This window comes from Triturus cristatus, chromosome 5_1, assembly GCF_964204655.1.
Source record: "Triturus cristatus chromosome 5_1, aTriCri1.1, whole genome shotgun sequence".
In the NCBI taxonomy this organism is placed as follows: Eukaryota; Metazoa; Chordata; class Amphibia; order Caudata; family Salamandridae; genus Triturus; species Triturus cristatus.
The window spans coordinates 709,621,958-709,865,750 of record NC_140587.1 but is presented as its reverse complement, the minus strand read 5'-3'; the positions used below and the strand labels follow the sequence as shown (position 1 = coordinate 709,865,750).

At 44.6% G+C, this 243,793-nt stretch overlaps 1 protein-coding gene across 2 annotated transcripts; it reads right to left on the bottom strand.

The window, feature by feature from the left end:
• Positions 1 to 2,634: 2,634 nt before the first annotated feature.
• Positions 2,635 to 163,761, bottom strand: LOC146831394 (maternal DNA replication licensing factor mcm3-like). Of its 2 annotated transcripts, XM_085605693.1 has the most exons (17): positions 163,579 to 163,761; positions 162,881 to 162,993; positions 160,188 to 160,396; positions 136,714 to 136,844; positions 136,374 to 136,612; positions 131,640 to 131,748; positions 131,391 to 131,544; positions 118,841 to 118,972; positions 90,932 to 91,140; positions 50,411 to 50,585; positions 42,132 to 42,258; positions 38,319 to 38,469; positions 33,662 to 33,802; positions 33,492 to 33,580; positions 33,316 to 33,413; positions 27,120 to 27,210; positions 2,635 to 2,977 (listed from the first exon to the last, which is right to left on the bottom strand). In XM_085605693.1, exons 1-17 carry the CDS (start codon positions 163,651 to 163,653, stop codon positions 2,779 to 2,781), a joined length of 2,442 nt encoding a protein of 813 aa, XP_085461819.1. In that variant the 5' UTR covers positions 163,654 to 163,761; the 3' UTR covers positions 2,635 to 2,778. The 2 variants fall into 2 exon arrangements, with proteins under 2 accessions (XP_085461819.1, XP_085461820.1); XM_085605694.1 differs by lacking the exon at positions 162,881 to 162,993 and having other exon boundaries at positions 163,579 to 163,704.
• Between the last annotated feature and the right edge of the window lie 80,032 nt (positions 163,762 to 243,793).

Here is a 243,793-nt window from a genome sequence, read left to right as displayed (position 1 = left end):
TATACTTAATACTTTTCCTGTGTGTTCTATTTTGATATGTGTTTGTCTGTATTCCTATTTCACACTTGTTCTGCTTCTGTTATCTTCCTTTCCCCACATCACTCTGGATCATGTTCGCGCTAAATAAAACTTGATAAATAAATATCCATGAAGCCTCTTGCAGTAAAAAGCCACCACCCGCTGCTTCTTGTAACGCACCTGAGCTTCGCCGCAACTTTTACTCCGTTCACACCTCCCAATGTGCAATGTAAAGTGGCGCAAGTCGGAACAGCCGAAGGTGCCCCTACTCCGATAGCACTGTTTCTCCCAACGTATGCCAGCTCATGGAAAGCAGGGGTTCCTCTGCCTTTATATTACAGACATAAGGTAATATTTTAACAATTGAAAGAGTGTTACTGTTGAAGCCTCTCGTGATGTTAGTCTTTCGACTCTTCATACCTGTTCCATCATAGCAGTCATCTGATAGGACCGTTTGCTTTTTAAATCATTAGTCCTTCATTCTTTTCCATGCTTTTCCCCTCTGCGATTGTGGCATTACGTGATCGGCACCTTTGCATTGCAGGTTTGACGTTCTCCATTGTGTGTTTCCCCACACCACCTATACCTCGGTGTCATTTCCAACTCCACCCATGCCCCTATATTGCTTCCTCGTCCTGCCCCTGTGTTAGTCTGCACACATTCAGCAGCCGGTGAAGCACAGTACCAGGCAAAACAATTCCCCGTGAATCAACTGGCTATAAACAGCTCATGCTCAAGTCAAAGTAGACCCTGCTCTGCAGTGTTAAAAGCTTGCAATGCAGCCCAAGCGGAGGAGCTTACGGTGGTCTGTACGGGGGCCAGTAATATGCGGTGGTACCATGCATTGTGTGCGCACAGGACAGGGCAGCACTGCCTTCTGCCATCAAAGATAAGCCCCGAACCTGCCAACCCCCATAACCCCATGCTGCTCCCCATTCCTTCTTGTTCTCGGTGTGGATAATTTGCATCGATGTCCACTACTTAGAAATATGAGCAACTACAACCGGAGTGCAGGTAAAGCACAACACTCGAAGACAGACTAACCCCTTGAGTGCCCCGCCCTTTCCACGCCCTGTGCCGGGCGTTTCATTAGCAGGCGGGGCTCATGACGAGATAGTCTCGTCATGGGCACAGCGCAACCGCGGCCCATGACGAGACCATCTCGTCATGGGCACTCAAGAGGTTAAAATGCTATGCAGCTAGTGCCAACACAGGCAACCATATAGTACTCTAATCTGCCCCCAAATAACTGGTCTAGTATTTAAGAATGTGCCACTTACCAAGCGTCAAAGTATGGGGTGCTGCTAGGAGTTTCTGAACATGCTCAAACTTACACGGGGTTTGCTTTCGTATTTCACTCTTGTATGCATCTGCAGGAAGATGGTTGGCAGCTAATCCATTGCCCCGAGATCTTAATATTTAGTGAGCTTACTAACCAACAGCAAATAAAACAAGCAATTGCACTTGAATTCGATTTTAAAACCAAGACATAAATAAAAGGCATAGTCATTTACAATGCCAATAGCTCAAACTCGCGTAAATGCAAGACCTAATGCTTTTTTTTTTTTAGAACACCGCCAGGCTCTCCTGTCTCGCACAGACCGTGAATGATGCAAGAGCTGCTGATTAATAAACGGAGTGGAATCCCCGATTGAGCTGCACTTTTTCTTGTCAGAAAAGTGTCAGTGAGGCTTTTCTGATTCTGGCTGCTAATTCAAGCTAGAGGTCACAGCGGAGACCCCTAAATGCCGTCCAAATGACAGTCACTTAAACACAGCCCAAGCTCATCTACCGGAATGTAACGCTGAGCACACCAGCAAAGCTGAATGGAGGTGGTGCAAATCCCAAACCATATATAGCTTCACTAAAGCCAACTCCCTACTTGCAAAAACAAAACTGGTAAAAAAAAAAAAAATAGACGAGGTAAACAATTTGGCTAAATTGTCAACTGTTTCATCCCAATAATGCTGGCATACTGGTCCATTAGAGCACAAAATTAGCGTGACATATCCCAGTGTTTAAAGGCGACGTGTTTGCCAAAGCAGAGTTGTGTAGGTAGTTTTATGGCTTCTAAAATTAACCTTGCAGATATTTCCATAAACCTGTCCTTTTCTGCGAAGATGCTGGCAGTGTGAACTGACAGATCACTTCCAAAGATGGGCTATGGGATCACAGGTGATCAAAGTGGAGTCTGCACATGTACATGTGCTCTTTCCACTTGGAACAAAGTGCAGGGCATTCGCTAATCTACCCATATTCCTGTCAGTAGTTTAGAAGTAGTACTCTGCCAGTCAGGCCGGATGTAATGGGTTAACATGGGAGCTTTTATTGAGAACGATTGCTTTTACCCAACATTCCCGGGTTCTATTCAGAACCCTACACATAACAGAATGCTCCCCATTTTTAGTCTCTTAAGATTTAGTGATGTTTTTGAGTCTTATGGGGCAGATAATTAAACTTGCAAGTAACAGCCTGTCAGTTGAGCAGTTTACATGTGGCAAGCCGTGCAAGCAACTGGTAGGCTGAATACAGGACACCAAAGGACAGACTATGACTTCCAGAATCCGCATATGCAAATCAGACCACAGACTGGGGAAAGAATACATTACAAGGAAATCTGCATGTGATCATTTATTTTATGCTTAAGAGTATTGTGTAGGATTTTACAAAACCATAAAAACCATTTGCTATAAATTCATATATATTTGTTACACTATACATTGATATATTATATGTACACATTCACAAAAGATAGACTCTTCAGATCAGAAAGACTACATCCTCAGAAAGCATGACTTGATTGTCACTTTGCATGGTTTCCAGAGCTTGCTGCACTTCATCGTGGTCGAAGGGGTCGTTGTTGACTTTGTTGATAATTTCGAGAAGCCGCGCAACAGCAATGGATTCAGACCGGGTCGTCTTGAAAGCTTTCAGGAGGGCCGCTTTAAACTCCTTTATTCTGTGAAATAAAAGTACATGAATCAGACCAGCGACATCACAGCAAAATAATTTCTGCAACAGATCTGCAGTTTTTGAAGTACTCAAAGTCTGGTGTGGCACATCAGCAAAGGTATACACACATGATACAATTCAAGTTCAGATCAGTTGTTGCGCAGGGATCTATAACTACGCTTATTTTTAGCAATCATTTCCAAAAAGCATGCGACAGTAAGGAGCAAGGACATCAAATTCCACTTTGGATTTTGATTAAAAAATTCTGGTGTCAGTATCTAAATAGTTGTACATTTTAAGGACTCTTCAGGCACCCACAAATTAGTGAAAGTCAAAATGATTGAAGCACAAAGATGCACTAGTTAGTGCAAACTACAAAACAGATCAAGAATCCCTTCTCACACTGCCATTGTTACTCAGCTGCATGCCTGAAAACGGTCAGAAAATAATATAACGTAGTTGCACGGGTAGTAGGTAGCATATGAAGATGCAGTACATGAGCAATCACCTTCCAGAAGCAATCCACAACCAGAAGCAACCACCAAAGTAACTAAAATCACCCTTGTCGGAGCATCTTGCTGCCCTTGTTACAGTAACACTTCAGTTAGAAGTTTCAATGTGCCGGGGCGAGGATCTACAAACATTAGCTGTTCAACTACTTAATGTAACTTTTGTCCAAGTTTCAATGTATTTACAGGTTAGTTTTCACTTTCAAGTATGATCAATATAGATCTTTTCTACTTTTTTGATGAAGGGATTAGGGGAGTGCTTCGTCACCTCCTCGATTCAGCAATTCAAACTGATGTCCGGATTACTTACTGGTAATCTTCATTACTTCCATACTTCCATCTTTCCTTACTGATCCCAGTACGTATGAATTGAGGGAATATGCCCATTCACTATACCGGTGTCTTTGCTTCCCAAATTGTTTTCCCTTTCTATGTCCTGGATAGAACCTACCCATGAAGCCCCTCACTCCCTCTTTGACTTCCTGTTCTTTATCAAGCCCAATGAGGGCTGATAAAGGGACCTGGGAGGGTGGGTCGCAAATACTGCGAGGAAAAGGGAGAATCAGAGCAATTAAGACTACCTAATAATCTGGCCCTTACTTCTGCATCTCCTTTCTTGTCCCATTCCTTAAGAATTGAGGTATACCAAAGGAAAGATACTGCAACAGCGGGCGGACATAAAACCAGAACACTTGGGTAGATGTAAGAGAATTTTATTTCATTCTTAGCATACCCCTCATGCTTTTCAGACAAATTCTAGGGTACAAAAATGAACATTAAAAAACTAAGGAGTTAAGTACGGTTTCCTGACATCAAACCCAAGACTATTTGAGAACCAAATGCAGAACCCTGAGCAACATGCAATCTATAGTGTGCAATAAAAGTAGCAGAAGCCGAGCTGGCAGCCTTACAAATAACTTCAATTGAGACACCTGCCCATTCAGCCCAGGCGGTAGCCATGGCTCTAGTGGTATGGACCCTAATTGAACCCGGACTTTCTTCGCCACAAGCCTGATAAGCGAAAGAAAACCAATTTTATCCACCTTGCTAAGGTGGAAGAGTAGGGCTTTTTGCCTCTCTTTACAGGCCAGAAGTTGACAGAATATCAGAATATAGAGTTTCAGATTTTTTATTTAGCTAGATCCTTGCAGCCCTTACCACATCCCAGAAAAATTGATTAAGGGATCCATGCTCTCAACATCTGTTTTTAGAACAGTGAGAACAATCTCTTGATTCCTGTGAAACGGATTGTCGACAGGAATGTTGAATCTAGAGGGGATGATATGGTCCTTGAAGACCTTCAAGTATGGATGTCTACAAACAAAAGACCATAGCTCACCTAAGTGCCTAGCCGTGGTAATGGCAACCATAGAAAAATGTCTTAAAAGATTAGGAACTTTAACGAATGGTCTCTAAAGGCTCAAATTGGGCCTTCTGTAGGAAAGTCAAAACTAACAGTAAATCCCAAGAAGGAAAAGGGCTGTGTACCTTTGGTTACAAAACTCGTCAAGGGTTTTAAACTTTTGAGACCCATCAGTCAATTGAAGAAATGTAATTCCAGGGAGACCTAAACTCTCCCAAATTGCAGCCCAGTGTGACCCAAGGGTGGTTATAAACAACAACGTATCGAAGCCCTCCTGTATAAATCAAAGTAAATTAGATGTTGCAGCAGAGATAGGATCTAAAGACCTCTGAGAATACCATGAATCAAAGACAGCCAAGTGGTAATCATAAGAATTGTTATTAAACCCCTTTTAGAGGCTTGTAGGGAGCTACAGACAATCCTTTATTCAGAAAGACTTCCCTTCCAACCTCCAAACCAATAGTTGTAAATGGCCCAGGGTCTCTAAAGGAAGAGGGGGAAACATCATAGGGGGAAGGGGATATCCGACCCAGCTGTAGATGTCCCAGCAAAGGAAACCACAGTCTCCTTGCCCAAAAAGGAAGAACTAGGGCCATCTCTGCTGCTTCTCCTTGTAGCCTTGCTAATACTCTTGGGATCAGAGGAATAGGGCTGAAAGCACAGAGAAGACCCATCGGCTGGTCAAAGAGGCCATGTCCACTGCCATCTGCTTGTGAAAATCGACAAATGGAGGTAATTGGGAATTTTAGCATGCTGCAAACAAGTCTATCCTGGGGACTCACCTCCTGCATTTCTTTCCAAAATATGAGGGCTCAGGCTGAAATCCTGTGAGCTCAGAAGGGTCCTGCTGAGAGAGTCTGCCTAGGTGTTCAAGAATCACTTGATAAAAAGCTCTGAGATCTAAGAGGTCATTCTGTCCACAGATACAAATCTGCTGTACCAGATGATTTGGAGCCTGTACAGAACTGATAACTTAGGTAAGCTGCGGTTGCATTGTTGTCTGTCTGAATCAATTACTAAAACATTTCCCCTCACTAGATGAGAATTGAATTGCTTTCCAGACTGCCATAGCTCTTTCCAGCTTGAAGATCTTTTCCATTCCGTTCCCCAATGACCCGGAGCAGTCAGTCTCCTGGTCCACCCCCACCCAAAACTGCCACCAATTGTGGTCAGGACTACTGGGTTGCAGTATGTGCACAGAGATCCTGTGTTTGAGGAGGAAGGCATTGTCCAGCATGCTAGATTGTCTTGTATATACGGAAGATGCGACTGGGATTAGTTCATGCTGACGGCGTGTAGGAAGCTGGCTCTGGATATACCCTACCAAAGTAAGGTATAGTGTGTACAGAGTCCAATGGATCCCCAGAGGTATAACAGAGGTTAAATTAGGTAAATACTAGCAGCTCTTTGTGGTAGTGTGGGTGAGCAGTAATGCTTATCCAGAGGGTGTGTTAAGCATTTATTGTATTCACGCAATCAAGACTGAAAGCACTCACTCAGATTGAATCCAGATATTTGGGTACATATAAAAAGGTATACTTACGTTTTATTGTCCAGAACCAAGTAGGTCTTGGTACAGGTAGGTAAAATATACTTTCAAATCATAGACCATTTCAAGAATTGCAATTGGGAATAGATTTGCAATCGGTAGAGGTTTGTATTGGTTCAAAAAGCTGTTTAAATTGCACAGTATAACTTTGGCTTACTTTCTCGTTACTTCCGGATTACATCGACTACTCCTGGAAATATGCCTAGATATCGCACCGTAGACTGTCACTTACAGGTAAGTAGGACAATTAGCAATTTAAAGCATAGTTACTTTCTTCCCATACAAAACAGGAGTTCAACATTAAGAACATTTTGGGGAGATGTTCCTCAAGAGTCAAATGCAAAAGCGTTGAAACCCTTTCATGAAGCTTTTGCATGTTACTTGTAAGGGACATTTAGTAATGACTAGTGGAACTGCAGCTTGATGTAATAATAATTTCAATGCTTTTGCATGTGACTCGTGAGGGACATCTAGTAACGACTAGTGGAACTGCAGCTCTTTGTAGAATTATTTTGATATTGGACACTATAATATTCACTGCCCACTGCTAATCTCGTCCCATAATGCTTTGCAGGGACTTTGGTTGGGATTGTATTTTTGCCAATAACTGTGCTTGGTGTGGTCCTAAGAGGATGGGGCCACCACCGAATCGTTCAAGATGTGCCTTTTGTTTTCAAGGCATCTGCATGGTTCTCTCCCTAGGTTAGGGAGGATCCCAAAATCATCACCTCTCACTGCTTGCTATGTTATCATTTTCACTTTTGTGAAATGACTATATGTATTTTAGCATATAAAGACATACTTATTTTATCATAACTTGCACTGTGCAAGATGCTGTTTGCAATTATTGCTCAGAGCAGACAAGCACACAGTGCTAACAGCTACGCTATGCAGTTTGCGTAGCTGAGCGTAGTTCAAAGTGTACTTCGCTTAGCTACGTGTAGTGCTACTATGCAAACTACATCCAGGGTTATATAAAACTCTGTAAAATAAATCAAATAAAAACTCATAACATTACTGCCTATGGGAGAAAAATGGTTATCGGTTTTCCAGATAAGTACTCTACTTACAGGTATGACTTTTGGGGTTAAGGACTAAAGTTCCACAAGGTCCAGGTAGGCACTCAAATCGCACCATCAGTGGCACTGGGGAGGTAGCTGCAGAGGCCCAATCTTTCTTTCTGAGTTTTATATAGCGCAAACTTGACCCCAAGGTATCAGAGCGCTTTACACGAGCACCAGTTGCGTTACATAAGGACACATTAATATATTTTTTTTTGTTATGCAATGTTAGCCAATATGCCAAGTGGTCCTTCGGTCACGGGCTGCATATGAGCAGGCAACTCTGGTGTGGGAGAAAAGCTCCAGGTCTAAGATCAGCACTGCAGGGGCCAACAATCCGCACAGGAGCTGCACCACCGGCAGCACTGGGGCGGCCGGGTGCAGAGTGCCAAGGTGATGCCTGGGACCCTGTGGATGTCAATGGAGATATTTGGTTCCATAAAGATGCTGCAGGCTCAGGCTGGGAGGCTTCCTGTAAGCGACCACCGGCAGGAGAGGTAAGTTGGGCTCTTGGGGGATGCCTGGGCACCGTCAGTTGGGCCACCCAAGGCAGTGGGTCGTCGGGTTCTTCTTACCACCTCCTGTCGTGGTCGAGGGGACCCTTCAGGTTGAGGCTGCAGGTGTAAGCTTCAAGATTGAGGGAGGTCAGGAATCCCAGGTCAGGATCGCCTCATGATGTTGGGCCACTCAAACTCAGGCTAGATCCAGATTCTGGGGTGGAGTCTTTGCTTGTGCAAATCTGGTGCTCATGGGAGACAGTCTGTTAGTTGAGTGCAGGGCAGGTCCTTCAGGCTCCATGGGGCTGCTAGACTTGCTGGGATTCTCACCAATTGGATGGGTCCCCTCATCTCCAAGATGGAGGGGATTGATATGAGTGCTTCACCTCGCCTCCCCCACCTGAGGGGTGGGGTTGGCAAAGCTGGGCACACCTTCTCCTAGATCTGCTTTCCCACCGATTCTCCCACCCAAAGTGGCAGGCAGAACTGGAGGGAGCCAGTTGCTGGGGCCAGCTAAAGGCAGGGAGAGCTTACAAAGGCAGCAGGCCTTTGAAGCTTCCCCTCTCGTGGACCCAGCGCACCCTGGACCCAGAGAGAGGGGCTCTCTACCCAGGAGTCCAGAAAGCTGCCTGGTGGTAGCAAATGGCAGGCAGGCATTCAGGAACCACAATAGGGCTGGTTGTTTTTAGGGGGCCTCTCTAAGATGCCCTAGGTGCGCGGTTTAATTTGCCAAGTTTGCTACCATTATGGAGCTGTGTAGTTCGTAATGACCAACTCCCAGACCATATACTCTTTATGGTTTTACTACACTTACTATGTCTAAGAATGGACATAGACACTGTAGGGTACAGGGCTCCTGCCACTGTACCTCGCCTGGGGCAAGTGCACCCTTCTAGAGGGGTGATTTACCTAGGCATCAGGCAGTGGTTTGCAGGCATGGCATACAGGGATGTGTGCCATGTCAACTCTTTACTCTCTGCACCAAAACACACAGCCTGCAGTGGCAGTGTGTGGGTGTTAAGGTACAGGCCCTATAAGGGTGGCACAATAGGTGCTGCAGCCCTTGGAGGCCTTCTGTGGTCACAGTTCCCTTGGTACCTTTTACAAGGGGCTTACCTGTGGTCAGAGATGTGACAATTGTGGTTACAAAGGTACAGCTTTGGGAAAGAACTCAGGCTCTGGGAATGTAATTGGCAGAGACCCAGGTCACACCAAGTCAAAGTGCATCATGTGTCAGGCAAAACGTGGGGGGTAACCATGCAAAAAGGGGCACCTACCTACACAGTGGAATTTTGGAAACTACTTAGCCCATATGGAGTTGCACCCAAAGAAAAAAACTCCTATTTGCTGCCTGAAAGAAGGAAATAAATATCAAGAATCTGTAGAATTTCCATAAGGTGGCACAAAAACGCACGTTAAAGTGAAATAAATTGTATCTTACCATGTTCACACGAACACAAAGCCACTCGCTGACTGGAGCCTCCTGCTTCATCAACCTACTCTGTATTGAAGTCCTAAGCTTGTTCTTCCTGGATTCTGGGAGCAGCGCCAGTCCCTGTACTGTGTCACAAGTAGCTCCTATGTAATCCAGTCGCTGTTCTGGTTGAAGATTGAACTTCTGTCAGATGATTAGAAAACCAGACTTCTGAGGTGTCTGGATGGTCAGGCGACCAAATAAGGGCCTCCAGATATATTGTGAACTACTACTCCGTGAACAAGTAAAAGACCCATAACTGGAGCCAGGACTTTGGTGAAGACCCTGGAGGAAGTCTTCAAGCAGAAGGGGAACAACCAAAACTGCCAGTGGAAACTGCCCACCGCAAACCTGATAAAGCTATGATGGGTGAAGGGCAATCAGGATAAGCATGTAGGTTTCCTGCAAGTTTATTTTGTAATGACATTTTTCAAAATCAAAGGAATAACCCTCTGTAAAGTGTTCATCTTGTAGTTGTTGTGGGGATGAAAAGATCCAGTAACCTAAGGTCTATGATTATCCTAAAAATCATGCAACACTGTCTGGATGATAAAAACTAACACCCCTGACCCCCTTCGAGAGGGGGAACTAGAAGTACCGCTTTCTTCGGTCTCAGAAATTCTGTCATGTAAGGCTGGCATCCTGGTCTGGTCAGAAAGTCAGTACAAAATGAGGCTCAGGTAGGTCTGGGAGTACTTCGTTCGGGCAACCTGGAGAAACATGCTTCACCCATTTTTCCGACATTAGATCACAATCCACTCCCCCACTGATGTCTGACTTTTCTTCCTCCACTAGCAGAAGGGATTAGAGTAAGTATGAAATTAGTGGCTTTAGATACTCCTTCAAGATGTACTTGGAATCTACAGAAAACCCAAACTCTTCATCATACACTGGCAGAGTCCAAGATTAAAGGGAAGGAAGTGGGGACAGAAAAAAAGGATCCATCTGAAGAGGGAGGAAAGTCCTGAGGAGGAGCAGATCTATAATGACAATTATACACCTCAGACAGTGCTGACCAGGGTCTGCAAACCCCTTTTAGAACCCCTTATGAAGGGGGAGAAGGGGAGACTTCATCTGTTGTTTTCCCATACTGAGGGCCAACAAATTAATCTCTTTATGTGCTGTAGGTGTCCTTCACTTAGCTGCCCCTTGACTGCATGTATAAATAAAAACAATCTCGCTTAGGAGAGAAAAACAGAACCACATTTTTTTTAAGACAAATCTCCTTAATTGTTGAAAAATTATAAAAGTATTTTGCTCTAAAAACATATGGCCATCACAAGGTATTCCTAATCCCGTTAAAAAGAGGCCAGAACAGGTCAGTCTGTACGAGAATCATACAATACATTTAACTCAATCAATATAACTGTAGCACACTGTCCTCAATCTAGTGATAAACTTTTTATAAACTGAAGTTTATTGATTTTTGAAGCATGCAACAAAGTGCTAAACACTGCTGTTTCTTAACCCCATTAGCTGCAGTTTATAATGTTAGTGTATGCAAATAACAAAAAGGTATTCAGGCACTAAGAAACTGATACAATCACCAAACTACCACAGATATCCCAGAAGCTATAGCAAGCTACAATTACAATTCAATCTATACAGAGAGCAGCTTTCTAAATTGAAGGAACTCTGCGCCTGAAAAACTATCGGACACAATTAAAATTAAAAAAAATGTTTATTAACCATGTACACTAATTGAGCAATTGTTTGTGACCGCTAGTTTCCCACTCGTATTCCCAAATCTTGTGTCACTCCTACAAGATATTGGTGCTTTACTCAAACAATTAAGGATCCCGCCATAAAAACATAATAGTATGACAAGGTGAATGGAGACCAGAGGTTTAAAGACAGGTTTAAGGATCTCTGTTTCCCTCTTTCAATAGACTGCTCTAAAGCCTTGAGGGCAAATTGATCACAGGAATATTCAACTTTCAGCCTTAGTTTGTTCTCATAAGAGTAAAATAAGATGCTATGTAATACAGAATTGAGTATTTCCATATTTCTAAGCAAAATGCTTGGAAATTAGGATTTCATCCAAACAAATATGCGCGTCTCCCACTAATCACAGCCTGTCCCCCGGGAGGAGACAAACGCTGACTGATGACCCGTCATTCATGCTAACTGATTTTGCTACAGAGGCAGCTGGAGGCTGATGACCGAAATGATGCCAGCTGCACTAATGTGGCTGGTAAATAAAAATAGGAGTGCTCCTTTCACTTAAGCTGATGAAGCTATATATTTGTTAGGGTGCAACATAGAACAAAGGAGCACCCCTCCCACAACCCACACAAACTTTAGAAATAAAGAGCCTATGAAAGTCACATTGCAGAAAATGAACATGTAAAATGAATTTCCTGACGCACCGCAGTACATCAGGGAATTACTCAGAATGTCGATATGACACTCAATTGAGCTTGGCGAGTCAGTAAGACAAATGTGCCAATTTCTGCAGCAACAGAGTAGTCGGGTGGGAGGGGATGGAAAGGGAGCAGAGACACTGAAGTGCTGTACAAATCTGAAGTGGGAGCATCCCTGCTGGAAAGAAACTAAATCTCAGGAAGTAAAAAATAAAATAAAATAAAAAATAAATTTTAAACAACTAGGAAAGTCCAGCAGAAATGTGTCAGGGAAGCCGATACAGAGGTGGTCAACAATACAGCCCACAGTACTCAATCAAGATGTGTTACTGTATAATGCTTCAGACGGAAATCACACATTTGATGGATTTGATTGATTGACATTTCCCTCCTCCCCGCCACCCCCAATTCTTAAAGTAAGAGGATTATACTATTTGACAACACAGAGAAGCAAGAACATTATTCTAGCAAAATAACGTTTTGGGAGGACTCCATCACTGGATATTGAAGTTAATGGAATAGAAGAAAAAAACCTTCCAATATAATCCGAAGTACACATGAATATTATCTATTCTATTTTAAAGATTGCTTTTTCTAGCCTCGCCCAGCTGAAGTCCCAAGCAATTACACTAAGGAGAAGCAAAGTTATTTCCTTAAACATGTAAGACCACCTTTGGGCAATAGAGATAGTAGAACGCTGTTCCCATTTACCAAACCGAATTGAGACTCCGTAAGAATGCTCTAACTGTATTACATTTCAGGATGACCACAAAGCAGATTTGGGACTGGGGCTAAGGTAATCTGCAACAGCGCTCAAACGTGTTTATTAATGTAACCAAGAGTAACAAAGGTTCATCAAGATGTAATAAAAATACAATGACCATTGATAGAAACGTTAAGGTAAGAAAAACAAGCCTTTATTTATGTTGAAAACATAAATAAAAGGTATTGTCATTTACAATGCCAAAAGCTTTGAAAAACGTGCTCACTGTGTAACTAAACATAGAAATCGAACTCATTTGGGTAACAATGTTTAAACGGTTACTTTGCTACAGCCCTGCGCAGGGTATAAATTAATGCATTGGCAGACGACTTTTACTTGTGAGGTATACTCAGGGCTTAAAGTGGGCCGGGTCCTGCGGGTGCTCAGCACGGGCAGTTCTAAAAAGCAGGCGCTGAGACAGCCTCCATCCTGCTCTCCATTTTTGCCCTCAGGGTGGGAAAAAAAAAAAAGAAATCTAACTGCAGCAGCACCACCCATCACTGCCTTTGAGGTAACCTTAAAGAGACTCGCTATAATTCTTTCACAGTGCCATCATTTCAGAACTGAAGCATTTTCAATATTCTGTACAAGGAGGCCATTGTTGTTGTTTATTTATCTTACAAAACTAACAATCGGCCCCCTGTTATTAAACAAACCGCTCAAGTTTTTTCATTCTACTTAAAGACCTGGGTATACTGCTTCAAGACGCCTTTTACCGAACAATTAAGGTTAAATTAAAACTGGGTAAATTAAATAATGAGCCAAGAAATTAGACAAAAATAGCTCTTCCTAATTAATGAAGGTGCACTTTCTTCCCGACAGCACATAGTTTATGTATAGGAGGAAAAGGCGGTGTACCGTCGGCAAATAATGCAGTGCACGTACTTTTTTTATGTCAAATATTCTCACACTGCCACCTCGTGTCCGTTTTAGCCAGTAAATTCCGAAATGTGGTCAATTCAGGGTGTGCAAGCAAAAATATTTCATATTCTAGTGTTCTGCACATTGAGAGCCGTTTGCCTTCTGCTGCGGCAGCATTTGTGACTTGTGTTGGTACAGGAATCTGCAGTGATATGCTGGGCATCACTGCACCAGCACCTTCCTGTCACTGCTGCTTCGAAGCAGAACATGTACTTATCAGTTTTTGACTGAAGTAGACACGCATATGTTTCTTCACCACCTGCTCATGGGAGGTTCTGCAAGGTGCGACCACTGAGGCATGTGAAGTTCCGAGCCTGTTGCTAATTTGAGTTCCTGCCCATATGCAGGATATATATTCTGGTAAAGGTTTTTCTTTCAAGGTTCTCTGCAATTAGTTATTTTGAAATAATTGGGATATTCTCTTCTGGACATTTGTTATTTCACCTAGCACATTTTCTCATCTATGCGGTCTGCCTATGGGACAAAACAAGCTGCAAGTGGGGGTGTGACTGAGAAAATGAGTTGCATGCACAAATTCTCGTGGTAGTGTGGTCATCACCGTGGTGTTGCACCCCTTTTTTCCACAGCTGAAGAAATTGTACCTCTCATATGGGCTGCACTATCTGAGAGTCACCTTGACATCTTGAGGATCCCGACCAGGCTGCTGGTAGGTCACAGTCGCATGTCACTGCGGGACCTTATTAGAATGGTTCTGTTGCAAATTGTTCCTTGGATCCGTTTTACTTGGTACTGGAGTGATTTGCATACCCCTTCCTGCCGAGCATCAGATACCCGTAGGTGACCGCATAAACTGCTTAACTGCTGCAAAGTAAGAAGGTCAGCTTATCGTATTCAACCATGAGGAGTCTGATCCTTCTCGCTGTGTGGTTCTTGGTGTTACGGTCTTCTCTGTATTTCTGTTGCTGCCATTTGGCAGAAATTCCATTCCACTAACCCTAACAGTGGCAAAAACACCAACAAACATTCAAAATGTTGTGGGTTCATTCTGGTTTTCCGGTAGAAGGTCCACATGGCATTTTGGCATAGTCCAGCGCTACACCAAAAGGGGATGAGGGAATTGTGCATCGGCCGGTCTCTTCTGCTACTTCACATCTCTAAGCATTAATTTTTTTGTATGGAGTTTTATATTTGGCGACACGAGCAGCAGGTTACTTTGCCTGGCATCATGAACCCAACTAAAATATGTTCCCATTAGTTGACCTGCGCGGCTTTGCTTTTTCAGTTTTGCAAGATGCCAGCTAAGGCATTTCTGTGCAGTCTTATTGTTGCTCCACCATACAGCGCTATGTGTGGGTGTCACTGCCGTAGTTTTGCTGCGCTTGCTTGCTGTCTTGTTCATATAGCTCCTTTGTGTGTTGCTACTGTTACAACGGCAGATCTGTTGATAGGACACTTTGGTGGCTACTTGAGACTGCATATCAGCCTTCAGCTGCCACAAAACCCCTAACATATCTTTACCACTAACCTGTGGCTTTGCTTCTCATAGGCACACATACAGTAAACATGACTGCAGTAGTATCATATGCAACACTATATCAGACATAAAAGATTGTTGTTTTTTTTAAACGTAATTCTTAGTAACATTTAAGTGGCTGCATGTTGTGTTGACCATGCATTATAGTGGCGAAAGTGCTTTGAGTTTTACACTGGATCGTTCAAGATTTGTGCACATTTCCCATTAGTACTTTGTTGAAGAAATGCAATGCTAATTGGGAGGGGGGGGGGGGGGGGGGCTGGGGGGTCGGGGGCCACTGGCCTTTTTTTCTAGCGCTTTAATGTTTTGGTATACTGTTTAATTCCCTCTCAGGCCTCTAAATGTCCGCACACCATAAAACGATCTTTGTACAGAAAACGTTCCTCCTTCTAAACAGCTCTCGGACACCACCTTTATCAGCAATACGTACAGTTGATACACAAAATCCACCAGCAATACAAAAAAAACAAAAAAGCATTTGCAATGCAATAGGACTCGCATTTACGCGAGCCCTATTGCATTACAAACGGGAGTGCGAGCAGGGGGGTGAGGTGGCCATGGACAAAGGGAGTGCTGGGCAGGAGGAAGAAAGCGCGGGCAACAGGAGGGCAGACGGGAGGGTGGTGAGAAGGCACGGACAACGGGAGTGCGGGAGGGGGTGAGAAGGCACAAAAAAATAGTGCTCTAAATAACACGTATCGTACAGTGTAACACTCGAAGTAAAGGGGCCAATAGCCATGGGAGGGTACAAATGATGACATGGTCATAATAAGGCGGGACCAATCAGCCTCATAATCAATCAGAAGACAGAATTTACAAAGGACAAAGACAGAAGCTGATGAAAAATATGGGTGAGTGTGAGATTAGCTTGTCTCCCATACTCTACTACAGCATGCCACGCAGAGCGAGAAGCGCATGCGCGCTGCCACTAAAGCTCGACCTAAAATCAAGGCCCCTGAATGCAAGCAATGAAAAGACACAACTCATCCAGTAAAGAATAAATGCTACTGATGCAGGACAAAGAATAGAAGAATAGGGGAAAAACCATTAAATAACAAGCAGGGGAATAAGACAGAAAAAAAAACCATCCCATCAAGAGTAGTGGGCTGACTCAAAGTCCACTGCATGTATGTATTGTAAAGCATTAGTGGCAATTGGTCTGCAACAACAGATAGCTAAAGCTGCCTGGAGGACGGACCTAAAAATAGGGAGACCAGGTCCTTGCAAGAAGTAATGGCAGGCCCAGTAGCTGCACAATATGCCTCACTGGCTAGGTACCAACCATGAAGCCAAGTGATTTAGTCTATACTGCAACCACATGCAAAATATGTAGTCTTCGGTGTCTCTCCCTCTTATAAGCCTTAATGCCAGTTCTCAGTCAAAAAGTCCATGCCAGATTATAGGCTGCATTGGTAAGTGGTAAGGCTCATGGCTCTACACAATGCCTCTCTTGCTATTTGTAGGCCTGTGCCAGCAGTAAAGTTCACAATCTGAGAGTTCTTGCAGTCCAGTCAAAGTCTTCCCAACACAGTTTAAGGCTGCTTCGAGGGCAAGCTATACTAGTTTAGTCATTAGCAGCATATTGGACACATAACAGACCAGTGAGAATAGTACTAGTAATTTCTACAGTGCATGCTGATTACCGTACACGTACTCAACCACTGGTGCCATAAAGGGAGTCACATTGATTCAAATAGCTGGGCCATTCTGCATTCTGACCAGTGGCATAGCTAGACCTACTTCCACCTGGGGCGGACCCTAAGTTTGGCGCCCGGTGCAGGTAAGAGCTGGGGGTGGGGGTGCAGGGAGGCCGACGGTCGACTTGTTCCAGGGGATGGTGGTAGTCGACAGACACTACTTGCTCACCTCCACCGCCCCCAAAAACAGTGCCGCCTGGGGATCCCCTCTCACCCTACCTACACCACTGACTGGCATTTTCCTGTAAAGCTTCAAGGTAGGGGCTTCTTTTACAGTAGGACGACAAGCATAACCTAAAACCCTTACACCCGGTTTCTATTAGCAGCCTCCTGCAGCATGGGGCTGGGTTATTCAATTTCGCCAGGTAGATTTTGGTTCTCAGTCCTGCCCTGTCAGAGTCCATAACATCAGGCAGGTGCCTTTAAACTGTCCATACTACAGTAGATTATTCTGTAAGGGTCAGTCATATCTCAAATTAATTAAAGTGAGAGTTAGAGGTACACCACCGCACACCCTCTTCAGTAATCAAGATAAACACATCACAGGTGCGATGGCCAATGATAAAAGGCTACTCTGAGCCCCTATCAAGTAATTCCTAAGGTGACCTCAAAAGACTATCCCTTAGGATCACATAGACATCTATCCTGGAGTACCATTTAGATGGGATGAGTAGGCCTCACACGCGTTCATTGGCAACCTCATCCTACCATGGTAGGAAAATACAATCAGGGCAGACAACCTCATTAGGAGGGAGATCTTATCACTAACTGGACAAGAAGGGATCCAGATAATCTAAAAATATCTTAAGGTAAACCCAGGATAATACCTTTATTCGTGGGTACCTAAGGCACAGTTAAAACCAACGACAGGGACCCACACATCCTTGCGAGTAAACATGTTTCTTCACGCATGCATGCTAGTACTGGTCAGGGGCTTTCTTTGGGCCCAAAGGGGATTCCAAGCTCAATTACTTGCACTAAATTAGTAAGGGAAAAGGACAGGTTTGTCAAACTGTGTCCTACATTGACAATTCAGGCAATCCTGCTCCTAAATTAAGGACAGCATTAAAAACAGTATTACAAGGAATTCATTACATAGTCTTGACTTGGCACTCAAGTGTTTAATCACATGTACAGTGATAATTCATAACCTATACTTTTCCATGAAAACTCACTGCAAACAGGAGAACCACTTTTGTAGGGTGAATAAATGCCTTAATCTAATAGATAAGCTGTTTACCCTAACTCTTAGGGTAAGCAGCTTATCTATTAGCTCTATTGTCTGGAGGAGGAGGTATCCTCTATGGTCTCACACTGCAATTCCACTCAACAGTTAAGAAAAAGGCAAAGTAAAACCTACTGTTGAGATTGCCGCCTTCAGATTTTACCCAAATTACCAATTCAAACATGTCCTGTCATCAACTCAGAAGAAACCACTACCAACATGAAGTCAATCCACTCTGGAGCCCCATCGGACCCTTGCCCCCACTGCAACACATAAGCACCATGCTCACACCCATTCTGAATGCCCCCGTCTCTTCTACAACCTTCGCAGATGCTAGGAAACACTCCTTCGAATGCTGAAGAAATCCTCTGCAGAGCCTTCAATGCTTGCCAGCTACTGATGGATCTCCCTGCTACCAATCCCAGCAAGGTCTTAAAGAAGAACTTCAACAGACACCTCAACCAATACCTAAATAACCACCAACTCCTAGACATCACTCAGTCTGGGTTCAGACCCAAGCACAGCACTGAAAGTGCCCTCAAAGCTGCCAGGGATAACAATCATGACACTGGACTGGATAGAGGAGACAGGAGGTCCTCATCCTCCTGGACCTCTCCGCAGCATTTGACACAGTTTCCCACCCTATTCTCACACAACGATCTATGAACATACACTCCGATGGGTCTGTTCCTTCCTGATTGGAAGGACCCAGTCAAAAGGACATTGCCTGGCACTGTACACCTCGGATGCCCACTAACTCATCTGCGGAGTTTCATAAGGATCCTCTCTGAGCTCGACCCTCTTCAAATGCATACCTGATCCCTCTACCCAGCATCATCCACTAACAAATTTAAGATCCTATCATATGTCATGACATGCAGCTCATTCCCTCACTCATGAACAAGACACCCAGTACCCAGATCAAGTTAAATGCCTGCATGACTGAAAATGCCCACTGGAAGAAAACCAACTATCTAAAGATGAACACCAACAAGACCGAAATCATGATCTTCGGGAACAGCACATTGTTGTGGAACTCCACTGTGTGTCCAAAAGAGCTAAGACCGACACCCACACCAAGAACCATGGGATTATGAACAGCAAAATCAACATGACCGCCCATGTCAATGCCATCACTGCCTCATGCTTCCATACCCTGAAGATGCTGAGGAAGATGTTCAAATGGCTCTCAATTATCACTTGGAAAACTGTCACATGCCCTGTGATGCCACAAGCAAGCTGGACTATGGAAACACCCTCTACATCCAGTATCATCAAAAACTCATCAGAAGGTTGAAGACCATTCAGGATCATTCTCAACCTCCCATATCGCACTTGCATCCCCCACACCTGAATGAGCTCCACTGGCTCGCCATTCACAAACTAGCACAATTTAAACTCCTCACCCACACCTTCAAGGCACTACATAACACTGGTTCAGCTTACCTCAAAAATCGCATCTGCTTTCACAAACATTCCAGACCCCTCCAGATTTCTACTAGCACAAATCCCATGCATATGGAAAACATTGTTAAAGCATTGAATGACCTGCCACCATGCAGAAGAGCCTCTCCCTTACTAGTAGTCTCACTAGGCCCAAGTGTGCCTTGAATCGCACCTGTTCAGCACTGGGATACCCTTGCAGGTGACCGTGCCCTCTACAAATCTGCATGACATAACACCCATGCCGCTGGTAGCGCTGGAGATAACCCAGTCACAAGGCAGGCTGATGGCTCAGAAAGGCCCGTCAAGCTAGAGCAGGCTCACTCATATAAAGCCTCTGCGGTCTCTCATGAAGTCGAACCTATGAAAGGCTATAAGGAACCTGAGCATATTATAGTCTCACAGAAGCTCTGGTCTGTGATCGGCTGGTTGAGCACCGCTTAAGTGACACAACGGATATGTGCCTCTGAAAGGCTGAGGCAGCGTCACGGATATAGAATTCATGTGCTTCTGAAAGGGCGGTAGGGCTGGAGCAGACTAAAACATGTCACTTGTCAGATGGATCTTTGAACAGAGAACAGGTTAGGCCAGTGTCAGACATGTAAGGCCGGCGCTTCATTTAAAGGCTGGCAGAGTTGGGGCAGAATCACCCACCCTGACCTGTGCCTCTGAAAGGCCGGTTGGGCTGAGGCAATCAGGCACTAACATCATCAGTAGCACTACAAAGTAGGTGAGGTCCCAACCTCTCTCTCAGCGATCACCATCCTTTCATGTCCTTAAGACCACCCCAAGTTGTCTACAATTTTCTGCTCTCCTCTCTACAGGATATTTTTCCTTTCCCACTCCCCACGGCACTGAGAACCACCTGTATTGAACCCGCAGGCACGGTACCTCGCGCACATCTAGGGCTCACCTCACCAAGTCTTGCACTACTATACAGGAAGGTTTGTATGAGACCACTTCGAGGAAGCTTCGTTCATAAAAGACACTTCATAATTACATTTTAAACTATTTGGACCACGTGCTTGGATTTAAACCACAGTACCTCTCACCCTCTCCCCATCATCACTTACCTTTTATTCTAGTTTCATGGCCTCTTCTACTCACTGCCCCACCTTTTCCCCCCTGCTCAACATGGACAACGCGCATATTATACTCATGCACCAAACAGGACAAAACCATTTAAAATGCACTGTTGTGTTTAGGCTAGCAACAGCCTTGTCCAAACGTTGATGGTAAATAACCTGCGTCACCTCTTCCTTTCCCACCAGGCCCTGCTTCTCTTCCCCCACTGCCCCTTCACCCAGGTATAATTTGGTAGAAAATTAGGAAATCCGGCCAGCCTTGAGTGACTTTGAAACTAGTTCACGGGAGGGTGAGAGCCCCGCTCCTCCCCTCCTGTATCTATCTTTTCAGCTACAACTTGTAACAAAACCCCACTGCTGCCTCCACACAGGTGTGGGGAGGGGCCACTGTGCTCAGAAACAGTGTTTGGGGGGAAAGATTCGCTGGAAAAGTGTTGAGCCCGTTACACTCTACTGTGTAGTAGGGAGCGCTGTTGAATTCTGCAGGGGGTATTTAGTGGTCTGATGCCGCTGCTAACAGGGCTTCTGTGCGCTGCAGTCAGATTTAGATTCCAGCAAAGCACGCGACTGATGCGGCTTTTTATCTTCACATGGTGGATAACTAGGCCAGACGAGCTGGGTGATAAAGCAACTATTGGTATAAACGCAAGAGAAGTGTTTCCATTCTGGGGCTTATTTACAAGCTCCTCGCACCGCCCTGGTTTGTAAATAAGCCCCTCAATTTTTAGGTCTCGCCTGGCTATCGCGTAAGCAATCGCTCAGCGAGACTTATGTAGGGGCTTCAGAAATGCTCCCAAAGGCTTCCCAGGCGGATCGGGTGGCGGTTACGCACACAACCACGCGCATTCCATTTGCCACCAGCTACTTCCTGTGCGTGCGCCGCCTCACGCATTCAGAGAGATTTAGTAAGGGGCACAAGACCTTAGGAATGCGGTTTATGGCCAGTGCATGTGAGGCATTCAAGCGCAAAGCTGGCATTGGGCTTGAAAGCAGCAGACTGCTTTCGCCAGCGCGCGCTCGGCCTCACTTCCTGCATCCCCTCTTACAACAATTAACTTTAGTTATAACTCACACCCCATATGCTCGTTCCCTCCCACCCTTCCATTGATGTCCGCTTTTCTTGTTGTTTACAAACCATGCCCCACACTGCTGCACGCCACACACTGCTGCACGCCACACACTGCCGCACGCCGCACACCGCCGCACGCCGATTCACGCCACACACCGCCGCACGCCACACACCGCCGCACGCCACACACCGCCGTGTGCAGCAGTGTGCGGCATGCAGCAGTGTGCCGCACACTACACTGCTGCATTACTCACTACTGCACGCAGCACACTGCCGCATGCCGCACACTGCCGCATGCCACACACTGCCGCACGCCACACACTGCCGCACGCCACACACTGCCGCACGCCACGCACGCCGCACACTGCTGCACGCCGCTGCTTTACACACTGCTGCACGCCACACACTGCTGCATGCCACACACTGCTGCACACCGCCGCACGCCGCTGCACACTGCCGCACGCCGCTGCACACTGCCGCACGCCGCTGCATTACACACTGCTGCACGCCACACACTGCTGTACGCCACACACCGCTGCACGCCACAATGCCAATAGCTCAAACTCTTATAAATGCGAGACCTATTGCATTGCAAATGCTTGTTTATGTAGGAGCGTGAAAGGTAACAAGACAGCAGCTGGAATCTGAGAACACCTTTCTCACCCAGAAACGGAAATGTTCTGTTACTGAAAGTACTTGGTTAGGACACTTGTAATCTGATGATCTTATGGAACCCTGCCTATGTCATGGAATGTAGTGAGGCATGGCATGCCATGAATCAGCATTCCAGACCTGGGCGTCCTGCTGTACAGTTGGTGCTGTGCTGTTGTCTTGAATAAACCATCTCTGCTAACCAGTGTCTGGAGGATACTACTTTAAAACACACCTTTTCCCCCTAAAGAACATGCTTCAGCGGTTGACAGTTGTTTCTGGATCCCAGCTAAACGCTATTATTGTAACTGACTTTGCCTCCGTTTATCTAACTATACACAGGAAAAATTGCAGAGTCCAAAATAATACAGGTTGACTTGTTTCCCGAATAAGTGAACTGCGCTGCCCGTGAACTGAGCAGAGAATGCAATTTTCTATCTGAAGTCTAACGTATTTTATTTCGTGGCTCAACCATGTCTGGCCCACTTATACCATCTATTTAAAAGTTGCAGGAACGTGCGACAACGCAATGTGTTCCGTTTTAAATACCAAATCAAATACCACATCGGAGCAGAACCCAAATTTGAGGACTCCAAAAGCAGCAATTCAACCACCAGGCCACAGCCCCTCCTCCCTACTGTTCGCCGGCTATGCCTCACAACGCCACAATACCACTTGCTGTCAAGTCACCCTCAACCACGACAGAGTACAGCATACAAGGACAACGGTAGGCTATTAAAAACTATTGCGGCCAGAAGTATACAAAATAGTTACCAACCAAAGGGTCTCGTGCCTGCCTCTGCATCGTGGCGCTTTAGACGTTGGGCTCCAGGCCTCGGGTCAGGAGCGCCTCTCAGCCCTGCTGGGCACACCTTCACCTAGCAGTCCTCGGAGGCTTCTCGACACCCTCCCTGAGACCCTGTATCCTTTTTCCCGCACTGTAGGCTGGAACAGTCACATGGACACATGTGGCTTGGCGGCTGGTGCCTGGAGGTCTGGCAGATGACATGCAATGCTGGGGGCTTTTCTGTCTACACCCCACAGGAAGTTGGTAATAAAATGCCAGAGTCCGAGGGAGGCCAGGAAGAAGGGGCCGTGACTTAACGTGTAATGATTGAATATAGGTGAGAACTAGATTTTCTTTGTAGTGTGATGACAGAGGAGCCTGGTCTGTTTACAGCAGCCCCTGACAGTGATGGATGAGAGAGCGGGAGGGGTGATCTAGGATGGGTATAGTGGGACAACACACAAAAGAATGTGCCTCGACTCCCCAACACTTTGTGTACTAGACATTGGCCAAACTAGCCTTGTGAAGCCAGGGACTCTCTAAATAAAGGATAAAGAGACTGCTATGCTAAACAAGCATTTGCCATGCAATAGGACTCACATTTACGCAAGACCTATTGCATTGGAAACGGGACTGCGGGCGGGCAAAAAGGCACAAATGGGAATGGGGGGTGGGAGGCCAAAAGTCACGGACTGCGGGAGGGGAGACGCAGGGAGAAAATAGTGTTTAAAGTAAAGGGCCAGTAGCTATGGAAGGATACAAATTACGACATGTTCGTCATAAGGAGGGACTAACAAGCATAAAACCAATCGGAAGGCAGCATTTAGGACATAAGCCAATGAACAAGATGGGCGGACCTTCCACAAAGCTTCCACGCTTTACTGAATACTGCATGCCTCGCAAAGCTAGGCTTGACCTAAAAATAGGACACACAAAATGGGGGGGGAAGGAATCTTTAACCTCACACGAGTATGATGTAAACATGAGTTCTGATCTAGAAACAAGTGATGCTTCTCAGACATCAAGGGACATCCTGTAACTAATAATTGAAGCTTTTGAAATGATCCCGTCAGGCTCATCCACCCCACAGTTTGTCAGTACAGGAGCCTTCCCACAGTGTTCTGGGCACTAACATAAAAGGCGCGGTTTGAATGATCCTGCGATATATATCTTCAAAATGTGCTGTCAATTGTCCCTGTGCAGACCCAACCTATTAAAAGTCATCCTCAAGTGTTGAAAACCAACTGGGAGCACAGTTGAGAAATGACTTGGCACCAACTAAGCCATCTTGCTTCTTCCTTAGACGTCCACACATGGAGTATATGGTTTTGGGTATAATCCTTGGCCAATTCTATAAAATACATTGAAGGGACACACCAAAATGAAGGGAAAGTCCACCTCCTAATAAATGACAATCCCTAATCTCAGGCCTTGCATAACCAAAGTGAACCTAGGTATCTAGATTCATGAAAAATGCCACAATGCCAAGCTAGACAGACGGCCATGGATATGTAGGGACCTCTGCAGCACTCATGCAGTGGTTTGCATAATACACTGCAATGAGCAAAAACATACAGTGGGTATACATCTGGAATCCATACTGATGCACACAATTACACAAATAACTCCATTTATCGCAATCACAAAAAAAAGAAAAAATATATGATTAACAGACCTTCAGAACTGGCACTGCTGTGAACGGTTGTGAGAAAACATTTTTTACTACAGTTATTAATTTTACCAGGTCCAGAAGGAAATTGCTATAAGGGGCTTCAAGCTTCACTGTTGGTCACATGTAGAAAGATGCCAATAAGGTATAAATAAATCAGATTGCTACTTACAATGTATTCAGAGACGGTAGCAAGGCACATAAAATGTATCAGGCCTTTTTGGGGGGGAAAAACGTCCAATAAGCCTCACATGACCGACCAGAGGGGGTGTGGGGTGAGTGGTAGGCAGCCAGATATTTATCTACACATTTGGAACAGGGAGAAGAAGCCATGTTATCTACGGATCCCAATTACATCTCTGCTCCATGTAGCAGTTAAAAGCATGGGTAGAGGATCTGGGAGCCATTTAGAACCGAAAATTATAGAGGGGTAAAAAGATAACCAGGATATTTTTAACCATGGGTTTCTCAGAGAAATCATGGACAACTCGAGCATTATTTGTCTATTTGTATCCCTTGGTAGAAGAATAATCCTCTTATCACTGATACCCATCTATAATCCTAAATGTTAAAGTAGATGTTAGGTGATCATTGCCAGTGGTTTTAAAATGTTGTTCCTCTACCCATCCTCAATTTAAACATCCATCCTGCATGGAGGAGGACGACTTATTCTTTCAAGGATATACACTGGAGATCGATTCTGGTCACATAGCTGTGGATAAAGATAATTGCAAGTAGCCCTAGACTTTCACAAAGGTTGCTTGAAAAAGATCTTTGCAACATTACACTCCTAATTCTGTGGGGAACATTCTGTTGTATTGAATTCATACTGATTTGGTCAATCATCTAGAACCTCTACAGAGACACCTGGGAGAGAATAAGAGCTGAAAGGGTTGGCTTTGGAGAAAAGCAACTACATTAACTAGCAGTTTTGCATGTTGACTCGACTCTTGCTCAATGTTTACAAAATAGAACTACCATATATAATATATGTGGTGCACATCTATTCACCAAAATTAGATGGGACAGGATGTCCAGTTTTGGCACACACCATTGTAGCTATTTTTTGAGATAAGACAAAGAGGGCTAGAAGCTTTAGTCATTTATTACCAGTCACTTTATGTGAGCCTAAAGGAAAAAAATATTGTCCCTTGAACGCAAGATGGGGAAGTATATGTGGAGAGTTTTCAAATGGACTTGACTGTTCAGATCACAACTACCGTGGGGGTGACATTTGAAGTTGTGGCACACAAAGAACATGCTGTGGAAGGCTTAAGTAGACACAGTAGCTTCAAATAGGTTTGTTCTAGACCTAGGTGACAACCAGATTACTCAGTTTGTGCAAAATTATATCTACATTTTTTTATGATGCCCCAGTGTGATTGGGAAAGGACAGATCAGACCTGCAGAAGATTGCAGGGTCAAGATCTTTTGCGATGATCAAACTTGAGCGTAGAGACCATAGAGTGTGGCAGCACGCCAGATGTCACTGTCATTTACACAGATGATTGTACTCTGAATATTTATCTGAACACACATACAAACTTTTAAAATTTGTGTAAATGTTTTTAGGAAACGCTAAGTTAGTAAGGTTTAAGTAACAGCTTAGTTAAGAGAGTTTCAACCTGGTTTCTCAGCTGTAACCTTCAAACATCTCCCAGAATTGGGATTTTCTCCCTTTATGGCTATTCATTTTGGTGAGCTGCTAGTGTTGGGTCATGGAGCATGGGGTAGAGTAGTAAGGGATGATATATAAAATACTAGCTTCCATAGACTACAGTAAGGTTTAAAAATCATAAAAATATTACTCAATTGACTGTCCTTCATTCAAGAAGGAATACAAAATCTTAATTAAGCACATTATGCTAAGGTTCAGTTCAGACAAAGCCCCACAGCTAGAAATGTAGCCAGCCTTGTTGGTCACACCGTGAAGATCAGATGGCAAAAACATGAGGATAAAGAAGTTCAGTGCAGGCAGCACTGTGGTGGACACTAGATGCCTTGAAAGATTTAGGGAAAAGTTATGTATGCAGGACTTTTGTGCTTAAATGCAAGTTTAACTGTTATGTCCAGAGCTACTGTAGAATTCAGGCTTACAGAATCTCTGCTAGAAGAAATCATTTGTATGATAATAAGCTCGCCAGTGCTCCAGGTTCTAAGAGAAGGACAGGGCTCACTCAAAGGAGAGCTGAGCTAGATAGTTTCTTGGCTCTCAGAGCAGAATACTAGGCTCATCCCACATGCTGAACCACAAAGCCCCACCTCTTAGAAGCTGGTAGTAGAGCCTCACCAAGCTCTTGGTGGAACCCAGGACCTAGGATCCTTCCCACTTGAATATTAATATCCCTACAAAACCCATAAGGGTCCCAACCCAAAAGTGGGTCACCAAATAAGTGCAAGTGATTAAATTAAGTTGAAGAATCACTAAAGACCAATGGAGGTTGAACCCAGAAGCAGTGGTGACAGTTTTAATGTATGTAGACCAGAAACCAATTCACCACAAAAGGTCAAACACAGATTGAACATACCTTTTATCTGTCAAAGATTGCTTTTTATCTGCCCCCTGCCCAACATCAGTTGGCTTTTTTCTAGGAGTCCTTGTTTTCCGAGCAGACAATGCTAAAAAGAAATACAAAAACATGTTAATTTGTTTTTTATATATTTGCTCCTCCGTTGACATTAAAATACCACAGTTTATAATGAAGGTAATTGGATGCCTCTGTGACGAAACTTGAAATGTACCTTTAAACACAAATGCAGCGCATTTGGAAATATTTAATGCTGTGTAATAGTTCGGGACATGAACGTTAAGTAGTTTGTGAGTGGAGAATCATAAAATATTCTGTGTTCATTTAAAATGCCAAAGAGGAAATGTAGATTTTACAGTGCACAAATAATCAAGATATGGAGGCAAAAATTCACTTTTTCTTGCATTTTGAAAACTTCTTAATACCTTCATTTTCATTGTGAATGGCACAGACCTAGTAATTTAGCGACCAGTTTTTGTAACTTGCTTAACGGATACCGTGTTATGGTATCAATTCACATTTGGTCATGCAGCACTGCGACAGTGCAAACTGCCACCATGAATTAGTTCCGCAGGAAAGGTACGCGTACCAGGAACCTAACGCTATATGTAGAGCCGGCCCTTGCGCCAAAAGGGTCCTGGGCGTAAAGAAATGTGCTAACTTTGCTGCTGCTGGTGATCAAAAGGAGGCAACAGGGTGCCCTTTTCACAGGTCCGTCCTGGTCTGGTTATATCACTGATTAGCCTCTGAACACAACTATCTCCTTCCCCCACTGTACCAGAGTCCCTCCAGTTTAGCTCCATCAGGCAAGTTGTTGAGGTGGGGAAGTGGTGCTGGTGTTTCGCGCAAAGGGGTCAGAGGTAGATGGCAGCGGAGGTAAAGGGGCTCATACAGGCGCGGTGCGTCCATTGGGGCGTTGCCCCCCCGCCCCCGCCCGCAGCTCCCTCCTCGGTGTTTCTGAACTTAGTTTACTTAAGTTCAGAGACGCCGAGGGTGGGGAGAACTGACAATGCATGTCAGTCAGCATGACGTCGGACCGTGGGCGGTCCGGCGTCATGTTGACTGACATGCATGGTCAGACAAGCCAGGGAAAGGCAGCACTGCAGCACAAGTGCGCATGAGTGGGCATGGAGAGTAATTTTTAGCCCGTGCCCAATCATGCGTACTTGTGTTTTTACTGCCTTGCGCATGCCCATTAGGAGCCCCTCGGTCTCCTAATGGGCAGGTGGCGGGCGTAGCGTAAGCTGTGCCCTCAGCCAATCGGCTGAGGGGTTGCCACTCCAGTGCTGACGTGGTGTTCCGGTTTGAAGGGGGCAGAGGCACCAACGCGGACCAGGAGCAGAGGCGGTCAGGTAAGTTTGTTTTAATTTTATTCAGTTCTCCCGCTGCTGGTGGTAGGGTTGGAGTGGTGTTTAGGGTTAGGTGGTAGGGTTGGGGTGGTGTTTAGGGTTGAAATTTGCTAGGGTTCCCGGAGTCTAGGGCTCAGGGCCCGATTCAGGTTCGTGCATAATGGTGTTGGGAAGGTTTTAGGGTGGTTTTGCAAAATTCCATCCAGATTTGGCTGAGTTGGGGTTGGGAAGGTTTGGCTGGATTCGATGCAGATTTGGCTGGGTTGGTGTTGGGAAGGTTTTAGGGTGGTTTGTCAAAATTCCATCCAGATTTGGCTGATTTTGGGGTGTTTTTGTGGGTTTGCGGGGGGCATGTGTTTGGGTGAAAAGTCGTACCCCTTCCAGGGGATGGATTTGTGTAATTCTTGCTGAGATTCTTGGGAATGGCTGGAACTAGTGTCCCAATGAGTTTGAAGATGATCGAAGTAGTGGAAGTGTGAAAAAAAAAAGAGCATTTTTGGTGAAGGCCCGGATTGCAATGTTATCCAATGGGCGGTGTTGTGGTGCGTGGAGAAGTGTTTTTTAGGGGGTTCCATTGGATCGACGGGAACGAGGCTGCTGTGAGTTGCAGGGAGGTGGAATTGATGGGTGTGCAGGAAGTTTGGGAGGAATCGATTGATGGGAAGGGTGTTTTTTTGCAAAGTCGAGGAAGGGAAAGAGCTGCCATAGGAGCCCATGTTAAACGTGAGTTTTGCATGTTTTTGGGGTTTGATTGTAGGGTGTTGCAGGTGGTTCCGAGTGGATTTGCTTAGCTGGGATCAGAGTTGGGAAGGTCTCATTTTGATTGCAAGTGTTTTGAAGAAAATCCATGAAGGGGAAGGTGTGGTTTCAGAGTGCGTTTTGACGCGACGTTAGGCCTTTGGGAGCTGGCAGTAATGCACATGTTTGGGATGTTAATTTAGGGTGTTCTAGGTTTTTGGGAATGGGTTTAGGGGTGTGGGAGCAATGGTGGGAAGGTCTAGTTTGTGTGAAAAAGAGCAGTTTGGTTGTAGTTCAAGGCGAAAGGGTAATTTGGCCCTGTTTTCTAGGTGTATTTTGTGCCATTGCAGGTGTGTGGGATACAAATAAGCTAGAGCGATAGAAATAAACAGATAGCGGTTGGAGAGAGAGGTGAGGAGAGGTAGAGGCGAGGATAAACGGAAGCGTGTGCACCACACCAGGCTTGGCAGCTTTATCTCCCACCTTTGCGCCGAAGTGGTAAACTAGCGTCCAGGTTATGTTACGGGGCACTCCTCCAGCACTTTTACGCCCCGCCATTTTCAAATGTCACCAGCCGCCCCTGGGCTCATATGGTGTTAAAAACAGCGACTGTGGCACGTTGAAAAAAAGATTAGAAACACTTTAAAACAGAATCACTGGAGTCCAGGTTGAGGTACTGTTCTAAGCAGGACCCCAATGCAGAACTCCATGAGCCCCTCTAAAGATTGGCGCACTGGGCCAGGGCCCAGCTCACCCATGGCAAAATTATTTCAGCAATGTGATTAAGCAAGAATCCCATTATTGTATATGTTATATTCTAATATTATTAGGTAATTGATGGGAGTGTTCTGATTTTGGGAGAAAATGCTCCTACAAAAAGTCAATTTATTTGGCGTGAAGGGCACTGCAAAATATTTTGACTAGTGGGAAAACTGCACATGCCTAGCGCAATGTCCCTGTATGAGGTAAAGCCCATTGACCTGAAAGGCCGGATTAGTTTCAGCATTGGGGCCCAATCTGTCCACTTGAAATACAAAGGGTCTCTCCATCTCGGATCATTGCTGCATCCTCGGGGTAAATATGGTGATGGCGTAAAAGTGTGGCTAGCAGAAGAGAGATTATACATGAGAGGTGTAATCCAGTAGAAGTCTCACAAGTCCTAATATCGGCATACGTAATAAGTAAAATGCCATACAAAAGGAAAGAGTACTGTGAAAAATTAACAATTAACATCACGAGAAAAAGGCTCTTTGACCATTCCTTAAATGTAGCAGAGAAAAAGGAGGTGGAATGCTAAAGGTTTGGTAAGCTCAAAAGCTCTAATGTAGAGCCAGGTGAGAAAAGAAAAGGACTATTTAATTGCTCAATGTGAAAAATTGGAGCGTGAGTTTTGCCATCCAAAAATGAATTTAGCTTATAAAGCAGTTTATTTTATAAAGGAACTAATTTCCATACAGGTTCCTTAGACCATCCGTCACCTTTTTATTCTCAAAGCAATGGGCTATCACTACTAGCTTTATAAGGAGTAAGTTGAGGGCAATGCATTTTGCAGAATGGTTTTCAAAAGGGTGGGGGCTTACAAGAATTTGGGGAAGATCCAATCGTTTATCTGGGATCAGGGGGTGTTGCCAGGAAGGACTAGGAAAAACATGAAAACTGGTGGCAGAGGTAAAGAAAACACGCCTGCACCGCAGGGAAGCCACTGCTGTCAGGATAATGCGGGAGACCCTGCTGCTTGATGACCCAGTGACAGTACCCTGTACAACATCATCATTCAAGCAGACGGTGAAGAGATCCAGGGTCTCAACACATTAGCTAAGTACCTACAGAATACACAGTCCTTCACTCACCACCACAGTATTCTTGCATGATTCATCTCAAGCAGAAGGAGCAGCTTTCTAGACAATGTCTAAACAAAATCAAGGCACCCCGAAGAAAACATTCTTGGAGGAGGATCGGGTGAGCAAAAACTACCCGGGGAGAGGGAGCACTAATTAGTACTGTGCAGACATACAGAACAGGACCGAATGAAGAGAGAAGACAATTAAGATTGATGAATAAACTGCAGAGCCTGTTGGGTAGAGCAAAGGAGATCTAGCAAATGCATGGGAGAGAAGGAGCTGGCCCTTCTTCCCTTGACCACCAACTTGCTATAAATGCCTTCCTGGAGTGCTTTGGAGACTATAGACACTACTCTGTAATGGACAGTGCAAGTCTATAAAATGTAGGAGTAACAAGAGAATTCACTGACAGGCACCCCGATGCGGATTTGGGGAATTCCTGTAGAGGCAATGAAGGCGGAATGAAACTGTAGTGAGGCCGTTGCTAGACGATCCATGCAATTTAAACACAATGGCAAAGAAGGCAAGCAAGCACAGCAGAAACATTCAGGAGGTGGTACTGTTCGGGCAAAGGTCAAATCTCCACAACTAAGCAAATTCAGGTGGTGGTGGTCTCTGCAACTAAGGAGACACGATCCATAAATAAGAGAAAAGGAAAAGGTTAAGTAGAAAGTAAATTATTTTTGTGTTCTTGAAAATAAATCAGTAGACCAAGAATAATTTGCACTAGCAGTAATAAACTACACATCATGGGGACTTCAACCATCATCACCTAACTGGTACGTAACGCACTCTAGGGATGAGGCTATTTGAGCTTCTGCAGAGCAAGTTACGAGAAGGTCATGTTGATTTCTTCAGTATCTCCTGTGCAAAGGGTTCTCTTGGCTCCCTTCATGAGCTGGCTCTTCCTCCCCCCCCCCCCCCCCATCTCGGGGGTTTGGCCTCCCGGTCCCCTCTTCGGCCTTCCCTCTGTGTCCTTACACCCCCCTTTTTTCCTCCCCCCCCTCTACCCCTGCCTCTCCCCCGTCCTCCCCCCTCCCCCCTTCTCCCCTGCCTCCTCGGTACTGACCCCCCCCCCCCCACCCCCCCAGTTGGGGGCATCGGAGCTTGGTGAGCACCCGCCGCAGCTACATCGGCGGGGGTGGTTCACCCGCGCAGCGGCACCAATGTGCTTGGTTAGTTTGGGGTTGAGGGGAGGGGGGTGGTTGTGGGGTAGGGTTGAATTGAGTATTATATCGATCTGCTCTCTGCAAGTCCAGTACATGCTACTCGGGATACTGGTTGATTGCCTCGTTCGCTTATAATCATTGACAATGTTGGAAATGTTGTAACGCATTGATGGGGAGGCGGATCTTTGTCACTTGGATACCAGATCTTAGATTATTTTCAGAAAAATGCACAGATGGCACATAGATACAGGATGTAAATGTAACTTTTCTTTGTCTGATGCTCAATAAAGATGTTTAAAAAAAAAATTAAAATGTTAATTTCTTCAGATTTGCTCAGAACTGTTGCTCACAAAGGAAGAGGAGCCTCTGGATGAATGCATGGTAGGCTGGGTGGGGACCAACTCATTAGTTCTGAACTTTAACTAGGTCTTCTGTAACTGATACTGAGGGATTTAGTTATTAGGTTGCTTTTGGTGTTATCCATACTTATGCTGATTTGTTCTTGTTCTCCCGATTGGCTCACGTCAGAGCATCAGTGTTTCCTAACCTGGAGGTACAGAAGCATGTAATTATTGGGGGAAAAACCAACTTTGAGGCTTCAATTCTTTATGTGGAGCTACAGAGGATGGTTGTACTGAGAATAGTATGTATGCTTTGCTGCGGACAGTGCCTATGTTAATTAAGCCACAAGCCTCAGCGGTAGAACACACTTTACAGAGATCTATTTTTAGTATGAGGTCCATGGGTTAAAACCCAAACTAGTCTGACAGCATTTGACTGCAACAAGAAAACACTACACCGCTTATTTGTTATTTACAGCATGGGGACATCATTGGTCATAAAGATCTCACTGAGACAAGCACACACTGCCAATATTTGTGTTTTACCTACAGGTCACAGGTTCGAATACTGCAAGAGCAGAGCTAGTTTTTCTCCTTCCAATACCAATCAACTAAGGTCAATTACGTTATGAACTAGCAGTCCTTTACTGTGCACCCAAAAAATATTAGCAAGCACCCTACAAGTCCAATTAATCCACTTGAGTAAAATTAAGACTATTTTACCAGGAGTGAAAGAAGAAATATAATAAACATTGTACCCAAATCCTGGGTCATGCTTTTTCCGCTGAAAGAGTATGGATCCATTGTGTCCTCCATCGCATCATCTTCATCTTTTGACTCTCGCCTAGAAGGCTTCCTAAAATACAAGCAGAAAGGCTAAGAACATGTAGAAAAGATTCCCTGAAAAGCCCTTCGCAGACAACCTGGGATTTACCTGACACTTTCCTGGCTTGGGACGACTTGGCTAGAATCATCACCATTTACACTATCCGCAACAACTTTTTTCTTCTCCTTCTCCAAAACCTGAAGATCAAATTTTAAAACCATCAATTCTTGCCCCAGTGTAAGCATTTCAAAAGAAATTATTTATCATCTTAGCGTTACCTTTTTGAAGTAAGCAAACTGAACGAGCTCCAGGGCCACTTCAGCATCTTGAATGTCAATGGTTTTGCTCATTCGGAGTTTAGCATGAGCGGTGGACAATCGGATCATGGTCTCCAGAGCTCTTGCTGTAACTGGCATCGTCTAAATACAATACAAATGCATTAGATTAGTGAAGATATGAAAAAGAAAGGGCACTAATCACAACAATGAAGTTAACGTAAAACACAGCAAAGAATTCTGAACGTACTTTTGTAGCATTCACACAATCAAGACCTACAACAACAACCAAATTTGAAGAAAGGCTGATCACACCAGACTTTGCTAGTCTTCCAACATGCTGAGTATCATTGCTTGAAAAAGGTCAGAGTTGTCCCCGAGAAATTGAACTCTGACAAACAATCGACTGCCAAGATTTGTGAAACTGTGGTTACTATATAAAAACTCTGCTCACATGAAAACAAAGAACATGATTCCGTAAAAGTCAACGTGATGTGTGAGGTAGATGGTTTGTGGACTGTTTATTAACCTTATACAGCACTTCACTGCCTTTCAGTTAGGTTTGCACTATATAAATGGTGCATACAAACATTTCAGTGATTGTAGTTGGGCTTCACTCATGGTACAGAATCCCACGTTAATAAAAAAAAAAAAAAAGGGGGATAGGGACAATGGATCACTGCCATGCCAGGGAGCAGTGACTAGATTGTGCCTAGATCCTTTCATATTAACAGCTTCAGCAAGGTGGCCCACAACACCTTCAATATGCTGCCAAGAATTGCAGAAACAGCACTACAATGGTTCAAGATCTTATGTTGCAATACAACTCACCAGTTAAAATACAGCTGTTGTCTAAATTCAAGGGAGTACTGTGGGATCTAAAAGTCTCTTCCTGGCACTCTCAGATACCTACACGGCAGCCCTCATTTTGCCAGCTTTTTTATGCCAAGCTAATGATTGCCAATTACACAGTACTTGGAATTTAAAACCCTCTGCTTAGTGCTACGGCTATGCATATTAGGAACCCAAAGTTCATGAGTAAAGGACTACTGAAAAACACCCAAACACCAAAAGTCCAACGCACCTCTTTAATGAAGCATAACTGTTTTTGTAGTATCGGTATTCTGCTAGTCATTCCCGCTCATTCATACTTTTAAAGGGCTTTGGAGAATCCATCTGGTTGCACTAGTGCTTTACTGAAGCCATAAAAACAAACCGCAGATTCTCATGATAGAAACACCAATGTAAACATGGGGTTCATTGTAACAAAATGTGACCGTATTAGCTGGAAATTGAACATTAAGCTTTACTTTTGCCCTGACACATGACAAGGAATCTATCCCTTTCCTTGATCTCACAATTAAGCACACGGATGGCTACCTGATAACTAGCCTTTTCCGTAAGCCCACTGAAAGGAACACTATTGAGTTATAACAGCAGCCACCCTCATGCGTGAAGAGATTCCCTTCTCACAATTTTTAAGAATTCGTAGAAATTGTTACTTAAAGACAGACTACTTTCATGAAGCAAAAATACTCTGCCAAAAATTGTCTAAAAGAGGTTACCCATGTAGATTAGTAAGTAATTCTATGAAACGTGCATGGTATTGTCCCCGTGAGACTCTCCTAGAACCTAAATCTAAACCCGATTCCAATCGCTTGGTTTGTGTCACGACGTTTTCCACAGTATCCAATGCTATACGTAATAGTATTCTAAACAACTGGCCAATCTTGAATGCAGGTAACCTTTGTTTAGAACGTCCTCTATTTGCCTTCAAGAAAAACAAAAACATTAAGGACCACCTGGTTCGTGCATCTTTACCTATAACTGCAAAAAAGAACACTGTGAACGATATCTGGGGACTTCCCCCATTAACAGGTCATGCTAAATGTGGTAACTGTGTTGTATGTTCATTAACTATTGAAGGTAAAGCGTTTGTATTTGGGAACATCAGAAATTAACTAAAAATGTTTTCCAACTGTAACTCTGCAAATGTCATCTATGCGATCTTTTGCCCATGTAACAAAATCTACATCGGTCAGACTACACAAAAGATCCGTTTGCGAATTTCTCAACACCGGAGTAGGATTAGATGCAAAATCTTCACAGCCCCCTTGGTGGAACATTTCTTAGAAAAGAAACACCCCGAGGACCAAATCCGCTGGACTGTGATCTCTGTTGTGGGGATATTACGAAAATTCTAATCAAAGAAGAACTCAAATGGATTCTTAAAACTGATAGCCTCAATACGGGACTGAACCGATTTGAGGATTGGACTACAATTATCTGATTCCCTAGGTACCTAATCCCTCTTCGTCTCTCTGTGCCATATGTGATTCCACCGTGCCTATCGTCTGTACAAATTATATGCTAATGTAATTTTAATTCTCATCCTTCCTCTGTCTTTTATTGTCTTTATCTCCCCCTTTCACACTATAATGCTTTAAAGTCAATTTTCCCTTCATTTATTATATCTTGTCATATCACCCACCAGTATATGCTTAAGCATTATCACCCTTATTCCTTAACCTTGTCTTCATCTTCCCTGCTGTCTATACTATAATCCCTAGGAAGTTAACTCTTCCTCTCCGACCACTATACCACACTTTCCCACGTGCAGAGGCTTTTCTTCTATACCTTCATCACTCACTTTAACTTTAGAATCTACAGCTCATTTATCCTTTTCAGTAATTAATTTTCTATTATGTTCATTCCTTTTCCTTCAACCTCTGCAATTATAATTATACGCACATTGCTTTATTAGTTGCTACACATGTTATAATGAGGCTATTTTATGCCTTTTGTCTATTATAAAGCCATAACTATCTAAGTATGACTGGTCTTCCAATTATACAATGCATAATTCGCCTTCTTAAGATGGCCGCCATGTTCCCCATAAATTGTCTTTCTACTCTATGATTCAGCCCGCACACGTCCCACCATTGCGCTTTCCCACTTCATAACACACCACCTTAATCGGCCTTCGCTAGCTGCCGTACTAACAGAACACTGCTCTCCGCACTGCCGGAAATCTACATTATTGAACTACACTGGTGAGTTTTTCCTCCCTCGGTTCACTTTGCGGTAATTACTCGCACGCCCTCCAATACTTATGCACCATTCCCTCCCTTGTAGATTATCCTAGGAGTCTCCTCCGACCTCCTATTTGTAACTTTCAAGGAATAAGACGCGGCAATTTACGCCTTCTCCCATCTGCAACGCCACACGGTTGCATTTTACAGTAAGTTTCCCTACACGGTTAAATTTCCTACCGATCAACCTGTCCTGGCTCTAATTTTACCCCTTGGTTCACTTCCAGATACTGTCCTTGACTCTACCGCTGCTGCGGTAAGCAAAACATTCCGTTTTCTTATGTGGTTAATTCTCACTGCTCTCCGCTCTAAGGCTGTCACGAGTATGCTATAGGCATCTTTCACTCGTCGGCACAGCAACCCTGTCCACAATGACCAGCATGTGTCCTATAGCACACTACTTGTCATTAATATATCACTATATATTCACACACCCGGTATATTGGCATGTGGCTGATTCCAATTCAACATTGATAAGCTTTTGAAAAATGTTTTTTAAAAATACCTTTGTTGCAAACAGTTATTCTGTAATAGAATTTACATTGTTTAGAAATTTAAGTCTTGATTTACATGAAAACCTTTGCAACCATCTAATCCTCCTTGATTTCTCATGTACATGCTTTAGGTTGTCAGCCTTTTATTTCTCGGGCATTGAAATTACTATTAGCACTTTGTATATTTTGTGTATTTAGTATAGGTTAAGTTGTCACCCCCCTTTTTAAATCCTCACTCATATGAGTCCCCTATGTCCTTGAATATCTTTTACCTCTTCCTCCCCCTTCCTTCCCAAGGTTATTCAGGTTACACCTTACAGGCATTATTGTCTCTGTCCTGATGGTGATCCTTGCATTTCTCTAATAGGATCGAAACGCCGTCGACACCTACAAATACCCTATATGTTGTAAAATATTAATTGTGATACATAAGGGTATTGGTTGAATTGTTTGTTTTTTCATTGCGTATAACAAACTTTGCTTCATGCCTGAACCTTCTGTTGTTTGTTTTCTGTGCTTTGATGTATGTACTGGACACAGGCTTGTGTCCCACTTTATGAAATCTTTGAAATTCTGATATTTTGAATACACTAGTAAAATTCCTGACCTCTGTCCGGCTGGACAAGTCTCATAAAATAAGTACTGATTGGGTCCTTATTTACCGACACTTCTTATCCTTTCTCTCTAGGGACCATTGTTGCTCGCAATTACTTTGGGAATGGTGCACAAACTAATTTACCTCTTCTCTCAAAATACACATTTCCTCAGAGGGATAACAAAACAAATGAATCAAGTGTGTATGCAAGTACAAAGTGCTAATGGGGTGGTGCTCTAGGTAAAGCGCAATACGTTTTGTTTACAACCCTTGCTGCATATTTTTTTTTTTTAAACTGGACATCCATTGTCCATTAGAGACACAGATAAAACTGTTATCTTCTATTGCATCATTGGAAAAACTTATTGGCAAGGATTGGAGTGCATAAGGAGATTTTGTGAGGTCGCTCTTAGGGGAGCAAAAAGGAGCTGCTCAATTGCTAAAAACATTAAGGAAGATGTATATGAATGAATACTTGCCCTGGCACGTTCATTATTCATCATATCATGGCTGCGGATCTTTGAATATTCCTCTGCTATATAGTCCGCTGCTTCCTGACTAAGAACAGGCTTGACCAGTTTAGCCACATGGATATACTTGCGGATAAATTGCATGCTTACAACCTTGTCTCTATAACAGAAAATCAAGCACAACTCATTAAATACAGACTCAATTTATAGAGACAACTCTATCATGAATAGCAGCAGTTGAACACGTGAATTACATCTTATAATACTAACATTATTACATACTTGGATAGGGATAACACTCAAAATCATACCCTGAAATCCTGTGAAGCCATTTAAGGGTTATTCTCCAACCAAACCACTAATATAATCTTGTAGTAGGTCTTCCATGATTCTTTTAGAGATTTCAGGGTCCCTCCTGATCTAGTTATCAGAATTAATTTCTGCTTCATTTGATATTTTATGCAGTAGTTAATGAAGTCATTTTCCAAGTCTGAAACTGTCTCTTTAACGAAGACATGGATTTGCCTTCTGTATTATCGAGAAAATAAACTAGAATTTCCTAGATTCAAAAACAAAATACCCCTCTCTAAAATGGTTGTAGAACTAGTCCAGGTTAAATGGAGAAGTTTTAGAGGATGAGAAAACGTTGTAGAAAGCAGATATGTGCCGTTCATGCAACCTAGACCTTAGCTGAAGTACAACTCGTCAGAATTGACGTTCCGAGAAGAATATAGGAGGGTGCCATTAAGAGACTAACGAAAAGCATAGGAGCAGCGCTATACTCCAGTCTAGGGGTCAACTATCCTGAATCAGGTACAATAGAAACCACCTCACTGCGCAGTATGTTACCTCTATTGCGGAGGTTCTTTACAAAAATTTACCACCAGGTATAGCACACATGTTTAAAAATGACACTATATATGTTCCTTATTTCCAATATGTGCGTGAATATCTAGCAGGTGCTGATCAGACTTTTCCCGAGGCCTAAAGATACAAGGGTATTTTTCTATCTGCACTTTCTGAACCTCGAGGACTACAATCCTTCAACACCTCCCTTAGGGACAATATGGCTCTAAAATACATCTATTGCCCGTTGCACCCTTATTTCCATAGCGAACCTCTGCTTCCCACCCAAACTATCAGCCAGAAATGTGATTGAGAGAATGTATCTCATATTGATAGTATCAATTCCCTCAAAGTGCCGTAACAACCCCAGAGTGTCCCTGTTCACAATGTTGTATCGATCCTCCAAAACATTGTTGGTTTCAAGTTTTTTTTATTTTATTAAAAAGCTCCCCACGGTTCAGAATTTGTAAATGGGGCTGGCCTACTACCATTCCAGATTTTTGAGGGGTAGAAAATGTTTCCATGGGCATTTAAAGATGCCACAGTGGAGAGCAGGGCATAGGCCAGTGTGTGTATCCGTAACTTATCCGCAACTCACTTGCGAGAATCCCTTCCGGATAAAGTTTGAGTGGGTTCAGGGGCAGGCAAGCAACTGCTCTTGTTCTCGGATGCTATTCCCTTTGTTATTCCCACGATCTGGGCCAAGATCCGATTCTAAGCCACTGACAAAACGGCAGAACATGTATTAAATGAGTAACTTGAAGGCCTATAATGCATGGAGTCTTGGTGGTTCTATTCGGAAGGCAATGTGATGTTGCTAGGGCTCACACTTTCATGGGAAAAGCGCTACTCATTAGCACTTTAGTGCTAGAAACCCGCAAGATGTCATCAACAATGTTTGCTATGGGAGATTGTGCGTTTTGTCCAGCTGCAACTTCATGATGCCTGAAACTAATTAAAAAAGGGGAATGATATGGCTTGTGAGGCAGTCAGATGAGGGGAAGAAACAATGCACATCATGGTGGGTTTTTTTTTTTTGCAGGTCTAATCCTAAAAAATAAGAAAAGTGAAATAGTAAGGTGGCTTACCCCTTACCTCCACCAAGCCCCACTGGAATAGGCATGTTACGCAGGACCCCACACCCTTCTATAAGAACAATCGTAGTCTACTCCAAAGAGCTCACCCTGCCCAGCAGTATAAGCAACTCTTATTTTTCCACAGACTACCATGGGTCAGCATTTCTACAAACTGCACAGCTTGCGATCACTGTACATTTGTACCCAGTGTGTGTAACTGGGGAGTGAACAGCAAATCATTTTTAGCTAAGGTAAATGCTGTAAAGAAAACAGTGCATTTGGACAGTGACAGTTGCCACTTTGTGTGTTCCACAGCAATTGCAGCTTCCTGCTGAATAGGACCACAAAAGGTACAGCCTTCGATCTTTGGTTTGAGTGCAATTGTCACTAGACCTCATGTGGTCGTCAGAAAAATGATTTCAGATGTACTACTGCGAGAGGGTCTTCGATTCCACCAACATGTTGGTTTCTTTGAGCACAGCATTGGATAGGACAAAAGTTGTGTGCTTCTGCTGAAAAACAGTGTTTGCATTCTAGTTTTGTGTATTTGTAAAGTGCATCATTCACCCTCAGGAGGGTATCATGGTGCTGATGGAAAACAGACACAAGGAAAAATAAAAGTGTGGGAACTGAAATACACCAAACCAAAAGAAATGAATCAAGCCGAGAGAACAGCCATGCATATAATGCTTTCCTAAACTTCTAGAGATCAGGCAACTGTCAAGTTACAGTGAGAGAATTCCACTGTATGGCAACGGTACAGAAAAAGCATGGACATCATATGTTTTGAAGTGGACTAGGATGGTCAACACTTTTTGGGAAAGGTTCAATGGGGAAAGTTACATCCAAACCCATAGGTCTAATTTGTTTATTATGAAATGTTATAACAAAGGCAATAGGCCTGACTTTTTACTGTGGAAATCATTTACTAAAGCCAATAGACATTTATTGGTTGATTCTTTTTATCATACTATGTTACAGGTTTTAGTTCTGGGGTGTTAAGGAGGTTTACTGTGATGAACCTTGTGAGATCATTGGGAGAGGGGTGTAATTTCGTTTAGATTTGTAATTTAAAACTGTAGGCATGATGGTAGCCAGCTTATGTGCACTTCAGTAGGTCAATGTTGGGTATCGTGCCAAGCCAGTGGTAAAGAATATAGGCTTTATTGGTTTATTGCGAAACATTGTTAGATCCCATAGGTTTTATATGTTTAATATAAAAAGTGAGGAAGCAGCCAGTAGGCTTACCTTGTATATTGTGAAAAGCTTACGTTAATGCCAATGGGCTTTTCAGGGTGGGTTGTTACACTGTGCTTCCACAGATTCTTTGCTACTTGGAATCTCACAGATAACTATAGTAGACAAGGGGTTTTGGTGTTGATGAAGTCACTCTAAAAAACTGTGGCAAGAGATTTGCTCTACTTGGGTAGAGGTCATAGGACCGTAGAACCAATGGCTGAAGAATTCTGCTTCCATACATGAATGTATGCAGCAGAGGGCAGCGGGTCAAACAAAGTCAGTTTCCATTTTCTCCACTTTCATTTCTTTCCTTCTAGGTTTTCATTTTAGAGGATACTACAGCTCCCCAGACAGTGCCACTTCCTTTCCTCATTTTATCTGCAGCGCACTGCATCCCGCGAGGCCAACGCCTCTAAACCAACCGACTATTATGGAATACTATTGGCAGTGTATCATGGTTTTTCACAATTCCATGATGAGCAACATGTTGGTTCTAAATTTGGCAGCCGTGTGTTTAGTTGTGGTTGTGTAAGAGGGCGGGTTCAGGGACCTTCACTATATCTATTCTGTTGCTTTTTCATTTGTTGGAAACGATTATTAGAAACTTTATGGAGTATATAAAATTAACATGGTGCGGCATTATGGAAGGTGCAATCATTACCTTTTTGTACGTGGACCATGAAGTAGGTTGTCATGTTTTTCATAAATCTGCAGTTCTTGCTCTGCCTCGTTTTGAGCATTTGGGTCATCAGTTGTAAAGACCTCTACACTGCATCCAAGCGGTAATGCTGAAAAAAGCAACCAAGAGCTTGGGCTATACAAAATCCAAAAATGTACAATTTTCACAAGCATTTTTTGGTCTCACTTGGACTTCAACAACTAAGCAACAAACATTTATCTAAACAGTTACTTGTAAAGTGATTTTCTGAGAAGAAACAATACATCATACTGTTAGATTAAAAGAATGGAAAATTGGCTACATTTTATATGCAACTTGACTATTACAGCAGATGTTGATCAGTGAACAGCAAGACCAGCTCATCCAGTACTACATAGCACACAGAGCTTATTTAACACCAGCCAAAATAAATCACTACTTTAATCGAAATGATGCCGGATGCCCAAGATGCAATATGGCAGGAGCAGATCTACTGCACATGCTGTGGGCATGCACGGTTATCCGACCATATTGGGACAGTCACCAAGCATCTGGCTCAGTGTACGAAGCACACCTTAGATTAGACGTGGGAGACATGCTTACTAGGTTTATATCAAAGGTCCAAAAAGCATAAAGTGACAACCAGATATATAGATTCGGGACTCAGTGGCCAAAGACTGCTCACAAGGCAATGGAAATCCCGAGGCCCCAGCCGCAAAGGCCTGGTTCCTATCACTTCTCTGTTGGGCACAAGCAGACAGCATAGCGCTTCGCATTGACGACGCGGTGGGAACTCGGAAACAGCCACTGGCAGCGCTATGGGACGCGATATTATCAGATTTTCGCACACTGTGGCAAAATTACTCAGAAAATCTGGAAAATGTGTCTGAAGACAATGAGGAGTAAGACTTCATTATTAACATAGGGTGTATGGCAAGTAGGCATGCCAATAATAAACAGAGGCAGATACTTAAGACTGTGGGAGTGGTGAGCCCCTGACGTGTCCAGACGATCTATCAGCTATTCCAGAATTCAGACAGCCAACACTGCAATGGGTGGGCAATAGAGGGTGGTGGGAGAGCGAAGGTGGCACAAACATAGCGCAAAGATGACGTAGAACTTTTTTTGAGAGAGAATGCAGATTTTTTGACTGGAAATGCGATTGGGGAACTATTGTTCTTTTGTTACGTAAATGTTACATAAAGATTGAAATTGTTGGCAATAGTCATCACGAATACTACAAATATGTCAGGCATGACTTTCTAACTATTAATCGAGCTGAAGCATCGTAGATATAAGCCCAGAAACATTTATAGCTGAGCCTCGAGGGGGGGGGGGGGGGGGGCAGGAGGAGGGGGCTGCCGGCACCTGGGTTCCAGCATTTCACTTCTGTGATTCTCCTCTCTGCTGACCCCACCCCCCCCCCCCCCCCCTCTTTACTACTAGAGCTTGTAGTAATGTTCTTCTGGCAGATGTAAGGAGATACAGAAATCTGCGCAGAAGACGCATATTCTGATAACACTATCCGGTGGTGGCCAGAATGTGATCTTGCATCGTGAGGGCTTGGTCGATTTTTATACCAAGATTCTGAACATATTGTTTGGGCATAGGGATAGACCCCGGTTGGAGAGATCACCACTCAACCAGACAGAGGAAGCCTTGCCGAACAGCACAATCTCGGTCTTGTCTACATTCAGTTGGAGATATTGTCATTCATCCAGTTGGAGATGGCCAACACCCTAGGCAAAGCGCTTTTTAGTAGCAGCCAGGTCTGATTCAAATGTAATGATCAGTTGGGTATCATCAACATTAGAGATTATTTCGAAGCCATAAGGCTACACAATCTTAGCAAGGGATGCCACATAGATATTAAAGAGAGTAGGGCTCAAACAAGAGTCCTGTGGGAAACGGTCTAGATGCATTTTGCAAGACGTGTAGGGGCAGAGGATGACAGTTTGATATCGGTCTTTCAGGAAATGGTGGAGCCATTTAAGTACGGGGTCATTGTATCCCAATCTCTTGCAGCCTCTCCAGCACCCTGACAGGAGAAACCGTGTTGAAGGTGGCTGAGAGATATAATGGCACAAGCACGACAGGACTTCCTGCATCAAGTGCAAGTCACAGAGGGTCAGTCACTGCAAGGAGTGCAGTTTCCGTGCTGTGGCCTGGTCGAAAGTCGGACTGGGAGGAAAGTGTTCAGATTTGTTTTGCCACTATTTAGATCTTTGTTTGCATCACACTTCTCAATTAGAAAAACATGTGCTTTCGTAATGCCTGATTGTTTTTTAATTTGTACTATTCGTTTGCAAGCTATGGTATGTGTTAGAAAACGGACATCTTACAGCCTTTTGTTTCACAATGATTGTCAGACAGGTCACTAGACAAAAACCTCTAACTATTTTTCTCTCTTACAACAAACTCCATTATCCAAGCAGTAATGACTAAAAAGACAAACGGACATTTCCTCTTTCCTTGAGCAGACAGCAAATGTGGCAATAGGGGTGTAGTTAGAGGGGGAAAATGATGCCAAACCATGTGCAAGAGTCACACTGTCCCAGACTTTAATTGGCATTAGTCAGCATGCTCAAATAGGCATCAAGTGGTCGATCATGTTTGGGTTTCCACAGGACATCCCAAATTGTCCTATCGACCACTGCTCTGTCCAAGTGGAGCCAGTGTTTTAGCAGATTCTCTAAGGGACCATTCTGCAAATTACTTGTAGCAGATCCACTTTATAGTACAGTGTAAAGTCCAGTAAGGCTTGTCCCAGTGCATCCCGAGGGAGAGTCAAAACTTTACGCGGCAATCAAGCTCTGTGGTTTTGCCAGATTAAATACCTAAATTGAGTGGGTGGAGAAGAAATCTTCATTGAATCTAATGGAGAGTCCTTGAAAGAGATTTAAAAGTTGTGGTAGAACTGTCATTTTTACTCCAGTAATGCGGCCGAGCCAAGTCAAATACAGTGGAGCCCAGCGTTTAAAGTCAGTTTTAAGTTGCCACAGTAGGGGAGGGTAGTTTAGCTTTGTTTAGGCCAGTCACTGCGGGAGTGATGGTTAGCCACAAATAAGTGGAAGGAGGTGGAGGCCACTATTGCTTCCATTTCTCTCGTCGGGATGGTCAGGTTAAGTAAGGCGGATATATGAAGGTTTCAGAACCCAGCAACTGATTCATTTGTTCGTAGTTCGAATGGTAGGGCTGACAGTGACGTCCAGGAGGAGGTGAGAGGCTAATAAGTCATCCGTGAACATGGAAATGTTATGCTCCACTGAGCGAATAGATAGCCCATGGATGAAGGGCGTTGCTCATATCCTTGCAGCTAGGGACTCAATGCTAAATGCAAATAGTAATGGGGACTGAAAGCACTCCTGTCTCGTACCAGACTGAAATGGGTGTTATTGGCTTGGATCATGGCTATAAAGTGGTACCCAAACTCAAATTCACACAATGTCTTCTCTTGACTCTTCGTCCAATGCCAAGGGTACCCTTAGTATACGTTTTTTTAGTAGCTTTTTTGAGCAAGTGGATCACCCATCTAAAATGGTCATGGGTCTGGCTCCCTTTTACATAGCCGGATTGATCCAACCTGTTGGCTAATATTTTAGTGTATAATTTGGCATCAAGATTAAGTAAGGCACGTAGGATGTGCAGAAATGAGGGGCTTTTCCCAGTTTTGGGATGACATATCGGGGCTTCTACGAATCAATAGCATTTTGAACCTCTTCAGTTCTGTGGCATACCAAGATTTTGTTGTGGGCTGGAGAGACCTGGGGCAAATCAACCTCTTCTAGGTAAGCCAACTGCTCTGCAGTATCTGTGGGGGCCTGAGGTGTAGAGGCATTCATAGAAGTCTTGAAATGTACAAGCCTTCCCCCTTCTCCGTTTGCAGCATCTCTAAAGACTCTCTCTGTATTTGACTTATGCATTCCCTTTCCTGCAACTTTGTCAACAGCTGTGGCCCAACTATATAGCTTTCTGAGGTGGAGTAGGGTCAGCTCTGCTCTATTAGTGTATTTGGCATTGATCTTTTCCCATAGTGCAGTGACCTTCCTCTGGAAGGTCAGGGTGTTTAGGCTTTGTGGGCCTGTTTGGCTAAATGAAGTTCAGCCTCTAGTGCTGGTCTTTCATGAGACTTCTGTTTGGTTAGAATTATCAGGGAGATACATTTTCCCCCCCAAGAACCGCCTTGATGGCATATCATGTTGTTGAAGGGTTTGTGTCCTGGGGCTTATTCATTTGGAAAAAGTCTCTGTTTTACAGAGTTAGTCCAGAAAGACAGTCCTGCATAAAAGGGTTTGGGAAGAACCATCTACAGAATGTGGATTTCGGAGTGCCCCACTCCAATATAAACTTCACTGGAGCATATTTCGACATGTATAGTGGTGTTTGAAATGGTGTGCTGTAGAGGTTGGCTTACGAAAATGAGATCTAGCCTTGAATATGGTGGGAGTGAGAAAAAAAAGTGTATTCTCGGGTGATGGGGTGAATACATCTCCAAGAATCCAACAAACCTAGTTGGCGAAGATTCTGTTAAGTATTTTTAGTGAATACACTGGCATGTGTTCTGTGAGGGTAGGTACGGTCTAAGGTGGTGTCCCATACAATATTGAAGTTTCCCATCAGTATAATGTACCCCTCAGAAAAACCCACCCAACAGGTAGAGGAGAAATTCTGATCGTGCCAAGTTGGATGCATAAATTGTGGCCACAGTACATTTGCGGCCCTTAATATTACGCAACCATTATTATCCTCCCCTCCTTTTCGGATTAGCTACCAGTGATTTGGAATTTCAGGGAGGAATGAAATAGGAGAGCTACCCCATTATACTTAGTGGCAGCCGATGATTGGTATATTAGGGGATAGGACTTGTGCTGCAGCCTATGGTCCTCACTGAGCTCAGGGTGTTTCTTGTAGGGCTACAAGATCGAGGCACCGGCCAAAGAAATATTTCCAAAGTTTGTGGCGCTTAGCTGGGCAATTTAGTCCCTTTATATTTTATGATAGGGAGTTGAATATCCATAGCAGGGTCAGATAAGTGTGGATGGCTACAGGTCTCCTCTCATAAGGGTTAAGGAAGGACCCGATCATCCCTCCCCATATCGCACAGCCACTTCTCTGTTCTGAACTCTTCCCTCCCCCCCCCCCCCCCCAGGTCTTCCCTTCTTTCTCAAAAGTAAGTTTCCATCCATGCAACAAATTTTAAAACCGAAAACTAGGCATACTGGGGAGTCTAGTGTCCCATATTAGAATAATTTAATGTCAAACTCTATTAGTTTGGGGGTAACGGACACAAAACTGCTACTGTACTCCACAGATTGCTTTTGCGTAGCAGAGTAGTTTGGTGACTAGGTGCAGGTCAATCATGGTAAGCTGCGTTGAGCAATCAGAGGGTAGGTTAGACAAAGGGGCAAAAACCTTCCGGAAAGTTGCGCGACAAACGTGGAGCTTAACATCACTGGTTGGTTATAAGGTAAGTTCAGACTTCGGTGCAAGTACAAAAATATTTAACCTGAAAGTTAACATTTGTCAAAAGGTTTTCCTCTCCTTTGGGATTGCCATTGGCCTGCGATAGCTGAAGTCTGAAGATCCAGAGTGGATAAAGGCGTTCAAAAGGTGCACCTAAGAGATTAAAAACAACTAAGACGTAGGGGTGGGGGGGGGTTGTAAGCTGGTACACGAAGAAATTTAAGAGGAAAGCTGAAAGGATTCTTCCTAGAATCAGGAAGCCATTGTGTAAGGGGGAGGGAAATCCACAAAGTATAAGTTGCAGAGGTTGAAAACAAAATGTACCAATATTTTTTTACTAGGATATAATAAGTCTCACCAAACGTAATCTCTCACCTTCAAGCAGGAAGATTTGACTAGCAATACTCAGACTTGTTAGGTCAGGAACAAACTGAGGTGTCAAAAGTAAAACAGGTTTTCAATAATCTGTCAATATATACCCACTCACAGGAAGGCGGTCAATTTTAATCGTATCTATATAGCGCTTACTACCCGATTAGGAGTTGAAGCACCTTAGGCCGAGAAGCAGGCGACTATGGAACCCATGTTTAGCGGTTAATCTAGTGGCTATTGAGATTATTCATGTGAACAAGAAAAGAATATTAGCAGGTACTTTGTGATAGGTTAGATTAATAATGGTTAGGTGTGATCATTAGTGGTGACCGTGGGGTTTCAGATGAATCGTTGGTGATGTAGATGGGCTGGCAGGGATTAGATAGTGTTAGGTTATAGGGATAGGGTTTTTAAAGAAGAGAGGTTTTTATCTATGAGAGGCGGTAACAGCCGATTCCAGAATTGCAATAAGAAGAATTAAGGCAGACAGGCACAAGACAGAGGCGGCCATACTCAGTATTAGAAGGCATGCAGAGGACGAAAGATAAGAGGGTCACTCTGAAAAGAAAGGAGAGGAATCAAGCGAAAGTCAAGCAAGGTTAATTTTTTATGCAGGATTGTAGAAATAGTGGAAGAAGGCTCTGAGATAGCAAGGAATCGCAGGCTGTACACAGTTGAAAGAAACATACATAGTGCAACAAATCCAGGGCAGACAGCTTAAATATGAAATTCAGAGTGTACACATCATTTAAACATAGAAGCCCAGGCCTGTTGTGTGCCAAGCCTAGGACAGTCCTTTTAAACATAGCCTGGAATATTCCAACCTTGGTACAGGGTCTCGAAACGCTGCCCAACGGGAGTCAATGGCGAAAGAAAAAAAAAAAAAAAAAAAGTCTAATTTAAAGATTTTCCGTCACTATTCTGTAATTAAGTTTTTTTTCACTAAAATATTTTTTTGGGCACAGGCTAGGAGTGTCTCACCAATGCACAGTCAGATATATACCCCGTTACTATGTTACCTGCTTTGTGTCAAAATGCTAATTGGTCAGATATAAAATACCAATTACAAGAAAATATATATATATATATATATATATATATATATATATATATATATATATATATATATATATATATATCCAACAAGCAATCAATCATTCTTAGTTCAAAGACTTCGCCGAGCCCCAATTCTTTTCAATAGCGTGCTTTATTTCAAGCAAAGACAAACACTGTCCCGACGCGTTTCAGAACCTTAGTTCCTTGGTCACGGGTCGTCAGACGTTTACGTGCATCATGTGATATAGTGCAACCAATAAACACAATACAAACAAAGGACTACGGTTTTACCCCGATGTAGAGATTGTATATACCGCCATATTGGAATGGTTTCATGGTATCACATTGAATACAATGATTTTCATTTCATAACATTGTATCACAATTTTACATTTTTGCAAAAGATAGTCAGCATATAATCAAAATATAAAAATATAATTCCAACATATTCTGATCAAAATCAATCAAAATTGGTGTTCGTGTTTTTACCGCTTTAGACACGATACGTCTATAATTCATATTTATATATCACATACATACACATATATAGGTTCACTTAGAAATGCCCAAATCTCCATAGTTAAATGGCAAGACAAACTTACATGGTGGAGATGCAAAAGTCATCCTGAGAAAGCCTCTAGGTGAGGTCCTTCAAGAAACAGTCAAAAAAAAAAAAAAAACCTTTCCCAGAGGGTACACTGATGCTGGCTATTAATCCCAGACACTACCTTGGAACAAATGGTCTTCTTATATTGACACGGGTATCTAATGGACCCACCCTTAATTTAACCCTTCTGGAGAATGCTGGTGCAGCAAACAAGGCACGAATTAGTACATCCTTGTTTCATCTTTCCAACAGCCCATTACTAATTGTAACTTGGAAGAACTGAACCACTACACTTTAAAGGGTAGCAGTCAACATTCCTATTGTACACATGTAAAATTAGTCTGGCACACACTTTACAACCTGCCTCCTCCATACCTTCCACCCACCACTGCTCGCAGGAAAGCTTGGCATAGATTAGCATGGGGGAAAGAAGGTATCTGGTACCCACAACTCAGATTAGCCACTCCTGTGCCTCACTAACAAACAACTATCAGATCAACAACTGTTGCCACCCTATGGGCACACTGATTATAAATGACACTAATACATGATGAACCAAGTAATTATTAGAATACATAAAAAAAAACTAATTTAAGGCAGTCTGTCAGAAAAATACTTTGAGGCAAATAAAGTATTCATGTGTGGTGGCTTTATTCTATCTTTTTAGCAACCTGGCTTGCTCAAAAGTTTGCTCCTTTGATTCCTAGCACTAGACCTTGTCCACATTCATGAAAGGGTGTCTCAGATTAGCAGGAGGCAGTAAACCCCAATTAACAATCCTTACCATGTCCATCTTGTTCTCCTTGTGCCCTGTATCTGTGCATGCGCAGAACATGGTCCGAAATTTCTCGATCGTTGTCTGCATCCATTTGATCAAGAACTATGAAGAGTAGATCGAATCTCGACAGAAGGGAGTCTTGCAGCCCTATGTTTTCCATTGGAGTTTTGTACTGGTCGTACTGATAAAAGGGGAGAGGAAAAAGGAATTGAAAACATATTGCTTAGAATAGTACAATGCAGGTCATTAACCAGGGCACTTTGCATGATGATTTAATATAATAACCATAACCTAGTCAATACTTACAATGCCCCGTTCACTAGAATGCCCATGAGCTAAACATTCATGGTGCATTAATTTGGCATCTAGCCACCACGATCATAATCTTAGTTTTACTTTAATTTACCACCTGCGAGAGTGGCGTCACCACGTACCTAAAAACATAATAAAAGATTAATAAAATGCGTAAAGGAAGAAACCAATAAGTAAAGCAAAAATAAGTAAAGATTTTATGCAACTGTTTGCAAATAATAATGAAAATGATAAGCCCAGGGGTTTCAAACCCTGTGATTTGCAGTGAGAATTAGCCTCACGCTCAGGGGTCAGTGATACAACAACTGTAATGGAACATATGCCTCGAGATGGAGACCGTCAGGACGCACTCAGTCCTGCTATCAGAAAAAACAAATTAAAACTACTTTTCCTGGTCATAATCCCAGTAATGCATTGCAGATCATCTATGTTACCTTGGAGCATGTCTAGAATGTAAATGATGAAGGATATTCTAAGAGGTGAGCGGAAGTGCCCTTACCCCAAAAAGTAGACCCAGAAATTCAGATTAGGTGTGGCCAAAAGTTGGCATACACCTCTCCGCATTTGATGGCGACACATATAGCTATAGATACATCCTCAAAATGTCCATTCCAACAACACTCTGGAACCAATTAGGATTAACCACAGTCAACATCAAAACAATTGGTATGTGTTGGACTTGGCCCTTTTTGCAGAGTCATCCCAGTACTTTTTGCCTTCCTCCGGTTTTGTTTTGTACCCGTTTTTGTTGGCTTCATGACTCTGGGCACTTCACCACTGCTGATCAGTGCTAAAGTGCATGTGCTCTGTGTAAATTGTTGTTATGGATTGGTGATTCCATGAATGGGATATTTGATGTACTTGTCAGAACCTAGTATAGTGCACTGTGTGTGCCCAGGGCCTGTAAATCAAATGCCGCTAGTGGGCTGCAGCACTGATTGTGCCACCCACAGAAGCAGCCTGTAAAATGTAACTCTGGCCTGCCATTGCACAGCCTGGGTGCAGTCTAGGACTGACATGTCAACTTAGCAAGTGGACACACTTGCAAGTCCCTAAACCTTCCCTTTTCAACATATTAGTCACCCCTAAGGTAGGCCCAAGGTATCCCTGTGGGCAGGGTGCAGTGCATGTAAAAGGTAGGACATGCCCTGTAGGTCTGGCATGTCAGGATAGTGAATTCCTGTCAATCTAGTTTTTCACTATTGCAAGGCTACCTGCTCCCATAGGACGATATGGGGAATTTGTTTATAACATCTTAACATAACTGGCCCAAGGAACCAGGTAGAAAAATAATGTTTAGTATGCCTGAACTCAATGTTCAAGTGCATCTTTTAGTGAGGGTGACTTTCATTCTGTTTGAAAATACCACTTTTAGAAAGTAGGTATTTTCTTACCTAACCATCCAGTGTGCCTCTGCTAGGTTTGTGTATTGCATGTCTGGCTTTTGGATGACAGGAGCTGGAGAGGGTCTATGGCTCCAAAAGTCTGGTGAGTTAGGGCTGGGCTGAATGGACCTGGGCTGCATTTAGAGTAGGGGGGAGGAGATTTCCTTTTCACCTGAGTGGGGCCTGGTCTGCCTTCAACAATGCTGTCTCCACCTCCTGTCAGGAAGCTGCACCAGTGAGGACAGAACTGGTTTGGGCCAGGTACAGACACTCTCTACCCTCAGAGAACAAAGGAGTTTGGCGCATAAAGAGCGGCCCAGACCCCAGACTTTTAGATCACTTCTAGGAAATCAAGAAGAGCCTTTGCCAAGGAGAAGAGCCGGATATGCGGAGGAAGAATACTGCCTCTGTGCGGTTTGCTCTCTGGGGTTGGCTTGCAGCAGCTGCTTGCTGCCAAGGAAAGGAGAAAAGGACTTTGCGGTTTGCTTTGTCATCTTGAGGAAGATATCCAAGGGCTGGAAACTGAGCTTGCCTCCTGTTCTGAAGTCTTGAGGACACAAAGACTTCATCCCTTCGGTCTCTCTGCATCTGGAACGGCTGTTCCAGCTGCTACAGAAGGAAATTGCAACACAGACGCTGGCGAGCGACGCCGTAACCTGCACCGAAGCCGTGGGCAACACTCGTGAAGAGCACGACGCACTGCCCCGACTTGCACCATAGGCCTGCCGACACCATGCCGCATCAACTTTGTAGCAGTCAGATGCCGCTGCCTGCACCACTCGCGACGTCCACGAGGCACCGTCCTGTCTCACACCGCAGTCCTGACTTCAATAACGCCAATGCTTCATCAATGCGGAGCCGATCCTCGACATGGGTGACTCCCGAATCCAACATCGTGCAGTCGTAAGGAACAGACGCCTCGCCGCCATTCGTGACGTCACCTCCCCGGCACAGTAAGGAACCGACGTCTCACCTCCCCTGCAGTAAGGAACCGAGGCATCACCTCTCCTGGGGTTGTAAGGAACCAATGCCGCAAGAGCCAACAAAGCATCACCTCCCTGACGCCGTGCACCCTCTTTGCTTTCATCAATTCCAAGGCACTGTTCTTTGTGGGTCTGCTTGACTCCAGGCCAGATGCCACGCACCTCGCAGTTGGCGCAGTTCTTTGGGATTTTCATAGTTCACGATGTCATAACTCCAGGTGGAGTGATTTGTTGCTACAAGCTTTATTTGAGGATAACTGTATTGTGGATTCTTGTTGTTTGGTCTTGTTTCGGTTTAGATAAAGAATACTTATTTTTCTAAACTGGTTTGGTGTCCATTTGTAGTGTTTTCACTGTATTACTGTATGTGCTCACAAATGCTTTACACACTGCCTCCGAGATAAGCCGGTCTGCTTGTGCCAAGCTACCAAGGGGATGAGCAGGGGTTATTTTAGGAGCATATCCCCTTACCCTGACTAGAAGCAAGGGTCCCTATTTGGACAAAGGTGCCTACCTCTGCCAACTGGAGACTCCTATTTCTAGCAAGATGGGAGAATAGATTTATACTATGCCCTGTCACATTTAGGATTTTGCCAGAAGCCATTCCCAAGGCATACATCCAGTACAGCTCAGACATTCAGCTGGATCCAGTTCCACTCTTCAAATGCACCTTTAGCCGCATACACAGATGAGGTAAACAGATTAACATAAATGTAGCAACTTAAGAACTCTAACAATTTCACTTTAATTGGCAAGAGTGGAACATCTGTACTTCATGTTAGACAGTCTCAGTGCCAAGGCAAGCATTAAATATGAGCTACAAAACATTAGTCCCTGTAATGAATGCAGTTTGTTAGGTAGGTTCCTCTAAAATATTCGAATTAATAAAGGAAGGGTTCAAGTCTGGACCACCTTTGGCTGGCATCGATCTATGGCCTCCGAAACTAGGCTGCACGCTGAAAAAAGCATGCATTAAACTTCTCAAACCAGCCCCACAACCAAACTGGAGAACTTCCTAGAATGGATTCCACAACCCAAGTCAGAATGTATTCATCCTAAGGAAAGTGTATATTGCCCTGAGAACTATTAATTTCTAGGAGTTCAAATGACACCCCTGCTTACTATACTCCATACCAAAAAGATTTACATGTAGCATACAGATAACAGCAAGGGCATTTAATGCGTTCAGGGCATTTCATCTCCTATGTCAAACGGATATATTTATGCTGAAATCTGACACGAACAGCTGTGGATCAGTAGTCACCCTTTCAACCACTTCTATAACCACAGATGAGTTTGGCTCAAACTAAAAGTGACGAGGGAGCCTGGTCCAGCCAGAGAATACTCCCAGGTTGAGAATCTGTGTGGTAGAGCCCTCGTGCAGGGTAAATGCTAATTACAAACCAGACCAAGAACGCCTTTAAATATTCTATAAATTCTCAAACCCCACCCACCACATTCCAACCAACACAAACACATGCAAACCTTTTATTTCACAGTTGATAAAGCCTTGTGCCAAATCGAAGTCTGCATTTATGAACATTCAGATTTTCATTGCATGTAAAAAATAAATAAAAAAAGTGATTAATATCACACATTCTGCCCAGTTATATGGCTGGGCTTAACTAGCGGTCACACAATAAATGCCATAGAAATACATAGCATAAAATCAAACGAACTACATTTTAGTACCTTTATGGCCAATTGTGTTCTTTAAAGGCATTAAGGGTCCACGTGACAAATCAAACCACAGACTGCCTGGAGCAGGGAAGGATTAAAGAATTTAAAAAAAAAATCCCAAGCAAGAGCGCATCAGGGCATGTGCATACATGTGGGAAAATTGAGTGGTCTTGTGAAGCATCAATGAAAGTAGAATCAACACTTTTAGGAACTGATCAGAACCCTCTCAATTGATCTCCGTTGATTACCCTTTTTCATGCCAGGGTAAAATACGCCGATGTCAGAGTGCCTGCTGCCAAAAGAGCAGGATGTTCCAGTGCTTCTGCTCAGTTAAAACAGGATTAGCAAGTAGGGGAGGAAAGGGAGAGGCTAGGGATGATGCATCATTCCTAGTCGATCTGCAGTTGCAGACAAGAGGAGGACTCAGAGCCAAGGACCAATCTGACAGCACACCCTCACCACTCACGCTCTTCCCAGCCACAGAGCAAAGCAAAATATTAGAAAAACAACCGAAGGGTCCGGGTGACATTCCATGGGAAACTGAGGAATTACCAGAGTGATCAGGCCAGACGTAATACATTAGAAGCGCATGCTACAGAGACTAAGCCATGTCTGAGAACAGGACAGACATTGGTCCCCAGTAGATGAGCATTCATGCCCCGATATCACTACCAGTTTTCCAACACCAATAGCGGATGCAAGTCACTAGAATGGCAACATGGACTTCAACGGTCCAACTCAAAGGGAGACTGATAGAGGAGCAGCTCTTTAAAAGTCCTCTTTCACACAACAGTTTTAATTTAATTATGGTGGTGCCCTAGAAGCACTGATACAGGCTTCTGGAGAATGGAAAACGAATTGCAGACTTACCTGGACTTTAAAATGCAGGCCTCAATTGCTGGCACAAAGTTAAGTTTGCTTCTTTTTGAACCACATTGTTGCTTGCTTCTGGGTCAAAAACATTCACTGGTTGGCCTTCCATTGGCCTAGGGTTTTAAGAAATAGGCAGGTGCCCCCAATAGCGCAGGAGCATCTCTAATACAAGACAAGCTGCATCGTCCATGTCATGGCGCCGGCAGCAGAATGCTAAAGGTACAGTAGTGTCAACTCGCCCACAACGGCATTATGGAATTTCTTTCATTGCCTCCTCCCCTGTCATTCCAAGTGTCTAAAGCTGTGCGGTAAGGACAACAGAAAAACATACACAAACTACACATCTTGGCCAACGAGGAATAGTCAGTGAAGCAGAAAAGTGCAGTTTATGCATTTAGAGAGCGGAGAGTCCTAAGTTTAAGATGAAGCAGGGCTTCAAACGGGCTGCCCAGCTAATGGAGCCCTGAGGGGCAGCATTCCTATAGGCAATAATAAATTGAGATGCCTAGTGCATGTGTACAGGTGAAATCTTGTGTGTGCATTGGCATGCGTGTGGCTCGCTTTACTGTCATTGTTGTACCTCTTCTGTGTGTGAACGATTGTGTGTTACCAAACCTTTCAAAGTAAAATTTCATAGATTGAAGTTAAAAAACAATCAAAATAAGTGGAAGGAAACAGAATAAAAGTAGGTGAATGTGTGATGAACAGATGTGCTGATGCCTGTTGCAGCTAAATTTTTATTGAAGTGAAACAAAGAAGAAAATTGGTATGGAACAGAAACCTAATAAGGCAAAAAAAACGCCATGGTTGCCAATGTCCTCTAGAGGTGAAAAGTCAAGCGGTGGGTTAATTTAGTCAAAAATAAATAAACATGGAGATGCTTAGATGGTCCCACCTGGTTACTTCCATACCTTGCAAGGGTAAAAGATTAGATTGAGTATTATTCCACAATAAACAGCAGTTCTCCTGCAGACGTGGACCATTGTTAACTACAGGTAAAAGGTCCAACAGTGGGATAGTCTCAGCTACGGTATTTGATGTTTAGTTGTTTAGTGATTAAAAAAAAAGATCCAACTGCTCTTCGGGACACCATCATGCAGCTGAAATTATTCAATTGTTATATACCTGATCGATATGATATGTTTGTTAGAAGTAATAAAACTGTACAATAATTAAAATGATAAAAATGGCTAGACAGTATATTAACCAATATCTATCCAATAAAAAATAAATAAATAAATAAAGGACAGCGATTCAAAAGTTAAAAATTGCTATTATCAAACGTTTCTAAAACTACTCTGATGTAAATGGCAGTATGAAATCTAAAAACGTGTAATTCTTCCTACTGCTTGGCAGTGCTGTGTTTAAAAAAACAAACAAAAAAAAAAAAAAAAAAAAAAAACACCTTACACCTTCCTTTATTGTTCGAGTCTTACTGGAAATAAACAAAGGCGTTCGATACTTTGTCCACAGCGCAAGAATACAGCCTTATTTAAGGCGGTTGTTGGTGGACATCTTAGGGGACAGCGTATTGCTGGTTAATTCAATTTGAGGCCAGGTGTTTTCATCCAACAAACCCAAAAATGTAGTAGAGTTTGATTAATGCCCCATTTGGGTAGTTTTTCCCCTAACTTCGATCTGTTGACCCAATCAAAAGCTGATTAATAATAAAAAAAAATGGGTATAGTTTGAGACCTAACTGTAGGGTTTTATCAATAAGAAGTTTCAAAATGACAATGATGTCTGTGGTGGATCTGGTTTGCCTGAATCCGGATTGGTGTAGGGTCAAAAGCTTTGATTCCATCACCTGACGCCAAGGAGAGTAACAAGTCGGTAATTATTCGGGACCACTTTATTCCCTTATTTTTGTACCACTCACAAAATCCGAGTTACTGCCGCGTTGAAGGACGTTTGGGAAGCGGACTAGCGCCAAACTTGCCTGGAGAAACATTTCGAGGTCGCGCTGCTGGTGGGAGCTCCTCCTTGATCGACGGAGTGTCCAATAGCTCCCAGCTCCCAGCGTGCGCTAGACCCCACTCTAGTTGGCTGCCTGCACCGGGGGACTGCGAGGACCAGAAGCCTTTGCTTCCACCACCTGGTGCCTCTTCCCCCGGCGGTAACGCCCATCACCTGCCGTTCTCTATTTACCTTTCGTGACACCCGCTTCGCGGGTGCCACTCACAAAATCCGAGTTACTGCCGCGTTGAAGGACGTTTGGGAAGCGGACTAGCGCCAAACTTGCCTGGAGAAACATTGAGGTCGCGCTGCTGGTGGGAGCTCCTCCTTGATCGACGGAGTGTCCAATAGCTCCCAGCGTGCGCTAGACCCCACTCTAGTTGGCTGCCTGCACCGGGGGACTGCGAGGACCAGAAGCCTTTGCTTCCACCACCTGGTGCCTCTTCCCCCGGCGGTAACGCCCATCACCTGCCGTTCTCTATTTACCTTTCGTGACACCCGCTTCACGGGTGCCACTCACAAAATCCGAGTTACTGCCGCGTTGAAGGACGTTTGGGAAGCGGACTAGCGCCAAACTTGCCTGGAGAAACATTTCGAGGTCGCGCTGCTGGTGGGAGCTCCTCCTTGATCGACGGAGTGTCCAATAGCTCCCAGCGTGCGCTAGACCCCACTCTAGTTGGCTGCCTGCACCGGGGGACTGCGAGGACCAGAAGCCTTTGCTTCCACCACCTGGTGCCTCTTCCCCCGGCGGTAACGCCCATCACCTGCCGTTCTCTATTTACCTTTCGTGACACCCGCTTCGCGGGTGCCACTCACAAAATCCGAGTTACTGCCGCGTTGAAGGACGTTTGGGAAGCGGACTAGCGCCAAACTTGCCTGGAGAAACATTTCGAGGTCGCGCTGCTGGTGGGAGCTCCTCCTTGATCGACGGAGTGTCCAATAGCTCCCAGCGTGCGCTAGACCCCACTCTAGTTGGCTGCCTGCACCGGGGGACTGCGAGGACCAGAAGCCTTTGCTTCCACCACCTGATCCCCCGGCGGTAACGCCCTTTTACCCCCCCTTTAAATTAAACCATACTTCACGCAACGCGGGACGCGCGCGAGGAGAAGCGCGAGGCGAAGCCCGGGCCAAGGGCGGGCCCGTTTCAGCCCGTTACAGACTGTGCAGGACTGGACTGGGCCATGGTATTTCTATTTGTGTTTTCATGTCTACATTTCCCTCCGTCCACTTGCTGCTCTGTGTGGTTATAAATTAGTGGGTCCTCATATTCTAGTTGTAACAGCGACACTAGTTTTGCTCGCGACCCACAAGTTATTTGCCCCTGTGACGCAGAGCGTTTAATTATGTCCAGAGTCACTAGAAGCAAAAAAACAGACAAAACCACCGATATAACGGGTCCACTTGACCTATTCCTACACAAGGCCAATGCAGCCATTGACAATACTATCCAATTGATAGATCGACGGGTGTCTCACGAATTGGAGATGGCCAGAAAAAGATCGTCTATGGGCCCGCTGGCCTCAGCACAAACCCCTATACAAAAGGGGTCGATCATACCCCTGCTGAATCCAACAAGTGCACTAGTTCACACAGTTTCAAACACTGTGGATTTGTCAGCAACACAGTTGTCACTAGGTTCCGATTCTGATTCTAGGGAGGATCTGGAAAAAACACCAGATTTACAACCCCTACATAATCATGAAATGGCCACAGAATCAAACACCACGGGGGCCAGGGAGGGCGCCATACCTAAGAGGTTAAATAAGGGGTCGAACCCACATGTGCATTTATTAGCTCCACCAAATGGTGGGATTCCCAGCAACCTGAACATAAACAGTAACAACACCGTAGTGTTGCAAACACCATCACCAACCAATAGTGTGATCCTAAACACGCCCCCACGGAACATCACGCCACTGGGGAACCTAGATACACTAGGCGCAGTAGGGGGCATACAAAAACCCTGTACCTCATGTGTGACACTACACGATTTTCTCACAAACAGCATGGGGGAACTGTTAAAATACCATCTGAAACCCCTGGAGAAAAGCATAAGGGTAATTGAAAAACAACTTGCCAAACTAAATACTCCTGCATTTATGCAGAAGTCACTTAGCACCCTAGACATGGGGGAGGGGAAGACCAAACAACCAAGTAAACCGGCCAAATCGGCTAAACCAACTCGACCATCTACAACACCAGCTGTTTGCCCAAAGTCCTGTGGACCAGATAAAGAAGGGAACATCCAGACCACTAAAAATGTCAAACAGAATCCACAAAATACTCCTAAACCCCAAACTGCAGAGGGAAAGGGCCAACTCGTCACCACTAGTGATAACGCACAACCCACCCCAGCCCTAGTAGCCCTAAATACTCAGCTAGCAAACCTAAAGGAGAATACACAAAAACTCCAAAAATCTCAGCCCTCTCAAGCCCAGGGGAAACAGAGGACGGGATCTAGACCTAGACGGCCATTCCATCTTCCACCTGAGGCCACCCCGTTCACTGTTGTCCTAACAGGGGTCTCAGAACTAACAGAGGGCGCGGATGAGCCCCAGTGGTCACTGAGAAACAAAGTTCTGCAATGGCTTAGCCAAAATAGACCTATACAGCCATCGCATCATAGCAGAATCAACTCAGTTAGAAGAGTGTTTTGGATTGGGGAAACTAAAAAAAGCTTACAGGGTGACTGCGTTATAGTCAACTGTGACGATCCTGCTATGGCTGACTATATCTCTTCCTGGCCAGTACTTGAAAAAAGGGGGGGGGGTGGATGTACAGCGCCTTTCCTTTTTTTATCCTCCGTTAAATACCCCGAATTATGAAAACAGAACTGGAAGGGAGGATGCTCAGGATTGGCCCTGGACACAGGTGGGGTACACTAATAGAAACAGAAATAGGAATAACAATAATAATGGATGGAATAGAGGCTGGAATTCCCGCCCCTGGTACCATAGTAGAGGCAACCCAAATTTCGATTACTGGGAGGGGGTTCCCATGAGGAACAGATTCGACTGTCTAGACATGGTCGATTGACCAATAAAGGTCACCACAGGGGTTTTAGAAGTCACTGCTCCCCTACATAAGATCCATGATGTCCCTTCCCTAGTAGAAAATACTAACCCCGTGATGTCAGAGATTATACTAGTGCAAGACACGTGTGGAGGAAACCGGCTAAGCCAGCAGTTAACAGAAAAATCCAGCAGGTCACGGACTGAGAACGGAACTGGGCCAATAACTGAAATTATCAAAATAAAACCATATCTGAGTACAGTAGATAGGACTAAGACCCAACTCGATAATGAGATCGAAGCCTTGCAAGAGGGCATGGTCTCACAACTTAGGCAGGAAGAACCCTGCCCCATCACTGAGGGGTTTTGTCTGCTTAAGATATCTTCCTGGAATATTGCTGGGCTTGCGAAAAAAGCGCGTGACCAGCTATTCCTAACTTTTATGGAAAAGCAGGATATAGTCTGCCTACAGGAGTGTTGGGACCCATATGAGACATCAGTAGAGGGTTTTAGCACTTTCTACGTTCCCTCGATCCAGGGTAACGTAGGCAGGGGCTTGGGGGGACTTTGTATTTTTACCTCTAACCTTTGTAACATAGAACAGAACATGTATGAGGCAAATGGGCCAAAAGCAGGTGTAGGGAGTTCACTACAAGGATTGTCTTTTAAATTAAATGGGCGCTCCTTTTTTCTGATAAACCTTTATAATAATATGCCAAAAGTAGAGGTAAAAATTCTAATAGCGGAACTGGATTCACTGCTAAACAAAGGCGGCCAGGCGGCAGACTGCTTACTTATAGCAGGGGATTTTAATTGTCACCTATGTCCCTATAGCCAAACAAAAAACTGTGGCATTTTTGACTCACAGGGGGATCCCACCACACATTTTGAACATTCCCTAGCGGGAAATCTGCTAAATCAATTCATGCATGAATGGGATTTGGCTTTTGCAAATGAACTTTGCCAGCCACCCGTAGTGTTTCAAACAACCTTTTTTGGTCATGGGGCAGGTACTGTAATAGACTTCATCCTGGTTTCAAATAGGAACCAAGGTTGGGTGGGCGGGTTTGAAACGGAGGGCCTAGCAATAAGTGACCACTTTCCCATTAGTACTTCCCTTAAATTAGGGAAATGGGGCACGCAAAAAATAAGCACCATGGATATATTGCATGGCCGTTCAGTGGCACTGGCCAGGAAAAATGGCTATGCCATTAAATGGGCAAAAATTGAACCCATGAACTTTCTGAAAGATCTATTACAGAAAGAAACTAGTCAATTTAACACCTGCCTGGAACTAAGCATTAACCCAGAACAAATAATACAGGCATTCGATGAGATTAAAACAGAAATAAACGCTAAGCTAACCAAAAAATTAAAGGCAAGGGAGGAAACGAGAATATATGGCTGGTTTAACCGAGCCTGCACAAGTGCCCATAAAGCACTTTTACAGGCCTTAAAGACTATACCCAGGGATAGCAGACAAGTCAAGGAGGCTAGACAAGCTTACAAGCTGACTCTCCTGACAAGGAAGAAAGAACTCAAAAATGCAGCTTGGGAAGCCTTGATAAAGGCAAGCGCACTAAGGGATAATACGTCCTTCTGGAAAGAGGTAAATGCCCCCTTTTTTCTAGATAGGAAGGTAGACTCCATGGAAATTGGCATAGCTGAAGATGTCTGGGTCAAGCATTTTACTGCGCTCTACAAGAAAGACTCACTTATGTTGACCTCACAAGAGGAGTTGGCTGAGGGGAGTGAGATCCTTTTACAACCACAGGGAAATTTCCCATTAAAAGTAATGTTCACCCCTGCAGACCTGGAACAAGCGATTTCTCAGAGTGCAAGCCTAAAAGCTCCAGGGCCTGACGGTGTACCCATTGATCTATTTAAAGGGAATGTAGATCTCTGGGCACCCTTACTGGCAAATGTCCTAAATGCTTACACCAAATTAGGTTTCCCCAACACATGGAAGGAAGCGATAGTCATTCCAATATTTAAAAAAGGAGATAGACAAGACCCAAAATGTTATCGCCCCATTTCTCTGTTAGATAATTTAATGAAGGTTGCTGGCAGGGTGCTACTAACCAAACTACAAACCTGGTCCAAGACTAATGGGATACTCTCAAAATTTCAATGTGGTTTTAAGTCGGGGGTGGGAACCATAGAGCAGGGTTTAAACCTGTCCCTTATAATAAACAAATATATTGGATCAAAAAAAGGGAACTTGTTCCTGACATTTGTCGATTTAACTTCGGCTTTCGATTGTCTGGATCATGGAACCCTGTGGAAAACCCTGACTAATATGGGGATAGATAAAAACATCCTAACTTTTATCCAGGAACTTTACAGAGATGCAGGAGCTACGGTGAGATATGGCAAAAACGGCGAGCAAACCAGAAAATTCCCAATTGCAAAGGGCGTTCGCCAGGGTTGCATCCTTGCACCGTTTTTATTTAATTTGTATATAAACGAGGTAGCAGACTCGATGAATGACCTGGAGGTGGATTACCCCAAGATAAACGGACTTGCAGTCCCGTTATTGTTATACGCTGATGATGCGGTGATTATGGCCCGCACTCAGCGGGGACTCCAAAAGGCACTAACAGGCTTTGCAACCTTCATGAGCTCTAGAGGCCTTATAATAAATGTGGGGAAAACTTTCACGATGTCATGCACAACGAGAAAAAAAGTACCAGACTGCAAAACCTTTGTTAATAATTCAAAGATAGCGATGTCGAAAACTTTTTCCTACTTGGGTATCATTTTTAATAATAGGGGGACATGGTCTGCAGCGGTTACCTCCCGAAACCTGGCTTTTGCCCGCGCAATAGGGGCGGTTAAGCAATTTGCTAAAAAACTGGGCGGGAAACCGGTAGACACACTACTTAAGATCTATGCAGCTAAATGTGTGTCCACAGCTGTTTATGGGGCGGGGATTTGGGGACTTGCAGATAGTTCCGAAATTCAAAGGGTGGAGAATGCTTTCCTGAGGTACCTCTTAGGAGTCCCGCGTTCCACATCTACTACTATCTGCCACAACGAACTGGATAGATCGCACATTAGTGACATTATAAAGATAGCGCCAGTTATGTTGTGGCATAAGATCTGGACATGCGAGGACACAACCTTCAATAGGGAGGTAATTCAGGATTGCCTGCAGCAAGGAAATGGCGCTAAACAACCTTGGCTAGCCTACGTTAAAAAATTCCTGAACTCCATCGGCAATCCAGAATTCTTTTCAGACCCAATATCATGCGCCCAAATCCCCAAAAAAGCACTAAAAGAGACGTGTCTTGGCCTATTGGAGGAGAGGAGATATTATTTAGATGGGAATAAGTCCACCATTATAGCCCACCGCCAGATTTTGCATGAACATGGTTTACATCTTTATCTGGCGCCAAATATCTCCCCTTACCATAGAATGCTGTTGGCTCGTCTGAGGACAGACTGTTTCTTCAGGTTAATAACGTTCCCTACACCGAATGATTGGTCAGTGAAAATGATTAATTGCCCGTGTGACGGAATAGCCACTCAGTCTAACATACATTGCATACTGTTCTGCAAGTACTATCAATGGGGTAGGAAAAAACATCTATTGCCTCTGTTAAAACTGTGGGGCCTGAGAAGCTGTAAAGCAGCCCTCCACAGATTGTATCTGCTTCAAGACGAATGTACTATTGGAGTGATGATAAAATTCCTGTTGTTTATTATAAAATGTAGAGGGTCTATGAGAAGCGATTAGTAGGTTGAGGGTTTGTAGAAGTATTATTCTGTGCCTAATAACACCATATAATACATAAATATGTCATATTTACCTCGACCCTTCTATCATGCAAATGTAACGATACATATATCAATCGCTTTCTAGAAAAAATTTTTAAAGGGTTTTTAATATTAGATTAATTGAATGACTAGGGTAATGAATATGTATTTCTTCTTAGTAATCACCTTTTAGTATGTAAATGTTTAAATAACGTTGTTTTAATCGTATTTTTGTAATATTTGCTTATATGGTGTTTGTCAAATACCGAATAAAGCTATCTTTGATTTGATTTGATTACTGAGAAAGGAGCCTTTTATTCCGCTTGAGAGCAGGGACAGTCAAATTTGCACTGTGCTTTCCTCTTGGCTACCATCCGAAACTTGATTCAGTACCCTGTCCATGTGATGGGGTGAGTGGCCAATCTACACTACATTTTTTGCTTTTTTGCAAATATTACATGAAATGCAGCAAGGGGCTTCTTTACCCTTTTTTTTTTTAACAAGAGCAGGCCTATTAGCTTGGATTCTAAGTATGCTTGCCCTGACCGATGAAGAATGAGAATTGCTACTAGGGCATGCAAGACAATGCTCAATCCCTGAGTTTTTAAGTCACGAATGGTTAAGTCTACATTTGTTGATAATGAATTTTTCATTTTACCTACAACCTTGAGCTTGTAACATTGTGTTTTGCAATTGTAAATTCTTGTTAACATTTATTGTTACTCCTCTCCTGTTATTTACATTGTTTTTACTGTTTTGTACTTTTATGGATACAATGTTTATCCGAATAAAGTTTACGAACTGAACTGTACTGGGTGTACAATGACTCCTTTCCAAGATGCAGGGATTTTGTCAGACACCTGATTTTCTGTAAAAAGCAGATGTAAAAGATGCCCACAGGTCTAGATCGGATTTGATCACATCGATTGGGATTCTGTTGGGGCCAGCGGCCATTGATAGGCAAGATTGTTTTAACTAGTAGTTTTATTTCTTATCTAGTAATCTGTATTGTGTTATTTAGGTAAACCAGTCAGGTAAGGCAGTTCTTACCCATACAGGCCCAGAATGCGAGTTTGCCAGGCCTCAAATTGGATGAAAGAATAGTTGACAGGTCAGTAATTTCCAATACCATGACCGATAATTTGTCAAAACAAATTCAAGTAATTTGTCTCGAATGCTCTGTGCAGCTCCAGCCAGGTGGTTTCACACACGTTCTGTTGCATTTGTTTTAGTTCAGTCATATAATCCTTTTTACAGTTTTTGATATGCACATAACGACCTTCCGAGTGCTTCTACACCTTCAAAGTGTAGAGAAGCACTCAACAAATTCAACTATTTTGAGGCAACTTATGCAGCACTGGGCAGGTTAGCTTAACATTTAGACTCAGTAAGACAGTATGCACCGTTTCCCCAAATGAGCAGTGCCCCAGGACGCAACTATTCGCAGTGTTGAATTAGCAATTATGTTCTCGTTGATCAGTCATGTATAGATTTAAAAGCTACTATTGGTAGTATACATTATATCTCAGGGGGCCACTAATTTGCTCCAACAACTTACATAGCAATAGACAAAGTGCTTAACAGTTCTACAGTTCGGTTCAAGGGAGCTTATAAAAGTGGCAGTGCTCTGGATTTGTATGTCTAGCATGCAGTTGAGTGGACCGCACTACTCCCCAGTATCAGAACCACCGGCTGGGGGCAGAACATTCCTGGCTGCTGAAAGTCCACAAAATGCTAGAACTCAATGGGGTAACTTTATATTTAGTTTTACTAAGTATAGCACAGTTGCTTTCTGAGCACTACACTTTAGAACTTCAACTGCTTACATTGGGAGTAGCTAGAACCATTACCAGTTCGAGTAATCAATTGTAAGGTTTTCATTAGTCATACTCCAGTCCTGTAAGATCGATAGAGAATTTAATCTGTAATGATCTATTATGATCAATTCAACCTGCTCCCAACTGATTTCCCCAGGTTACTAAAATACAAGAGATTAGTCTAGGTGGAAGCTCGTTGTAATGAGATTCACATGCATTAATCTGAGACTGCCTCCAGCGACTTTACTGCATGATGCATAAATGTCATGAATCGGGCTGCGAGCTGGGGCAACTATTGGTAGTATACATTATATCTCAGGGGGCCACTAATTTGCTCCAACAACTTACATAGCAATAGACAAAGTGCTTAACAGTTCTACAGTTCGGTTCAAGGGAGCTTATAAAAGTGGCAGTGCTCTGGATTTGTATGTCTAGCATGCAGTTGAGTGGACCGCACTACTCCCCAGTATCAGAACCACCGGCTGGGGGCAGAACATTCCTGGCTGCTGAAAGTCCACAAAATGCTAGAACTCAATGGGGTAACTTTATATTTAGTTTTACTAAGTATAGCACAGTTGCTTTCTGAGCACTACACTTTAGAACTTCAACTGCTTACATTGGGAGTAGCTAGAACCATTACCAGTTCGAGTAATCAATTGTAAGGTTTTCATTAGTCATACTCCAGTCCTGTAAGATCGATAGAGAATTTAATCTGTAATGATCTATTATGATCAATTCAACCTGCTCCCAACTGATTTCCCCAGGTTACTAAAATACAAGAGATTAGTCTAGGTGGAAGCTCGTTGTAATGAGATTCACATGCATTAATCTGAGACTGCCTCCAGCGACTTTACTGCATGATGCATAAATGTCATGAATCGGGCTGCGAGCTGGGGCAACTTTGGGGGTAGAGCGGCTGCAATTGCTTCCCTGCATGATCTTATGTAGAGCTGCAAAAAAAAACAGGTACAGCCAATAGTGTCTATAAACCAGCACAAATGCAGACAATTTGCATTGAAGACTGATGCAGCCCCACAAAAGCCTACAAACCCAAATCGTCATTCCAGTCATACGGCAAAGTGGTACTCTTTAAGGGGAATTACGCCAGCCTATAACCATAGGAATTGCTTTTTCATATAGCTTTTCAGTGGATAGTTCAAGAACATTGTGATGTCACCCAGACTGTAAAGAATTGGAGCTGCAATTTCAAAGCCAGATTGTAAACTGCTTCAATGTCCAGGTCTCTCGCAGTTAATTTTACCTGTTTGGTCAAAATTCTGCCTATCGTTTTGGGTGGTAGGGAGCTTTCCCAGAGATCCGTTGCTTTCAAGATTTCGATCTAGGCTCTCAAATATCTATGCCACTTTAGCTTAAATCATGAAAAGATTTACCAAATTGCATATTTCTTTGAGCCACTAGCTGCATTCTTCACTTTCAAATCGTATACTAAGAAGTGAGCTTTTAGTATCAAGCTTTGCCTTGTTAAATTGAATTAAAGTCAAAGACGAGACCCAAGAGAGGAGTCTGGGAAGGCGAACACGGAGAGGAAGCATTTATTTTGTGCCAGATCCAGCCAAATCTCAAGTTGGTTTCTAAACGAGAATGCTCTATACATCAGAGTTGGAATTAGCGTTATATGGAAACCTTACAAGCCGCAGACAGATTGGGGCAATTCATTTTTTGTAGCAAATTGCAGAACGTAGATATCAATGCAGAACAGGCATGTTTCTGGGAGCCAAGATGATCCGAATAGCTGCCTTGTTCGTTAAAGCAAACGCCCAAATATATAAAAATCTTGCTCTTTGTGCTGTTGATTTGAAGTTATTTGCTTTATTGTAGGCCACCAGTGCAGTCAGGGTACCATGTCAACCAACACGCGTAGGTTCAAAGACGATGGCGCCATCAGCATACTGAAGAACTTTGATTTTCATTCCTGCCAATCTCGGAGGAAACACTCAAATATTATGTGCTGCAGATGTCCAAACCCTTTAGCCCAGATATCAGCTGGTGCAGATGTGTGGATTTAACTAGACCTCAGATAATATCAAACCTTGACCTCTGTTGAATCACACAGTTTGTATTCTTGTAGAGTATAAAGAATTGGAAGCTGAATTCATGGATGGTCCACGGGTCAATAAATATTCATGTGAGCTCTCAACCGTGATCCTACTGTTGGCGGAAATCATGAGGATCTGCCAGCAGCAGGAGAAGCACAGACTGCGGCAGCGTGTGGATAGGAGCCAAAGAGGCACAGGGGCCCTCAGCAGCAGTGTAAGGAGCAGTAAGGGGGGGTCCAACGTGTAGAGAGGAGCAAAGGAGCACAGAGCAGTGTGGCGAAGCTAAGCTGTGCAATACTGTGGAGTGCACAATACTTTTCTCTGCTTAGCACTTCAGTGTCCAAGGAGATTGCTGCTTGCACTCGTTCCCGGGTTGCCCTAGCCGCCTTTGTGAACCCGATTAACCAGCTAGCTGCAACACAGCCAGCAACACACCATCAGCACCTCTGAGAGGCTCACGCAGCACCCATACACCACCTCCTTCAGATCCCACCTTCTGCTAGGGACAGAGTGTGCTCAGTACTAGGTACTGAGACTAGTGCTGGGAGGAGCAGGGGGGGTGGTGGGGGTGTCCGCATCAGGTGGGTAAGCGGGCAGCTTATGGTCCAGTGCAGCTTGCAACACTTAACGACTCCCCCACTCCCCCCCCCCCCCTGTGAAATGTCTGTGGCAGCACAGGCCAATAGCTGGAGCACCAAGGAGAACTTAAGGAATCAATAAGCACTCATAAGACTGAACTGGATCCCATAACATTGGGCCCTAGGGATGCTGGGCCCAAGACCCTAGGAGTAAGTACAGACCAGAGAAGCACATAGGCCGGACTTGGGTATTCAGAGACAGTTGCGGTTTCAGCACAAAATATTTACAGTCCCTCAACCGCTTACACAACATTAGTGAGCTAAGGGGGAACTGGGCATAGGATATAGGCCATAGGATATTAGAACATGCTACAGCGTAAGAAGCAAATGGAACTCAGTTTTTCCAGACCAATTTTTAAAGCTAATCAAAAGCTCAAGCAGTAGCTAACAGCAGTGAGTGATCAGACAAGCATATAATGGTATTAAACCGAGATTTAAAAAAAGTTAGATTATAGAGCCAGAGAAAACTCACAGCTTTTGAATCAAACTAGAAACTGTCTCACAAAGTCTTCCTGATGATGCGCAAAAAAAACAACAAAAAAAAAAGACAAAAAATAAAAAGAGGAGGACAAGGCAGACAATCTAAAAACCTCCAACAAGGGACACGTATGGTAACAAAAGAAAGCTTCACAACCCAACATCTACATGCAATAAATTCCTCACTGAAACAGATAATCAATCGAATAACTTAGGGTCTGCAGTAGGCCAAACAAGGGCACAGTCGTGCAGGGGGGCCCAGTCTGCCCACAGTAAACACAACTGAAACATTTCCGGGTAAAGGAGAACGAAGAGGCTGATCAAAAAAGACCAACAATCTAGCCTACAAAGTTAAGGATGAGCAGATTGCGATAATATCTATGGCAGGACAACAAACAATGAGAGAAATAAAAGCATGGGTACACATTTGCAGTAAAAAAAAACAAGCATTTGCAATGCATTAGGTCTCGCATTTACTAGAGTTTGAGCCATTGGCATTGTAGATTACAATGCCTTTTATTAATGTGTTGGTTTTTGAAACAAATATATAAAAAGCATTGTCATTTACAATGCCAATAGCATAAATTCTCGCAAATGCGAGACCTATTGCATTGTAAATGTGACAACCTGCTTTCATCAGACTGCTCAGATGTGCGCACACACAAACACATTGAAGTGCACTCGGATAACCCAATTAGACGCAAGAGTCAAATTAAAAGATAACATGCATTAAAACACCTCAATTTTGTCCCGAAGACGTTTTAATTGAAAGAGGCTGAGAGTATGCTTTTTGGGAGGTGAAGCGCGCACACACAAACACATTGAAGTGCACTCGGATAACCATACTAGACACAAGAGAAGAAGAAGATGTCAGGCACTAAAACCATCTCAATTTCATCCCGATGGCGTCTAAACTGAAAGAGCCTGAAAGGATGCTGTTCGGGAGGTAAAAGTACATATAGAAACTGAATTTGTTTTTACTGACTATTATAAAACAGACCAAGACTAACTTCCTGTGTGTGCTTTTTAAAAAGAAAGTGTAAACGAATTACCTTGAAATGCACACTTTGTTGTGTGTTAGTTTTGGTATGCTGCAGCAGCGGCGCTGTCTATCAACTTCTTGGCACTGCATGTCTTTCTTGCCGTACCACTCAACATGCAGCAGGGACTAGTGGGAGGTGGTTTAGCGGCTCCCAATTATATAAAATGCTGTATGTGAAGTAGTGCAACCCTCTCCACCTACTTCAAAACGTGAGAGCGGAGGCACTGTAAAGACGGAGTGACTCTATGTCACTCCCGCGCCCGGATGCATCTGTTTCCATTTGTAGGGACGCTGTCGATACCTCGCCTGGTCGAGCCACTGGGTCCCCAGACAGTATAAGTGCAAACACAGAATCAACTGATTGAGGGTTTCGAACCCCTGCTGTGTGCTGTAGTCTGTCAGCAAATTCTCAAGGAGGGTTAATCCCCTGCTAATGGGGATGTTATTGTAACCCTGTGAATTGCGAGGAGGCGCAGGGCGGAAGCAGCTTTCTGACCGGGATGCCTGAGCACAAACAACACAAATAAAAGTCCTCAGTGGACTAATGCATCCACTGCTCTTAAAAAGACCGGCGGGGTGGGGGTGGATCGGTCAGCAACATGCAAAGTGGTGGGTGGGAGAGGAATGCAGCAACACGTGTAAAAAAAAATAGCACTTCAATTGAAGAGCACTTTAACGAAGGCAGGAGCGAATGGAGACCAATTAAATGTAATGAATCTGTGCCTTGTCCCTGTGCCAGACAAAGGAATGGAAGTGACACATGGGCTCTGGTGGCTATTTAGCTTGCAGTAAAGCAGAATGACAGATTCCAACAAAGTGCCAAGCAATGGCTGGGTTGAAAGCCCAATACTGTATACAATAGAGGTGAGCCCTCATCTTCTGATAAGTAAGTAATTAATATACGCCACACTCCCAGAGCTGCCGACTTTTGGAACTGAGAATCAGGTTGATTCCTAGGATAAGCTGAATATACTGTGATTGTGGGAAAATCACTTAATCTCTTTGGGCTAACTCAGATTATTATCCTCTTTACGGTGATAAAACCAGTACAGTTGAGAGTAGTAATAATAGCATGTGCTATTAAACGTGCAGAGTGTCGAAATAGCTTTTAGTGAGCCGCTATTTACAAGGAGATAAAAGATCTCCGATCTTGAACCAGTATTTTGCTGTAAATGTGTGCTCTAAGCAAACACGTTTAAAGTTTACGCGTTACCTGCTAATCTACTTTTCCGTATATAAAAGTGAATGATTGCCGTATTTTTTCGTCCACAGCCTAACGCCCAGGGCAGGTACATGAAATGGGGAAGTTGGCGTTCTGGTTTGATATGTTGCCTTGTGTAATGTAAAAAAACAAACTAATAGAGGTGGGGACTGACGCCGGTGTGAGGTTTGGAATGCAAAGTAAAAGCTGCACAAACTAAGCTGCCAAAAGTGTGAGAGTAGCTGGCGCACTGTGTAAATCTTGCAGATGAGTGCTGTTTTGGCCATCCAGGGATCTTATGGCTGACATGCTCGGCGCCAGGCTATGAGTGATGCCACCAGAGTTGGGCAGCCTCGCCGTGCCCCCCTTCATCCCCGCCAGATCAGGCAGGCAGAGGAATCACTTTAAGGAATTACCCCCGGTCTGCAGCATGGAGAGAAATAACTTAACAAGGACAAATCAAGCGAAATCGATAACTGTGTGTGAGATCCGGCAGTGATCAGGCGCCCAAGCCCATGTCAATTGTTTGCAATACGCGCTATATCTCCGCAGTTCGGCCCCATCCCCAAAGGGGCTCATTGAGCCTGGCTCGCGCCTACAAGAAGGGGGGATTACAGGGCAACAGCAGATGGAGGGGGGCGGGGATGGCGCTAGGAGGAGAGGCGGGGCTGAGAGGAAACCAAAGAAAGGTGAGAAAAGGGAGAGCAGGAAAAGAAAGCGGTGCGAGTGGGAAGAAGGAGAGAGAAGGAGTAAAGGAGGAACAGAAAAGAGGAATGGTTTAGGGATTAGATGACAGCTAGCATCGAAGGTAATTATGTACAAAATGCCGTTCTGAAAAGCAAGAATGCATCTAGGGCCAGGACTCGGGAGTCTGCGCCGACAGGATTCTGTTTAAATGACACTCACACACAGTCTCACAGAGCCCAGCAGTGAATCTATGGCCAGTAGATGGCAGCAAACCGCATGTTTTCGCGTGTGTCCTTGAAGTGCTATCGGAAAGGGAAAGGGACCATAAATATACGCTATGCTTTTTGAAATGAACAAAACACATTCTCATTTTACCACATAATCTCCTTAATTGGTGCACTATGTCCGATTTATAAATGAAAACATTGAAGGTTATTTTCTTTCTTACCAGATGGGTTCAGTCCGCACCGAGTCAGAAGGAGGTTAACAAAAGTACCCCAAGTCTCCCGAAACGATATCTCCCAAACAAGTAGATATGTGATTTTTTTTCTTCATATGCTCAGACACGCACACTGATTACCTTCGCAGGAACATTTGAAAAACCTTGGCTATGTTTGTCACGTCAAACAGCAGTCACACGCACAGGCACCACAATTATGTTTTGAACACTGTGTGCATCAATCAACACACCAACATGAACAGAAATAAAAGCATTATGTGAATTTGAAGATAGGCAGTATTTGCCTACTTTCATGTTGTACTTTGCTTACTGGATAAACCGTTTGCTTAACTATGAATTGTGTGGCAAGTTAGAATAAGGTACAATTTCCATTGTGCAATGAACTAGGCGAGAACTAAAAACAAGGGGGAGGAGGAAGCTTTTATAAAATCTACACGCGAGGAAGCCAAACGGGCCTAGTGAAAGCAGCGAGCGAGCGCTGCATTTCATTAAAGTGATCACAGACACGGCAATCAAGCAGGATGGCTCTGTCTCCCTTCACGCCCAGGGAGGAGGGAGATGCCAGCAGAGCATCAAAGGGCTGGGTGAGAAGGGAGGGGGGAATGCAAGGGTCAAAGCGGCGAAAGGGAAAGTAATCGAGCAGAGCATCAAAGGGCTGGGTGAGAAGGGAGGGGGGAATGCAATGAGCAGAGGAGCAGCTGTGCACGTGCATGTGATCTCATGCACTCAAGGTTTAGGCCAGCCAAAAGACTGGGTAGCACTTTGAAAATCCCACATATAAAATGTCTCTTCGAGCCTTTGGCTCGCGAGACCTAAAAACTAGGGAAACCACCAAACTTAGTAATTGAAGTATCCTCAACATCCACTCATGTTTGGAAGTTGGCGCATGACAGCATAAATCCCTCAGGCAGTTTTAGAATTAGTGAAACTGATGTTAAAATACTTCATGAAACAGAAGTATCACATCTAAAGGAAGGAGGGACGGCCACTGCAAATGTCAAATGCATCCAAAAACTGCTAGCCATGTTATCATCCAACACCACGACTCTACTGGCAGCAATAAATGCTTTGACCTGGCAGTCATTGCAGGTGGATCTGTTGCAATCTTTGGCAGATATCTCCGAGAGACCAATACAAAAATCAGTAACCTAGAAATTAAACTAGGCAAGGAATTTATAGGTGGCATGCACTCCAATATAATACAAACTGTGTACACTTGCAGAGATTTTATCGTTACTGGTGGAGGGCGTGAAGCATATGAACTCGCCCAGGGCAGCGAGAGAGCCAGCAACCAGCATGGATACTGCAATAATCCCGAAAACGAACCACACAAGAAATAATCTGACTAGGTGAAATGCCATCAGCAGGCCCCTACGATCGAACAGTAAACCAGGATAAAAATCAAATGCAAACAGGAGAGGAGACGCCTTCACAGATAAAAGAATTACCAGAACGAACTCAGACAGTAACAACCAACTATTCAAAATGAACAAGAATCAATGCAAGGATTTAGAATATTAACCACGAGGAACACAAACGTGTCAAGTTGACAAAGGGGTACAAAGACGAAATATTATCTAATATTCAAGGAAGAGGTATGAGGAGGCGCAAAGGCACAAACATCAGAGGTAAATAGTGAAACACTGAGCATAGAAGGTGCTGCCCAGTTTAGAAAATCAAATGAAGCAAAAAAGTGAACATCTGATCACAACACTGTCTTAAGGAATAGAATAGGGGAAGGGCAAAGAATGCAAATCCCTTCAAATACAGCAGGTGGTCATAACCCAAATCTGGAAAAAAGAGCCATGATCCAGTTACGACAATAAGCAGTCTGAATTTTGGCAGTTTGTGAGCAAATTAAATGAACCATACATAAATATAGAAACCTAATACCACAAGAAACATGGCTGGCACAGATAAAAAAACATGTACACAGCAGAAGAAAACAGTAATGGAATCCAGAAAGGCCCCGAAGTGGCTGGAGTGAACTATGGAGAGACATGTAAACCAAAAAATGATTAAACTCACTTTAAAGATAAGCGCCTACGGCTCAAAGAGCCTGCCAGGACACGGGTTCAAAACAGATATAGAATTCTAGTCCCATAATCGGATACCATTGTATCAAGCCTCCTTCACTTATGCGCAGGTTCCAGAATCATGGTGTGGGCCCATTTTGCATCAGATTAACAAGAAGGGAAACACAATGGATCCTACAAATTACTGGTTAAGAGCCTTATTGGATATTGAGGCTAAGGCATATGCAGATATTCTCTTGAAAGATCTAGAAAGTATGGGCAGATAAAGAAAACTTGATTTCTTATCAAACAAGATTCAGTGAAAGAGCCTCGACTGTAGAGAATACTGTTGCCCCATCATACCTGGCCACTCGTGCGAAAAGGCCTCCACGTTGCAATTGCTTGGTGGATTATTCAGCAGTGTTCAAATATTCTGAAAGAAGCTGTATGAGTGGGGCATTCCACTAACTCTGCTTAAAGCAATTATGGCACTTGATAACCATACCTTGGGTGCGAGTCAAAATGAGCCAAGGAAACAAGACCACCAAATCACCACTAACTAACCTCTTTATCATGGCGATTAGGTCAGCAGTGTAAGTCACTCCCCCGGACACCCAAAATAGGGTGACACAAGATCCCCGATCCTACAATGTGCAGACGATCTTGCAATTCTGGATCACACCAAAAATCGGACTGAAACTCTGTTAATGAGCTGCATATATAGAATGTGAGTAATAAGCTGGGGGGAAATCGAGCAAAACAAAAAGGGACATTTGCGAAACTAAAGGGGGAAAACAAAGTGTGGAAATAGGCCCCGAAAAGATAGATTACACCGAGTCTTTAATTACCTGGGAATATGCTAATGAACTCAAACCACAACTCAACCTGAGAAAATTGAAGGGGGGGGGGGGGGGGAGTGGGAGAATTGCAACTTAATATATGCACTATGCCAACTAAACAATCATATATAGTCCAACAGCTGAAGTCATCAGAAGGGTGATAACGGACAAAATTATACGAACAATTTTATACAGCCAGCAAGCATTCCCATCGAAAATGGCAGCATTATTAGATAATATGCAATGCATTGCCTACAGACTAATATTTTAGTTACCACAGTACATCCAACGAGCAGTGGCGGCTCCTCCATGTGGGCGGAGGAGCGTCGCCTCACTGCTTTCTCGCAGTACAAGAAGCAGAAACAAACATAAAATGGTATTATAAATTCCATTTTAGGTTTGTTTCTCGCACTGCGGGAGGCTTTGGTTTGGGGCAGGCGGGTGGTTCTGTAACAGGGCATTGAAGGAGTGGCTCACCCAATGTTGCGGGCCCGGACTGTTTGATAGACCAAAACAAGTCATGCGCACTCTCCATTTTCTCCTACGTTTAATCATGCAGCCTACAGGAATAAAATGGCCTCCCCATGGACGCCTGTGCGGTTGGCATCCCAGTCAATCACAATGCTGCCATTGCATAGAGGAGGTGAGGGGAGGGAGGCTGCATGCTTCCTGTTCCTGCGGAGGCAGGAAAGTAACAGGCGGCACCGGAGCCTGAAAAAGGCAGGACCCGGGAAAGGTATGTTTTTTAAATTATTATTTTACACACACACACACACACACACACACACCCCCACCCCCCTCCCAGCACGATCAGTTGCCCATACCCCCTCCCCCCCCACCTGTGAACCATGCCGGCTGCGACTGCCGATAAGCACAAGTACACCTGGAGTTTGGATTACAAAAACAAGACTTCGTAATATCTCCAATTGGCCCTTACATGCCATCAGATTACACAATCTAAGGAGGTGTGAAAGACTGTATTGCAAGAGATTTTTAATGGTTCTGACCACAATTGGACAAGATACTTGAACAATGCCAGTACAGATCTATATCAGGGTTTAGACTTATTCAGAACAAATAGTCTTCTGGACGCAACTCTAAAAGAAATGATGAGACTTAACCATCGCAAGCCCGGCTTGATTGACCTGGACCAATCAGGCTTCATCCCGAGTAGGCAGTGCGAGGACAATACCTAAAGGATTTGCCACCCAATTGACAAGGTGCACAGGTCAAAATAGGAGGCTCTAACGCTGGCAGTTGATGTCGAGAGGGCCTTTGACCGGGTTCATAGGCCGTATCTGCAACACTGGAGCGCTTCGTCTATCCTCTCTCCCCTCTGCTTTTCGCCTTATCTATGGAGCACTTTGCTCAGCGGCTTCAGGACAATCCACAGGCGCAGGGTGTCCCGTTTGGGGCTGACCGCCACTTAATCAGCCTATACGCCGCCAAGGTCATCTTTTCGCTGGCACATCCCTTGACTTCTATGCTGGCCATCGTGGCCGATCTGCAGACCATCAGCCAGGTTTCTGGATTTAAAATAAACTTGCAGAAATCACAAGTGCTGAACCTAACTGCCAAGCACTCTACCGTTGATGCATTGCGGGCCCAATTAGACTTTGACTGGGTGACGGGTGGCATTACATACCTAGGGTTGGTCCTGCATAACAGTCTGGATAAGACAGCGGAGGTGAACTATACGATTCTACTTTCATGCATCCAGAAAGATCTTGCTCAATGGCGGCCTCTACATAGTCATGGTTTGGGAGACTTGCAGCGATAAAAATGAATGTCCTACCCCGTGCCCTATATCTTTTCCAAACCCTTCCCCTATTGCCCCCCCCCCGAAAACGCTCACACATCCAAACTGAGATTGAACGCTTCATTTGGTGCCCGATCTCGCCCAGACTGCAGAAAACACCGCTACAGCGTCCTAAGGAGGGCGGCTTGGCTTTGCCCAACTTCACCCGCTATTTCCAGGTGTCGCTGCTGCACTATCTTGTGGAATGGAACCGTCTCAGGACGGAGAAGCACTGGGTATTCATGGATCAGACAGTGGAGGGTTGAGCATATCTGGAGGGAGGTATGGCTGCCTAGGTCAGTGTGCTTTTGGGGACTCTATTCCTTGCCAGTCACCCGCCCCACTATGCTAGTCTGGGACAGGGTGGCTAAATGGGCCAACCTTACCACTTTCCCCTCCACCATGTCTCCAATTTTTTCAAACCCCGATTTCCCTCCTGGGATGGATAAAGGCGCAGGCAAGCATTGGCTGGAGGGCGGGTGTAAACGCCTAGGGCAACTGTTCGATCTACGGGGTCATGTTCCCTTCAAGGAGCTCCGGGGGGGGGGGGGGGGGGGGACTATGGCCTTTCGGGTTCGGACCCCTTTCTGCACATGCATATGCTGCACTGGACATCTAGCCCCCTTGTACGTCCCCTGGTCAGCAGACCAAAGCTACAGTTTGAGAAGTGGCTTCTCTTGAAGGATGACCGCAAGCTCATCTCCGAACTCTATACATACCTCACACAGGGCACTAAGGGAGATCGATTTGTGGGACAGAGGCGGTAATAGGTCGCACCCTCTCAGACAAAGAATGGAAGGATATTTTTTTTACAGGTCACACCATTTTGCACATTCAATGGGCCACACGGAGACTGCATTTAAAATTGTATCCTACTGGTATTATACTCCGGCTCGCTTAATCAAGTGGAGATCTCACGGCGACGGCCTTTGCTGGCGCGGCTCTGGGAGTCCGGGTACCCTTCTTCACTTGCTGTGGAATTGCCCAAAACTCACGAGATACTGGGACAAGATCCTCAACAAAAATTGATAAAGCCTTTGACACTGCCATCCCAAGATTCCTGCTTACACTCTTAGGGTTGCACAACGCTCTGACCTTTCCGTTGCGCTCAAAGGTAAGCATATCGCCCTGGCTTTGAATGCTGCGCGCCAGGTTTTATCCGTGGCTGGAAGACAAACAGGATCCCAGACCACTCTCAATGGCTGCACCAACTGTGATCCCTACTGGGCATGGAGCGATTGTCTATGGCTAAGATAGGGGACAAATCTGAATATTCTGAGGTCTGGGCCCCCCTTTATTTCAATCTTATCCTCCGAATTCGGGGAAGTGTCATGCCCTGCCTATTTAAGGCTTTTGAAGCTGATCTCGGAGAGTCAGGAGGGAGGCTAGTGTGCGCGTGCCCTGACAAGCATACTTGAACCTCAGGGAATCAGCAATCATCATGTAGGAACATACATGTAGGTCTGAGTGTACTCTGGGCTCACCGGGAGAGAAGAGGGGTGGGGTCAGGGGAGGGTACAGGGTTTTATGTGTTGGGGTTATATGGTTTGTTTTTTGTTTGTTCTTTAAAAGCAGACTTAACCGCCTTCAGTGGACCATGGTGTGTCCTTATTGCTTTACCATAAGCATGCTTGTGGCGCAATAGTTTTTTTTCTTGTCCCTTTCTTATAGGACTAAGACTGTTTAATGCCTTATTTTGTTGAACGCAGTCATCCCAACATGGGTTGTAGGTGACATGCTGTGTGGTCTATTCAGACAGCTCACGAATCATACGCCCAGTTTCTTTCCTTTGATCGTGATGTAACCGGCCCAGTGGGTTGTAGGCAAGGATGCACTGTATTTTCAGGTTATGTGTTCTGCTAATAAAAACCGATTTAATTCTAAAAGAAATAATGAAAAAGTAAGTCATTATAAATTCTCGAAATAACCAATAAGAAATCGTTGGATACAGAATCTTTATACAATTTTGTACCATCCGAATGACAGAGGCCCTTAGAGACACACTGGAGGGGCAGATACAGCAACAAATACGTTCAGTAGGCTGGACCAAGGTTTCCCATCAGTAGATTTGATCCCTATGGTTGGAGACATAGTATACCTCCCTTGATATAGGTTGGATCATTCTCCAGTGCTGCTATCCCTGGGTAACATGAAGCCCAGACTAAGCATCCCTATGTGGAGGTCGCGGACGGAGGCGCTCATGGACCCAACCTTTGCAGCGACACTGGGAGAAGAAATATCTAGATACTTTGAAACTAACTTGGGTTCAGCATCCTCAAGAGCAATGGAGTGGGAGGCCATGAAAGCAGTGCTCAGAGGGGTTTGCATTAAGACTACATATGGGGTGTGCCAACAGCTGGAGCAGGACATTAAGGTACAGGAAGGAAAACTAGGGATTATATGAATGGCACACTGCTCGGGAATTGCTACCGGAGTCTCTATGCAGGTTAGAAAAGTTCAAATATACAACATACTGGCAGCATCTGCACATGGAGGGAGACAGACCCGAGGCCTTGCTCACAAAATTAATCAGGGGTAAAAGCATGTGGCCCCCATAGTCCAGATGCGATCCAAGGAGGGTAACAATTTATAGCCAAGAGGCTATTTTGGAGGTCCTGTCGGACCATCTTGCCGAAGTTTATACCGGACACCCATGTCCAGCCCCGGAGATGGTTGCAGAATTTCTGGCCAGCTTGGGCTTACCCTAACTGGAAGATGCAGTAAGTGAACCGTTAGATAACCCCATCTCAAAAGTGCAATTACTGGAGGCCATACAAGCCTTAAGACCATCAAGGAGCCCTGGGAGGGATGGTCTCCGATTGGAGTTTTATAGGAGGTTTGCACCGTTGCTGGTAGGTATATAATGAAGCCTTTCAGATGCAAATCCTACCGGCCTCTATGAGAGAGGCCATGGTGATTATGATCCCTAAGGCGGACAGGGACCCTCAGGGGCCCAGTTCATATTGGCCAATCAGCTTGTTAAATATAGATACAAAAATATTGAGTGGAACATTAGTGGCCCGGCTCTTGCCTCATATGCAGCACCCGATACATCCCGACCAGGCAGGGTTTATCCCCCAACGTAATACGACTCAATCTATGCAGATTGGCTCATATATGGCACTCCCTCACTATAACCCGGGATGACCATGCGCTGGCACTATTAGATATAGAGCAAGTTTTTGCCTCAGTAAACTAGTCCTATATCTGGGAGATTCTGCGAATAATGGGAGTAGGAGAGCAGTTTCTTAAATGGATACAATTGCTTTACATGGACCCCCCCCCATGCTAGAGTGCGAATGGGGAGGCTGATCAAGGGACTTTGTACCACAACGAGGCACCAGACTGGGATGCCCAATGTCACCACTCATTTGCATCAGCAATGGAACCCTGACAGCAGCCTTGAGGAGGAAATGGAGTGCATCGGGGATCCTCATGGGAGACACTAACCATGTTGTCTCAATGTATACGGACAATACGTTGGTGTACATATGAAAACCGGCGCAAACGATTCCTATACTTCTGGATTCGCGGTGGGGATTTGGCGATCTATCCGGATTAAAAGTAAATAGAAACTGCTCGAAATTGGACGGCTGGCCTTGGAGTCACGAGAGACACTACCGGAGGTAGGACTCCCCATCAGCAGAGACCGAGCCCATATATTTTGGAATCAGGCTGGCAGCTACTCAGGAGAGGTACATGAACCTTAACATAGGGAAGGTAATAGAAGGAACACGAGGCTCGGTGCATTTCTGGCAGGAATTGCCTCTGTCCCTTATGGGAAGAATTGCTATTACAAAAATGGTCATTCTGCCCCGATGCTTATACGCGATGCAGCACTCGCTTTATAAAATCCTGCAATACTTTTTTTAAATACTGGATAACCTGTTAATAGACCTACTATGGGGTGACAAACTTAAGAGGGTGAGTCTGACCACTCTATAGAGAACATGGCAGACAGGGGGATTGGAGGTACCATGTTTTGAATTTTATTATCTGGCCTCTCAGCTGCAGCATGGGGTTCACTGGCTGGATGACCCCTAGAACTGAGAGAAGAGACTGGTAGCAGGTACCTTCCCAGGAGGCTCACTTCCTGAGCTTTTGATGCTGGGGAGAGGGGTCCCACCTGGCTGCCCCTACAATATACAGCATGTCGCAGAGCTCTGGGAACATACAATTAGGAAGGTCATGGGTCGTGCACCAAATGCCCCGGGAATGTCACTTTGGGTGATTCAGCCACTCTAAAATTGCAGCCTCCATGTCCATCCGTAGGTGGAAGGAAGGTGGATGCCTAATGATGGGGGATTTATTTAAAAATAAACAATTCATCGCACAGGGAAAACGCAGAGACTGCTTTTGACCTGGGGAGGGGACAGGTATTGCAATACAGGAAAATATCACAGATAACCTGGGAAATCTGGCCTTCATTTCAGAAAGAACCCCCGGTTACAAATGTACTACAAGTAATCTGAAGTATGGCCCTGGGACGCCATCAGATCTTGCACTTGTATCAGGCGATCCGGGCGGCTAGGATGATCCGGGTACTCCCAGTTCAATCAAAATGGGCAACAGTAGTGAAAGCCCCATTAACAGAAAAAGATTGGATCAACATACACAAGCTCGAATATTTTTATTTATTTAATACAATATAACTTTGTGCACCAAACCTACCTTACCCCCAAAACACTAAATAGAATATACGCGGATAAGTCAGGGCGATGTACCCGCTGTGATGAAAGCGACGCTGATTTTATACATATGACTTGGGCTTGCTCAACTTTGCTCCCCTACTGGACAGAAATCTTAGCCAAACTAAAAGAAACCATGGCTGGGTGATTCCCGGGGAGGTCCATACGGTCCTGTTGGGATTATTCCCTATTCCCAAACACAAAAGCCAGAGTAGGAAATTCGTGATGTTAGGGTTGGCCCTTGCAAAGTGCAGTTTAGCCATATCCTGGATGAGCCATGCCCCACCAAGAGTAGTAATGTGGGTGAAGGAGGTTTACGAATAGGCAACAGCAGAGGCAGTTCAGATGAAACAAATACGGCATGATGAAAAACTTTAAGATGATTTAAGGGCCTGGGGAGCAATGACCAAAGACCTAAGGGAAACACAACCATTTGGAGCTCCTTGGGCACAGAGCTCTGAAACTGGGAACAATCCATAACACACTCCGACGAACCAGGAACAGGACAGAAGTGGAGCAGGAAGCAGGAATCAAACCTAGACTAAAAGCAGATTTCAGACACGGAGCAGGGAGAGTAGGAGTGGGGTATGTAGGGGAGTTAAATGGTTATGTTGAAAGAGGCTATTCTCTAAAAAGGTCATGTGGTACAGGTGGTGGTAATAGGCAAAAGGATTGCTAATGGTCGGATGACCATTTCATACGAGATTAGAAATGTATAATTATTGTCCAAATGTTCCAATAGATGTACTGAAATGCCCTCTACATGATTAAATGCCAATAAAAACATTTTCAATCAGTCGCCTGCAGTACTATCCGAAGGAAGCACTGAGCCATGCTTGCAGGAGAAATGTAATGCTCGCTAGGTTTCTAGTGTTACCCATTGATGGCGTGCAACCACACTGGAGGAATAGAGCGAGCATTAGCCATAACTGCAAATTTTGCACAGACAAAGAATATTTACACATTTACTATTATGCTGCCTGCAATTTGGATCCACCCGCCGCATTCTTTAAAAACTCATGTTTTTACTGCACAGAACATGCACCTGCAAGGAGGCATTAACATTGTGTTGTCATTTACCAAACATAACAGTTCAGGCTCGCTTTGGGACATTTAAATACAATGTAAAAACTTTTAAAGCATGGAATAAATCAATGCAGTCTTGAGAATTCTACTACATTAAAGGTATTAATAAAGGGAAAAAGACAATAGGAATGCTCTGGACTGAATATGCAAAGACTTTGCAAGATGGTTTTAAGATTAACATAATATGAACAATAGAATTTTTTTTTTTTTTTTTTTACTCAAGCAGGTGTTCGTTTGATTTAAAACTATGGGTGGGGGTTCATTGTAATTATTTGAACGATTACAATATAATAATGTATTCACTCATTCAGTCTCACTGAAGGGAGAATGGAAGGCAGAAGTTCAAAGTAGATGCATAAAGCAATTAAGGATTCAAACTCTCCACACTGATCTGTAGGAATTTAGGACCTTAGGGGCATATCATCAAGCCGGCACAATAAAATTATCGCTGCTTTAGCGTCCGTTTTCGGGCAAAAAGCGGCAATAATTTTATCGCAGTAGCAGCAAGGTCACGCTATAGCGCGAATCCTTGCCTTAGCGCCCTTGCTCATCTTGATTTGGTGCTTCGGTTTGAGGGGCAGGCACGGTGTGGTCCTCCGCATGGTTCAGAAAACCCATTTTGCACAGTTGATCCTGACCTGCACACTCATTCCATTAAGGAGCTGACGAGAGCTCAGCCAGCCGAAACCTTGCGAGGGCAGTGTTGCCCCTTATGACTGGAGCCTCGGAAACCCTTTGGGGTCTAATTGCACATTTTGCAGCGCTCCGCATGATCGCGCCATCTTACACACTATTACTGTGGGACACCGGCCCAGGCGTCCATTTACCCTGGGTGTCACGGAAGGTTAGCACTGTTCCCCACTGGCCTTGGGAGCCATCCATAGCCACTTGGGCAACCCCGACATTTAGACTGCCCTCTCACAGCCATGACAAATCCAGAGCCCATAAATACATTGAGAGAACCCCCATAAGACAACTGCATTCCTACTCATCTGGGCACCATGAGTGATATTGAGGAATCCTATATAGAGAAGCTAGCATGACCCATCTCCCTATTGATGATAATTTTTATGAGGTGATGGATGCATCCATTCGGAAAGCGGTGACGCAGGTGGTAACACCCCTTGAGCAGAAATTACTGAATATGGTGGAATGCCATTTTAAATCCCTCCATTCCAGGGTAGACATTCTGGGGACCTTCCTCCCTCTACCTCTGGGGCCACCAAGCTACCTGGTGCTGAATATGAAGTGCAAATGGAACCAGGCTCCCGACGTCGACCCGTATGCATTTCCACAGTTGAAACAGGCCTTCATGGACTGTTTCCAACCTCTGCCCGCTAACCCTATATTTCTGCCCAACCCCGGACCCTCAGGTCTGCAATCTGCCAATGCAGAGCCCCCTCCTAGACCACCTACTTCCCTAGAAGGGATAGTCAGGCTCACCCTCTGGTTCAGATGCAGAACCTGATACAGGCTCTCAGCCATGGTGCCTCTCACCCCCCCCCCCCCGGGTGAGATGCCCGGGGGGGGGGGGGGGAAATACCCCATTAGACACCCTCCGATATGCTGGACTCTGAAGAACTGCTGTACCTCCACTCTGTGGAGTGCTCCCAAGCCAACAAGTTTGCTGCTACGTTGTGGGGAGATTGTGCAAACCTTTAGAAAAGGATGTCTGTAGCGCTTAAAAGTGGAATGCCCCTGCCTGTCTCTGGGCGATAAGGTGGCATTGACGCCAGAAATCAATGCCCGCATGGCCACCTTTCTGGCCAAGTACATTAGAGACACAAAGAAGTGCATTATTAGATATGGCGGGCATGCCAGGATAAACTCCTAGACCTGCCCGACCCAATGACATGAATCCAGACTATGGCGGAGGACTCCAACGCATCCGGAACTCGAATATCTCCTGAGCTGCTATAGGGGTGGGCTCAAAGGGCCATTATTTTTTGGGGGCAATACAACCTGCGCCATATCGACTGAGAGGCGCAGATCACTGCATATAAAAAAATAGACCCCAAGTTGGGTGAACTTACCCAATAGTGCAGGGACGCCTATTTGGAGACCAGTTTATCCAGGAACTAGGCAAATTTGTGGAGACATTCAACTCGCTCGACAAGGCTCAATCCTGTACTAAAAGGATCTTAACGCCCTGGATTTTCACCGGAGCTGGTTGAGGCGGTGGAGAGGGTGGGGTTGAGGTGGGGGGGGGGGGGGGAACGGGGCGTCTGGAACAAAGGCAGGGTTCCTTCCACTTCAGCAATTTCTACCCCACCAGAGGGTACCCTCCCATAGGGTTTCCAGAGGAGGCCGCAGAGGCAGTGGCAACCTCGGATCCTCTCAAGGGGAGTGTAAATGTGTTTCCCGGTCAGCAGCTGGGGGGGGGGGGGGGGGCAGCCTGAAAAGACTTGCACACAGTTGGGCAACTCTCACCTGTCAATTCTCCAAACCGCACAGGGTTTCAGTATGGAATTCTATGGCTCACATTCCCAAAAGGTTCCTCCTACTCCGCTGGTATTCTCGGAAGCAGATGCCGCGTTTGAAGAATTAGCGGTGGCAGAACTGCTCACAAAAAGGTGCCATCGTGAGAACGTGGTCTCATCCTTACGGTTTCCTCAGCAATCTCTTCCTAGTGGACAAGAGGGACAGAGGACAGCACCCCATCATCAACCTAAAGGAGTTCAACAAATGGTTGGCATTCCAACACTTCAAAATGGAGAGCATCTACCTCTTAAGAGATAGCCTCCTGACTGGTTGGTGCACCTCGATCTTAAGGACACATACCCAACCATCCCTATCTTCCCACTACATCGCCGATTCCTCCAATTTCAACGGTGGGGGCAACATTTCAAGTTCACAGCCCTCCCCTTTGGATTGTCATCCGCACCTTGGCGTTTCACCAAGGTGATGCGCCTCGTGGTCGTATACTGCATAGCCTGGGGCATATGGCTTATTGGGTATCTGAATGACATCGTTCTGCTGGACCAGTGTCCACAGACTCTCACCCTACACATCCAAATGACGGTGTCCCTTTTAGAGTCCCTGGACTTCTTTATTGACCTAGCAAAGCCTGTTCTTCCTGCCACACAATCTCTGGTGCTTCTTGGATTTGATTCAAGCTACTCTCAGCCTCCCCTCCTGGAAAGTCAGCAATGTGATGCATGGTATCCACTTTAAGACAGATTGCCCGGGTAGTAGGACTTCTAGTCATCAATTCAGGTCATATTCCCTGTGCCCCTTCAATACCAGGCACTTCAGTGGCTCAAAGTCATCCACCTTCGATTGGGGGTTACGCACTCTTAAGTAGCACCTCTGTTAGAGGAAGCAAAGGAAGCAATCCAGTGGTGGTTAGCCCACATGGAGGCATGGAACAGTGGGACAATATTTGGCTACCTTCCAGATATAGTGATAGAGTCCGATGCCAGGAGCACATGTTGGGGTGCAAGGAATTCTCCACAGGATGACGAAGGCCATCTCACAAAAAATCCCTCCACATCAACTGCATAGAACTGTTGCAGACTCATTTGCGGTCAAATTTTGGACCAAAGATTCAGGGCTATGCTGCGTTCTGTTGAAAATTGACAAAGTAGCAGCAGTATACTATATAAACCACTTGGGGGATGCAAGATTGAAACCTTTCCTCGGATATGGCCAGACAAATCTGGGACTATTGTCTCAAGAACCAAGTTTCCATAATAGCAGAACACCTCCCAGGGAAATCCAATCAAATAGCCGACTGACACTCCAGTCATCTTTGTGATGCGAGCCTTTGGAAACTAAATCCCTCAGTCTTTCAGGCTCTACAAGCCAGATGGGGCCAGTTCTCAGTAGACCTCTTCACGTCCCACCTGGATCAACAGTAGCCCAGATACTTCAGCTGGTGACCAGACCCCAGTGCAATAGCAACAAATGCTTTTCTGCAGAGTAGGCATAAGGAGACTAGGGACGCGTTTCCTCCATCTGCAATGATCATGCGTCTTTCCACCCAGGTACAGTGACAACAGGCAGATCTGGTGGTAGTGACCTCAGTTTGGAGATCAAATGTTTGGCATCCAGTTCTTTTGTAACTTTCTTGGGACATTCCAATCAGTCTACCCCTATTTACAGATCCCCATTGCGATCCAGAGGGGAAAATCGCCATCATCTGATCTTGACTCTATATCTTAAGGTGTGGAAGATTACTGGGAATGTTGAAAAGTCTCAGGACTTTCACGACAAGCTGTGTCCCTCCTCTTGAAGGTGTGGGCCGACAGTACCATTAAACAATACCAAACCTGCTTGGTCTCAATGGTTGGGCTGGTGTCACCAGAGAGGTTTAGATCCAGTGGTGACTGATGTTGTCCATAGCTTGAATTTACTTCCATCATTAGCCTCCGAAGGCCTGGCTCAACAGTCAATCAAACTTTGATCAGCGATCTTGGCTGGCCATGCCCATGTTGGATATCATCCTGTAAGAGGAACACCCCCTGCTTCTCAACTGCTACAGGGCATTAGGCGGTCTCTTCCTACAGAACCCACATACTCTGCTCTTTCGGAACGTTAATAAGGTTTTAAACTTACTCCTGTCCTGGCAATCCAACAAATACCTCTCAAGGAAAGAGTTATCGGCATAGCTTGCCACCCTGCTTTGCTTGTGGGCATGTAGAGGAGTCTTGGATGTTCGAGCTCTAGATTTAACGGGTAGAGTATTCACCCCAGATGGGGCTACTTTCCATATTACACAAAAGGACAAAATGTAATTCACGAGTGAAGTCTTATCCTTCCTTTGCAGATTCCCCCCCAAGTGGTGTGTGGTCAGATGCATCAAAGTGTATACGTAGGATGGTGGATCTCCGCCCACATGGTGAACGGCAGCTCCTAATTGCCCTCAAGAAGCCACATAAGCCAGTCGCATCTTCCACCATCGCTAGATGGGTTAAATGGGCCATGTAGGAAGCTGGCATCGATACAACTGTATTTGGTGTTCACTCAGTAAGAGACGCCATGGCATCAAATGCATTTTTACTGGGGGCACAGTTGGAGGATATCCTCAATGTCGTGGACTGGTCTTTGGATTCTACTATTAAAAGATTTTAATTAAAGCCAGTCCCTAATATTGCCTCACTGGTGATGGATGAGCTTTAAAATAGCATAATCCTCACCTCCAGTCCGGACATAAAATTAACAATGCCATTCTAAAGATTGTTTCAATTCTAATAAGCTCTCAGAGGCAAGGATTAACCCTCTCAAGAATCTGAAGTAGATTCACGCCCAAGACAGAACATTCCTTCATAAGGGCGAGTATATAATTCAGTCATAACTGATGTACAATGCCAACTCTTTCAACTAGGTTCACTGTACTGCTTATGCACTATGTGTCCTCCGACTTCACCTGTATAAGAGTTTTGCAGGACATCTATCCGTTTCTCTAGGAATTGATTAGTCTAAACAAGATGGTATACAGTGGTAACCGGCTTATGTCGCACCAAGAAAGAGAAGGCAGCAAGAGGGACGAAGGACTATAAATGGGTCCCTGATTATGGATTGGACAGTTTAGTTTTTGAGTTCTTCCCAAGACTTCATGGCAAATGAAGTCCGGTTATATGGGTCTTCAATGGCTGTTGAAAAATAAAGTGAAAGTTAAGGCACAATCTTTGCCTCAGATTCCTTAATCGAATTAAAACTTTATGTTAGCTATGAAATCTTTCACTGTACCATCATTTTATTAGTTGTTTGAAACAAATGGGCTGTTTAAACTGCAAACAATCTAAAAGGTTAAGTCGAATGGGAACATGTAAAACCTCAGCTGTTTTCAGGATAATTTTAAATCCTGTGTCAGTTAAAGGAGACATTTTTTCACCAGTTTCTGGCTATACCTAGTCAGCCATTAGAAAAATGGCAAGAAATCTTATTTTGAAATAATGTTTTTCATTATAGGGTCAAGTTTGTTTATTTATTGAAAATTTGTATTTGTATATGCAGAGTGATTTTCCAGGGGCACGAATGTTTCTATAATTGATTTTACTAGATCTTAGGGTTAAAAAGGTGTGGGGTTATTCTCTGTTCACATACGATTGTACTGATTTAAGCTTTGCTAACTACTGGTAAAAACTGGGGGCCTCATTTATAAGGAGGCAGGGCACAGAATAGTCTTTTTGCGACGCTCTGGTAATGCAGGGGCCTGCTCCATATTTACTAGGCTGCACTAAGCCACTTTGCGCGGTTTAATGCAGCCTTGTAAATATAGTTTCCTTTAATGCAGTTTTCTGCATTAAAGGGGCGTGCAATGGGTGTTGCTGTGGGCTTTCCCAACACCACCACTGTCTTTTACACTGCCTGAGATTTACAAGGAATCTCAACTCTGAGGCAGCACTAAAAACTTGTACCTCCATAGGGGAGGCGTAATGAGGAAAACTACCTCTATTTCTCCTTTTTCTATCGGTGCTGCATGCAGCACACAAGAGAAAAAGCCTCTTGGGATTGCTTTTGTGCAGTAAGGAAACCGTCCTGCACAAAAACAATCAGTCCAGTAATGCAGGCATCCTTGCACCATGGTGCAAAGGTGCCTGCATTGGTGCATGGCAGCCTATTGTACTCCACCGCAGGGGAAAAGGACAAGAACGAGCCCTATCTGATAGATACGGCTCATTGCTGCCCTTTTCTTTTGCCGTAGGGCAGAGCAGCAGGAAGGCCTGCAGCGCTGCCCTACGGCAAAATCCTTATTAAAAAGTCCTAACATATTTTAGACAGCATTAACATGTCTCACAGAAATGCTGCATAAAAAGACAATATGGACAGATAAAGCAGGTAGATTTAAATGATAGCATTAACCAAGTGAGTGATTGAGGTTTTGTAGAAAAGTGCTGTTCTGTGTCACAGCAACAATCATTACAAGCTGTGATAAGATAGAACCAACTTTGCATTCATTTAAAAAAAATGTACAAGTCTTAATTGCATTGCACTTGCTCTTCTTTAACGGATTTAGAAGCACATCAAAGCACTATTAACTCAGAGTGAGGGACAAACCTATCAGGAGACAGCAACTTCCAGCTCAGTGGACCAGGACAGCAAAGGGATCCAACCCCAGGAACTGCAGAGGCAGTGACAGGAAGGACCAGGTGAGCAGATTTTATTCATGGCAGCGTGTAATGATTTGGAAGTCAAGAAGGTAGACCAAGCTTATGAGATGGCTAGCTTTGAAGTCTAATGTCAATAGCTTAAAGAGGACCCCGTTTGCAGTGAGCCACTGGCTTCATGTCGAAAGAAGGCAGTGGCAGCAATGCCTAGAAAGGTTGGAATAGGCTTCATGCAGCAAGATCTGCGTCTCATCCAATAGGATGGATCAGTAACGCAGAAGACCACAAAAACAGACGGTTGCAGTAATCCAGTTTTGCTGAGAACACGGGATTGGTATTGTTGCTGCTATAATTTGTACCGTTGGAAAACTGAATTGCATATTCTGTAAATTGATTATACAATTTTGTGGTGCCTCAGAGAAGACCGTATTACACCACGAACACTCCACAAAACTAAAATCCCTAGCGCAATGTGTAGATGTGGGCCATTTCATCAGCGCTAGAAAATTCAATTCGCCATACACAGCAGCTCTATACACCCATGAATCCATCAATCCTGAACTCATCCATATGCAACTAAAAACCATTCAATGATTCAGACACTAGCCCCACTTGCTTTGCCAATATTTAATTTAGAATACATCTTTAGTGTTTATTAGCATGTGCATTAATAAAAAATATTTTATGGATCAGATTATTTGATGTACGTACCCTTCCATACACAGGGTTGGCAGCAGCTAATACACTGCAGCGGGCATTCAGCCGTGCCTGGATTCCTGCTTTTGCTATTGTAACACGCCCTTGTTCCATTACTTCATGAATAGCCGTTCGGTCCATGTCAGACATTTTGTCAAACTCATCAATGCAGACAACCCCTCTGTCAGCTAACACCATAGCGCCAGCTTCCAATCTTCTTTCCCCTAAATAATGAATTTAAAAAACATCATCATCATCATCATCATCCATTGAAAAAGGAAAACAATTACTTATGGTTAACAAATTTGACCACACCCATTGCCTTTTAAAAATCATACACTGGATGCTCATGGTTCTTTGACAAATGCTTCTCTTTTGTCAAGATGTTTATATTTATTGCATTCTAGAGAAGGAAGGACAAGAAACACAATCTGGCATCTGCAATCAAACACAAATGCACACAAAAATAAAGTCACCTAATCTCGTTTTTTAAATTTGGAAAATCTGCGACAAGAAATCACTTTCATATATTTATCTGTGACTTACACAAAGGATTCTCTGTAGTTTGCCATTTACCATATGCAGAAGCAATTTAGCATGGCAGAAGGTTTATGTCATTAAGAGCAAAGGTGGGTTACATTACAGCTTATGCGAAATGTCACAAATTCTTCTTATGTAGAGGTTTTTCACGACGCACTGAATACTAAGGTAAACAATCAGTGAAGAACATGGAAGTTCAGAGGAGGGAGTGAGGCAGGTGAAAACACATGGACAGCCCTCTCTGGCTAGGCCGGTCTGTACCCCACAACAGTCAAAGCCCAGAGAGGGTGTCCAGTATGCAGTAGCCTTCAACAGTGTTCCCAGTTGTGGTGTTTGGGCCCTGGGCCCGCATGCTGGGAAAATAATCACATGGACACCGTGATATGGTACTGGAAAACTGGCCCAGGGCACATGCACCCGGCCCCTTTTATTAGCAGGGTCACCTGACCGGTGCCGCCTGTGATGGGTGCGTGTTAGTGTGGATGTTAGCACAGAGCAAAACACTAGAACGTGTCCAGCCGGACACTACATCCCTTCCAAACTTTAATGAAAAGAAAAACAAAAGTCCAACCTGTAAGAAAACAAATAAACACTACACAGCACCAAATGAGTCTCTTCAGGCCGTCAGCCAGCAGCGCCATAGCTTTGGACCGCATGGTCAGGATGCATTAGTCCGCCATGGTGATGTATTTCAGACCGGCCTGGTCTTGCAGTGTTGGAGTCTATTTACAAAGTTAAAATATCGGTGCATCTGGAGGGGTGGTGGAGTGCACTCTGGAGATCTCGCAGGCGCTCAGGTTCCGGTGGACGACAAACCTACAGCTGTTGGGATGATCTGTGTGTACGAGGTCTTTCCTTGGGGGAAGACGTGCTTGATGGTCTTTCCAGCTCCTGACAGCTGAGCAACTTCAGACTTGCCTCTCTTGCCTGGACTCCTCTCACTGGAGCCCCCTGGAGGGCCTTCCTGCAGGGCTGCCTAGGGACCGTGTGGACTGTGCGGGCTTTGTGTAGGCCGCACTAAGGTGTCACTGAGGAACTGCCAACAGGACAACAGCCAAGTCGCTCATTTAGCCGCAGTGGGTGGTGTCTCAGTCTAGACGTTTGCCATCAGGACTCTGGTTCTACGCCGTCCTCTGATGGTATTTGGGGGACCATAATTCATCGGTGACCTCCACGCTTGCTGGTGCCTGTTGTGGAGCTGCTGCTGAAGCATCTCTATTTGGATTCCCCTCTCACAGGAACTCAGTCGAGGCCAGAGGCAAGATGGCGTCTGCTTAGAAGGCGGTTAGTGGCGCTAGCAGGCTATCGAGGGTTGTGTCCATGATCTAAAACCCATGTAATGACGAAAGGACGGAAAAGACTGAAAACCACCCAACTCTATTATTGGAACCCACTCTCTGTTCCCCCATGCGATATCCTCACAAGAAAATCTGGTCAGTTTGGTCTAGAGTGGTGCTCCGAGCAGTGAGACAAATCACCGAGGAATACCGGACCTGGCTAATGTATCAGAAGCAGAGAAGCGGTCTATTGATGGCTCCTAAGGTGGTGGCAAGCTCTGCAGCCATCAAAGCGGCGGCGGCCGCGCGAAATGCTCGGGGCGAAATTCCGATGGATCCAGCGGCATCTGTACAGTCCCCCGGCTGCATGCAACAGATCCTCTCACCTGACCCGCCGGCACTGAGGAAAGGAAGAGGCGGAGCAAACAGCAAGAACCGCCCGGCTGGTCCGTCCGTAGTGGAGCTTCTCCTGCGTACGACGGAAGCACAGGCTCGTGTAGCGGCTGGTGCAGCGGCCGCAAGTAAGGACGCGAAGCCGAGAAAAACGGCGTCCGGGGGCAGAACAAGGAGGTGAGTCAGGACGACACTCGGGAGGAGATCCAGGGCAGTTCAGGCGCAGTCTGAGTGGAATTGGGCAGTAGAAATACAAAGAGCGCATCGCACTCCTTTTAAACTACGAGCACCAGCAAAGGAGGGGGATAGACCGCGGGCTATATTCGTATTCTTTGGTAATTTCCTCCTCCGGCGAACAATTTCAGATAAAGCCAGACCAGATGTTAAAAGATCAAGTGGAGGAGTCTCATTCTTTGTGCGGCCTGACTTTTGTCATTCAACGGTAGAAAGGTGTTGGAGACTGAGACAGCTTATAAAACCTTTTCAGGAAAAAAGTCTCCAGGCCGATCTTGTCAACCCGGCACAACTTAAAGCCATCAATCAAGGGCTCAAGCGGTATTTCTCATCAGGAATAAAAGCCAAAGAGTATCTGGATTCCCTGGACAAATGAAGTGGTCTTGGCGTATCCAACAATGGGGCTGGGCGAGGGAAGAAGGAAAAAAAAGGGAAAGGAAAGGGAATATATGTATTGCTGGATATAGGACATAAAAGGTTCTGGGTGTAGGGGGTAAGGAGGGGGCAGGGGAGCTGTTACGTGGGAATTTTAGGGTACTGCACAACAAGTGGTTTTGGTTTTGTGATTTTTGGTATATGTAATGGTATAATGTAATTTTCTGATGCTGGGCTTTAGAGGACCCTGGCCTCTAGCATCGCACGCATCATATGCACAGACAAAGGTCTGAGAGCCTCAATCGGGTGGTGGGACAATATGAGGTTAGGGAGGGGGGGGGGGGGGGGAATAGGGGTGAGGGTGAGTCGCACGTTGCAGGGAAGGGAGGAAAGGGAAAAAATTAAAAAGGAAAATACCTGGTGTCATGTCTTTGTATGGTTTAAGTCTTAGTGTAAAATACTCGATTAGGTTCAGACAAAGGAGACCGGTTAATTCAACAAATAATAATGGGGAAGCTTAAGATCTGCACAGTTAATATCGGGGGTTTGAATGATCGGTATAAGAGACAAAGTCGTGGGCAATTCGTCAGATCAAATCCGATAGATGTAATCTGTTTACAGGAGACTCATTTACCTTGGGCTAGGAAGCATCTGCTAAGTATAAGAGGTTTCGATCGATTGGCTTGTTCCTCACAGACATCTACTTTTAGAGGTGTGGCAAAACTGGCTACATCGATTGTGGGAGGGGCTAGACGCCAACAGGCAGATGCCTTAGGTAGGTGGGCACTGGTGGAACTCGAACTGGGATTTACACTATGCTCAATTTATGGCTCTAATCAGGATGAACCCGTGCTATTTGACCGATTGGAGGTAGAACTAGCGAATTGGCCAGGCCCTTTTGTTGTGTGCGGAGATTTTACTATCTCTGCGGACTTAACAGATGTTGTTAATAACACTGGCTATAAAGGCCGCAAGCCTAAGGTATCTCGAGCACTGAGCTCCTTAATTAAATCACATGGGTTGGCTGATGTTTGGGGGGGATAAAGCACCGAATAATCCAGGATTCACATATTTTTCATGTCCTTTCAAGAAGTATACCAAACTGGATTATTTTCTTATTACTGTAACAGAATTGAAGAGAGTCGGCATAAAAAAATTACCAAAAGTGATCTCCGATCATAGTCCTCTAATTATGGAGTATGATATAGATACTCTAAATAAGGGCCACTCAAGATGGACTTTTGAAAGGAGATTATTATCAGATCCCAAATTTGTAGAGCATGTAAGGATTTGGGCTCAAAATTATTATGACATGAACCGGTATAGTACATCCAGAAATATGGTCTGGGACTCCTTCAAACAGCTTTGAGAGGGGAGACGATTAGTTTTTCCGCTAGGTTAAGGAAAGAGGTTGGGGAAGAGAATGAGAGATTAGTGGGCAGATTGGTAGAGGCAGAAGAATTGCATATGTTGGATATTGTTCATGGGAGGGAGGCCGTCGAAAGTCAGCAGAAGATACTTATCATTAAAGCAGAATTACATAAATGGATAGCTCTGAAAACTGCCGAAGAATATCAGATTTACAGGGGCAAGATGTATGAGAGGTGAGCAGGCAGGCAAACTTTTAGCACTTAGGATCAGGCAGGATCGGAGCAGGAATTTGATAACCAATATACGAGAGGGGGATCAGGACCACACTGAGCCAGATGATATTCTTAAGGTTTTTCAGAACTTTTATCAAAAACTATACAAGGAGGAGACTAGAGCAGATATCTCTAGTTTAGAGTTTGAATATATAGGCCCACAGCTACCTAAGGAGGATATAGTAATGTTGGATAATGATTTTGTAATAGGGGAAGTGGTGAAAGCACTACAGGGTTTATCAACAGGAAAATCTGCGGGACCGGATGGTATCCCGCTTGAGCTATACAAATGCTTACAGGGTGTGGTAGCCCCTCTGTTGTTGGATCGATTTAATGGTATAATTTGCTCTGGGGAAATCCCACAATCCTGGAAAGAACCAAATATTGTTGCGTTTCATAAAAAAGGCAAGCCTAAAGAAAATACTGGGTCGTATCGTCCAATATCCCTCATAAATGCGGACACTAAGATCTACGCTAAGGTCCTGGCTAAAAGGTTGAGGGGGGGGGGGGGGGGGGTCATTGGCGGTCTGGTCTCCCCGTGGCAGCATGGGTTTATCCCAGGCCGAGGGACAAGAGACCATATTAGGCGGGCCATTACTTTGTTTGATGTGCATGCCGTCACGGGGGGATGGATGGCCATGATCCTCTTGGACGCAGAAAAGGCCTTAGATCACGTCACCTGGAAGTATTTGTGGGGGATATTGGAGCGAAGGGGTTTTGGCCCTAAAATCTTGGGAGCTATCAAAGCCATGTATTCAGATCCCAAGGCCAGAATCCAGCTGATGGGAGGAAGTTCAGAAAAAGTTTCTATTTCAAGGGGAACACGGCAGGTATGCCCCTGCTCACCAATCCTTTTCGCCCAGTATATTGATCCGCTTGTACGCAGAATACTAGGATGTGAGGATGTCAAGCCAATAGTTTGTAAGGGGTTTGAAACTAAACTGCTGGCTTATGCGGATGACTTAGCCATAATTACCCCAGAACCAGAGGCGGCTCTGATAGCTATCGCAGGGAGAGCTACGGAGTTGGACAATTTTCGGGGTACCTCCTTAATGAAAGCAAGACCCAGATAATATGTACCAAGAATATTGGAAGGCATGATGAAAGATACTCTGATTCAGCGGTTTATCTCCACAATTGATACAATTAATGGGCAAATAATCACATGGACACCGTGATATGGTACTGGAAAACTAGCACAGGGCACGTGCACCCAGCCCCTTTTATTAGCAGGGTCACCTGACCGGCGATGCCTGTAATGGGTGCGTGTTAGTGGGGATGTTAGCACAGAGCAAAAATACTAGAATGTGTCCAGCCGGACACTACATCAGTGAGCTTGGTTTATTCAAAGGAAGTGGTCATATGAAGAAACAGTTCAAGTCAGATTAGTGAAGGAATTAACACATGCCTGACAGAGCACAGGAATCTCTGGATGACTGCAACATCAGCCGTAATTAAAAAATCACTACTGTACTTTTTATTACAGGTGCGTTTGGGCATCTAAAAGTGTTCTGTGAGGGGCTACAGTAATTGAAAGCAGCCACAGAACACATACCTAAAAGTTAACCTGTTTTCGCCAACTCCTCAAAGTGATCATCCTTCCCTTAATATCCAAGAAGGGATTTAGTTACAACACACCTAGTCCTTCGTTTAAGTGAACTTCGTCTGGGCTATCAATTTATTTCAGCTGCTTGCAAATAGCTGCAGGATCAGGCTCAGCTGCACCCGTCAATTAATGAATGAGGCTTGCACAAAGGGCTGACTGTCTCAGACTCCTTAGATGCAAGCTGTTGTAGTGTTGTAAGGTAGTCTTAACTGTTTTCTCGGCATGCAAGGTTGTTGTGAATTGGCCTTGAACGTTTGGTTAACCATGATGCTTAAGAACCAAACAAAATCAGGATATCCATGATTCAACCGCCAGAAACATTGTTGTAATCTGATGTCAGTTTCTGTCCAAATAGAACAACAAAGTATTGTCTCCATATAGTAATGATTTCTTCAAACAAATTGAGATTAGAATATCTACTTCTTTATATTGCACCATGTAGAAAGAGACTAGATCAGGTTAACAAAAACAGCCTGCAGCATTACCCTTGGTTTGGAGTAAGTCTCCTTTGAATGAAAAAACATTTGGTCTTGAGTAGACCCGCCAGTGAGATGAGGTTAGTGGGTATGGGGTAATTTGTTCATATAGATTTCAATTGCATGTAAAGGTTCACTTTCTGGGATGTTGGTGTAAAGAGGTTCCACTCCAATGAGACCAAGATTTAGTTCAGTAAATTGAATTGGTTTTCCTCTCGAGGTCACTATGTTTGTACACATTGATCATTTTTCAACATCCATCCATCATTTTGCTTATCGTTTCCCTTACTTTCAGTTAGCACTTAACATTTGTTCCAATTTTTTGTAAATGCTTGGCAATTCTATCATTAATTGATAAGCACAGCTACTTCATGTTCCTGCGTCTAATTTACAAGCAGATGAAATAAGTCATTAGATACTTCCTTTTTTACGCATAACGGGTCCATTTCCCTAGTAGTTAAATAAGTATCATTTCAATGCACTGCTGAAAAATCAGAGAAACCATCACTCCAAGTCAGTGATTCCCAAATTTATTTGACCCTCAGCTCCTTTGATCAATTGGCCGTGGCTCCCCATTACATTACTATTTTTTGGTGGGAGGTGGAGAATGCAAGGTTGGCCTCAATAGGACTTCCATTTAAATCCCTGAAAATAATAGGGATGAAGGTATGGAGAGCTTCATTATTTTCCTATAATCGTTCTTTTGAGGTCCAGCTCAACTGACTAAATCAAACTTGGTTTACTTGGATTGTGTCTATAAAGAATGCCGAAAAACAAACTAGGGTTTTGACTCAATAGCAGCAAGGCCAAGCCATATATAATCAACAAAACAGAAATTGTGCCAATGCTGCACTCAACTTACAAAAGAATTGACTATGAACTGAATAAAACAAGTTCACTCTAAACCACTTTTTCCGTTGAATTTAATCAGAATTGTTTTCCTGCAATAAGTTGGCTTATTGTTTTGCACGGTTTCATTATCACAATTATAGCAATTCACAAATAGAAAAAACAATACATCATTAATATTTACATTACATAGACATATATGAACGACACCATCACTAGCATACTCCAATCACTCAGACAAAAACAGACACACTTCTCAAACATTTGTGAAAGAGGCTGACAAAGGAGGAAACCCGGTCACAATACACATTGATGACTACATACTAGAAGCAAATCGACAACTTGGGGATAACACCTGTTACGAACTTCTCACGAATGATCCAACCGCAGACATCCTCAAATCCATTAAAACCAGACTTGACAAATGGTATACCTTGGGACTTATATCCCAATCAGAAAAATCATTCCTGTACATACCGTACCCCACCATGCCAACCCTCTACCTCCTTCCCAAAATACATAAAGGCACCTACCCTCCACCAGGAAGACCCATCATAGCAGGAATTAATTCGCCCTGCTCACGAATAGGAGAGTACGTGGACAGAAAACTACAGGGACTAATGAAAGAAATACCGTCTTTCATCCAAGACACAAAAGACATTCTGAACAAACTCCAAGATATAACGTGGGAACCAGATTTCATACTAGTCTCTATTGACATTGTCAGCCTGTACACATCCATCGAACACCGCGATGGACTAACTGCAGCACAACTCTCATTATGGACACAATCAGCCAACTTACTGGAATGCAACAAAATGACTCTTGAAATGCTGAACTTCTGCTTGGAAAACAATGTCTTCAGCTTCAATGGGAAGATATACAGACAGAGACGCGGGACAGCTATGGGAGCCAAATTCGCGCCGCCGTACGCATGTATCTTCATGAGCCACGTGGAAAAATTCTGGCTGTGGGACCATAACTTCGCCGATTTTACCTCACACATAATACTCTGGCGACGATACATCGATGACATTTTATGCATCTGGCAAGGAGATGAAACACTTCTAAAAAGATTTCTGGAAAAACTCGACCAAAACCCCTGGGGAATCAAAACGACTCACACTTTCTCCAAAAAGGAGGTCAATTTCCTGGACGTTACTCTTTATGTCAAAGACAATACGTTACAAAGCAAACTTTACAGAAAGGACACTGCAGCTAATTCCATCCTGCGAGCTGACAGCTTCCACCCACGTCACAACATCAAAAATATCCCTAAAGGAGAACTTCTGAGGACCCGCAGAAACTGTAGCGAGGATGAAGTCTTCGAAACCAAAGGGAATGAGATCATATCAAGACTATCCGAAAGAGGATATGAGAAGTCCACACTTAAAAACACCATGACAACAGTATCAAAGTTAGATCGCAAACAGATGTTTACAACTGATGGTAAAAGAAAAAATAAGAATGACTCAGCAATAAGATTTATTACAGACTACAGCATTGGTCATCACCAAATCAGGCAAAGCCTGAAAAGACACTGGCACCTGCTACAACACACTCCAAATCTAGCTGATGAAATCAAAACCTATCCGGAGATAACCTTCAGACGTGCCCCGAACCTAAAAGACATACTGTGCAAATCAGAATTTGAGGATAAACGCAAACAAGTTACCACCTTTCTAGACAGACCGCCAGGATACCATACCTGCAAGAACTGTAGTGTCTGTAAACTGAGCCGCGACAAAACCAAAAAGATACCAATGACACAAGGAAAAGAATTCACAATAAAAGAATGGATTGATTGCAATAGCAAATTTTGCATTTATGTGATCCTTTGTCCATGCAACCTACCATACATCGGGAGTACAATCCGACCCCTACGTATCCGGATACAAGAACATTACCGTAATATCCACAAACACACATCCGGTCACCCCCTGACGGAACATTTTGCAGACAAACATCAACACAAAAAGGATTTCATCTTCTATGGACTGGAAATTGTACACCAGACCAAAAGAGGAGGAAACCGAGAACTGAGACTTCGCAGACGCGAAAGCGAGCTGATCATGAACTTCAAAACAACTGAACTAGGACTCAACAAAGATGCAGAAATGCATGTATGGCTGGGAGATGACTAATTGTATTAACTGAATGTCCACCTTTTCTGATTGTTTTTTCTCCCTAGGGTGTGAAACCATTATGATTAACATCCCTATCTTAAAACCTAGAATTTCCTCTCATTCCCCTGGAAATGTGTCTGAATAGTATTTTGTACAAAATCTACACTATATATCCAGAACCATTCCACAGTCCGACCCTTGGTATCCCCTAGAATTTCGCTTTATATTTCTACGCACCTTCTTGAATGGCCAATGATCCATTGGCCCCTTTCAACTCAACTAAATCCTTATAATTTTTCTTACTAGAAACTTTATTTGTCCTTGACTACTAACATGACATTTAAACGGCCAATCTACCTCCCCCGTCCCCTTCCCTATCCAAAATGGCGCTCCCGCACGAACCAGGCCACTTCCGGGTCCCGACCCGGATGTCCTTCCATGAGCCCCGCTATTTACGCTGCCTCCGCTAAGCGCACAAACAGAACTGAATGAAACAGAACACTCGTACCGGGCATTAGCCAAGATTTGAGGTAAGCATTGCAACGAAGCAGTTACTCCCGTCGGCTTTACCTCCTTCTTTGAACTAAGGATTTCTTTTCTCCTTTTTGATCCCCTCCCCTTAGAATCCGACTATATCTTTCTAGCACATCGTGGAAACGTCCATTTTCAGTAATACCCGGTAAGCTCTACTCTGCCCTTCCTTGCCTCTAACGCTTAAATACCTCACTCGTCACGAATACCATCACTGTAAAATATAAATCTGCACGACCACAATACTCGTATTTTGTTATACTTTTAAATTTAAAATTAAACACGCACAGTGAAAACGCCTCTCTGATCACGTCTTGCTGTAATCACGTCAAGTCTTGTCACCACTGTATTATCAGTTTCTACTTAACTTCATCATTCAAGAGCACGCTAAACCTTTTACATATGCCCTCACAATACCGCGCCACGTAAATATAAATACGTCTATCCCGTTTGGGACCACAATTTGCCGTGCTGCCGACCTCGACTTTTTGACGGCCGATTTATAAGTTCACGCATGAAATACCTAGTGCACGTTAATGAACTCTTTCGAATGATTCAGACGCCTGTAAATTCCCTCCTTGATTACCCTATTCACGATCTCGCGTACAACCAACCAAGATACTCACCTCGAGCATTTTATTACACAACAACCACGCCACCTGATTTTACCTGATCACTGAATCACGACCACTTGGCTTTAAGCCTTCTCACTTTTCTCGTCTATAATTGAGATATCACCATACTCGCCTTGCATGCGCTACGACCAGTTCCATTATAAAGACTAATTTAAATCCTCTCTCTCGTGACAAACCCTACCGACGCAATATCAACTCATCACCCTGATGCCCATGACCCGGTACAAACCTGTAAATATATAACTTTTACTTATTTACACACCAAACTTTAATGTTTTGTTGGCCCACAATGTGTCATATATACGTTTCGTCATTGCCGTTCTTCACCAATGTATACTTTTTTGGCACTGTTATTTATTCACTCTCGTGTTCCATACTCTATGACTTGTCGAAAATTTCATACCGTTACGCGTATGTGGATCACATTACATTTACCCTGTAAATTGATACAAATAACGTATTTTTCTCGATATATGACAATGTTTCTGTTTATACACTCGAATGATCTGTGGCATATGGAACCTTTGACTTCTTTGGTCTTGATGACCTCCATTACGTCCTGTGATTCTTCTTTCTCTAATATGGACATGCACAATATTGTATTGTATCCTATAATATGTCACACACTGTACCTTTAACTTACTTATTCTTGATACCTACTGTACCGTCCACACTAACCCTCACGTGACCTCTCCAAATAATTAAAACAAACCCCCCTTCTTTTTTCCTTTGGCTTTCTTCTATAAAACGCACTATCCTTTTCCCTACTAATTCTCCGCTGTTAAACATTACTCCTAAATGTGTATCTTATTGTTCTTTCTGTTTTCTTCTCCCATTAACGTTCTTACATTTTGACTCACTGGCCTGTTTTCTCTTTAACTCTTGTGCTTAACATGTCATATGCATTCGCATATCCCAAATGTTTTTTACCTACCCTTAAAATGAACAGCCCTGAAGAAGCCCCAGGCCTACAGGCCATGTAGGGGGCGAAACACGTGTTGGCTGTGCCACCCCTTGGTTTTTTCTCATACCCACCCCTATGTATGAGTGCAAATAAAGGACTAGCTCACGTTTAAATCAACTTGCTTTGAATTGGAATTTTTTCCTCCAAGAATCAGAATACACTAATCTTGCCTTGACAACCCATCAGAACTTTTGCTAAAACTAGGGGGATAGGGGTTTCCCCCTGTCATTGGGCAAGAACCAGTACCTCTCGACTAACGCTTATTACCTGGCGAGTAAGGGATAGGGGCCTTTCTCCCCTCTTCCGAAGAAACACTTCTCAAACACACTCACTAAACATAGTTTGGAAAAAACAACTAGCAATTGAATATAAGCAATATATCAGGCCATCAGCAAATCTCGTTTAAAACAATTAAACTGTATTTAATTTGGTTGTTTAGTAGATGATTGGCCAAAAGCGAAGATAGGTCTACGCGTTTCGAATCCCTTCGCATAGGGGATTCTCATCAGGACCAACACTGTCTGCAACAAAACAAACACAAAACTGAGTTAACCAAATGACCCTAACTCAATCAAAAAGGACCACACTCCTTATTCTAACATCTTACCTACACCTGAATGGACACAGTAGAGGCTTTTAATGTGAAACGTAAATTCGTCAGAAACCCTAACACCAAGGGAAGAAAAAGAAAAACAGGAAGGGGAGTGAGTAAAGGTACCGGCTTTAGTCTTCAAGCTTAGAAGTGCAGTGGTCACGCTAAATAGGAGTCTTACTTATCAGGCTAGTGTGGTGTCTCTGTCATCTGGCGTCACAATATCAGTGAACTGAATTCACGGTATAGCAGTCCGCACTTTTTCGGAAACAAATCCCTCTTGGACTAGAAATTCTAAAAGAGATGGAAGACATGGACGCAAGCCTTCCGTTAGTTCAACTATTAAACAGATAGCGAGTTCTATCTATTCTCACTGCGCTGCAAGCCACAGTATTACTTACCTTTTGAGCAGTCTTTACAAAGTCCTCGGAGAGCTCTCAGTCCGTGCGTCAGCCGCCATTGTTTTGGAATAAGCGTCCCACAGGAAATGGTATCTATTTTTATTTTCACTGGTCGTGTTGTCGCCAGAAGGGAATTCTGGGATGTGTAGTTTCGGCACAGAAACGGGCTGATCCGTATTATGCGCAAATCCTGGGCTGCATTCCGATTGTGTTATAAATCGTTATCGGGTGAATCTCGACTGCAGCGATTCCAAGTTGGTTGTGTGTAAAGAGCCTGACAGACGTGTCGAATGCTCATGAAGAAATGTATCTGGGGTGTTTGGTTTCTATAAAAAGAGGACTAGTCCGCATTACGAGTGTAGCCTTATCAGTAAAACGATTGTGTTGTAAATTATTGTCGGGTGAGTCTCGACTGACAGTTCCAAGTTGGTTGTATGCAAAAAGCCTGAATGGACATGCCAAGTGCTCATGGGAAGTGTAGTTTAATAGAAGTGTGTTGTTGAACCAGCAACACAAAACTTTATCGAAAACAGTGAACAAACTCATTCCAATGCGTGGGTCAGTTCTGTATTCATAATAGGCGGATCGGGCAAGTACATCAGTGGTAGGTACTTTGGCTGCCCCCTGAACGCAATGTGTGCGTATTTACAAGGTCCGGATGTATTGTGACCAAAAACGGCTGGAGAGAATCACAAATTATAGATCTCAGAGATTTCATTCAAACCGTTCACTGACGTATTGAATTTAAGAATGAGCATGGCTTCCCTTTTTAATAGTTTAGCATCGAGGTCGCCCCCTCGGCTGTCTTGTGTAACTTTTGAAATGACAGTCCATTTAACATCTTTTTCTGCGTGGTTGTTAAGATGCCAATGATTCACCAGCGGGCATTTTGCACATTCTTGCGTATTCTCAATTTGTGTTGTTGAATTCTGAGCCTGGCCTCCTGATTTGTTTTCCCGATGTATAGTTTGTCACATGGACATAAAATCCCGTACACCACGAATTTCTTTTTACAATTTGAAAAGGTGTGGTGTTTCCAATGAATTCCCCTGTGGGTGAAATGGTTGCCTTCCATGGTAGACTCACAGCATACACATGTGCCACATCTATGATGGCCTTGAATTGGGGGAAGGCTGAGAAAGCTTCTTATACTCAGGCTTTCAGTTTTTGGAAGTGCGGCTCGCACTATCTGGTTGGCAATGCTTTTGTCTTTTTTGAAAGCAAATAGCGGGGGTTCTTTAAGTGAGGTGTCAAGACTCTTGACCAGATGCCAGTTTTGGGGAAATTATCTTTTTGAACCAATTGGATGTGGGACTGAAAGTAGAAACGCACACAATCCTGTCCATTTTAGATTTGTCCTTTCTCTCTAGGAGTACCTCACGTGGGGTCCACCAGGCTCGTTTGATTGCTTTTTTCAGTAATTTTTTAGGATCGCCCCTGGATAAGAGGTTGGTTTTTAAATTTTCAGCATGAAAAAAGTACTCATCCTTGAATGAACAATTCCGGCGGATTCGCAAAAATTGGCCATAAGGTAAATTGTCCCTTAGGCTCATTATTAAATTCAATACGTCGGTGCACGGTTTGAATGAAATCTCTGAGATCTATAATCTATAATTTGTGATTCTCTCCAGCCGTTTTTGGTCACAATACATCCGGACCTTGTAAATACGCACACATTGCGTTCAGGGGGCAGCCAAAGTACCTACCACTGATGTACTTGCCCGATCCGCCTATTATGAATACAGAACTGACCCACGCATTGGAATGAGTTCGTTCACTGTTTGATAAAGTTTTGTGTTGCTGGTTCAACAACACACTTCTATTAAACTACACTTCCCATGAGCACTTGGCATGTCCATTCAGGCTTTTTGCATACAACCAACTTGGAACTGTCACAGTCGAGACTCACCCGACAATAATTTACAACACAATCATTTTACTGATAAGGCTACACTCGTAATGCGGACTAGTCCTCTTTTTATAGAAACCAAACACCCCAGATACATTTCCTCATGAGCATTCGACACGTCTGTCAGGCTCTTTACACACAACCAACTTGGAATCGCTGCAGTCGAGATTCACGCGATAACGATTTATAACACAATCGGAATGCAGCCCAGGATTTGCGCATAATACGGATCAGCCCGTTTCTGTGCCGAAACTACACATCCCAGAATTCCCTTCTGGCAACAATACGACCAGTGAAAATAAAATAGATACCATTTCCTGTGGGACGCTTATTCCAAAACAATGGCGGCTGACGCACGGACTGAGAGCTCTCCGAGGACTTTGTAAAGACTGCTCAAAAGGTAAGCAATACTGTGGCTTGCAGCGCAGTGAGAATAGATAGTTCAACTATTAAACAGATAGCGAGTTCTAACGGAAGGCTTGCGTCCATGTCTTCCATCTCTTTTAGAATTTCTAGTCCAAGAGGGATTTGTTTCCGAAAAAGTGCGGACTGCTATTCCGTGAATTCAGTTCACTGATATTGTGACGCCAGATGACAGACACCACACTAGCCTGATAAGTAAGACTCCTATTTAGCGTGACCACTGCACTTCTAAGCTTGAAGACTAAAGCTGGTACCTTTACTCACTCCCCTTCCTCGGTTTTTCTTTTTCTTCCCTTGGTGTTAGGGTTTCTGACGAATTTACGTTTCACATTAAAAGCCTCTACTGTGTCCATTCAGGTGTAGGTAAGATGTTAGAATAAGGAGTGTGGTCCTTTTTGATTGAGTTAGGGTCATTTGGTTAACTCAGTTTTGTGTTTGTTTTGTTGCAGACAGTGTTGGTCCTGATGAGAATCCCCTATGCGAAGGGATTCGAAACGCGTAGACCTATCTTCGCTTTTGGCCAATCATCTACTAAACAACCAAATTAAATACAGTTTAATTGTTTTAAACGAGATTTGCTGATGGCCTGATATATTGCTTATATTCAATTGCTAGTTGTTTTTTCCAAACAATGTTTAGTGAGTGTGTTTGAGAAGTGTGTCTGTTTTTGTCTGAGTGATTGGAGTATGCTAGTGATGGTGTCGTTCATATAGGTCTATGTAATGTAAATATTAATGATGTATTGTTTTTTCTATTTGTGAATTGCTATAATTGTGATAATGAAACCGTGCAAAACAATAAGCCAACTTATTGCAGGAAAACAATTCTGATTAAATTCAACGGAAAAAGTGGTTTAGAGTGAACTTGTTTTATTCAGTTCATAGTCAAAATTCTTTTGTAAGTTGAGTGCAGCATTGGCACCATTTCTGTTTTATAAAGAATGCCAGCAAATTTCTCAAGTGGATAAACCACATGTTGTGGGATTGATTTTTATATGCATCTGTGCACCTATTGCAACCTAGGTTTGCAGGCAAAATAATTTAAGGCCAAAACTGTAGTTATAACTCGCAGAATCGCCAGGATTATCATAAATTGGATTTATGAATCTGTAAATTCTGCAGTATGGTAAAATGTCTGCATTCACAAATTTAGGGTTAGGTGTGGGATGCTTGGATGGTCCTATCTGAAAATGGGGTGAGCATCTCAAAGTAGGCTTGAATTTCCCTTTCCCCTGCATCTTAACCGGCGCAATAGAATTGAGAAGAGCCTCTCCCTGGACCTCGACCGGTCTTATATATTTGGATGGAATTTTCTTACCCTATCTCTACCACCTTATAACCTGGAATGGAGTCATAAACCTGCACCCTGATTGGTCATAATTGAGTGATCTCTGCACAAGGGTCTAAAGCAAAGAGGAGATTGCGTTCAAATGCATGCTCTGGGGAGCAGTTCGGAATGACCAGCAGATTTTAATTTTTTATTTGTAAGGGCCTCAAGCGGGGTATTAATCACGTGATAAAACAAGCAAGAGGTGTACGTTTCATCGAGAGGGCTTGTGAAGTTCTTGGAAAGAGTGAACCACGGTAGAAGATGGCTGAGGTCAATAGAAGAGCACACTTGCTCATGGGTGCACGGGCCCTCTGATCTTGGGCTTTCCAGTTCAGAGAAGGCACTGCCTGTTCCTATGTATGCTGCGAGAGCTAGTGCTTAGAAACTGTTTTAAGTGCTAAAAAGAAAACTAAGTTGTATTAGCGTCCGTTTGGCGAGCTGCTTTAGTAGACGTGCGTCAGAGACATTTAGTACTAAGATTAATGGGGACCTGAAAAGAGGGAAATAAACACTGCATTCAATCACATTTCTAAGTACAAGGATATTCAAATACGTTCCGAAGTCCTGCACCTTGGGGGTAAATAAAAGTGAGAACAATGGAGGTTTAACTGATTTGGGTACCCTATCCATCCAACCCATCAAAATAATCTAACTGACATAGCACTTATAGGTTTCAGTTTGAGGCTAGTAAGCCGAAAGTGTGTGATAGATGTATATTGCAAGCTCCGAGCCAGTAATTTTTCTATTTATGGTTAGAACTCGAACCGGAGTTCAGAAACACTTCTAATGAACATATATAATTTGAAAACAAAATGACAGCATACGAATTGTCCAGGCGCAACAACGAGAGTTCCTATACCAGTTTCCAGCTGCTTAGTACTCGCACTACCCGACCCATGCTCTGCTCTCCTCGTGAGCTAACAGAAAACATACTGCTGCGCCGCCTCCGATCAGGGCTCGTGGGCAGTTAGGCATTCACGTGCGACCAAGAGATGTTCTGTAATTATCCAGCTAACATTTTCAAAGTGAATAAAAGAACATGCAGTTTAATATGTGAGCATGCCATAATGTAAATAAGACAAGTCAGTTGTAACAAAATTAAGAACACTTTACCAGGCGATAATGTCACACTCTTGGCTCCCTGTGCTTCCCAACTCTTGTCGACTTCCTTCCTTCCTTCCTTCCTTCCTCCCTCCCTCTCAGAGGCAGCAAAGTACACAATCTACTGGGCATCAGGTGCAGCGCACCCGGTCTACATACCAACGGCCGACATAATTCCTAATGGATTCTTCTCAGAAAATGCGACCATTGGTGCCCCTGGCTGGTTTTGGTGGTGCACTGGCGTGCCGCGGCACAGTTTGGGAACCACTGCTCTAAGTTGTCTCAACTGTTGAAGTTGAAATCAACCTATCTTGTGAGTATCAAATGCTAAATGGATTCAATAGGGACAAAATGATGGTAGACCCAATAGAAGCCATAGCTAGCTGCATCTCTATTTAACTATACCTATATACACACACAGACACACACACACACACACACACACACACACACACACACACACACACATCTACATCTCTAGCTAGCTATATCTAGCTACATCTCTATATAGACATAACAGAGGGGTGGCACACATTCCACTCTACCCCACTATAACGTGGGGCATTAGGCTTCACAACACTATCCTTCATTGTACCACACTCCACTCGTAAATTGTACGATTAGAAAACAATTACACAAGTAAAAAACATTGAAATTCCATGGGGAAAAAACCCCAAAAGATTATAAGGAAAATGTTATTTCTTCCTTGTATAGAAACCAAACTTAAAATACACAAACATTAGAAATTCTAAAGTTCGTTTTATAACAAATTTATAATTTACGCACTTCCTTCATATTATTTTAAGTCGTGCACCTCCGTACACAATTTTGTCACCTCACTCGCCACACTACACTAACTATAACTCTCCACAATACCACGCATTGTGTTCTGAAAAATCATGGGATTTCATAGGTCTTAATCATGGTTATGAACAGTATGATTTTGCATGCTATAACTTATGTAATATGCAAGGGTATAGCTAGAGCATGGGGAAGGAGTGAGTTAGAGTTGATGTAGTGTGGCGAGTGAAGACTGCACGGAGGTGCGCAAGTTACAGTAGTTTGAAAGTGGTGCGATATATATATATATATATATATATAGCCTGGCCAAGATGGCCTAGAGCAGGACGTGCAAATCCCTGAGCTCCAAGCCAGCCCACACAAAATCCTCCTTACATCCTAATCATCATGCCTTCTACCCATATTAAATGACATGCTGGCATGTCCGGCTGCCGTGAGACGCCTTTTGCAGATATTTCGGCCTTGCCTGCGGGATCCTTGACACCACAAGAGGCCTAGACGGAGATGGGGGGGGGGGGGGGGGGGGTCGGTGGACCTGAGGGAGAGGCCCAGATTCCAAGCGAGAGGCTGCTGGGGCTGAAACTCCGTGCTCCTGAAGGTCTTTTCCCCCTTCACCTCCTCCACCCCCCCAGGCGTGTGATTAGCGGGGACCGCGACAGGGTGGTGTGGTGCAGCCGAGACTGAAGGAGGGCCTGGCTGTGACCAACTACTACGGCCTGTTCCTGACCGGGGTGGCGGGTGCATATCAGCAAGGGACCGCCGGCTGCTTGCCGACCCCAGAGTCGGGCAGCGAGTCATAATTGCAGCAGTGGTCGAGACTCTGGAGCGGGGCCCGGCCAGTTGCCTCCCACCGGAGCAGAGAACCAACAGACTGCAGAGGTGAGGAGATGAGGTCGCGGTGTGAGGAGACCGTGCCGGTCGCTGTTGGGGCATGCTGTGAACTGTGTGCCTGACCTTTCTCTCTCGCTCTCTCTCCAGGGTGGAGGCAGGAGAGGTGCCATCCTGCTGCGGTGCTCAGTCGCCCAGTCACTGGCCCACCGGTGAAGCAGGAGTGGCTCGGGCTGCTAGGTGTGCCCAGAGTCGTGTGTGCCTGCTGTCCTGAGGCTGCTAGGATCTACGCGAACAGCGATTGCAGCAGCCTCGGGTGTGATGTCGGGAGAGGGTGACCAGAGTCGCAGCAGTGGAGTAAGACAAGAGTGCTCTAGGTTCTGAACCCCCCCTCCACCCCTCTCTGTGTGCCAGGCAGAGACGGCAAGTGTTAGGCTGGTGTGGTTTGCTTGGAGCACAGAGGGCAATGACACCTCAGACTTATCTGGACCTGCTGCCACCCCTCTTTTCGTACGGACCGGAACCTCCTCGTAGCCTACCGGATGACTGAAGGACCCCCACAGACGTGTTACAGTTCCCCCCTTCCCGTGGCATGGAGGGCCGACGTGCTGGGGACATGGGAACGGCAACACAAGGGAGAGACTCTGATCATGCTACTGAAACATCGTGGCAAATGATGCATCGAACCCACAGAGGGACCGCTTAGTAAGTGATACCCTGCCGAATTGGCATACCTAGCTGATAAACGGGACCTGCTACCACCTGGAATATCAGCCCCTCATTGCCAGTTGGTGGTGACATTTTAACTGCGGTGAGAAATACATGGGGCCCCAGAGATGGTGGATTTGCGTGACACTAGCCCACCCTGTAGAAGTCTGATTTTCCCCAGTAGGACACAATAGCCAAATATAACAATCCCAAGCCTCCTGCCAGGGATGCCTCTCCCGCTTTGCGTGGGTGGCGAGAGACTCCAACGGAACTGGCCACAGTCCATGAACAACGCTGCCCTCCTTCAACCTATACAGTCTTCCTGAGAGATCCTGGAAAGGTGGGTTGGCGAGGTACGGTCTGAGGTTACTCCGCAATGTTGGGGGGGGGGGGGAGGGGGTGTTTGTAGGCAGAATCTCAGAACTAGAAGACACTGTTACTACCATCTGTAAGAACGTTGCAGCCTCCCAGGCCTCTACTAAAGGAATAATGTGGCGGTTGGAAATTGCAGAAAATATAGCCCGCTGCAACAAGCTCCAATTTCTGGGATTTCGCGAAGGGGTGAAGGGCTGAGATATGGTACAATTTCTAGACACTTGGGTTTGCTCTCTCCTTCCATAGGATACATTTTCCTCTTGCTTTGTATCGGGAGGGTCCACCATGCATTAGGAGGTACCCTAACCCGGGTCCAAACCCAGAACAGTCATCACAAGTTTCCTGAACTTTCACAATATATAGACATGATCCTCACTGAGGGGCGAAAACTCTGGGAGAGGAGGTGCGACTTTAGAATCCTGGTATTCCCCGATTATAAAATAGAGGTACAGAAGCAGAGACATCCCTTCGATAAGGTGAAGGCCAGGCTACGGGATCTAGGGATGTGATACAGGATTAGGTTTCCAGCCAAGCTAAAAGTACTATCAGGGGAAATCACACTTCTTTCCAACACCAGAGGAGCCTTGGACCTGGCTTCAAGAACGTCCCAACCTAAGGCATCCACATGAGACTCCTTGACACCCGTCCCTACGTGAATGAGGGAGCTAGACCCAAGTTCCAACGCCGCTCCGAGAAAAGGAAATGAAGTCTGGTGCGGACGATGACCGGCTCATCAACAATACAAATTATTGACCCCAAGCTATCATCAGCCTCATCAGATGTCGAGGGGCCAATATTTGGCACAGGGACAAAACACCGACACAGGCACAGAGAGGGAGCCTCCTTTTAGAGCACCTGGGGGACAGAAGAGAACCCCTGGCCAATGCCATTGTGGCCCTCGTGGGGGACACAAAGGCCCCCACTTCCAACACTGCGAACACTGATCTGCCAGTGACGCCTTAAAAGCAGCTGGACTCTCTATCCAGGGTCAGCGGGGGACATGTGCAAGTCAGCCAGGTGACCCCCCCCCACCCCCTTGCAGTTGACCCTGGAGGCAAGGGATAAACTGCATCAGTTACACGTACTGAATTACTGTTACCAGGGACAGTTGATTTTGCTATGGTTTCTGCTGTTGGATTTGTGGGATTGATTTAGTGGGAGGGCTACAGGCCTCCCCGACTCCCCTGTTGAGCTGTTTGAAGTTCCTTAATGAGAGGTCAATGGGTTGGACTTCAGGGTTTCTAGCTACGAATTTAATTGCAAATGTTTAGGGGTACTGTTTTTCCACAGCTGACCAGCATCATTTCAGAGACCAAGCCTCAAACCAACTTGGACAACATGCTTTCAGGGTGGACCTTTTTTTGGGCCCCGCCCAGATACTCGCACTCCATCGCAGTATAACGCACCGTGGGCCCCGAACCCGGTCCATGAGTTTTCCCATCCTCTAACACAGATAGCTCTATGGTAATGCCTCCAGAAGAGCAGACCATCTCAATTGTGACTTGGAATGTCAATGGCTTGGGTGGTTGGGGGGGGGGGGGTTGGGGAAGGGAAGGACAACATTAATAGGGGACTAGTCTCACAATTTATAAAGAGGCTTCAACCATCCATGGTCTTTCTGCAGGAAACGCACTTTAGGGTGTTGCAATGAAAATTTGAGCCGAGAGGCATACACCACTTTAGTCCATTCAGGTTACACCTTTGAATCTAGGGGTGTCATTATATTGGTTCACAAAAACCCACCTTTTCACAGTTGTGAGGCACTTGATTGACCCTTTGGGCCAAGATTCTGGGGTAAAGGGGGATATGGGGACACAGACGTCACACTGATCAGGGTCTACAGGCCTCCCCGGCTGCAGTCGCCTACCTTGGAGAAGGTGGCCGACAAAGTTTAAGTGGGGGGGGGGGGGGGGGGGGGAAGGGAGTCCTCACATCCACCTTGTGTGGGGGGATTTTAAGGTGTCATGGTGTCAGACTAGGGTAGGACAGGTTTGGCCTCATGTCCACACAACACCTCTTGCAGACTTTACTACCACCCTGGGACTAACTGACCTATGAAGGCGAACACACCCACATGCCAAAAACTACGCTAATTTCTCTTGAGCTCATAAGGTCTAACATTTAGACTACATCCTAGCACCAGCAGGGGAGGTAAGCTCAATACTTGTCAAGAGGTCTTTCTGACCACTCATCTCTACAGATGGGCAATAGTTCTAGGTGTGCAACAAGCTTGAAGCTTAATGCTTGGGATACGAGTGATCATGAGGTAGCAATTGGTCTGAAAGTAGACAGATCTCTACTTTGCAGCAAACAAACTCAGTTACATACAAGATCACATTGTGGGGAGCCTATAAAGCAGTCCTTCGAGATAGGGTGCAAACCCTGGTGGCCCAGAAGGAGAGGGCCTTCTACTCACTAGAGCGGTTATAAGCTCAGTTATTGGAGCTTGAGAGAGCCCTGTGCTCGGAGCCAGGCCCCCTCGGTCCTCCAGCGACTAAAGCTTCTTAAGAAATATTACCGTGCTCCAGCGAAGGACCACACCAAAAACCAAATGCTAGCAACACGTCATAAACCATATGATGCTGGAGAGAAGGCTGGTAGACTATGGGCCTGTCTGGTGAGGAAAGAATTGGAGGGCAGACGGGTGAATCGGATGGTGGGAGTAGGTGGAGGGGCAATTGTTTCAGATGGGGACATAGCAGAGACCTTTGCACACAACTACAAAGACCTATAAACCACTAGATCACTACAACAGGTACGTCCACTCACAACATATCTAGACAAGCGCTATTCCAGTCTTTGATGCAGAGTCCAGTGACACGTTGGAGGCTGAGATCTCACTAACGGACGCCAGGAATACCATGCCCCAACACAAATCCAGCAAAATCCCTGGGCCCAATGAGATTCCTGTGGAATTCTATAAGAAATATGCAGACCTCCTGTCTTCTAGACAAGCTTTTAGAGCAGAGCCAGTGCGGTGCTCGCTCCAGATATACAGAGGGCAACTATAGTGGTTATCCATAAAGATGGCAAGCCTAGGGAACTCTGTGGCTCCTATCCCCGGATTTCTCTCCTAAACACTGAAGTCAAAATACTAGCCACGATCCTAGCCACCGGACTGATACAGGTCATCATGCTTCTGATCCATTTGGACCATTCAGGATTTAGGCCCGGAAGATCCACCCACTACAACTTAAGACGAATACATTTTTGGATTAATGAAGTCCAAGGTAATCAGGAGCCACACGTTTTACTGCCACTCGACACCGAAAAAGTGTTTGATGCTATGCATTGTCCTTTCCTTGAACACACAGTGGTAAAGTTTGGCTTCGGTCCTAGATTTAGAAAATGGGTTCAACTGTTATACCAGAAACAATGGCCTCAGTGAGAGTCAACGGAGTGATGTTATCCGAATTCCACATAGGCCGGAGAACCTGGCAGGGCTGCACCCCCACTCTCCCCTTCCATTTGCCCTTTTCTATAGAATTCACTGGTATGCAAGATCCGTGACCACCTGGAGGTCCGTGGCTTTAGTGTCCAGGGCGAGGAGGATGGAGAGGAAAAAAATCTCCCTGTACACGGATGACGTTCTACTGTACGTTACTAACCCCTCCCTGTCCCTCCCACTACTTTTAGATACTGGATGAGTACGGAAATTATTCCCGATATCGCATCAACTGAGAAATTACTTATCTACATCCCGCAGAATCATATTGCAACTCCTCCACTTCACCATAGCCTGATACATACCACTCTGGGCTTCAAATACCTGGGTATATTTCTGACTCCCCGTAAAAAGCTGTGTCACAAACACATTTTAGGGAGGATTATGCATAACTGCTGAAAGGACATGGCCAGATGGTGCGGAGTGCCCCCCATGGTGCTGGGAAGAGCGGCAGTCTTCAAAATGCCCTCCAAGACACCAATTATCTCATTACTTCCGAGATGTTCACAGCAATAGAAGATCTGCGCACATTACTGTGGTATGGCAAACACCCCAGCATATCCCTAGCCAATACAATGGCTACCCATCTTATCAACGATTGGCGCACCTCTCGAGGGGAGGCTTTTGATGGAGGAACTAGGGAAGGCGAGGTTTCCGCTACATATAGGACTCTTATTAACAATCAAACAGACACTTTGAAGGATCGGAGAGAGAAATGGGTGTCCGACATGGGAGACTGACTAGGAGGTGGCACTAATTCACCCCCAAGAAGCGGCAATAAACGCACTGCTCAGGTTGATCCAGTTTAAAATCTTACACTGAGTCTACTATGATAAGCGCGGATTACATGCCATGGAGAGCCTCTCACCCATGTTGCCCGAGATGTAAAGATGTAATGGGTTCCTTTTTCCATACGATGTGGAGCTCTCCCCAAATATAGGTGTAATGGTGAGCCATTATAGGGGGAAACTCAAGGAAGCGTTTTCATTAGCCCTCCCATTGGACCCTAAATTTATCTTTTTGGGTATTCCCAATGATGTAGATCTACCACAAGCCCAGTTGTTGTTTTGCAACTTAGCCCTGGTGGTAGCCAAAAGAGATGTGGCCCGTCACTGGGGCTCTGCGGGGGGTGGGGGGGGCTCCCATTGCTGGAATGGAAAAACGCATGGACATGTACAGGATTGCTGAGAATGCTACCTATGTCAGCAGGGGTTGTTCCAGAAAATGTCAAGGTTTGACATAGTTGCATATCGTACTATGCCATTGAAGGCTTGGTGGAGGACAGGGCAAAGGGAGGGCATCAGGTGAGAGGCACCATGTACCTTGTTAAGCTTGTGGGTGCAGACTACGTGACCGTTCTTCATTCCCTTGTAACTCTGATGGCGGCTATCAGCTTGTGGGGGGGGTAATAGATGTTGGGTTTGCAAAAGATACTGCGTATTTCTATGCATGTACTTATAGTATACTGTGCAAATGAAAAACGCTTATATATGCTAGGTCACGATTGAAACCTTTATTAAAATAAAACTATATTTAAAAAAAATAACGGATCCTTCTTAAAGCAAAAAGAGGAAATGAAAATAAAGCATGCAAGCTGACAAAGCACCCTGTTAAAATTAGCGAACATATCAGGGCTGTCTCTATAATCTTTACTGGGTGTGATCAAAGCCAAAAACATGACGGTAACACAATATGGCTGCAAAGATTACCAAGTATCATTGGCCATCAGAAACAGTGTAGTGCAAGCTGTTCAAAAGACCTTTTATTCTTCATTTTCACTGAAAGTCCAAATCTGCCTCGCTTCAGCCTGACAAACCAGACTGCTTACCAAGCTGTTCCCATTTTCAATCTTTGACAAAATTGGAAGACGGCTTGCAGGGCTCACGTAGGTGAAATGGTATGAAAGTTGTTCTTGGAAACAAAAAACAAACCTACTTTAATGCCATGACTAAATCTCTGGATCTTTTGATGACCGACCTTTGAGATCTCTCAGCATCAAGGAGCTTTAAGTTCCTAGTGAGGAAACAGGGTCCATGCTTCTTTAGTCTAGACAGTTCAGCATGTTCCCTAACAAAGCACATTACGTTATTGAACCGGCGTGACCAAACTGAAATGCAACCTTACCTGCTTGTAGCACTCCCATTTAAAATAACATGAGATCTTACTAGACTAAGCTTTGGCCTATTCAATCAGGCAACGATGGAAATACGCTCTCCAAACTGCTGCTTTTGCACCTATTGGAAGGAATCGCGGGTCCACGAAATTTGCTGTTGTCATGGCTTAGTTTTCAATAGAACTATCTACATTTTTACTTCCATCTTTTAGAAGTTTATATATTAGATCATACTCACTAGCACTGAAGGAATGTTTTAATCCGACAGATAAGCAATTGGCCAAAGGTTTTATGAAATTTTTCAATGTAGTTCTGGCCAAGCTACCAAAAATAGGCTAGTCATAAATTTGTGTTTTAATTTTTCTTTTTATAAAATTACACATTCAAGATTTTTTTAGTAACTTGATTAATCATTCTTAAATGTTTATTGATTCTATAATGGTTTAGAATTATTAGATGTTTGTAACTGTTCTTATTAGCCATACAATAAATTTCAATATACAGTAGGCGCAGAGTTGAGTGTACTGCTAAGAATTACACTCATCCCACCACTTGCACCAAATTAACCTGCCGAAGTTTCAACCAGGAACACCTGTAGGTAAAAGGTGATTTTTGAAACCTTATGCACCCTGATCTGTTAACCAAATACAAAAATGTGGCTTATGGGTTGACTAGGTCAAGGCTAAAAAATGGGGGCTTTTCTATTTTTAGGACCTGTATCTGCCCCTGTGCTACTCTCCCACATGTTTACTGGTTGTATATTTCAGTGCCTTGCATCTGGCAGCAGTCACCACAACAAATGTTTCCATTGCACCCAATAAGTTTGCTTGGGTTTTTTGACCCTACTTGGATCCTCAAACCCACTTTGGACCCAGAAGAAAAATGCCTTACAGAAAAAGGAAAAAAAAAAAAGTACTTTTCTTTTTTTCTTTTTTTTTTTTTTTTTAAACGACAGACTTTGCAAAATATGGTGGACTACATTTCAGGATATCCACACTTAATTGCATTGCTGAAACTATGTAGTAGATTTAAAATAAAATAGAAGCTTAACCTCATTCAAGTTTTGCGAAAAATCCATTCAATTGTTTCTGAAAGTTCAATAACTTATTTATTCAACCCCCCTTATTTGATTGACAAAACTCCAAGATCAATTCAACGTGGAAGAATCAAAGTTCTGTGCCATTTCATCAAATGGCTTGAACATTCACAATAGAAAAAAACTGCCATTCCTACAGAGTGAGTGATACAAATATCACTACTAAATAGATCCATAGTGAGAACAATCTTACTGGCTCCATGAGTGTGAAGTGAGAGCTTTAACAGCACATCCGATGGGACTTTCCAAATGAAGTGCCACCCATTTCATATGAGCTTTACATCAAATCATGATAAATTAGGTTCCATTCAGTTACCTTAGTTTTACAATTGGGAGAGAACCCGGAGAAGCTAGCCTTTTAAGAGTCATGACTTTCATCAGTACATAAAGATACCTGGTTTAACTTTCTAGGAAACCCGTTTACTAGTGGTTACAGAACTTTATGGAGCTTCTAAAATGTTCTCTAGATTTCAACTCACCACTCTCAATCATATTCACAATGTAGTCGAGGAATAATCAAAGCTTGATTCCCATGAATGCTGTTGGTTGGAACAGCAAAGTCATTCAACAGACTCTTCCCTCCAAAGCAAGCAGGTTTACGTTCAGAAAACAAACATCGGATGATTAAACACCTGAAATGCATGCGTTTTTGGAACAGTATTTTAAAGGAGGAAGTTCACAATTTCCCTGCATTGTCCATCCTATCTATATTGAAGTAATTGGCCCTGGACATTGAGTGGCCATTTTAAGATAGGTCCTGAAACAATCCTTCTGTGCTTCCAGTGGTATGAGCAGACACTTTAGACTAGCTTATCTATTTTACTGCCGGAATACAGGAACCTAGCATTAATGCTACAGCAGGAAATGCACTCCCCGGTCCTCTTCATAAAAAGTGTATTCTAAACCAGAAGACCAAGTAAACCATGCTGTCTCGAAGGGTTTTGTAACCCATTTATCTACAATAGCTGCCAGAAATAATTTAAGGGAAATTGTGAACGATTCAAATATTGCAAGATTCTCATTTTATGCGATTGCAAAAGTGGCAAAATGTATTTTACACTTGTGGCGATAGTCCTCCTTCCAGAGTAATGCATTAACACAACTGTTCTTAAATGTTTCTCAAGGTCATTTTAGGTCAACAAAACTGTATTTACCAGTTTCCTGGTCAGTAGTAACAGCAGCCGTCAATCCTACTCCAGATGATCCCCTACCAGTGGTAGGTATAGCTCTTGGAGCTGTATGCAGCACATATCGAAGAAGCTGAGACTTTGCAACGGAAGGATCACCTTTGAATAAAAATTACAGTTCAGTTATAAGAACAGGACCTTTAAAATTTTACTGCAAGACAACTAAATTAATTCTACCCACCAACAAGATTGGAGCACAGGTTTGAGTCATAATATTTGATCCTATATGTAGTTATAATACTGCTTAGTGATCAACCAACTCATGCACTTCATCAAACCGGATTACTTTAAACTATGAGAGATTTGCCAGAGTGGAGTGCTCCAGAAGAATCATACATTTGGCAACAATAAAAAATCATGCAAAGGAGAAAAAATATAATACTGAACTGTAAAGGTATTATAACGTTAATTTTAACCTTGTAGGTATTCGACAAGGCAAATGCAAGCAACATTTCACCGCCTACACCTTGAACCGTTTTCCCACATGAAACACCTGAGAAAATGGGGTAACAAATATGAAACTGCCTGTCAATCTGTGTGTGTGTTCCCTAAATATGACATACAATTGACCACACCCAATTGGCTTATTAAACTTTTGCCTCAATAATTTAGCAAAAGCCATGCAGGAGTGTCATGCAAATTAAATGTCACTTGTGGACAGAGGTTTAGATTTACACCATCTGCTTGTGTATCTCGAAAAACAGGTTTACAGGTCCACCACTGTGGTCTAACTATCAGCAGCCTAAAACCCCATAGTAACACTTGTCAGAGGAAAGATTTCTGGCTTGCAGTAAAGCAAGTTTATTTCATGGTGGTCACTCTTAAGTGTGCCTTGTAACCCACAAAGCTTGGTACTTTATGTAGCAAACATCTGACATGCTAAATGTTAAGAACAACATACCAAACAGTTTCCAATAGCAAGATAGCCGTTTTACTGTGCATTTAGAATATAAGGCTTTCATGTGAAGATGGCAAGTTGAGACTAAAAGTGAAATATGCACACTTAAAAAAGACAGAAAACAAATCTAATTTTTAAATATTTCTTTAATAAATACCAAGTCAGTGGACACCAAGATGGTGACCAATAACTATATTCGAAAAGGTAGCTATATAAAATACTTTGTGCTGCCTATAGACTTTAGCAGCAATTAATTCAGTTCTGTTGGGCTTCCAATTAAGCCTTGATGAAGCTTGAAAAGGTATTCTTGCCAGAAGACATAGCTAGGAGCAAAGAGGCTGGGAAGTGGGTGATCCCAGTCATCTCTTAGAACACAGCTTTCTGTAGTGGTCAAGTATCTACAAGGCATCACAAAGCACCAGGCTGGATTTTGTCCTCTTCATATACCGATACTGAACAGGGTTGTTTGTTGGAGGCTTCTGAATGGGGGAACCTCACATACCTGTGTCCCTACTTTCTGTAGGTGGATATGGGGGGGGGGGGGGGGGGTACGACAACTCGTTTCAAGAATAGTCATTTTCCAGGGCATGGGGGGGCGGGTTCAGAACTAATTACAACAGGGTAAGCCCTGGGATGAGTTAAGGAGCTCTGAACACAGATTGTAGGGTCTTATCCTGAACAAAAGCTTCTGGGATAGTTTGCAGGTAGGCACGCAGACAGGAATTTACACAAAGGCGTGATGGCTAGCCTGTTCGAATCCTGTAGGGATTGTGTGCACTTGTTGGCTAAGAGCACAGAGTGCAAAGGACAACCCACCACCACCTCATAAAAACTTGTGGGTCTTGTGGAAAATCAAGAGGTAGGCAGTGGCTGAATCTGCATTTGAAGAGGACCTAGTGGTATCCGGCTTTCTTCTGGAACCCAAGGACTGGAAATTATTTCTCTGTCTGTTGACTGGGTTCTCGCTTACCTGTGGGACACAGAGCTGAAGGAGTATTCCTGCTTTATGGGAGAAGTAACAGACCCAGACGTATATGGGGTCCACTGGACATTGTAAGGAGCTCTTGCTGGAGACTGACCTGGGTAACATTTCCAGCAACAAAGTGGGACTTTGTCATTTTTTGGCCTCTTGAGAACCTAGATAAGGCACCAAAGCTCACAGAGAAAGATCAGACCTTGCCAGTTTGTCACACTCTTTTCTTTCAAAGTAATAAACTGCCACTAGACTACTGAAAAGTAGTAGCTAAGCCCACATTCTCCTGTGTACAGCCTTTTGCCTTGCCCACTGGAGAACTAAGAATACCAGAACAGTGACCAAGACTGAACACAGGACAAGATAGTTAAGACAATCCAGCGACAAAGACCTCAAAAGCTACAGAACCTAGCTCTGTTCGACAGCTTTTGGTGCCAAAACCAAGGGCTCAGTGAGAGCTCAGATCAAGTATTAACTATGAGGGAAACACCAAGCTTTAGCATTCTGCCTTGCACTGCAGTAAGAGTGGCTTCCAAAAAATGACAAGTTAAGAACTGTGGCCTGGAAGACTTGACTAAACCCCTGATCCCCACTCCATCATAGGCAGCTTGAAAATGTCTAAGTTTCAGTCAAACACAACTAGTGTCTTTAATTGGTGTTCTTTTTTTCCATTGCACTTTTGATTGGAACCTCTGAAAATTTATATCTTGTTTATCTTAATTCGATTGGAACCATTTCTCTGTCATCCTGATCATTACATTTTTCTTTTTTTAACAAGTTGGCAAAGTGCTCTTATTGTGCTAGTTAACAATATTGCTTGTGATTCCTTAATAATTTCACACATTTGTTCCCCTCAGGAAACATCTGCTGCGTCTGCCTTAACTACTAGAGGTTGAACAAGGTTCTCAATGAACTCTGTTTTGACCCACTATATTGCTTGCATTGGTAGGGTTCCATCTTCCCAAATTAATGTTTTAAAATCTCACAAAGATCATTCATCTGTCTTGCATATAATCGCCATCAAGGAGGCTCTCAATACCTTTAATGTATTCATACTTTGACCACGTACTTTGCAAAATTGGAGAGAGCAATCTATTGCACACTCCCCAAAAATGACTTTATACCACCATTATTTGACCAGTACATAAAGTTATTGCTGCTTTGTTCATGCACTGATGAATAATTCCAATACATCTTTCCTTGCACGACAGTTCAGTATAGTCTCCATTAACTGGCTATGCTGTGGTCACTGGAGTGGATGTTTGACACTATTGATAACTTAAATACCATTTTAAATATTTGCTTTCGAAACATTCTACATATACACAAGTTCCCATTTGGAATAAATGATGGCCCTATTAGGTTACATGATAATAAAAAAAGGACCAGGGAAGATTTAGGCAGGGTAACAATTATTAACCAATTCTAAAGACCATACTATATAATCGGTCATGTTATTTAATTCAGAAGGCATTGTATACAAGTTCATCAAGTTGCAGCTGGTACATTACCCTAAACCAGGACTACGCGTTTCTATCTGCGAAAACTCTGCCATTTACTTAAGGTTAAGATTTAATATTCTATTTTGTATAACTTGGGTTTTTGACATGGGTCATTGGCAGTTTTAGTAATTTTTTTTTGTATACAATTTCAGATTTACCGGTTACTTCCAAGTAGCATCCAATTTGGTCCCCAAAATCAATGAGAACTTGATATTGCAAACATAAATTTAAACTGTTTTCACGATTCCATCGCCAGCATACACATTTAGAGCTCAATAAGCGAATATGAACATATTACTCAATCTTATTTTTACAGATATGCAGCTATCTTAATTATGCCCATGTTTAATTTGGCAGCTAGGTTTTTCCTCTAGTACATACTGATTTCTCACAGCCCCAAGACACCCCAAAATGTCCTGACAAAAGTGCTTTGTTGGCTTCCTTTTTATTATTTTCCAGTTTTGACAAATGGTACATTTCGGAAGCGCCTACTGTACAGAGATATGGTTTTGCCCTTTTCATACTGGAAAGGATTGAACAGCTGGGACCAGTCACCATTTTTATTTAAGAATAGGGACACAAACCAATGGTTCAATACTAGCAGCCGGTGTGTCGATAAAGTGGCAGAGAAATGGGAACTAAAGGACGAAAGACGAGAAAAAAAAAAAAAAAGAAAAAAACACACAATCACTTACCTGCCGTACTTCTCTCCACTGCAGGCACAGCCCCCCCCCCCCCCCCCACTGCGGCGAATCCAGACACTGCTTTCATGCTGCTGAAAGCAGCGTCAGGATTGGCCTGAGCGCCAATGATTTCCACTCCCAGTTAGACTTGAAGCCTGTGCCTGCTCTCTCCAACCTGGCAATGTAGCTCAGGGTTGAGAGAGATTCAGAACACATGACTATTTAGCTGTCCTGAGACGGCCAGCCAGACTGTCATGCGCACTGAACATCAGTCTGCCTTGCCCGTGGCCCTGCCCTAAAGCATCAGCTCCAAGAGCAAAAATAAAACTATAATAAACAAGGGTTTGTTTTATTTTTAATTTTTTTGGGCTGCTGGCCGGTGGGGCGACGGTCCTCCACCATAGCGGAGTAGCCACCATTGTGTTATAATTTCTTGACTAGACAGTAGCTACTGGGCCTTGGTTCGTGATGGGTAACACTCCTACCCCAGGGGCCGCATTATACATGTGGCGCATTTTAAAAAGGTGCACCCAGTGCAATAAAGGAAAAGGAGCCGCATTACAGGAAATATGCTGCCGACAAGGCAGCTGCGAACTGGTGCTGCCCCCTGGGCAGCGCATTCACATGAAATATGAAGCAGCTGCTTTAAAGCCGCTCCGTTTTTCACTGTACAGGCTGTAACACATGCGTGAAAATATAACCTGGCCCACTAAAATATTCTGCACAAAAAGGTGCAGTTCACATAGAACGTTATCATGTCTCAAGTTGTGAAGAGATGAATCGCTTCCTTTTAGTGGATACATATGTAAATGTACTATTAAGGCCCCGACATTACCCAAGGGCTGCATGCAGTTTATACTAAATATTTGTGATCCGATATGTTGCAACCTACCCACAACATTGATAATTGGTGTTTAGATGGTCCAATATTGTGGGCTTGCACGTTACAACCTGTTCTAAAGCCTCATCTGTAAACATGTGACGGGGGGGGTTATTGGGGGGGGCGGGCGGGGAAAGATACACTGCGCATGTATGCTCATTGTACAGAATTTTAAATCAAGAAAGATTAATTACCACTTTGTCCTGGTTCTTAATGTGGGAGAAGAGCCCATGTATATCTTTCCAACTTGCCCTTTAAACTAAAAAAAGTCAGTCTGGCTACTTAAAAATGTAGTCTAGTCACAGCTATACCATGCCCACACAGCTTCCATTTTGTTTGGTCTCCTAGAACCAGATGGTTCATTCATGCTGTAAATTGGTCTAGGTTTATCCTGTGTACGATAGTGCCTTTTTCTTAGGAGGTGGTACCTAGGGGAGGATATTACGGAGGAGGAAATTCGGGGAGAGGTCCGACAAATAGCCCGCCGGAAGGTCCTGGGAACAGATGGCTTTCCATTGGAGTTTTATGCTGCTTATCTTAACATCCTCACCCCTCGCTTGACAGCCTAAAACCATCAAGCACACACTACTAAGACGATTTTTGCCAACCACCCTGCAAGAGGCTCTTATTGTCCTTCTGCTGAACCCGGGGAAGTCTGCTGCAGACATGACTGCATTCCAACCTCTGTCAATGTTGAACGTTGACTAGAAGACCCTTTGCGGAGTGCTGGAGCAATGTTTGCTCCCCCATATGACTAGGTTAATTCATACTGACCTGTCCAAGTTTATACCAGGCCAGTGTACGGCTCTTAATGTTTGGAGACTACTGGCGATCTTGGGGGAAGGTCCGCTGCTACCAGACTGGGCTGGATGCATGTTTGTAGACATTGAGAAAGCTTTCGATAGCCTAGACTGGAGCTTCCTCTATGCGGTTAGGCTCTGGATGGGATTGGGACAGTTTTGAAGCCTGGACCTGTTAAATTTATGTGGACCCTGAAGTAAGGCCGCGTAGTGGTTACACAATCTCCGGGCAGTGTAATGTGGGGAGAGGCACCGGTCCGTGCTATCCACTATCCCCTCTGCTTTTTACCCTCACGGTAGAGCCATTGGCATGCAGGGCACGCAGTGGCATGCTCTTTGCAGGAATTTGGACCCGCTGGGTTTCTCATTTCATCTCCCTCTATGCGGACAATAGGGTGCTTTACTTGTGCAACCTGCACACAGACAGATGGCGGTATATTTGCGCATGGCATTTGGGGAGGCCTCTTGCCTTCAAGTGTAGTGGCTAAAGACCATCCTGTTCCAGATTCATGGTGATAGGGAGGAGTCCCCAGACATAGGTGACATGTGGTTGGAGCCAACTGTGGTGCAGCATCTTGGGGTCCAAATCCATCGAATCTCCCCAACCTCTTAGAAGGCAATATAGGAACGGCGGTGACAACTCTGCAAGTGAGTGTAGGGTTTTGAAAGACCTTGCCCCTCTTGGTGGCAGGCCAAATCGCAGAGGCTACGATAACGCTACATCGCCTTTTGTAAAAAAAAAAAAAAAATTTTTAAAAAGCGGCGCTCCTACTGGGGATTCCGCGTGCTACGTTTTGGGACCTAGACTCCATCCTTATTGATCTCATATGGAATGACTAAACTGCAGCAGGCAACAGACTGTGGGATAAATGCCCCCGTTTTTTATGCTTATTTGGCATTACAAATACAGTGATGTATGGGCTTGTTTCCAGGGAGGGAGGCCAAAGAATGAGGAGATTGTCAGAGCCCCCCTGGTTCGAAACAGCTGTGGACCCTGTACGAACCAGAGATGGGCCACCCGCATAGGAAGACATGACCTGGCAGTCCTCAGGGCCTGCTGGATGAGGGTCCTTAGTTGAGCGCGGATACAGTCCCCATATTCTCCGGACCTCCTACTGCAGGCACTTGTCACGCAATTGCATGGGGTAGAGGTGGGTGCTTACTGGACTGGGAAACAGTGGGTCTGGATACAGAGGGCACATTATACGCAGATTGTGTACTGTGGCTATTTGCAGACTTGTGTGGATTTTGACCTGCTAGTGATTCAGTACCTATTGTATGGTACCCTGAAAGCAGTGGTGCACACGGTCTGAGGAGGGCACAGTGTTGAGCCCAGGCTGCTTCATAGTTGCAGCTTCTTGTGCAACACCTCCAACACCCACCGTCGAGTCTCGCGATTGTAAAATGCACAGAGAGGTAGAGGAGTTGGCCTAACAGTTAGGGCGCTCGACCTCGGACCTGGGGGAACTGGGTTCGAGTCTCGGTAACTACGTTAAACCTCCTGTGATTCTGGGCAAATCACTTGCCCACAGTGCGCGCACGGTGAAAAACCTGAAAAAAATAAAAAATAAATACATAACTTAGCATTTAAAAAACCGTACAAATTCACTGAAAAAACCATAGGTTTCACACACGTTATAGTTAGCTGGACATTTCACTCGTAAAAAACCAATGAAATTCCCCCGTTATAGTTAGTGCAGGCAACTAACTCACGCGACCGCAATCCTCTGCGGATGACGTCAGATATTACATCACTGATGACATGTGTCTTTATGAAAAATAAATATTTGTAATACATGTATAGCTAAAGATTAATGGAAGAAGACATGGGTAAATAAGTGTCTAAATACAGTGATGTAATATCTGATGTCATCAGCAGAGGATTGCGGTCGCGTGAGTTATAGTTGCCTGCACTAACTATAACGGGGGAATTTCATTGTTTTTTTACGAGTGAAAGGTCCAGCTAACTATAACATGTGTGAAACCTATGGTTTTTTCAGTGATAGATATATATAAATGCACGTCCTCATGTAACATAACTGGTGCTATGTAAAGTGCTCTGATACCCAATTGGATTCGGGTCAAGTTCGCGCTATATAAAAAAAACTGCTGGAAAAAAAAAAATTTTTTTTTTAAAAATTAAAAAAAATAAGAAGATGTCCCCTCCTCCCCCATCACGGTGCTGCGAGACATACATTGGGACCCCCATGAGAGACGGGGACTGGGCTAAGATAGGGGAGGAGGCACTTCTGATTTTCCTGAACGCTAGTTTCAGACTTGTACATTGTTACGTCCTCCATCAGGCATACCTCACGCCCTTGAGGATTAGTATCTACTTTCGACCGACCCAGCCGGATTGCTCGCACTGCCATGTTGCTACTGGATATATCCTCCTCATGCTCCGGGGGTGCGCTTGGTTGACTTTTATTGGACTTCAGTAGTATGCCTGCTGGTGGAGGCTATGGACCGTGCCCTGACCCCCATGTTTTCTCTCCTGGGCCTCCACCCTCGACCTGGTAAGCACAAAATCACCACCCGGTTCATTGACATCACTTTAATGCTTGCCAGGCATATCAACACTGCACTGGAAACATACTGAAGGTCCCCGATTGGAGGGCGGACGTATAGCGATTAGCAACATGGGAAGGGGTTGCATTACTCCACGAGGCGTGTCAAGGCAGAAGATGCATGGAGTTAGCACGGGTATGGGACACCATTTGGCTGACTTCCAGGGGGGCTAGGGAGAGGATACAGGGGATGCTTCTGACTAGGTTTTCCACGGGAGGGCTGTCTGGCTTTTTTAGGTTCCCGATACAGTGATGGCCAAGTACTAAGAAATGTGTTAATGATCTTCTGGGCCGATAATGATCAACAGGGATGAGCTCAGACTGTAGGGCAATAGAGGAGGGCTGCCCCTTATTATATTGTTTTTAGGATTCAAATCAGTTAGGTGGGGGTGGGCAGTAGATGCCGCGGGGTAGAGAGGGAGATGGGAAGTTGTTGGTTTTTGTTTATTGTTCGGTGTTTTTGGATGGGGCCACCTGTGATCACTATTTGGCCTCGATGCAGAGTGGCTATAATGTGAGCGATGTGTGATGAGTCTATGACATGTTGATCTGTGGCCTTTTATTCATTTCGAGAGGCTGAGACCTTAGATATGGACTTTATGCTGCAGATGATCCGTATTGTACTTTATTATATTTCGCTATACATGCAACAGAGGTACTATGTCTTATGACAAAAATCTGTAAATAAAAATAAATAAAAAAAGACTCAAGAGACCGTCCACTATTTTTGGAGCTTGAATTTGGGTTCTACAAAAGTATGGGAAGTAGAGGATCACATGGGCAGGATAGGAAAGCGTCCCATTACTGTTTTGTTATATATTCTAGTAGATTATAGAAAGTCTTACACAAGCAGTCTTGAATTGGATCCTCAAGACTTTTTTTGTTTAGTTAAATTCTATTCGAAAAATGGCATTTAGAATAACTTGTAGGCAGTTAATGCTCCTTTTGTGGTGGAGGGGGGAGTGGGGAGGTTAGTCAAGAGACTGTATTACCAAAGTCCAAGCAAGGTAGGACAATGCTCCTGGCCACCATCACTTTGTGAGATAAAGATAAACTAAAAAATGTTCTTCAGGTCTTACGTTTAAGTGCACAAGATTTAGCAGCGGTGGCAATTTGTACATTTAGCAAAAGACTACAGTCTAGTTGAGTTCCTAGATAACTTGAGTAGTTGCTTAGGGTGGAGATCTACTTGGGAAAGGCCATGAGGAATTGTCCAAGTTACTAATTTTGTAATAAACTTGGGAGAATCTCGTTTTTTTGCTCGGTTGCATTGCAGAAAGTTTTGTTCCATCCAAGCCTGGGTGGTTTCTTATACTAAGCGTAGGACTGAAGGGTCATTATTTGCAGAGTTCTTTGAAAGCAAACGGACCAGCTGAATGTAATTTGTGCAAAAATAAGCCATTACATGGACACAAGGTGAATGCAAGTAGGTTGAGCTAGAAGTTGAATAAGACATGAAAAATAATGGGCTCGAGGAAAACCCCATTATATGGGTTTCAATTCCGATATAACATGATCTAGTTGGATTTTTGGGGAGGGATTAGAAAGAAATGAGGGGATACATTCAAGTACAGTGTTACCAGTTGATAACCTCTGTAGTTTTTTTGCAAGAATGAAGTGATCTATGGTGTAGAAGGGGTCTGTGAGGTCAAGAAGATTCAAGGCTGTCATCCTCATCAACCACCCCTCTCAGATCACTAATAACAGATTATAGAAAGTTCAAAACCTCTATCTGGCCCAACACCAACTGGAGTATCCTGGAGACAGGTTGCTTTGTATAAAGTCTTGGATTTGCGATACTACAAATTTCTCCATGATTGGGCAAACGCCTGCCTGTTTACATTGGTTAAGGAAAGAGCTCTTGCTCAGTAACACGTTAATATAAAGTATACAGTTAAGTGATTCGTTTTTAGAAAGGAGTCCGGGATAGGGTGAACAGGGTGTCCCCAAAGGCCTGCTGTTTTTCATTAATGTCTCAAATTTGTCAAAAGAAATAGGCTCAAAAGAACAGAATGTGTCTAAATTTAGAGTGATTCACATTTGGGAAAATTGCACCAATGGAGATGGGGGGGGGGGGGGGGGTACTGGTTCACATCTGATGAGTCAGAATGACCTTCCAATTTTTGTGATTACCTCCAATCTTCTGGATTGGTGGTCTACTAATTTCTAGGAGGAAAGAAATGTACGGCATACAGCTGAAGGATTGAAAAAAGGGGACATTTTAAATAATTCTTTAGTGGTATTGTTCACTGAAGAAATTTTATTGGAGTAAAAAGTTGTTTGCGTGCCACACAAAGAAAATGTATTTGTACAACTGTCAGCCATAATTAGGCTATGGCATTGAGCGACTTCCACCACAGCTGATCCAGTATTCTCAAATGTATTTTTCTTATCTTTTTGGTGGGGTGAACGGCTTGTGTGCAGCAAATGTTGATTTTATACTCTAGCGTGCAGTCGGCAGGTCTGCTCAAGCAATTGATCAACATTTTAAACTTTGTAGACCCTTACTCTGTGGTCTGGCGGATTCAATTGATTAGAGACAGAAAGTTAGGATTGATATAATAAAATGCCCAATTCAGGAAGAATGATATCTGGCCAGACACTGCTCAGGGAGGATTTTTAAACTTGTACTTTGACTATCCCTTCCTGTTTCAGTCTAGAACTAAACTGAACAAGATTAGAAAAATGATCGTACCATAATGTTTCTGTAATTATTGGGTAATCTACGAGGTAGGGTGTGGAGAATTACAAGGTTTAATTCAGGTCTTCCTTTGTGGGTACATCCATTTACTTGTTGCGATAATCAGAAGGAGCTCAAAGTTGTGATCAGATATTCACCGTCATTACCTCTCTCTCCAAACCTCTCTCTCCAAACATTAAAATCCCCTGGTATAATTAAGTAAAAAAAATGAATACGCCATCAGCTTTTAAGACCAGCTTGTCTACTCATGTAAATGTAATATTTTCTTTTTAAATCAGAAAAAGACTTGCTGCCCGTGGGGATAGGTAGATGGTATAAAACTACCTTTAATAAATAAAATGAAGATGAATTTATTTCCACAGTGCATGAACTTGCTTTTGGAGCAAACGGCTATGAACTGATATAAATAGGCATAAAGGAACATGTTAAGACCAAGTTCAACACTTGGCTCAAAAGTTCTCAAAATTATGTAGGCTACTGAAAGCTTATTAATACACAAGACAACACAATTACTTAGTTAAATATTAAATACTTAACAAAACCTGTGGAGTTTATGAATTGTTTTCCAGCCCTGAAGTAGCAGCACAATACCTAGGTCGTAGAGTGTGGGGTGAAGAACGAACATCACTATTATCATCCCAAAATAAATATATCAGCTACAGTGAAGGAGCCTAAAACATTTTCTAAAAATAGGAGTTTGTCATGATTTAGGTTATACTGATTTTAGAAAGCCGTTTTGAATAAGCTTACTAGATCTCTTATCTAAGATTTTTAACGCAGGGGTATCAAATAAATCACTACCCCAATAAGTGGCTCAAACAAAGAATTAAGTCACAACTCTAACTTTTGTCCACCTTGCCAATGATGATTGCCTTTAAAATTAAAGTCATCATATATCCACTACATATCCAATGTTTCACCAAGATGCTCAATGCAATGATAATTAAACATGCTGAAACCTTGCAATGCCACGTGGAAAAATTAAAATTGTGGCAGGGACCGGACACGCACAACAAAGATGTCTCCCGACTAGTGCACAGTCCTAGTTGGATTGCTTTTGTGCAACCTTATTGTCCCAGCTATATAGGTTTCCATAGCAACCTATGTAACAATTTCAAATTGCATTGGAGGTTCCAACTTGATATTCTTGAGTGAACATAAACTCATAGATCCCCAAAGTTACCACATCTCGTAGTCTGTTAAAGATCAAAGGAAATAATCTTAGACGGAGCTGCATTTGCAATATTCTAATGTTTTATGCTCAAAGCCTCTGCTGTATGTAATGATATTCCTCCTATTAAACTTTATACGTAAATGTTCATTAACACTTTAGTACTTAAATCTCCACAATACAGTGGTACTTTTCGTTTCACTTAATTTCATAGTTTAATATGGATTGAAATGGATAATAGTAAAAGGTAGAACTTGAAGGTTTTTCTGCACTGGACATTTTCCAAACGTTATTAAAGAAAAACGAAGCTTAGTTCAAAGTAATGCTGGTTCAGACGCTTACCTATCAATAAAACATTGATGTCTCCTCTTATGCGTGTCCCGTTTTCAAGAATCTTCTCATTGCCCCCAAGCAGCATGCACAAAATAGCTTTTTTAATATACTCATGTCCATGAATACTCGGTGCCAACGATTTGCTCAAGTGCTCGAATATATCCTGTTTAAAATCATAACACAATTAAAGAAAACATTACCAACATTGAAATGGAACCTAGTTACCCTCGGGTAGTATCTATAGCATTTACGACTTACTTTCGAATGAGTTCTGCAGAATTTCTTGATCTTTGCCACATCATCAGCTGAAAATGTGGGAGCCATTTCTTTGCTCATCTGTTTGACGTTATTAGCCAGCATGATGGTCCTGGGTTTTCAGAGAGAAAAACAAGTTCTAAGTTTCATTTCAAGCTGCATTTTCTAACTCATTGTCTAGAAGTTGGTTTTATGAGATTCTGTATATTAAAGCTATACACATGAAATGAAGAATTTGTAAAGCGCGACATGAACCGGAGGTATCTAGGCGCTGGAGACACCAGGAGACAGTTCTTTCCTGAATGATGTTACTGATATAGCCAGGTCTTTACAATACATAATTTTCTGAATGTATCTAGAACGGTCCATACCATTCAGGAAAAGGTTGTCCATACACCAAGTCTGACATTTCACTTGAAATTATTATTAAACACATGAATGGCTCAGTTTAAATTAACATGGCACATTACAATGGCCTCCAGCTGCATCAAGCATATTGGCGTTTCCCTACTTAATCAAAGAATATGGATTGACGACACATTACCCGATAAGAAAATGTCTGAATCACAATGGAAAAATTAGGTTTCTCACCTTTCCGTATTAACCTGACCGTAACTTACCTGTAATACAAATTTTTGTTCTCACCATCTTTTATGGATTCCTCACTCTGGGTTCATAACTGTCCTGGTATTTTCGGAAATTCTACAAGGTTAGGAATCATTTTGTAGGCACTCAGTGCTGAAACATGACCCAACCCATAAAACGTCAGTGGCTTTTAAAAATTCCCCACTTGCCAGAACATTTGTACGTGCAAATGTGTTAGTGCACGGACCAGAGAAATTTGTAAACCCAAATAAAGAAAAAGTTCGAATTGGAGGAATAAGGGAGCATGAGGAGTGCTAGGGCCTGAAGGACCAAATATAACCAGTACACAAATACTAATGCGCAGTTCCTCTTGGAGGCAGACCTGGCCTCTCCGAGGAAGCAGAGGAATAAAGAACCGTGCGAAGTACACCAGTGTACATTGTTATATGCCAACACATCACCAGACGTCCTGAGCAGCAGCCTGCCTGGTTCATAATTGTGCAACCAGAATCAAGGATGTTAATACTTGAAATCCCGTGCAAGATATGAACAGAGGAAAATCTACAAATTCTGCATCAAGAAAAAAAGATCACCGGATTTCCACTACCTTGCTCCTTCTCCCTCCAAAAGAAACAAGAGCCACTATGTAGAGAACTGGGAAGTAGACTAGCTTACTTTATGGTCATCTGTGACACTACCCTGCTGGACTTGCCAAAAAGTCTTGCAAGTTTTTTTTTTTTTTTTTTAAAGAAACCGCTGATACAGTTCCCTTTCCACGCATAGTGTTGCTCAGCCGTGCAAAAAGGCCCTGAAGATTTAACTATACGTTTATTATTATTTTTTAATAGCAGAGACACACAAGCCCAGATCTACAGAAATACACCAAAGCTGTCCCCTTGGACATAATGACAGCAAAGATAGCCTATTATGACTAATATCCTGCCATTTCATTGTATTACCTGTCAGAGAAAACCACTACAACGAAAACGGGTAAAAATCTGAAAAATACTTCAAAATTGAAGTGTGATAAGTAGGCTTATTATTTGGTGATGCTCGCGTTTAGATTTAAGGTAAATTTTACAGTCAAGTATAGGCTGAGGCTTAGATTAAGATTTTTTAGGTATGGAAGAAAGTATTAAAGTGATGATTAGGAAAAATATAATCAGTCTATGGTTAGGTAGGGGTCAATCAGGCTAATAAGAGTTAAACTGGGGTCACATCAAGATTATAATTGTGGTCAGGTTATGGAAAGAGCAAGTGGCAACCTTAGAGCAGCAGCCATGGTTAGGATCCTTGTTTCGGGGTAATAAATAAAAGTTAGAATGGCCTAGGAGCAATGGCTAAAATAAAGGTTGAATTCGTGAGTAGGAAAAGGTTTTCAAGCATTGCCAACAACCTTTTAGACCATAAAAAAAGTATTTAAAATAAACTAGAATATCAATGAAAATCAATGGAATTTTTTAACTAAAAAAATACCAAACTGGTCACAAATGTCCATTTCAATGCAGATAAAGAAAAATCGGACCTTTAGAAAGTTTTCATAAATAGACATTTTTCTGATATGTACCAAGATTAAATTGTAGAATGCAAAAACCAAAACAAAAAACCTCTACACGAGCTTGTTCAAGAAACCCTCTTGAACTTCCAGAGCAAGTCATCTAGTTCAAAACAGGTTTTCTAGATTATTAAAGATATACCCACTTAAACAGTTTTATCAACTAGCAGTGTAGTAGAAGTGTGTGAAGAAGAGACCATCTTCGCATATGCACAGTGTTGGGCACCATGCTCTTAAAACTTCCAAGTAACTCTCAAAATGTGCCAATCTGCCAAACGGGTGGGGGGAGGGGGGTGCTATGGCAAACATGCTATGCCAGTCAGCTGTTGAACATCTCCTACAGGGCTATTGTAATTGGAGAGTGTTCTGGTGCCCAAACCACACATTGTATATCAGTTCAAACTGGTCCAGTAAGGCGCTACCAAGAGGGAATGTAGTTATTGAAAAGTTTGCCGTTTGCAGACACTGGTCTCTTGTAGCCTGACAGTTGCTGCGTTCATCTTTTCCATTTCCACATTTTCTAGTGTGGGGTGTTAGCAAAAAGGTGTGAGAAGTCTGATCTGTCTAAAACGTTTCAGACTGATGACCATAGCGGACTCGCCTTTCCAACAAAGATGTATTCATGCCTCAGCTAACATTTCTTGTCCAGTGAGTCGGTAACTTTTCTTTTGGTTCTCCTCTTGAAACAATATATAACTTTGCTGGATTCTTTAGTAAATTGATTCACTTCCAACACACTCCCACATTCACAATTTTCCCTCTTGATGCATTTATAACCACACTGTTGTGGCCTTGTTGTGACACTTTAAAGGATACTATATTGTTTATTTTCTAAGAATCAGATTTCATCTCGATTCTCCTGCATTTCGATGGACAATACCCACCAGTCCAGACAAAAAAAGGATATGGAAGACAAGGGAGGTATTGTGGCTCTCCAATGAGGGAGCAGAAGGGTGCGTTTTTTTAAATATTTGAGTCCGTGATCTAGAGGTGCAAGTGAATATAATTTAAGTTACTATCAAAATTAGAAAAAGATTACCCCTTCCTTCGGATCCTACACAACCTCTAAGCAACCTTTTACAGTCAACCACCAAACTTTGAGCAACACCCTGGAAGCATGCAAGGGTCTCACAAACATGGTCCTGGATTTTTCACCTGTTCCTTTACCAACCGTCAACAGCTCATCCAAATGGAAAACTCAAGATTACAGAAAAGAAGATGCAAAGGTTTTCAATCAGTCTTTACAACACACTGTAACAGGCGATAAGAACTGGATTTCTATGTATTTTAAAATGAATTGGTTTGCAGGAGGTCTTCCAATGATGAAAATACCACTTGTAAAGTATACCCCAGCTGCATTGAATTTAGATAGGCCTGCTCCAACCTGCACACACGTAAAGCAAGAAAAGAAAGCCCAGTTGTGCAGCCCATTGCATCAACTGATTTTCACCAACTGACCCAACACACTAGTTCAAGCTTATAAATAGTAAAGTTTAAGGTTGACTTTGTGTGTAGTCCTTTCTCTGGACTCGGGAGGAATCAGCTACCCACCTTATTTCTAGTTCAACTAAACTAAGGTAAGAGTCAGATTTATTTATTTTTTCAACTCTTAAGACGAAGCCTAATATGTACTTTCGACAGCAGTAGATGTAACTTGCATTTTCCTAATTGACTTGTCTAAATGTAGATCAGGCCCATCATTTAGTGTGGAGTTCTCAGTAATGAATACTGCCAAACTAGCACTCAAAATACCAGAATACACAATTAAACAAATGGAGTTAACTAATTTGTGATCAAATTTTGACTAGGCATAGACTTGTGTTCTGTGTTCAATTACACTTCAAAGCTCAATACAAACAAATTATAAAGGTTTCAGGAACTTTATCTAGGTTACAAGGTAGAGAGGAATCACCGTATATGAAAAGCTCAGTGCCATGTCTACCACACACTTACCATATTAATGTTACTCATTGTTGAGTTATCAACTGCTGGCAGATAGCTTGACCAAGGTCCTATTCACACACTCCACCCAATCTTCCACATTACACCTTTGAGTGTTTGGATGGAAACACTGGATGCCTCAGTTGTACCAAGAAAGTGTTTTATGGAATTAGTGTAATCAACATGGATACTGGGATCACAACTGGGTATTAACATTGAAAACCAAAGTCTTAAACATCAACACTTTAATCTGAAAGGCTAGTACCGAAATTGGGAAACAAAGTAACAAATGCTAGCATTTAAACTGCAACACACTGAATTCTTGGAATTAATGAACTAGCAGTAGGGTCACAAAACACTACTACGAAAACAACTATTTTTACTGCCCATTATCAAAAGCAAAGAAGCTCCATTTTTACCAATTACTTGGATTTGCAGAGTGACCTTAGTCACACCACTTGCAATTCAGAATACATCACAACAATTACTCATCGTGCAAAATCCACTATAATACACAGGATATTAATTTCCAGAAATTACCTACACATACACTAAAATGCTACTGCCATGGACTATAACATGCTTGTACTGCTGCAGGTCAGTACATTGAGACGTTATCATGAAACATAGCATGGGTACTAGTCAACTGTTGCTACCTGAAGGTGCCAGAAGTAAAGCCTCCCTGCTTGGAAGGAAGGCAACGGTAGATTCCTACAATCTGCACTCTATCGCCAGGTTTGCAGCTGTCAACCAAATCATCATCTGCAATAATATCAATAGATCGGGGAAGCTGTCCAGCAGGAGCCTTCTCCGGCATTTCCTGGATGGTCAGTGTCTGATGATCTTTGTAGGTACAAAGTCCATACTCTGTTTCCAAGGGATTATTTTCCTCATCCTGGAAAAAAGCAAAAGGATATGTAAAAAATGCTTGAATTTTCAAGTTAATGTTGTCTAGGTGTACAGCGGTCATACAGTGCAACAGAGGGAGATGCTTACCTTTGTAGGGTACACAGCACTTGATGGAAATGGGTCCAAACTGGTGAGGTCTGTATACTTGCGCTCGAGTGTTTTCTTTGTGGCAGGGCAGTAATGTACACTTCGCATTACTTTAGGCCTCACCAATGAGCCTAGCAGAAGAAAAATTAGAGTTTACATTAGAAGTGACTCTTGACAGTAAGATCATGAGGCTTGTTATCCTCTATTCATCCCCATCTACAAATGCAGACCAATTAGCAGGCAAACATTTATCACTTAATGGCTGTATCAGATTCAAAGGAGAACCATTTTGCCAAAATTAGTAGCGAAGCTATAGAGCCACGATAGTTTTCCAACGTGAATTAAGAACACTGCTTTAATTAGGTTTATTCTTGCCCATTTGCTAGCAGATGGCAGTTCTTGAAGCCATGATAAAAGAAGCTCTGAGTTCCACGAAATGTACAGGTATGTAATCTTAAGTATGACAAGGGCCTGGTAATCGCCTCAACACCAATTAATCTGCAGATGTCCTAAATGCACATTTTGAACCAGGAAAACATTGGATTGCTAATTAAGGCAAAACTAAAGTAATTTTCTGTTGAGATGAGCAGTCACATTTCAATGACACAATCATATTAAGATGCAAGAGAAAAAAGTGCCATTACTTAGATGGATTAGGGCTGGCTTTAGCGCTGGTGGTGCCCAGTGCGACAATGTTTGTTGGCGACACCCCCCAATGACCTTCTCCACGGATTCCCTCACTAACGCCCTTTAACAGTGCCACTCAAGTCTGCATAACCACTCACTCTCATGCATTTTTGTTTTATAGCGCCACTCATACCAGTGCAAGGTGCCAGAGCACTTTACATCACAATCACATTAAACAGAGAAAATGAATCATAAGTGTGTAGATCAGTGTATAAAATGTTTTACATCAGACGTCACAAGTCATCCCTACTGTTAGACAGTTTAGTTTACCGGTGCTTGGTGTGGAGGTGGAGAAACACAAACTCTGAATTTAAAACTTACCATGGTTGGGGTTTGGCTTTGCTAATAAGAATTGATTTCTACCCAAGTGAACCCTTCTTGCAACATAAGGATTGAAAGACTGGGGTGGAAATAGCACTCTAATCTATATCTTGCAGTTTGCATGCAGCTCTCTGAAGATAGTGAATAGCTCATTGTTCTATATTAGGATTCAAATGTATAAACTGCAAGTAACAAAAGGGGCTCTGGGACAGAATAGCAACACTTTAACCTATTTACGTTGTATGCACTTTGTGGTCTGCATGGTACACGTGCTTTGCAGTAGGCATTTGAACCTCCTGCATTACTTCATGATGAGTCAAAGCTTCCACTAGATAAAAGTTTGATCTCTCTGCAGCAGGTCCAATCAATCACCAGAGTCATCTTGACATTTTTATGGTTGCCTGAAAATTGCTGGAGGCAGGAAACGCAGTATTAGGAGCATTTAAAACCATATTGTACTTGAAAACACGGCGCCCCCACAGTCAGCGCCCGTTGCGGTGGACTGATCTCACCCCCCCTAGAGCTGGTGATGGATTTACATGTGTTGAAATCAGCATTTAATTGTATTTTATGTGAAGCGATATTAAGAAACACCTCTTTACTAGTATTACACTTAAAAGAAAACAAATAATAATTTGTTATCATCCGGCAGCACGGATTGGAGCAACTGGCCTGAGGAGAGCCCGGTGGAACTCTGTCTCCACTCTTCTGCTAGCAACAGTTCAAATGTTCGGTTTAGGACCAGTGCGAGTGCCCCTGAAAAGATCATTCTAATAGTGGAGCTAAAATCTTATCGCACATTTACTCTCCCTCCTGCTAATCCTGGCAGGTGCACTAGTATTGGGATTAGTTGTTTATTACTGCCCATAGGGCATCGTAAATCTGACAGGCAGCGCTGATGCCAGTGCCCAAAACTACGAGCAGCTCTATAAATAAGCAGTCACTCAGTTTTACTCTCATCAGAAGAGTACATGACTGATGCGATCACTACAGAATTTACTGAAATCTTAGTCACAGTTAACAGTGCTAACTACCACCAAAACAATAAAAAAAGATTTTTTTTTAAAACATACTTTACAAAATAGGAGGGTCTTGTTACTCAACTCAGACTCCAAAACCCCTACAATTGCCAAGTAAAATTAATGGTATCCCCGTGCTGGATATAACCCTCAGTCCCAGACTAAAAAGGGTAGATGTATAATGCTTAATAGGCAATATTCAAAATCGGGGATAGCATTCAACATGAAGCACAAAATACCTGCACATGTATTATTATATATCTCTTTGGCGGTTGCTAGTTCTAGTTAGGACCAGGTTTTCATAGGAAAAGCATTTTTTGACTTGCCTGTAACTTAAGCACCCGTAGACTAATCTTGACATTTTTTCTGGAAAATTACTTGAAGTTAGGTCTTGTTGTGCATGAAATGTTTCGGGTGATCCGTCAAGCACAGAAAGAGGGGTGTAAAAAAGGGGCATTTTCCCCATGTTAATTCCCATAGGACCTTTGGATACTACTACAGCCCAAACCACAGGACAGAATTATATCAGGTATGGCTGAAAGGTCGATTTGCTTACGCAGATTGGGCTTTTTTGTTATTTAGTGCAAATCTGTTCAGGAGTTGCTGAGAAATTTATGAGCATATAGTTTGTGATCTGTGGCCATGACGACTTCACAAAAAATAACTGACTCGTGCAGGGAAATGCAGAGCTCCGATTAGCTGCCAACACTTCAACCAGGAAGTGGTGGCAGGCAACTTGTGACTCAGCGTCAGCAGAGTCCCACCCAAAAATAGTAACAAAAATTAAAGAAGAAAAAGAAAAAAGGTGGCAGGGGAGAAATGCCCTGACCCCCAAGCCTTGGTTTTGGGGTCCCCGAGGCCCTGCAAGGCAAACAAATCATTAAAAACAAATTTGCCGCAAAATCACGATGTTGGCAGGAAAAAAACAAATACAAAACACAGGCTCCCGAGCAGGCTTTCAAATGACTCCCAGGTGGGCCAGGTCCCGGGGGCATAACAATAATAGAGGGTCCTGCTTCTCTGGCTTATAAAAGCCGTGGGGACGGCCACCTCCCTGCAGCAGTGCTTTTAATTTATGAGTGGGGTGCCAGCGCTGCAACCACAGCGCCCTGGGGAACACCACCTCCCCAGGGTAAATCTGAAATAAAAGCAGGGGGGGGGGGCAATGCCCCCCCAATTACACCCCCAGAGACCTCCCCCTCCCCGGGACATATAAAATTATGGATGCGGCCGGGTCCATTGGGCCTGCCCGCACCTCAGGCTGGACTGTTCCCATGAGGAACAAGATCAAGACTGATTTGGATATGGGCGGGTATGAACTGGGGTGGCGGAGTGAGCTAAAGAACGATGATGGATTCAACCCAGATCTGTGACAGGGGGGGGGGGGCCCAGAGTGTTTGAAAAGTTTCAGTGCTCCGTCTATCATCTCCTTGTGCTTGCTTTGCACCACTGGAACAGCGACCTCCCCGGGGCTAAACATCAAATTTATGCAGGGGGCCACAGGGCAACCCCACATCCCCGTGGACTGCCACCTCCATGGCACAATTCATTCACATTTAGGGGGGCACCCCCCTCATGGAGCCAGAGATGGCCCAGGGGACCCCCAGCCTCCCCAGGGCTGGCTCCTGCTATGTACCAGGGTGCCCACCCCCAGGACAGCTGTTAGCTGTGGCTTTGGGGGGGGGGGGGGAAGCTTTAAACCACCAAAGCACACCTAACACTCAGCTTTCAGCAAGCGAGAGCTGTGAAAATGCTAGCTCTTTCTGGAAGCAGAACTTTCATCCGTTTCCTTGCCTGCTGTCAAGCAAGCAGGGAAACAGACTAATTGTTTTCACACACAGGGAGCTGCATATTGAGCAGCTCTCTGTGTGAAAGTGATGCCAGCTCCCGCAGGAGGCAGGGAGCCAGCTGGGACTGCAAGGGCTTTGAGGCTCCCCCCGTAGTCCCAGGGAAGAGCAGAAAAAGGCTCAACAAAAGGTCAGAAACTAGCAGAAAAAGGCAGAATAAAAGGTCAGAAACCAGCTTGCTGAGACCTTGGAGGCCCACACAGTTTCTCAACAACTCTGCACAGGGGCCTCCTGTGCACTACAGGTTGGAGGATGAAGTCCCCTTGGCTGCTGCCAAGGGTCGTTGGGGCCAAGAACCCCTACTGTTGCCACAAGTAACCCCCCCTTCAACCACTCTGTAAGTGATCCAGCCTCCTTGCGCACTACAGGTTATAGCCGTGGTTACTCGATCACGCTCACCTATAGCACAACAGAATTCCACTCCATTGAAAAATGTATTGGTAACTGTTCTCTGTGGAATGCGGCGTAACAGAATTCCGCAGACTCAGTCAAGCTAATTTTACACCCAAGCCTAGTTACCATTCACAGACTCACAGACCCACTCACTCCGACTCGTACCCACTACCCTACCTATAAACCACTCAAAGGTTACAGGTAGGAAATAAAACAAATTTAAAAAACTATAAACTTATGCCCCCGCATTGCCCTGCTTATGACCTCATATTACATCACTCATGGCCTGGTCAGTCACAACAGTCAGGACACTAATGACATCTCAAACGAGATCACTGATTACATCATTCACACAACCACTCACACACCCATTCACGGCCCTATACAACCTCTCACATACCCATACAAGTACTCACACATGCCCTCACTACCATAGAGCCACTCATACACACCCATCACTCACCTATGTAGGCATGCTCAGCCCCCTCACACAACCAGCTACTCATGCAACCAGTCACTCAACCATACAACTACTCACAGGCATGCCCCTATACAGTCACTCACACCAACTCACCTACCCATATAGGCACTCACTCACCTATACAACCACTGACACGCCCACTCACTCGCCAATACAGGCACTCACCCGCACAGCTTACACACCCACTCAGACACGGATACACAGTCACATTGCCACTCACGTAATGTATTTTGGAAATTGTATCACTCATTAGCTGTACACCTAGTACATTGATTTAACATTTGCAGTAGCTTATATAGGTTTAACAAACAAACTTAGAAAAAACACTTAGTGGATGATATCAGTGATGCCATTTGAGAGGTCACTGACCAGGTCCTGAGTGATTTAATATGTGAGGTTATATAAGCAGTGCATTGCAGGGGTGAAAGTTATACTCAATTCAGGTAAATATAACTTCTGAAATTTCTCTAGTTTTGTAGGAGTGAAATGTGAGCCTAACTAGAATGTCCCTGTAACCTTTAGTTTTTAGGTCGAGTCTTTGATAGCGCTTGCGCTGTCTGCAAGACCCGTGTTATGTTTTTCTATGTGCTGTGGCACACCCACCGATTGCCATTGGTTCTTTCTTGTGCTATTCCAAAATGCAGGGTTTGTATTGGTCCATTGCTCTTAACTGTCCCTCCTTTGGATGCCTGTTTCAGCTGAGGTGATTTCACCAACAGATTATTTTTGTTGGCCAATGCAATCTTTCTCCTCACACAGTGCGCGATGGCCCCTCCTCCCGTCTGGCCATTAAAGTTCTGCAAAGCAACACCGACCAGCCAGTCATGTTGCCTTGTTTAAATCTGAGCAAACGTTCAGTTATTTTCCGACAGTCGCATGCCTCTAAAAAACACTTATTTTGCAAGTGCCCCCTCTTTTCACGCTATGCCCGTTAAAAAGGACATCATTCCCAGAATGTCCTGCACTGGGCTATATAAGTGCAGGTCACCATTTACTCAGCCTTCTTTGTAGTGCTGCACTCCCGACGTCCGTGTATCACAGGTCAGCTGTGTCGCTCCAGCCTCACAATCTCTTCACTGCTCATATTTTGTGGCCTAGCTATCCCTTTTACCAGAGTGGCATTGGCTTTGTTGGGTGAATACAATCTCCTCCACACAGGAGCAGGGGGAGTTATGCAATCAGGCATCCAACCACTCTGCCATGTCTCACGTGGGGAGCTTGTTACCTAAATTCTCTGACGTGGCTGTTAGTGCGGTTTAAGAATGTTTTTTGCCGCCGCACCGCTAAACAGTCTATGCTGCTACATTTGCAGTTTACCCTGGCATGAGCCGGCATACTGAACTGTTGGAGGAAATACAGTTGAGAATAACTTCTCAAAATGTCTGCCTTGGTATGGGGTAAAACAAAAGTACCTTGCATCTACCAACTTCCTTATGAAGGGGCAGAGTGTGAGCAGATGCCCAGCTCCAGAACTGCAGTCAACCATGTGGGTGATGGACTTTCCTGCAGTCTTCCTATGATGAGACTTTTCACAAATCTGTTCGGAGTGTCTGTGCAGAAGTGTTTCTCTGAGATTAAAACTGCTGCACACTCCTAGTGAGGGGGTGACCTGCGCCACTAAATTCAAGGCTGCTTTTACTCCCAATTAGTAACTTTATCTAGACTGCCTCCGCCCTCAAGTTACACATGTGCTGCACATTACTTATTTTTTATATTTATCTTTTTATAGTTTGATGGTATGCTCCTGTGGACCTTACTGACATTCGGGTGAGTACACTTTAGGAAATTCGTATCTGATGGTACTTTAAGTAGCCTTCTACTTTGCCACCTAAACTGCAGGAAAATGTTAAATTGACCCATTTTCAAACTTTCTGGTTTTGCCTGTTACTGCTGTCTTTGATCGAAGAATGCCTGCTATATTCCTAGTTGCAAGGGTGCAGTGGAGACTGCCGATGCAAAACTGGTGACTGCTGGGTCACAGCACAAGCCCTGAGCTCAGGTGTGCTTTGCAACCATTTGCACTGTTCCTGCAGAGCTGAAAAGAGTGCCACAGGGCATGGATCTACTTGTCCAAAGAGCATCTATAGAGATCTGGGGAAGTTACCTTGGACATCCTTTAATCATGCGGAAGCAAATCTGCATTTTGTACTCCGACTTTGTCCAGCCTATAATTAGACCTTTTCCCTGCCTGAAGCCCCTGGAAGCTAAATGTGCATTTTATTCTCCCACCTCAGCCAGTCAGTAATTAGCATTTAAATAGGTTTGAATGTGGTGCGAACTTGCTTACAGGAGCATAACAATAGGCTTATCTTAATGACTCCCTCCGAGCCTGACAGAATGTGCAAGGGAGGATGCTTTTTGAGATTAAAGTGTCAAATTCTGCTTGAATGCCACATCCTCCTTTACAGGTCTGCTGGGGCTTTTCATACAACACTTGGGGCACCCATGAAAGAAGTCTCCCCGGTCACAGGCAACTGTTAGCGGACACTTGGGTAGGGCCCTACTGGGGCCTTCCAAGCCAGTCAGGACCAGTCATAGTGAGTCGCCTTTGACATTACAGTGTTGCAGCCTGTTTGACAGCTCTGCTAGATTTACATATAACATTTGGGCACATTTAAAAAAAAGGAAACAATGCCAAAACATTGTGGGTATCCACTGTCTCGTTGCTGAAAGTTTAGCTTTGTTATACTAGGATTCAGTCTCTGAAGTTGTTGTAGGCACAAGGACTGCATCAATTTGGGGTTAGAAATTCTTGAAAGTACTCAAAGTGTGTAGGGTTAGCCCTGGGAAGCTGTACCCTCTTGGTTAGAGCCTCCCTAAGGGTCATTCCATTCTCCTAGTTCATGAGAGGCATAAATGGGGCCCCTCCAGGCACCCGCTTCAGAACACACATTGAATCATGGAAAATCAGAAGACTGAACCACCTGCTGTCCAAGACCTGAGGAGAACCTACAAGTCTGCACCTGATCTCACTCTTGTACCAGGACACGTAGTGGACTGCGCTCTCCTCTAGGCCTCTGCCTCCCATACTGAGTCTGAGGCCCCCCCCCCATGAGATCCTGGGGGCTATAGAATGGTATTCCGGAGGTGGATTCGGACTTAAAAAGGACTAAAGTCAAAAGCTAAACCAGGACAAATGCGGTTGGAGTTTGACCCGCAGTCCATCGTGGTGAGCAACAAACTGGCCTAGGTCCTGTTCCACTGCGACCATGAATTATCATTGGCACTTTGTGCTTCTTGGTGCCATTTCTATTTAAAACTTTAAATATTCATAACTCTGGTTCCCCGTGTTGAATTTTTGTAATATTGGTTCTTAAACTGTACTCTAATTTTCCAATTCATTTTAGGCTTTTTATATTTTTGCCTTTTTACTTTATTACTGGTTCAGTACAGCACAAAAACTTTACACTTTGCCTCCAAGTTAAGCTTGATTGCTCTGTGCCATGGCTACCAGGGGGTTGAGCTCAGGTTTATTCAGTGACTTTAGTGGCTCACTCGAACTAGGATTGTGATTGCCAGAGGCGGGTACTTACCCCCATCAACTAATAACCCAATTTCTTACAGTAGCAGATTTCAGAAATCTAAACTTAGTAATGGTCACTCACAACATTACAGGCTGCCAAGTAGCAAAAACTATTACTATTGTTCCGGTCATCTTTAATGCAGGGTGAATTGTCAACAGCTCCAGAAAGCATCCTAATTGTCCACAGGGCCAGTTTGTGAAAGGACTAAATAATTGTTTTGACCCATAAGCCTATTCCACTGCACTGGCCTCCGTGGATCAACTGCCTTGCACTAATGTTCTCTTGCGGCTACCTTCTTTTAGCTAATAGAGGAGTATTCTCCGGAACACTACTATGGATTCAATTCAGATACACTTATGCGAGTGGTAGCGTCAGTGACATGTCAGTAGTATCACTGACTCTGCATCTTGCCACCATCGCTGTGACATACTCGTAATATTGGTGGCTGAAAGGGCAGTGCAAAAGCCCTCCACCTGCCCTCCGAAAGATAGCTTGGAGCTTCATTTATCGGTTAGAATCGCCATTGGACCTCAGTGGTAGTCTCATCACAGCTCTGATCACACCTGGGGATGTAGTAGATCTGGTGAGGTACTCCTAGAACTTGGGGGAGGGGGGTCCACATGGGCAGTGAACATTATGCTACCTTATAAACTGGGGCTCTTTATACCCAAGGGGAGAGACCTCAAAAAGATGCCCGAGTGGACTGCTGAGTATAGTGGTGGTCAGACTATGCTTTAAGGGATACACTTTACAAGTTTACTCCTCTCTGCCAATGGAAAGGACCGGCCAAATGACACCTGCAATGCAGATGAACAAGAGCCCCCCTAGCATTGCAAATGCTGGACCTTTCTCTGCTAAGAAAATACTGTCAGAAAAATATTAGTTTGGGATTAATAATAACTCTTGCAGTAGTCTCTCCTAACTGTTCACCTTGCCAAAACTCACTTTAGAAACCAACAAAATTATTTACCCATTATGCTGAAACTTAAAAATAGCAAAGTGATATTGGAAATGAATAGTTCTTATCACCATATAGTCACAAATAAAAACTGCTGATCTTCATTTAGTGCTCATAGCTGAAAGCAACTATTGCTAATTTAGGGCTCAGTTTGTGCTACTAGTCTCCAGTTCTTCTGCACATGGAGCGTTATTAATATTCATTTAGTGTTCACATTGAAGACTACTTGTCTTCATTTACTGTTCATTGCTAGTCTTCACAGCGAATTCTATTGGTCTTCTTGCAATATTCAAAAGAAATATTACTGATCGCCCTCCACAATTGAATGCTACTTTGGTAGTAATCCCCAATTTAAAATTATTTTGGGCAGATGGACACACTAGGTACTCTTAATGTACACTAAATGAATACTATTCTTGAATAGTAAATGAGCACCAAAACAAAAACTAAAACATTAAAAGAAGATCTTACATTTTGGTGAGGGAATCTGTCAATAATGCCTCTTCAGATAATAGAAAATCTAACTTAATGGGACTGAACAGGTCGGACATGTTTAAAACAATTACAAATGAACAGTTTTAGTTGTGGTTCTTTAGCACTGGCTTAATTTAAGAACGGTCCTACTTTAGGCCAACAACATAGAAAGTGTGGAAAAAATTGGCCATTTTCTGAGGATGTAGAGGTGGGAAGAACTGTGGTGCTCATTGTGTACTTAACGAAGAGTGTGAAGACCGTGAGGAGAAGTCTGTGCAAAGAAAGGAACTAGTTTTGGATGCAAGTAGTGAGGGGGTAGGTAGAGGTAGGTACATTGCAGATCCATATATTGAAGTTTTAAATCAAAGAAAAAGAAACTTCGCTTCTAGTTGACACAGGTACTTCTGTGTTTCAGGAGAAATCTGACCGGTTGTGGCTTGATAACATTTGGTTTCCAGATATTTTAACTGTGGTGTAGAGGAAGATAAGGAGCTATTTGAGGTGGCCAAAGATGGATGAGGAAATTGAGGATTTTGTGAAATAATTTGTTAAGTATAGAGTGAGAAATAAAGTTTTGGTGACTGAAGGCACGGTTGAGTCAGTGACGTGTCCAAGTAGAGATTAGCAATGAGCAGAAGGTGTACTTTTTGGCTCCAAATCATATTTTGCCAAGTCATACAAAATATTTTATAGTCCTGATTGATCATCTTTCCAGGCGGGTTAAGTGAACCCACCACTAAGAGTTTGATTGATTGTTTTAAGAGTGTGTTTGTCAGAGAAGAGATTCCGGGAGTGATAATGATGGATAATGGGGTTCAGTTTCCCTCATCAGATATGGTATCCTTATTAAAATGATATCCAATTAAACATATTAAGACACCGCTGTATCATCCCCAAAACAATGGGAAAGTAGAACGTTTCAAAATGATTTTATTGGAAGGTGTTCCGTCTATGTGTATGGATGTCTGCAAAGCAATCAAATAACTGGTATGGTTACATCACACTATACCACATAGTATCACTGGAAGAACGACTTTTGAATTGAGGAGGAAAAAGCGTTGACTGAATTGTGCCCTTTTTGGATAGTCAAGTTATTCTTAAAAGAAGGAAATGTATGCGATTGGTGGAAGTCGGCTGAAGTGAATTCTAATATGGCCAATTTGTGAAGTGAATGCTGATAAAAGAATGAAAATATTTGTAGATTGAAGGTTGGGGATAGGATTGTTAACATGTACCCAATCATGGTTGGGAAAGGCTTTTCGAAATTCAAAGAGCCTAAGCAACATTCGGAGAAATTCTGTGAAGTTGTTAGATGGTAATTGGTAGAGTACGTCTTGTGTTGCTTTCGATCCAAATGTACATAGTAATGGTGTGAATGGTTGCAGTAAAGTACATGAAAAATCATGACAGGCGAAGAATGCGAGTGGTGTTAGGAGAAGTTCTCGTTTTAGGTGTGCACCAATGAAATATGAAGATTTTGTATAAACAGTGAAGAAGTTTTGTACTGGTTGTGTAGTTATAGTTTGCGAAGGAAACGTTAATATTTCGTATACAGTTTTTAGAATAGGTCTTCAAGGTGGATTGTTAGTATGTCATGGAATGTGGGCATGTCAACGAGGAAGGTTCTATGGTTTGGCAGTTATCTCCAAGCTGTATGAACGTTCATTACTATCTTCACTAAAATATTATTTCTAAAGAGTTTCCCTGAAATACTATCATGGCAATATACCCCGGAACGTAAATTTAAGACCGCTGAAATTCCACGGGTAAAGTATTGTTTAGCACATAATTTCTTTTTCCAGCACAGTGAAATGCACGCCTCTCCCCGGAAAGGAAGACTGCTTACTTACAAACTAGCAACCAACCAAAGTCAAAGTAGCCTGCTGAATTACCAAAGAACAATGCATGTGTGTGAGGGAAAAAATGCTGTCAGAACCACAAATCGTAGCTCCTTTCTAACACTTCAACTGGAAGCCTTTTCATGCCTCAAAAGATCATCTCTTCAATATCTCCTTGAAGTGTTTGTGCCCAAAAGTTTTCAAAATCCAAACAAACATACATTTGATGATTGGCAATAGATCTTGGGCATCGATGGGTGATTGTTAGTGAGTGGTCTGTGACAGGCATGGTCATACTGGGTGCACGAGACATGTCTGCAGCAGAAAGATTGTGCACAGAGGTAGAGTGCTCAGGCACCAGGACTCTGCACAGTGAGTGCAGATTCTCAGTTTGCATTTCCTGCACAGTTGAAGCTGCAAGCATGACAACCAGCATGGAGTCATAACACCTGCTAGAGCAGACGTTCGGGGGGGGGGTCTTTCAAGCACCCTTGTGAAGATTGGTTTCTTTTTTCCAGCAGATCAGAGGGCCTAGACAACATGCAGCCTGGCTTCCAAAACCTTTAGGTTTGCGAGGCTATGGTAGACAGCTTGATAAGTCCTCCCAACTTTATCACTACATAACTTTATGCTCAGACCAAAAACCTACATGACCAGGCACACACAGTTGAAACCTTGTAGGTCCAGAGGAAACAAAAGTTAAACAGCAACAGTCCATGTAACAGACTGAGAAAATACTTTCATCGGTTTTCTGTTCGGATGAAGTATTTCTGTTTTGTAGTTTTTTTCATCACTTTATCTTTTGCTCTATGCTGCCTAAAAGCCCTGCCCCCCCCCCCTCGCAAAAAGGCATCAAGTTACTATAAAGAGGGGGAGGAGCCTAGCGCGCAACCAAGATGGCCGCGTAGGTGCGAGGCTCCCGAGGACCTCCGCGACCTCCTGAAGATATCCTGTCCTTGTTGAGGGGACTGTGTCGGGGAACCCGAGCTGAGGCGCCACCCGTTTTTCAGGCTCGAATTGGACCCCGGACACCGGTGGGAGCACCGATCGAAGGTTGCGGCCTTCTCCTCGCCGGCCCCCCGGACTGGAGTAGTGGGGCGATCCGGGGACAAAGTGAACAACAGCGGCGGGCAAGGCTGGGCGACTCGTACCCCGCACTTTCACTTTCGCTTTTGCGCCCTCCTTGCCCTCAAGCGAGGTAGGGTTGCGGAGCGGGGTGCGGTGGTGTGGTCTTGTCCAAGTGCCCGGCTGACCCGCCGGCTGTGGGTTGGCCTGCGGTTCGGTGGTCGCCCCCGCCCCCCCCCCCGGAGCCCGTGAATTGGTATAGCGGCCCGTTCGAGGAGATTGGCACGACGGTGGGAGAGCAAGCATGTCCACCAAACAAGATGGCGACCGGGCGAAGGTGAAGACGACCCGCCGCGGCACGGCACACCAAGCTAACAGTATGGACCGCTACACTCTCCAGAAGGGTTCTCCGGAGACATCGCGCACATCCCCGGCGGGCCCGACGGAGGCATCTGCTCAGCCTGTGGATCTGACTCTCCGGGACGTCATGGGCGCCATCGCAGAGATGAAGGCCTCGGTGGACCAGCGTTTCGACACCCTAGCGCAAAAAATAGACTCGGTCCTGGTGGATGTGAGCCTTGTGAGGGCAGACTTGTCCAAAACGAACGACCGGGTTGATTCCCTGGCCCACACCGCAACGAGCCTCACGACGGATGTGGTGGCCCTCCAAAAGGAGGTGCGCCGGCTTGGCCAGGCGGGCGCCCTGATGGACCGGCGACTGGAGGATTCCGAGGGTCGGGCCCGGAGGAATAATGTCCGTATTGTGGGGGTGCCGGAGGGACGAGAGGCGGAGGCGGCGGATCTTTTTGTGGAAGAATTGATCCTTACCCATCTCCAGCCCCGGGGGCTGAGTAAGCTTTTTGCGGTGGAGCGTGCTCACCGGGTCCCTGGGGGCAGACCTAGGACCGGTGCCCCGCCGCGGCCTCTTATTGCCCGGATTTTTAACTTTCGGAACAGAGATGCTATCCTCCAGACCTCCAGGCAACAGGGACCGGTCAAGCTTGACAACATGGATGTGCATTTCTACCCAGACTTTACTCCGGCGGTTCAGAAGCAGAGACAGAGCTTTCTTGGTGTTAAACGTCGCCTACGGGACCTGAACCTTAAGTACTCAATGCTTTTTCCAGCTAAGCTGAGGGTGGAGGTGGATGGTCGCACGCACTTCTTTGACCGGCCCGGGGCGGCTGGGGACTGGTTGGACACTCTGCCTGGAGATCGGGGCCGGGGGGGCGGGGGGGGCGCGGCTGGCGAGGAGGGCCCGCCGGATCAGAATTGAGGGGTGACTGAATAGGCCTTGCTCTGGACGATGTTCCTTCCCCATTTATTGATTGCATATGTTCCCCTCCTACGGAGGTCGTGTGGGGTCTGTTAGGGGCTTCCCTCCTCCTCTGGGGGACTAGTTAGTTTTTAGCTATGGGGCGACAGGCACACTGCACTTTGGGGGGGCTGTCTGGGCTCATGCAGGGGTGCAGGGAGGGGGGAGTTCTGTTGGGATGGGGGGGTGGGGGGGGTGTGTTTGTTTGCACCGCAAGGCAAACCCGCTACTATATTGTTGTTTTTAAGATGCTCTGTGGGGGACGACCGATTGTTTCGACGTATGATGGGGGGTAGGGATTTGACTGTGTGTCATGGAATGTTAACGGCCTGGGGGATAGGATTAAGCGTGGTGTGGTCCTGCAGTACTTGAAACGTATTTCACCAGATGTTGTCTTCCTGCAGGAGACACACCTTATAGGTAACTCCTTTCAGGCAATGAATCGGCGGGGCTATCGTTTGGCGGCCCATTCTGGCTTCACGTCGGGCTCGCGGGGGGTGGGTATTATGATCAAGAACTCGCTCCCGTTGGAGATCGATGAGGTGCGCCATGATGAGAGGGGACGCTACACTGTCCTGGTGGGAAGAATGGAGGGTAGAGTGTTTATTTTGATATCAGTGTACGTCCCGCCTGGGTTACAAGCCACCACATTTGCGGACCTGGGGCACCTCCTCCTGGACCTTCCGAGTGGCCTGCTGGTGGTTGGAGGGGACTTTAATGCGGTAGCTTCTGGGTCTATGGATCGCCATCCCCCCAGGGACCTCCCCCGGGCACAGGCGTGGCTGCCCGGCCTATTAGACACGTTGGGCCTGGTGGATTGCTGGCGACTAAAGCATCCCGCACAGCGGCAATACACCTTCCACTCGGGTGCCCATGGTAGCCTCTCGCGGCTTGATTACATCCTTGTCCCGGCGGCCCATGCAGGGAGGGTGGGGGAGGTGCGCCATCTGGCGCGGGGTATCTCAGACCACTCCCCATTGCTGTTACATTTCGATGTCTTCCCGAGGGGGGATGGCAGGGTGGCTCCAATCAATGCATGGTATTTGCGCGACCCCACCATTCGTGCCGATTTGATCAAATCCTTACAGCGTTATTTCGACGAGAATGTGGGGTCGGTCCCTTCGGCCATCTCCCTGTGGGAGGCTTTTAAGGTAGTTCTTAGAGGGGAGGCCCTCTCCTTTATCTCCCATGCCCGGCGGCGCGAGCGGGAGGAGGTGACCCGAGTAGAGGCCGAGATTGCAGAACTGGAGGGTGACCTGGGGAGCGGGGTAACAGATGCCAAGCTGCATGTTCTACACCTAAAGCAGGCGGCCTATCGGGCCCTCGTCACGGAGGCGGCCAGGGGCCTCAGTCGAGAGCAGCAGGGGCGATTGTATGATGTGGGTGATAAGGCTGGCAAATTGATTGCGTGGTTGGACAAGAGGGAGAGAGCGAGTCGCGTGGTGCCTTTGATTGAGAGTGCGGATGGTGCGTGTGTCACCGAGCCGGAAGCCATTGTCTCCTGCTTTGCGGATTATTTCCGCGAAGTCTACTCCCCGGTTTCCCCCTGCTCGGAGGAAGATTCCCATGCCCTGCTTCGGGACATTGCGCTGCCCTCCCTTACGGTGGAGGACAGGGCTTCGCTGGACGCTCCTCCCACCTCGGACGAAATTGCCTTGGCTATTCGCTCGGTTGCATCCGGCAAGGCCATGGGCCCCAATGGTATCCCCATCGAACTATACAAGCTACGCCCGGATGTGTTGGCGCCCCACCTGCGCGCGATGTTCCTGGCGGCACACTCGCAGGGTTCCCTCCCGCCGGACCAGCGTCTGGCTACAATCGTGGTGATCCACAAGGAGGGGAAGCCCCGTGAACGGGTCGCATCCTATAGGCCGATCTCGCTCTTGAACGCGGAGCCCAAAATCCTCGCCAAGGTGTTGGCCAACCGGTTGGTTGGCGTGGTGGGCGACTTGGTACACCAAGACCAATCTGGCTTTATACCACACCGCAACACGGCGCTCAATCTACGGCGCTTGCACGGTGTGCTCGCGCGTGTCCAATTTGTGCGGGAGCCGGCCATCTTGGCGTCCTTGGACGCCACAATGGCGTTCGACACGCTTGAGTGGCCATACATCTGGGCGATGCTGGCGAAATTTGGATTTGGACCGGGCTTTATTAGCTGGGTCAAATTGTTGTACTCGGACCCCTTGGCGCAGGTGGTGGTGAATGGGCGAGTCTCGGCCCCATTCGCGCTGGGGCGGGGCACGCGACAGGGTTGCCCCTTGTCACCTCTCCTGTTTGCACTGGCTCTGGAGCCCCTGGCGGAGTGGCTGCGGTGGCACCCTTCCATCCGTGGTCTCCGCTGGACCCCCGAGCATGAGGACCGTGTGTCCCTCTATGCTGATGATATCCTCCTGTATCTCGCCTCCCCGCGTAAATCACTGATCGTCCTGGTTGATGTTTTGCGCTCATTCGGTCGCAACTCAGGCCTTGTCATCAACTGGGCGAAATCCTGTGTATATGTGCTTTCCGGGGAGGCTCCTGTCCTACCACGGGACTGTCCGATCCAGATTGCCTCCCAGGGGTTTCGGTACCTGGGGATATATATCACTCTTGACCCGGAGGCCCGCTATGAGCGGAATTTGCTGCCCCCCCTCCAGCGCTTGAAGGAGGACGTGGTGCGCTGGCGGCGTCTGCCGCTTTCGCCGCTCGGCCGAGCGGCCTTGTTTAAAATGATGTCCTTGCCGCGCTTCCTCTACGCCCTCCAGAATACTATGGACTTGGTTCCGGCACGCTACTTCCGTGAGGTGGAGGGCCTCCAGCGGCGCCTGTTCTGGGACGGGAGGCCGCGCATTGCTCTGGCTAAATTGACGCTCCCGTGGTACGATGGGGGGGGTCGCCCTCCCGGACCTTAAACGGTATTACTGGGCCACCCAACTGGCTGCAATTAATCATGGCCTTTACGGGCCCGCCTTGAACCCGGCGTTTGAGATGGACAAGATGCTCCTGCCCGGTGGCGACTACAATCGAGCGCTTTACTCTGCCGCGCCCGACCCCCGTCTGACGGGACCGACGCGTGTCATGGTGCGTGTCTGGCACGCGGCTAATGCAGCTATGGGGTGGAAGGACCGTTTGACCCGGGCGTCACCGCTATATGCGTCTGAAAGGTTGGGCTCCCTGTGGACATCGAAGGGCTTTGAGAAGTGGGACACGATCGGAATCAGCACTGTGGGAGATCTCTGGACGAGGGGGGGGATTCAAGACTTTTGCGACGCTGCAGGCGGAGTTTCAGCTGCAGGGCAGTGAGTACTTTCGGTACCTACAAGTCCGCCATGCGCTGGGCTCCGTCTTCCCGGATGTCGCGTCCATTCCGGAGTCTTCCCCCCTGGAGGACAGAGTGCTGGATGGCCATGTCCCAGACAGCACGATCTCCCTCATATATAAAAAACTGATCAACGACAGATCGTGCCTGCTGACTAGTCTCCGCGAGGCCTGGGTTGCCGACGGGCTAGAGCTGGACGACGAGGATTGGATTTCCGCGGTGGCCTCTCCAAAAGAGGTGGCCATCCCGGCTCGCCTTCGTTTCGTCCAGCTTAAGATCCTTCACCGGGTTTACGTGACGGGGCCAAGGCTTCTACGTATGGGCTTTGCTGGTGACGGAATGTGTAAGCGTGGCTGTGGCGCGTTGGCAACTTTCATGCATATACTGTGGGAGTGCCCAAAGGTGGAGCGATTCTGGCGTGGTGTGCATGAGGTCCTGCGTGTGGTTACGCGTGTCGCGCTGTTGCCTGAAGCGAGGAGATGCTTGCTGAATGTGTGGGAACCAAATGACTATTCGGTCCCGCAGACGCGGTGGGTGACTCTGGGATACATGATAGCTAAGCGTGACATTGCTCAACTGTGGGGATCCCAGAGGCCCCCTGCGGTGTTGGCCTGGAAAGAACACATGGATTGGTGTATGTTTCGTGAAAAGGTGGTGTATGTGGCGAGGGGTAAGCCTGGGGCGTGGGTGAAAATCTGGGGCCCCTGGAACGCCTACCGCGGGGGTATTTGTGAGCCGCCACAGCTACCGGCTGCCTCGCCTGCTCCGTCTCCCTAGAGGGCCCCCCCTCCCTCGGCCTTGGGCACGCGGTCCCCCAGTCCCTGATTTATTCCCATTCCCCTCTCCAGAGTTCTGCTGCTGGTTGGGATCCCCCACTTATGGAGCACGTGCTGTCACTTTGGATCGCGGGTTGCCTTGCGGGTGTGGTTTTTTTTTGTGTTGTTTTGTTTTGATAAAAGGGAACCGTACTGTGGGCATGGAGCTATGCGGCCTGCAACATTGATTTCTCCTGTTTTGCTAATCTGCACTGCCAAGAGACTCTTACTGTATGTATGCAATATGCTTTTGTCACTCTAGCGGCCGGCCGAGTGGTTGTAGGCCCATACCTGTAACCTTTTCAAACTGCAATAAACGGTTTCAAAAAAAAAAAAAAAAAAAAAAAAAAGTTACTATAAAGAGCAAAAGACCAGGCTGAGGAAAAGAGCAGGTATCCGAACAAAGAGGCTTAATATGGATATATATATATATATATATATATATATATATATATATTTTTTTTTTTTATTCCAGATCACCCGAATGATGCAAAACCAAGAATGGCAAAAATGTCTACTGAAGAAAAATACTGAAAATACCAGCATCTTAAGCAGTTGAGGCAGCTTTTCTGTTTTAAGAGATACAGGTTTTCTCCAAGAAGGTCTGGACATGGGTTGCTTATAATCACAGTTGCTACTGACTATACATAGATGAATCGATCCCTTACCAACAACTCATTTACAAATACCTTCAAATTCTATGGCACAAACAGACACGCACCCAATAACAAATTGAAGCAGGAGACAAGATGCTATTGAGCATCAACCTAAGGTAAGAAATTACATTCAGTACAGTACTGGAGAGGGTGGTATTCAGGGCAGTTAGCTGGAGAGTAACCCACACAGATTTTCAAGGTCAGAAAAACATCTGACTGCAATAAGACCTTCTAACATCCAGCGTAACATTACTAAATCCATGTATCACTCATACTTCAACAACATCAGTAGGATTATGGTTCGAGATTAGACTTTAAATTGATGATCAAAGACCTGGCCTCACTGACAGGAGTGAGAAGGAGAAGTCCACCTCGAGGGAGAAACACCCTTGGTCAGTTAGCATTGCTAACCTGGCCTCACCTACTTTGGAATCTGCAGTATTTATGGATCCGTGTGTCAGGTACAACTCAAAATTTGCAATCAAACTTTTGCAGAGTGTTGGCGAGTAAAGTGTAGCCAGGCTGAAAGTGTACAGAAAAAGAAAAAAAAAAAAAAAAGAAAAAACACACCCCTTACTTCCTCTATGCCCTCACCAGAGTGAGCACACTGCAACTGAGTCAGTCTAAAGAGCATCTGCCTCCACCAAAAACAACTGCATTAGTACTCGAAGACTTGGACTCCAACTACTTCAGCCACTGCCTCACAACAGGTTTGGCAAATGACGGAAATGAAAGATAAACCAATTTAATATATAACCACCTACCGTGAGGTTCAAGGTCTGGCACAAGACTCCTCGTTGATAGTCTCTGCCCGATGGTGCAGCGTGAAACAATTAGGGAAGCAACGTCAATGGAGATGCTAAAGGAAGCAGTGTGTTCAATGCCCCATGAAAGAATCAAGTGGAATATAGACTGGTAAATCCAGGAGACAGGTTAAATGTCATTGGTGTATATGCCTAAAACAGGTGTATGGAAAAAGTCAGTTTCAGCAGACCCAAATTAAATCAGTAACGTTGAATTGTTGACACCATGACGCATTAGAGTTACTGAAATCTGCTGCCAACTTGAACACTTATCCAGGGGTAGCAGAAGGATACAGCTGCACTTCTGAAAAGTGTTCACAGCAATTACAACAATTTCAGCCTGCTCGCTCCACAACAAGGAAATAAGGGTCAATGAAATTGAAGATCAGCTGAATTAAACTGAGGACACAGCTTCTCGGACTATCGATACGTTCAGTTCAAATCTGGATTTCCAGAGAAAGTTTGGAGATCTTGAACTGTCAAAAGAAAATACAGGAGTGTTTAAATTATTTATATAGCGCGACACTCATTCCGAGAGGGATATCACGGCGTGCTTTCTGAACCTGGCATGGTCGGAAGTGAGGCACAGGTCCAGGAGGTTCCAATCGGGCGTTGCCAAGTAAAAGAGCGACCACCCATTCTGGCTTTTTTGACACGTTTGACTTTAGCTAAAGCCAGATTAGCAGATCTCCTGCTTCGTAAAGGTTTATAGAGTTCTATCTTATAGTTTAGAATTGCAGGTCCAACTTTGTAAAGCGCTTTGTGTATATGGCTCGAAACTTGAATATACGAAAATACGGAATAAACGAAGGAAGATGCTCCTCAAGGCAATATGAGTGACCTCTTAAGGTGTCTTCAGAGCTAAATGACCATTACATTCCTGTCCTTTATTATTATTCAAATGGACTTTGAGCTGCAATATCTTCTGCACAAAAAGATGCACTTCAAAGCTAAGTGGCTGTAGACAACGTGACGCAATTTGTTGGTTTGCTTTCAAATGAATGGAATTTTATGGACAATAGGCAAATATTAGTAGTATATTTAAGGCATGACTAATGAGTTCAAATATCCAAGTGCAGAAGAAGTATTACAAAAAACTGCTACACTGAAAGCAATATTCGAAGATCAAATAATTATGCTTTACTACAGACATGGATAATGCAAAGCTGGTGAGAACGGAGAAGGTTTATGGATGAAAAGGGGAAATGCAAATACACTTAGTACTATGTCAGTTACACTGATGAACAACTAGATTAGAATCTAATCCTGGAACACAAAGGGGTTGAATGTTAGATTACAGCGGTATCGAGTGAATGAGGATTTGAGATATTTCTCCCTCCTTAATCCAGGTCAGGGACACGTTAAAATTTATATATCAATCTTTATGCACACAAGGTTTAAACAGTGCATTTGCTCATGTAACAACACTGCTCTGCAAATTAACCATGGTGTTGCTAAATATAAGTTAGAGCAAAGTGAAATATATAGTATATTCAGCAGGCTGAAGGGCAGATATAAAGAGGGAAAAGGGGTTTATTGGTTGCAAAAACTTACAAATGAATTATCAAATGGAGAACCTAATTTGTCTGCATGGACTTCAGCGGTGTCTTACATATTGTAGGGCAAACGTAACCCCCAATTATACAAGGAAGATGAAAAAGGGTCAGTGTGCATCAAAGAAACAATGGGTATTCTCAGATTAATGGAGACCTGGGCAGCTGAACATCTAGTGGATAGGGAGAAGAGCACCCTTTTCAGCCACCCAAATAGACTTGGTACTGGCATCTTAAGTGACTAGCAATGAGCTTCAAACAACTAGTCATCCAATGGTACACACTCTGATCATGCCACTATATTGCTAGAGAGTATGTGGGCAGATGAAGGGAATCCTCTCCGATGACAGACCTTCCCATTATATATTTATTGTCAAGGGAGGACTTTACAGCACATTTTTTTTTAAAAAGTGCTCATCCCAGTATTATTGGGGTAACACTTGGAAGATCCCCAAAGCTCCAAAAGTATACCATTTTCAGAGAAAATATGAACTGACAGGTGCCTCATTCCTACTCCAATACATGATACTCTAATAGGAAGGGAGTGTTAGGAGTCAAATAAACCTGTCAGAGAAGAATACTCCTATGTTATAGCTATGTATTTTGCAGTACTTGTGTACAAATTATTTGTATCAGTATGATAAAAATACTAAATTCCGGAGATAACATGCAGATCAAAGCAAATGTTCGGTAGACACAATCAGATTTCATCACACAACCCTAACCTAGCGGCCTTTTCTCTACCCCAAGTACCCTTATTTTTTCAGCCATCCAAATAATAAAGGGACATACATACAAATCTCTTTTGAGGTCACAAATAGCCAGATTTACACTATCAGGCTGCTCACCCGCAAAAATGCATTTTGCAATTTACAAATGGCAAATTGAGATTCAGTAACTTGTTACCAAATAACAGTTTGGTTATGCAATTCGGCATTTGGAAGGAGTGTGTTTAGGGCATCCCTTCCAAATAGATTGAGTAGCAGTGATATCCATTAATGTTTGGCCACCTAATTCTGGTATCAATACATTAATATTTGTACCACTTTTCAAAGGAGGTGGTAACCCATTGGGAAATGTTAAGGGCCCCTCCACTTACCCTTTGAGACTGTACAAAAAAATGTTTAAGAGCAGGTAGTGGTCCCACAGTCCACTGCCAACTCTTAAAAAAACTAAACTTACGATACTTTTGCTTTTTAAATGCATACTGTGTTTTTTAGGAAAATGTGCTGCATTTAAAAACTAAAATGTGCTTTATTTATAAAAGCAATCTAAAGACATTTTGGTCAGCTCATCTCAGCAGGACACCATCCTTGTCAAAAGCAACAATTCTTAGTGGGTCTCATATTGGGACCTACCTCTAATATTCATGGAGGTGGGTTGATTTGCAACCCCAGTAGGAGTTGCCATTATAAAATACATTCTTTTGGACATTAGGAACTGCAATTTCCTCACTGCGATTCGCTAAAAATTGCAATTTGGAAGTCAGTTTTTAATTTTTGTACATCTGGCCCATAATGCTGTATTTGTTTTCTAAAGTCATGCCAGGCATAGTTTCCCCATATTCCTGGTGTGATCATGCAAACGGTCAGAATTAAGCCACTCAGCATCTCCCCTGAACAACCAGACCATGTGTCTCACTCAGTCCTTAAATATCTTTATCACTAATTCTATCCTATTGAGGTAGGAGGGAGTCATTTATGATTGGCTCCTGCTTTGCTACAAACATGTGTAAATAATTCCCCTTTGAAGGATTTTACAAAAGTTAATTCTACTTTTCCCTTCCAAGACTGGTCTCTCAAGCTAGTCTTCCTTTGCAGTGCAGCTACTACACGCGCACCAGAGAAATTGAAATGTTTCCTTCTCTGCCTTGTTAGATTGAAAGATGCTTCAGATAAAGTGGGGTTACGAAAATGAAAACAAGATGGTCGACTACACACATATTCAGCCCATTAGTCTGCTGTCAAATGCTACAAGCCTGTTGCACACATTCACAAATATAGAATGGAGCCCTGCTCACAGACAGCTAGGCAGCTTTACAGGTAACATGAATTAATGTAGGCTTTACTACACCACAATGACATACCACTTATAACAAACTGGCCCAGTACATGAGTAGAGCGCAAGCACTGGAGGGCAACAGAGGACTTAGTTGGGCAACAGTTAACACTTCACATACCTGTTCACCATCCCTCCCTTTCCTGTTCCTCGTTTACATCGCTGTCCACTCCTCCCACCCTACACCCCACATGGTGCACACAGAAAACTTACTGCCAACATCATAGCCATGTTATTGTGACCTGTATGTGTTTATCATGGATACGTGCACGCGTAACATCTGTATTTAGATTAAAAAATTAAATAACTAAGCAAAAAACATAAACTATCGCATTAACGCCCTGGCACTCAGGGCAGAATACTTACATTTTGTTACAATGCCTTCTACACAGAGCAGGTTACCAAGAAACTGAGCACCAAGCGTACGAGGGGAAACGTGCTTTGTTCCAAAGCTCCCTTCAAATCCAACATTGAACTCCTCAAACTGCTTGGAATAAGTTGCATCAATTGAGCTAACCATATCTTTCAGTGCTTTTTGAAAAGCAATCACTTCTCCAAACGAATCATTTAATAATCTGGAAAAGGAACACAAATGGTTACTTCATTACTCAATTAGAAACTCATCAGTTTCCAGTGTCAAGCCCTGCCAACTCCCAAGCATCGCTGGTTAATCGAACAATACTGCTTTGTCCCCACCACCACACTATTATACATTGCCACACAAATGTGCAGCTTCTTTACACAACTGCATGAGAAGGAGAGAGCAGGAGAGTACCATATTTAGAGAGAAACGGCACTCTCTCCCTAGCGCCAGTGCACAATCAGGCAGATGTGCACCATGCACACAACTTTGCACCATAGTGCAAGGGGGGGGGGGCTGTGGGAGTCTAGTATAAGTTTTGTACTGGAAGGGTACCCATCCATACAAAAGACAATACTTAGACTAACTTGAAAATGTTTACCACTTTGTATCTCTGCTGTACTGTGCAGCACACAGGCAAAGTCAAAAAAGAAAGAAGAAACAAAAACCTTTCTCCGTGATAGGGACTATTTGAAATGGGCATTATTTTTTTAATTGAAAAATGTTAATGCAAAACTCATTTTGTACATAGGGTTTTGCTTCACTAACCATGGGTGGTTGCATATGAACACCCATGCACCACCGATGAACCCCCCCCCACCGACCCCTCTTGGCGCTAGGAATAAAAAAAAGCAGTGCAATGTGCTTTTTTGCTTACTTTGATGTGAATTTCCAGTGCAAAACAAGTTGTGTGCCGTAAAGTAAATTAGGAAAAAGAAATAAAAAATTTGTACAGATGTGGGTTACTTTTGCCATGCAAACACGGCACAAAATCTTGTTAAATATACCACATTATGTTACAATACATTATGACGTGCAGGGGGCACGAGAGAGGCTTAAGGGGCAGTGAAAAGGGAGTGTAATGTACATTGGTAGGGGTACTAGGTGAGAGAACACATTTTGTGAAATAACCAACGTTATCATTCTCTTTCCAGACAGAGAGGTGTGTGTTTTGTGTGTGTAGAAATTTCTGTGAAATCCGACAAACACCTCACCATACCCGACTGAAAGCACCTGTACCCAACTATTAATCATTATCACAAAATACATTTAAGGGGGTGGGGGAGGGTTAACTTCCCAAATGCCACACCACCCCTAAATCTCCATCTCTGCACATCACTTGTGTTTGCTGTAAGCACGCTTCAGGTCTTGGCACTTGTATTTCATTGTAGAATGGGCATCTGCAGGATACTCCAAATGTTTTAACTAAAGCCAACTTTAACCCCCTGCATGTACTGTGGTGTCAAAAGCAGAGCCAGGACTAGAAATATGGGTTCTTGCTGCTGCCTTTGCACCCATGTCTAAGAAGTTGGCTTCATATAGATAGATGTACCTCTTCCCGGTTACATGGTATTTTCACGGTTATGCCTCAGTTTTATTGTTGACGACATAGGGCTGAGTGTTCCAGCCAATCCCCACTTATATAGACAAACTTTTATAAACTCTACCCTTTTCGGAGTACATTTTAAAATACGTGGCCTTTTTCCGCATTACCTGTAATGTTTCGATCACTGCTATTGCTCCAAGTGCACCATATCTTTGCTTCATACACTTCTTATAAATAAACTACAAGTTTCATGTAAAATTCCGTGAACATCTTATTGCGTTTTAAGCAATGCTACTGGCCCAAAATTTACTAAAATGAGCCGACGTTTGCAAAATGTATTAAGGGGCGATGAGCGTCTTCATGCAACTACAAAATACTTTGTTTTGACCAATGTTATTTGCCTCCAATGGTTTAGAAAACTCCATTTGGCATTCACAAAATGCGCCAGAGTGAACTCTTAAGCCAATGTTAGAGTTTGGCCGTCAATTATGGCTAGATAGGAGGAATAACGTTTATTAGATATATCACCCACTCACATTTGAAGCTAAAGGCACGAGAGATGTCCGCTCCTATTACAAGAGTTTAGAGTTAAAGATCAGAGACAGACGGGCGGTGGGCATAGAAAAAACTCGTATCCAGTGGATCCGCCATTACTAAGAGTTACTTTTGCGTTTTAGGTAGGTCCAGATACTCCCAGGTCTAACCAGACTCTTGGGCCGGACCCGAAAACAACACAGCTTCAAGATCCAAAAGCGAACAGGATTTCCGAACATATAATTGTGTTGTCACAACACACACCTTGAAAAAAAGCCAAACCACCTTCGCCAATAGGTGTCCATGACTTAAAAAAAAACAAAAAACCCAGAATTCTTTATTAACTCTAGTGGATCCAGACCATTTAGATTAGAAAAAACATGGTAAACAAAACAAAAACACACACACACCTACACACTTGTCTCCTAAAGAGGGAATATGAAACCAATGCATTTCAGGTTATCCCTCGTCAGCCTTTGAACCCACGATGGGGACGGGCAGGTTGAGAATTGAAAATGTAACAGTCGAATACGAAGCATTTTGAAAAAACGTATCTAAAGCATTGGGTACACGTCACCAGAAGTTCCATCATGAAACAGCGGGGTGCGCCGCCCTCACCGGTTGGCTCTGGCCTCGCTCTTGCGCCGCAGGTCGTTCAGGTTGACAATCAGCCGGTGCTGGTTCTCGCTGATCATATCCCGGACCTTGCCATGATACACGCCCTGGTCTTGCTGTGGAAAGAAGACGAACCGTCACGAGCAGCCGGGGAGCGATCAAATACCACGCGGTTTATGGGCAAGTCAAAAGCTAGCGTATAAAACAAACGGAAGTATATGTTGAATACCTACAGACCCACCGCAGCTCTCTTTTTTACTTTGTAACAGAAAGCTTCGATGAACTCTGCGAGCTTTTTGTTCCCCACCCCACCCCTCTCTCTCCCCCTCCCGCGGTTAAGTATTGTCACATCCTGGTGCAGCGGTACCCAGTCACAGTGAACCCCTCAAACACAAACTAAAAGCCTCATCTGAGGGCAGTCGGTACATTTTGACTGCTTGTCTTAGGGCCCGTGACGTCTTTGCTATGCTACGTTTGAATGGAGTAGTAAAAAAAAGTTTCATTTAAATGATCCCAGCACGCTTTGAACCCAAAACAAGCATTGACGGACGCGTGCTGAGCCATATAAAACAGCACCGGCATTACGACCTCTCATCAGACACCCCCCCCCCCCTCCCCCCTCCCTTCCAAGCCCATGAGTGAGGCACACGGCAGAACAAATGCTTGTTATTAATTATTCCCTTCGAGGCCATGGCCCGTACATCATCATCGAGAAAGTCCAGGTACTCCCGCTGTGCTTCCCGGAGCTCCTGGTCGTCAAAGCCCACCACATCCATTGCTAGAGACCACGACAAAAACAATCAGCCTTGCAAGCCGTTCTCAAATGCTCGAGGTGAGCGCGAGGACGTAACAACGTTCTAAGTAGGGCCGTGGGTTGCGCGTGCTTATGCGGGTCAACACGGCATTAACTCTAATTGGCCGTTTTGCACCTGGATCACACATCCCTTCCGTTCATTGCTTTTTTATCCATCGTTGTTTTGCATTGTGGGACTTATATTTTCTATGTTGCTATTCCAGAGACACACGCACAAACACCATGAATACGTTTCAATCCTTAGGTGTGTGAGCTCATGCATTAGAACCAGTCGCACTGTCCCGTGTTATTCCACCCATCCAGGCCGTTTTTTCTATTCAACATTGATTTGAATTCTGGGTACTGGAGTTTCAGATACGCCCCTTTGACTTCCTACAAGATAAGTGTTCTTGGCTTCTAAGCCTGTACCCGCTGCAGGCGTCACACTAATATAGAATCACATGGAAGCCATTAGATGAATGGAGGATACATAATTGTAACTGCATTAAGGGACCATTATGTAATGGAAAGAAAGGTTCTGCTGATAAAATAAACCACATGGCGGAGGGCAAATTAGATTGTAAATTTCACAGGAACCCGAGGAAGCTTCATTTGACTGTAGTTGACATGATACTAGTTATGTTTAAAAATAAATAAATACATAAAATAAGATATATTTCTTGAAAACAGGGAAATACTGAACCATCATGTTCAGTTGTCAGAAATAAAGGAAAGTGTTTGGGTGTGTTAGTAAGTAAGTAAGGGTTTGCTAGAGACAAAATGCTCTAGTATAGCCAGAAAATGTGATTTTACCTATGAACTGTAGTATTACATGTCTACATTTATTAGGACTGTTTTGACTGCACAGCTGCCTGCAGCAAATATTGTTAACAATGGTATAAAATATGTATTGGCTGCTTCCTAAGGAGTGTACCCTCTCACCTCATGTCATTGGCTGTTCGATACACCATTCCACCTTCCAGGAAGTGATTCTATTCCATGGAGGGCTATTTTAGATCTGAAATCAGCATGCGGTTTGACACATCAAATTCTGTACCTACTATAGACATTCTACACGAAAAAACAATATTTTTTACTGCTTTCATCCCAGCACCGACAAAGTCAGGCTTTAATGTGATAAACAGCATTTGTGCATGTAAGCTTCATTTGTGAATGCCTATGTTTACATGCGTTGGCAAAATAAAGCCAGACATTTTGGTTCTGCTAATGCTTTTTTTCACTGGTATGGTAAAAAATATATTAAACATGTTTTATTAGGCTACATTTATTTTCACTGGCACAGCATGCACTGCCAGTGATGATGATGTGGGCGGTTTTTCTCTCGATTTATATTTTTCACGTTCCAAATAACATTGAAAATTAGTCATTTTTTATGATAGATTCTAAATGTAGACAATGGAATAATATGTGTGCAGTTGAAACAAGTTTAATATAAGGTATAGAAGTGTGTTTATTAACATGCTTTGGTTATGTGTCACATTTTAGTGAAACTCCCATATTAGATAAAATGGATGCTGTTTTTGTGTCTGTGTCTTTGCTACTCCATTCACCCCTCCCACTAGGTCCCCCTGAGCGTCCTCTCTTCCCACAGGCTCAACAAAAGCAAAGACAACTCATGTACAGTGTTTTTGATCAATAACAATAGACATGTTTAGTAAGATGTAGCTTTTAGTGTACCAGGAACATGGCAACATGATTGTTTTTCCCGCTAAGTTTCTGAAGTAGAGTTCATTTTCACACGTTCATGACTAGCCTTTGTTACATGTTGCAAGTTGTGTTCAAAACGTCTTCAGAATTCCACTAGTTGCACTGCACCTACTTGACACTTGAGTGATTACATAGATTTAATAAAGTGTGATCTCCCGCCTGCATCCGACGTGGAGTGGAGCCAGCAACGTCTTGGGACTGTGCTAAATGGAGGACTTACCAGGACAGGATACTGCATGAACTGGGGAGGTCACGCTGGTCCAGATCAAGGCCTCAGTCAAGCACTGCTTGTAGGGAGTGCTACCGACTCCAATATAGGGACACAGATTAAACACAGCTTTGCCTTGTTGGGACTGGTGCTGGCCTAATGTCACATAGCAGTCCACTGGACGCGTCCTGCCACCCCGCCACGCTGGACAGATGGCGGGTGGACTTGCGTGAGTGGGGTGTGGCAGAAGAGCGACCACTAAGGCTGGTCCACACAGATGAGAATGCGGAGAGGGACCTGGAGCTGTGGGGTGACATGTTGGAAGGTCTGATGGCCGAGGTGCCACAGCTGCGTCCTCTGAGCACTCACCATTCACAGGTTTGGCGGTATCCTCTGAGACCACACAGACCGGTTCCTCGGACACCTGAATGGCATGCAAGTATGTTTGTGTGGTTCTGTGGGAGTGTGAGCGTGTACGTGTGTCAAGGAGTGAGTGTGTATGTATATGCCCATGGGTAGGGGGTGAATGTGCGTGTGGGTATATCTACATCTGCTGCCACTTCTGCATGCAAGATGGGGAAAGTTAGTAGTCCTGGGGCTGGGCTCTGAATATCCTAGGACCATCTAATTTCTGCCTCCTCAGACCCCCCTTTTACTTGGTAGATGACTCGAACCCCCTCCCCAGGGTCTCCCTGATTCACCGCTCCTGCCCCTCTGACGGACGGATTTCCCAGGGAGGACAAACACTCACTGATTATCTGCTGCCACTATTGTTAATTGTTGATTTATTGTTTGGGTTTTCCTTGGTTAATGCATTAATTGCTTTTTACCCTGCTCTGGTAACATACTCTCGCTCCACAACTCACCTGCAAATTCGCATGCTGTAACTTTGACACACATGCTTGGGAATTTATCCAGGGCTGCCCGATGTAGAAGTCATTGGCCTCAATTGTTGGACAACTGTACTGTATGTTCCCTTTTCACTGATGGCTGTACTGGATTGTATTGCTTTGTCTTCTGTGATGCCAACATGTATTATTATTTACCAAGGTAACACATTTTACTCCTCAGCATACCAGTGCAATGGAAGAGTTTCTCAACCAGCTAATGACCGCTTGCCTGCGGGTACGTATTTTCAGCTCCAGGAAGATTGACTTTTGGGCATGTGCACATGAGATGACCTATTGATTCCAATTTGTAGCCACATAATCAGCAATTTGTGTTTTGATAATACCCACCCTTCTATGTAGGGAGAAGGTCGTTGGTGTCAAATAAAACTAAATGAAAGAGCATAAAACTCTGTTTGATTGCTGGATGAAAGGGCCCAGAGACGTATGCTTGAGACCTCAAGTTGTTATAAGAGTTGCATGCCTTCACTGTGCAAGAATGTTTTTTTCTTGTAGGAGTGACAGCTTTTTGATGTAAAATTACTTAATTTGGCAAATGCAGCTTGACCCATCTTGCTGTCCCCTGCTTCTTGTAGCTCTTGGTCTACCAGAGCTCTCTCAAAATAGGCACCCCAGGAGTTGGCTTGTTTTCTCTCTATTTGAGCCTTTATCCCAAGTCAAAGCAGTTAATTTTTTCATTTGCCAGAATTGGAGGGTGCTATCAACATTTGTCAGGTAGTTGTTCATGTTGACTAAATATAAGTTGAACCAACTCTGGGCCAGAACGCACCCTTGTTTTAGGGCATTTCTTGTGTTAATCCTTGAAGTGATTCTACTGCCATCTCCCAATTTTACCAGTGCCCATGTATCACTGTGTAAAGCTATGATTGCATTGAGCATTTTCCCTGGCATGCCCTAGTCTTTAATTTTTTTTTTTTTTTTGAATGAACTCTTTTTATTAAAGTTTACTCAATTATTCATCTTGACAGATCACAACAATAGATGTTATGGCATTACAGAATACAGTTTGCATTACCAATCGTAGGTCAGACCAACAAGTACATCATTACGAGCCAGTGGCATTTTCCTCAAAAGCAGTTCTTCCATAAGTCGTTCTGCTTATTTCAGTGGCAGGAGCACTTACATGACCCATATGCACATTCCATTTACCTCATATCTTGTCCGACTTCTTGGGGTAACCTCTACCTTCAGAAATGGTCCTTTCCGCTACCATAGACCAGTCCATGTCTCGTCCCCACTCCTCAAGCGTTGGTTACTCACTTGCTCCTCATTTTTGCGCAATATTGTATTTTTTAATTGTAACCCCCAGAGCTACCCAAATTTGTTCCTTGCTGCTCAGATCTGTCTGTTCCCATATATTTTAAGAAGACACATTTTGGACGTAGGTTGAAGGTCTTTACCGCATACAATTTGCAATTGAGTCGTTTCAGTCTCTCAATATCGTTGAATGACTGGACATTTCCATAGTATGTGGTAAAACATACCCCTTGTTCACAAAGCCTTCTACATTTAGAGTCTTCTTTATGTCCCATTTTTGTCAGGGTACTACAAGAAAGGTAGGACCGGTGAAGAATTTTGAGTTGGATTAACTTTAATCTCGAAGATATACCACTTCCTTTGGGAGGACAATTTTTCCTGTCAGTCATCGTCTCCTAGTTCTCCTATGTCTTCTCGCCAGAGCTCACAAACCCGCATGAGAGGGTCAGGCAACTTATTGAGTAGACTTTGATCTGTCATAGATATTGCCCTACAATCTATATAGTCAGTTAGAAGCCTGTCCTCCAATTGTGACGTCTCTGGGAGGTTAGTATCCGGTAAGATGGTCGCCATAAGGGCATATCTTATTTGTAAATATCTATACATTTCTGTAACTGCCATGTCATAGTCTCGCTTTGGATCTGTGAACGGTATTTCTACTCCCTTTGACCATAGGTTTCCAACCCTAGAGATACCTATAATATCCCATTTGTAGAATCCCGGGCATCTGATTAGTGTACCAAGTCTTTCCGCCTCCCAGAGGGGCATAGATTGGGTCACTCTATTATGCAATCCCAGCCTCCTGGTCACCTATTTCCAGAGAGCGAACGTTTGTCATGTTGGGCCCATTAGATTCTGATGTTTAGGGTTTGTGTATAGAGCTTGTCTGTTGCCCCGGGACCCATGAGTAGTCTGTCCATCTGATATGCTGGATCATCGCACGATCGGTGTACCCATTGGGTGACTACCGCCAGTTGGGTTGCCCAATAGTATATCCAGATATAAGGTAGTGCGATCCCACCATCGTACCATCCCTTCGTGAGTTTCTTTATTGCTTTTGGGCGGGGGCTTCCCATCCCAGAGTAGGGTTCTTATCTCGCTCTCTATGGCATTAAAGTATGCTTCGGGAACCTTGAATGGTGTGTTTTGCAGGATGTATAGGAATTGCGGCAATGCCGTCATTTTAAAAAGGGCCGCTCTCACCCAACAGGGATGATGGTAATGGTCTCCAGTGTCGTACGTCACTTTGTAATCATGTTAGGGGGCCCTAGTAGATTGTGCTTATAGAAGAGGTCTGGATCTGTTGTGGCAAAGATCCCCAAATAACGGAAACCGTCTGTTACCACAGTCACTTCGCAATTTGGTGGTAATTTCGGGGTTGGGCCATGTGGAATAAATAGTCTGGATTTGGACCAGTTAATAGTATAGCTGGAGTATTTTCAGAAGTTGGTGAAAATGTGCAAAAGTCTATTTATTGAGGAGTGGGGCGATGCCACATACTCTCAGTCCAGCGCAGCCCTCAGATCAGCGGATCTCCTCTAATCTAAGTCACCAAAGGTTCCAATATTAGAGCAAGGTTTAGTGGCGATAAGGGACAGCCCTGTCGTGTCCTTCATTTAAGAGGAAATGTATGTGAAGTATGGCCGTTTACCACTACTTGTGCTATTGGTTCTGCAAATAACAGTCTGAGCTATGCCAGTATATAGGGCCGAAACCCATTTACTCCAAAACATTAAATAGGTAAGGCCTCTCGATGGTGTCAAATGCCATGTGGGCGTCAAGCAACAGTATCACTGCGTCCTCCATAATTATTCCCATTCTTCCCAACACTCCCTGAAGGCGGTGCAGGTTTAATGCTGTGTTGCACCCTGGCAAGAAATCAGATTGGTCCTGGTGAACCAGTTTGGTAATAATGTGGAGGAGCCTAGATGCAAGTAGTTTGTCCAAAACTTTTACCTCTGCATTAAGCAGTGTGGTAGGCCAGTAAGAGCTGCAGTTTTCTGCTGGTTTCCTATCTTGTATATTACTGCTATGGAGGACAATCTTTGATTTTTGGTAAGATACCCTTATGTCTACCTTCTTTATACATCCGGCATAGTTGGGGTGCTATTTTTGAAGTGGTGAGTTTGAACAATTCTATTGGAAGACCGTTTGGCCTCATTGCTTTCCTGGATTGTATGATTCGGATTGCAGCAGCTATTTTGTCCTCTGTGATGTCACCTTCTAGTGAAGATTTATCTTCAGGGTTAAGGGTAGGAAGAAGAAGGTGCATCAGTATTTCTCTAGAGTTGTTGATTGTGATGGATGTAGTGGGTGAGTATAGGTGCGTGAAGTGGGTCACCAAAGCCTCTGCTATCTCCTGTGGGTCCCTCATAGTCTCTCCATCATCTGTCCTAAGTAAGCCCACCCATCTGTCCGACCGCTCGCGTCTATCAAGCCAGGCCAGTAGCTGACCACTCTTATCCCCTGTCTCCTATATTTTGTGCTGCATCGCCACGTGTCTGCTTTTGGCTGCCTCTGTCACTAAGTTTCTGTACTGTTGTCGCTTTATGGCAAGGGTGTGTCTAGTAGTCTCATTATCAACGTTTACCATTTGTGCCTCCGTATCCAGTATGTCTCTATCCAGCTCCATCACTGCGGTCTTCTTGTCCTTTTTATGGCCCACCATCAGCAAGAGTGCCTGTCCTTTAATTACTGGTTTAAATACTTCCCAGAGAATCTGTGGGGACTTGACTGAACCCTCGTTTTCTTTGAAATAGTACTCCGTGGTCTGAATCAAACCTGTTCGTATATGCAGGAGCTTCAAATACCAGGGCTTCAGGGAAATCGTTTTTCGAATTGGTGTACCTAGAGTGTAGCAGGCCCATATTGGGGACTGATCTGATATTCCTCGTGCAAGTGTCGCACTTCTTTGAAATTAGGTTCTTGGTCGGCTAGTGTTCGTATGTAGTCTATTCATGAAGGGCTGTTGTGCGCCCCTGAGTGAAATGTGACTTGAAGAGATTGCGGATTGTGCATTCTCCAGACGTCGGGAAATCCCAACGCCGTTAGGAAGTCTGCCAGTCTGGAGCAAGCGCTCAAGTGGCATCTTAGGGGACTACGATCCTTCTGCTCATATAATGTCATGCTTAGATCTCCTCCCATCAGAAGATCACCATTAGGCAAGTTAAGTATTAGCTTACTCAAGTCCGGTAGGGCTATCCTTTGGAGTGCCGGTGGGATGTAGGCCAATAGGATATTAATTGGTCTTCCTTCCCATGTGCCCGCTATTGCTGCATATCTACCCTGTGGACCTGTCCAGGTCTGCTCTGTGATGAGGGGGAAGTATTCCTGTCCCTCTGGACCCTGAGGTGAACCCTGCATGTGCAAACAGTGTGTAGCCCCATCTATCTTAGGCTCTGCAGGTGTTACCTACAAGGTGCGACTCCTGTAAGAGGACCATGTCTCGCGTGTGATGTTTAATGAATTTGAAGCACTATCCCCCTCTTCAATTTTCTCTCCTAGCCCGTTAACATTTCAGGAGAGCAATCGGAGAGATGATTCCATTGTATTAGGTGCCAGCAGAGGTTTGGTATAGCCCGCCCACCCCCACCCCTTTCAGTGTATAATAGTAAAGGCAGATATCGTGTTGATTTTCTCTCTTGTCATCTCGCTCCGATTTAGTTCCCTGCTTTAGAGTGTCATAGGGTCGCTGCCATACAAGTTGTGTCATTGCTATTGAGTAAAACCTATCTCTTTCCCACTCAACTACTATGTAAAATGTAATCAGAACTTCCGCTTGCAACTTGGTGAACCCCCAACCCAGCTTCCCTGCATGACGGCTCATAAACTGCTCGCCTCCCCAACATTGCAGAGTGCCTATAATCCCACTCCAATTTTAGTAGCAATGGGGTAACCCAGTATCCCTCAGAACCTGGGTAATCGTATACAAAAGTAACAGTTGGTTCTGTCGGGTGAAAATTATTTCTTAAACAATTGAACCAATCATTGGTTTATTCATAGAAAAACAGTTAGTCATAAGTAACACACACAAAGACCATATGGGGTATTTAAGAGTTTTATAAATTGCGTCATTTATAAATACCCAAATTACATTTTGCAAGGCTGTCAAGGCACAAAGTGAAATATAATTTGTGACAAGGTGACATGTGGTGCTCAGTGATATAGTGATAGTGCGTAATATATACAGAGTGACTAGAAGGATTTCTACGATTTTAAAAACGCCAGAAAAACAGATATTTAAGTAGGTCTGCGGACTGAATAAATAGGTCTTTGCGCAGAGTCTTTCAACTGGTCCAGGGGATATTTGTCGACATTTCAACCCAGGATCTGCACTATCTAGTCAATGCGGGTCTTCATCAGGACAGGGACAGGGAAGTGATAGCCTGTAGGTAGTAAAGTGTATGGTCAGGTGTGTTCCAATTCTAGTGTGCTAAAACTAATCAGGGCACACATAGTGATGACTCACCTAAGAAAGCCCAGTTGAGTTTGCAGGGCGTGATAAAAACTCCTCGTTTAGTTTGGCAGATGCCCTTGTGAAAGCATGGGTCTCCTGCACAATGTTAAGGCCTCCTCTGTGGGGATTTCTAGATGTGGAAACGGAAAATACGTAGGGAAGTTAAAGACTAGCCCATTAATGAAGATACTGTCTTGGTTCTGACCAGATGCATGGTTATAATAACTCACCCAGTCTTGAGGTGCGATCACACTTCGGGCTCTCAAGCAAGGTTCTAAGGGGAAGGAGGAATTAGTTACCCTCTTCTAAGCAGATCGCATACAAATCAGGCATCTACGCATTCTTCAAATACCCTCTTATTACGCTCACCTTTTAATTCCAAAACAGAGGCTCCGGTTACTCTGAGAGGATCTCAGGCATTAGTCTTGTCTCCTCCCATCGTTTCGACAGCTAATTCCCTTGTACGGCTGCTTAATGAACCGGTTGTGGCATGTTGAACGTGCGCGTGTACGTAGCGCATACACGGAGCAACCGCGTCAGGAGCTGGTTGCCAGGTAACGTGCAGAGCGTAGTCCGTGGCTACGTCCTGAGCTTGGGGGCAGGTCTGGTTGCTAAGCAACTTTTGGTAAAGATACAAGATTTGTACAAGTTACCACGTAATTAATACTAGTCGCGGTGATCGCAATGTATGCAAACCGCGCTAGCCTGTATTGGCGTTTACTTGAAAGTGTATTGAATAAATATCCGCGAGCATACAAAGTGTTCATTCGAACATCATTTGAAGCGACTGGGGACTCGTATGTGTACATTGGATGTACAATTGCCGATATATTACACATATATAGTCAAGTCTCCTATATATTCCATTCATGTTGCATTACGTGCGTGTATGGGACATATAGGGAGGCATTAGGTACACAATATCCTAAAAAGATTGCATGCACAAATATATTGTGGTTAAGTACTTGCATCAGGTGTTATAGCAAACATGCGGTAGGCGTTATTTACACAATATATACGGTATCGTAAATACTTAATTGTCACCAGGATAAAAGTGCACTTGTATTAACAGTACCGGGGTCCCAATTAGAATTAAAATTCCAGTACGTCTACGATGTATTCATATTTAATATATATTAATTTCAGGTCTCTTGGTGCATTATTCCTTCAAACATTTTACATCATGTCTTCATGTTGCATGCATGTGTAAAAACATATTCACAATATTCCTAAAATGCGAATGTGTATATAGTAAAAATGTAAGTGCACAATTTATACAGTGTAACAGAGAGCATACCTTATGCTTTATGTGCAAAATATGTACTGTGCATTTGATAACCCAATTGTCTCCAGTATTACAGTAAACTTTCAAAAGAATAGCGACAGACTCAAGGTATACACTAAGTGGCTAGAGCTGTCCCATTTGTCTTGCAGTCTCCTCTATCTCGTTCAACCCAGTCTGTAATGAGTTGAGCGAGTGAATCCATCTACATTCCTTATAGTTTAGGACCATAGAAATTGAACCTCCCCTTGCATTGGGACTGATCTTTTCTATAATCCACCATCTTATATTGTCAGGGGAATGGTTGTGTGTCATAAAGTGTTCGACCATGGGTGCACCCTGTAACTTACATCTTATTCTACTCATATGTTGTAGAATTCTAGCTTTGGCTTTCTGGATGGTTTGCCCAACATATATCAGGCCACAGGGGCAAAGGATGGCGTATATCACGTGGGAGCTATTACAGTTGGTAAGGTCTGCGCCCGTCCGCGTTCGTCCAGGACCTGCCATCATGATCAGGAAACTGACTATACTGTCAGTGAGTTGATAGCATTTCATGCAGCCTCTATTAAACTTAATCTTAATCCCCTTGTATACTCTTGTGTAAAAGAACTCGGAATTTTGGCAGTTAGAACTACCTTCCCCAAAATCGGTAGTGTGCATGCCACTGGTCCATCCTTGACCCAACATAGCTTTGGACATAACACACGTAAGCTCTCTGTTGCATACTTGAATACTAGCTCATTGGTCAAACATCAGATGGATATTTTTCTGTTGCTCAAATTTGAGCAGCCTGATCTCCTCTTGCTCACTGAAACCTGGTTATCCCATGAATCATCTCCTGATATCCTTGCGGCACTACCCTCCGATTACCATATCATCCAGGCCAACCACCCCCAGGGGAAAATGGGCCGAGGAGTAGCGGCTATAATACGCCGCAATTATAACTATACAGCCTTGACGTCGCTAAATCTACCGTCGGTGGACAATCTAGTGATAAAATTCGATTTTGAACCAGATATTGCTCCCTTGGTATGTGTTCTGCTCTATAGACCTCCCTTTAGGATGCCTCTCTTTCCCCATTCTTTGGGTGAACAGATAGCCCACCTAGTGACCAACTATGGGAAGGTTTTGCTGATTGGGGACTTCAATTATTGGGCCAATGACATCCTTGGTGGCCCCCATTCGGCTGAACTGACCGAGCTACTTCTAGGTTTGAATCTTACTCAACAGGTATCCACGGCAACACACACTAAGGGACATATCCTTGACCAGGTCTGGACCACTAATATCATCATGTCTTCTGTTTCAGTTTTACCTTGCACATGGTCTGATCATCACATGCTCAAATTTTCTATTCAAGATAATTTTGCAAATAAAACCTCAGCCGTACTGGTTGCCTCCGCCGGAGTTGGAATAAGATTGAGAAACCTTTATTCTTTGACTCACTTGCCAACTCGGCTCCCCCGGGTAATCTTTCAATTAACCAGGCAGATATACAGTTAACTAGCTGGTTGATAGCCGCTAGCGACAAGTTTGCTCCTCTTAGGAGTCTCCATGTCCCTCGCCGCCATGAGGCCCAAAATGGTTTTCAATTGAACTGAAACAACAAAAATTAGCTCTAAGACAACTGGAAAGGAAATGGCGAAGTAACTACAAACCGGAAGATAAATTGCCTTATTTGAACTCTCTGAAAATCTATAAGAAATCTGTGTCAACTGCTAAAGTGGCGCATTTTTCATCCAAAATTCTATCGGCAACTAATCGTTTGAAGGATATCTTTCATATTGTCAATGAGTTATCTAATCCCGATAGAATACTTCGCAAATTTTCTCCTTCACAAGCATTTTGTAATGCTTTGAACTTCTTCATTGATAAAATTAACAAAATTAAGTCCAGTATCCCTGTCTGCCAAAATTCGGATTTTAGTTCTCATTCCATTTTAAACCATAGTTCTTTCACACACTTTCCTCCTATAAGTGAGCATATTTTTATTAGCCTTCTTTCAAAAGTCAAATCGGGCTCTCCTAATGATTGTTGCCCTCCCAACATTTTGAAGGAAATCTTCACTATCCTCCCTAGTCCTGCTCTTAGCCTCTTAAATGAGTCTTTGTCCCAAGGAACTGTCCCTGCTACCTTTAAAGAGGCAATTGTTGTCCCCCTTTTAAAAAAGGTGGGATCAGATCCACTTATCCTGACCAATTACCGCCCTATTTCCCTTCTTCCCTATCTAGCTAAGATTTTGGAAACCTATGTTACAGGGTGTCTTACTGCATTTTTGGAGGAATCCGAATTTTTGGACTCCCATCAAGCTGGCTTTCGTCCAGTGCATTCCACTGAGGCTGTAATTCTCACAGTTCTAGACACCCTACGTGGTAAGGTTGATAGTGGCTCCTCTCAAGCTCTCGTCCTCCTTGATCTCTCCGCTGCTTTTGACATGGTCGACCATCTTCTTTTGGTCGACCGTGTGAGGGATGCAGAAATTGAGGGCCCTGCCCTTAGCTGGATTAGTTCCATTTTGGAAAATCGCTCCCAGGCAGTCTGCACAGCCCAATTTACCGCTCCTAGAGTAAAAATCTCCTGTGGAGTTCCTCAGGGCTCATCTCTTTCTCCCTTGCTGTTCAATCTTTATCTCCTCCCTCTTGTCCGAGCTCTGAAGGAGCGTAAAGTCTGCACTTTCAACTATGCAGATGATTTTCAGCTTTTTTGCTCCACCAGTAACTCCTCAGAGTCGGTTCATGCTTTTCAATCGACCATGCTGTTCATCAGTCAATGGATGAACAAGAACCATTTAAAACTCAACCCGGACAAGATGGAGCTGGTTTTAACAGGTGGCATTCTTAAAAATCCATGGGGACCCAATTTTTGGTCTACAGAGTTGGGTCAGCCCCCTGTTCCTTCTAGCTCGGCGAAAAGTTTAGGGGTGATCATCAGTCAGGATCTTACTCTGAAGCCTCAAATTAGCTCAGTGGTCTCCGTTTGTTATTTTCAACTCCGTAGGATAAAAAAAGATTTGCAAATACCTTACTCATGATGCTCGGATTCAGGTGATTCTTGCTTTGGTCATGTCCCACGTGGATTATGCCAACTCATTATATTTTGGCATCCCCCTTTATCTTTCCAGACGGTTACAGATTGTTCAAAAACAGGCTGCTCCTCTGATTATTCATCATCCTAGGCGCATCATCATATCACTCCCTTTTTGAAGCAATTACATTGGCTTCCGGTTGTTCAGCGTTGTGCATTTAAGACGGGATGTCTTATTTTTAAATCACTCTATGGAAAGAGCCCTAAATTTGTTGGTAACATGATTAACAAATATACTCCTACACGAAATCTTCGTTCAGCTCAGAAAAATGTATTACTCATTCCTCATTTTAGATTAAAGCGCACTGGTGGTGCCAGGTTTTCTACCTTGGCCCCTATATTCTGGAATTCTCTTCCTCTCGATATTCGCTCCTGTACCAATCTCCTCGGTTTCAGGAGTCTTTTAAAAACTTGGCTCTTCCGACAGGCTTTCTAAACCCTTTTTTATGATCTGGATTTCAACCAAAACAGCGCCATGAAACCTTCCCGGTGTACGTGCGCTCTATAAATTCATTTTAACATAACATAACATAGCTTGTACGTTCTGTTGTTATGTGTGAAGGTGGTTCCCTCTTGGCATTGGTCACAAGCTTTGCATTGTCCACATTTGTGGTGACCGGTCACTGGCGGGAGACCCAGGTAGTTTCTAAGGTCCGGCTGCTTGGGGGGGTTCCATGAATGCCCTGACAACGGTGTCCTTGATATTTCTGCCTCTCTTCAAGGCGAAGATGGGGTCTTGGTTAGTCTGTAACTCACTTGCCACCAGATTCCAATATTTCTTCACAACCTTCTTAATGTCATTGCTCTTGGTAATGAATGTAGTTACACAGACGATATTATCTGACTCCCTGGATTTCTCCTTGACCTCCAGGAGTTGGTCACGGGTACAGTACCAGGCACGTTTTTTTCGCCCGTTTCAAGTCCAGTCGGGTATCCTCTTTCCTTCAGACGGCTTGTGAGGGTTTCTGATTCCTTAAAGAAGTCTATCCTTCTGGTACAGTTTCTTCTCAGCCTGAGGTATTGCCCATAGGGCAAATTATCCCTCAGGTTTCGAGGATGATGTGAATCATACATCAGCAATGTGTTTCTTTCCATCGGTTTTCAATAGAGATCACAGTATAGTAAACCTTCCTCTACTCAGAACGTGAGGTCCAAGAAATCTATTGACTCGTTGTTGCTTGTCATTTTGAATTGAATGTCCCTTGTCCTGGTATTAAGCCAGTTCTGGAATTCATTCAGTTCATTGGTATCGCTGGACCATACCATTATGACGTCGTCAATATAACGTTTCCATACCGCAATCTGATTGAGGTATGGATTTTCATGACTGTACAAGTGTTCCTCTTCGTAGTGGTCCATGAAGATATTGGCCAGACTCGGTGCATAGGTAGCCCCCATCGCCACTCCCTTGCACTGATAGTAAAATTGTTTTTTGAAAATAAAATAGTTATTTTTCATAGCAATCTCCAGTAGTGAAATCAAAAAGTCAGTTGGAATCCAGTGCGGTCTCTGCCGTGTGTCTAGTGTGGTTCTAATGACATCTAATGCTTTATCTTGGGGGATCGATGTGTAAAGTGAGGACACATCTAGTGTTACAAGTAGTTGTGTGTGCACATCGAATGCCTGCCCCTCCAGCAGTTGTATGATGTGCATGGTGTCTCTCACAAAGGATTTTGTTTTGGTGACCCAAGGTTGTAAAAAATGGTCAATAAATTGGTTCAGTGGTTCCAGGATCTAGCCACATCCAGAGACAATTGGTCTGCCAGGCGGCTATTCTGTCCGCTTGTGCACCTTAGGTAGTGTGTAAATCGTTGGAATCCTTGGTTCCTTTTTGTTTAGGAAGTCATATTCAGGTTGGCTCAAGAATTCATCAGTCATTCCATCATTAGTTAACTTTTCTATCAAGGATTTTAGGTGAGAAGTCGGGTCTCGTGGGATAGGTTGGTAGCTCTCCAAAACTCTTCTACATAGTCACTTGTATTCTGTAGTACCACTGCGCCGCCCTTATCCGCTGCTTTGAAACGATGGAATTATTGTTGCCCAGGGAGTGTAGTGCCAATTTTTTAGGTCTCGCCTGATCCAGCGCATGCGCTGGTCTGGCCGAGACATTTTGTATACAGGCTTTTCAAAGTGCTGCCGTGGCCTAAAGCTTCATTGCACGTGAACGTGCACGCGCGCAGCGCCATGTGTCTTTCCTCCGCAGCACGCGATCGCGATCACTTTCACTTTCGCGGCCGCGTCCGCTTCACTTTCGCGGCTGCGTGGCCAATGCTTGATTACTTTCTGCATAGGAGGTAAACAATAGCAGCCATGTGCATTTTATTGGACCTTTTTTAAAGTAGCATGATCCCCGCTACCATCGCAGCTTGTTAATATAGGAGGTAAACAATAGCAGCTGTGCGTATTTTTATTCTTTAAGCGTATGTTCTTATTGCAGCTTTTTTAAAGCAGCGCGTTACCCGCTTCCGTCGCTGCTTGGTAATATAGGAGGTAAACAATAGCAGCTGTGCGCATTTTTATTCTTTATGCACGTTTCAATATTGCAGCTTTTTTAAAGCAGCGCGTCAGCGGGACTTGCCATGCCTAATCGTGAGCAATGTAAGCCGTGTGCATTTTTTTCTTCAGCGCACGACTCGCCCAACGTATTACAGATCAACTTCTACTTATTGGGCGTGTCTAATGAGCAGCAGCTGTTAGTTGCCAAAAAGTCAGCTGCATGCTGTTTCCTTCGTTGTATGGCTCTGCTTTAAGGGCATTCACGGGGAGAAAAATGCTATTAAACAGCTAGTTTCACATCCCGTCTTTTGTGCCTATTTCTTCTTTGTTATGTTTATACGTTCAGTAACAATCTGCACAACTCAAATACGAAATAAATACAAAAGACGGGTTGTGAAACGCAAATGTTTAATGGCATTTCGCTCCCCCTGAATTCCCTTTAAGTGTGCAAGAAGTATAAGCGGTTAACTGTTACAAATATAGGTTTTGCTCAAAACGTCATTAAAGACGTTGCCTAGTATGTCTCTGGTTCCCTCTTTGCCAACCCCTCTGTTCTCGCACACGTTTATTGAAGTGCAGAGCCCTATGCATTGTCTGTCCTCCACCCATCTCCAATTTCCTCTCCCACCAGCTGCATCCAGTAATTAACATTCATACAGCAGGAGCTGGGAGCACTCTCCTCCCACCACTCATCGTTCGCTTTTCCACAGTGGACACTTTCAGAGGTAAAGAAACAAAATACGTAAACGTATTCAGCTGTAAATATATAATTTACTTTCACAAGGCACGCAATGATCCTATAATGTTTTGTTATTAGGAGTACTTTTTGAAGTTGCTAAATGGTCTCATATTTCTTTGCACGACAATGTGCACTCTGGGAGCTGTAGTTTTAGGCTGCTTCCAGCATGCTGAACGAATGCGTACAACAATATTGTCTTGTGGAAAAATTGCACTGTCAACAGCTTAGCTAATTCTCCGTTTTGTTGAATTTAGCTGTTTCCTTTGAACAGACTACAAAGTATTACAGTCTCATCTTTCGCCACTGTAGACTTGTTCCGCTAATTTTGTGTTGTTTGAGGATCAAAATATTTCTTCAGGTAGCTTCAAAAGGTCAAATGCTTATTTTTTGACATCTAGACTATGGTTGGCATATAAGCACATTGTAATGAGCGCACGTTTGACCTTTTAAAAAAACATTAAAGACACGACCACAAGTGTGCAATGCTAGAAGAACATTGAATAGTTTTGTCCTTCTGGTGTGAAAGGAGATAGCTACGCTATAAAACAAACATTTGCAATGCAACAGGTCTCGCATTTACGCGAGTTTGAGCTATTGGCACTGTAAATGATAATACCTTTTATTTATGTTTTGGTTTTTAAACCATAAATAAAAGGTATTGTCATTTACAATATTAATAGCTTAAGCTCTCGCAAATGTGAGACCTATTGCATTATATGTGCCAGTGAACCCAGCACACCAGCTACACAATTATTTCTATTCGCTGCTCATCCCTTATCAAAAATCTTCATTTCTGCAGTCCCCCGTACTCATTATGGGGTCGGATCACTGGGCCGCCTTCTTCAGGCCGGAGCTTCCTTCCACTTACACTGTCACAGGAAGAGTGCGGGGTACAAGTAGTATTATAAACAGAGCAGGAAGGGATCTTTGGGTGGGATATAGAATCCACGTCAGCCTCTACAGCCCCTAGTGGTCAGGCCAGCTTCGGGGATCAAGTGCTTGGCCTGACTTCTAAGCGTTGCCCCAATAATGATAGGGGACGGTTTCCACAGCAGCATGGCAGAATCTATCCAGCTAATCAGACCGTCAGAATTTATAAAAGGTGTGGCGTTTCACCCTTCGGGGTCTCATTCCAACATCCTGGCCTCTCCCTCTAGCTTCAGCTACTCCACCTCTCCACTCCTACTTCTGTTCACAGCCCCCGACTTCTGCTGCACATTTAGTCCCATGGGTTTGAGCCTCTGTCCTCTGTTGTCTTCCCGTCATCACCAAAGTCTGTTCCAGTCTGAACAGAATTGAAATATTGGCCTATATATACGCATATATATGCAAATGCTCTAAAGGCAAATATATACCAGGCCATTCATAATTTACTTGTCATTTGCTGCTTCATATTGTGTGAAATGTAAATACACAGCATAAATTGTCACCAGCGCTCTTTTATACTTGAAAGTGAGCCGTTTATAAAAGTGACCTTATTTTTTAATTTAACAGTTATAGCCTAACCAAACAAGCATTTGCAATGCAATTGGTCTCGCATTTTCGAAACTTTATCCTATTGGCGTTGTAAAAGACAAGACTTATTATTTATGTGCACTTTTGTACTGATAGTCATGGCTTGCAGGTTTTCAAAACACATAAATAAAAGGAATTGCCATTTACATTACCAATAGCTCAAAATCTCGCAAATGCGAGACCTATTGCATTGCAAATGCTTGTCTTCCTTGCTGATGTTGTATTGTATGTACTTTCTGGCCTTTTTAAAATCGTCGAAATCATTCTAGTCACTCTGTATATATTACGCACTATCACTATATCACTGAGCACCACATGTCACCTTGTCACAAATTATATTTCACTTTGTGCCTTGACAGCCTTGCAAAATTTAATTTTGGTCTTTGTGTGTGTTGCTTATGACTAACTGTCTTTTCTATGACTAAACCAATGATTGGTTCAATTGTTTAAGAAATAATTTTCACCCGACAGAACCAACTGTTACTTTTGTATGTCATCCCACCCCAACAGGAACTTGGGCGACTAGGACTCCCACATCCCTTCCCCGCCTCACCCTGTGTTCAATAAATGTATTGACTTGGTGTCAGTTTCATACATGCATATCGTTACTACCGTTACGTGATATACAATGTCACACAGTGAATAAACTCCGCAACCTGTGGCGGTCCTCATTAGACAGTTCTCTCTGTGTCCATTCAAATCTGTTTTTTCTGCCTTTCATTTTCCCTTGCTGAGTTACTTTGCTGTGGCAACCAATTTGATTAGGATAATATTTTCATCTGGTTGCGTGACACATTCACTTGCTATTAGTCCTTGTTTGGTTTTACTGCCATCGGGATAGTGTTCTCATGACTAGGGTCTGCATGTTTTTGCAAATAAGCAGGATGCCGTGCTCTTTTCCCAGATGGGCTGGAGCTTCCAACTCTCTGCCATCCGTCCTGACATTCCCACATCTTCTGGAAAAGAACCAGGCATTTCCTTCCACTTCTACCCTTAGCATAGCAGAGAAAAGCCTGGCGTATTTGAGTTCACTTTCTCTGAGGGCTTTCTTCATGTCTAGAAAGCTGCGCCTTTGTTTTTGTACATTGACGGGAAGTCTGGAAAAAATGTGATTGTACTGTTGTTGTATAGAATGAGCGGGGCACTACGTGCTGCCTGCAGCATGACGTCTCTATCTCCGAAATTAAAGACTCGGGCCAGTATCAGTCTTGGGGGGGGGGGGGGGCTGGTTTTGTTCTTCCTACTGGTACTCCGTGGGCCCTTTCAATAGAGGAATAGTTTGATAGTCCTCGAGGCTGTCGGGGTTTCAGCATCAGTTCTTCCACAAATAAATCAGCAGCAGGCCTCTCTGCTCGATCGGCCACTCAAATGAAACATACATTGCTCCTTTTTGATCTGCCTTCATAGTCTTCTAGAGACCTCAGTGTTAACTGTGTCTATTCGCGTTTCCAGTGCAGTGCGAACTTTGTTGATAGCGGCTATAATATCATGCAGAGTGAGTTCTTCTTTTTTCATCGTCGGCTGTGTCAGAGCCAGAGGTGGCTCCACCGGGCCCCGACCATGTCTTGGCTCTTTTGCAGCATGAATTTATCTAGCGTGGTCATGTGCGGTCCACTCTCTCCCTTTCCACCTGACATGGTGCACCTTCAAGTGTGGGCCGGTTCAGAAATGGAGACAATGCAGGTGGTCTTCCAGGGTACTTACTGCCACCTGCCCTGGGGCGAATTCTCCCCTTCTGCTTGTCGGTTTTACCCGGGTGGAAGTTCTTCAAACACACACCGGTTTTCTATGGTCGAGGCAGTCCTTATGGGTTTAGTGCTTTATGTACTGTGTGGTGTAGTGCCTCAACTTCAACACTGTATGCAATTGTCTGCAGAGGAACCCTTAGGTGCTATAGGTCCCTTGTGCTGATCTACAATGCTACCAGTCAGTATGGAGATCACTGCCGGGAGTCATCTCTCGTGCACAGGAGAGGCCCCACAAGTCCTCCTTTACTCCAGGGGGTCAGCTGTGCTGTATTCTGGGTGCTTCACTGCCCTATCTCCAATCAAGATGTGTGGTATGATTTGATTTTCTCACTTGGGGTGGGGGAGCAGAGTGTTTATGGCTCACCACTCATCGTCAGATATGCCTGGAGTATGTTATACTCCCACTCAGTGTCTCCAACACTACACCGGTGCGGCCAGTTCATCAAGATTGGGCCCATCCTGGTTCACGCTCCTCAGGTTGCCATCGATGCGCGGAGGGGCTCGGCTTCCTTCTCACTGGCCGTATGTGCCTTGTCTTGCCGGACGGCAACCCTCGCTGCTGCAGTTCAGGCCATCACTGTACCACAGGCACACCCCGGCCTCCAGTGACGCAACAAGTGTCCTGTCGGGCCACGCCGGTCAGCAACCCCAGACCTATCCACAGCACCACAGCAGCACCACCCTCAGCTTTTAGTGGTATGATGCCTCGCTGCCACCACATCACCTCACCAGTGACCACGGCAGGGACGCGCTCCGGTTCTTTTTGCTGTGTTTTACCCCGGGGCGTTTCTCTTCTTATGTCGTGGTAGCCCGCCGGGCGCCACACCCACACTGCAGTCGCTGCAGAGCTCATTGATCTCCCCTGAGTGCATAGTTGTAAAACGGTCGGCGGTTGCACTCTAGCTGTTCTGCTCTTGGTGTCTCTGCACGCTCACCTCTCTGTGAGGTCCCGCAACTCCACTCCCCGGCTTCTTTTCGTGGGCAGGCCCCACCTCAATCTCAGTGTGTTCTGCTCTGACAACTCCTGGATTATTTCGCTGCATGAGGGAGTCATAGGTGAATGAATACACCCACAGCGGTTATGGCACAGTGTAATCGGATTAATGACAGGTTAAAGTGGGATGCTGGGTTTGGCTCTCGGGAGCTTCGCTAGTGTGTGGCCATTTTCCTTGGTTGCATGCCATGCCCTGTTGTTTCAGTTTTGACCAAAGGCTTTCACGCAGCACTCAATCAAATGCTGATTTGAGGTCGACAAAGCAGGCAAATAGCCTAGTTTTCCTCCTTATTGCATTCTCTATCAAGATACCCAGAGTTGCTATGTTAGTTGCCATTCCCATGCCGAGTCTGAACCTCGTTTCTGTTTTTGGTATCAATCGTTTCTCTTCTGTCCAGGCTTGTAGATCTTGTAGGATACAAGTGGAATAGAGTTTAGCTTCCATGTAATTAGAGCTATCATCCTGTAATTGCCTAGCTGCATGTGACTTCCATTTTTAGGTCTCGGCTCGAAGGCTGCGCTTGCGCAGTCTCGCTCTGAGATTTAATGTTTTGGAGTAGAGGGGCTTGCACCCGCCCTCTTCTCCCCTCTTCTCCATTGGCTGGCCTCTTGAATGCTGGCCAGCCATTGGAGAAGAGCTTCGTCACTCCGAACAGGCCCCGTCCTTTTCGGATTCGGGGGCGTGTTTTTTTCAACTTTTCTGATTATCTCCTCCAGCCAATGGCAAGAGGAGAACACTCCCCCGAATCCGAAATCGCCGCTGCCTTTCTCCGAGGCATTTCTGCTTCGCCTCAGAGAAAGGCAGTGGTGTGCTTGTTGTCGTGGTTTCCAGCACCCTCACACGAATTGACTCCTATGAACTGCCGTGTGTACATTATTGTGAAAGGGCAAATATGCTGCTTTTGCACTAATTAACTGTTTAAAAATTTGAAAAATGATTTATATTTGTTCCTTTATACAAGCTTGGACAAATCAGTTATTCTCATTGTGCCGACAAAAAACGTGACTGTGTCCTTGTGTAATGTTAACTGGTGCTCGTGTAAAGCGCTCCAATAGCTACGGGTCGAATTCGCGCAATATAAAACTGCAACAACACAAAATTGCATTACAATACAGACAAGTTCAATGAGCTGGCAGCCACACACTGTTAGCTGTCACTGGGGGAATGCCAAATTATGTCTCAGTAATTTTAAAGAGCAAAAAAACAAGGAGTGGTTTGAAGGGGAGGGAGGGCTGAGGGAGAACAGGGGGCTCGGCAAAGGGGGGAGGGCGCGCGTGCAGAGCACGTGAGGGAACCCAGACACAGACTGCAGCAGGACCTGCGCCCAGGCGCCCCCCACATTCAATACCTCGACCCCTTATCTTGGAGTCAACTTGCGTGCGTTTCTGGTGAGTTGAAATGCCGTGTTTGCTCAAAGAAAGTTCTGTGGGTTCGTTCATGTCTTCGCAGCTGGCTCCACAGTGTGCAACTTGCACCTCACAACCGTACTAAGCAAGCGTAGTGGGTTCATGCGCAGCAGAGACCTGGAATAAGGGACAGACTTCGCAAGTGGCCGCCCTCGAAAGTTTACACAGTGAGGAACCCGTTCGCAGCTGCCATAGCACATCACACCCCGCTCCGGTCACTGGAGAGAGCCGCGGTGGGCTGGGGGCTAAAACCAGCCCTGGGTGTCTTCGTACCAGCGCCTCATTGTACTGAGCCCAGCCGTCTCCAGGAGGACTGCAGGAGCAATAAAGTGTTTAAGTGTATGTCATAAGGCTGTGTGTGTTCCCCCAGGGTTGTGTAAGCAGGGTGGACGGCCAACGACCGATCTATCCGTCCACCCCTAAAAGCAGCTCTCTGGTCTGCAGCCTGTGCCCCACTTGGGCTTTCCAACCCCGTTCCCGAGCTCAACTCAGTTTCCATTAATTCTTCTGATGAGCTCGAGAGAAAATTGTTATCTACAGTTCTAAGAATCCCTCACCTTGGCAGCAGCAGCTACAGGAAACAACGACCCTTATTATTCCAGTGGTCCCCTGACAAGGTGGTGGGTAAAGTAAATCATGGGCGACTTTCGCCTTTTGTTTTCTTTACCGAGGATAAAATCCAAGGTGGGTTTCACAAGTGTTGTCAAATGTGTTCGTGACTGGCGGAATGCCAAAGCTTGGGCATGGGAGAGGAAGTCGCACCACTTCCCTCAGGAAAGGCAGTTTATCTTTTTGAGGGGCAGACATGGCTGCGATTTATCATTTCCTTGCCACACAGGCTGATTAGGAAGATTAGGAGGCACAGTGTGTGAGGGTGGCTGGACTGTTTCTTTAAATGTTTTAAAAACTAAAACATAAACAAAAATAATGTCATGAGCAATGCCAATAGCTCTAACTTTACCAATGCCGAGACCATTGCATTGTAAATGCTTGTTATACATTGGTTGGAAAATATTCCTTTTACAAGAGGTTGGTGCGCTGTTCCGGGAATAAATGTGATTGAAAAGAGGTGTTAAATACCTGACCCAAAAAAAGGCTACATTTTGCTTGAATATTGCATTGGGCAGTCCATTAGGGCCAGCAGCTCCCTCTCGCTTCAGTTTTTTTTTTATAATTCCCTCTAGTTCATTGCTCTGTGACAGTTAGACTATACCACTAATGAACATCTGCTTACGTAGAAGACTGGATAGAGCAAAGTATACTGCCATTTATGTGCTATGATCTGATTTTCAAAAAGAAATGTTATATGGATCATGCCGTGCTGAATCTGTGCCTTACCTTATTTTCTAAGCGAAAGTTGTGAAACAGAACCCCTTAATTTTGGGGGGTAAGACAATTTTTCCCAGCAGACTTTCTCATTCTGTTTGGGACGCTGTTCGACTTTTTTCTTGATTTTGCTGCTCATTTGAGACTTTGAATGATTTATTGACTTTAATTATTCCGTAGAACTCAGCAGTTTTCGAAGCCTTTATGGCATTTATTCCCTACTACTTGAGTTCAGATTTTTGTAATAAAAGTCTTTAATTTTTCCCTGATCTAGAACTCGGTTATTGAGTGGTCTTTATGACTTATTATGTTACTCACTCTGCTAAACTGATGTTGGGTGGGGTGTTCTCATACGCAACTTGGCGTGGAACTTCTTGAGGTAAATAGTGATATTTAGAATTTTCAGGGTGTCTGGACTACTGGGGTACAGTCCTTAATATTTAGGGCTGGGGGTTCTGGCTCCACAATAAATGAAGCCAAAAATACATGTTATTTATAGCAAGTGTGATAAACAGAAAATCAAACATTTATTTCTGCAATGCGTATATCATAACACCTTTTATTTACAGTGGGTTGACTAACATATGAAGGTGCGCTTTTTGGCATATGAAGTTGGCTGTGTTGTCGTATCATAGTGGGTAATTTAACCTATGATGGTGGATGTGTGGACATATGATGGCGTTTTGCTTGTGTGGACATATGAAAGTAGGTGGGTTGGCATATGAAGGTGAGTTAGTTAGCATGTGAGGGTCACTGTATTGGAGTATGATGTGGTTTGTGTCAAGATATGATGGTGGGTGTGTTGGCATATGATGATACATGTTGGCCTATGATGTTGGCATATGCTGTTGGGTTTTTGGACATATGATTGCCAGTGTAAGATGGTGGGTGTTATGGTGTATAATGTTTGTATGGATGTAAGGTGGAGAGTTTGCTGGTGTATGATGTTTATCACATGTACCTATGATGGGCATGCTGGCATATGACAGCATGTGCGTTGATGAATGACTGTGGTTTGTTGGTGCATATCTTTAGGTATGTTAGAGTATGATGGCGTATGTGCTGCATATCTTGTGTGTCTGCTGTATGTATAATGGTTGGTGTATTGTTTGATGTTTGTTGTGTGGATGTATGATGGTGGGTGTGTTGTTATAGAATGTCCGTGGGTGCTGGTGTTAGAGTATGATGGTTTGTGTTGGCATATGGAGTGGGTCTTGTGGACATATAATGATTGGGGTGATGTTGGATGCTGTAGGTTGTGTGGACGTATGGCAGGTGTTCCTCTACTTTTCCTGCACTCTGTGTGTATTGTGGCCTGCCTGATACTGTATCCCCTGTATGTGGCACCCAACCCTCCAGCAGTAAATTTCTATTCCTCTCACCTTCCCTACATCCCATCAATGTGCATCTGCCTATCTGAAGCCTTCCCGTGTGTCCCACTCCATTACAGCGCATGTGCCCCCTGTCCTATCCATGGTATCCCTCTGTGTGGCCTGCCTGATTGCAGCCCCTGTGTTCTGCCCAACCCCTGCTTCTCTTTGTGCCCCACCTCCCTGAACCCCTCTGTGTGTGTCCACTCCTTCCGCTGCATGCCTTTATTGTGCCCATCCACCCACAGTAGCCTCTATCTGGCCCTTATCATATCTTCAGCCTGTGTGTGCTGCTCTAGCCTGCCCCTTGCTGGCCCTTTTGGTGCTCCTGTTCCACCTGCGTCCTTACCATGGGTCCTGCCCCCCTGCTGTTCTACATTGTGCCACCAGCATACCATCTGTGTACCTCAACACCTTATATTTATTTTATTTATTTATTTTAAAGGTTTTATATAGCGCTGGCTAGACCCGGAGGTATCAGAGCGCTTTACATGAGTATCAGACCATAATTGCAGGTTACATCGTTACAAAGGTTACACAGTTATTAGAGCCTGGCAACATAGTGACAAGTAAGGTCGAGACAAACAAAAAGGACATATATGTAAGGGAAAAAGCAGGCAAGGGGAGAAATTCAGGGGAGGGGGGTAAGAGCAGGGGAAGTAGACAGAGAATGGAGGAGGGAAAGAGGAGGGGAGGGTGAGAGACACAGCATGGAAAGAGGAGGGGGAGCGTGACGGGGACACAAACCGGTAGATGAGTCAGAGCTGCGTCCAAAGTCCAGTAAGCTGTGATCCCAGGGGAAGAGGTATCATTTCCCCATCTCTGTTGCGAGAGGCTCCCTATACGTAGTGGACTCTCTCAGAGGGGTCTCTGAGACTCAAGGCCTACATACTGGATCCTTCCCCAAAAAGGGGAGAGGAAGTGCTTTGGCAAGGGGTGCCATACCATACCTCAACTGTGAGTGGCTCCCTAGGCACTGTGGACTCTCTCAGCGGGTTCGCTGAGACTCCAGAGTACAAATATTGGATCTTTCCCCTACAAGGGATGAAGGAGTGCTTAGACAAAAGGCACAAAAGGAAAGGGGGCTAGGCGGTGTAGCAGGCAAGGGGAAAGATTCAGGTGAGAGGGGATAGGAGCAAAGGAAGTAGACAAAGAAAGAAAGAGTGCTAAATGGGAACAGATAGATAGATAGGAGACAAGGGAAAAGCAGAGTTACATAAATACGATGGGGGGGGGGGGGGGAGGAGACGGGGAGAAAAACTGTGCCCAAAGTCCGGCTGGGTAGGTGATGGTCAGGGGATGAACCAAGGCCGATCTCCTCAATAGCTGAACAGAGCAGCTCCACCGGGTGTCGGCCATAGTGCTCGGACTCCGCTGTCAGGATGGAGATCAGGAGTACTCAGAGATTGTCAGATTTGTGGGGGGGGGGAGAAACCATGATCTGAATGAATTCCAGACGCCATCTTGAGGTCAGGCACAGTCCTGGTAGGATTCTGTAAGGAAGAGTTCAGCGGGGGAAAAAGTCACAACTGGCGGCCATGTTAGGGTCAGACATCCATCATTCTCAGCTGCGACCCTGTTAGGTTGTGAACTAGTAACACTTTCTTAGGACTCTTGGAAGGCAAGTCACTTGATAGGGATCACACCTCAGGCTTCCTACCGAGAACATCTCCACAGTGGAGCCACCATCTCAGGTATCAGTGAACAGGTCAGTCCAGGCAGATCAGACTCGTGCACATCCAAAGGAGATAGTTTTAAATGTTTAGATGTCGCAGGCATACAATGTGGATTCTGCACACATCCGCATTCATCCGCTTTATATTAGGGTTCTGGCCATGCACCTGACTGTAATGGAAGCCGCCATTTTAGGTCCTGGCATCAGGGTCAGTCCATTCAGGCGGGAAGGATCGGTAGACTACCGTAAACAGAGCACAATGAAAGAGAGATGTAAGCTACCTATCCACTTTTTCCTTTCTTATTGATACCGCCTTGCAAGTGCGCTTTGCGAGTCCGTTGTCAGGCCTCATACAGGGAACATCTTCGTGGTGTGAGCTGCCATCTTAGGTACCAGGTCAGTCAAAACAGACTCGTATTCCTCCAAGGGAGATTTCCCAATCTGCTTTCTCTTAGCAAGCCTTATTGAATTTTTAAATGTCACCTGCATACACTGGCGTACAATGTAAGATCGCGTACAGGTGCATTCAATCGCTTTTTATATCACATCTCCGCGGTGGGAGCCGCTATTTTAGGTATTGACATCAGGGTCAGGCAAGTCAGGCATGACGGGTCGATGGCCTTTAGCAATGCAGCACAACGTTTATTCATTCACCCTATAGTCCCGGTGTGCTGTTATATGCCCCATGCAGCCCCTTTGTGTGTCCCTCTGCAAAACTGTTGTAAGCACCACCACTCCTTATTGTGCTTCTGCCCCCCTGCAGCTCCTGTTTGTGCACCTGCACCCAGCAGGCCTTGTGTGGTGCTTGGTCCCCACCTCTGCACCCCATCTTTGTTCCCCTCCTCTGCCAGCATCCCTCCTGGGAGTTCTTCTCCTGTATGTAATTGTTGTATCTGCCTCCCTCCTGTGCCACCATGTCCCCCCATGCAACCTCTGTGTATCCCCCTTCTGGCCATCTGTGTGGCCCTCGCTCACTGACACTGCTACCTGTGCCCCCCGCCTGCCCTGCAGAAACTCTGTGCACCATCCACCCCCTCCATCCCATTTGTGTGCATGCTGTCTTGCCATCTCTTCTACCGTCTTTCACCCCATTTGTGTCCGCCTGCATCACTTTTGTTATATCATCCTTAGGGTGGTCTTCCCCTGGACATTTTGTCTTTTGCCTCCATGTTTTGCTAATTCTTTTCATTGGGCTCAGGACTCTGACCACTTTAGCACTACTAACCAGGACTAAACTGCATGTGTTTTATCCCCTGAGCTTGGTGACACTGGTGTATACATGATTAAAATATTTGTTGTACTAGTACGTCCTTTATAAAGTGGTATATACCCGGGCCTGTATTTCAAATGCTACTAGTGGGCTGCAGCACTTATTGTGCCACCCACAGAAGTAGCCGTTCAAACCTGTCTCAGGCTTTCCACTGCAGTGCCTGTGTGTGCAGTTGCCAAGCTTCAAACCCCCTTTTTATTACATATAAGTCGCCCCTAAGGTAGGCCCTAAGAAACCTTAAGGGCAGGGTGCCGTGTAAGTTAAAGGTAGAACATGTACTTGTATGTTTCGAATGTCCTATTAGTGACAAATAGCCTATTTTTTATTTCACTACTGTGAGGCCTACCCCTCTCATAAGCCAGCATTGGGAATTCCTTAATACACTTTTAAGCTGTAATTCCTGATCAGAGAGGATACTTACTGGTGAAGTTGGATTTAACATTACTGTTTTACAAATGTCACTTTTAGAAAGTGGACATTTCTCTGTACTTACTACTCTTTGTGCCTGACAGCCTGCCTCCAATACACATCTGGCCAACAGCTACACTTTTGTGTATTCCCTCTAGACAGCCACAAACACAAGAAGGTAAGGCGTATCTGCATTCTGAGCACTCATTTGTAGCATTTGCATTCTGATGGATCTTCCTGGGCATGGAGGAATGGAATGGGCTTACACTTACACTTTAATAGGTTGCATCCTGTCCACACACCAGCACTGGTTTAGCCCCCCCTTTGACCCCCCACAGATTGCCTGCCAGACAGGACAGGGTTGAAAGGGATGCTTGTGCACTTCAGAGAGAAGTCACCCCTACATTAAAAGCACCTTTGAGTTTAAGTACTGAGTCTCTGAGCCCCTGAAATCAGACATTTCTCGATCTTGAACTGAACCTCTGTCAGAAAGAGTGCTATGCTGCTTAAAAGACTCAACTAGGCTGCTTTTCTTGAAGGACTGCTTTTCTGCTTGTTGACCTGCTGCTCCCTGACTCTGCTGAAGGAGAGCTGGACTCTGCCATCCCTCCAAGTGATCTCCAAGGGCTTGCCTCCTGTGTTCTGAAATCTCAAGGACACAAGAGACTTCCTACAATTCTGCTGAGGACTCTGCCTTCTGTGAGTCCTATCCTTGCCTGAAGTGCCTCCGCAAAGTTCTGGGCCTCAGAAGTGGGTTCTGCAGCTGTTTGTCTTTCAAAACCAATGCATCGTCACCACTACGCCCATCAGAACCAATGCATCTCCTTTCGACGCTGAAACAGAGGCTGTTCAACGACAGTGATTTTACAGCCTGTGTGGCCTGACAGCGACGCTCTGTGCGGGTCGATAACAACGCATTGCCTTCACTTCAGCGAAGCTCAACGACTACGCAGTGACACAACTGCACAGACAAGGTCGACGCATCAAGCCTTCAATGTCAACGCTTTGCTCCATCCAAGGTACTTTCTCAGTGGGCCCTGCATGGATCCTGTAGCCGGCCTTGCCTCCATGATCGTCCTCCTGAAGTTTGGATTTGTACCAGTCCATCGCGACCTCGAGTAACGTTTGACCGCTAGTGACTTCTAAGCACTATTTTTGCATTAAATCTTAAAAAATTCATATCTCGACTTCAACTGATTGGATTTTTGTTGTTTTGGTCTTATTTTGCTCAGATGTTCTCTATTGTTGTAAACCTGTGTGGAGTCTTTTTTGTGGTGTATACATTGTGTTACTGTGTATGTGTTGGACAAACACTTTACACATTGCCCCTTTAGATAAGCCTGACTGCTCTGTGCCAAGCTACCAGACGGTGAGCACAGGTTATCTTCTAGTTTGTATCTAGCTTACCTGACTAGAGTGGAGGTACCTGCCTGGCCTGGTTGCATGACTCACCCAGCCTGGAATCCCATTTCTAACATTGGTGATCATCGTTGAGGATAGGACTTGTGTTTGTACAATACCATATAGTAACTCATTGTTCACTACAACTATATACTTGAACCAATTTGACCCTTTTTTGGTTCTCCCTGTTCTGACATTGTAGGAATTGGGGTGCTCAGAATGGGAAGAAGAGAGGGACCACAGAACTCAGTCGTGGGGTGAGGAGTTAAATGTTTTATTTATAGCTCAATTGTAAGTCCTCCTTGAGCGACTCACGGGTACAACCACAATACTGTGGGATGACTTCCTCAAAAAAAAAGAAAAAACAGAAAACAGGGTAGCATCCCCTCCTTGTCTCCTCTTCAGGGGTCTTCTCTTCTCCTTCCAGGACCGACAACCTCTTCTGGACTAGGGGCTTCTGTTTCTTGCCTCACTTGGGCCCGGGGAGGACAGAAAAACAGGTCAGGTTTACTGTTGGGTCCTCTGGGTTTTCCACTAGCTTGTGCTACCATCACCAGGGAAGAAGGAACGTGAGGGAGTGATGTCCGCTTAATAAATCGCCACCAGTGTGCATCCCTGCTTAGTGCTCCCCCATCAACCCCACCCGAATGAACCCCAGAGCGGTACTCGCCTTAGGCCATGACCCATCTCCAGGACCGTGGCGTAGGGACCTGGGGCGTCTTCACTCTGCAACAGCCCTCCGGGTTCTCGTGGTATACGGCTGCTGCCACTGGTACTCCTCGTCGTTCCACTTGCTCCATCCTCGTCTCCACCTCCTCCGTCGCTTGCTTCCACCTTCTCTGTCTCCTCTCCTTCTCGATTCCGAGCCTCACCCCGTCTGCTTCCTGGGATATCCCCGTCTGCTGACGTCACCGGCTCCTCCTCTGACATCACCGGCTCCTCCCTGTCAACTCCGATCACGACCAGCTCGTTTGCTGACGTCGGTGGGATGGGAGGGGCTTGTTCATTTGACTGCTCCTTCCAGTCTTCACCGTACTCGTCCTCCTCACAGACATCTTCTGATTTTTACAAAGTCCTTTTGCCCAAGTCCCATTTTCTCTGCAATGTCTGTAGTCCTGTCTGGCACTATGGAATTTAAGCTGGCCAATCTGGAGGCATACACAGTGTCCAAGCTCATGGGGCTCTACCAGGGGAGAGGGGTGTTCCACAAGTGAATTGCCAAGAAGGCAGAGCTTCAGAAAGTCTTGAGAGCATAGGCAGCAGTCAACCCAGAAGGAAAAGTGGATGAGGAGGATGGATCTGTGTCTGAGGAAGGATCAGAGCGAGACCTGACAGAGGGTCTTGTCATGCAACCTGTAGAGGAAGGGAGCACTTTTCTCCCAGGACTGGCTGTCCACTCTAGACCAGGCAGCAGTGTGTCTCTAAAGAGCCTGTCTCCAGAGGAGCTGCCAACTTAAAGAAGGAGCTCAAATTGAAGACCAGCCTATCCTGCCAGTTTTCTGTGCTAAAGGTGTTTTCCGTATTGTAGCTGACATTTTTATGAGCAATCCAGTAGAATTTGATTACCTTTATTAAGGATGGACGTGTTCCACATCCCAAAAGTTGTGTTACTGTGGGCAGGAAGTTATCGCTGTGCATGTGGCATAGATGAGGCACTTATTGAGGCTGAAATCTTTGGAAGCAAAACTGTCCGTTAGTAATGAGCAGAACTCATTATGTCTGTTCGTTACAAGGTATGCTCATCATAACTGAGGCTATAGAAACATTGCATTGGATTTTTTTCTGGATCAAGAATGACAAATTAGGTTTTGCATATTCTATCTCAGAGGGTGAACAAGGCACATGGCGCACTTCATTGAAAAGGCATAATGCAAAGCCAGTCAATGTTCAATACACTCAGATCAAAATCAGTAAAACCTGAAAACCAAGTTCGTAGAGTTTGTCAAAGATCGTGAAGAAAAATCTGAAATTTGCAAGTACTGGGGAAATGTTTTAAACATAATAGCTCTAGTGAGAAACTTGGTACCTGCTGATCGGGAAGGTGATTGCGGGCAGCACGAAAAGACTGTTGATTCACTGATTACTGAGTTTCGCGAATTTGACTGCATAAACTACTTGAGATATGGGTCCTGTTATTTGGAAAGAGTGAAAAAGCTAGAAGTGGAAAATCCATACCTCTATAGAAAATTCATCCAAAGTTATTTTGTGGTGAAAGACAAAGAGGGAAGGTTCAATGCTGTGGCTCAAGATATGAAACTGAACAGACGATTCAGAGATCACAGAAAAGCCCTAAGGGAATTGTTAGTCAGACACGTAAAAGTGAATATGTTTCTTAATTGCAGCTAGTTTACCATGAAATTCTTTCTATTTGCAATGTTTGTAGAGAAATGACAAATTAAAAATGAATGGACCATCGTGAAACTGTTCCTCACCACGAACTTGTGGGAAAGAGAGGGGAACATTTTAATAAACATATTGACAGCCTTCTTCATTTCAAGCAGCAGCAAGAAAACCTCTTTAAAATGACTGAGCCTGTGCGACTACATAACTTCGTGACCAAATAAAATGTGGATAACGATATAAAGACACGTCTACTAGATGTCCTGGAACATTGATCGAAACTATATGCAGATCTGAAGCAGGAGGGATTTGTAATGAAAAAGAAAAGCTGTTGGGCATAATCACTAAAGCAATCAATCAAAGTATGCTTTATTCGAAGGATATTCATAAAAGCAAAGTACAACATACAATAACAATTCATTAAATACATTAAAAATACTATTAAATACAATACATTCCGATACTACATACTTTGAGAAAATCTAGTTAAATTACACCATAAGGGAGACATTAATTCATTTGGCGGGGGTACTATTCAGATCACATACGAGTTGACATCACTGGAGCCCTGGATTAGACATTCCGTGATAATAACAGTGGATGCTTACTATTAAAACAAAAGGTATTTAAATAATTAAAAGTTTTTAAAACAGAGTACATACAATAAAATCCTAGAAATTAGCAAGGGGGAGAATAGTAAAAAAACTAGCAATCTCCCCCATTCAAGAGAATAGTCAATTGACTAGCAGTCTCATTCTAATCATCCACGCCCATCCTAGATACTTTGCAGTGGCAATTAAAATCCAAGACAATGTACTAGTGCATATAATGCGTAGGGCAACAGTCCCTCTAGTGGTTCCTAAATTTTTACACATGGGAGTAAGCCATTTACGCCGTGGAGCAGCATAGGTTTCACAAGAAAACAAGAAATGACCAATAGTTTCATTTTTTGTGCCACAGGCAGGACAAATTGCACTGTTTCCCACTTCCCATTTTGCTGTTAATGATCTAAGTGGGAGTGCTCCAGCTCTTAGTTGGAATAGAAGCTTCCTATCTCTTGTCTTGGTTATGGTATCCCAGTAAGGCTCAAGATGGGGGTACATCTTGGCCTCTAGGAACTCTCTAGTCATGTTACCAACACTTGAGCTACACCAATTCCGCTGGGCAACCTTCTCCCAATAAATAATCTTAATCATACTTTTAGAAGGGAAGGTTGCTCCTGCAGGATCTTCCCAGAGTGTACTCAGACCAAGCTCGAACAAAGATGCCCTAAGCGCTTTCAGCCAGCCTATTTTATGGTGAAGGTCTGTTCTTATAATATCTAAAAAACCCCCAGCGTAGTGGGTAAGCGCAGGCGTGGTCCATAGCCTGCGCCAGTATAATATTGGGCGGAGCCGTGCCATGTCTACAATGGCTCTTCTACCCAAGTCGTACATAAGGGGCAGCAACGGGGTGCTTTTGGGAACGCCTGTAATGGCCCTAAAAAATGTATTTTCTGCAAGTTGAAGTGCCGGCATTTTTTCGAACCCCCACAACTCAGCACCATAAAGTACAGAACCCAGAGCTTTAGCTTCGTAAACCTGTAAAACAGGTTTCACAGGTTTAGTGAATGACTTTCTGTGTTCTGAGCTGATTGTACCTGCCAATTGCCTATGTTTAATTGTTGCAATTTCAATATGGTGCCGCCAAGCCTGCGCATTGGATATATGCATTCCCAAATAAGTAAAATTGTTGACCACCTCCAATGGACGACTATTTAAGGTAATTTTTGTCTTACAACTGCGATGGGGTTTAAAAGTCATCAGCTTCGTTTTTGTAATGTTTACTTCGAGGCCATACTCTTTGCAAAATTGGTCAAAAATTGACAAAGCACACTGCAATCCACTTGGCGTTTTTGCTAGGATGAGTGTGTCATCCGCGAACATTAAAATAGGAATTTTGACACCATCTAAAACAGGAGCATCCACTTGAACGGAAGTCATACGTGCTACAACATCATTGATATAAAGTGTGAAGAGGACTGGGGCCATCGAACATCCCTGTCTAACGCCCCTCTCTACAGGAAAATCTGAAGTAACTGAGCCCAAGCCACCCCACTGTATTCTTGCATAATTCGATTCGTGGAGTCTCATTATCATAGATAACAAATCGTTTGGGATGCCCTGCTTCTGTAAAACCGACCATAGCTTTAGTCGAGGGACTAGATCAAAAGCGGCCCTTAGATCGACAAAGGCCGCATACAAGCTTCCTTTGCCGAGCACCACCGTCCTCCATTGAATCAAGGTGAAACGAAAACCTGATCCACCGTACTTGTAGAACGTCGAAAGCCAGCCTGGAAGGTTGAGAGGGCCTTGGTCTCTTCCGCCCAATCCAAGAGCCTATTGACGATCACTCGCCCCACTACCTTTTGGATGGTATCTATGAGACTTATAGGGCGGTAATTGCCAGGCAAAGATCGATCTCCTTTCTTGAAAATGGGGATAATCACTGCACCCTTCCAGGATTTTGGTACTGATGCACCCAAGGCAATGGCATTAATAAGATGGTAAATGTATGAGCACCAGCGCTCTTTGTCGTTAGCAAATAAATCCGCTGGCACACCATCAAGACCTGGGGCTCGTCCACAGGCAACTGCATCCAGAGCCGTCATGATTTCGGTAAGACAAAAGGGATTTTCTTTTGGGAGGTCTACACAGATTGTCTCGTGCCGTTCAGCAGCATTAAAGACAGCATATTGGTTTTTAAAAAACTTAACCCATTCAGTTTCAGGGACATTGTTTTGTGGGGATTCAGGACCACCTGATTTTCCCCATCTGACAATGTGCCAGAACTGTCGAGAATCCTTGCTATCACTGGCTGCCTTTAGCTCACTCCAGTATTGCTCGTCCCAAGCTTGTTTAGCTTTCACAATACAAGTTTTGTAGTTTTTCCTGGCGGCTTGGATTAAAGCTGTTTGCCCTCCCTTTATAGCATTACCCAGTGCAGATCTACTCTCCCTGCATTCATCGTTGTACCATTTGGATGGCTTGGGGACCCTGTCACCTTTGTCCTTGACAGGCTTAAGGAAGTGTCCCTTGATAATATCAAAAAGGGAATTATGGATTCCTTCGACCCGGTCTAGGCCATTGCTCAATATATTGCAATCCTCTAGGTCTAATATGGCTTGGTCAACATGGCTATTCATACTAGCAATAGCCTGTTGGTTGATTGCTACCTTTTCCCAGCGTAACCTCCTCATGTTATTGGTGGGAACAACCGAGGTGGAACGAGCACAGGAAGTTCCACAGGCAAGCCAGTGTGAGTCCACCACTTATGTGACAGGCACAAAGGATTATGGTCGCTCTCCAGCCGTCCCTCCACATGCATGTTACCAATAGATGGCCATAGCTTTAGACTACATAACAGATAGTCAATTCTGCTATTGTACCTACCATTATCAAATGTACTTACACCTTTTCTATCTCCACTAGTCCTGCCATTCAATGCTCTTAGCCCCTTGCCGAAGCATAAAGTATTTAACCCAATTACATCAGCAGACCATCGCACTATTGGAGGCAACTCTAGTTTAGGCACGCCCCATAGTCGATCCTCCTCTTCTCCATACAGATCATCATTGCTAATCAAGGGCTCAAATGTACTATTAAAATCGCCCGCAATGATAATATTGTTGGTCGACGAGTGTATGTCAATGAGGCTATCAAGGTCTTCTAACACCTCTGACCTCCCTTTCTTCTTCCTCCGGACATATACATTGTAAATGTCTACACTACCCAACTTATCTAAATCTAATCTAATTAGTTGGATATCCCTGCTTCTTGTGTCAAGAACTTTAATGCCCAGTCTTAAAGCTTGACGCACCCATAGTACAAGACCCCCCATTGGTCGGCCCCTCGGGCCTTTAACCGCAGGGACAAAATAATTCAAATAGCCCTGCATGTAACATGCTTCACAAGCCCAAGTTTCCTGGAATATGCAAAGATCAAATTTATTAACAAAGCTCACCCACTCTGGTGATTCCATTTTGGAGGCCAGCCCAGCAATATTCCATGAAAATAGGGTGCCTGATAATTCCTGGGTAATAACCCTAGCGGTATCTGGAGCAGACAAAACAAGATCGACCAAACACTCATGGGGATATGCTGCCTCTTCTGAAGATGGTGCAGTAATGGACTCATTATAATGCCTACTTGTATTTATCTCGGGCGCCGCATCTAGTTCTCTCGTGGACTCATACTTATTAAGTCAATCCACATCCTCTAAGCTTTCTAATACCTCGAATCTGTTTCTCAAGGGGATCATAGGATTATGTTGAAAGTTAGATGAATTCCCCGACTCAGAGGTGATGGCTAATTTTGGTCTAGGAAAAAAATAGGTGAGTTCCCAAGTAGTAATCGAGGAACTCCTATACAGCGTTTGCCAGTTCAAAATATGAGCAACCGCTCTTGGGTCCCTAAAATTAATAAGGATAACATCCCCATGTATGGTTTTTGAAGTGTTTCCCAACCAAGGCAGGCGTCTTACATGTAAAATTTCCCCATTAATATAAGAAGGGAGTGGGCGATTTTGGCCTAGCCAATGGATAACTTTGTTTTTTAGTTGATGATATCCTTCTTCAGCGTCTGATTTTAACATAGGAACCCCTGCAAGCACAACGACCAAGGGGACTGCCTCTGGTGGTAAGTTAATGGACAGCGGACCTCTTGGTTTCACTAAAGCTAAACTTCCACACTTTAATTGCCATAGTAAGAGTTTCATCCAATCAGTCACTACAAAACAGGTTACAAAAAACAACTTTTGCAAGCTCATGGAGAGATGGATGCAGCAAAAGAAAGGGGAATTTATCAAGTACATTCTGTCACATAAAATTCTTCCAACTGGCTCTGTTCGCCACTGTAGAGGGTAATCTAATGGGGATTGTTCTGTAACAGGCGTCAGCAGAATCACCATGGATTTAGTCCAATTTATACTCAGTCCCAAGTAATCTTCAAATCGTGTATATTCTCTAATTAGTGGGTTTAAATTATCTTCCGGATGGCGTGTATATAAAACCATATTGTCTGCATAAAGCGATATGCTGATGGGTCGTAGCTAGAACTGCAGTGCTGTGTTTGCGTGTTTTTGCCGGATTTTGCATGCCAGTGGTTCAAGTGCCAAGGAAAATAATAGTGGCGAAAGTGGGCACCCATGTCGCGTTCCTCTATAAATATGAAAGGGAGCGGCTGTAATGAAGGTAATCCTAAGCCTTGAGCATGGATCTATATAGAGCAATTTGATCCAGCGCAGGATCGGGTGCGAAAATCCCATCCTTCGCAGGACAGAAAATATGAATAACCATACTACTGAATCAAATGCTTTAGCTGCGTCCAAAAGGGCAGCAGCTGCCGGTAAGTCTGGTTGTAATTGGCGGAAAAGTGCAAAGATGGTTCACAAGTTATGTGTCGTTGAGCGTGTTGGAATGAATCCAGATTGGGCCGATCGCACTTATTTCTGCATTAAGGGTTGAAATCGCATGCCTAATATTTTTACTAGTCGTTTGACATCGGAGTTCATAAGGGACAGTGGACGGTAGGAGTCACATTGAGTCGGGTCCTTATCCGGTTTAAGTAGTGTGATTAGTAATGCCTCCCTTGAAGATGGTGGTAAAGCCCCCTTTTCATATGCTTCCGAGTACATAGTTGCTAGAGGGGGGATGAGCAAGTCGCTATGGGGCACATGCATCAACGATAATACCGATCGCAAACGGGCAGATTCGCAGATTAGCAGAATCTGCCCCTTTGCGACCGGTATTTTTGCATGTGGAATGCATCAACCCAAATGCAAATTCACAATATAAGTAATCGCAAAATTTGCAATTACTTATATTGCGAATGCATTTAGGGAATCGCAAATTGCGATTCCGTAAATGCAATGCATGATGCAATTTCCAATTGCGAATTCGCAAGTAGGGATCGCAAATCACCATCAATTTGCACTTGATGGTAATTTGCACAAACTTTGAAAAATGCACTAAAGTGCATTTTTCAAAGTTTCATATTACACACACACATGCCCTTGGGGCATGTATGTACGCAACTTGTGGTAACATCTCAATTTCAGGGGTGAAACAGGGTGTCCTTTTGGCACCCTTGAAATTGCATGCGCAATTTGCGAGTACCTATTTGGTACTCGCAAATTGTGCATGCAATTCCCATTCATTCCTTTGGGCCTCTAGGCCCATAGGAATGATTGGGTAGCTATTCCGTAATTGCGATTCGCAATTTGCGAGCCGCATTTAAGGAATATGTATGCATAGGGATTTGCGAGACCTAAATAGCGATTTCTTAAAATGTGCTATTTAGGATTCGCAAATCCTGACTTTGATGCATGTGGCCCTATATTCTTTGTAGAATTTACCCAGGAGTCCATCTGTTCCTGGGACTTTGTTATTCGGGAGGGACCTGATGGCTTCTTTTAGCTCATCTTCCGTTATCGGATGACTGAAGTTTTCCTGATGCTCATCAGAGAGCCAAGCTAGGGCTATGTCGTTTAGATATTCATTTATGTCTTCCTCAGAAGCGGATAGTTGTGTGGAATACAGTTGCGAACAATAGTCCGAGAATCGGTCTATGATAGAGGGTGTGTCATAGTGTGGTGTACCTCGCACATCTGCGATTTGTGTAATGTGTGATGTTTGTATCCTACCCACTAGCATACGGCCTGGGCGTCCTCCTTCCCCATACTTGCGCACCACATACCTACCTGATATATATTTCACCTCACTGTCTGCAAACTCGTGGTATGCCTTCATTTTATTTCTGATTTCTGCAAGCAGTGTAGGGTTCAGAGTTTCTGCATATTTGTTTTCTAGCATCTTAATATCTTTCTCTACTCTGTTTAATTGCTGCCGTATTTCCTTTAGGATCCCCGCTTGTTTGCCTATACAGAACCCTCGGATAGTCACCTTAAAGGCATCCCAAAGTACTCTGGCATTATCAACTGTTCCTGTATTATGTGCGAAGTACTCCGTTCTGGCCCGTCTCAGCTCCGTTTTAAACACTTGGTGTAGCATTGCAAATGTCTGAAGGCGCCACACAAACTGTCTGGGAGTATGTGTAGGGAGTGCCAGCACCAGGCAAACAGGTGCGTGGTCAGATAATGTCTTGGGCATAAGGTATATGGATTTTGTCCATGTGCTAACTGCGTGAGTTGCTATCCAATAGTCTATTCTAGACCATGTATTATAAGTTGTGGAAATACAGATTCCCTCTCTGCACCCTGGGTTCCACAGCCGCCATAAGTCTACCACCCCCCATTCCTCTATGCCTTCTCTGAGCATCTTGGCTGCTTGTTTGCCATATTTGTCATTACACGTAGATCTATCCACTACTCGGTCTAAGCATGTGTTTAAGTCTCCTCCCCAAAGTATTTCTGTTGGCCCCAATGTCTGTAGTTTTGCCCAGACTAGTGCAAAAAAAGCCAGGGTGCGGGCCTTATGTATTAACTAGGGTTAATATAGTGCCGCCAAAGTCCCCTTTGACTATAATATAGTGGCCCTGACTGTCCGTGAGGGAGTACAGCAATGTGAATGGGATGCCATGCCTGACAAGTATTATCACTCCTCTAGCATATGTAGAGTAGGAGGACGCTATCAGAGTGAACGCCCAACGAGCACTCATTCTTAATTCTGAAGAGTTAGTAAGGTGAGTTTCCTGGAGACAGTCCACCTCCACCCCATGTCGGTCGAGGTAGGCTAGTACCTTTATTGTCTTCTGTGGATTGTTTAGGCCTAGCTCATTCCATGTTAGCAGCGTTAAAGGTCTAACCATGTGTGTCAGGAAGCCAGCCACCTGTTATAGTGACAGTGTGTGTATTCTCTGGTAAAGGTGACCCAATTATACCAACGATTGTGATGTCTGTGTTCATGCCTTTGACCATTATTTTTACCTTTTCACCCCTGGCTCCCCCCCCGCCCAGTCCATTGCCACAATTGCATCGGAGACAATCCTCAAAACTCGGTTCTCCCGCCCCCTCCCCCCTTAACATTCCCCATTCACTCATAAACTTGGTGTGTTGTACACATGTGAGCAGGAGTGGCCAGCCGATGACCCAGGTGGTGGGATTTCCAGGGGGTCGCATAATATTTCTAGTATGTACTTGTATAAACATAATATCATTCATAACTATAGAGCATCGTTGTTGCTGTGGCAGTCACAATGTATCCCTAATCTCTTGATCACAACTGATGCCCTAAATTTAATTTAACAGCAGTATTCATATATCTAGCTTCTACAGTGCCACTTATTTGTGGCTGTAGGTTCACTTATCTGATATCAACGTGAATTAGTGTATCGTCTGAGTCTCAGATGGGGCCTTTATTCAGTGTCATCTAGTCCTGAAGTTTGTTCTTGATCATTTGCTCCGCCTCTTGGCAACTTTCTCCATGTGCCCTGCTGTCCTCGCCGCTGTAGATATTGTTGCAATGCTTTAGGGCCATTAAAAATGCTGGTCTTGCCTTCGTCAGTGATCTCTATGCGGGCGGGATATAGCATTGCGTATGGTATTTTTAGGTCTTGGAGCTTCTTTTTCACCGTCCTGTATTTCTTTCTCGCCTCTTGGACCTGGGCTGTGAAACCTGGATATATAGAGATTTCTGCGCCTTCATGCCTCAAAGTTTGCAGTTCCCTTGCACGGCATAGTGCAGCATCTCGGTCCATGTAATTAAGCAACCTTGCTATGATGGGCTGTGGTCTAGCCCCCGGGGGTGGATGGGGTACCAGGGACCTATGTGCTCACTCTACTCTGAACACTTCCGAAAAAGTCTCTCTACCCGGTAGGTCTGCAAGGAGCTTTTCTACATATTTTTGCATGTTGCCAGTCCCCATTATTCTACGATTGTTCCGGCAGGATCGCCCTTTCAAATCCTCTGCCTTGGCTTGAAGAACTGTCAGAACTTTCTCCAATTTCTCACGTTTTGCACGGACCAGCTGCTGGGTATCTTCAGAGTCTGACACTCTTTGTTCCACCATGTCTATGCGTTCCACATGTTTGTCCAGGCACTCCATCATGCGGTCTACTCAATATGTTGACGCATCTATTTTGCCATCTATGTTAGTTAGCGTGGTTTGCATGGCCTTTAAAATCTGCTTTAGATCGCCGCTCATCCCCGTATCTTGGGAGGGTGTGGCAGTACCTGCAGTTTCCTGGTCATCGGAGTGCGGTCTCACCGTTTTACGTTGGTCAAATTGCAGTTTAGATTGCATTTTATCTGCTTTTCCCATGTTTTTATAGGGTGACAATCAGTCAGGGGTCTAGGAAACTGTTCGCAGGGATGAGTTTGTTAGTGGTGCAAAGGCGAATGAGCACCCAGCCACGTGTCCAGTTTTTTTCCCCCACTTTGTCACAGCAGCCTCTGAGAGGTCTTGTAGCCCCAGTTCAAGTGCCAATCCTGCTCCCAGTCAATCTATTTGTAGTTATTTTTCCCCCTTTGTTCCTGCTCAATGCGTTGTGTCACTATGTCGCCGGAGCTTGCAGATTGACTATGCAGGAGGAAAATGTATGTCTCTTTGTGATTATTTATTTTCAGGGCCTCCCCCACATGGAGATTTCAATCTTCTCTTTCGTCCTGTTCAAGTCTGTTTCTGGTACCTCAGTATGAGGGTCCCTGGCACCTCGCTGTATGAGTAGGCTGTAATCAGTCCGCCGCTCCGTCAGTCTTGCCGACTCACCAGGGCAGCGTTGCACTGATATGTGCCTGCCGTCGCTGTGTCACGTCTCAGCCGGGGTCTCACCAGAACCGGAACTTGAGGTAGCGCCCCAGGATCATTTCCTCCGGTAATCTCTTTTGTCCAGGGCGCCGGAGGATCAGGCCAGCATCTCCGTTCCAGCAGTCAGGGTGCATCTGGGGTCTCCAGGCCTCTTCCTCAGCCACCGACGCATTCTATGTGCCCGCACCAGACTCCGCAGCCCCAAGCAAGGATCTGTGTCCTGATATGAGCTCGGAGGTGTCAGGCCCCCACCCAGCACCCAGTGCGGCCTCAGTCTGCAGCGGCAGAGAGAGCCCAGTCTCACCGGCCGGGCACGGATCTGTCCCCAGTCCCGTCTCCACTCTCTCCGCAGCTCTGCAACGACAGGGCACAGCGGAGGTGGCAGTGCACGGGCCATGCGCCCCCAGTCAATATTCAAGGGTCCTTGTGGCGAGGAACGGTTCCCCCTCGACCATCGGCCTCTGCCAGCCCTCAGTAAAAGGCCCCGCTCCTTCCACCCACAATTGCCAAGCCTCACCTCGCTGTCGCAGTTTCGGGCAGCACGATCGGCGCACACAGCCTCATTTCCTGGGTCTGAGCCACTTCACCCCCGGTATCATCGGCTTTCAGGCATTCGATGTAGGTAAGTGGCACGGTTTTTGCGGCTGTATGACACAGGATGAGGAAGGATTTTGTTATGTGGCTGAAGGAGCTCGCTCAGAGAGCGGCCATCTTCGGGCTTGGCAAGCTCCGCCCCTCCATTGCTCAAGAACTTAACAGCAAATTAGAGGAAACTGACCTTCGTGTTGTGCCACATGTTGAGTGTGCTCTTTGAAATGGTTTCAATTGCGTCATTGTACTGTCAAATGACAGAGATGTGATTATTGTGCTACTTAATTTTGTTGCAATGTTCATAAGTCAAGAATTGCCAGAGTTATGGATACGTTATGGAACAGACGACAAAAGACACTTAATCGTGCTTCATATTCTATACAAGAAACTTGAACCAGAGATGCTCAGTGTTCTTATCAAGACACATATTCTTATGGGTGATGACACTATGAGCAAAATTGGAACTAAGCTTGGCGCTTTAACTTCTGAACCTGACGTTTCTAAAAATGAGTTGCTGAGACAGAATAAGAATGTGACTTTAAAGACATAGAAAAAGACCTTGTGCGTGCGTGGAAAATGAGTTCTGACTGTCACACAATTGACGATTTTCGGTACAGTGAGTTCAAGAGATCAGTCCCGCTAAGTGACCTTCCACCGACATCATATTCTGTGTGGGAACACATTAAGAGAGTGTTCTACTTGATCAGAAGATGTGTAAATGTTTTGGATCATGCATATGTGGAGAAAGATCTGTGTGAATTTGGTTGGGAAGATATTGATGGGGTGCTAACCTACGAAATTTCTAAAGTCTCTACCCACAGAACTTATGAGATCATGTACTTGCAAAACCTGTCCTTCAAATAGATGTCCCTGTCGATATGCTCTTCTCGAATGTTCAAAATTCTGCAAATGTACCACGAGCGATTGCTGAAACAAATCAGGTGAACTAGGAAAAATGTGTCTAAAACAGGAGTGATAAATATTTTTTTTCATATTCAGATCATAAACATTGTTAGATGTATACATAAAAGGATTAAAAATCATTATTTGTTTTATTTCTATATATGTCTCTTCTTCCTCTATTATCGCTGCTATTTTGGAAAATGACGGAAGGGTTGCTCTGAGGAGTTATTTTCTGTCTCAATAAGACTACTTGACCCCCAAAGCCTATGTTTTGACACCAAAATGAAGAAAATAGGCCTCATGGTTCCTGAAACATTACATCATAACTGCAACACATCTGCCATTTTTAAAATAAATGTAGTTCAGAAATATCGGCCTAGATCAGCAATGTCTACCCAAGCTAAATTACTTCTCAAATGATCCAAAAACCCAAATCAAAAATGAAACTCTCTGGACAACAATTTTTTAGGGAGGTATATCAGGGGGCCAGGATAAAATAGGTCAGGTGTGCTCCAATCTCTGGCACCATGCCTCTAAATGAGCTGCAGAGTTTTGTACAACCTGGAGTTTATTAATTAAATTGAGGGGCAATTCCAAGCAATACACAGCATTGCCATAGTTTAGGCAGGAGCCTATCCGGGCCTTCACTGCCATATATTGAGTTTCAGAGTTGAGATATGGAGAAATATTCCTTTTCTAGTACCCAATATGTAGGGAAAGAATTACATCTGACACATTGAGGTGAGGGAGTCATGCTTGCGCATTATGACAAGGCAGTGAATAATATATTAACATCCAGAAGTATATTGGCTTAATTTAGATTTAACTAGAATGGGGATTACGTCTCTGAGCACGATATCCATGTTGCGTTCCTTCTGTTAGATATCCCTCCTGTCAAGTTATACAGTTTCCTGCACTCAGTGATGACTGGAACACTCTTTGAGAACAATATAATGATTAGTTTCGTGAAACATAGGAAATGTAGGAAGAAGCTCATGTGTACATTATTCTCTTCCACAATAAATCATTGTATTTCGCTCTAAAACATGGTGGCTATGATTCCCTGTGTTGTTATGTAGGCCTTGATGATGCAAAATTGAGTTTCTCATAAAATGCTTTCATGTGTAATGAGACTAGAGTTACAAATTAGGTACAGTTTGTTGAACCTTCCAAAATGTTTCAAGTTGGTATGTAAGCCAGCCCTGAGATATGGACACCAGCATTTTCAACACAACATCAAGTCCATGTAGGATGCGGTGGAGACAGGTATAGCTGGCCACCAGAGCAGGGAGGGGTCAGTGAGTTCCAGATGAGGTCCAGAGGCAGGCAATGTGTAGGAGTGTAGGAAGTGTAGGAAGCAATACAGACTAAGAAGTGTAAAAAACAAAAACACAAGACAACAGGCCTGTTACATCTGTGGACCCAGGGTCTGGAACCACATTCCTGTATCCGTTAGGACAGATTCAAAACTGCTTCAATTTAAGAAAGTGTTGACAAATCACCTCTTTCAAGGGCACTAAATCACAATGTATTAACAACTCAGCTTCCTCTCCTGTAACTCGCCGACCTTAAGCTTGGCTTTGACCATGAACAGCACTGTGCTGCCTTTTGGCTAAGTTTGCACTATAGAAATACCATACACATACATATGTATACATACATACGTAAATACATACAGGAGACAGCTTGGACCGAGAGCAGCCAGGGAGGAATGGAGATTAACTGGTTGTCGCGCAGTATCACCGATTTACCTGAGAGAGGGGCTACCAGGCCTTCCCGACATCTGGGCCTGCGGTTTGGTCTGATGGATATGAAAGACGGACACCTCAAATTTCATCCCAGTATTAGGTAATCATATAATGAGACACAAAATGTGGGGATTGACAAAGTTCTCTTAATCTGCAGTTTCATTAGAAAACCTTTCCAAACATAATGCATGATTTTGGTGCTGTGAGGGAGTGGGCGCTAAAACTGTTCACTCTTGGAACACACCAAGGCAGAAATTTCTACTTGGCACTAAACTCTATTCTTAAACGCACACAATTAACTACATACAAATAGAGAAAAATATATAATCTTCCTGTGGGTGTTGTAGTCATTCAATGTTCTTTGTCAACTGAGCCCAGGCAGTCTCTAAATCTCATGATCATTGAGTGTCTACAAATGCTCATAAATAAAACCTGCACAATGCTTCCACGCATGCTGTCAACACACAAGTAAGAGCAGCCATGCTAATTGTTGCTCTCAGTGATCTGTGCACTCCCACATGGACAAGAAGGCCGAGGTAAAAGTGTATTTAAGCTTCCAATAAACCAGTATTTAATTTGTGGAAAAAAAGTTTTAAAGTTTGGCTATATTTCCAATGCTGGACTGTGCTGACAAAAGTTTGTTTTAGTTAAAACGAGTAGAGCAACACTTGAGGAGTCATTTATGTCATCTTTAGTATTAAAGACAAACGTTTTCTGTGCACTGATGACGTAAGGTTTCTAACAGGAATGCACACCTGCATGTTTATGAAAAGATCTGATGTAAAATATTTCATTGTGGTTCAACATTGCAGACTCCAGACTAATTAAAATGAGATTTACAAAAAGGCTAATAAAAATGCCTATATTGATGTGATTTAGGGCCAGATTTTCAAATCTAGAATTGCAATTTCCTAATTGCAATTCTTACCAAATCGCAATTAGGAAATCGCAATAATTGATGTAACAAAACGTACATCTTTTAAATAGCGATCCCTAGTGGGTCGCAAATTGACCTACCTCATGAAAATTTAATGAGGTAGGTCACCATTTGCGACCCATTAGGAATCCCAGACATCACAGGGAAGGTGGCTTGCCGAGGTCAGAAGGCCGTCTTTGATTGCTTTTTACTTGCTTTCCTTAAAGTAAAACGGGATGAAACTTTGAAGCATCATTTTTTAAGAGTAGTCAGTGGTCCCATCCACTGCCTGTTCTTAACATTTATTTTTTTAAATTCTCAAAGGAGAATGGATCCTAAAAATGGTTGCCACTACTTTTTAGTAGTCGGTAAATAATGAATGTTTTGAGACTGTAATTTGTTTATAAAACATTCATTGCGATTCTGTATTTGGAAGGGACGCCCTTAACACTTCCCTTCCAAATATCAAATCAGTATGTATTTGCAAATTGTTCTATGCACATAACAAAAAGCAGCGTGCCGTTTCTGACCACAAAAATTGTTTGTTCATATGGTCCTGTGTCACTAAAAGAACTAAAGAAAGTTTGTAAATTTTTGTTTCATCTTAATAGCACTTTACCTGTAATGTTGAGCATTTAATTTAGGAGAATTGCTGATTTCCATTTTGGCTTTATTTGAGAACTAAGGGGCACATGCATCAACCTAAATACCGATCGCAAACGGGGTGATTCGCAGAATCGGCCCCTTTGCGACCGGTATTTAGGCAATTGGGATGCATCAACCCAAAACCCATTCGCAATATAGGTAATCGCAAATTTTGCGATTCCCTATTTGGGCTGCATCAAAGCCTTTCCTAAATGCGACTTCGCATTTAGGAAATGCTGATACCATCAACTTCAAGTTGATGGTAATTTGCAAAAACGTAGAAAAATGTACAAAAGTGCATTTTTCAAAATGCCATGTGGCGCACACATATGCCATCAGGATGGCCTTTAAGGGCCCCTAGCACCCTTCAAATTGCATTTGCAATTTGCGAGTTCCTATTTGGTACTCGCAAATTGTGAATGGCTTCCCATTCATTCCTATGGGCCTCTAGGCATTCCTTAATTGCGAATCGCAATTTGTGAGTCGCAATTAAGGAATTTCAAGGAATCGCATTTTTTTTGCGAATCCTTCATGTATTGCATTTTGCTTTTTCTAAATAGCGAATCGGTAAAATTCACTATTTAGAAATCGCAAAATGCGGGCTCGATGCATGTGCCCCTATATCTCAATGTATATTGGAAAACTGGCTGATTTATTGTGTTAAGGCTACATAGAGGAGGGGTATTATCGTCATGTGTAGTGTTAAGTAAACTAAAGAGACATAGTAAGTGAGGGGGTGGTCTGTCAATAGGAAAACGAGTTTTAATGCATAAAGGAAACTATGACAGGATTCAACATTAAAAAAAGAAAAGCTTTCAGTTTTGGGAAAGGATGAGTCGTCTTTTTAATATTGGGCATGGCAAATATGACTATGCTGACTTGAATCTCTTACAGACTTCCCAGTATGTTTGCTCTTGAGAATTATTAATTTGGTGGCCTATAGAAGCTATACATGATAAAGTGCTCCTGGAGTAGCATATGTACATCACTTGGAGATGGGCAGGGGCTGCAGCTGTAACCCCACGCTTGCCCATTGCAAATCCAGGCCTCAGAAAGGAAAAGAAAGTTTGAAGAACACAGGGGTGGCTTGTCTATATGGGTGTCGGGGCTACACCATTCTTGCTTTCTGCCCATTTTCTGATTATAGCAATAGAGAATAGTTGCCTATTATTTGCTAGTAACATGAGAAAAAATCAAGCACTAGGAGCTGGCACTGAACCTTCGCTCGCAAGTGAGGTAATTAAAATAAAATGCTTTTAAATGTTTGTTGTGTGCATGCGCTTGAGAGTGAGTTTGTGTGAGAGAGACAGCGTGTATATGTGTGAGAATGTGGATCTATATGTGTGAGAATGTGGATCTGTATGTGTGAGAATGTATGTGTTTGTGAATGAGTGAGTGGCAGGTGAGTGAGATAGTGTCAGAATTAGCAAGATTAGGTGAGTGAGAGAAAGAGTGACTGCAAGTTATAGTGAGAATGGTCAGTAAGAACAAGTGTGAGGGAGTGGTAGACCGCGCAAGGGACAATAGGTGACTGTGTGAGCAACTGTGAGTGAGAATGAGTAAATCAGAGTGAGAATAAGTGAGAATGAGTGAGTGAATGTAAGTGAGTGTGCAATAATGAGTGAGGTAAGTGAGCATGAGTGAGAATGTGATGTTATGCTTGCAAGTCTGCTATTGGCCTTGGTATACTGATGGTCATTCTTGACTTATCGGTGCACCCACAGTGGTCTGGCATACTGGAGGCCCTTCTAAGCATGACTGGCACCTTTGATAAAGTACTTGGATACCAGAGGTAACATGTGGCATATGGGACACCAATGGCAAAATGTTGGTGCTGGCACAGTGGAGGTACTACTTGGCATAGCAACACAATGGAAAAATGCTGGTGCTGGCATACTGAAGGAAATTGACATGGGCATCCATCACAAAATGCTGGTGCAATCACACTGGAGACAATTCTTGGCTTAAGGGAGTACAATCATGGGACATGGGGGATGGTGGATTAGGTTTTATAACTTAAAATGATGCAGAAATGCAATGCCTCCTCTTCTGATTAACCCCTTGGATGCTCATGACGGAGCGGTTCCGTCATGAGCAGCGGTTGGGCTGTGCTCATGACGGAACCGCTCCGTCATGAGGACAGCCCCTGGGGGAAGCGTTGGCGCTCCCCCCCTGGGGCATCGATCGTGCCCCCACAGACGGGGATGGCAGCGGAAGAGTTTCCGCTGCCATCCCCGAGCCCCCCCACGCTTCCTGGTGACGTCAGCGCGCACAGCGCACGCCGGCGTCATCAGGAAGCGCTCGGACGCCTGGAAGCCATTTGCTTCCAGGCATCCACAGAGGCAAGGTGAGTGTTGTTTGCTCCGGTGGGGCGGCGGGGGCCTTTTGGAGTGTATTGAGGCATCGGGGGAGAGGAAAGAGTTTTTCCTCTCCCCTGATGTCTCAATACAGGGCATTCCTGCTCCACGATCGCGCACAGCGTCGCGATCGTGGAGCAGGGATGCCCCACTAGACACCAGGGATGTGTGTTTTTTTTATTTTGGAAGCGACCCCTTGGGTAAGGGTCGCTTCCTGGGGCCATAAATTATTTGAAGACTTTTCTGCCCCCTCTGGGGGCAGATCGGTGTTTTTTTTCCGCCGTTTCTGCTCCCAGGGGGGGCAGAAAAGCCCACTAGATACCAGGGATATACATATTATTGTAGGAAGCGACCCCTTGGGCAAGGGTCGCTTCCTTTGGCCCATAAATTATTTGAAGACTTTTCTGCCCCCTCTGGGGGCAGATCGGAGTTATTTTTTCGCCATTTCTGCTCCCAGGGGGGGCAGAAAAGCCCACTAGACACCAGGGATATAAGTATTATTGTAGGAAGCGACCCCTTGGGCAAGGGTCGCTTCCTTGGGCCCCTACATTTTTTGAAGACTTTTCTGCCCCCTCTGGGGGCAGATCGGTTTTATTTTTTCGCCGTTTCTGCTCCCAGGGGGGGCAGAAAATCCCACTAGACACCAGGGAATTAGTTCAATTAAAAATAGAAGTGACCCCTCGCTTCCAGGGTGCAATTTGTTTTCTGCCCCACCTGGCACACAACCCGATTGACCATTTGGGTAGTGACATAGCATGTTATAATGTTTATTGTTATATTTTTTGTGAATTGCAATTGTAATGTTTTTTTTTTTTACTTTTTTGTTCTAGGTGAAGGCTTTTCCTCTTTTCACGTTGCCGTTTTGTTACTGGTGGTTCTGCTGTTTGTGTAGTTTGGTAAGAGACTTTTTTTGTACAATGTAAATGTGTTTGATTTCTCTGCCTGTTTTTTTTTTGCAAATGGTGTAATAATAGCAGTATGTTTGGTTTTTGAGTGTCAAAAACTTTTTGCATTGGTGCTCGATGTGTATTTTGTTGTCTTGTGAGTAATTTTTTTTTTTTTCTTCTTTCTAGTTTGATATCGTTGGTTTTTGCTGTGTCACTGCAGAGTTGGTTTCTGGTGAGTGCAGCTGTCTCTTGTAATTGGATTGTATAGTTTTTGAGTACATTGATCTTTGTGATAAAGGTACACATTTCTTTACTTACTTGGTTTGCACATTGTTGGTTGTTGTTGACTTGTTTGTGCAGTCTTCTATCTTAGTAAGTATAATGGCTAGCCGCAGGATTACTGCTCAGCAGGTTGTTGGTTTGCTGTTTGAGTCTTCCTCTGACCATGGTTCAGAGACTGACTCTGCATCTGAGGGAGAGGAGGCAGGGGACGATTCTGGCAGTGAGTTATCTCTCCGTATGGGGTCATCGGATGATGAAGATACTCTTAGTGCGGATGAAGTGCCTGTGTTAGAGGAGGAGACTGAAGTGCCGATAGTGCGGCAAGAGGCATCTGGGCTGCAGCCTGGGGCTGCAAGGCTTCCCGTTGGTGTAGTGCGGCAAGAGGCTTCTGGGCTGCAGCCTGCGGCTGCAAGGCTTCCCGTTGGTGTAGTGCGGCAAGAGGCATCTGGGCTGCAGGCTGGGGCTGCAAGGCTTCCTGTTGAAAGTGATGACCTCTGGGTTGCCCCTGGCATGGTGCAGCCGGCATTGCCAGAGTTTACTGGTGTTCCAGGGTGTAGAGTGAATACTGAAAACTTTTTGCCGGTAAATTTTTTTCAGTTGTTTATGGACGATGTGTTTTTGGCAGAGATTGTTGAGCAGACTAATTTGTATGCCGAACAGTTTTTGAGGGACAACAGTGCCAGTCTTAAGCCACACTCTAGAGCTACCCGGGGGACTCCCACAAATGTTGAAGAGATGAAGAAGTTCTTGGGTTTAACTTTTTTGATGGGCTTGCTAAGGAAGCCATCAATGTCTTCATATTGGTCTAGCAGTCCCTTGATGGCAACGTCTATTTTTCCGGCAGTCATGAGTCGTGACAGGTATTTGCTTCTGCTTCGGATGATGCACTTTGTTGATAATGGTTTAGCGTTGCCACGAGATCACCCTGACTGTGACCGTCTTTTTAAGATTAGGCCTGTCCTTGATCACTTTGTTGATCGATTTTCTGAGATTTATGCCCCTGGTAGAGAAATTGCAGTGGATGAGTCTTTGGTGTTGTTCAAGGGCCGCTTGGTTTTTAGGCAATACATTCCTAGTAAGAGGGCACGCTATGGAATAAAGCTGTATATGCTGTGTGACAGTAGGACTGGATATGTCTCTAATTTCAGGGTGTACACCGGTAAGGAATCTAGGTTTAACCTCCCTGGTTGTCCGTCCACTTTTGGAGTGACTGAGAAAATTGTTTGGGAACTTGGTAGAGGATTTTTTAAAAAAGGCCACCATTTATATGTAGATAACTTCTACACTGGTGTGCGGTTGTTCAGGGAATTTGCCAAAGTGGACACTGTTGCTTGTGGCACAATCTGCTCTAACCGTAAAGGTTTCCCGAAAGAACTTGTTTGTCAAAAGCTTGTGCGGGGCAGTGCAGTGCGTTGCGTTGCCAGGAGCTTCTTGCTGTGATGTTTACAGACAGGAGAGATGTCTACATGCTGACTACCATCCATGATGAAAGCACTGCACCTGTGACTGTTTGGGGTCAGGTCGCTGAAGCGCGCAAACCTGTGTGCATTTTAGACTATAATAGGCACATGGGTGGTGTTGACAGAGTAGATCAGAGGTTGGAACCTTACACTGCTCTTCGTAAGGCTTACATTTGGTACAAGAAGTTGGCTATCCATCTTTTCCACTTGGCAATGTTTAATGCTTTTGTTGTGTTCCAGGATTCTTGCCCTGAGTCAAAGATGACTTTTGGTAAGTTTCAGGAGTCTGTAATAGGCAGCCTTGTTGTAGTGGAACAGGCAAGTGTTCCTAGAGTTGGAGTGGTGGAGGATGTTGCTAGATTGAAAGAACGCCACTTTCCAGATCACATTCCTCCTACACCCGCAAAAGATTTTCCCAGTAGGAGATGTAGAGTCTGTTGGCGAAGAGGTTCGCGGAAGGAGAGTCGTATGTACTGCCCCGACTGTCCCTCTCATCCTGCAATGTGTCTCCCTGCTTGTTTCAGAGCGTACCACACGCGAAAAAATTTTTGGGAGCATTCATGAGTGGTAAAGTGAACTGCCTGGTCTGTATTCTTTGGAAAATTTGATTCTGTTTCAAGGTTGGTGTTAGTGCAATGTATTTAGTTGCTGATTTTCTGTTAGAAGATTTGTATCTATTTGCAATTTGTTTGTGTTTTTATTTTTTTCTAAAAAAATCCTAAATGTGATGGCGGTGTGTGTAGGCTTGCGCTTGGCTGTTGGTGTGTGTGGACTGGCACTTGGTTGGTGGTGTGCGTGGAATGGTGCTTGACTGGCGGTGTGCATGGACTGGCGGTGTGCGTGGACTGGTGCGTGGCTGGTGGTGTGCGTGGACTGGAGCTTGGCTGGCGGTGTGCGTGGAATGGTGCTTGGCTGGCGGTGTGCGTGGACTGGTACTTGGCTGGCGGTGTGCGTGGACTGGTGGTGTGTGTGGACTGGTGTTTGGCTGGTGGTGTCCGTGGACTGGAGCTTGGCTGGTGGTGTGCGTGGACTGGAGCTTGGCTGGCGGTGTGCGTGGAATGGTGCTTGGCTGGCGGTGTGCGTGGACTGGTACTTGGCTGGCGGTGTGCGTGGACTGGTGGTGTGTGCGGACTGGTGCTTGGCTGGTGGTGTCCGTGGACTGGAGCTTGGCTGGCGGTGTAGGTGGATTGGCGATTGGCTGCTGGTGGGCCTGGACTGGCGATTGGCTGGCGGTGTGCCTGGACTGGCGATTGGCTGGCAGTGTGCCTGGACTGGCGCTTGGCTAGCGGTGTGCGTGGACTGGCGTTTGGCTAGCGGTGTATGTGGACTGGTGCTCGGCTGGCTGTGTGTGAGTAGTGACTTTCTGCTGGTCACTACACACACTACTAGCTGAGTGCCACTCCACACAATCCATCAGCCTGTGTAGTTGCTGTGTCTGGATTGTGGGCGTGTGAAAGTGATGGGCCCTTGAATGGCGCTGTGTGCTGGTGTGAGTTTTGTTATGTGATGGGCCCGCGGCTGGCGGTGTGAATGGTTTTGTATGTCTCACACGTATGAATGGCCTGTAAAGAGGTTGGTGCCTTGTCGTGGCTTTACAGCTCACGAGCTGTGAGTCAATGGTTCCGTTTCTCGCCTTTTCAATTATTGCCAGTGCATTTCATTTCTGTGAAATCACTTGCTAATACAATTGTATCTACTGAACCATCACTCACCCTCGTGCCAAATCCAACCAGTATGTGTGTGTGCTTGCGGATTAGATGGCTGTGCAGTAATATTTGTCTTTCTGAAGCAGGGTGTACCTTGTCCCTTTTTGGTGAATTATGAAATGTGTTGCTTTTTTGCCTGGTGGTGCGAATGGTCTTGTTTGTATCACGTATGAAAGGTGTGTGAATGGCCTGCAAAGTGGTTGGTGCCTTGACGTGGCTTTACAGCTCACGAGCTGCGAGTCATTGGTTTGGTTTTTTGTGAATTTAATTATTGACAGTGCATTTCATTTTTGTGAAATCTCTTGTTAATAAAATGTAATACACTGAACCATGACTCGCCCTCGTGCCAAATCCAACCAGTATGTGTGTGTGTTTGAGGAATAGATGGTTGTGCAGGAATCTTTGTCTTTAGTTTCCCTGCCAAGGTACACTTTCCATGCAAGAATAACCCACCAACTGTAGATATTGTCGAAAACCCATGGGAGTTCATGGTGATGTTTCTCTTGTGAATTGAAAAATATTTTTTATCCCCAATGTCCTGAAAAACCTCAAAATGTCTGCCACATTTTCTTTGCAATATTATTCCAAAATTCTCACGCTGTAGTAACAATAGTTAATCTGGTTTTGCAAGGGGGGTTACTTTGGTTTTTGGCCCGGTGCTCGGCGGCCATCTAGGGAAACCTACCAAACCCACACATTTCTGAAAACTAGACACCCGGCGGCTTCCAGGGAGGTATGGCTTGCATGGATCCCCCAACGTTTCCTTACCCAGAATCCCCTTCAAACCTCAATTTTTGCTGAAAAAATCACTTTTTTCACACATTTTGGGGTGGGAAAGTTGTGGCATCACCGGGCTCACACAAATTTACCACCACCCAGCGTTCCCCCAGGTCTCCCGGTAAAAATGGTGCCTCACTTGTGTGGGAGGCCCAAGTACCCCCGGCAGGCAAGGGCCCAAAACGTAGTGAGGCGACATCAAAATGGCCTATCGCAAAACCACCTGGTTTTGCAAGGGGGGTCACTTTGGTTTTTGACCCGGTGTTCGGCGGCCATCTAGGGAAACCTACCAAACCCACGCATTTCTGAAAACTAGACACCCGGCCGCTTCCAGAGAGGTATGGCTTGCGTGGATCCCCCAACGTTTCCTTTCCCAGAATCCCCTGCAAACCTTAATTTTTGCTGAAAAAATCACTTTTTTCACACATTTTGGGGTGGGAAAGTTGTGGCATCACCGGGCTCACACAAATTTACCATCACCCAGCATTCCCCCAGGTCTCCCGGTAAAAATGGTGCCTCACTTGTGTGGGAGGCCCAAGTACCCGCGGCAGGCAAGAGCCCAAAACGTAGTGAGGCGACATCAAAATGGCCTATCGCAAAACCACCTGGTTTTGCAAGGGGGGTCACTTTGGTTTTTGACCCGGTGCTCGGCGGCCATCTAGGGAAACCTACCAAACCCACACATTTCTGAAAACTAGACACCCGGAGGCTTCCAGGGAGGTATGGCTTGCGTGGATCCCCCAACGTTTCCTTACCCAGAATCCCCTGCAAACCTCATTTTTTGCTGAAATAATCACTTTTTTCACACATTTTGGGGTGGGAAAGTTGTGGCATCACCGGGCTCACACAAATTTACCACCACCCAGCGTTCTCCCAGGTCTCCCGGTAAAAATGGTGCCTCACTTGTGTGGGAGGCCCAAGTACCCGCGGCAGGCAAGGGCCCAAAACGTAGTGAGGCGACATCAACATTGCCTATCCCAAATGTCGCCTCACTAGGTTTTGGGCCCTTGCCTGCCGCGGGTACTTGGGCCTCCCACACAAGTGAGGCACCATTTTTACCGGGAGACCTGGGAGAACGCTGGGTGGTGGTAAATTTGTGTGAGCCTGGTGATGCCACAACTTTCCCACCCCAAAATGTGTGAAAAAAGTGATTTTTTCAGCAAAAAATGAGGTTTGCAGGGGATTCTGGGTAAGGAAACGTTGGGGGATCCACGCAAGCCATACCTCCCTGGAAGCCCCCGGGTGTCTAGTTTTCAAAAATGTGTGGGTTTGGAAGGTTTCCCTAGGTGCCGGCAGGGCTAGGGTTCAAAAACTACAGCTAGTCACTTTGCCAAAAAAGGGTCATTTTTCACTGCAAAATTGAGGTCTTTGGGGAACGCGGGGTGGGTGGAAATTTGTGGATCCACGCAGATTCCAGAACTTTCCATCACAGAAATGTGGGGAAAATGTGTTTTTTTTGTCAATTTTTTACGTTTGCAAGGGATTCTGGGTAACAGACCATGGTGGGAGGCAGTCAAGTCACCCCATCCTGGATTCCCCTGGGTGTCTAGTTTTCAAAAATGTATAGGTTCGCTAGGTTTCCCTAGGTGCCGGCAGGGCTAGGGTTCAAAATCTACAGCTAATCACTTTGCCAAAAAAAGGGTCATTTTTCACTGCAAAACCACGTTGCGTTTTGCGCCATTTCCTGTCGCGGGCACTAGGCCGACCCGCACAAGTGAGGTACCATTTTTCTCGTAGGACTTTGGGGAACGCGGTGTGGGTGGAAATTTGTGGATCCACGCAGATTCCAGAACTTTCCATCACAGAAATGTGGGGAAAATGTGTTTTTTTTGTCAATGTTTTACGTTTGCAAGGGATTCTGGGTAACAGACCATGGTGGGAGGCAGTCAAGTCACCCCATCCTGGATTCCCCTGGGTGTCTAGTTTTCAAAAATGTATAGGTTTGCTAGGTTTCCCTAGGTGCCGGCAGGGCTAGGGTTAAAAAACTACAGCTAGTCACTTTGCCAAAAAAGGGTCATTTTTCACTGCAAAATTGAGGTGTGACCACGTTGCGTTTTGCGCCGTTTCCTGTCGCGGGCACTAGGCCGACCCGCACAAGTGAGGTACCATTTTTCTCGTAGGACTTTGGGGGACGCGGGGTGGGTGGAAATTTGTGGATCCACGCAGATTCCAGAACTTTCCATCACAGAAATGTGGGGAAAATTTGTTTTTTTTGTCAATTGTTTACGTTTGCAAGGGATTCTGGGTAACAGACCATGGTGGGAGGCAGTCAAGTCACCCCATCCTGGATTCCCCTGGGTGTCTAGTTTTCAAAAATGTATAGGTTTGCTAGGTTTCCCTAGGTGCCGGCAGGGCTAGGGTTCAAAATCTACAGCTAGTCACTTTGCCAAAAAAAGGGTCATTTTTTACTGCAAAACCACGTTGTGTTTTGCGCCGTTTCCTGTCGCGGGCACTAGGCCGACCCGCACAAGTGAGGTACCATTTTTCTCGTAGGACTTTGGGGAAGGCGGGGTGGGTGGAAATTTGTGGATCCACGCAGATTCCAGAACTTTCCATCACAGAAATGTGGGGAAAATGTGTTTTTTTTTGTCAATTTTTTACGTTTGCAAGGGATTCTGGGTAACAGACCATGGTGGGAGGCAGTCAAGTCACCCCATCCTGGATTCCCCTGGGTGTCTAGTTTTCAAAAATGTATAGGTTTGCTAGGTTTCCCTAGGTGCCGGCAGGGCTAGGGTTCAAAATCTACAGCTAGTCACTTTGCCAAAAAAAGGGTCATTTTCACTGCAAAACCACGTTGCGTTTTGCGCCGTTTCCTGTCGCGGGCACTAGGCCGACCCGCACAAGTGAGGTACCATTTTTCTCGTAGGACTTTGGGGAACGCGGGGTGGGTGGAAATTTGTGGATCCACGCAGATTCCAGAACTTTCCATCACAGAAATGTGGGGAAAATGTGTTTATTTGTCAATTTTTTACGTTTGCAAGGGATTCTGGGTAACAGACCATGGTGGGAGGCAGTCAAGTCACCCCATCCTGGATTCCCCTGGGTGTCTAGTTTTAAAAAATGTATAGGTTTGCTAGGTTTCCCTAGGTGCCGGCAGGGCTAGGGTTCAAAATCTACAGCTAGTCACTTTGCCAAAAAAAGGGTCATTTTTTACTGCAAAACCACGTTGCGTTTTGCGCCGTTTCCTGTCGCGGGCACTAGGCCGACCCGCACAAGTGAGGTACCATTTTTCTCGTAGGACTTGGGGGAAGGCGGGGTGGGTGGAAATTTGTGGATCCACGCAGATTCCAGAACTTTCCATCACAGAAATGTGGGGAAAATGTGTTTTTTTGTCAATTTTGTACGTTTGCAAGGGATTCTGGGTAACAGACCATGGTGGGAGGCAGTCAAGTCACCCCATCTTGGATTCCCCTGGGTGTCTAGTTTTCAAAAATGTATAGGTTTGCTAGGTTTCCCTAGGTGCCGGCAGGGCTAGGGTTCAAAATCTACAGCTAGTCACTTTGCCAAAAAAAGGGTCATTTTTCACTACAAAACCACATTGCGTTTTGCGCCGTTTCCTGTCGCGGGCACTAGGCCGACCCGCACAAGTGAGGTACCAATTTTCTCGTAGGACATTGGGGAACGCGGGGTGGGTGGAAATTTGTGGATCCACGCAGATTCCAGAACTTTCCATCACAGAAATATGGGGAAAATGTGTTTTTTTTGTCAATTTTTTACGTTTGCAAGGGATTCTGGGTAACAGACCATGGTGGGAGGCAGTCAAGTCACCCCATCCTGGATTCCCCTGGGTGTCTAGTTTTCAAAAATGTATAGGTTTGCTAAGTTTCCCTAGGTGCCGGCAGGGCTAGGGTTCAAAATCTACAGCTAGTCACTTTGCCAAAAAAGGGTCATTTTTCACTGCAAAACCACGTTGCGTTTTGCGCCGTTTCCTGTCGCGGGCACCAGGCCGACCCGCACAAGTGAGGTACCATTTTTCTCGTAGGACTTTGGGGAAGGCGGGGTGGGTGGAAATTTGTGGATCCACGCAGATTCCAGAACTTTCCATCACAGAAATGTGGGGAAAATGTGTTTTTTTCGTCAATTTTTTTTCGTTTGCAAGGGATTCTGGGTAACAGACCATGGTGGGAGGCAGTCAAGTCACCCTATCCTGGATTCCCCTGGGTGTCTAGTTTTCAAAAATGTATAGGTTTGCTAGGTTTCCCTAGGTGCCGGCAGGGCTAGGGTTCAAAATCTACAGCTAGTCACTTTGCCAAAAAAAGGGTCATTTTTCACTGCAAAACCACGTTGCGTTTTGCGCCGTTTCCTGTCGCGGGCACTAGGCCGACCCGCACAAGTGAGGTACCATTTTTCTCGTAGGACTTTGGGGAACGCGGGGTGGGTAGAAATTTGTGGATCCACGCAGATTCCAGAACTTTCCATCACAGAAATGTGGGGAAAATGTGTTTTTTTGGTCAATTTTTTACGTTTTCAAGGGATTCTGGGTAACAGACCATGGTGGGAGGCAGTCAAGTCACCCCATCCTGGATTCCCCTGGGTATCTAATTTTCAAAAATGTATAGGTTTGCTAGGTTTCCCTAGGTGCCGGCAGGGCTAGGGTTCAAAAACTACAGCTAGACTCTTCACAAAAAAAGTGTAAATTTTCAGTGTGAAAATGTGGTGCGTTCACCTTAGGTTTTGAGCCACTTCCTGTCGTGGGCACTATGCCTACCCACACAAATGAGGTACCATTTTTATCGGGAGACTTAGGGTAGTTCAGATTTGTAAAGCAACTGTTATTACCTATTGATTTTTGATGCATTTCTCCCTTCCAAATGAAAGACATTGTGTAAAAAAAAAAGTCATTTTGAAAAATGACCAATAATTGTCATGCAAATATGAGTATTCCCAATTTCGAAAATGTGCAAATATGCACTGTTTCTAAACTCTGTAATTTGTTCCCATTTCAGAAATACATAGGTGTCTTTCATACCGATTTTTCCATGTGTACATTTTCCCACAATAATTGCTATATACCCGGAACAAAAAAAAAAAACATTACAAAATGCTGCTCAGTTTTCTACTCTGGGTTCATTGGGCTCTTGGTGAACCTACAAGTCCTATATGTCCCCACAACCAGAAAGGTCCACCGGATGTAACGGTACATTGCTTTCAAAGAGATGTCATAATTCGAAGAAGTTACAGGTGAAAACGTTGACTCAAAAGGCTGCTTTTTTCAACAAATTTTTAATTTTTCCTATATTTACCTGTAAGTTTCTATAAAGAAACCTTGATGGATCTACACAAATGACCCCTTGCTGAATTCAGAATTTTGTCTACTTTTCAAAAATGTATAGCTTTCCAGGATCCATTATTGTTTTTGTACCCATTTCTACCATTAACTGGAAGGAGGTTGAAAGCACAAAAATAGCAAAAATGGGGTATGTCCCAGAAAAATGCCAAAACTGTGTAAAAAATGTTGGTTTTCTAACAAAATTCTGTCATTCTCTAAAAGCTGGAGAAATGGTGATTTCAGCCCCACAAACCCTTTTTTGATACCATTTGCAGAGAAAAACCCAGAAGCTTTCATTTGCAGCCCGTTTTTCCCATTTTTCACAAAAAAAACAAAATTTTGCTGGATTTTGACCAATTTCTGGGAACCCTCTAGGAGAATCCACAAACCCTGGGTACCTTTAGAATCCCCAAGATGTTGGAAGAAAAGGACGCAAATTTGGTGTGGATACCTAATGTGGTCAAAAAGTTACAGGGGCCTAAGCGCGCACTACCCCAAATAGCCCAAAAAATGCTTAGCACAGGAGGGGAAAAGGCCTAGCAGCGAAGGGGTTAAATAAAGATTGACAACAAACACATTTTCTTTTGTTTTTGTATTCAGCATCATCTTCTGGACATTTTCATGATGCCTTCTTACAGTATTTTGTAAGAAGGGATACATGTTACAGCTCGGTGTGCTTTATGAACAGCAGCATCATTGTCAGTATTTTGGGGTTTAAGCATCTAAAACAGTGGGGAGCGGAGCTCGGCCGGGCTGCGTAATGGCCAATCTCTAGAGGGGATCCGCCGACCGAGTCCGCAATCCAACAAGAATCCAGCATTACATGAGCTACACACCCACTAAGCGGACTAAAATAATGGGCACTATCAATGCCGGTGTAGTGGGGGGTGCTTTGGATGCCACCTCACCCTCTTGGTGGCCATGCTGTACAAGAGTGAGCGCCGGCCGGCTGCCAGCAGGGCCAGGCCTGTGACGCGAGATGGATCCCAGGCATAGCTTCGCAGTGGAGATCGATACGGAGCGGACTCTGCGGAGTGGCCGGGAGACTGTGAAACGGCTTTGGCTTGGCCGGCGGTGACCTGCAGGCAGGGTTGGATTGGGATTAGAAATCGGCATGGGCACACTTAAAAAAAAAAAGTGGCCCACATTTGCATATTGCCTTTCCTCAAAGCGCTGCTTCGGTGAAGTTTTATAAAAACCTGAAAACAAGTGAGGCTCCTTCTGCTCAGGCTCCCTGCCGCCGCTCGGTATGCACACATTAATTGGCCGGCCCAGCGAGAGAAAGGGAATGACACCGCTGCCCATTGATAAAAGGGAGGTAATGGACGCCCATCTGTCTCCAGAAAGGCCACTCAGGGCCTCACTGGACCGCTGGCGACATCTGATCACACTAGACATAGCCCAAATCGGCCCACCCCCCCCCCCCAGGCTGCCAAAAAAAAGCAGCCCACAGCTGGAACTTCGACACCGGCCCCTCGGCCATTGCCCGAGTGCCCGCCTTACCAATCCGACCCTGGGAACTGGATGGACCTGGGGAGAGACTGAGACCTCTGGGAGCTGCAGCCATCGTGAGTAGGTGGTGGTGAGTGGCGCGCTCAGGGTCCCCCGCCTAGCCACATGTGTTGAGAGCGGCGCCTGGGCAGGGATTAAGACCACCAAGGCGAAGAGCGGACTCAGGTGGCTGCCGGCGTGGTATACTGGTGCAGAGGGGCAGAATTGGATATTTGCATGGTTGGGTAACCAATGAATGCACCACAGCGCCCCCCTTCACAAGCACACAATTTCACTGTATGCATTGTCACTGCACGCACTGAGAGAGGCTGGATTTACTTATGGGGGTAAAGTACAGACCCTAGCATCCTGAATTAACTATTGGCTCCACTGCTGTGGGGGGGAAGACTCCTGATTGGAAACTGGACCTCCATATTTACTAATAACTAACAGACCAACTACGGGGGTGTTTGAGCCAGTTTGTGGAGCTGTGATGGTGGTGCAAGGCTCCAATGGGCGTAAAGTGACTATTACTGCTGCTGCTCCCCACTGGACTGCTTGTTCTGGTGGAGCTTTGGGTCATTTCCTGCTTGTGCCCCCTGACTAGGGACCTGGTTTGGGTGTGCCCGGGCCCTTACTTCATGGCTGTGAGGCACTGCCCGCCAGACTGTGGGGCTTGCCTTGAATCCCACTGATTTCCTCTGGACTGTCCCACACCCACAACAGAGTTCTTTGCCAATTATTTCGGATAGCATGGACATTACATTTTAACAATGGAGAAAAAGAATGACAAACAATCAAAACTTCAGTTTGAAAGCAGGCGCCTTACAAGACAAGGGGATATGGGGTTGCACTCTCGGGCGTCACTTTAGCACTCTGAGGAGGACCTGCACCAGGAGATCAATTTAAAAGAAATCCTGGTTAATTGAAGGTCGAGCTTCAAGGCCATAGACACAAAGCTCGACATCCTCACAAGCCACCTGGATCAGGTCAAACAGCGGGTGGATAAGCATGAGGATCACATTGACCATTTAGAGCACTGCATCTCGTGAGCAGATTATGCACATGCCAAGACCAGGGAGCAACTATTGAAAATGGACAGAGTGCTGGAAGTGATTAAGGCTAAAAATGAAGATCTTGAAGCGCATTCCCATCTCAACAATTTTAGGATTACAGGGTTTCCCGGAATCCAAAAACAAACAATGCTCCGTGAACTCTTTGGGGAAGGCTTTTCCACTTTGTTTATTATGAAACGTGCACATCACTCACTGGGACCCAGGGTCCCCCTGGTGTGCCAGCTCGTTCCATAGTGGAACGCCTGCTGAACTACTGGGACCAAGACGTGGTCTTGCATCTGGCGTGGGAGTGTGGGTCAATCCAATTCTAAGGGAACAGCATATCATTCTACCCAGACTTTACAATAACGGTGCAGGCGGCCTGCCGTAAGTTTTTGCCAGCGAAACGGATCCTTCAGAAAGTGGAGATTCCCTATACCTTAATCTATCCGGCCAGGCTGAGAGTGACTTGGGAGGGAAAACGTCATTTCTCCCAGGACGCCAAAGTAGCTTTAAAATTTGCTAAGCACATCATTAAGGGCAAGGGCTCCCCCGATCTTCACATGGTAGGGGTTGTCGCTCGCATACTCTCTGCCCTCAGGGATGATTCCTATTCAAGCATTTACTTTATGGGAGTTTGGGGAGAGTGTGGAATACTACACAACCAAGTTTGAGGGTTGGTGGGGGTGGTAGGCTGGAGGTTCTGTTTTACTTTTTAACATTGACTTTCACTCAATTCGATACTCAAATGATTACCACACAAAAGTTAATGGTTGGCGTTTACTACCATTGCACCCTCGCATTAAGCCCACATGCATCCACTTAAATTACTAACATGAAGCAGCTGTGGTGTAAATGATCATCGCAAGACCCGACAAGTGTTTGCATATTTACAAAGGCCCTCCATATATATGTGCCTATTACAGGAACTATCACTAGACTGAGATCCGGGTGGATAGGGGAAACATATGTTGCTACATATTCCAATTATGGTGGCAGTGTGACGATTACTTACTAGAAAGGAATTGGCCTGGTGCACGTGCAAAGTTCAATATGACACACCGGGCAAATTTGTTCTACATGCGGGAGTCATTCAAGATTATCCAATCAATCTGTCTGTGGTCCTAATATAGATGAGCCCTAATTGTTTGCGGAGGTATGGCAGCTAGCTGAGGCGCTGGGACACGAGGTGACTGTGTGGATTGGAGATTTTAATGTTATACATAGTCCTGGGATGGACAGATCAAGCGATTTCAGATGCCCCCATTCACGGCCCACTTGTGCCTAATTGTGGAAGGCTTTGACTTGACTGACCTTGGGTGCTTCCACCATGCAGACCAGAGGAAAGGTACCTGCATAAACACTTCATTTTTAGCTGATATTGCATGACATTCTGGCATGGTCACCCTAAGCATCCAATTTACCACAGAAGTTCTCTGTTCTTCTAGAGTTGTTCTAGAGTTGTTGCTCCCAGGTGGTCGATCCCGAGCCTTTACTTGGAAACTCCCATCGGGCGGGCAAGTTGGCAGGGTATGCTCAGACGTGAGACCCTTGCTCACTTTGCCACTGGATTCAAGCAAGCCTGGCTGAAGACGGCTGAAATGCCAGAAACCAGTCCTAGGAAGCTTGTTTCCGGTCCAGGGAAGGCATGGCTTGGCAGTTCGGGCTGGACTGTACCCATGAGGCACAGGGACAGACTGATTTGCATATGGCCATGTCTGAACTGGGGTGGCAGAGTGGGCTAAAGAACGGTGATGGATCAAACCCAGATCTGTTGACAGGGTGTGAGTGTTTGATTGGTTCTGATGCTCCGTCCATCACCACCCCCTTTTGTACCGCTTTGTTCGCCATAAGTTGGCAGGGTATGCTCAGACGTGAGTCCCTTGCTCACTTTGCCACTGGATTCAAGCAAGCCTGGCTGAAGACGGCTGAAATGCCAGAAACCGGTCCTAGGAAGCTTGTTTCCGTCCAGGGAAGGCATGGCTTGGCAGTTCGGGCTGGACTGTTCCCATGAGGCACAGGGTCAGACTGATTTGCATATGGCCATGTCTGAACTGGGGTGGCAGAGTGGGCTAAAGAACGGTGATGGATCAAACCCAGATCTGTTGACTGGGTGTGAGTATTTGATTGGCTCTGATGCTCCGTCCATCACCACCCCCTTTTGTACTGCTTTGTTCGCCATAAGTTGGCAGGGTATGCTCAGACGGGAGTCCCTTGCTCACTTTGCCACTCGATTCAAGCAAGCCTGGCTGAAGACGGCTGAAATGCCAGAAACCGGTCCTAGGAAGCTTGTTTTTGGTCCAGGGAAGGCATGGCTTGGCAGTTCGGGCTGGACTGTTCCCATGAGGCACAGGGTCAGACTGATTTGCATATGGCCATGTCTGAACTGGGGTGGCAGAGTGGGCTAAAGAACGGTGATGGATCAAACCCAGATCTGTTGACTGGGTGTGAGTATTTGATTGGCTCTGATGCTCCGTCCATCACCACCCCCTTTTGTACTGCTTTGTTCGCCATAAGTTGGCAGGGTATGCTCAGACGTGAGTCCCTTGCTCACTTTGCCACTCGATTCAAGCAAGCCTGGCTGAACACGGCTGAAATGCCAGAAACCGGTCCTAGGAAGCTTGTTTTTGGTCCAGGGAAGGCATGGCTTGGCAGTTCGGGCTGGACTGTTCCCATGAGGCACAGGGTCAGACTGATTTGCATATGGCCATGTCTGAACTGGGGTGGCAGAGTGGGCTAAAGAACGGTGATGGATCAAACCCAGATCTGTTGACTGGGTGTGAGTATTTGATTGGCTCTGATGCTCCGTCCATCACCACCCCCTTTTGTACTGCTTTGTTCGCCATAAGTTGGCAGGGTATGCTCAGACGTGAGTCCCTTGCTCACTTTGCCACTCGATTCAAGCAAGCCTGGCTGAAGACGGCTGAAATGCCAGAAACCGGTCCTAGGAAGCTTGTTTTTGGTCCAGGGAAGGCATGGCTTGGCAGTTCGGGCTGGACTGTTCCCATGAGGCACAGGGTCAGACTGATTTGCATATGGCCATGTCTGAACTGGGGTGGCAGAGTGGGCTAAAGAACGGTGATGGATCAAACCCAGATCTGTTGACTGGGTGTGAGTATTTGATTGGCTCTGATGCTCCGTCCATCACCACCCCCTTTTGTACTGCTTTGTTCGCCATAAGTTGGCAGGGTATGCTCAGACGTGAGTCCCTTGCTCACTTTGCCACTCGATTCAAGCAAGCCTGGCTGAAGACGGCTGAAATGCCAGAAACCGGTCCTAGGAAGCTTGTTTTTGGTCCAGGGAAGGCATGGCTTGGCAGTTCGGGCTGGACTGTTCCCATGAGGCACAGGGTCAGACTGATTTGCATATGGCCATGTCTGAACTGGGGTGGCAGAGTGGGCTAAAGAACGGTGATGGATCAAACCCAGATCTGTTGACTGGGTGTGAGTATTTGATTGGCTCTGATGCTCCGTCCATCACCACCCCCTTTTGTACTGCTTTGTTCGCCATAAGTTGGCAGGGTATGCTCAGACGTGAGTCCCTTGCTCACTTTGCCACTCGATTCAAGCAAGCCTGGCTGAAGACGGCTGAAATGCCAGAAACCGGTCCTAGGAAGCTTGTTTTTGGTCCAGGGAAGGCATGGCTTGGCAGTTCGGGCTGGACTGTTCCCATGAGGCACAGGGTCAGACTGATTTGCATATGGCCATGTCTGAACTGGGGTGGCAGAGTGGGCTAAAGAACGGTGATGGATCAAACCCAGATCTGTTGACTGGGTGTGAGTATTTGATTGGCTCTGATGCTCCGTCCATCACCACCCCCTTTTGTACTGCTTTGTTCGCCATAAGTTGGCAGGGTATGCTCAGACGTGAGTCCCTTGCTCACTTTGCCACTCGATTCAAGCAAGCCTGGCTGAAGACGGCTGAAATGCCAGAAACCGGTCCTAGGAAGCTTGTTTTTGGTCCAGGGAAGGCATGGCTTGGCAGTTCGGGCTGGACTGTTCCCATGAGGCACAGGGTCAGACTGATTTGCATATGGCCATGTCTGAACTGGGGTGGCAGAGTGGGCTAAAGAACGGTGATGGATCAAACCCAGATCTGTTGACTGGGTGTGAGTATTTGATTGGCTCTGATGCTCCGTCCATCACCACCCCCTTTTGTACTGCTTTGTTCGCCATAAGTTGGCAGGGTATGCTCAGACGTGAGTCCCTTGCTCACTTTGCCACTCGATTTAAGCAAGCCTGGCTGAAGACGGCTGAAATGCCAGAAACCGGTCCTAGGAAGCTTGTTTTTGGTCCAGGGAAGGCATGGCTTGGCAGTTCGGGCTGGACTGTTCCCATGAGGCACAGGGTCAGACTGATTTGCATATGGCCATGTCTGAACTGGGGTGGCAGAGTGGGCTAAAGAACGGTGATGGATCAAACCCAGATCTGTTGACTGGGTGTGAGTATTTGATTGGCTCTGATGCTCCGTCCATCACCACCCCCTTTTGTACTGCTTTGTTCGCCATAAGTTGGCAGGGTATGCTCAGACGTGAGTCCCTTGCTCACTTTGCCACTCGATTCAAGCAAGCCTGGCTGAAGACGGCTGAAATGCCAGAAACCGGTCCTAGGAAGCTTGTTTTTGGTCCAGGGAAGGCATGGCTTGGCAGTTCGGGCTGGACTGTTCCCATGAGGCACAGGGTCAGACTGATTTGCATATGGCCATGTCTGAACTGGGGTGGCAGAGTGGGCTAAAGAACGGTGATGGATCAAACCCAGATCTGTTGACTGGGTGTGAGTATTTGTTTGGCTCTGATGCTCCGTCCATCACCACCCCCTTTTGTACTGCTTTGTTCGCCATAAGTTGGCAGGGTATGCTCAGACGTGAGTCCCTTGCTCACTTTGCCACTCGATTCAAGCAAGCCTAGCTGAAGACGGCTGAAATGCCAGAAACCGGTCCTAGGAAGCTTGTTTTTGGTCCAGGGAAGGCATGGCTTGGCAGTTCGGGCTGGACTGTTCCCATGAGGCACAGGGTCAGACTGATTTGCATATGGCCATGTCTGAACTGGGGTGGCAGAGTGGGCTAAAGAACGGTGATGGATCAAACCCAGATCTGTTGACTGGGTGTGAGTATTTGATTGGCTCTGATGCTCCGTCCATCACCACCCCCTTTTGTACTGCTTTGTTCGCCATAAGTTGGCAGGGTATGCTCAGACGTGAGTCCCTTGCTCACTTTGCCACTCGATTCAAGCAAGCCTGGCTGAAGACGGCTGAAATGCCAGAAACCGGTCCTAGGAAGCTTGTTTTTGGTCCAGGGAAGGCATGGCTTGGCAGTTCGGGCTGGACTGTTCCCATGAGGCACAGGGTCAGACTGATTTGCATATGGCCATGTCTGAACTGGGGTGGCAGAGTGGGCTAAAGAACGGTGATGGATCAAACCCAGATCTGTTGACTGGGTGTGAGTATTTGATTGGCTCTGATGCTCCGTCCATCACCACCCCCTTTTGTACTGCTTTGTTCGCCATAAGTTGGCAGGGTATGCTCAGACGTGAGTCCCTTGCTCACTTTGCCACTCGATTCAAGCAAGCCTGGCTGAAGACGGCTGAAATGCCAGAAACCGGTCCTAGGAAGCTTGTTTTTGGTCCAGGGAAGGCATGGCTTGGCAGTTCGGGCTGGACTGTTCCCATGAGGCACAGGGTCAGACTGATTTGCATATGGCCATGTCTGAACTGGGGTGGCAGAGTGGGCTAAAGAACGGTGATGGATCAAACCCAGATCTGTTGACTGGGTGTGAGTATTTGATTGGCTCTGATGCTCCGTCCATCACCACCCCCTTTTGTACTGCTTTGTTCGCCATAAGTTGGCAGGGTATGCTCAGACGTGAGTCCCTTGCTCACTTTGCCACTCGATTCAAGCAAGCCTGGCTGAAGACGGCTGAAATGCCAGAAACCGGTCCTAGGAAGCTTGTTTTTGGTCCAGGGAAGGCATGGCTTGGCAGTTCGGGCTGGACTGTTCCCATGAGGCACAGGGTCAGACTGATTTGCATATGGCCATGTCTGAACTGGGGTGGCAGAGTGGGCTAAAGAACGGTGATGGATCAAACCCAGAGCTGTTGACTGGGTGTGAGTATTTGATTGGCTCTGATGCTCCGTCCATCACCACCCCCTTTTGTACTGCTTTGTTCGCCATAAGTTGGCAGGGTATGCTCAGACGTGAGTCCCTTGCTCACTTTGCCACTCGATTCAAGCAAGCCTGGCTGAAGACGGCTGAAATGCCAGAAACCGGTCCTAGGAAGCTTGTTTTTGGTCCAGGGAAGGCATGGCTTGGCAGTTCGGGCTGGACTGTTCCCATGAGGCACAGGGTCAGACTGATTTGCATATGGCCATGTCTGAACTGGGGTGGCAGAGTGGGCTAAAGAACGGTGATGGATCAAACCCAGATCTGTTGACTGGGTGTGAGTATTTGATTGGCTCTGATGCTCCGTCCATCACCACCCCCTTTTGTACTGCTTTGTTCGCCATAAGTTGGCAGGGTATGCTCAGACGTGAGTCCCTTGCTCACTTTGCCACTCGATTCAAGCAAGCCTGGCTGAAGACGGCTGAAATGCCAGAAACCGGTCCTAGGAAGCTTGTTTTTGGTCCAGGGAAGGCATGGCTTGGCAGTTCGGGCTGGACTGTTCCCATGAGGCACAGGGTCAGACTGATTTGCATATGGCCATGTCTGAACTGGGGTGGCAGAGTGGGCTAAAGAACGGTGATGGATCAAACCCAGATCTGTTGACTGGGTGTGAGTATTTGATTGGCTCTGATGCTCCGTCCATCACCACCCCCTTTTGTACTGCTTTGTTCGCCATAAGTTGGCAGGGTATGCTCAGACGTGAGTCCCTTGCTCACTTTGCCACTGGATTCAAGCAAGCCTGGCTGAAGACGGCTGAAATGCCAGAAACCGGTCCTAGGAAGCTTGTTTCCGGTCCAGGGAAGGCATGGCTTGGCAGTTCGGGCTGGACTGTTCCCATGAGGCACAGGGTCAGACTGATTTGCATATGGCCATGTCTGAACTGGGGTGGCAGAGTGGGCTAAAGAACGGTGATGGATCAAACCCAGATCTGTTGACTGGGTGTGAGTATTTGATTGGCTCTGATGCTCCGTCCATCACCACCCCCTTTTGTACTGCTTTAAAATTTGCTAAGCACATCATTAAGGGCAAGGGCTCCCCCGATCTTCACATGGTAGGGGTTGTCGCTCGCATACTCTCTGCCCTCAGGGATGATTCCTATTCAAGCATTTACTTTATGGGAGTTTGGGGAGAGTGTGGAATACTACACAACCAAGTTTGAGGGTTGGTGGGGGTGGTAGGCTGGAGGTTCTGTTTTACTTTTTAACATTGACTTTCACTCAATTCGATACTCAAATGATTACCACACAAAAGTTAATGGTTGGCGTTTACTACCATTGCACCCTCGCATTAAGCCCACATGCATCCACTTAAATTACTAACATGAAGCAGCTGTGGTGTAAATGATCATCGCAAGACCCGACAAGTGTTTGCATATTTACAAAGGCCCTCCATATATATGTGCCTATTACAGGAACTATCACTAGACTGAGATCCGGGTGGATAGGGGAAACATATGTTGCTACATATTCCAATTATGGTGGCAGTGTGACGATTACTTACTAGAAAGGAATTGGCCTGGTGCACGTGCAAAGTTCAATATGACACACCGGGCAAATTTGTTCTACATGCGGGAGTCATTCAAGATTATCCAATCAATCTGTCTGTGGTCCTAATATAGATGAGCCCTAATTGTTTGCGGAGGTATGGCAGCTAGCTGAGGCGCTGGGACACGAGGTGACTGTGTGGATTGGAGATTTTAATGTTATACATAGTCCTGGGATGGACAGATCCAGCGATTTCAGATGCCCCCATTCACGGCCCACTTGTGCCTAATTGTGGAAGGCTTTGACTTGACTGACCTTGGGTGCTTCCACCATGCAGACCAGAGGAAGGGTACCTGCATAAACACTTCATTTTTAGCTGATATTGCATGACATTCTGGCATGGTCACCCTAAGCATCCAATTTACCACAGAAGTTCTCTGTTCTTCTAGAGTTGTTCTAGAGTTGTTGCTCCCAGGTGGTCGATCCCGAGCCTTTACTTGGAAACTCCCATCGGGCGCACTGAGGGATCAGGTATTCAGGGAGGATATTAAAGCATCAATTTTGGAATACATCAAGCAGAACGATAAGGGAGATATTCTAAGGGGCTTCTCTTTGGGAGGCCTTCAAGGTGGTCATTAAGAGAGCATGCATTGCCAAACTGGCAGACTTCCTCGGTGACCTGCGGGGTGAATTAGTGCCCGTCGAGGGTGAAAACAGAAAAATCTAATTACAGCTCTATGCTGAGCACCATGCTCCCAGTCTACCAACCAGATGAAATAAACTCTGAATATAAGGAGGCTTCCCAGCAAGAAGCGTATTATTTGGGAAAGGAAGCACATGCTAGACCTCTTGGAGAGATAGATATATCAGGTAAGTCCCTGGCTCAGTTGCTTCGTAAGCCATGGGTGAGCGACTACATAACGGAACTGCAGGATGACAATTCACATGTACATATCGGCACAAAAGCAGTCAAAAAGGTTATGGTGGCTTTTTTTTTCTCCCCATATAGCTAGGCACCCCTGCAAACCTAACAAACTACCTTAGCTCGATCCAACTTTTGTGCCTTGAAGAGAGCCTTAGACGATATTTGACTGAACCATTCACAATCGAGGAAATTATTGGGGTGGTCCGTGCTATGCCAGCAGACAAGGGCCCTGGAATTGATGGTTTCACTGTTGCATTCTATGAAGAATATACATCTTTGCTTGCACAGCACCTAACAGCAGTGTATGCAGAGGCTCTCTCCTCTGGTGCTCTGCCCCCCTCCGTGTGCGAGGCCCTCATTATTACCATACTTAAGCCTGGTAAGGACCCCTGCCGCTGTGATTCATACAGTCTGCTATCCGTAATCAATACAGACAATAAACTTCTTGCCAAACTCCTTGCCTCAAACGTTCTCCCCTTAATTTCTATTGTGGTGAGGCCTGACCAGGTGGGGTTTGTGCCAGGTAGGTCCACCTCTCACAACTTCTGCACTTTTTTTGTGCTGCTCCATACCAATGACCCCACCTTATAAGCTATGGCCGTTTTTTTAGACACCACCAAAGCGTTTGATTCCCTTGAATGGCCATATCTCTTTACTTTGCTGATACACCTCGGCTTAAGTTGCACCTTTATTATATCTATTGGCCTGCTCTATTGCCTGCCCACGGCACGCTTGAGAATCAATGGCAGTATTTCTAACCCTTTTGTAGTCACTAGAGGTACCTGCAAGTGGTCCCCCCTTTCTCCCATACTTTTTGTGCTATGGAATCACTAGCGGCCCATCTCCATCAGCATCATACGCACCAGGGTTTGGCATTCACCCCTTGCAGAATATTAGTGTGATTGTATGCAATGTTATACGTCGAAGACCCACATGTTAACTTGGGCCTCCTTATTAGGGAATTCACCAGATTTGGCGGGAAAGGCAGGGATTGAAATCAACTATGTAAAATCTACTGTCTTCCCCCTGACAAACGGGACTCCCCAAACAGACTTGGAGTTCCCCCTAGTCTGGGCAGATGGCACTGTCAAATATCTCGGATTGTAGCTTAGCAGAAATACTGACAACTTTTGGAGGAATAATTATGGCCATCTGCTAATTTGTCTGGACAATAGACTCAAGGGCTGGAAAAGACTCCCACTTTCCCTGACTGGCCACCTGGCAATAGCAAAAATTAAATTCTCTCCAAAGTACTCTACTTTTTCATTAATTTACCACTACCTTTGCCCCTTCACTTTTGTTGACAAATTAGATCATGCCTTTTCTCCTTGGTCTGGGCGGGTAGACAGCTGCGAATAGCCTAGGAGATTATGACACTCCCCTTTGAGAAGGGTGGCCTGGGTGCTCGACTTGTAATATTTCAGTGCACAGGCCCAGTTTGCCCATTATTGGTTGTTTCCCATTCAAGTCATAGCCCACACTGCCCCTTGTCCTTTACAGATGGCCCTTTTCCTGCCTCCTGTGCTCCCGGGCGGGCGTATTGACACAGTGGTGTGTACGGTGTGGGTGTGAGGTGAGTTGAGGCGCCTGGCCCTTATTGAGAATATCTTTGCTTCATCCATGCCACTTATTGGACACCCTTTGCTACCCATCATGGACACCCTTTGCTACCCTAGAACATGTGCTAAATTGCGTAAATTGAGCTTCACAACTATAGGTGTGTTCTATCCTGACAACACATTTATTTCACCACAGGAGGCCTTGCAAGGTGTCAATACTACGTTATTAGATACATTTACATACTACCAATCACACGCTGCAATCCGTGCACTGTACACTTCATTCCCTGGGGCCCCACCAACATTCCAGGCGCTGGAGATGTTTCTGACCTCTCCATCCCCTCAGAGACTTGTCATGAAATCATATGCTGCAATGCAAAATTCAGCACCCATTTGCATTCCTATGAGCGGGAGTTCATGGGATGCTGACATTACGCCCCAGCTGACAGACACACATGGGCACTATTGTTGCACTCAGTCTCGAGACTTATACCCTAACTATCGCCTCCGCCTTATTCATTTACAATATATACACCGACTGTACCATACCCCTCATGAGACTGTTCAAAACGGGACTGGGCACAGATGCATGCTGTAACCTCTGCCACTTCCCAACCGCCATTTTTTTTTACTCGTTTGGGACAGCTTAGGCATCTCAGATTATTGGGATGAAATTTTCACTATGCTTGCCGATATTATGGGTTACTCCATTGAGCAGTCCTCTAGTGTAGCACCTTTGTGGTGTGTTCAGGAGGTGCTGCCTGAGAGGCACAAACTAGCGAGGCTCCTCCTTCTGCTGGCCAAGCGCAGGGTTGCTATGAGGTGGGGACGATGTGCAATACTGCTTGCAGCAGACTGACTCAAGGATGCTACATAATGTCAAGAGCAGCTTACCACTTTCTGGGAACTCATGCCCATACGGTCTCGGCCTTAAGACATTTGGCTCCCAGTGGAGGAATATTTAAGAGCTCATGCCGACACGACAGCGGCAGTGACTATAGTGTCTGAACCATTGCATTAGTATGTTGACACTTACATTTACCATGTTTCATAGAAGCCCTCTGCTAAAAGGCTACCACCTAAATCATGTATATTGTTGTAAGAATTACTAAGTGGGTGTCTTTTTCTCTTCATTTTCTGTTCTTTCCCTTTTTTCTGGTATCTACTTTGAGTGGACTGTGGCGAACAATATTTCCTTCACTGTACTGCAACATTATACTGTAAGCACAGAGATACATTCTATTACTGTAGCCACTGTACAGGTTTATAAACTCAATAAAAAGAGGTTTTTTTTAAAAAGCATCTCAAACAGCAATCATACTAGGTTCCGGTGCATATCTCTACTTTGCTGGACATATGTCCAGAGGTTAAATAAGGTTTCTAGCTAACTCACACCATACTTCTAAGTCCTCTGCTAATTTCTCATCTTTGTTAATATTATTCACATTTCCTCTGTTAGTGACTATTCCTCCATATCTTTTATCCAGTCTTCCATTTTGTGTGTTTTGGTGTTCAACCAATGTATTTCTACACATCGTTTTGTGAGGAGAGTGAAGTGTACAATTCTTTATTTTCATTTTGATTTTAGACTGGCAAGCATTTATAACCAAGATCCATGTTCACGACTGCAATCTCTGTTCTTTGCTTATTCATTCTTTGTATTTCTCTACAATGTTTTTGCAGAATTTATTCAACCTGGACCAGCAAGCAAACACATGTTGTTGCCACGGTATGGACTTTGCGGATGATACACATTTTTGTGTTTGAATAAAAGCTTCACCTCTGGGCTTTACTCAAGTTATTCTTCCTTGCAGATAATCACTTATCTACATATATCATAAATTATGCTTTAAGCCAATGACATAGTTTCTATTTCATAAACGGTCAATATCAATTTAGAAATATGGATATAACTAATATTTTGTAACTCTCTTTTTCCACTCCCTATGAATTCTCAATAGTTGTTGCTGTACACAACAGTGGAACCAATACATCATGCCAGTTTGTGTTATAAATCAGTTAGGCTCCAGTGCTATTCTTTGTTTTGTGGAACTATATCTCTTTCAGATGAATATTATTTTTTCCCTGTAATTACAAAGCTAAATGAGTAATATTCCCTCGGCATATCGTATCAGTACCTTAATGTGGGTGCTATCTAAAATAGACATTTGAATGTGTTTTGTTGTTCAATTAATTATGCAGTTATTTTAAAAAGAACTTCGATGATATCAAGTATTGTGGTGTCATCAAGACTATATGACATCACTTTCTGGGAAGATTCGGCCAAAAGTCATCTGATGTCACTTACTTTGATGTCATTAGGGTCAAAAGGTGTGTGATGTGACTTCTGCTACCCCTGGAATTTTGGTCAATCGGCATACAGGGAGTATCATGGTATCCCGTTGTAGCAATCTAGTGTTTCTCTTGAGAAGCTATATTGGGGTTCATACCAATGTTCACAGAGACAGACCTTTAAGGTTTGAAGGCTTATATGTTCCATTTCATGTAACTCTGTTATGAGGAAGTCAGTGTGGAAAAAAAATCCTTCATGATCACTGACAATATCGATGCATTCAATAATGAAACAATAATATCAGACAATACATATTGTTAACAAAAATATCACTTTCCTATACTTAACTAACACAAATATCGGTGTTCAAAATATTGATTTTTACTGTTATTGAAAATACAAATATCGGAAACAAAAATATTGTCACCATTAAATAAACATATAATATGTCAAAAATATTGATTCACACAATATTGACTACAATAATCTCGCCAAAAGAATTATATGAGCATTAATATAAACCAATTATGATATAAAACAATTATTTAAACTAAACATAACATATTTTATACAAGTTTACATTCAAAATAAATATATTACTGAACCAAAATACTTACAGTTTACCCCCCAAAAATATATAATTAAATTCATACCAATACAACCGGAAAAAATTCCATTAACTACAAACATTTATATAACAACTTAAAACATTAATAAATATATATAGATACATTTTTATCTATCAAACTTTATAAATAAAACCTTAATTGGTGTTTACCATAAAAGGACATAATTCATTAAAAAAATTACAACTAAAACTAAACTAACCAATAAATTTAAACTATAAACAACTTTAACCAATAAGATCATACAGACAATAAAATCAACAATATAAAAGACACACTGATTTTATCAACAAAATGCTTCTTAAACAACAAACACTGCAAGACAAGGAAACTCTGCTGGCCTCTCTAACCAGTCCCTTAATGAAGAAATATATTCCTCTCAACAACTACCTAATCTAGTAAGTAAAACGTATATTTAAATTAAAACGTACTTGTAAATAAACGTACAAATGTAAAATAGCGAACAAAACACTTTACAATTTCTATTTCTTTACCATGTAAAAAGAAAACACAGCCACTACAAAAAGTGATAAGCTGCTAAATAAAACACCTATCACTAATCAACAAAAAGACGTAACAAACTAAGTATACATAAATTATTAAAAAATATAAACTCACCCCAATAGAGTAAAAATAAACCTAATTACCTCAACCTAAACAACACACCAACAAAATACATTTAAAATGAAACTGATGCTCCACATTAGAACACCCCAATAGAAATTCTGCAAAACAGTGTGAAATGTCTATAAACTTTAAAATAAATGTATTTATTTATACTATTACACTACTTTCAGCTACAATGACAGAGAAAGCCAAATACATACCATCCCAGAAAGGAAAGCAATTACTAAGTCACATGGATTACACTTACAACCAAGAAAGTGCATCAACCGAGAATATGAATTGTAAATGTACCAAATATTATTCTAATGCATACTATGGGAGGGCCACTACAAAAGGTGATGCAATTCATGTAAGAGATGACACAAACTCCCTCCAAATGTGATAGAAATAGAAGTAAGGGAGGTATTGCATGATATTGGAGAGACTGAGGTAATAAAAGAATATATAAATAATTTTCAAGAAAAATGTAAACCTAACCAACCAAAAAGCTCAAAGAACAAACCCAATCCATCACATAACATAAATACAACACATAAATCACTAATTTCCAAATAACTATCACATAGTATTTACACAAACAATAAAATATAACATTTCCCACCCAAAAGAAAAACAAATAATTATGACTTGTGGCTTGTTTATGATGGCAGTCAAACTAGCATCTGACCGCTATACTGTCTGGAACGGGACCGGCCGACAGGGAGTCAGCAGACCCACCTGACAAATTACCGCCCCCCGTGGAGGCGGTCGTAAACATGCCTCTTGGCATCGAGGCCTGTACTGCAGCCCCGAAAAAGGGCTGCAGCACAAGCCTCACTCCTAAGAGGCATGTTTGTAAACATCCCTGCACCTTATGACAGGCAACATATGGTGCCTGTCACACAGTTCAGGGATGTTTAGGGGGCCACCATAGGTGCCCCCCAGAACCCATAGCTGAGAGCCAGGAGGGTAAGGGGGCCCCCTAGGGGCCCCCAAGTCATTTTCCGCTTACCTTTACATGGCGTGCGGACTGATGTGAAATGGCAGACAGAAAGGAACATTGTAATCCCTACCGCAGTGCCTGAGCAAGCACTGCTCCTATTCTAGGAACTACTGTCCCTTCGACGGTCCAAAGGGCTCCTTGGTGGAACCGCCACCGATGGCCTGATGGTGGTGGTCCCAACGCCATTGTAATCCAGCCCTGTCTGTTCTGGAGCTGCAGATCTTCCTCTGTATCCAGGTAAAACAATAATTCTCCAAAAACGGGAAAAAGGTTGTCAAAATAAAAAAGCGAAAATAAACCCAATCCAGTAGACATCCCACAATGCAATCTAAAGTATCTAGGAACCATAAAATCCCCAAAAAGTGTTGATAAAAAAAGACTCTCCTAGATCCCGAAAACAAGGAAACCAGAGTTAAAAATATTGGCTTATTAGAAACCAAAAAGAGATTCTATCAAAATAAAAGTTAACTCCCAATGCCCATAGGAAACCCTTGTTGACAAAAACCTTTAAAGTAAATAAAAACACCTGCCCACAAAGACACATTACAAATCCAAAAACATATATACATTAGAGTTTATCATCATAAAATAAGCAACATAACACAATGTAACACAACAATACATTAATAAAACAGTTTACAAAAACCCCAGACTACCCACTAGTGAAAATCAATACTATTAATACAACTAATGGGCCTAATATGATCTCGTCGGAAAGCCTCTGACCTTCGGTCTTTCCGACCAAGATCGTCAGTTTCGAACCGACTACCTAATTACATATAGGCGGTCAGAATTGAAACCGGCCGGTCATTCTGGCTGGTTTCCGACGGACTCAAGGAGCCCATTGGCCAGTCAGAGGCCAGCCCGTAATCCCAATGGACAGCGTTTTCGCTGCTGGGATTACGATGATCAGTATCCCACAGACTTTAATGCAAGGCTTTCTGGCATGGATAGCCTGTTGGAAAGTGAGTCTGGGGGGCCCTAGCAGAGCCATCTTCTCTTTGTGGCCTCCAGCTTGTGGCCAAGAGGGCACCTATGGTGCCCCCCTGTTGGTCCCTGCACCATGTGGCAGACACCCGGTGCAGGGATGAACTCAATATCCTATTTCCCTATAGGAGCCTGTGCTACAACCGGTTTATGGCCGTAGAACAATCTCCCATTGGGGAAAGGGGGTATTTTTAGCGCACACTGTGCGGTCGCATCAAAATTAAGTGGTCAGAACCACCGATTGGACGTTCCGTGATGATGTTGGTCAAAGGAAACTCTGACTGACTTCATAAGAGGGCCCTAAATGTTCAATAAACCCACAAACAGCACTGTGACTAACCTATAGACCTCCATCTACACCCCCACTACTCTGAAAGCCCTTAAAAAAACTTAAAAAGGACTTACCTGTTTCAATGAACAGCAGCACAATACCATGACCTGGAATAGACTAACAATGACACAAATAGACTACAAAATAAAAGGCAGTGGCAAAAGAAAATGGCTGCTAAATAAAACTGAAACAAAAGACCTCCTGATTGAAGTTAATAAGAAACACGTAACAATGCTGAACGAATGTATTAAACAATGTTAAAAAAATATTAAACATGTAAAACATGTAAAAAAAATGAAAAACATGTTAACAAATTGTAAAGAATAAATTAAATAATGCATACAACATATACAAATATTTGATATACTCAATAAGCTTATGTTTGTTTCTTCTTTTTATTGAAAATCCACAGTATCAAGCATTATATACATAATCAATAAATCATAATTACAAGCCAATAATACATACATACACCTAAGTTCATTCCATACCATACATGTCACATCAGAAGATCAAAGAGTCAAGTGATCACAAATAGGACCCCATGTTTGCAAACCCAACGCACGCTTCCGTGAGCCTTTAAGCAAATACAAACAGAATTCTAAATTAAAGATATTATAAAACCTAGCACGCCACATTTTAAAAGTAGGTGCCTCTGGGAGAAGCCATGTAGATGCTATACATAACCTTGCTACTCCCATAGCTACAAAAATAAAATACCTATATTTAAACATCAATGTCCCTTGACGCAAATCCTCCCCAGTACCCAATAACATGATCGAAGCGGAAATATTAATGACCACACCCGTAACCTGTGACAGAAACCTCTCAATATGCTGTATAAGGCTAATTTAGTGCAAGAGAAAAAAATATGTAAAATATCAGCATCGTCGACGCCACAGCGAAAGCATTTCCCATCATACTGGCTCCCCCATTTCTTCATCTTTGCGGGGGTATAATAGAGATTAAATATTGTTTTATAATGCTGTTTTTTCAGATTCGCCGCTATAAAAATGTTACCTGCTAGGTCAATCGAATCCTCTAAAAACACATCTTGTGCAGCACGGTTGCAGCCTTACCTCTCGACCCTCATACACCCTGACCAGTCGGGATTTATGCCCCACCGGAACACCGCTTTGAACCTGCGGCGTCTCCAGGGCATCATTGCTTGCCGCTACTCGATCGAGGAAGATGCGGCCATACTGTCGTTGGATGCGCGGATGGCGTTTGATAGAGTGGAGTGGCCTTTCCTCTTCGCCGTTCTCCGCCACATGGGGCTTGGCCCCAAGATTTGCGCGTGGATTCAACTGCTGTACACTCAGCCGCTTGCACAGGTGGTAGTAAATGGCCGCGTCTCTGACGCCTTTCCGCTGGGTCGGGGGACTAGACAGGGTTGCCCCCTCTCCCCGCTCCTCTTTGCTATGGCTCTCGAGCCCTTGGCGGCGTGGGTGCGACAGGATCCGATGATCCGTGGCCTCAGGTGGACGACGGACTGGGAAGATCGCATATCCCTTTATGCGGATGATGTGCTCCTCTATCTTGCCTCGCCGGCGCGCTCTATCGCCTGTCTCCTCAACATATGTGAATCGTACGGGCGGAGGTCCGGATACGAAATAAACTGGGAGAAATCCATTTTATATATGCTCCGAGGCTCCCCGCCTCGGCTTCCGCGAGGATGTAACATTCTAGTAGCTCACGACGGGTTCAAATATCTTGGCGTGTACATCACTGCCGATCGGGACAAATTTGTTGCGGAAAACCTAATGAAGCCCCTCCAACGGCTTCGCACCGACGTCAAACATTGGCGCGCCTTGCCACTGACATTGCTTGGAAGGGCTTCGCTCTTTAAGATGCTCGCCCTCCCGAGATTCCTCTATGCGCTACAAAATACCCCCTTCCCAATTGCGCCCTCTTATTTCACTGCAGTCAATGCTGAGATCACTCGTCTTCTTTGGGAGGACAAGGCGCCCCGTATTGCTCTCCACAAGCTTACCAGTGGCTGGTACGATGGAGGTATAGCCCTCCCAGATATTAAAACCTATTACTGGGCGTCACACCTCATGATTATCAATCAGTGGCTCCATGTGCCGGGGGAGGACCCTGCATACCGTATGGACAGACAACTACTCGGCCCCGGAGGGGTGATGGGAGCTCTTTACAACCCAAAAAGAGGCCGCGTTCCGGCGGGGCCCGCAGCCCATACCCTCCAGATATGGCACGCGGCGCAGCGGGCGATGGGCTGGGCTGGGAGGATTACCCAGGCAACGCCGCTTTGGGACACTAAGCAGCTCGGGGTACTTCGCACTACCAAGGGATTCCACCAGTGGGATCTTATTGGTATTTCCAGGGTTGGAGACCTCTGGCGTAATGGAGAGGTGATCACTTTTGCCCAATTGCAGGCGGAGTACGACTTGGCGGACACCGAACACTTCCGATATTTACAAATCCATCACGCTCTTCGGACGGCGATTCCACATGGGACTCGTCTCCCTGAGTCATCGCCCTTGGAAGACCGGCTCCTCATGGAGCATCTGCTCCAGAGAGCGACGTCCCTAACGTACCGGAAGATAATAAATAACCGCCCGACCCTTTTTCCACCCTTAAGGGGAAATGGGAGGCAGAGCTTGGAGAATTCGATGAGACGGATTGGAATTCCGCGCTCTCGTCCCCCAGGGAGGTGGGCATATCTTCCAAGTTAAGACTGGTCCAA

Coding starts and splice junctions, on each gene's coding strand:
- LOC146831394 (XM_085605693.1), bottom strand. CDS start 163,653: ATGGATGTGGTGGGCTTTGACGACCAGGAGCTCCGGGAAGCACAGCGG. Junction 131,749..136,373: donor TTTACTTCTGGCACCTTCAG/GTAGCAACAGTT, acceptor CTGAAAACCCAG/GACCATCATGCTGGCTAATA. Junction 131,545..131,639: donor TCTGCAGAACTCATTCGAAA/GTAAGTCGTAAA, acceptor GATTTTAAACAG/GATATATTCGAGCACTTGAG.